Source organism: Muntiacus reevesi, chromosome 3, assembly GCF_963930625.1.
Source record: "Muntiacus reevesi chromosome 3, mMunRee1.1, whole genome shotgun sequence".
Taxonomy (NCBI): Eukaryota; Metazoa; Chordata; class Mammalia; order Artiodactyla; family Cervidae; genus Muntiacus; species Muntiacus reevesi.
This window is the reverse complement of record NC_089251.1, coordinates 146,795,385-147,083,742: the sequence shown is the minus strand read 5'-3', so window position 1 is coordinate 147,083,742 and position 288,358 is coordinate 146,795,385. Positions and strand designations below refer to the sequence as shown.

At 41.5% G+C, this 288,358-nt stretch overlaps 2 protein-coding genes and 1 long non-coding RNA gene across 10 annotated transcripts; 1 reads left to right on the top strand and 2 right to left on the bottom strand.

The window, feature by feature from the left end:
• Positions 1–69,276: 69,276 nt before the first annotated feature.
• On the bottom strand, positions 69,277–75,487 carry LOC136165020 (uncharacterized). Its single transcript, XR_010662440.1, has 3 exons — positions 74,672–75,487; positions 72,126–72,286; positions 69,277–69,449 (listed from the first exon to the last, which is right to left on the bottom strand). It is a non-coding gene; the product is annotated as an uncharacterized lncRNA (long non-coding RNA).
• Positions 73,397–258,027, top strand: SPATS2L (spermatogenesis associated serine rich 2 like). Of its 6 annotated transcripts, none has more exons than XM_065930871.1 (13): positions 73,397–73,493; positions 96,788–96,836; positions 161,327–161,387; positions 190,080–190,188; positions 194,899–194,948; positions 197,424–197,670; positions 218,145–218,351; positions 219,709–219,844; positions 241,231–241,289; positions 248,526–248,635; positions 251,897–251,999; positions 254,815–255,035; positions 257,129–258,027. In XM_065930871.1, the coding sequence occupies exons 3-13, from the start codon at positions 161,349–161,351 to the stop codon at positions 257,519–257,521; spliced, it is 1,674 nt and encodes a 557-aa protein (XP_065786943.1). In that variant the 5' UTR covers positions 73,397–73,493; positions 96,788–96,836; positions 161,327–161,348; the 3' UTR covers positions 257,522–258,027. The 6 variants fall into 6 exon arrangements, with proteins under 6 accessions (XP_065786943.1, XP_065786946.1, XP_065786947.1 ...); XM_065930874.1 differs by lacking the exon at positions 73,397–73,493 and adding an exon at positions 73,578–73,822; XM_065930875.1 differs by lacking the exons at positions 73,397–73,493; positions 96,788–96,836 and adding an exon at positions 73,629–73,822.
• Positions 258,028–267,361: 9,334 nt separating this feature from the next.
• KCTD18 (potassium channel tetramerization domain containing 18) lies at positions 267,362–287,802 on the bottom strand. 3 transcript variants are annotated; one of them, XM_065930868.1, is made up of 8 exons: positions 287,702–287,747; positions 285,659–285,772; positions 284,646–284,880; positions 282,568–282,779; positions 280,101–280,294; positions 278,915–279,009; positions 273,594–273,696; positions 267,362–269,011 (listed from the first exon to the last, which is right to left on the bottom strand). In XM_065930868.1, the coding sequence occupies exons 3-8, from the start codon at positions 284,803–284,805 to the stop codon at positions 268,504–268,506; spliced, it is 1,272 nt and encodes a 423-aa protein (XP_065786940.1). In that variant the 5' UTR covers positions 284,806–284,880; positions 285,659–285,772; positions 287,702–287,747; the 3' UTR covers positions 267,362–268,503. The 3 variants fall into 3 exon arrangements, with proteins under 3 accessions (XP_065786940.1, XP_065786939.1, XP_065786941.1); XM_065930867.1 differs by lacking the exon at positions 285,659–285,772 and having other exon boundaries at positions 287,702–287,802; XM_065930869.1 differs by lacking the exons at positions 280,101–280,294; positions 285,659–285,772 and having other exon boundaries at positions 282,590–282,779; positions 287,702–287,802.
• Positions 287,803–288,358: the final 556 nt, after the last annotated feature.

Sequence of the window (288,358 nt, the reverse complement as noted above, 5' to 3'; positions counted from 1 at the left end):
GATTTTTCTAACCCTCCAGTCATTAGATTCTCCTGCTCTTTAGATTCCTCTAGTACATTTAATTCCCGTCTGCACTGTCGTCTCTCACAGGGGTCACTCTAAACTAATCTTACCCCAGCATCTCTTCTTCTACGTGACACAGACTAGGTGTTTGTTGAGACACATTTTGGGTACCACTCCGGCTCACAGAGGCCCTCCCTTCTTTGAAGACTGCCGCAGACCCGTACCCACTTCCATCATGTCTTACTCCGTGACTGTCTATGGCTCTAGCTGATGGACACCTTTCTCGGAGCTGACCTAGTCAGTGTCTCTCTTCTGAAAAAAAGGAAGTAGAGTTCCAAGGCAGCAGGTAACCTTGAGAGCTGTGGGCAGCCATATTTTACCACAAGGCCTGGAGAAGTGGTAAACGTCAGTCTGCAGTCTAAGAAAAGATGGATGAGAGATGGAGGTTCTGATGACTTGGCAGTTTCTTGACCCAACTCTTCTAGAAGTTGGATACATCCCTGCATTTGGGTTCTATGAGACACCTTTGATTCTCATCGCATGTCCACTTCTAATTGAAGCTAATTCTAGCCAGCTTTTGTTCTTTAATAGAGAAAGGTCAATATATATCTGTGGAAGTTTATTTCACTGAGCTGATAGAAAATCACAGACTGTTTAGTGGTGAAGTGAGGGAACTTTTTAGCTGTATCAATTTGGTGGAACCACCACATGGGTTAAGAACTTCACACATTTCTTTTTCTTTCATCTTTGCACCAATTTGTGTCCTCTTTTGACTTTCTATGACATCTGCTATCTGTGGCACTCTTGTAACATTTATCACTTACTGCCATATTTGGTCAGTCTCCATGTATAAATCTAGTTCATAAACCACAGTGGGGTGTGGCTCCACCTCACTTATCCTCCTGCCTGAAAAGTTGAATGAATCCATTGGTACGTTAGGTTTTCTGTGTTTGCATTAGGAATACCCTGGACTACCACAGACCAGTTGTTGGTACCCTAATTAGGTTAATACCATGATTGGGTTTATTTGTAATTCAGTGTGGTAGAAAACTGAAGTCCACAGATGGCAAAAAAAGAGAGAATATGTTATATTTTCTTTACCATCTAAAATTCCTGATCTATGAGAGAAGGAAAAACCAGAAGTGAGAATGTTGAAGAAAAATAAGTTTCAAAAACTGAGTAACTTTAGACTTTAAAGTGAAATTCACTCTCAAGTGTGCTGTGCAAAGGAACACGTATTCTTCTGTTTTCTATGTTCAGCAGACAGCTGGAAACCCACACAGGATGCCAAAACTATGTGACCTACATTTGCAGCTAGACAGCATTTGCTAAAATGAAACCTAAGATTTAGAATCTTTTAAATTTCTTTGGAAGTATTACGTGTACTGGATAATGGGGTAACGGGTGCATTCCTTTTTTTTATTTCCAGGTATTTAAAACTATGTCAATCTTCTTCTCCCTTCTTCAAAAACAAAAATGAAAACAGAACAAAAAGCTCTCACAGTGTAAGATGTTAATCTATTAAAAATTTAACTAATAAATTTCTGCATCTTTGGAAACAAGGTAGAATCTGAAACAAACCAAACTTTTTGCATTCTGATTTACATTTGCTTCTTGTTGGTGAGGATGAAATAAAGCTAAATCATTAACATCACAGTCAGATTCATTTTCTCCTCATGCAAAAAGTCTTTGAGTACATTTTCAAAAATTAAAAGCAAATGTTTTAAGGGTTATACTATATTCCCATGGGGTTCCCTAAATGAGCCAACACAGACCTGACAACTAACTCCTTAAAGTGGGCATAGAGTTCATTTTGATAATTGTGGCAATGCTGAGGGTTGGCAGAAGGTCTTTTTCTCTGAGTCTTGGTCCTTGAGGGATTTCTCTTAAAAGTTAAGATTTGTTCTGAACCAAAGTGTTTACATCTTCAGACTCTCAATCTCCAAATTGAACAAATTTAGCCTAAACCTGAAGTGACCACATAACCTTGCAGCCTTTGGTATTCACTCACTGTAAAATTTTTATTTTCTCAAATTTTTAGGTGAAACTAACAAGCCATTTCCATGGCTGTTCCTTCTGTCTGGCTTGTTTTTCCCACTCTTTTTTCTTATTCTTTCCCTGTTCCTCCCTCATCCAACCAATCTGCTGAAATCTCTCGCAAAGGTCATTTCTTTGTGAAATCTTTACCAACCACCTGAATTAATCATGCTACCCTTGGTGACACCCACACTTCTGCTCTCATATCTGCAGCTCTTACAAGTAACTCACTAGCAAATAGTTCTGTTCCCTCTCCCAGGGGGTTGCCCCTCCCAGCCCCCTCTTCCAAAATATGAACTCCCTCTGGGAGGCGGCCCTATTTCACTCATCTTTGCATCCTTAGTACCCAGCCTAGTCTAACAAAGTTGCAGAATAAAAGTGAATTAGTTGCTTTGCTACATCAATCATGCACTCTCTCTCCTATATCTCCCCTGGCTCTTTTTCCTATGCCTGTAAACATGTTCAAGTGTCTTTATAAACAAACTGTAGTAAATGATTTTAACACTTGGAATGAATGAGAATCCATGAGTCCACAGTGACATGAATGATAAGTAATTTAATAAATGCAGGCGAAGGGAAAGTTCTTCCTTAGGCTATGAAGCCAGTTAATAAATGTAGAAGGAGTGATGAAAATAGAAAATTACCATCTTGCAACCAATATAACAATAATTGTACCAGGAAATCACCAACAAATGCTATAGCTGGGGTAAAATATTGAAGAGAAACCAGACATTTACATAGTCCCAAAATATCTCCCAGAAGACTATTATTTATTACTTGAAAAAATAGTAAGTTTACAGTAAAGAAATCTACCAGATACCACCACATTGACCAAATGATTGGATTGGCCAAATGACTGAAAAGAGCAAGGACCAGTCAATAACATGTGCCCCCAGATATCATGCACTGAGAAAGATACAACATCATCTCTACAGAATCCCTGCCAGAAATGTATTTATCAGACGATATTTAGGAGAAAACATAGACTAAACCAAATCAAGAGACATCCTATGAAATAACTGGCCTATTCTCTCCAAAAATGCAAGAGCTTCATGAAGTATGAAGGCCGATGAACTATCACAGATTAAAGGGGACTAAGAGACATGGCAACTAGATGCAACGTACGAGCTGCCATTTGTTTTGCATCATTCAATTAATAAATGCAATAATTGTTGAAATACTAAATAAGGTGGGTAGATTAGGCAATAGTACTGCATCTATATTAGTTTCCTATTTTGATCTCTGTGTTGTAGCTAGGTAAGAGAATATCTTTGATTTTTAGGAAGTACACTGAAAGATGAGATATAAAGCATCATATCTGTGGCAACACTCCCAAACAGTTCAAGGGAAAAAATATGAGAGGGAGGAAGAGAAAGAGAGAGCAAGAGGAAAAACAAATGTATAAAATGTCATAAAACATTAGCGTATAGGAAACAAGTAGGGAGTATACAGGTATTGCTAGTACTGTTGGAAGTTCTCAGAAATCTAAAATTCTGTTAAAATATAAAATTAAAAAAAAAATCAAACCAACAGCCACGACAAATCAATCAAACTTCATTTCATTTCTGGTCCTCCAATCAAGGTTCTAGAAGGAGGTGCTTGGCAGTCTCTGCTGTTTTCACTGACTTACTCATGGCAGTCCATTAACCTTATCCATTATCCAACTGAAATGACCTTGATTTTCTTCCAATGATCTCAGTGCCACCAAACCCAATAGCATTTTTGTCCTCTTCCACTTTTCTTCTCTGCAGTGTTTTATTCTCTATACTTTGTCTTTAGGAGTTCAACTCCTTAAGCCTAAACACGGCTTCTGATCTCTTCCTCACCTAACTGTGTAGCTTCCTTCTTAGCATTCCCCAAAAGGATCCTTCTTTATCATTATTTGAAGTGTAATATCATCTATGTGTGGTTCTTTTTGTGTATTCTATTTTCTCAGCTTATTCTCATCTTCAATTAGCAAAATTAAACTCATCCACCAATGTTGGCTCACATATCACCTCCTTTGAGAAGTCTTCTCTGAATGCCATGTTGAGTTTTGATAGTACTTATATCTTGTGATTCCTCTCCATAACACTTCTCACTATATAATATAGTTGTCAATTTACTTATCTTTTTCCTTACTGTAAAATCCTGAAGGACAGAGACTACAGCTTCTTCATCTTAATAATCTCAATACCTAGCACAGTTCTTGACACAAAGTAATCACTCAATATGCAGTGGATGAATAATTGATTGACAGAGTGACATGCTGAATCTGAAACAAAAATCTGGATTTTTATTCCTAGACCTCAAAGAACAAAACTCATTCTAAATTAGAATGTTGTAGCTAAAAGAAGACATTAGCTGTGTTTTTTTTTTTTAAAGTAGGCATATTTCATAGTTATGGCTATTTAGTACACTGGGAATATAATACCATTTGTGGAACTACTGTCTGGCTCCTATAATAACGGACCAAATTGAGAGAGTAAAAGCTTCCTAAGCAGACTTCGCTTGATTTGCAGGCTTTCTCAAGCTTGATGCCAGTTATATTTCTTTTTATACTCCAGTTTCCTAGAGTTTTCCATTTTGGAGAGAAAATGAAGTTTGGCAGAGGGCATAAAATTTGTTCATTAATCTTGTAGCAGTTTCAAAATGATCCTTCAATAATGGTTTATTCTTCTGATACAATATTTGGTTCAACTGTTGAAATAAATGAAATTCTGGAAGAGTTTCACAGAAGAAACTACTTAAATTTGTCCCCCATAAGAATCCATCCCAGAGACCAACATTCATAACGTCTTCTCCCAAACATAAAATTATTTTAAAAACCCTACAATATTGTTTACATCTAAAACCATAAGGATGAAATAAAGATGACACTTTCAGCCCTTCATGGAGTTTATACCAGGATATATGTTACAAAATAACAAATTTGATGTTGCCATTCTTTTTTTACTTTATTTTTAATTGAAGGATAATTGCTTTATAATCTTGTGTTGATTTCTGTCATACACCAACATGAATCAGCCATAACTGTACAAATATCCCCTCCCAATGGAACCTCCATCTCACCTCCCCCACCATCCCACCCCTCTAGGTTATTACAGAGCGCTGGATTTGAGCTCCCTTATCATGCAGCAGATTCCTACTTGCTGTCTAATTTTACACATGGTAATGTGCGTGTTTCAAGGCTACTCTCTCAGTTCGTCCTACCTCCTCCTTCCCCCGCTGTGTCCACAAGTCTGTTCTCCGTGTCTGTGTCTCTATTCCTGCCATTCTTTTTTAGCAGTAACAAAATCACTGCTTTTCTTTTTTGGATGGTTATGAGGAAAGGCACATTCGGAGTTGAGACTGGCCTGCAGCCTAGCTTCTCTGGGTTGGAGTTAGTATCCTTCTGAATTCTTACTTCCTCTGTTACCTTAAGGAAAACATGGCTTTGGCTCAGTGTGGTTTTGTGGGGTTTGGATTTGGATAGGGATTCTGGATGAACAATAACCTACAAAAGCACATAAAAATCTCAGCACCCTGGGAGGGAGAGGAATTGTTAAGAATTCAGAGGTTTTTCTCAAAGAAGAGAAAAAAATTAACCTCACACCAAAATTTTAAGTCAAATATCTCTTTTGTACAATACTCTGTACACAGAGATTCAATATTTAGTGATGGTGATGATTTAGAAACACAGATTCCAAGCTATAAAACTGGAAGTGTAACTGAGCCATCTTTATTATCCCACAAGAGAAAAGGAGAAAAGATGACAACAGGACCAGTATGGAAAATTAAGTACTTGAAAACTTTAAAGGAAAGTACAAGAAACACAGGAGAACACTTTGTGTCCTTGGAGAAGGCAAACTTTCTTAAACAGGAAACAAAAATTGTGCTGAGCATAAAAGAAAGATGGATAAATTAGACTATATCAAAATAGAGAAGTTTTGTTTATAAAGAGAAAGAGAATACACCCCCAAAGAGTGGGAGAAAGTGTTATTATCATAAAGAACTTGAATCTAGAACATTCTAAAAGGAAAAAAACCTCCTACAAATCAAGAATAAAGGAAACAGAAAACTCAGTATATACACTGGATATTGACTTCACAAACAAAAATATCCAAATGGTCAATAAACATATGATGTGGTATTCAACCTCACTAGTCCTCAGAAAATTAAAATAGTTCAAAGATAAGTGTTTCTGTGTTTGTTCACATGTATAACTAAGCCTCTGAAGATGTGGTTGTTGCTGTTTAGTCATTAAGTTGTGTATGACTCTTTGACCCCATGGACTGTACCTTGCCAGACTTCCCTGTCCTTCACTATATCCCAGAGTTTGTGCAAACTCATGTCCATTGAGTTGGTGATGCCCTCCAACCATCTCATCCTCTGTCACCAACTTCTCCTGCCCTCAACTTTTCCCAGTATCAGGGTCTTTGCCAATGAGTTGGCCCTTCACATCAGGTGCCAAAGTACTGGGGCTTCAGCTTCAGCCTTAGTTCTTCCAATGAATATTCAAGGTTGATTTCCTTTAGGATTGACTGGTTTGGTCTCCTTGCAGTCTAAGGGACTCTGAAGAGTCTTCTGCAACACCACAGTTCAAAAGAATCAATTCTTCAGTGCTCAGCTTTCTTTATGGTCCAACTCTTACATCCATACATGACTACTGGAAAAACTACAGCTTTGACTATATGGACTTTTGTCGGCAGTGATGTCTCTGTTTTTAAATACTCTGTCTAGGTTTGTCATAGATTTTCTTCCAAGGAGCAAGTGTCTTGCAATTTCATGGCTGCAGTCATCATCAACAGTGACTTTGGAGCCCAAGAAAATAAAATCTGTCACTGTTTCCATTTTCCCCCATCCATTTGCCATGAAGTGATGGGACCAGATACAATGATCTTGATCTTAGCTTTTTGAATGTTGAGTTTTAAGCCAGCTTTTTCATTCTTTCACTTTCATTAAGAGGTTCTTTAGTTCCTCTTCACTTTCTGTCATTAGAGTGGTATCATCTGCGTTGTTGAAATTTCTCCTGGCAAGCTTGATTCCAGCTTGTGATTCATCCAGCCTAGCATTTCGCATGATGTACTCTGCATATAAGTTAAATAAGCAGAGTGACAATAAACAGCTTTGATGTACTCCTTTCCCAATTTTGAATCATGGATCTTTCTTCCACGTTTGGTTCTTAACTGTTGCTTCTTGACCTCCATGCAAGTTTCTCAGGAGACAGTAAGGTGGTCTGGTATTCCCATCTCTAAGGAGATCCTTTTGATACTTCTATTTTACTTCATTCTGAATTTCATAGAGAAGAATAAAATGGATTCCATGAGGCTAAAGCTCTGTCCCAAGTAAAAACAAATGAGTCTTAAAAACAAATCTCAGGTGGTCATTGACAGGCTTGGCTTTCACTGAGGAAATAGATCTCCATATCCCTTCTGCATTCATTAGTTTCAAAATCACCATATCTCAGTTATGTCAAACATCTAGATTAAAATAGCTGTCTCAAACTATTCTCTTTTTAAAATGAAAAGCAAAAAATAAACAAATAAAAGCAAATCTTTAAAGTCTAAAAAGACAAATGATTTACCCAAATTCCAACAACAAATAAAAACCTTTAGATTTTAACTATTCAATTATTATTTGATCTTCCACTCAAAAAAAATAATATATACAGTCATTTCTTGAGCCTTTATTACTTACCAATGCCAGAGATAAGGGATATAAACTTGTATGCCAGGTATGATATTTTCAAGTAACTAACTTGGGTGAAAACAAATGTAATTTATTTTTTGCTAACTGGATTCAGCTTTTGTTTATCTGATGGCATATTTCTTAATTTAGTCATTTCCAAATAAAATCAGTTGTTTCAAGGTCTACTTCCAGATTTTCACTTTCCCTCTTTTCCTTCTCCAGATCATTGGGTTCTGAGTTCTCATGGAGCTAACATAGCTATTACAGTGGTAGGAGGACTTAAGATCAGATTGGCAGCAGCTCTCTGTGCTGTTTTCTGCCAAGGTGACTAATTAATTGCTTGGTTTCTCAGGCATGGCCACACCTCCATCTGCCATTAATAAGACAAGTCATGTCTTCAGTCCACACTGTCTTGGTCCTCCTCATCCAAGTGTTACAAGCCTGTCAATCACTTGCATGACCCTCTTGGAGCTGAAGAGCTCTCAGAAACTCTTAAGGCTTTCGAGGAGGCAGTCTCGAGCCTCTCAGTAAGCATATATTATGATGAGCATTTCTACTTTATTGGTACTACACTGCTGCAGATGAGATTTTTTTCCCCAACTGCTCTTTACCACCTCTTGGGTGTGATGGGCCCATGTTTGGTGAGTTGGCCAAAGGAACATCAGGGTTCAGAAGAAGAAGTCTGTGATGGGAGTGAAAGCACTTCTCTTAGTAAATCAAACAATATGCCAATGAAGGCTCTCAGAGAACTTACAGTCTCCTAGGGGAAGTAGATCTTTCACCAGTAAGGAAAACACTGTGAGATCTGTATTAGGTAGATATATATAAGGAATTCCCTGGAACTAAAAGAAGAATGGTAAATTCTGTTAGGAGAGAGGAGTAATTGGAAAGTTTCAAGGAGAATAAGATTCCAAAATAAAATTTAAAACGTGAGCATGAATCCCCTACTGATAAGTTTAGATAAAGCCATTCTGAACAGAAGAAGGAATATGAGCAAAATCTGAGGGCTTTGTCCTAGATACATCCAATTTTGAAAGAAATGTATTAAATATCATATTATAATTTTATTGTTTTCCTTGAATTCCCAATGGATTTTCCTTTATCTATTTATTTTCTAGGTTGTTTGGTACATATGAGTTTATAAGTAATTTAAAGTCTTTATAGATTGTGACTTTGATCATTGTACAATTTGCATCTTTGTCCTATTTACCACTTTTAACTCTAAATTCCAGCTTACCTGATATTAATTTTATCCTTCTGCTTTCTTGCTTTTCTTTTTATCTTTTCTGGGTTCTTTTTTTGTTTCCTTTAATTTTGCAACGCCTGGTATTTCTTCCCCCATTCCTTTATTTTTATCCTTCATTGGAAATGATTTTCTTGGAGTCAATACATCACTGAGTTTTGCTTTCGTCCTAATTTAATAGTCTCTGTCTTTTATGGGAGAAAGGGGAGAAAACCTCCTCTTTTATGGGAGAAAACCTATGTATTTTAGGTTTATTGCCCAAGTACTGTCATCACTGATGTAATATATTTTATTCCTTCTCTCATATTTATTTTATATTGTCATTTTTTCTTCATTCTCCTGTTTTTCTGATTTGATCAAACTGTTTTTCATTATATTTTTCCCAGCGAGTTTACAATATTTTTCTACTCCATTAAATTGCTACCTCTTTAATCTTTTTCCAATTACTCACCTAATCGTCTTTCTTATTTGAAAACAAAATACTCTATTCACCAACATGATACACTGATTCTCCCCTGATAAATTCTGTTTCCCTTCTGTTTTTCTCCTGCTTCAGTAGAATGTGACCTTTAGAATACTCTTATTTCCCTAATATGCCTCTTATTCCCAGGTCCTAGGTTTTTATCAGACAACTTAGTACTTTAAATTTTGGACTACTTTTGACTTTCACCTGAAATGTGTCACTGAAGAGTTTTAATCATAGGACTGAAATGGTCAAATTTGTATTTTTAAAAGAGCACTGTAACTTTACTGCAGAAGCTGTGATAGTAGACGATATTCTTTATAAGTCACATTTTCAGATCATCCATATGCAGATATGAACTCAATAATAATAAATGATATAACCATGAATGAGTTATGTGCAAAAATATGGATATTGTTTCCAATGACAGGCATGTTTTTATATTTGGTTCTTTACAAGTATTCTCTCATAAACTCCATAAAGAAATGGTAGGTAAGATAGAAGCAACTGGTAAAATTCAGATGATGATGGGATCATGAAGTGAGAAACGTAATTTTTCTGATCCTTATCTTTAACTCTAGAATGCTATCAGCTTAACTCTGGAGCAGAGAAATTAGAGTAGTGGGGGAGAGGGGAGTACTAGCCTAGAAGCCTAAGGATACTAAAGAGACTTAAAAGAAATGTCTGATTTTACTTCTATTTTCTGTGATTTTTGCTTTATTTTCACGGGATATATGCATATATGTCCTATGCTGTATTTAAGGGAACCATGAGATATATTTTCTTCATAAAAGACTCACAACATCTCAGGATAATTCTAATTATCTCTAAGGATAGTAATGATAGTATCCAGTGTGTATTGGGTGATTACCATATGCCCAACATTGTTCTAAGTGCTTTATATGGATGTAGTCAAATCACATAAGAATCCTCAAAACATGCATTTCAATTCAAGCTAATTAAAAAATACACTGTGCCTAATCTTCTTTTTTTGGATACTAGCCTAGTAAAATGATTCAGAATACAGAAAATACTATTTACATGATTATGACATGGCTCAGAATATGAAACAAAAGGGAAATAAGTAAAATATTGCCTATCTACTTGATAAAATACTAGTCATACATGTTAAATGATCATACATCTCACCATACTTCTTTTGTGATTATCTCTTTAATGCCCTTTTAGAATGCAACCAACCTATCATGTCTGTTTTCTTTCCTACTGTATTCTTGGTGGCTGCACAGTGTCTGTTCATAATTGGTGCTCAATTAAGAAGTCTCCCTTTTCACTTAAATAAGTTTGAAGTGAGGGCTGTCAGCAGAGAAGGCTACAGTAGAAGGAGTCCACGCTTCCAGAGTTCGTCAAGGCAAATATTCCTGGTGCCTCACAGGGAAAAGAGTGGCCATCACAACCAGTAGCCAAGTATGATCTGTCCTGGGATGACCTCATCCCAAACCTGTGAGCAGCGTGCTGCCAGAGGCGGGAACTATGAGTCACGGCACTGCACCCCTCCATGGGAAATGAAGTACTGCTGAAGAGCAAGCCCTGGGCAGCCAGGAAGTGTGGAGTGGAAGGGTCTGAGGGAGGAAGGCCACCAAGGAACCCCAGGGAAGTTCCCCGGGCACAAAGTGTCCCAGGAAGGAAAATCATCACTTAGACCTCTGCCACACAGAGTCAGACAAGGACCGAGACAAGAAAAGAGGACCCCGTGTCTTCTCCTCTGAAAGGATTCAAGCACAGGTGAGACTGTTGGCAGCAGAAACAAAGCTTTAGACTGCATGAAACCCGGCAGATTGTGACCTGGGTGAAGCTGAAATGGACATGAGTTTGAGCAAACTCCGGGAGATAGTGAAGGACAGGGAAGCCTGGCATGCCGCAGTCCGTGGGGTCGCAGAGCATCGGACACAACTTAATGTCTGAACATAGCACTGTTTATTATGTGAAAGTGATGGGAAAAAATGACAGGGTCTGCCTTAGCTATCTCTGAGTGATGGATAAAGGAGAACAAATAGAGCGGTTTGGGAATATTGTGGTTTGAGAAAATAAAGCTATTTTGCAAGACCATTCCACAGACCCTCTCACTTATTAAATTGGCTCTACTAAGCAAAAGAGAAAAATATACTTTACACCTTTTAATTGTGTGTGGGGGTGTGAATGTGTGTATGTGTACATATATACAATGTGAGTGGTTGTGTTTCTTACAGAAAAACACAAAAGTAAGTAATGGGTCTCTTGATTGTAAGGAAAAGAAGGAGGAAAGAGGCCTATGATAAATCATGGTATAAAAGTAAAGGGAATAAAGACAAATTCCAATCACCCAGTATTTATGTATCTTCCTGCGCTAGGACTCTCGGTTTGCTTCTCCAGATCTTCATTGCTTTTCCAGATCTGCTATCTACTATCTCTTCCCTGTTCTGAGTCCCAGGAGGCTGACTTCTTGGACAGCTTCACTCGGCCCCTGGCCTTGGTTAGCTCATCCAATTAGAGGCTGTAGTAGTAGATCAATGAACAGGAGAAGACAGATGCTAGAGTGTTTATTTCCTGCCCTATTCCCCAGGCCTGTCCCAGTGAAAGGGTTTAGGCAGTGGCTGAAGTCCCCTGGATTCCTCCAGGTTCTTTCCTTTATGTCCTTAACTTCTTTCAGATGGTTCCTTTTCCAGGATTCAGGGTGCACTGCGTTCCAGTAACAGCACTCCTCTTCCCTCCAGGCTTAGGGGTGGTGTGGATTTTTGCTAATTCTTGTGCATCTTCCCATCCCCTGTTTTTTGTTTTTTTTTTTTTTTAACCCTGCCCATATCTCTGTAAAGAGAATTTTTGTTAAACCCTATCCTTAAGCCTCTTGAGTGGACCTTCTTGTTCTTTCTGGGAATCGAAATAAAACAGTACCCACCCTCAAGATCTCCTACAGTTATTCAAGGGCAAGAGACAAGATATTCCCTTTAAAGAATTTACTTGCAATAAGTGAAGAACAAGCTTACTGATGTGCCTGATGTGATAATAGGTCCTGGGGTGGAAGCGGGGTGTGAGCAACAGAGGTCCCTGTTAGTATGATAGTGAGTTCACAGTCAGAAGACCTGCGTTTTGAGTCTCAGCTCCAACATTTGCTGACAAAATAATTAGCAAGGAAAAAGAATCCCTACCCTAAATGTTTCATAAGATTGCTAGAGGAAGGAATAAAAGAACATATCACACACAAGAGTTCTTTGCACATCAGGCGTTATCATCTTTTCAACGTTTTGCAAGGATATGGCCACAGTGCAATGGCTTCCATTGTTCCCTAGCAGGGAAGGAAGGTAACTCTTGGGGGATAGTACTCAAAATGTGGGTGAAATAGCGAGCACAGGAAAATGTTCCCATCATGAACTTCTGTCTAGGAAGGCTCAGAAAGGGATTAAAAAAAAAAAAAAAAAAAAGGGCAGGAGGAAGAAATGTGACCTGGATCTCCTGAAGCTCAAGTCTTTAAACAGACCCTTCTATGACCTCACCCTATAGAGACCACCACCCTTATTTCTAAAACCAATAGACTCACCAATAGTTCTGCCGCTACCATCTTTATTCCAGCATTTGAATGAGTTCTCACTTTTCCAGATTGCCCACCATTTCCAGGCCTCATAGAAACCACAAGATATAAAAGTATCTGATGTAGACACCATGCATTATAGGCATTTTGTGGACTGTAGGAAACCACTTAGGCAGATGATTCAGACAGAGAGAACTCCACAGGCACAGTGCTTGATGGGATTATGTTACTGCCATTCAAATGCTCTGGGCTCTTCTGAAGTTCAAAAGACTTCACTTACCTTCAACAATCAAAAATGGCAAAGTTCACGTGAGGGGATGGTTTCGGAATATATTTATTAATGAGAATTTTTAACCATGTACATAGTTTTAAACCACTCAGAAAATGTTAAATGCTTGTGCTCAAGAGGCTATTAATTTTCCATTGCAATAAACTCAATTGGTTCCGTTGCATGCCTCAATATTTAAGGATCTTGAGGATCAATACATGCCAGCAAGGAGTTGGCTAAATTTTAATTTGCCTTTTAATTTTTAATCCATGTGTTTCTTAAGAAAGAAGTTTGATACATTGATTTGAAATTCTGCTCAAAAATAAATTAGCTATCCCTAGGGTATAGCTTTAAATTAATCATTAGTAAATTTATTGAGTCACTGTGAGGGTCCAAAATTTCTGTTATATGGGTGGTGGCATGTCATTAAGAAGCCTTCTGTCAAGTGAGATGCTCTTGCAAAAGGGGATGGGCAAAATGCTTCAAAAATGGAATGGATTTTATTGAAGAGCTGTATTGAGCATGCATACTTAAAGAATGAGGAAAATAAATAATAAGACTATTTTGCAAAAGAAGAGTGACTCAAGATGACTGGTAAAATACCATCACTACCCTTTTCATTTGGGACTTCCTTCCCTTCTAAGGTTTAGGAGCTCCAATTTTTATGCCATAAGTCAAACCCAATTAAACTTTAGTCATTTAGATAACTTATCCATATTATATGCCATTTCTTTAAGAGAAATCCATTCATTTATTTAACAAACATGTATCCATCACCTTCGATATAGTATTCAATGAAGTAATACATACAAAACACACATAATAAGGTAATAGCTCCATAAATGCTAGTTGCAAGGTAAAGACAGTCATCATGATGATGAGACTTCCAGGCACTGTGCTATCTGCAAGACATAGATTTATGAACAAGAAAGATATGGTTCCTGCCCTTGAGTATCTTGCTCTCTGGTTGGGCAAGACAGAAAATACACAAAAATCAAGTGATATAGTAACAGTGGGATAAGTTCTATAAAGCAAACCAATTGAGTGTTTTGATGGAAAAACTAGGAGAGTAATATTCATAGGATTGTCTTATATGAAAGCTTGAATTGATGAGTCTGGGGTTGCTTCCTTTGTTAAAATTTGTTGTTCAGTCACTCAGTCATGTCCAACTGTTGGCAAGCCCGTGGACTGCAGCACACCAGGCTTCCCTGTCCTTCACTATCTCCTGGAGCTTGCTCAAACTCATGTACATTGAGTCAATGGTGCCATCCAACCTTTTCATCCTCTCTAGCCCCCTTCTCTGCCTGCCCTCAATCTTTCACAGCATCAGGGTCTTTTCCAATGAGTCAGTTCTTCACATCAGGTGGCCAAAGTATTGGAGCTTCAGTTTTAGCATCAGTCATTCCAAAGAATATTCAAGGTTGATTTCCTTTAGGATTGACTGTTAAAATATCCTGCCTTTAAAAAAAGTATCATTTGAAACTGAATCTTCCTAGACATTTATTTATACCTCTTAAGAATATCAGATAATTTGCCCCTCTCTTCCTTCACTTAGGCTGCTTATGGTTAGATATATGTTCACTATCTTTATTTATCAGGAACAGAATGTAATCTTTAGAATTATCTTCTGAGAGGGAAACACACGACAAGAATCACACTCCCCCAGCAAAGAACTGAGATATTAGAAATAACAAATACTGAATCAAATCTGTCATTCCAAATCCTTCCTAGAATTAGTCATTGGATTCATTTTTCCTTTTTTTTTTTCTTTTCCTGAGTGTAATCCAATTACTTAATGGTTTAGAAAAAAAAGTCCTAATGAAGTAAGAGGAAGTTAAAGGGGAAAGAAAATTAAACTCTGAAGTACAACCCCAAAGACTGATGTTATTTTTTCTGTTTCTTTGCAAGCATGATGTTTTCGCGTAATTTAATTGGCTCATTTCTCATTTTTTTGTCATCTCTTTCTTGTTTCCTAGCTGAGGGGCAGACCACTGTGCTTTATATCATTGTTTTACCCTCTATCAAAGGCCTTATTATGCAGACCCCATCATAAGTAATATCAAAATCCATAATCCTTACCTTCAACTGAGTTAAATATAATTGGACTTAAAACAACCAATTATGTCCTCAATTCAGCTGGTGCAGAATGCAATTTCCCTGGAGGCAGTAGCAACACCCTGACTCTATAAAGTACTTTTAAAGGAACTTTACAATTGTTCCTGTTTCCTGTCAGGCCTGTCTCCCATTGCACTTCCCAGGCACAGATTCCATTTGGTATTACCCACCAGATCAGGTCCCCACAACACCCCCCCTTCCCCACCTCCTCCTTCCCCACCTCCTCCTTCCCTATGTTGCTTTCATGTCTTTCCTCCTCTGCAGAGGGAATGCCTTTTTGCTCTCCCTGTAATTCCCCAGTTGAAATCCTACTTATCTTTCCAAGCACAGTTCAGTCAGTTTCCTCCATCTTAAAACCTCCCTCATCCCCAGAATCGTTTCTCCCTCCATTTTTTGCTCCTCTTACACCAAACATCTCTTCTCACCCTGGGTCTGATTTTAGAGATGTTTGTGGCCTCTTCTGTTTCATTTTCTAGATTGTGCTTTCTTGAAGGACAGGAATTTGGAAATGCAAGTTTATATCTCTTTAGTCCCTCACACGTTGCCTTTGGCCTTTGAGGTTTTCCATAATTGTTTTTAGTGAATGAATGATCAAAACCCTTCTACATTCATCATGGTTCTTTTAGGTTCAGAATCGTTGTGGAATAGAATACGGTTTTTCCTTCTCCCCTCAAAATTGCTAATAAGACTTTTTTTTTCCTGCTCACGTTTATAGGAAAATATAAAGGCCGGTACAGAGAAAGAAGCTAATGTTGGCTTGTTTTTGTTTTGTTTTCTTTTAGCAAATGCCTGTCTAGAAAAGCATTTTCCTCTAATCATTGCAATGAACATGTAATGTACTCTGGTAAACACTGCTGGCTGATGTGAGCCTTTCCCCATGCAGCCAGCTCTCTGCCGAGGTTTTCATTAAACATTGCACCATGCTGGGAGCTGTGTCTTGCATGTGCTATGACAAGGAGTCTGAATCTGTCATCGGCACATATAGAGTGGTTTCAGAGTGGTAGTATTTTCCACCTCTTTAATTATTGAATGTGAAGATAATTAACATATGTGTATTGGATTGGTAATTTCTTTTAATTAATTCCAGATTTAAGAAGAAGTCTCTTAGAGGATGCCCGGCCCATATGAACTCAGTCTCCAAAATGGAAACGTAGACATCAGGGCATTCAATCCTCTCCCTCCCTGATGTTTGAAAGAAAATACCAACTTGCAGAGCCACACACACGCACACACACACACACACATTCACACGTGTACACGTGCCTGCTCAGTCACTTCAGTTGTGTCCAGCTCTCTGCAACCCCATGGGCTATGGCCCGCCAGGCTCCTCTGTCCATGCAATTCTCCAGACAAGAATACTGGAGTGGGCTGCCGTGCCCTTCTCCATGGGATCTTCCCAACCCAGAGATTGAACCTGTGTCTCCTGTATTGCAGGCAGATACTTTACCCACTGAACTACCTGGCAAGCCTAAACACACACACACACACACACACACACACGCATATTTTTAGAATACTTGATCAGTTGCTCTAATCTGAAAACAGAGCAGAATATTTGGTTTTTACACATACTGGGCTTAACACCAAACTAGATTAGCTCTCCAGTGAAAGGTGTGTTTCCTTAAGAACCAATTCGAGGTATGTTCCAGTTATGAAAACATTTGCCATAAGCTCCGAACACCCAGTCACCCTTTTTCAGATCCCTCAGAAGGGATCGCAAAGAGTCAGACACAACTCAGCAGCAGCACACCCCCCTGTGGTGTGGACTAAGTTACCCCCAACTCTGGCTATTAAACTTTCAGACAAACTTCGGATCCTCCTTAGAAGGTGGCTCGGGATTGGGCTCCATCGCCCTGTGACACAGCAGAGAATGTGGCAGACGTTTTCCTGCGAGCTTGAGGCTCCACCGTGTCCAAAAATAACTAGACAGGCCAGGTTTGGATCTAGGAAACTTTTCAGCTCATAGACATATTTAATAATGGAAACACTGGTCTGAAATTTCCTACAGAGACCTCTGCTTTGGAAATGGTTTTATTTATACATAGCTACAAAAATACCGTTTCTGAAATAGTTATGTGGGGCCCAGTATTTAATCTTTTTGTGTGTGTGTGATTTCTGGAAAAGTTCTTTCAACTGGTAAAATCAAAAGCGCCTCTGTTTTTCCTCAACAGCCACCTCGGTCAATGTAAACAAGGCTATGAAAAGCCAGTGAGACAGAGCCTCTTTCCTCTGCTTACACTTTGGCGCTTCATTGATAAGAACTTTCCCCCCCAGAAAACCTGGGTGTCTTTTGTTCTATTTTACAAGTCCTATATTTAAACGTGCAAAAATAGTTGCGAATATTTCACTTAATACCTAACGATGCTGTGTATATTGTCATCATGCGGCTTAAAACAAATGTTATAATTCCAAAGGAGTTTTGAATTCCCTGGAAAACCGTATAAAAATGTTTAAATGTCATTAAATCCCCAAATTACTTTTTTTAATCAGCAGAATGTGCAGCACTCTACTTTTCACGTTCTAACATGACCTTAATTGACTCAGCTCTCAGGTCTGCTGTCAATGACCCCTTGTTGGACAAAATATAAAAAAAGAAAAAAGAAAAAGGACTTCTTCATACCACAAAAACAGGAGATGTATGAAACCAAACCAGAGGATGTAGTGTGAGATATTTACTATGTTCCAGGCTGGCACTGGAAACACAGCAGCAAATAAGACCTAGCCCTATATGACATCAGGGAAGAAAAAGGATTTGAACTTGAAAATTGTGCCATTGAGGTGCTGGCTTTGCTACTGTTAGTCCAAACTTTAAATCACTTAATTTCACTAAGTCTTTTATTTTCTCATCTGTAAAATGGGGCAACCCACCAGGATTGTTAGCAGAATCACGTGATGTATCTGACACAAAAGTGCTTTGCAGACTTATGAAGGATCAGAGAAACACAGATATTACTTTTTAAAAAAAGAAATGAAATGCTGTTTTCCACTAAACCTACTGATTTTCTTAAGATGATGGAATATGTAGTCTTTTATTTTCCTAATTATTTTTCTAATTGCTATTAAGAGGTTATCTCGGCAGAAGAAGGCTTTTTTGTCTATCCTCTAACTTTCTGATGGTTAGACACAGGAAACTAATCTGTATCCAAAAAGTTTTGTCAAACGGTTGTCAAAACACAGAAGGACAGAACGCATATTCTGTTAGGCTTTAGCCTGCAGGACAAGCACCCAGGAACTCGACAGTAATTCACGTACCTCCAGCTGCTGGATGTCTATGGACTAGTGAATGTAACACTCTCGTGACAAGCAGACCCTCAACATGTATAACAGCCCCCAAGTCAACAGAATTTTATTTCTTGTTCATGTGAAGACTAAAAAATAAGTGTCCCTGAAAGGCAAAGGGTATTCTCCAAGCAGTGTTGGAAGCACCAGGTTCCTTCCGTCCTCTGGCTCCACCGTCTTCATTCAACACAGCATTCCCAAGGTTGATATATTTGCACTGAGCTGAAGTAGAAAGGGAAAGAAGAGCTTGAGAAAACTCACTGGCTTTCCGCCTTCAACCTGGAAGTAATGTTTCACTCTGCTTACGCTTCACTGGCAAGAACGAGTCGTGTGGGCCACCTGGTTGGACAAAGAGTTAGGTGTTATAGTCCCTGGGTCCACAGCCAGGACGTGGTCGTAGGGATGGAGCATTCATTAGAGCTGACAATTTGCAGTCTCTGCTGCACTATCACGTACATAGCAAGCCTAAAGGATGTTGAGCGTCAGTCCAGTCCTGACTCTGGAAGCTATCTACCTTTAGCGTTACTCAAGCTTTTTTGACAGTGACATACAGAATAAAACAGATTTTACATCATAACCCAGGACACCACATGTGTATGTGTGTGTGCATCTGAAACCTAAGTTACATAAAATAATACTTTTTCCTCTTATGCATGATGCAGATATTTTCCACTCTATTTGATTCTGATTTGTTTTTTAATTCTAATTTTGATATGTAATTTGATTTCTCAGCCTAATAGTAAGTTGTGACTCATTAGATCTAGCTCATCTCTTTAGAAATGACACATATGAAGTTTTGAGGAGTTAAGAGATATAGCTGAGGTCACATGCAGTTGGCAGCCATTTTATACCCACACCTGTGAGCACTGACCATTAGCCCAGGGATTATATATTTTTTGAAACAATATGCATTTTCTGGTTAAATTTCAGATTCAAGTATCTTTGCTGGAAAATTTGGAATATATTTGAAGTAGGCAAGTAATTACCTGCAAATTATTATTGAATAGTATGTTATTCTCTAAATCTACATATTTTTAAAATTTGAAGGTGATCGCCTATAGATATATCAGCTATAGTTTATGAATATTTAGGTATTTTGAATCTTGAGTGAGTTGAAAAACAAGGACTCAATTTTGCTTTTTCTTTTATGCATCTGTCTTAATACTGAACTAAATTTTCTCTCAAAAGTTACCTAAATTCTAAAAACTTCTTGTCTCAGAAATTCTAAGCTTACTTTCAAATCTCCATTCTAAAAAAATAACCTTCTAGACACACAGGTATACAAAACTTTAAATGATATGTGTGCTTCTTTCTTTTCTCACAATGTTATTTTCAAATTACAGAGTCACTTGGAAAGTTGAACTAAAGAGTAACCTTCGGAGACAGAATAGGACTATCCTCATCAGAAACACAGCCTCTTAGTCTTAAAGGAAGAATGATCATTAAGAAGCAAAAACATCTCTGAAATGAACACACCCTCTTTAAATTCAGTGGTATTTTTATTTTTCTTACATCCTATTCAAGGCTTATGATGTTCTTATGATCTCTTGCCAACTCTTTTGATTAACAAGTTTGTGTGGGAGAAAAAAATGCTTTTTTGAGCACACATCATACATTTTCCTCAAAGAACTGTACTGCACAGGGTAATTAATGTTATAAATAGCGAGTGTTTATTTGTACAAGGAAGTAGCTAGGTGTGGGATCCAGCTGGCTAGGTGAGTGTTTACTCAACTGAGAAATTCACACTGTAGGCACAATAGCGTCCTTATGTTACATGGGTGGATGGGAGAGAGGCTGGGAGACCAAAACAACTCTAGGAGACGAGATTCCCATCATTTTCTCCAAGTTACCAGGAATTGGCTGATGATCCTGGAATTTGACTTCATCTTCTGGTAGCATCACTGTGGTATTAGGTGGACATGTTCCATGTCCTGACTCTTCTCCTTATTGTCTGGATGACTTTGGGAAATTTACCTAACCTCTCTGAATCCTCCCTTAATACTCTGAAACAGGAGTACCTACCTTATAGGGCTTTATGGGAATTCAATGACATAATGCAAGGAAAGTATTGGGTTGGCCAGAAAGTTTCTTTGGGTTTTTCTGTAACATCTTATGGAAAAACTCAAATGAACTTTTTGGCCAACCCAATACTTGGGGAAATGTCTGGTATATGGAAAATGTACAGTGAATGCTATTGTTCAAGTACATTTTTAGGACCTGAAAAGGAACATAGCAAGGATCTATGGGCTTCTTTTTTAAATCTCTCATAAGCAGATCACTTTAGGTTAGAAACGCATTATTCTTCTTACCTAACTCCGTATTTGTTTAGAAAGGCCTCTATATATAGAATTTGGCCCTCTCCAGAATTTAATGAAATGACCCTTTATTGGCATCGTGTGGCAAAATAATAAAGCAGATTAATATATATTTAGAGATGAAAAAGATGCATCATTGGAGTGATGTAGCAAACTATAGATCACATTCCAGAGTGTCATTCATTGAAAAGAGCTGGCCTGTTCCCTCTTGATCACTTGTCCACCCAGAATCCTTGACAGAAACTCTCTGGGGATTTTATAGATTTCAGTACCACACACTTCAACAGATTCACAGCCCCTGGCTTGGTGATTTAATGCAGTTAATGGCAAATCTCCTTACATTGTTAACAAATTCAGAGAACTAAGCAGCACTAAATAAGTTTTCACATGATCTAGCTTTTCAGGTTATCTTTAAAGGCACAGAATTAAGGCAAGTATCTAAATAATCCATAGGTCACATCAGTCTCAGGGAAGGAAATTAGGGCTTTTCTCAACATGATTTCCCTGTCCTCATCTGGCTGATGAAATCCAGGTTTTTTTTCTGACTCCAAAACTATTTAAATCTTAAAGACTTGGGAACTTCTGAACTTCAAAAATTATTTTCTATTTAAATGCATTACTTATTTTGAGAGAAGAGTTCATCTATTATAAATCTGTATTAAAATGTGATCTTTCCTGCCTTGGGGAGAGCATTGTTTTTCACTCTAGGGACAAAATAATAGCAATTCTGTATTTTTTGGTAACTTTCAATTTCTGCATCATATAACATTGGATTGCCCCCATGAAAATACTTTATTTCAAAGGCAATTTCACAGGAAATGCTAGCTTAACTCTTTGGCAATTACTCTACCACAGCTTTTAACGGTTTTGCTCACTGCTGCAACTCAGCACCTAGAACTGTGCCCAGTGCATACTCGGTACAAATAAATGTTAGCTGAATATGATAATAATTTATTAAACCAATCTTAGACATGTAATGATATCCTAAATCATAGTTTTAAAATAAAATTTTTAGAAGATCATATGGAATCAAAATAGAAATATTGATTGGTGTGGCATGTGTGTGCTGTTATGTCTAACTCTCTTTGATCCTCTGGACTGTGTCTGCCAGGCTCCTCCGTTCATGGGATTTTCCAGGCAAGAATACTGGAGTGGGTTGCCATTTCCTTCTCCAGGTGATCTACCCAACCCATGGATTGAACCAGCATCTCTTGTGTCTCCTGCACCGGCAGGTGGATTCTTTACCACTAGAAATATTGATTATTACTCATTAAAATGAGAACATTAGCATACCTGTATCAATTGTTATGCATTTTTCCAGAGTCAATAGTGTATAATTGAACTGAATAATCAGCCAAACTCCTTTACAAAAATAAATCTTCGATTCTTCAAGTTCAAAGTGAAAAGCATCAGGCAATATAAACTCTTTTGATCAACTGAAACTATTCCTCTGCTCCAGGAACTGCTCCAACGAACAGAATTTTCTTGTTTGCAATTTTCAGCTGGCAGATGAGAAACGCATGAAGCTTTATCCAAATGGAAAACTCAGCCATTCTTGGTAAAGTAGAAGGGAAAAAAAAAAACTTTCAGTTCTAAGAATTTGTCTCTGGGAAGAATATTAGGTGATGCAACTTATTTCTCCGAGCAGGAGCAGGCACAGATCAACTAACTCCTAATTTTCACATTTAACTGCACTCTGATCACAATTATCCTTCCTCACAGTTCTCCTGCAGCTCACAGCCACCTCCACACACACTCACATCTGGGGAGTTTCTAGGGATTTCATGGTGAGATTGAAGGATAGCAGGATTCTTCTCTCCCACGTAGGCTCTCTGCCAGTCCTGCTCAGCCTAGGATTGGGGGAGGAGAAGTAAGGCCAGCGTGACTCTGCTGACACTCCCGAGTCAGTTTCCCCTCACCCTCCTGCCTACTAGTTACATGGGAAAGTGCATACTGCTGATGACTGTAGCGGCCCTCCTGCAAAGAAAGGCAGTGTTTACACAATTATTGCTAAGCTGGGGTCCAAACTCTTTATTGTTTTAGCTGTCTGTTTTAAATCAGAGAGATGATTAGGAAGTACTTTGGAAACCAACTGAAAAAGAAGAGCGACGACTGAAAAAGAAGAGCGACGTGGACTACTGCAATGGTTCCCAGACTTTGCGGTTTCATGGACCGGTAATATGTCAAAAATAAGTTGGGAAACCGAGAGACCGTGGGCTGCTTTTATTGGCCAAGTAAGGCATTAGAACAACGATACTATGCCTTATTACCCACCATCACCAGGTTTTCCTAAAAGGAGCAACACTAGTAACAAAAAAGCAAGAAGAATGTACTCTTGGAATAAAAGACTATTCTTCCCAAGAAAGGATAGCCAGTAGCCTTAAACAAGAGTGAGAGCCAGAGAGAGAGAGAGAGAGGGAGGGGGAGAGAAGGCAGACACTGTCAGGGGCTTCTTAGGTCAGCCCAGGTCTCCTCAGACACTTCTTCTTGATTCTGTACCATCACCGCCCTGCCTGTGATTTGTTTCCAACCAATTCTACAAGCAGGCTTCTTCAGAGGACTGCCCTGGGAATTCCAGAGGTTTTTTTGGGTTCACGTACAGAAAACCAGAAGTCCATGGGTGTGCCCGACTCCTGTTGAGTGTGAAAGCCTAGACCCTTTCCTTAGAGGTGGGCCCTGATGATGGGGTGATTTCCCTATGATCAGGCTGATGCTGGGCTCACCCCTGCAGTCTTGGCGCTGCCTGGCTTCCCTCCCAACCCACTTTGCTTCCCCAGCTCCTTTCCTGCCTTCTCCTGGGAGCCATTCCTTAATAGTTCACTCGCACATAAACCCTCATTTTCGGGTAGCTTCCAAGGAACTTAATGCTTGGGTAAACATTTCTTCCCGGATCAGCCTCAGCATGGTCATTGAGGGACCCTTTGAGGGACCCTCCAGAGACTAGACTGGATGGGAGGGCCCATGTGCAAGTCCAAGTTTCACCACCAACCAGAAGTTTGCTCTTGGCCAAGTCTCCTAACCCTCAGCTTTTCCTGTTCCACTCATGCTACATGATGGTTGGAGGGAGGATACAGAGTGAGGGTGAAGTTGGGACCAATTCCACAAATGCAGGTAAGAAAAAAATAGCTTATATATCTCCCAGAGCTGATACAGTCTCTCATATAAGCCCCCGTTCCACTGTATAAAGAGGACAACCTGAAATTCCAGTCTCATCAACATTGTCTCATCCAATCATTTAAACAGACTTCAGATAAACCCATCTTTATTAGGCAGGTGCTGTTCTTTCAGATGTTCCGTTTCTGGTCCAGGAGAACAGGGGGAGGCTATGTTTCTTCCGAGTGGTAGAAGAAAGGGGAACTTCCAAGCTGAGCATCAAGGACTCAGACCTGTCAGCCTGCTGCCTGGCCTCTTAGCCCTCGTGCATGGCCTGCAGGGCGCCATTGAGTGCTAATCTAGGATGTAGGAATGGGTGGTAATCCTAGGATGTAGGATGTGGCTGCCTTGGCTCAATCAGGGCATAGCCCACCCCTCTGCTGTCTACACACCCCAAGTATCCCTCAGACGTTAGGACACCATGAAGTTCAGCTGTGCCTTCCATTGAATGGCCGCCCTGGATGGCGCTCTGGAAAGGTCACTGTGTCCCTGCCATTTAGTTTGTGCCTCTTCCCACCCCATGCCCGCCCCCGTGTCATAAGATGTGGGGGTGTCTCTGCAAACCTTGTGCGGCCCATGTTCATAGGATGGACATCTGAGCTGTTAAGGCCAGGTCTCTTCTTCTTTCTCACCTCAGATATATTCCTCGGGCGGTCAAGGGTCGTGCTTCCCTTACACACTTACTGCTGCCCAAAGGTAATTTGTGTCAATCAGAGCGATCAGTTCACCCAGAGGTGAGTTTGTAATCTGCATAATGGCCCTCCAAAATCTCACAGACCAAGGAAAGGTCAGGTCATGTATTTGAACAGGCTGCAAATTAAGGAGATTCACAGAAACTGATGAATGATTCGTTTCTTAGTGAACTAAGGTTCATATCAACTTTATGTCTATGAATAAATGTAGTATCTATAAATATTGAAAATTGTTTCTAACCAGGAGAGAGAGAGAAGAGAAATAAAGAATGTTTTGCTGTGTATGTGTTAGTCGTGTCCAACTCTTTGCGACCCCATGGACTATAGCCAGCCAGGATCCTCTGTCCATGGGGATTCTCCAGGCAAGAATACTGGAGTGGGTTGCCATTTCCTTCTCCAGGGGATCTTCCCGACCCAGGGATTGAACACAGGTCTCCTGCATTGCAGGCAGATGTTTTACCATCTGAGCTACTAGCGAAGCCCGATGATGATAAAAAGGTATATTTATGGCCCTTCTCAGAAGATGTTTTTGGGTACTTTTTTCTTGTATTTATCAGAATAGATGCACTATGAAAAAATAATGCTCTATGTAAATTCTCGTTATATTAGCATAAAAATGAAAAGTAATCACAGGAAATGATCACAGTATAAGTATGCTTATAAATTTAATATTTTTCTTTGTAAAAGATGCAGTGCATGATTTCTAGTGGAATAAAAGATGTATATTTCACATCTGAAAATGAACATTTTTTTTAGTATAAAAGTGGAAAAACTATCCAGGGTGCTTCACATGAGTTAATAAAATTACAATTAGTCTGAACAACTCTGCCTACTACTCTGAAGCACTCACCAAAAGTTAATAGAGATGCCGAGCCTGGTGGGCTATTAAATGAGAACAGTAATATTCAGACTTGCTCCTGCCCTTCCTGCAGGGTGGTTCTGGAAGAGAAATGAGGCAGGAGCAGATACAGCAGGGATCTAATCCTGCACCAACACAGAGGCTTTTCACATTCCATCGCAGTCTCCGGCTGTCAGTGCCTGACACCATCTGTACATAGGAGGAGGGGTCCAGGTGTCTTGGGTTATTGAAAAGGATGAGAAAACATACAAGAGAGTTTGGCTGGAGCTTAGCGAAGTCTCTGAGGTGTGGCAACATTCTTCAGATGGGCAATCCAGGGCCACTGTGCAGTCAACTGTGGATGAAAGAAACATACCTCACACTTCAACGTTGAGAGCAGTATTATTTATAATAACCAAGATATATAAGCAACCTAAGTGTCCATCAACAGAAAAATGGATTAAAAGAGTGTGGTATGTGTGTGGTACACAGAAACACACACACATACTCACACACATATTTACATACATGAGACTGTTACATATGTGTTCGCTTTGGCAGCACATGTACTAGAATTAGACTATTACATAGCCACAAAAAGGAATGCAATTCTGCCATTTGCAACAACATGTACCATGGAGGATTTCGTACTAAGTGAAATAAGTCAGACAGAGAAAGACAAATACTTTATGTTATCCCATGTGAAATCTGAAAAATAAAAGAAGTGAATGAATATAACAAAACAGAAACAGATTCACAAATATAGAGAACAAACCAGCGGTGAGAGTGAAGTGGGGATTAGCAGATACAAACTACTATGTATAAAATACATAAGCAACAAGGATGTGTTATATAACACAGGGACATATAGCCATTATTTTGTAATAACTTTAAATGGAGTATAATCTATCAAAATACTGAATCACTGTTGTACACATGAACTTAATATAATACTGTACATCAACTGTACTTGAATTAAAAAAGAAAAAAAGAAACATAGCCCCAGGACCCTGAAGCAACAGCTCACATGGCTCTTGTTGGCTGACAGGCAGTGCAACGTGTATGACAGTGGGCGAAAATAGAGATCAACATCTTAAGATTTCATCTTGAAAAAGACTTTCATTTTTGTCTTCTCAACTTCTTTCTCTCTACTACTTTACAAATAGCCTTCTTTCTTGGCCAGCCCAGGGTCCAGGTTCTGTGAGGCAGAATCAGGTAAATGAACAGGAGAAAAATAGGACCAGAAATGTAAGAGAAAATGGGGAGGAAACCAGGGCCGTGGGGGCTGCGCCTGAGAGAAGAGAGCTGGCGAAAAGGTGAGAAGCAAGAGTTAAGAGAGTGAGAAGCTCCTCATCTCTTGGTATTTGAGAAAACTGGAGCGAAAGAGGGACCCTCAGAAATGTTAAAAAAAAAAAAAACAATTGTGAACTTGATCATAAGGTAAAACCATCCAATAACCGGATAATAAAAGTTCTTTCAGAAACACAATGGTGTAGTGGCTCTTTGATTACCTTTGGATGCTAGGTTGCGGGTTTTCTTGGATGATACACAAAGTAGCATTGTGCCACTGGACGCTGTAGTTTTTATTCAGCCGCTCTAGCCATAGTATCTTTTGATAGCATATATATTGTCTTAATGATAGCATGTCACAACAAAACTCAAATGAGAAATATACTGAGATTTTAGTAATGAGACTTACCTCATGCACCTCAAACATTCTCGAAATGACAACTAGAAACTCTTTCAGATCCCCACAAAGATAGGGAAAGCAAAAGATTTTCTTTTACATGAAAGTGAGTGTTCTCAGGATCCAATACAGTCTAGTAGAAATTAATATGTGAGTCATGTGTCTTATTATCTATTTCCAGTTACAATCACAGATTTTTTTAAATTTTGCTTAGGCCAAGTCATCCTCTCTTACTCTTTAGAACTCTCCAAAGGATGTAGTAAGAGAATAAATCAGATTATCATTCGTGTCTGTACCATTTGTGTTATATTGAACATTTCAACAAAATGAGCAATATTATCACAAGGCTAGTCCATTAGTCAGGGTTCTGGGCACTCCATGGGCCAGACAAGATGACACATAAAATTTACCATCACAGCTGGATTTATAAAATTATAACTAAAACGGTATTTTTAATTCGATAGAATGTAGTATGAGATGTGTCCCTGCCTGTTGTCTGAGAACAGCCAGGAATTCATCTTTTGGGGGCAAGGGCATGCCCAATATTGAAGGAGTCCCCTCACAGGTGTTTTCCTACTTTCAGCATCTCTCCTGAAGGGGCAACCTTCCCGTGAGTTGAAGTGAATAGATTGCAAAGGCAGAATCAGCAGCAGAGTGGGCGGGGAGTCAGGTAAGAGCCTCTTGGGGGCTCAGTGGGAAGCCTAAAGAGGCTTCTACCTGATACCTCGCTAGACACGTCCAGAGAAACCACTTCTTCCCACATGAAATGCCCCAGACCTTACACCTCGCTACCACAGGTTCAGGAGCTCCCTTTGTTGAATGCACAGCTGAGGGAACGATGAGGTTGTTCAAAGAGAAAACAACAGGAGCTCATGGTTGATTGTTGGCTGGGCTCATGGGTCAGGCCTAGAGAGCTGATTTTTCTGCTTTGTTTTGTTTTTCACAGTTCATTTCATTTCATTTTGCAATCAGAAATACACTGCAGCTTCAAGCCACACCCTCCCTCTTATATTAGAGTGCACCAACTCTTCCCAAGGCTTATTCAGGCACTGGTGTGTCTTGCATCCAGATGAAGAATCCATGAATATCATTCTGGAGTAATAGCTTCTTTATAATAATGACTTACAAGTAACTCATTACCTTCTCACTAGCCAAAAATGTGCACATCTCTAGGGCATATCTACATGACAGTAAGTAAATGTGGAAGGAAAGAACTGACTGCTTTACAAGGAAATGTGCATTCATTTCTCTTCATGCAAACCAACTAGACAAACTGATAGTTCTGCCCTGATCCCTCAATAGGTAAGTTCTTAGTTGATTAATTCTCACAACAAACAAGACTCTGACATGCTAACTTGTTGCCCAGTCCTCCAGCTGGAATGAATTTCTTTTCTTTTTCCATAGCATTCATCTGCACATCTCTACTAGGTTATGGGTCTTGTGGGATAATTACTGAAGTACACAGCTACTCTTTCCTAAGGTAAACTCTTCAGTCTCATCTCATCTTTATGCCTTGCACAGCTCTCAGCATGGTACTTTGCTTCTGGTAAGTTCTTTATAAATATAAGCAATATAATGAGAACATGTATTTGCCATGCAAAAGCCAACGAACAAGTAACCAGCACTGTGTTATCCCTCTGAAAGCACAGGATCTCCAAAAAGGATGGATTTATTTAAACATTAGTGAAATAAGAGTTACTAATACCCAGGAAAACCAGATATTTTGCATAGAGGCCATTAATAATCTACTTTCAGCTTCAGCTAATATATGCTCCAGCTTAGGACTCCTGGCGTGCTGCCGTCCATGGGGTCGCAAAGAGTCAGACACGACTGAGCAACTGACTGAACTGAACTGAGTGCAAATACAAACACCAGAAACTGCTCAAAACAAAGGAGTCAATATTACGCAATACACAGTCTTTGTAACTATCACTGCAGTGTATTGAGAATACTGACTTATATACAGGCAAGTAAAATATTAAATATAACTTAACTAGCAAGATACTTCTGTTTTAGTGAAAATCATATCTATTAAGAATGAGGGCTTTAAGTTGATTTTAAAATTCAGTGGTAAGAAAAACAAGCAAGAATAGCAGGGGAAAATCTTTTTAAAAGGATCAATTGTAGGGGAACCATAGTTCAATCATTTGTTAAAATACATTATCAAGCCTCTGTAATTAAAATTGTGTGCCACTGCCACAAGAAGAGAGGGAAAAACCAAAGGAAAGGAACAGAAAATGCAGAAATAGACTCAATTGCATATGAGATTATAACGTATGATAAACTTGACATCTTAAATCGGTGAGGAGAAAATGTATGATTCAGTCAATGGTTAGGAATAATCAGAGAATTACAAGAAATAATGTAAAATTGGATCCATTCCTCACGCCAATAACAGGATAAAATCCAAATGGATCACCTGGCAGTCTAGTGATTAGAACTCGGAACTTTCACTGCATGGGCCCAAATTCAATCCCTGGTTGGGGAACCAAGATCCCAAAAGCTGTGCTGTGTGGCCAAAATAGATAAATAAAAATGGTAAAAAAAAAAATTGTTTTAAAGTAAAAAAGTAAAGCCATATAATAACTAGAAGAAAACAGCGTGACTGAATTTAAAATCTGGGAATGGGGAAAACTTTCTTGACCAGAATTCAAATATCCAAAGGCAGTAGGGGAAAGAGTGGTATATTTGGCAATGTATAATACAAATAACTTCTAAATGGCAAAAGTACACTATAAGCAAAATATGAAGACAAACAACAAAGTTGGAAAAATTTTGATATCAAAGGGGTTAATATCCTCACTATATTTGATAATATAAAGGAATTACTGTGAGATCTTTAGGTGTGATCCTGCTCCTGTGGTTGTATTTCTGAAAAAATAGTCTTTATTGTTTAGAGATATTTATTCAAACATTTATGGATAAAATTAAAGGTTTTTTTAAGGCAAACCATTCAATATCACGGTAATCCAAGTCTGTGCCCCGAACAGTAATGCTGAAGAAGTTGAAGTTAAACGGCTCTATAAAGACCTACCAGACCTTCTACAACTGACACCCAAAAAAGATGCCCTTTTTATTATAGGGGACTGGAATGCAAAAGTAGGAAGTCAAGAAACACCTGTAGTAACAGGCAAATTTGGCCTTGGAGTACAGAACGAAGCAAGGAAAAGGCTAATAGCGTTTTGCCAAGAGAATGCACTTGTCACAGCAAACACCCTCTTCCAACAACACAAGAGAAGACTCTACACATGGACATCACCAGATGGTCAATATCGAAATCAGATTGATTATATGATTTGCAGCCAAAAATAGAGAAGTTCTATACAGTCCGGGAGCTGACTGTGGCTCAGATCATGAACTCCTTATTGCCAAATTCAGACTTAAATTGAAGAAAGTAGGGAACACCACTAGACCATTCAGATATGACCTAAATCAGATCCCTTACGATTATACAGTGGAAGTGACAAATCAATTCAACGGATGTGATCTGATAAACAGACTGCCTGAAGAATTTTGGATGGAGGTTTGTGACATTGTACAGGAGGCAGTGATCAAGACCATCCCCAAGGAAAAGAAATGCAAAAGGCAAAATGGTTGTCTGAGGAGGCCTTACAAATAGCTGTGAATAGAAGAGAAGTGAAAGACAGACGAGAAAGGGAAAGATATACCCATCTAAATACAGAGTTCCAAAGAATAGCAAGGAGAGATAAGAAAGCCTTCCTCAGTGATCAGGGCAAAGAAATAGAGGAAAACAACAGAATGGAAAAGACTAGAGATCTCTTCAAGAAAATTAGAGATACCAAGGGAACATTCTTGCAAAGATGGGCTCAATAAAGGACAGAAATAGTATGGAACTAATAGAAGCAGAAGATATTAAGAAGAGGTGGCAAGAATACACAGAAGAACTATACAAAAAAGATCTTCATGACCCAGATAATCATGATGGTGTGATCACTCACCTAGAGCCAGACATCCTGGAATGCAAAGTCAAGTGGGCCTTAGGAAGCATCACTATGAACAAAGCTAGTGGAGGTGATGGAATTCCTGTTGAGCTATTTCAAATCCTACAAGATGATGCTGTGAAAGTGCTGCACTCAATATGTCAGCAAATTTGGAAAACTCAGCAGTGGCCACAGGACTGGAAAAGGTCAGTTTTCATTCCAATCCCAAAGAAAAGCAATGCCAAAGAATGCTCAAACTACCGCACAATTGCACTCATCTCACAGGCTAGTAAAGTAATGCTCAAAATTCTCCAAGCCAGGCTTCAACAGTATGTGAACTGTAAACTTCCAGATGTTCAAACTGGATTTAGAAAAGGCAGAGGAACCAAAGATCAAATTGCCAACATCCATTAGATTATCGAAAAAGCAAGAGAATTCCAGAAAAACATCTATTTCTGCTTTATTGACTATGCCAAAACCTTTGACTGTATAGATCACCACAAACTGAAAAATTCTGAAAGAGATGGGAATACCAGACCATCTGACCTGCCTCTTGAAAAATTTGTATTCAGGTCTGGAAGCAACAGTTAGAACTGGACATGGAACAACAGACTGGTTCCAAATAGGAAAAGGAGTACGTCAAGGTTCTATATTGTCACCCTGTTTATTTAACTTATATGCAGAGTACATCATGAGAAACGCTGGGTTGGAAGAAGCACAAGCTGGAATCAAGATTGTCGGGAGAAATATCAATAACCTCAGATATGCAGATGCCACCACTCTTAATGGCAGAAAGTGAAGAAGAACTAAAGAGCCTCTTGATGAAAGTGAAAGAGGAAAGTGAAAATTTTGGCTTAAAGCTCAACGTTCAGAAAACTAAGATCATAGCATCTGGTCCCACCATTTTGTGGCAAATAGATGGGGAAACAGTGGAAACAGTGACAGACTTTATTTTTGGGGCCTCAAAATCACTGTAGATAGTGACTGCAGCCATGAAATTAAAAGGCACTTATTCCTCGGAAGAAAATTTATGACCAACCTAGACAATATATTAAAAAGCAGAGACATTACTTTGCCAACAAAGTCAAGGCTATGGTTTTTCCAGTGGTCATGTATGGATGTGAGAGTTGGACTATAAAGAAAGCTGAGCGCCAAAGTAATGATGCTTTTGAACTGTGATGTTGGAGAAGACTTTTAAGAGTCCCTTGGACTGCAAAGAGGTCCAACCAGTCCATTCTAAAGGAAATCAGTCCTGAATACTCATTGGAAGGACTGATGCTGAAACTGAAACTCCAATACTTTGGCCACTTAATGCAAAGAACTGACTCACTGGAAAAGACCCTGATGCTGGGAAAGATTGAAGGTGGGAAGAGAAGGGGACGACAGAGGATGAGATGGTTGGATGGCATCACCGACTCAATGGACATGAATTTGAATAAACTCCTGGTGTTGGTGATGGACAGGGAGGCCTGACGTGCCACAGTCCATGGGATCTCAAAAAGTCGGACACGACTGAGCGTTTGAATTGAACTGAACTGGATTTGCTTTGAAATTATCAAGAGAAAGGAGGAAAGAACAGATGAAATTAGTGTGGCAGATGAAAATTGTTGCTGTTGGATGAAAGGTACATAAAGGCTCATTCTACTACACTCTCCTTTTGCAGAAACTTCAAGTTTTTCATACTTAAAAAACAATATTTTCCAAAAAATATCTAAAGCACACAGTTGCCTTCAAAAAGCTCTTATTAGAGCCATGCTCAATTCATGCATGTAAATATAAATAGAATAAGAACAAGTTCTCACACATTTGACTAAAAAATCCTTTTCTATTGTACTTTTAAAACAAAGGTCATCACTTCCATCAATATGGCTGACCAGATGCTCCAAGGGACTCTTGGCTGTAAAACAACTAAATTCTCTTGAAGGCACATTGAGACATGACTGGCTTCACAAGAGACAGGGGATGAGTTCAGAAATCTTTTCCCTAAAATCACCTGAGGTGAGAAATAGCAGGAACTGGGGCAGCTGGAAGGGACAGTATTGCCTGAGATTTGCTGGACAATGACATGGCCCACTGTGGCAACAGCAAAAGGAACCTCAGACCCCTTATGTGAGCCCAGACCTCCGAGGAGGCTGAAGCAGTGAACTGCATCTGGGGAAACATAGCCATGCCCATTTGTTTATTTTGTCTGTGGCTGCTTTTTGCTACAGGAGCACTTTTGAATAGTTAACAGAGACTGTTAAGCTCACAAAGCCTTAAATCTTTGTCATCAGGCTCTTTAAGAGAAAGTTTACCAAGTTGCTTTAGATCCTTAAAAGTGACACCAATCCCGACTATCCTTCCCAGAGGCGTTTCGGAGGCCTCCACTTTGCCTTCCTCTCAGGAAAAAAGATACAATATGGGAATCATTATAATTGCCATGCATAAGAATTCCAACTATACATTCCAAGACCAAAGAAGTGAAGTGAAGTGAAAGCCGCTCTGTCGTGTCTGACTCTTTGCAATCCCATGCGCTATACAGTCCATGGACTTCTCCAGGCCAGAATACTGGAGTGGGTTGCCTTTTCCTTCTCCAGGGGATCTTCCCACCCAGGGATCAAACCCAGGTCTCCCACATTGCAGGTGGATTCTTTACCAGCTGAGCCACAAGGGAAGACAAGACCAAAGAAATGACTATGGAACAGGTAAGCCCATGAACTCAGGGGACCCACTGTGAGTTGACATGGGCCAGGGCTTCACCCTACTGTGCTCCATGCTGATAGGCCATGATGACACCTCTGCAATAGTCTTGAGACTATCTGAGTGCTTCCCTTCCCCCAGTTACCAGAGTCAACGGCCTTGGACCGCTGTGGGAACGCTCCAGGGTGGTCATCCCCCTGTGTACTTGTCATGGTACACTTAGCTCTTCCTCTTGGGGACCTGGCCTTCCGCTTCTGAGTTTGACAAGGTCCAGACATTAAGCAAAGGATTATGACTTTTTATTGCTACTACCCTTAGTCTTTTGGTCATTTATCTTTGATTTTTTTTTCCTGACTATAAACTGAGTAGTACCCTTGTCAGCTGCCCATCTATTTTGCATCTAAGACTGCCATGTTCTGTTACACGTCTCTGTAAGTCTTTGTAGGATGGTCTCCCTCTGCTGTCCCTTCAACCTACCCAATCATTACAGAAATTGTGTCCAACTGGACTCTTTTATGACACTCCTTTGTAAGCTACCCGGGAAGTCTCCTGTCTTCATCTCTAGCTTTTTACATTTTACCTGTTTGTCTCTTAGAGCATTACATCATCCTTTTCCAGGGCATCAACACTGGGTAGCAATAGCCATCCAATCTCTTTGCCCTTAAGGTTACCATTTCCCCATATACTTCTCAACTGCCTGTTATGTCATACCAGCGAGTGAACTACACCCACTATCACATCATCCCCAGTTCACCTCTGATGAGAATGTTAACCATGGATTGTCACCTTGGGCCAGGGACTATACTTACTCGTCCCACCTCAGTGATGGGGACTTCATTGCCAATAAGTAGGTGCTTGATCTCGCTTTCGACTCTCATCACCCTTTCTCCAACCACTCCTGATGTCACAACTGTATTGATAGGGTTACCTCTGCAGGAGAAATGGAGGCTATACAGAAAAGGAGCAAATCAATGTAGAAAAATTATAGCTAATGCTCCTATTCTTGGGTGGGTGGCATATTCTCTATTGCTTATTTTATTATCTGGTAGTTAACATACATTTACTTATAATCTTTGGGTATATCTAACAGCAGTTTTTAATGATAAGAAGGCAAAAAATGAACCAATTATTGTTTACATTGCATAGCATCTTCTGCTACCATAATTTTTAAAATTATGAAAAAATATTACTGCATTTAATTTTTTTCTTTTAGTCTTCCAAATACTTTAAAACAGTATATGTGTTATTTCGTTGTTGTTCAGAGTATACATGGTCAGTGGTAATTAACCAAGCATAACGGTAGTTCATTATCTTTGTCACTTTTTAATGCAATCTTGATTAATTTTAAATAGAAAAATGACTCAACCTTTAGCAATATTGTCTGCTTAGCTTTTAACCAATTAATATTTTAAATCTGTTTTGAGGTACAAAACAGAAATTAATATGTCTGTATAAGAAGTCGTGATTTTAACAGGGTTTCGATGTAACTCTAAATGTAATAAAGGATAGTTTCCTAGGCTAAGTTCTAAGAAACTGTCTGTACTGACCTTGCTTCACTAAGTTTCACCTTTCCATAAACTTTGTTGCAATATTAATGTAATGATTCTCAATTCTTTGCATGATGCAGCCCTTAAATATTGATAAGATTTTTCATGGACCAAAGTTATCAACAAAAACCTTGGATGACTGTCTTTTGTTTTTTAGGCAAGGGAGTAGGTACTTGTGTCTATGCCTTTGTAAAAATATAAAGTTTGCTGTTCTATGGACAATAAATAGGAAAGAAGAATGCAGGGAAAGAAAGAGGGAAGCCGCAGAGGACACTTGACCAAAGTCAAAGCAAAAAGCAGTTAAGTGTCTGAATTCAGACAGCGGCAGTGACATGACAGGGATAATAAAAAGACTGAAACCAGGAAACCATTTGGACATATACTAGGGAAGCACATGTGATCGATCTGATACGGAGGTAAAGGCCAAGGACAAGTCAAAAGTGATCACAGCTTCTATTCAGGTGGACTGGCTGGAGATGGTGCCATCCACACACAGTAATCAATGAGGAATTGATAGGTTTGGCAAAGAAAAGACTGGCTCAAGTTTTAGCCATGTTGATTATGAGAAGTCTACCAGGCACAGAGGAAGAGCCAATAGGAATTATCAAGCAAGGACATTTGCCAAAGGAATACTTTGTTAAGATTGGTTAACTCTCTTAAAGGTTTTTCTCTGCCATTGCCTCAGTTATGCCTTTCTTATTTCCCTAGAGGAAACCAGACAGATCTCTTGGATATGTAGGAAGGGAGAAAAGATAGCTATTCAGATAGTCTGAGCTAGAAGCAGCACTAGGCCAATCCTAGTACCATGTAGAGGTCCATGGAAGTCTAATGTGGGCTGAATTTTTTCCATATTATTTTAAATTTTATTCTTTTTAAAATCATAGCACAAAATATTTTCAAAGTTATGAAAAGTACAAGTTTTCATGTTTGCATCATGCAGCTCATGCTAAAAAATGAATGATTGTGTACCAAAAACCACACAACCCATAATTTCCAGTTGAGCCAATACAATGAAGTAATCAATATATAACAGCAGGTGTACCAACTATCAATATATAGCATTACACCAACCAGTCCTTTTATAAATGGAATATGTAGAGCATTAGCAGCAGGCCAACTCGGGTCTTTTTTAAGTTGAGTTTAGCTTACCTTTAAATAGATTTGCATTGGGAGAAAGGTAAATGTTTCTCAAATATAACACTACTTAATTCAACACAAGCCATTAGGAGTGGGAGGTTTCTCTGTTACTTTATATTTCAGTAACACATTAAAAAATAAAGGTTTCACATTAAGCTATTTCTCTGAAATTTTCATAGTCTAGCGAAGTTTATAAATGTGTCTTTGTGTTTAATAAAAATGTCACTGAATGCTGTTGCCTCCTCAAAGCTGTTCTTACCTCTGGGATTAGTTTTCTTGGCATCTAGTTTCAGGTGATGCAGTCTCACTTTGATAGCTATCCCTGCAATTTTGTTATGGTGCCACAAGATGGCGATAAAAATATTGTGATCAAACTGTAGAGGCTGGGCCCCAAAGATGCAAGATGGGCGCAGGAAATTAATTAATGGGCATCCTCTCTGCCAATGATTTTAACTTTTATAGTCACAACAGTACAAATACATTGTTGTGGGCAAGTTGTAAGTGGATGAATTTTGTCTTCTGAACCTTCAACTTTCCCATCCAAACCCTTACCACCCTAGGTACTTCTTCCATCTCCTGGCCCATCTATCAGTACCTGTCTCTGTTCCTTCAACAGAAACAACAATAACTGTCTAGTTATTAGATATAAGACTTTTTTACTTAATCAAATATTATTTCTGCTTTCCTCATATCAGTCTGTAAGCTAGGTATTATTATTACCTTTTCACTGAAGATAACAATGAGAGAAAACTGAGGATCCATGAGATTAAATTACTTGCCCAAGATAGCCCAAAGCACTGCAAATTTTATTAAAATTGGAAATTTTTTTATTGAGGTATAATTGGCATATATTATTATATCAGTTTCAGGTATATGACATAATGACTTGATATTTGTATATACTGCAAAATGATCACAATAATAAACCTAATTAACATCCATCACCAAACATAGAAAAAATTTTTTCTTGTGATAAGAACTTTTAAGATCTACTCTCTTAGCAACTTTTAAATATGCAATACGGTATGATTAACTATAGTCATTATGCTATACACTATATTCCCAGGACCTATTTACTTTATAACTGGAAATGTGTACCTTTTGACCTCTTTTATCCATTTCACCACCGCCAACTCTCCATCTTTAAGAACCACCAAACTTTTCAAAATATATCTGTGAGATAGTATTTCTCCCTCTGTCTTATTTCACTTAGCATAATGCCCTTAAGCTCCATTCATGGTGTGACAAATGACAGGATTTCCATTCTTTGTATGGCTGAATCACATTCTATTGTGTATGCGCTGCTTTTTCTCATCCTTTCATTCATCTGTGGACATTTAGGCTGTGTCCATGTGCCGACTGTCAGAAGTGATGCTGCAATGAACATGGGGGTGCACATATCTTTTCATGCAAAATTTCAAATTTTCTTTTCTTCAAATAAATATCCAAAAGTGTTACGCTGGGTCATATGCTAGTTCTTTTTCTTAATGTTTTGAGAGACCTCCATGCTCCAAGACACTGGAAATTTTAAAGCCAGGTCTAATCCTCAAAATTCAGCTATCATAATATGTTGACCTCATATGTTACCTGCTTGGGTTCTCTCAAGGTCTTTAGTTAAAGGAATCCTTTTGAAAAAAAAAATCAGATTTTTGGTATGGAAGAGTTTGAGGGAACTAAGAGTTCTCAGAGGATGTAGATTCTCCTATTAAACAAACAGACAACATGTTTGCTTACATTATTCAGTTCAAAACAATGATCTGGGGATCCCATGGACTAGACACTGGGCTCCGTGTTATAGGTAAAACAGAGATAAGTAAAGTCAAGTTCGACTTCCCGAGAAGCTCAAGTGCTAAGTCGCTTCTGTCATGTCCAACTCTGTGTGATCCTCTGGACTGTAGCCTCAGGCTCCTCTGTCCATGAGATTCTCCAGGCAAGAACACTGGAGTGTGTCGCTGTGCCTTCCTCCAGGGGATCTTCCTGCCTCAAGGGACTGAACCCGTGTCTCTACCTGCATTGGCAGGGAGAGTGGCATTACCACTATTTCTCTCCATTTTGGTCTACCAAACATCACTGGATGGCATGTTATCCTAACAGAAGAATTGGGTTTAATGAAAGAAGCAACAACTTGAGTTTTATTAGTTGTAGAGTAATACATAGCACAGGACCTATTAGGACCTATTTCAAATCTATACATTTAACAAGGACTATACATCAAGGTCAGAGAAGGACATGGCAACCCACTCCAGTACTCTTGCCTAGAGAATCCCGTGGACAGAGGAGCCTGGTGGGCTGCTGTCCATGGGGTCGCACAGAGTCAGACACGACTGACGCAACTTAGCATGCATGCATGCATTGGAGACGGAAAGGGCAACCCACTCCAGTATTCTTGCCTGGGGAATCCCAGGGATGGAGGAGCCTGATGGGCTGCCATCTGTGGGGTCGCACAGAGTCAGAAACAACTGAAGCAACTTAGCAGCAGCAGCAACATACACTGAGGAATACCGTGAAGGGCAGAGGAAGAGCATGAGTGGAAAGGAGGAACAGTTGGTAATCTCCCATTTATTTTTAAGACCATTAGAGTTTTATGGATAACTAACATGTTATAGTGGATATTTTTTAAAAAATTATCTTCATCCCTTCCTTGAAGAATCTACCTTTCATACATGGTGAGACCCCAATGGAACTATTAATCACAACACAGCCCTGACCCTATTGGCCATAAGAATAGGCACATAACTCCTCAGTTCATCCAATCATGTTCTTCAAGGCGCTGTGATAGGTCCAGAGATGTGCCTGTGTTCCAACTAGAGTCAATCAGAATCCATTTAGGGCATTGGTACCCAGACAGAAGTAGAAACTATTTTGTTTACACTGTGATTTCTAACCACAGACTCAAACTGCCCACAATATGGAAAGAGTGTATAAGTGGAGTAAAGCCAGGCAGAGACAAACAGTGCCAAAACTTGGAGAGAGTAACAGGACCCTGATGACTTCATTTGAACTCTTGGATTTATTTCTTAAGCTTTCAATCGTATGAAACACACAGACACAAGCAAAGCATTTTGCATGCACTTGTTTTTTCAGGGTTTGTTTGTTTGATGTAGCTGCAAGTTTAAGAAGTAGCATGAGTAGTTAGGTTGCAAGTATAAGAAGTTAGATTGAGTGTTGCTTAGACCCAAGAGTCCTAACTTAAAAAGAAAATCTATACTATCCTTAAACCCTGCAGTTAGTGGAGCTGCAGCCTTTAATCTCTTGAGAGTCTCGTGGTGCAAAGTAGAGAGCCTGGGACAGCTGCTCTGCTCTTCATTTGTTGCTCCCAGAAGTACAGCTCTCTTGAACATCAGTTCACTGTGTTTCCAGGTCTCTTCCAAAAAGATCTGGTGCAATCCCTGCCAGTCTCCTTCAATATCAAGGATGTTACTGAAAGCAGCATCTTGAATCCTAAGCTACCAAGGCAGCCTTCGCCTCCCTATTAGCAATTTGAGCGGTTTGCCATTGGGTCTTGGAACTTGACCCTTTTTCTTTGCTCTGACTCCCTGCAGATGCTGAGCAATGAATTGAGATCACTGATCTAAGGTTTCTACCTCCACAAACAGAAATATTTTAGCTAATTCCTCTTTGTGATGAATAAATAGACTTCCCACTATGCACAATCTGAAAATAAGCATTTTATGGGCCCTCGCGGACCATTGTTAAATTGGTAAGTCATTAATCAATTTCAATTACCTGGCCGGATAGGAGGATGAGGTCTGGAAATCATCATCATGGCTGATAGGTGGTGTGTGGTACCCTGGTCTGGAATTCGGCTACTGAAAACACATGGAAAAAGTAGCTGAGGTTTCAGCCTCACAAGCTCTGATAATTTACCACTAAAAATAAACATGTGCTCAAGAGACAACTACTATGTAAATACTCCCAGAAAGATTTTTCAGCATCTGCATACAGGAGCTGCCATCCAATACACAGGGAAGCTGGGGGCACAGCACACAAAGAATGCTTTATCTTTGGTGGGGGAGTGGGGGGGAGCCAGCATCTGCTGAGTTTGAAGGAAAGGCAGGACAGAGTCGCTTCCCTTGTTCAGGCAGGGAAATGAAACGTGATTCATTGTTCTGTCTTAAGCAGTCGCATGTTTACTGTTCCACAACCGTGCTAAGTACTGGAGTTTGCTTTTCCGTGTTAGAAGCATGCTAGTCCCTAGTCTTGGTGTCAGGCTCCAAAATACTTCTTGGGAAGCTGAGACATCAACACACCTCCTTCCCACCAAGTATGCCATGGACAGCGTATTACCTGGCACTTAGTGGGTGCTGAGTAGCTTGTGTTTTCCCGTTAATAATGTCTAGTGCCTTCTCACGCTCAGTCGTGTCTAACTCTTTGCGACCCCGTGGACTGCAGACCATCATGCTTCTTTGTCCACTGAATTTTCCAGGCAAGGACACTGGGGTGGGTTACCATTCCCTTCTCCTCGGGATCTTGGATTTTCCTGGTGACTCAGAAGGTAGAGAATCTGCCTGCAATGCAGAAGACCTGGGTTTAATCCTTGGTTAGGAAGATCCCCTGGAGAAGGGAACTGCTACCCACTCCAGTATACTGGCCTGGAGAATTCCATGGACAGAGGAGCCTGGCAGGCTACAGTCCATGGACTCGCAAAGAGTCAGACACGACTGAGAGACTTTCTCTTTTTCTCCTTGGGATCTTACCAACCCAGGGACTCATCCTACATCTCTTGCATCTCCTGCATTGGCATGCAGATTATTTACCACTGTGCCATCTGGGAAGCCATTTTTCCATTAATAATGTCTACTTAAGGTAAATATGATTTGTGAAAATCAAAACATTTTAGGCTGCTAAATTAGAACACAAATGCAGTAAAAACAAAGGACTGTTTCCTTTACCACAGGATCATTTTAACTGAAAGTTCCCTCTCTTGGGGTGCATTTAAAATGCCCAATTTACCTCCAACTTTTCCCTGACACTTTTCAGGTAAGAAACAGGGCATATATTTGTGTGTACCATTCTGCCTCCATCCAGTTTTGTGAAGGAAGGGCTAGAGGAAGAAGTGGCTGAAAGAACACTGTCTTGTGAAACAGAAAGCTGAAAACTTAAAAAGTTTTTAACTTAAAATTAAGCTTGGGGATTATCTGAGGTCTTCAAATATTCATACAAATTGTATTCTTCATTATAACAGGTCATGGGAGAGACTGTGTGATGCTTAAGGATTTTACTGCACAGCGTTGTGACAGGAAAACCTCCAGAATCATCAATTCATGGATTTATGGGGTTTGAATATGAATTCTTGCCACAGATCACAGACTCATCATGATGGGGAGTTGCTTTGGCTGAGTTGTGCAAGACATGGAGACCCCTGCCAAGATAAGGAGGGCTGGGGGGCCATATGTGGAAGGGAAAGAACATGTGCTACTTGATATTCTGCCTTCTTGGTTTGTCTGGAAGTCTAGAAGCCTACACCTGCCCCCCAAAGTAGATCAGCCTTCCTAGCCTCCCAGTTGAGTCCAGTTCCTCACCAGCCCACCGCTGCCCGAGGCTGTGGTTATTCACATCTGTCCTAGAAGCTGCTATAATGAAATCCTTACTGAAGACGACAGAGACTTGTATTTCTATGGGCTTCTTTCTAAATTTAGCAGATGGTTTAATTTCTTTTCTCTTGTTTTGAGTTTGTTTATGATTCTGCATTACCATAACATTACTTAAGGAGGATTGAGGTTTTCCATGGATTCTGACTACCTGAAGTCTGATTCTTACTTTCAGACTTTACTGAGTATTATTTCTGAGTATTTCTAAGTATTATTTCTGAGCATTTCTAAGTATTATTATTACTAGCTACCTCCTTCCCATGCTTGCTCCCCACATCAGAATTTATGAGAAATCATCACCCAATTCTAATGTCCAGTAAGTCTATCATGAGAACTAAATGTCAAAAGCTCAGAATTTTACAAACAGACCTGTGACTAATTAACTCTATAGGCTTGAACAAGTCCTGGACTCCAGGATTCTTGTGATGGTTAATTTTATATATCAATTTGGCCAGGCCACAATGCCCAGGTATGTGGTCAAATGTTATTCTGGATGCTTCTGTGAAATATTTTTGCAGCAGTAGGCTTTGTATAAAACAAGTTGCCCTCTAAAGTGTAGGTGGGCCTCATCCAACCAGCTGAAGACCTGAATAGAGCAAAAAGCCTGATGACCCTGTATCAGGAAAGAATTCTGCAGCAGAGACAACCTTTAGACTTGAACTGCAGCAACAGCTCGTCTCTGGATCTTCAGCTGCTGGGACTTGCCAGCCTCTATAATCATGTGAACCAGCTTCTTAAAACTCTCTCTCTCTCTTTTTTTGTTTCTTTTTTTAATTTATCAGTTCTATTTCTCTGGAGAACACTGACTAATACAACCTTCTTTTTTTATGTTTTAAATCATGCAATAAATTGAATCCATTCTATAGATATCATGATGAGCTAAAGAAATGTGTGCAAAAGAAATATGAAATAAATAAAGCACTGAACAATACAGGATTTTAAAAAATTATACCTTTAATTCAAGAGTTTGCAATTAAAATTAGCAGTTTACTTAAAGATGAGCCCCAGAAATTTCTTCTTCTGCAAATAGCCCTTACATGAACTTCTAACCTTCAGTCAGGTCTCCACTATTGGGCTCAGACAAGTCTGACCCAAGTATGGCCCTAAAGGCCTCAGAAGAAGTGCTATTGTTTTAAGATGAATATCAAGGTTGTTATCAATATGTCATTTACTCAGTTATAGTTGGGGAGAGGGGTCCTAACTAGTCCCCACTCTCTTCACCAAGGCACACAGGGGTTTTCCAGGTGACCTCTGATCTCATGAGGTCTTTACTCACCAAGACCAGACTGATGACACAGTGACTTCTTTGTTCATTGATTAAAAAACACCCAAAAAACCCTATTCCTCCAACAAGGCTTTATAGAAAATCCATCATGTGCCACAAACAGGGTTTAAATATGATGAAGACATCATTCACATGAAGACACACTGTCCAAGGGAGATGATGTGAGACATTCTCAAGTTCCTAAAAGCAAGAATATGGAAGTGTCTTTATAGCTTCCCAGCTTTTCTCCTGAATCCTTTTTTGTTTTTTTTGCTCAGAGTCACATAGAATCTATGAATATGTTCCCATCACAAGTTAGCCACTTTTTCAACTTCACTAAAGATTAATATTAATATCTTTTATAAGGCAGTCACTTTTTTCCTTATAAATGGAAATAATTGCTATGTTTATTATGCTTGCTCCTTTAGCAGAGCAGAACCTTACATGGAACAATGGACTGGTTCAAAATTGGGAAAGGAGGACAGCAAGGCTGTATATTGCCACCTTGATTATTTAACACATGCAGAGTACATCATGCGAAATGTCAGGCTGGATGAATCATAAGCTGGAATCAAGATTGCCAGGAGAAAAATCAACAACCTCAGATACGCAAATGATACCACCCTAATGGCAAAAAGTGAATAAAGAGCCTCTTGATGAAGGTGAAAGAGGAGAGTAGAAAACCCGGCTTGAAACTCAACGTTCAAAAAACTAAGATCATTGCATCCAGTTCCAACACTTCATGACAAATAGAAGGGAAAAAAGTGGAAGTAGTGACAGATTTCATTTTCTTGGTTTCCAAAATCACTGTTGACGATGACTGCAGCCATGAAATTAAAAGATGCTTACTCCTTGGAAGAAAGAACCTCTGTGTGTGTGTGTGTGTGTGTGTGTGCGCGCGTGCATGCATGCTAAGTTGCTTTAATCGTGTCTGACTCTTTGCAGCCCCATGGACTGTAGCCCACCAGGCTCCTCTGTCCCTGGGATTCTCTAGGCAAAAATACTGGAGTGTGTTGCCATGCCCTCCTCCAGGGCATCTTCCTGACCCAGGGATTGAACCTGTGTCTCTTATGTCTCCTGCATTGGCAGGTGAGTTCTTTACCACTAGTGCCACCTGGGAAGCCCCCATGAGAAACCTAGACAGCATATTTAAAAGGAAAGACATCACTTTGCTGACAAAGGTCCATATGTATAGTCAAAGCTATGGTTTTTCCAGTAGTCATGTATGGATGTGAGAGCTGGACCATAAAGAAGGTTGAGTGCTGAAGAATTGATACTTTTGAATTGTGGTGCTGGAGAAGTCTCTTGAGAGTGACTTGGACAGCAAGGAGATCAATTCTAAAGGAAATCAATTCTGAATAGTCGTTGGAGGACTGATGATGAAGCTAAAGCTCCAATACTTTGGCCACCTGATGTGAAGAGCTGACTCACTGGAAAAGACCCTGATGCTGGGAAAGATTGAAGGCAGGAGGAGAATGGGGTGACAGAGGATGGGATGGTTGGATGGCATCATGTCCTCAGTGGACATGAATTTGAGCAAACTCTGGGGGGTAGTGAAGGACAGTGAAGCCTGGTGTGCTGCAGTCTGTGGGGTCACAAAGAGTTGGACATGACTTAGCCATTGAACATCAGAACAACATAACATAATGAGTGGTAAACAGAGGACTAGAGTAATTGATGGGTTAGTAGATTCGTAGTCTCTTTCTCATCTTTGTGATTGAATCTACTCTCCCAACTACCAGCCTCCTAGAAACTCAGTCAAATCTCACTGAAGGTTTAACACAGCCTGAAGTGCCTCTCTGATCAGAGCATATCCTAGAATCAGCTCATAGACTACTAAGGGCTCACTCATTTATATAACAAGTACACATGAATAGTATTAGTTGTTCAGTTGTATCTGACTCTTGACATACATTAATACCTACAGTGTGGTAGAAACCCAGGAGGGGCACCTGTTGGCAGTTCAAATAAATATCAAATTCAGTAGCCTGGCAGCTGTGTTCATCACTCAGTCATGTCCAACTCTTTGTAACCCCATGGACTTTATAACCCACAAGGTCTTCTCTGTCTATGGAATTCTCTAGGCAAAAATACTGGAGTGGATAGCCATTCTGTTCTCCTGAGGATCTTCCTGACCCAGGGATTGAACCCAAGTCTCCTGCATGCAGGCAGATTCCTTGCCATCTGAGCCATTGGGGAAGTTGAGGGCAGTTGAGGGCCCCACCTTATGGTTCCAGCCTCCTTTTGGGGTGTATCTTCACATACCACACACTCACCTTCCAACCACAATCCTTGGTTCCAAGGATTCCTTGTACCAGTCTCAACCTCCAGGCAGGTCTGGGCAGGACTGGAATCCCTCCCTGTCTGCAACACCAAAGGGAGAGCCAACCTTTGATCTCAGCCCTCGGGCAGCATTTGTGATGTTGACAATACTGGAGAAAGGCCTTGGGAAAGAATAGGGGAAGCTCTGGGCTGAGAACAGAGAGCTCAGAGTTCAAGACCCTATTCTTCCTCTTATTGCTTTTGTGATTTGAACTAGTCACTTAATCTTTCTGAGCCTCATTTGTATAATAAAGAGATCAAACTAGATTGATCTAAAATCCCTTATGGCCCTATTGAAGACTCCAACCTACATGATTAAAGAGAGAAGAGAGAGTACTGCTACGTTTGGCTGCATAATGAGCCACAGGGTGTTCTGAATGGTTCAGCTACTTTCATTTGTCATTTGCTTGGATATAATCTTCTGTGTTGCTTTGCCCCAAATACTGAGTAACCCTGATCTCCATCTGGTACCTATTCTGCGGGCATTTCAGGAACTTTCATTTCCTGTATTCAAGCCTGGAATCCTTGAGAGCCCTAATTTCCATTTGAAGGGAGACATTTCTGAACTTACAAAAGCTGAACATTCTATGATTCATGTCATAAACATATTCACACACAAACACTCATAAAATCCAACTTAATTAATATGTAACTGCTATTCTGCCTATTAATAACTGGGATTTTTAACTTATAGGTTTATACAAATGAATTTTTATATCATTTTGTATGAGTCTAAAATTTTCAACTGTAAGAAACAAATATTCATAATTCTAGGACTGCAGGATTAGTCATTTTAAAATTTTTTGGTTAGAATTTCTGCCAATGATCTAAAAATAGTTAAAGGAGTTCTTTTACTTTTATTTTAAATATGAATTCCTTTTTACTTAAATCATCTGTCATCTGAGGCTCAAAACTTCCCTCTGAACTGAATTCTGTGTATAAATTTATAATACCTGAAAATATTAGTTTAAAATGTAAACATCAACAACGTACCCACAATTATGCTCAAGTTAAAATTCTTACTATGAGTGCATGTGATTATGTAATATTTTAAACACTTAAGAGCACTAAAAAGATTTTGTCTTCATACAGCTCTAATTTTCCCTGGAGGTTTAATTCCATTTTCAAGCATATCTACTCGCTCTTTTAAAAATGGCTAGAGAAAGCCAAGATAAATATGTGACCAGAAATTTAATGTCTCTTTAAGTTTATTAAACAACAGGGAAAGAAAAGAAATGACCATTTATTATGTACATATGTGTTAACTCATATGCTAGGTACTTTCATATATTTTCTCTCATTTAATTATAGATAAAAAGCTTATAGAAAAACAAAGGAAAAGTAATGAGCTTTGAGGATGTAACAGAAGTCTGGTGATTCTACTGAATTTACAAAGATTTTTTAATGCCTTATTCATTTATTTATTTATAACTGAAGTATAACTGATATACAATATTATATTAGTTTCAGAGGTACAACATAGTGATTTGACACTTAAATACATTCCAAAGTGACCACCATAATCTACTGACTACCAGTCACCATACAAAGTTCTTACAATATTACCAACTGTATTCTTTATTCTCTTTGTTATTAATATATCCCTGTGGCTCATTTATTTTGTAACTGGAAATTGGCACCTCATCTATTTCTTCTCTCACCTTCTTTCTGGCAAATATCAGTTCGCTCTCCTATGAGCTTATTTCTGTTTTGTTTTGTTTGTTCATTTGTTCTGTGTTTCAGATCCCATGTATAAATGAAATCATATGGTATTTGTCTGTTTTGACTTGTTTCATTTAGCATAATACCCTCGAGATCCATCCACATTGTCACAAATGATAAGATTTCATTCCTTTTTATGACTGAGTAATACTCCAGTGTGTGTGAGTATGTGTGTGTGTGTGAGTGTGAGTGTGTGTGTGTGTGTGAGACTGTGTGTGACTGTGTGTGTGTGAGTGTGTGTGTGTACATGCCACATCTTTATCCATTCTTCTGTCAATAGCCACTTAGATTGCTTCCATATCTTGGCTGTGACAAATAATATTGCAGTGAATATGAGAATGCATAAGTCTTTTCAATCTAGTGTTTTTGTTTTCTTTGAGTAAATACGCAGAAGTAGAATGTATGGTAGTTCTATTTTTAATTATTTTAGGAACTTCCATAATATTTTCCATAGAGGCTGCACCAATTTACATTCCCACCAACAGTGCACAAAGGTTCCTTTTCTCCACATCCTCACCAACACTTGTTCTTTGTTGCTATTTTATGATGCAATTCTGACAGGTATAAGGTGATATCTCACCCTGGGTTTGATTTGCATTTCCTTGATGATTAGTGAAGTTGAGCATCTTTTCATCTGTCTGTTGGCTGTCTTTATGTTGTCTTTGGGAAAATGTCTATTCAGGTCCCCTACCCATTTTCTCAGAGTCCCTTGGACTGCAAGGAGATCCAACCAGTTCATCCTAAAGGAGATCAGTCTTGGGTGTTCATTGGAAGGACTGATGTTGAAGTTGGAACTCCAATACTTTGGCCACCTCATGCGAAGAGTTGACTCATTGGAAAAGACCTTGATGTTGGGAGGGATTGGGGGCAGGAGGAGAAGGGGACGACAGAAGATGAGATGGTTGGATGGCATCACCGACTCAATGGACATGAGTTTGAGTAAACTCTGGGAGTTAGTGATGGACAGGGAGGTCTGGCGTGCTGCGATTCATGGGGTCGCAAAGAATCGACTGAGCGACTGAACTGAACTGAACCCATTTTCTAATTGAATTATTTGGTTTTTTGATATTGAGTTGTATGAGTTCCTTATATATTAACCCCACATTGGATATCTAATTTGCAGATATCTACTCCCATTCAGTAGACTGCCTTTTCATTTTGTTGGATGGTTTCCTTCCCTTTGCAGAAGATTTTTAATGTCTACTTAAAGGTCAAGTTGAATAATGAGTATTTATTTGAACTCCCTAAAAATATCACCACTCGTGTATAATTAAAATGAAACCCCCTGGGCTCACCTTGATAACTGAAAATGTGTTCAGCATTTTGACTCTCTATTTCTCCTCTTCTGTCATGTTAATTCAATATTAAAATTGTATTTTACTTAGTCCTCCCTTTGTTCAGCTTATTTTCTAGGAAATCTGAGAACAGATTTGCATTAGGTGTGATATGTTCTTCTTCGAGTGTTGTAAAAATGGATTTCATTTGTATCTAATAGACTCCATTGACATAAAGTAAGACATTTTTAGGTTACTTCCAATTCAAATTTTGAATTGTTAATAAGTGTGTAGCAAAAATAGCAATTAAAAAGTAATAGCATTTATTAGTATCTTTAAAGTGTACTGAAATTGCCCAAGTATGTTATTGTAAAATAGAAATTATTAGTGGGGCAAGATCTTTTTGATCCTGATTGCCAGTTAATAGTTACCAAGACCTAAGACTTTAAAAAATTCCAATCTTCTAAGGAAAAAAAAATACAAAAATATCTGGCCCCTTCTACAAGCAATCTGTGGAAGGTAGAGTATAAGAAGGCATTCTTTAATTATCCATAGAGAGAAAAAATATGAATAAAAGATGAATAAATATTTTCAAATATTAAAACTTACAATAGCAATGTCAGTGGCATTTTTATTGATTGATTGAAAGTCGGCATTATGAGAAATTGATGCATACCATTGTAGTTTACTAAAGTGGAAATTTAATAAACGGGACTCAAGTGACTCAAAAGATTTATGTTATTAATAGCAGTTATTGACATTTGGGAGCAAATAACCATCACATTATTTTTTCATTTGATTTTCACAAGAACCAGTAAGTTCTCTATCATCATCACCATTTCCTTTTTACAGCAGATACTGAAATAGCAGAAGGCCAAGATAAGAATGGCTGGTAACTTATCTTAAACTCATTATTGGTCCCATTTTCCAAGAGGTTTAATTGAGAGCGTCAGATGGACACATTTATTTACCTTTGTTATGTCTCACCTATATTCAACTCCTGTTAGCTTAACCAAACTCAAGAAATTGTGTAGATTATAGCCCAGTGCTTTTCAAACATAAAAATCACCTAGAAAGCTTGTTAAAACACAGAGTTCCAAAGATTCTGATTTGGTAGGTCTAGGAGAGACCTGAGCACCTACATTTTATCAAGTTCTCGGGTGATGCTTTTGCTGCAAATGGCATTATTTCATTCTTTTTTTATGGCTGAATAGTATTCCATTGTATACATGTACCACACCTTCTTCATTCATCTATTGATGGACATTAGGTTATTTCCATGTCTTGGCTATTATAGATAATGCTGCTATGAATATTAGGGTGCACATATTTTTTTGAATTATAGTTTTCTCTGGATATATACCCAGAAATGGGACTGCTAGATCATATAGCAAATATTTTCTTAGTGTTTTTAAGGAAGCTGCACACTGTTTTTTCATAGTGGCTGTGCAAATTGATATTCCCACCAACAATGTAGAAGGGTTACCTTTTCCCATGGCCCACTCTTTGAGTTATATTTTATATTCTACTGGTTTTATTTAATGTAGGGGCTAATAAAGGAATAGATTCCTAGAACTGCAAGGAAATAGCCAATAGGTCAGCAATAATGGCTTTAGTGCTAACTGAGCCATGTGGTGTGAGTGTGAGCTGCACAACTCTAGAATGTGCTACTTAGCCTACAACCTACACAACTGTTAGTCTCATCCTTAGGTACTAAATGAGTGTGTTTTAGAAGACAGAGTGAAAATGGAAGAGGCGGTGGAATGAAAGAAACAGCATTATTTTAATCATTGGATTTGGGGGATCTCCCAGATCCAGGAATATTACCATAATCTGTCTAATCAGGCTGTTTTAGGGTCAGAAAGTTTATCTAAGGAGAAAGTCTTGGACCAGTTTTAGAAGCCAGGTACTAGAGATTAAATGTTTGTGTCCCACCACCCCCCAAAATTCAGATGTGGAAACCTAGTTCCCAATGTGATGGTATTAGGAGGTGGGGCTTTTGGAAGATGTTTAGGTCATGAGGGTGGAGCCTTCAGGAATGGGATCAGTGCCCTTCTAAGAAGTGACTTTGTAAGAGCTCCCTCACCCCTTCTGCTATGTGAAGATGTAGCAAAAAGACAGCCATCTACGAACCAGGAAGCAGACTCTTTATCAGACATCAAATCTTCTGGCACCTTGACCTTAGACTTCCAGCCTCCAGGACTATGAGAAACAAATTTCTGTTGTTTATAAGCCATTCAGCCTATGGTATTTTGTTTAGTTGTCCAAGAATCTGTGGAGTCTTGAAGTTCATGTAATACTATTTGGGGTCCAGAGGACAAAAGTCATCACAAAGTTGGGAAGAAAATCATTCAACCCATTTTTTTCCCAGAACACCTGTGGCTTTGGTGGCAGGAAGACCTTGAAAACATTAAGAGGCAATATTAAGGCACTATCAGTAAAGACACCAGCAGCAGAGGCCATGAAAACCTGCCTTCTCCAAGTGGCTGGCAGACAACTGCCTCCCACCCAAACCTCCCAGAGGCAGGGTCAAAAGAACTGAGCAATCCTGAAATACCAGCTCGGAACTCCCAGGAGGGAGCCAGGGGAGCTCACGGAGACTCCAGTGGAGGGTGGGGCTGAGATCTGAGAGCAGTGTGAGGGGGAATAAAGAGCTTGCCGAATATTATTAATAAATGCAACTTCTTTCATGTTCACAGGCTGGTGAATTCCAAGCACATTCAAAGAAAGAAATTTTTAAAACTTACAGCAATCCTAAGAATGCAGATTATAAGCATTCCCTTTTGTGATGGAAATAGCTTTATTATTTTGCTATTAGTCACATACTATGAGTAATTCACTTTTCTAATTGATATCGGCTGCTTGTAAACTGACAGTTCAACTAACACTTCAGTCTGCTACCAGCTTTTGACGCCTGAGACAAACCCACAGGGACTTCCCTAGTGGTTCAGTTGGTAAACAGTCTGCCTGCAATGCAGGTAACCAGGGTTCGATCCCTGGGCTGGGAAGATCCCCTGAAGAAGGAAATGGCAACCCACTACAGTATTCTTGCCTGGGAAATCCCATGAACAGAGAGGATCCTGGTGGGCTACCGTCCATGAAGTTGTAAGAGTTGAATGTGACTTAGTGACTAAACCTACCTCCCTACAAACCCACAGCACTGTGAGTGTGAAAGCATCGTATGTATAGATTTTACCGAGCTCACATACTGAACGGTAGAAAGCAGGTTCTCCTTCTCCTCCCAGTACTCCTTCTTTGGCCCATAAAGTCCACTTCTCTGAAAGTGATGGGCAGAGAGCATCTGTCCCCATTTCACTTCAAGAAAGGAGAAGTAATGTATCTAACTGATGGATATGGGAAAAGGAGCAGAACTGTTCCTAGCTTAGTTATTTCTGCTTTTGGTATGGTGAGTCCTCAGGAAAAAAATTATCCTCTTCTGCAAGAAAAGACTCACCCTCCATGGGGGAGAATCTTACACTTGTGTAGCGGATCTGAGCGGGTAGTCTAGTTCAAAACCGTTTAGCTGCTGTTTCAAACCGCATTCTCCCATCAGGGTCTCGAAACAAAAGAAGCAGATGGCACACTCAAATTGGAATAATTTGAGGAGGAAATATTTACAAAGGGACAATTTGCAAAGATGGGAGCAGAGTGTAAGAAACGTGCAAGGGACTGTGCTAGTGCAGAGCTCCCCAATGCGGTGGCCACCATCCAATCTGTTGAGGGCCCGAATGGAGCAATGGGACAGAAGAAGGCTGAATTCACTCTCAGCATGAGCTGAACGTCTTGGTGTTCTCTTGCCCTTGGTGTTTCTGGTTCTCGGGCCTTCAGACCCAGACTGGAATCTACACCATGGATTCTCCAGTTCTCAGGCGTTAAAACCCCACTGCCTTTCCTGGTTCTCCAGCTTACAGACAGCAGACTGAGGGATTTCTCAGCCTCCATAATCACAGGAGCCCATACTTTATAATCCCTCCTCCCCTGCCCCCACTTATTGGTTTTGTTTCTTGAGAGAATTCTGACATACAAATACACTACAGCGATCCCACTCACATTAACTTGCCATTTTGGCACCGCCCACTGCAAGGCATGCTACTCAATATCTTCTAACAGAAAGCACTGGCAACTCCTTGTCTGATGGATCTCTCAGACCAATAGAATATACTTGACCTGCATACTGAGCAGCCGAAAGTGCCAGACAGATAACAGGTTCCGAAAGCACCCCTCAATCAATGACTGATAGGAGTTGAAGGACAACTGTCTCAGGCTCTTGCTCCTCAGAAATAATTTCAAGGCACCTTCTGCAGTCTCCCAGAGTTCCCCGGTAGGATGGAGTCCTAAGTGTTCACGATGGCAATATGCTTGATCGTACACTCTCTATTAGGCTCCTTGTCTCATTTCCCCATTGTCCTACCTATACTTCTAAGGACTACCTCCCAAATAAACTATTTTCCTCAAGTCTTTCATTCAGGTCTCCTCTGGGTGCACCCAAATTACACCACTAGTATAAACAGGGTGGGGCTTCCCCAGTGGCTCAGCAGTTAAAAGAATTCACCTGCAAGGAAGGAAATGCAGGAGACGCAAGTTTGATCTCTGGGTCGGGGAGATCCCCTTGAGGAGGGAATGGCAACCCACTCCAGTGTTTTTGCCTAGAGAAGCCCATGGACAGAGGAGCCTGGCAGCTACAGTCCATAGGGTCTCACAGAGTCAGACAAGACAGAAGCAACTAAGCATGCACATATAGAGGGTAAAAGGATCAATAAATAACTGACTATGCAAGTTTAAGTATATTATTTAGAAACAGAGGATTGCACCAGAAGAAACACAGAAAACAATTGAAAGTGATTGCTCTGGGGAGGGGATTTGGGAAAAGCCTAGGAAACAGGTGGGCAAGAAACAGCTGGTGTTTGTTAAAACTTTGTAATATTATTTGACTATTTGATACATATACATGTATTTCTTTTATGAAAATAAAGATAATATTAGAACATGCCTTTGACTTACTTTCAGAACAGAGCAGCAAGGGAGTAAAAGAAAAATAAAGAAATATAGGCTGATTAAGCTGGAAGAAGAAAGAAATTTCCTTGGGAAAAATGGATCTTAGTAGTTAGGCTAAAAAGATATGAAGAGAAAAATAATATACTAAAGGCCAGACAATCTATGAAGTATGGAAAATCTAACTTGTTAGAAATATGGGAGTATAAAACAGGGTGATGTTTTGTCACCTTGTGGTTATCAAGAGGTCAATGGGGCCCAGAAGAAACGTGAAAGAGAAAGACTCACAATTTCAGGGAGCAAATCAGAAAGGCATTTCTTGAGAGAATTCAGATGCAAGAAGTACTGAAAGGCATTCCCTTAAAGCCATAAATAGGATGCCCACAGAATTGCAAACTGGAAAGTACCCTTTGGAGAATGAAATGGCTCTAATAAGTGGTAACAGAAAGCTTGGACAGCTTGTAGAGAAAATGAGTGAGAAAAATCCACATAGAACATGCTACCTACATTGTTAGGTGTAACAATCTGAAGGTTCAGTTCAGTTCAGTTCAGTCGCTCAGTCCACTCTTTGCGACCCCGTGAATCGCAGCATGCCAGGCCTCCCTGTCCATCACCAACTCCCAGAGTTTACTCAGACTCATGTCCATCGAGTCAGTGATGCCATCCAGCCATTTCATCCTCTGTCGTCCCCTTCTCCTCCTGCCCCCAATCCCTCCCAGCATCAGGGTCTTTTCCAATGAGTCAAATCTTCACATGAGGTGGCCAAAGTATTGGAGTTTCAGCTTCAGCATCAGCCCTTCCAATGAACACCCAGGACTGATCTCCTTTAGGATGGACTGGTTGGATCTCCTTGCAGTCCAAGGGACTCTCAAGGGTCTTCTCCAACACCACAGTTCAAAAGCATCAATTCTTCTGTGCTCTGCTTTCTTCACAGTCCAACTCTCACATCCATACATGACCACTGGGAAAACCATAGCCTCAGAGAGTAAATAAAAGAGGATGGATTTTGGAAAGGAGAAGACAGTTAGAAGGATAGAATGGCATAAGGGGAATTTCCCACTTTTATGGCTTTTAGCCCAGGGATGGGCTGCAGTTGGCCCCATGCAGAGCAGCTAGAACTCTGATAGAAAGCTCAGAACAACTCTGAACAACCAGAAGACAGAGTGCAAAGAAATACAGCTGCAAGAAACAAGAGAATCATCCCAGCAAGTATTTACATAGATGGAGTTAATACTCTGCACGCAGTTCTGCCAGACCCCTCAAGTCTAGCTAATGATAAAAGAACTGAACTGAGATTTGAACTGCCATCTAAGGAATACGAAGTTTGAAGTCTGAGTCGAGCCAAGTCAATTGCCTGATAAACCAAACCCAAGTGAGAAAGAACACAAAGTCAAGCTCTTCTGAAGAATTTAATACAATCCAGTCTCTACAACATAATTTTCACAATCTTTAGGATACAGCCACAAATACCCCCAACATATAAACACCAAGAAATTGCAATTCAGTCTCAAGAGAAACAACAATCAATACAGACCAAAACCAAAATGATTCAGAAATCAGAATTAGGAGACAAGAGTTTTAAAGCAGCTATTGAACTATTTACAGATGGAAGAAGCTCAGCAAAACTCAAGCAGTATAAATATAAGGAAAACTGTACCCAGCACATGAAAATCAAACTGCTTTAAAAAAAGAAAATAAAAGTCTTTGAATGTAGCTTGAGATAGAAATAAATACCACATTCTTCTAGGTTATTGTTAACATTGTATCTGAAACAATGGAGGACAGAATACAGTGCAGCGACATATTTAAGGTGCTGAAGAAAATTATATTCAGCAAAACTTTCCTTCAAGAATAAAAATGAAATGAAAACATTTCAGATTTAAGAAAAAGAAGCTAAGAGTATCCATCATCAGAAGTCCTGTACTAGAAGAAATACAAAAGACATTTTTCAGGCTGAGGGAAATAATATCAGATGGAAACTTGGATCCTCAGGAAGGAATAAAGAACATTGGGAATAGCAAAGATCTAGGTATTTAGAAAAACCTTTTTTTCTTCAACCTTTAAGGATTCATAGAGCAAAATTAACATTGTCTTTAAGGACTTACTCTATATGGAGATGCAATAAATAAGACCATTATAGCATAAATCCCATGGACAGAGGAACCTGGCAAATTACAGTCCATGGGGTTACAAGAGTCAGACACGACTTAGGAACTAAACCATAGCATAAAGCAAAAGGCTAGTAAATGCAATTTCTATGGTCACAAGGTTTCTACATTTCACATAAAATGATAAAGAATAACCTAAGAGGGCCTTAAAAAGTTAAGAATGGTGGTTTAATTCCTAGAGCAATTACTTAAAGCATTTAATGCAAAGAAGTATAGCTAGTAGATTAAAATGGGATTCTAAAATATATGCAATTGATCCGAAAGAAGACATAAAAGGAGAAACAGAGGGACAAATGAAAACAAGAACAAACATAAAATGAATATCAAAATGGTAGACATAAATCCAACCATGTCAATATAAGCAATTGGATGGTGAAGAGTCTTTTCAACAAGACACTAGAATAACAGGATTATACATATGAGGAAAAAATTGACCCTTAGCTCACATTGGACACAGTTATTAATTTTCAGTGGATCCAAGATTTAAATACATACGTGAAAACCATAATGCTTTAAAAAGAGAACCTAGGGAAAATGTTTCAAGATTTGGGGAGAGATAACATGTTCTTGGGATACAAAAGCAACCACTACTCTGGAAAAATGATAAATTAGGCTTCACCAAAACCAAGAACTTCCGCTCATCAAAAGACACTGTTAAGAAAAAGAATAGATAAGCCACAAATTAGAAAAACTGAGATTTATTTGGCAGAGGACTTTTTATAAAGGTGTAATCAGGATAGAGGGAAACCGAGAGAGAGAATTCCAGACCAGAGTTGGTAACAGCAGAGGGCAGGCAACAGTTGCCAGAAACCAGAGAAAGTGAATCATATAGAAAAGGTCACCTTGGGAGTAGCTGTGACCTTCAGAATGCAAAGCAGTGACCTCTGGTCAAGACAGCCAGACTGAGGCAATCCCATAGGAAGGAAGCAGGGGCATAAATAGCCCATATATCACTCTCCTCCATCTCTCCCATCTTTCACCATGGCTCCCTCTGGACTGAATTCCACTGAAAGCCAAAGGCAGGAAAGCTAGTTAATAGTCATAGGAGACACTGTCAGGGCCCCACCCACATCACCTGGGCATTTACATCCCAGTGTGGTTTTTGTCAATATCATATTTTAACATTTTTATTATATGATTACATAGGAACTGCCAACAAGACCATTCCAGAAGTTCCTCTAGACACATGGTCAATCCCTGCCAACTCTCAGCTCCCCATCTCCTGGGATCCGTCACCAGGGCAGGGATTCCAGAAAGCACACGGCCTGGCACAGCCCATTCATGGTGCCTAACAAGACTCCGTTCTGAGAAGGCTCAGAGAGACTTTCACAGTCGAAGAGCTTACGAAACAACTGAAGATTTCCTTACCCGCTCATCACCATTCACCATGCTTTTTAACACCCCATCTTATTATCTGCCAGGGTGGAGTGGACCAGGCAGATGTCTATGTTTGCAGGTGATGTTTGAGAGGGGTTCTGGAATTGTAACCAACTGACTGGACTAAAGGTTGAATGTGAAATAGAGTAGAAGATAATTGGGTAATTGGTAGCATTTGGGGCAGAAAACAGCTAAATCACCAACATAGCTGAGCACCAGAATAGGATTAGATACTAATTTCTGAAGAAGTTAAAAAATTAGATTCAAGCAAGTTCAACTGTTTCTTAAACCAATATTTACTTGTTCAGAAGACCTGCTGAGGCATTGTGTTTTATCCTAACACACCTGAGGAGACTTCAACAGATCTCAATTCTTTGCAGCCTTAAGATAACCCATTATATCTTTCAGTTAAGTAACAGGCATAGAAGAAAAAGGAGACATAGCGCCTTACACAACTCACAGTCCTGAAGTAGTCAAGTGAAATTTGATCTAGCAGTTCAATGACATCACCAAGAACTTTTCTTATTGACTATCCCTTCAGCCATCTACAGGGTTGGCTTGATTTTTAGGTTTCAAATGGAAGCTTTCCTCTTATGGTGGCAGTGATTTCAACCCTTACAATTTTACAATTCAGTGTTTGGAGGAATAGTGAAGAAACTTCTGGTAGTTTCCACACAAATCTTGGGATTTCCTCCCACTGAACCACCTCATGTAATATTCCCATCCATGAACCAAACTCAAGGGCCAGGAACATTGAAAGAGCTGATTTGTCAAAGTTCCACACCTGAAGTTACAGGTTCATGGAGGTTTGTGGCTTCCCAAAGACACTGGGGCCTATGAAGAATTGCATAGTGGAAAATGAATGCTTGGAATAACCCAATATCTGCCTATGTCCACTTCCTAGCCTAAATGGCTACCCAAGGATATACCACTTCTACTTGTTTATTGAGACCTAGCATTCCAAGCTGAGAAAGCCCTTTGGTTAAGCCTCGGTCCTCTACTAATGTGCAAATATCCCTTGTAGGATAATATATCCAGACATAATCATAAATCATGGGCAGATGTAGATTTCAGGAAGCAAGAAAGCACTCGAAAGCAAGAGAGCTTTGGATACCTAGAAAGGAGAAGAAACTACCAAAGGGGAAGTAGAGAAGAAGAGACAGGATGCTAATGACAAATTGTGTCTCATTTTAAACAGTGAATACTTTTTTAATGGTCAAAATTACTGCCCAGTACCCACAATAACATTCCTCTCAACTGCACAGAGCAGGCTGCAAGTGCCCATTTGTCATCTCAGGCCCAAGAATGGCTTTAGGACTTCACAGACCACTCCAGATATTTGAGTCATTTTTTATTAAGCTCTGGTGGGTCATTCCAAAGAGGGAAGATGGGTTTGTCCCAGGATTTTTCTTTTTACTAAACTGAAATAAACAAGATCCATAATCCCCCATTGTCTCTCTGCTTTCTAATAAAATACACAGACACACACATACTGTTAAAAGTATTCCATTCTTGCCTGAGTCAAAATCTGTACAAAAAAGATGCATCAGGCAATAATCCTAGAGTCTCCTCAATGTGCCAGCTCAGAATTATGAGCATTTTAATGAGGTGTCAATGAGGCACATTTATCCCTACTTCATACTAACCTGCTTCCCATTTTTTCTCTCCCACTCTGAAAGGCCTAAGAGCAATCTGGATAAAAACAAGCTTACAGAACTCAAACCTGATAAGCTGATAAGCCTATAGGACACAAGACATAAATGTCAATTTATTCCTTTATAATAAAATTTAAAAATTAGTCCTACTGTATAGCACAAGGAACTATATTCATGTCCTGTGATGTTATAATGGAAAAGAATACTAAAAAAAAAAAAAATACATGTGAAACTGATTCACTTTGCTGTACAGTAGAAATTAGCACAACATTGTAAGTCAGCTATACTCCAATAAAATTGTAAACAATTAAAAAGTCAATGAGTGAATCTGAAAATAGAATAAGTAAAAACTATGCTTATAAAAATTAGGCAGTTTGGGTGCTAGCACATTATCTTTGACTTAAAAATTTTTAAATAAGGACACATTTAAAATAAGGACAGACTCCCTCAAACTTTGTTTAAATGTATATGTGTTTCAACAAATTAAATATCCACTTTTGAAATAACAAACTTCAATTCATAGCTTCCATCACATATAAAAATTAACTCAAAATGGATCATATATTTAACTATAAAATGTAAAATAATAACATTTCTGGAAGAAAATATAAGATTTTTGTGTGTGTGTGACGATTAGTTAAGCAAAGCTTTTTTTGAGCATGATACCAAAAGCACAATTCATAAAAGAACAAAATGAACTTCACCAAAATTAAAATTTTCTACTCTTCAAAAGATATAGTTAAAGGAATAAACAAATAAGTCACAGACTGGAAGAAAATACTTGCAAATCATATATATGTATGAAGAACTTATATTCAGGATACATAAAGAACTCTCAAAATACTGTAACACATTTCTCAAATGGGTAAAAGAAATGAACACCTGACCAAAGAAGATATATGGATGGCAGATAAGCCATGAAAAGATACTCAACATCATTAGTCAATAGGAACAGGCAAATTAAGACCACAGTGATATACTACTTCACATCTATTAGAATGGCTAAAATTAAAACTACTTACCATACCAAATATTGTGAAGGATGTAGAGAAATTAGAACATCACAAACTACTAGTGGGAAGGTACAATAGTACAAAATTTGGGAGAAAGTTTGGAAACTTCTTATAAAGTCAAATATACACCTACCATATGTTATACTGGGCTTCCCTGGTGGCTGAGACAGTAAAGAATCTGCCTGCAATGCAGGAGACTCTGGTTTGATTCCTGGGTCTGGAAGATCCCCTGGGGAAGGGAATGGCAACCCACTCCAGTATTCTTGCCTGGAGAATTCCATGGACAGAGGAAGGTGGCAGCTACAGGCCATGGGGTTGCAAAGAGTCAGACATGAGCAATGAACACACATACATATATTATAATCATTTCATTCTTATTTATTTACCTAAGAGAAATAAAAGCATATGCCACACAAAGACTGTCCCACAAATGATTCAGAGCAGCTTTATCTATAATAACTAAAAATGGAAATGACACAAAGATCCATCAACAGATGATAAATAAATGGTGATATACCAATAGAAGAGAATGTTATTTGGCAATAAAAGGGGGTGAACTATTAAGACATGAGGCACAAGAACAATTAAAATAATTATGCTGAGTGAAGAAAGCCAGGCCAAAAACAAGAGTACATAATGTATGAGACCATTTACGTAAAATTATAGAAAGTGTAAATTAGTATAGTGACAGAAATTGGATCAGTGGTTGCCTAGCAGTGAGGGTAGGGTAAGGGAGGACAGAAGGAGGGGTCACAAGAGGCACAAAGAAGAAACTTTGGAGGTTATGACTTTATTCCCCATCTTGGTTGTGGTGAAAGGTATGGACATATTAAAACATCAAGCTATATACTTTAAATATGTGCAATTTATTGTATATCAATTGTATCTCAGTAAATATATTAAATAAGTAAATGAAATTTAAATGTTTGTTGAAAATATCCAGCCACATTGTCATTTGACAATAGTTGCTAAACCCTCTGTGCAGTGAAGCTATAACAATAGGCACGAGATGTACTGTCTATACTCCAAAGTCTTTCAAAGTTGATGGAGAGTTCTAATTTTGGACTTGGGGAGTGGAGTTGTTTGTGGGACATAATTACATAGATTTAGGATCAAGAAGTCTAGAGCCAAGGACAGAGTTGTGAGCTAAAGATAAAGATACTGGACTTACCATTTGTACAGAGCCAATGAAACAACTTACCTGGAGGAGGTAACCTAGAAATACAGATTGAGGAGTGAAATGACCAAGAAAGGACACTAGCAGTACCGAGATTTTCTTTAACTAATAAAAATAAATGAAAGGAAAAAAAAAGAGGCAGGAAGAGGAAGATGCCCCAGAGTGAGACTGAAGAGAGACCAACCCGGAGCTCGGATAAGAGCTCAGACAGTGCCGGGAAGCAGTGCTCAGCCATGTCTGACTCTGTGGCCCCACGAACCGTAGTCAGCCAGGCTTCTCTGTCTGTGGAATATTCCAGGCAAGAATACCGGAGTAGGTTGCCATTCCTTTTCCATGGAATCTTCTGGACCCAGGAATCGAACCTGTGTCTCCTTCATCTCCTGAATTGGCAGGCAGATTCTTCCTGTGTTCTCAAAAGGAGGACAGTCTCAGATCATTCAAGGAGGTTGGGGAAGACAAGGGGTGGATGCTGTCATCTGAATTGGGCAAATTGGAAGTCTCTGGTGACCTTGGTAGGGAGATACTTCGTGGGTCATCGCAGAGGTGAATGCTCTAGGACATCAATGCTCTAATAGTCTTGCCTTGTACTTTGGTTGTTATAAAGCAGGCAGAAAAGAAGCATGGGGCAGTCATATCATCCCTCCTTAGGACGTGACAGCACACCGGAGCACTGAAAGAAAGACATCTGTGTGTCTAGACTACTAGCTTTCACTTCTCTACTTTGTCTTTTCCCCAGATAAACATACTCATACACCTAATTTTGGTCAGAATTCACGGCCGTCATCACAATATTATTCTTTTTCTCCTTCACTCAAGGTCCTAGGTCCCTTATTTCTTTCTATCTCCATCTCTCTCCTTCAAGCTGTTAGAAAGAGTGGTCCATATCCATCATTTCCACTTCCTCAGACTCCTTCCATGACCTACCATCTTCAGACATCCAGAAATTTGGTCCTGATATCATGGGGAGCAGGAAAAGTGTTGTATTGTCAGACCAGGAGTAGCCTAGAGAGTTTAGTCACCAGGCTGTGAGATGCTAAACGTAATTTGATTTTCCACACTGAAAAACTTCACTGCAATGTCTGAATTCTTCACAACCAAAGCAGTTTACTCTTTAGTAGAATGACCTACCTGTTCCCTTGCACGGAGACAGGACACGTCTCTGCTCACAGCTGCAAGCACTTGACTGCTACGGGTAGGCCATCTGTTCTTCCGCTTGTGGCTTTTGGCAAAAAGGGACGTCTGGTGGAAACTTTTCAGATTTGGATTTAAGTAGCTCCCCAGTCGGAGAAGGCAATAGCAACCCACTCTAGTACTCTTGCCTGGAAAATCCCATGGACGGGGAAGCCTGGTAGGCTGCAGTCCACGGGGTCGCTAAGTAGGACACGACTGAGCGACTTCACTTTCACTTTTCATTTTCAGGCACTGGAGAAGGCAATGGCAACCCATTCCAGTGTTCTTGTCTGGAGAATCCCAGGGACGGCGGAGCCTGGTGGGCTGCCGTCTATGGGGTTGCGCAGAGTCGGACACGACTGAAGCGATTTAGCAGCAGCAGATCCCTAGGGGCTCAGACAGTAAAGAATCTGCCTGCAGTGGGGTTCGATTCCTGTGTCAGGAAGATCCCCTGGAGAAGGAAATGTCTACCCACTCCAGTATTCTTGCCTGGAGAAGAGCAGCCTGGTGGGTTACTGTCCATGGGGTCGCAAAGAGGTGCACACGGCTGAGCCATTAATACACACAGAGCTCTCTTTCAGAGAAGCAGACTTCGAGTAGGGTTGTTAGTTTGGCTTTTATCTTATGTCCTAGTCCTAGTAACTGTCTTTCCTCCTTCTTCCTCATCCCGTACTAGAATTCTTGGAATGAAATCCCCACTCTCTCCCTGTTCCTTAGTATCTAGTTTGCAAGTTGGCTATATCAGACAAGAACTTCGATTGGTGCAGAAATGCATCTGGTCTGGGGTGAGCAGATCCTAACCCTACTTGTCCTGCATCATCTTCCTCCCCTCTTGGCCTTGTCCAGTTAGTTATCACCTCTGTGATAAGCCCCTGGACCCAAATCTTTCATTCCCAGTTTGGCAACTAGATTGCTGCCTTCCAAAATTTCTCCTCTTTGTAGCTTCCTTGGTTCAGGGTCATTTCTGGCTCTAAGTCGTCAGTCATAGGCTTCATCTTAGAAACTCTGTTTTCTTGACTTTCTCCTTCACCTGCCCTGCCAGACGCTCGTTCTCATCAATAGCATCTCCAGGTTCTATCCTGAGACTACTGATAAACAAGTTTGTTTATTTCCAGGGATCTGATGGAAGAGGCTTATGCTGGCTTAATAGAGCCAACTGTTAAATACACAAATATATTAAAATAAATATAAATAAATAATGTTGTCAAACTGTTGGTAGTTTGAAATTGGCCATGGTAGGAGCATTTATAACATGGAAATTGGCAAGTGCTACCAACTGGGGCCGTTTTTTCCCCTTAGAGGTGGTATACTATCACACCATCGCTTGTTTCTCCCCCATAATTGCCCCCTGCATAGTCGCACATGTACACACACACACAGGCACCCACTCAGCGGACAGCTCTAATGCCAGATCCTCATCTCCTCAGGCTACCTTAGCCTCCAGCTGCAGAGAAACCTTCCACACTCACCTACAACCAGTGATTTGATTTTTCCCCCCTACTTTAAAACATTCACTTTCAACATTTAGTAATGGAATATACATATATATATATATTTAAAATACATTCTGGACCTTAACTAGACCTTTCCAAAACTACTGACCACACTATTTGAGAAATACTAATGTAGTTAAAGCTGAAGCTCCAATACTTTGGCCTCCTAATGGGGAGAGCCAACTCATTGGAAAAGACCCTGATTCTGGGAAAGATTGAAGGCAAAAGAAGAGGGCTGCAGAGGATGAGATGGTTAGATAGCATCACCGACTCAATGGACATGAATTTGAGCAAACCCCAGGAGATAGAGGAAGATAGGGAAGCCTGGCGTGCTGCAGTGACAGAACAACATCAACAGTGTAGTACATCTGTGTCTTCAGAGTGCATTTAATCAATGGAGGAATCGTTCGTGGGGGGAACCTACTTACTATGATGTCTCAGTAGAAGGAACTCATATATCAGTACCATAGATGATTCATCACAGGATATTAACTTCTGTGAACTTCAGAGTGGAAAGAAGACCAGCTAATTATTACAGGTATTTCAGAAACCTTGGTGCAAGCCATGCAGTGATAAAATTGCATGAGCCAACCAAAACATCAAGTTGTTTGCTTCTGACAAGATTTTTTATAAGATCATGCTGTTACTTCATATTGATCTGGAGCTCTGTCACATATTTCTTTGATTAACAGCAATGAAAAATAAACTATTATTTGTCACTGAAGTACTTTAGTAAATAAAACCATTCAAAACATGGAAGGTAAAAATAAAAAGGACATTGAATGGCTGGGGACCACTAGACTCAATTTTTAAAGAGCACACCACATTTTTATTTTAAAAAAATCTAATGTTTAGTTGCTAGAAACATGTAAAGGTTGCTAGTCAAGTGACTAGAAACACAGGCTCTGGAGACAGATGGGCTGGATTTACTCTGGAGCTTTGTTACTTGCTATCTCTATGATTTGGGGGCAAGTTACTTAATTTCTCTGTGCCTCATTTTTCTCACCTGTAAAATGGAAATAAAAGCACCTACTTCACATGATTATTGTGAAACCAAAATGAAATAGCACATGCAGTGTTTAGAATAATAAATCAGAATTTAAAATATTTGCTCTCAAGTTCATTAATAACACTATTTCTGCAGAACTTACAGTGTGCATGGAGCTTACTACACGCTTCATATTCAATCTCTTACTACTCTCTGAGGTAAAAATTAAGCACATTTTATAAGTAAGGAAACAGACTCTCAGTGAAAAGATGTAACTTTTCCACAGTCTTGTGGCTAGTAAGTGAAAGAGCTTGGCTTGCGATATTTTAGGAGTTTTCATTTAAGTGATAGAAAGATGCAAAACTGAAGCTTGTATTGGAATCCAAGCCACCCTGATATTTAGTATTCCATCAGGAAATGCTTCCTTCATAGTCAACCCAACCCTTGCTTGCTGCGGCATAAAGTATTCTTGTTCTGTCTTCAGCAGAGACAAAAAAACTCATGAACATCCCTGTGTTTCCACTTAAAGACTTACTAACTTACCCTATGACTTGTATTCTCTTGGTTTTAAAAACACACAACTCCCATAGGCCTTCCTCATGAACTCTATTTACTCACCTCTGAATAATTTCTACAGCAGCATTTCTGCTTTATCTAAATGTAATTTTTAAGTTAGACATTAAAGTTCATTATGAATGTAAGCTGGGCGCACTATCCTTTGGCTGAACTTGCTTTGCTTCTGAAGCAACTGCATGTAAGGATGCCTGTTTTGGATTTCCTTACTCCACCACCCCATCTAGAAGGTTCTGTCCACAATGTGCCACAATATACTTAGTAAGGATTTTTAAGTTTTTCAAGTTTTCATGTCACTTTGTTTCACAGGGCTGAGTCTGGAGGTACTTATATTTAGTTGTGCGACCAGGAAGACAAATGGCAGTGTGAACTGGCCCTCTTTACAAGACAGATGTTACCCTTCATTCAGTTACCTTGTCTGAGTCAGGCACTGTGCTAGACCCAGGAACAAAAGACACGGTCCCTCAGAGCCAGTGTTTATCTCTCACCAGGGAGATAAATGCCCAATTACCTAATTATTACATTATAGAAATGCCCTGGAATCAATAGGAACCCCCAGAAAGGGACAGGAAGACTGCTTGGAACACAGAGGTAGGGAGGTCTGATTTAAAAAAAAAAAAATCCTGGGTAACTAGTCAGAGAGCTGGGCTCTGACCCCACTTTTACTGTTAACTTCATTATGCCATCAGTTGTGGTTGAATTGTCCCTGCTGTCATGCCCTACAAAGATTTTAAAAAAGAGAGAAAGAAAAAAGGTATATTGGGGTCCTAACCCCCAGTACCTCAGAATGTCATCTCATTTGGAGGTGGGGTCTTTAATATGAAGTCATTGTGCATGCTAAGTCACTTCAGCTGTGCCCAACTCTTTGTGACCTCGTGGACTGTAGCCCACCAGGCTTCTCCGTCCATGGGATTCTCCCGGCAAGAATACTGGAGTGCGTTGCCAGGCCCTCCTCCAGGGGATCTTCCCGACCCAGGGACTGAACCCACATCCCTCATGTCTCCTGTGTTACAGGCAGATTCTTTACTGCTGAGCCACCGTGGAAGCCCACAAAGTCATCAGGGTGAGCCCTGGTGGCTCAGAGGTTAAAGCATCTGCCCGAAATGCAGGAGACCTGGGTTCGATCCCTGGGTCGGGAAGATCCCCTGGAGAAGGAACTGGCAACCCACTCCAGTATTCTTGCCTGGAGAATCCCATGGACGGAGAAGCCTGGTGGGCTACAGTCCACGGGGACGCAAAGAGTCAGACGCGACTGAGCGACTTCACTTTCAATCCAATATGGTTGGTGTCTTTATAAAAACAGGAAATTTGTCCATGAAGACCATTGCACATAGAGGGGACATGATGTGAAGAGACACAGGGAAAAGTCAGCCATCTATAAGCCAAGCAGAAAAGCCCGGAACAGATCCTTCCCTCACAGCCCTCAGAGAAATTAAGGCTGTTAACACCAGCCTTTCAGACTTTCATCCTCCAGAACTCCGAGACAATAAATTCCTGTTGTAAGCCGCCCACCCCATCTCCGGTGCTCTCTTATGGCAGTCCTAGCAAACTAAAACAGCATTTCCTATCACCAGACATGCAACATCTCAGGCTCCACACCAGGCAAGGCCAGTCCCACGTGTGGGAGGGGCAAAGGCACTCAGGGTAGAACCAACCAGAAAAATGCCCGAATCTGCCTTTGGTTCATTCCTATGGTGGGCTTTTGTTTATAAGGTAAAAAGTAATAGTCAATAATATGGGGACTTTTGGAATACAAGCTATACCCAAGAGATAAAACTTTCTGTTAAGTAACACACCAACATGGCTTTGCCTAAACAGTCAATAAACATACACGGCATTCCATCTCACTAGAATCAGACTTGTGACAAAACTACTCTTGGTCAACAGAAATTGCTAATACACATCAGAGAACGAATGAAAGTCATCCTGAAAGAGTGACAACCTATACATCTATAACACACACTGGGGCCATTTGTCTTCCTGTTGGCACAACTAAGGTTGAATGAACCTTGAATTGTCTTCCTAGAATACACAGTGACATGGAAACTTTAAAGCCAAATAAAAAATAAATAAGAAAACTTTCTATTAGGTATATATTCATTTCAGCTTCTGAGAAGGTTTTTAACCTAAACAAAATCTGGAGTAATGAAAAGATAACGTAATATGTAGCGCCTGTATAGACTAAGAAAGTTCAGCCAAGGGACATGGTTTTTGTGTTTCCAACATGTTTTGCCCTTAGGCCAGCAAGGTTATCCTTTCTCTTTTCACCCTAAGTGTTCCTCTTTCCTGGAAAATTTCCAAGCAGAACCCTGGTTCCAAGTCATAACGACTCGGTCTGCTGCCACTGGAACTCCAAGGGAGTGACTCATCCTGTGGATTTGCCTCAGCAAGTCTTCAGCAAGTCTTTGTTCTTATGCCCGTCCAGCCCTCAACCTCTCAGCGTTGGCCAGGACCCACAACGGGCTTCTTTTTCAGTCTCTCTGACTTCTGTCCTTTCACGTTTTAAAGACATTGTAATTATAAAAATGATATACAAAGGGAAAAAGAGAAGTGTACAAAGTTTAAAATGTTTTCATATAAGGGCTAGCAAAGTCAACAGGGTGCATATCCTTCAAGATAAGTAGACTTCCGCCCTCCTTCCCCCTTTTTTAGAGCACATATTGTACATACTGTTCTGACTCGCTCTTATCACTCAAAAAATATGTCATGAACACTATTCTGGGTCAACACATGCATAGCTCCCTGATTTTTAAACTGTTATTTATTATTCCACAGTGTATATACATTCAGTTTTTCTAACCATTCCTCTATTCATAAGTGTTGAAGTGCAGTCTGAATTTTTTCTCTTACAAATAACACTGTAACAGACATACATGTAAGTACACTCTTGCACACATAAGTATTTCTGTAAGATAGCTTACTTGCAGTGGAATTGCATGGTCTAAGTATATATGCATTTTTAACATTTACAGATACTGCAAACTGCTTTCCAGAAATGTTCATACTATATCATCAATTCATACTACAGTTGGTTGAATATGAAAGTTGTATTTTTAATGTGCACTCACAAACATCTTATATTAAAACTTTTCCTTGCCAGTGTAATAAGTAAAAAATGCTGTCTTGTTGTAATTTACACTCTGATCGTTGATGAGGCTGAATATGTTTCCATATGTTCATTAGCACATATTCCTCCTTCTGAAAAATTACTTCTTCACATCCTGTGTTTGTTTTTATTTTGCTGCTTCTCTTTTTTTATATTGATTTCTAGAAGCTATTTGGCATTTTGCATATTAATCTTTCCTACTGTGAATATATGTTGCATTTATTTTTTCCCCTTTAAGTAATATTGTTTATGGTACCTGTCACTGCATAAAAATGTTTGGGTTGTTTGTTCTGTAGTCAAATCTATTTAATCTTTTCTGTTATAGTTTCTGGGGTTTTATCATATTTCTAACTAGTTTTACAAAGATAACCAGTGTTGTTAAAGAATTTCCTACATTTTCTTTTAGTCTTCTATAGTTTATTAATCCATCCAGAATTTTTTCTGCAATCTGGGATAAAATAGCATATTAATTATGCTTAACTCATCAGAAGTTTGCTTTTTTTTAACTCAGATAACATTTCAATGTGTGTGTTCAGCAAGTAAATACCATAGAGGAACTCAGAGACTCAGGATCCCCCCATCCTGTGTTTCTACCCTCCACTAGGTAAGAAGTCAGCAAATAATCACCCTGAGGAAATGTGGACCCACTGCCTGCTTTTTTTAAATAAAGTTTTATTGGAACACAATGTCCATTTGTTTACATAGTGCTTATGACTATTTCCCTGTAAAACAGCAGATAGTTATGACAGAGCACTCATGACCCATGAAGCCTAAAATATTTACCATATGGCCCTTTATAGAAAAAGTTTGCTGACTCCCGCTCTAGAATCCTTAGTTTCCATGCAACAGATGGAGATGAGAGATCATGCAGGTTTTCCACAGTGGAGACTGGAGGTGGAGCACAAAACTTTCATCTACATTCCACTTGGCAGAATTCAGTCCTATGGCCGCACTTCACTACACAGGAGGCTGAAAAATGTGAATTAGTTGTGCACCTGGGAGGAAAGAGTTGTAGAATTATTAGCCATTCTCTGCTTTGATGTGCCCTGCAATTATTTATATCTTTTTTCCTCGCTACTTTTAATCAGAATGGGCTAGATTATACTGCAGAGACAAACAACCCCTAGATTTCAGTGACTTTATTTCTCACTCTTGCTCAGGTCCAGTAAGGGACGGTAGGCAGGTATGGCATTGCTCAAGGTCGTCATTCACTGCAGTCCAATAGAGTAGCCATCACAAGCACCTTGCGGGCTAGGTGCTACAGGGAAAAACAGAACAGGGTCATACCTGCACTAGGTCTTAACTTCTGCCCAGAATCGATACTCATCACTTCCATCTACTTTTCACTGGCTGAAGCAAGTCCCAGAGCTACTCTGTACATCAGCAGGCTTTTGTTATTGTTAAGTCGCTAAGCTGTGTCCAGCTCTTTGCAACCCCATGGAGCCGGGCCTCCCTGTCCTCCACTATTTCCCAGGGTTTGCTCAAATTCATGTCCATTGAGTCAGTGATGCTCTCTAACCATCTCATTATCTGCCGTCCCCTTTTCCCGTTGCCCTCCATCTTTCCCCGTATCAGGGTCTTTTCCAATGAGTCAGCTCTTGGCATCAGGTGGCTAAAGTATGGGAGCTTCAGCTTCAGCATCAGTCCTCCCAGTAAACTTTCAGGGCAGATTTTCTTTAGGATTGACTGGTTTGATCTCTTTGCAGTCCAAGGGACTCCAGTAGGCTGCAGACAGGTAATCCTCCCATATGTTTTGAAGGAGGTAGAGCTGGGATATTTGTAAACAGTTCTAATGAATACCACACTTACACACACAGAGCACATTTATCTCCTCCCCAGAGGAGATCTGCCAGATACCACCCAGTCCCTGCAGCTAGTCAAAGTCAAGGCTCTCTAGATAAAAGACCTTCCAGTAGGTCTGAATAGCACTCTGGAGCCCAGTGGTCTGGAGCCTGACAACTAAAGTCACTCTCTGTCCTCACACTCATTTGGATATCCAAATCCTAAAGACAGCTGACCATGCCCTGAAACAGGCTTCTGGGATCCGAGTGGTGTCCATGTCTGTATGGCCATGCCTAGAGAATCAGGACAATCTAGAAGCTGGAAAATAGAACTATGGTATTTTGCTGAAATCTTGCAAGGAAAAGGTCAGCCTCCTTGTAGGAAACGTATTGTTCCCCCATGTTTATAATTAAGCACGTCAGATAAAGGGGGTAAGTGACTATATGGAGGGAAGCAGTAGATACAGATGAAAAATACCTGTGTGAAAATAGTATACAAACTACTTTGTTCATCTTTCAGGAAATGTTTACTCTTATGATTCCATTTGTTTGCTTAAGGAAAGACTTTCACTTTTGTATTAGCTTAGAAAATAGTAAAATAAGATTCATGGATTATAATCACAGAATCATTTTGAACAAGTCATACTAGCTTTAAACATATTACCTTCTGATTAAACTTTCAAATAATGTAATTTTTCAAGTAAATTCTCAATATCTGGTGCCAATACCAATACATATCTTTTTCATATTCTACTTCTTTGAATGTTTCTACCTCCATGAAATTATAGGAATGTTATCTCATGTTTTAAAAATCATTTATGCTTAACTCATCAAAATACTGCTTTGTTAGTTATTTGATGTCCAAGAAATTTTTACATATTTTTCAATAATCAATTTGAATGCTTATTGAGTAAACCCTCCCTCTCAGAAACAGAAGTTTTCACTTTTCTTTCCCTAGAGTAAATTAATCTGAGTACCCAAAGGTTGAAGTTTTATTTGAAACTCACTGTGTGTAAACTTTTAAATATTTATTATTTATCTACTTTGGCTGTGTTGGTTCTTCATTGTGGCTTGCAGGATCACCGTTACAGCACGTGGACTTCTTAGTTACAGCATGCATGCAGGATCTAGTTCCCTGACCAGGGATCGAACCAGGGACCCCTGTACTGGGGGCGTGGAGTCTTACCACTGGACCACCAGGGAAGTCCTTGTATAAACTTTTAAAAGTCTTACTTCTTTTGCTAGGTCCCTTAAGTGACTAATGAAAGTTGTAATTATTTTCTTTTACTTTATAATTGTCTCTTGATGGACTAGGCCTCCATTCCCAGTAGAGAATTAGTTTTAGTCTAATTTGTGTTACAGTGGCTACTACTATACACCCATTCTCCATTTATTTAATTTTCATCAAATTCAATGCTTTAATATTTTCACTCTCCATACACATACCAGTTACCTACTTTGCCTGGAAAAAAATCCCATGGACAGAGAAGCCTGGTGGGCTATAGTCCATTGGGTCACAAAGAGTCAGACTCCAATGAGTGGCTAAGCAAGCGTGACTACCTACTTACTGAGAAATAGCCCTCAAAGGGAAAAGGCCACGTACAGGCCTCTGAAAACCCTTTCTTCTCTCTGGTCATATCCAGGTGGTGAAGGCTTTCTTCCTTCAGACTTTTAAACAAATTGGCTTTGGAGTCCCAGGAGGTAATGAAGTAGAAGAATGGAATGATAGGACTGAGCTCAATGTTAGCTCCAAAGCCCTTCCTAGGAAAACAATAACTTTTACTCATTTTGGAATTCTGAGGAGAAACTCCTCAAAACTTAAGTGAATTATTTTGCCAGAAGACCTTTTAAAAAATGCATCAAATTCCAAGTCAAACTGTTACAAGTTACCTTTCCATCGAAAGTCGATCAACAGTATGAAGTTTATCCTTTATCTTTGCATGTAATATGGCTTCTAGAAGCAAGTGTTCTTTTCAGTAGCATCGGTGGGGCCAGACTGTATAGGTTCAAATCCTCCCTCTACCATTTCTCCTCTTCTTGACTCACTTTATCTATTAAAAAAAAGTTCAAAAATACTACCTATCTGACTGGACTATTTAAAGGAGTAATTGAGTTAACACTTACAAAGCTTTTACAATTTTTTTTTTTAAATTATATGATCCCATACTCCCATCCAGGGTAACAAGAACCACCATAAGTTGCATGAGAATTTAAGTTTCTCCACTTTCGACTCCTTTATCCCTTATTAGAACAATGCTTTGTCGACATGAGCACACTACGGTAGCAGATTTGAGCTTTGCCAGAAAGGTGTTTCTATCTAATTTCAAATTACGAATTCCTGAACATCGGATGATATACCACGCTGCTGTACACTCAGGGGCCCCTTCGAGTGCAGGGCGTGAGTCAGAAGTAACTCTGGCAGTGTGTTTCTAAGGAGCTTTGACATCCAAGGAGCCGCTGAGAAAGTTATTGGTATTGAGAAAAAGGGAGGCTAAGTCACCCTGAAAATAAAGAAATAAATAAATAAACTGGAGAGCTGCGTGCATTTCACTCTGCTGCCTCTGGAAGAGGTGTGTTATCTAAAGTGCTTCCATCATGAATAATGATGGAGAAACTGCCTTTACTCGCCGACTACTGTTCTTTCAGGCAGAAATCCATGGGCTGGTGCCCACGGCGTGCATCTGGAACTTGGTTATCACACACGTTTAGAGCAACCAGTCCTCAGCGTGAGAGGCAGCGACAGGCAGGGGCCGGGACACTTCGGGGTGTCTGAGGTCAGACCCAACCCAACCCCCCTACTTTTTCCGCGGCTGGTTCTTCTGGTCATTTCGGAAATCGGCTACCTTTGTTTACATGTTGAGCCTGGCTCAGCACTAGAAAGCCTTAGCGCTTTCTAAAAAGAAGTCTCATGCGTTTATAGGCAGTGCTGGGGGAGCAAAGTTCTTTCTCCTGGGCAGGGGAGGGTGCCTCTCCGGCAGCACGTGCGGGTGGTGGCACCATCTCTGATCGCAGAGGCAGCTTAAGTGAGGCAGAGGTTCGGGGAAGGCGAGGAGGCTGGTGTGGGGCAAGCAAAGTGCGGAAGCCGTATGGGGATTCTTCTAGAAAGTGGGGTGGGAAAGGAGCTAGGGAGGGCGTGTGGAGGGAAGGGATCTGTGTCAGAACGTGCGTGTGAGCGGATACAAAACCCGAGAGAGGCGTGAGCAGCGCTGTGTGTGCGAGCCGGAGCGAGGGGCGCCGGCTCTGGGTGTGTGCGCCTGGGTGAGTGACACCGAGGGGCGGGCTGGCCGGCCGGCCGGCGGGCGGGGGCAGCCTGCGAGGGGCGGGAGTGTCCCTGCGTGGAGCGGGCCGACCCGGAGTTGTGTCAGTGAAGGAATCTAGCCCGCGGGCCGAGCCGGCTGCGCCCTCCGCCGCGAGCGCCGGCAGCGCGGGGCGAGCTCCGGACGGCGCGCGGCCCAGGCAGCGGCTCCTGCTCGGCCCGCCCTCCGCGCCGCAGGGGCCGCCACCGCCGCCGCGCCTCCCCCCCCGGCAACCGCGCCCCCGATCCCCGTCCCCGGTCCGGGACGGAGCGGCTGGCGCTCGGCACAGAGGTAAGCCCGGGATCTCCGGCCGCCGCCGCCTCCCGGGACCCAGTCCCCGCCCGCCCGCCGGGCTCGGGCCGGGACGCGGCCGGGCCTGCGCAGCCGGGACGGTGGCTGAGCCCGGGCCGCGCGATCCGCAGCCTGAGTCGCCCAGCCCCCGCCGCCTCCCGGGGCGCTGGGTGTGGCCCCCGCGCGGCGCCGACGCGGGCTGGCCGCGCGGACCGGACGCGGAGGTCGCCGTCCTGCCTTTCTCAGGCCGGCACTGGCGAGCGAGCTGGCGGGCGGGAGGAGGCGCCGGGTGCGGCGCACATTCGCGCGCCCAGGGCGAGCGTGTGGCGGCGGCGCTCCGACGTGGACCCGCCCGCCCCGGATCTGAATCGGCCGCGGTCCCTCGCCTGCCCTCCCCCACACGAGCGCCCCCTTCCACCCGCCGGGCGGACGGAGACCGATGCCCTCCCGCCGCCGCGCTCCTGCTTCGAGCCGCCTCTGCCGGCAGCATCCCGCCCTCGATCGCCGTCCGGCCCGGGGGCAGCCGGTCCAAGGAAACCCGCGCCCCTCGGTGCCCGGTGGGAGCCGGATGCGGCGGCTCCCGGAGCCGGCAGACTCGCCGTGGTGGTCCCAGGGGGGCGGGAGCCGATGCCTGGAGACTTGGCCGCGGGACTAAGCGTTCGCGTCGCCGCGACTGGGCGGGCGGACCCGGAGTCGGCCGAACCCGGAATCGGCCGACGGTGGCCAGAGCTCGAGACAGCTGTGGCTCCGGAGATGCGAGAGGGTCTTCCCGCTCTATGCCCACTCCCGACTTTTCCGTACCTCGGAAGATCGGCCCCGCTCGCTCGCACTCTGGTGATTAGTACTTACTGCAGACGTGGGAGATGAAGGGTTGAGAGTTTTACCTGGACAGGGATGAGACTGAAACCTCCTATCTTGTCAACTTGAGGTTTCCACCTCTTAGGGGGTTGGTGTGTGTGTGTTTGTGAACTTCCTGAGCTTTTGATTCCCAGTGGTCCGGGTTTTAGCAAATGCCAAGATTTTGGAGCCCTGACATTTTAAAGATTCTTTCTGTGCAGCATTTTCCTTTGAGTGAGCTACAAAATCTGTAGCTTGAGAACTAGGGAAAAACCTTGAACTTCAAACACAGCCTCTTTCATAAAATGTTATGTGCATTATTTTTCACTTATTTAATTTTTTAAAAAAAATGTTATATTAAAAACTTTTACCAATCCTCTCGCACATCAGAAAAAAAATGACTCAAATTTTAGAACCTATGCAGAGGAAGAGCTTTATGTCAGTATTTGAAAGAGTAAGGTCGTGTGACCTTTATGACTGGTTTAGTTTGTCCTAAAGGAACGATTCATTGCCATATCTGATTGATTTTATTTTCTAGAAATTAAGCAGATGTGTAATATGGCAGAGAAAAGAGACAGGAAGTCAGAATTGCTTCATTCTGAAAAAAGAAAAAATATCCAAGCAACAAATCCATTTACTTTGAAAGATACTCTGAAATGAAGTCCCTAGTCGCTTTTTGTATGAAGTATTTGATTGGCCTTTATAAAATTATATCAACTAAAGTACAGTGTGTTGTGTAGATGGGGCAGGTTTTTTATTAAGTAATTGTAGTATTAAAAAAAATACCTGTGTATGAAAATATTTGTTGGATCTCTAACTAGGGGAAAATCAACTTTGGGAATGATTTTCTATTTGGACAGGCAAATGCTGCTGCAGTCTCTAATTAGAGTTTTGGATTAAACTCAAGCTTTGTTAAAACCTATTTTATGGAGCAGCAGAACAAAAAATATGTCCAATTCTTTATCTTTGTGTGGCTTTAAACACATATGCACATACACACACGACTAGCTCCAAAGGATAATTTGCATAAAAATACAATCACTTGAATGCAGAGAATATCTAAGAGGATGGTTAGAAAAAAAAAACCAAAACTCAGCATCAGGGAAAGGAGTATATTAATTGGCAATTTTCTTTCTTTAATCCTTGCCTGTGAAAATATTAAATAATTTTCTAGGAATCAATTTAAAGTACTTACTAAGGCAAAATGATCAAGACTCCTTTTGTATTCATTTTGTTTTAGGGAGCCCCCTAATGAAAGTCTCCGATTGACTGTTGCTTTGCTTGCACTGATTTTTCAAGTGGCCTTTGTGGGGATAGATTTCTGTGGGCTTGTGAGGCTGCTCAGCCAATCTCTGTAACGATCAGGAAGAGAAAATGCTTAGGCCACACCATTGCAGTCTTTGATACTCTGCCAATAGGAAGCATCTCAAAGACCTACTTTGCCATGCAGATGGAAATACTTTCCATCAGAAGTCAAGCTTTAGAAATGTTTCGTTTTTGGTTCTAAGTTTTATCAGTTTCTCTGTCTCTGGTGATAGAATTGTGCTGTTATCAATTAATATTCATTTATGGCTTTTGTGTTGAGGGCACTTAGGTGATCTCCATCCTGTTACCTGTGTTACCTTTACACAGCTTTAATCAGCATCTTATGAGGCAGGACAAGGACTTTGGGTTGCTGTTTGATGGATAAGTGGGAGAAGTTGAGATTGCTCATGGTAAGATCTAAATGGCAACCATGTGTCTCCCCATGTGATTGTAGAGTGGAGTGGGTTTTGCGTGACATGGATACCGCCTGCTCACTGCTCCCTTGTGCTTCTTCACTAGTCATCTTCTGTAGACCCTTCACTGTTGTTTAACGGTGGTAATTGAATCAGATGGCTGTTAACAATTTTTGTACCCAGAACAGTTGCTTTCACAAGCATGACACAGGACGTGACGGCAGCTGCATAATATGGGCAGATTTAAGTGATGGAGTCTGTTTATTGATCTCTGAATGATTGTGCATAATTCAGCCAATCAATTCATTCCATCACCGTTCTGTCTGAGTGTGTAATCACACAATTCAAATGTGATTTTCATGATACAAACAGTTAAAAAACACCAGTACACATAATTATAGAACAAAAACAAACCTTTCTTTTTTTTTCTTCCATTTTTTTTTGAAGTAGTCTGCTGTGAAGGTGTTATTTCCTTGACACATCAAAATGGCTAATTTGGAGTTGTGACGCTTGTTATGTAAATAGGCCATATGTTGAATTTCTACAGAAGTTTATTCATTCAATGTTGTGATAATGGATAGGATCCCCTAAGTACCATAGCTAAGAAAAAATAGCCTGTGAAGATGCATTTCTACTGTGTATATCATTCCCATTATTTTTGTTTAACAGCTAGTGTTTTCATTTTCTAATAAAAATGTTCTTAAATGTGATGTTGTCATCTATCCTTATATGTACCAATCACTGTAGTCCTAACTCAAACTCTGTTCTCATTTATGCACTTGTTTAATAGTTTTCATGATTGATGTCCTGTAGTTAGGGCAGAAGCTACATGCCTGATTGACTTTTTATATTTTTCTGCTAAACCTCCTCCTTTCACGATGAAAAGACTTTCCTTTTCTTTTCTACTGTTAGCGTTCACTTCATCACTCAGACTGAGACCTAGGAACCATTCCTGACTTCTCTCTCATTCATTCCATTAGTAAAGAGAAAGTGAAAGTCGCTCAGTGTTGTCCGATTGTTTTTGACTCCATGGACTATAGTCCATGGGGTTCTCCAGGCCAGAATACTGGATTGGGTAGCCGTTCATTTCTCCAGAGGATCTTCCCAACCCAGGGATCCAACCCAGGTCTCCCACATTGTGGGTGGATTCTTTACCAGCTGAGCCACAAGGGAAGCCCAAGTGGACACCAAATCTTGTCAACTCTTCCTTTGTAAGAGTTTCTCTGAGCCAGCCCCGACATTTCCTCACTATCTCCCCCAATAGCTGAGACCCTCGGCCATCACTATTCTAGGAGGATTATATCCTGTATCTCTGTAATTGAGTTCTCCCAGTGCTTCGTATTTCACCTTATCAATGTTCCTAAAACTCTGCTCTTTAGAATTCTTATCCAAGGATTGTCTCACAAGAAGACTGAATTGAACCTAGGTTTGTCTGATTCCAAAGTTGGTACTCTTCACTAGTTCAAATACTTATTATGCCCCCTACCCACCACATTTGGCCCAACCTCTCAACCTGGTTTTAATGTACCTGACTCTTGCTCAAATTTTACTTACCAACTTTATTTCCTACTTTTCTAACATGAAGCTTCTGTTCCTACTAACTGAATCTCACTGCCCTTCTCATTTGTTCATGCTGTCTGTTTTAGAATGCCTTTTCCATTTTCCTCTGACCTAAGCACAATCTCCAGGTTAAGTCCACTTGCCCTAATCATGTTACTCTCTTTGGATTCTTCTTCTGCCCTTTTGCCTGCATCATTCTTTAGGGCACTCTTATATACTCTCTCTTATACCCCCTTATACCATTGTGTTCTTAATTCTTGCTTTCCCAACTAGACTGCAGGTCCTCAGAGGGCACTCATGGACCTTGTGTGCTGTCTTTGAACCGTCTACAAGCCTTGGGTGTAGCACACCCTTGATAAGTAGACCTGTAGAATCAATAAACTAGAAAGGTGATTTTTTTTTGTTTTTTTAAAAGATGGGCTTTGATATTGCCTGTGTACTCCTCATCATTGTGTCTTCAGAGCCTAACTTGCAGCTTGACACCTAGTCATGACCTCAATAAATATTTGTTAATGTAGAAATTAATGTTGACATTGTATGAAGGGGACCAGCATTTGAAGAAGAGTCAGTCAAGGAGTTCTTTCCCGGTTTTTTTTTTCAGTGGTTCTAATCAGCCTCTTCATTCATCAGCTGTGAGGATTCTGAGACCTCGGCATTTTCCAGAGTTGAGATAATGATGGAGGCTGGCAGTTGTGAGTTAGAATTAAGGAGCCTGTCGTTATTTTAAGGTGGAGTGATGGGTCCCATTAGCGAGCACAAATGGAAGCACTGAGGCCTTATGCCAGTATTTTATACGCAGAGTTATCATTTCTATAAATGGGCTTCCCAGGTGGCACTAGTGGTACAGAACCTGCCAAAAGAGGTCAGAAAGATCCTCTGGAGGTGGGCATGGCAGCCCACTCCAGTATTCTTGCCTGGAGAATCCCATGAACAGAGGAGCCTGCTGGGCTACAGTCCATAGGGTTACAAAGAATTGGACACAACTGAAGCAACTTAACATGCATGCATGTGTTTCTATAAATATTCAAGCTAATCAGCTCTAAGGGCTTCCTGGGTGGCTCAGTGGTAAAGAATCTGCCTGTGAAGTAGGAGAAGTGGATTTGATCCCTGGGTCAGGGAGATTCCCTGGAGAAGAAAATGGCAACCCACTCCAGTATTCTTGCCTGGGAAATCCCATGGAGAGAGGAGCCTGGTGGGCTATGGTCCATGGGGTCACAAAGAGTCGGACACGACTTAGTGACTAAGCAACAGCAACAACAGTTTCAGAGCTATCCAACCATTTCATTTGAAAGCTTCTTGAACATTAAAAAAAAAAAAAAAACTGGGAATCCATCTAGGGATGAAAAGTGAGATAGGGAAAAATTGCCATACCCAGTCTATTGTATCAGGACAAAATTCAGTTCTTTCAACTTTTAATAAGACTCACGTTGTACAAGGTCCTGTTTCTGCCAGGAAGGAGTTCATAGTTCAGCAGGAAAAAGAACATGCATCCCAGAAACAAAGGTCTAAAAGAGCTCAGAAGGGAAAATTTCCTTCTGCTTGGGGAGTGGTGAGGGCCTTCCAAGAGTGACGGTTGTTTGAGCTGATTATTGAAAGGCTTTGGGTGAGATTTCAGTAACTATATTGGGAATATAGACGTGGGGAAAGGGCCACAGCGTCTGGAGGGGCACAGGGCAGGCTCCCAGGGTTTTTTGACTCTAACATCAGGCCTCTAATATATTTTACTACTACTGCACCAAAGCTGAAATGCTACTAGGACCCTCCTGGGTAGTAGTAGTGAAACGTAAAGAATATACGAATATCTGCAGTTGTTACTTTTGGTGCCAAGTGCTGAACTGACCATGACATAAAATGCAAAATAAATCTTGTAAGGAGTATAAGTGGTGTGTTTCTGGGTAGCATCCAACTTGCCTAGAATTCCTGAAAAGGATTCTTGCAAATGTGGAAACACCACTGAAGGCTGAAACTTTCTTAGTCGTGTAAACAGGTCAGCCCTGATCGTGGTCCCAAGTAACCAGCCATCTGTGGGACACCGTGATCCTAGCAGAGCTTAGTACATGAGTAAACATGCTGTCATGTCATTCCCAGGTTCTGATTCTGACCCCATGGATTATAAAACTAGGACAGATGGGTATGAGTTTCAGGGAGACAGATTTGGAGTCAGTATAAGGAAGGTGGTCCTGTAATGGATCGAGCTATTTCACGTGGTGATAAGACTCTGTGCCTAAATGTATTCAGGCATGGGCTATACCAGGCAATGTTTACATACATGCATTATCTCCATCTTTCCTCAAATCAGTGCTATTGCTACCTCCCACCTCATTTTACCGATGGGCCATCCTGGAGCCTAGAAAGGCTGAGTGGTAAGTACATTACAGGGCAGGTGTCAAGCCTGGCAGTTTGAAAGCAGAGACTGAATATGTACTGGATGAGGAAAGGGTGCAAACCTCAGGTGGCCACTAGGATTTTTAAGGACGCTTCCTCATGCTTGGATCAAGTCTTATGCTTCCTCAGGCTAGGATTGCGTCTTAATTCTCCTTGGGGGATCAAGATGCTAATTGTTGCCAAGCGCTAATTCATTAACAGCAGCACCCAGTTCCTAGAAATTCAAAACAAAGAGAATGCAACCATCACCATCATGATGGCTACCACTCACTAATTATCTCATTTAAACCTGACAGCAATCTTGCAAGGTAGGGATTATGTATCCTTTTAAGGAAGGGGCGCCGTAGCTCTGCCAAGCTACATAGCTTGATCAAATCTACATAGTCGATGAGTGGCTTTTTTCTCGTATTACCCTTTAAGGTAATGCGTGGTGATGATGTCAGACATATTTACCTATCAGTTCAGCACAGACACCAACCATTCAGAGAGGCCACCAGCTATACACGATGCTGTGATTCTTCTCAGAGATGGGAGCCCCTTGAGGTCCTGTTGAGGCAAGGTCTGAAGGGATGTGAAAGCTTGATAGTTCACCAAGATGACACATCTGGAGTTCCAGAAAACTGTAGTGCCTTCTTTTTATGTTCAGCATTTATCTGATTTTACACATTCTACGTAGTAAGGCTTCCCAGGTCGCACTAGTGGTAAAGAACCTGCCTGCCAATACGGGAGACATAAGGGATGCAAGTTTGATCCCTGGGTCGGGAAGATCCCCTGAAGAAGGGAATCGAAACCCACTCCAGTATTCTTGCCTGGAGAATCCCATGGACGGAGTAACTTGGCGATCTATAGTCCATGGGGTCGCAAAGAGTCAGATACAACTGAGCAACTAACACACACTGTAATTGTCTTTCACACGGATTTCTAAATAAAGACAAGCAGTTTCATAAAGGGCTGTTGTGTCTTCCTTGTAAACGTGTCTTCTTCCTCACTCCTTTTCTTCCTTTCACTTTCCTGTGCTCTGAGGCCCATCTGTCTGGACACCATCCCCTCTTGCTTCCTCAAGTGTCTTTCCATCATCTCTCTTTCCCTCAGGGTCTCAACCAGCCTTCATTTTTGTCTCATAAGCATTCATAAATCTTTCTCACTCTTTAATAACAAGAGAAGTCCAACAACATCCTTGTGGTCCCTTCCCTGTCGGTCTGGTCACGTTCCATCTCCCTTCCTGGTCTGAGAACAGGTCCTCACCCATCACCTACCCTGCCCCAGCTCCCCTTTCTTCTCCACCCTCTACAGCCCTGTCCTCTTGTAACGGCTGCCTCTGTGCTTCAAACCGCCAGACCCGTGGTCTAGGATTTGTTATGATTCTTGACCTGTGCACTGCCTCTGGCGTTACTGAGCTCTCTACCTTGAAACCTTGCCCACCTGTTTTCTGAGTCATTCCTCTCCTGATTTCTTTCCTGTTGCCCAACTGCTCTGCATTGGAGTTCTCTGCAGGCTCCTCTCCTCCTCCCAGACCTCAGCACCCTTGAAGGTTCATCCTTTGACCCTCTCCACTCACCTCTTCATTTCTTCTGTTACCACCTGTAGCCGTCGATTCCTTGGTCTGCAGCTCCGACCATGAACTCTCCTGATATCTGTGCCAGGCATCTTAAACTCAGTGAGTTCAAAACCCTACTTCTACAGCCAGCCTACTCCTTCCATGTTCTCTACGTCAATTAATGAAGCCATTTGATCAATTTTAAAATCTGGGAGTTGTTCTAGGATCCTCTCTCTTACTCAACCCCTATTCTTCATTGATGGCTTAGCCTTGTAAAAACTATCTTCTCAAACCCTTAACTCTGCTCTCACCTCTCCAGGCCGTTACCTCCACAACTGCCTTGGTTCAGGCCCTCATCACTCTCTCGAGGGTTACTGCAGTAGCCTTGTAACTGGTCTCACTGCCTTCTGTCTGGCCTGCTTCCAATCCCTTCCCCACACTGCCGCCTTTCTAAAAGGCAAATTTGATCACGGACTCTCTGCTGCTTAAAATCCTTCTGCAGAGTCACTGCTCCTCCAGGATAAAAACCTAAGCTCCCTAGCCTGGCACAAAAGCTCCTTTGTGATCTGGCTCTCCCTTTGGGTGTGTATCAAAGTCTTCTCTAATGATCCTGGTCCCCACTGACTACCCTTGCCCACAACATCCCTCCTAAAGGAAACGAGTTGTTACAGGAGAGAAATGAGAGGAGGCATGGGAACAGAGAAGAGATTACAGGGCTCTGGTGTCCTGTACCATGACCATAGCTGCCTGTGGCTGCCGAGCACTTGAAACACACCTGGTCCAAACAGAGGAGTGTGAAATACATAGGGATTCAAACTCAGCATGCAAAACAGAGCATAAAATAGCTCATTAACAAACTTTAATATTGATCCCATGTTAAAACAGTGACATTTCGAATATAGTAGATTGAATAAAACATTATTAAAGTTAATTTCACATTTCTTTTTATTTTCTTTCTTAACAAGGCTACTAGGAAGTTGTAAACTACCTGTGTTTGGGCTTCCCTGGTGGCTCAGATGGTAAAGAGTCTGCCTGCAATGCAGGCATCCCTGGGTCAGGAAGTTCCATCCCTGAGTCAGGAAGATGCCCTGGAGAAGGAAATGCCAACCCACTCCAGCATTCTTACCTGGAGAAGCCCGTGGACAGAGGAGCCTGGCAGGCTACAGTCCATGGGGTTGCAAAGAGTCGGACACTGCTGAGCAACTGACACTTTAACACTTTCCTGTGTGGCTCGCGTAGTGGTGCTATTGGACAGCATCGACAGAGGACATCTCCTTGCTCCCTGAGATGCATCTTGTTTGAACCACTCCCAAAAGCTTTCTGAATGATTAAGTCAGCCCTACAGGTGTAGAGACGCAGCAGTTGCTCCATTTCATAAATCCAGAGATGTTTAGTTGGTGATGGACAGGGAAGCCTGGTGTGCTGCAGTCCACGCGGTCGCAAAGAGTCGGACACAACTGAGCGACTGAACTGAACCAAACTGAGATATTAAGTGCTTTAGACAAGATTCAGTTTCACAGAGAGAGATTGTGAAAACTGCAGCAGGGAGCCCTTCGTACCATGTATTCAGAGCTGAAATCCCAAGTCAGGCACATCTGTCTCCCCGACACACCCAGTCACCCTCGGGAGAGGGGAGCAGGGAGACTGTGTGTTGGAGGGAGGCTTTGAGGTAGACAGGAGCAGCAAGGGCAGACCAAGAGGAGCCCCGTTCCCAGGAAGCCTCCTGCTTGTGAGGTGCAGACAGAACACCCAGAGCTGCGATCTCTGAGATCCCCCATCCTGCCACGGATCCTTCCCCAGGGGGAGAAGTCCCAGCTCCCCCACTGTCTTGAGTCTCAATAATACGTCCATGGTGAAGCACTGTGCATCAAGCAAAATGACCTGCCTCACAGCTGGTAAATTCTCCTCAGTCGTGCCTCAGGATACCGGGAACAGCGGTCTGTGGATCATTTGGCCCAAAAGCCTTGGGGTAAGGTATAGAGCTGTCACAAGGACCCGGAAGATAACATGTCCTGAGAGATTCGCAGAGCTTTCTGTTTTCAAGTGGAAAAGTCAACCAGTGATAGGAAAGCAGAACTCATCACGTTGGAGCCAGAAGGAGAAACCTGAAGGTAAAGGGAAGACGCCCTGACTCTCAAGTCCCATGGACTGCATGCCGGCGAGGCCGATAGGCAGTGGGCCTCGGTGCTGTGTTCTATTGAACCCCTCGGTTCTAATGAGAATGCCCTAGGCAGTAGTTCTGACTTGCTTTTACATGTCAGGCACTCGTGTAAGATTCCGGTAGGGGGAGAGGTCGTTGTGCTAAAAGTCTGAAAGTCCCGCTGTACAGAGACCGGCCTGAGAAGCGGTGACCACCCAGGTATTGTGACTGCTCTCCCACCTGCAACATCTGGGGCCGGCCCTTGGCAGGGGCTCCAGCTCCTTTCCCTCTGAAGCTGAGTGGCTCTCCGCTGGCCTGACCGTGCAGTCCGCCTCCCCTTCCCCGGGAAGCCAGAACCGTCTCCGTCTCGGGTACCAGATTTCCACTTGGCACCCCAGGCTCTCTCTCACATCCCCAGGTCCCCACTTTGAGTTCTTGTGTCGGAATCCCAAATTACCTTTGATAAGGGTCCCATCACTTACCTCCAAGCTTTCTTAAGCCGATAGTCTTGCCCCTGAGCGACAAGCCCTATCCTAAGTGCCTGCTGCTCCATTTCAAGCTTCTTCAAAACCGACTCCTGCCAGCAAAGGGCCGGGAACTCAGTTTGGCTGCCCCACTGGTCTCTGGGGTCCCATTTGTACCATGGATGCAATTTGGGAAGAGAAGGGGAAGGCAAGTGTAGGCTGATTTTCCTAAATTATGGTATATCTGCTTCTTTGTTCCCTGTGGGAAAGTTGGTCTTACATGTAGACTAGAAAGGTAGCTGCTGCCTTTATGGTGTGATTTCAGAATTCAAACTACTTAAAAGAGCTTTTCAAATATCAATACTTACTCTTTCTTGCTCTCTAATATGCAAAAGCCTACATTATAAAAACTCTATTTTCTTTCCCAAGACCAGTATGGTTTGGAAGAAAAGAGGGCAAATTTGATGCTTGGAAAGCCCGGTTTTGACTCACATAATTGACTAGCTGTAATGAACTTGAGCCAATTACTTAATCTTCCTAAGATTAATCTTCCTGAACCTCAGTTTTCTCATTTATGAAGTGAAATTAATAATACCTACTTGCTTTGTTACGACTTTTTTATGACTAAATAAAACAAGGTATACAGTGCCCAGCAACAGGACCTAAAATGCAATGCTAAGGAAGTGGTAACTTACCAGATTTTACAGATCCTTTCCTGAGACTGATAAGGAAGAAGATATGAAATCTGGGTCTGGAGACCCAGAATTCAGCCATCCCTGGATGAAAAAGGATCAGAAGGAAGTTGCCTTCACATTTTTGCTTAAGGCCAGTCCTGCCTAATGGTTTGCATTGTGAAAATATTCATCTGGGATTATGAATGCAGCATGAAGCCATGGGGAAAAGAAAAAAAAAAAGACATGTTTACATCCTCTGCCAGGATAATATAAGAATAAGCAAAGCAAGTTTTTGAATCTCTGAATAGTCAGGTGCACTGCCATCAAAATAAACTTTGATTTCTATTCTTTGCTGATAAATTATAGATAAAGGAAGCCATTAAAAGAACCCAGAAAAGGAAGCTTCATACACAAATTAGATATGGGGACAGGCTTCACACTTACTTTGTTGGGGCCGTTCTTTCCTTAACTGTGGGTGTTTGGGAAGTTCTTTATTGTCGCCTTTGTTGCTGACAAAAAGAGAGAAAAAGCTTTAGCACACTCAGGAGAGAATGGATTTGATTGGAGGCGTGTTGCTCTCAGTGTGGGCTAACTTTTGTGTATTGTAGTGATTGCTAATACATAACTGAGGAAACCCGTAAACATAGCTGGATCTGACATACTGCCACTTCTAATTGACCTGTGTCTTTTATAGGAATGGGGGCAGTCCTATAATTTTTAAAGGGGGATGTGGAAGATGTTATGCTGGCTACTGTGATGGCTAGTGTCCTCATCTAGAAGGCCTTTGTCCTTTTTCCTGTATTTATCCTGCGAAGTCTAAATGATGGACTGGATTCAGTGCATGCAGGGGCTGTCAATGGCTTCCTGGGCCCTTGATGCAATTGATCGCCTCATGGTGATACTATAGCCTCAGTGGAGTGTCATATTCAACCCGTGAACACTCACGAAGAGAGTATAAATCTGCTACCTTTAATGCTGTTAAAAATAATAGCACTAAAAATATTATTTAGTGCTGGTTTGTGGCATTAACATATAAACTCATTTATTGTTCCACTAGTCTCGGAATAAGAACTGTTGCAGTTGCAGTGGGTGGTCATGACAAAATTAGTTTATCATTTCCAAACCTTGGTAGGATTTCACCTTCTGAATCTTCTGGATATTCTGTAGTTATTTCTCATCTGTTAAGGCGAGGCATATTTAGTTGTTGCGTATGGAAATGCACTAGAAATACCTTCATGAAGGTTGATGAAAATTGTTCCTTTTTTTGCAAATCATTTTTCCTCTCTATCAAGACATTTTTGGATTCTAACTTCTAAAACTTTAATCTCTCAGTGCTACATCTTTCACTTGTTTGTCAATTATACTTTTGAGAAAGGTGTTTTCTCTGCCATTGATAAAATGTGGACCAAGACAGTCTAAAGACAAGAGTTCTGTGACTTTCTCCAAGAGACTTCTTGACATCCATACTTGAATTGTTAGCTGTGTTTTGTTTGTTTCTTTGTTTGAAAGAGTTTGATCATCTTGCACCCGAGTTTACTTTCTTGCCCCCAAGCTCTCTCTAAGAGGATACAGCCAGGAAAGACTTAATCAGATGCCTTAGTGATGCCATCATTATTGATCCACTTACTGCCAATCATAGAACCTGCATTATGAAATGTAATGAGATTAATTTGGAGTAACTTGTAGATCGCATACATTTTTTTTTTTAAAAGCTTACTCAAGGGCATATGTAAATGACCCTATTTTTTATTTATTTTTAGAAAATAATTTTGTAAAGTAAACTCATACTTCACCTCTAATTTCAACTCATATGAGCTCGTTTGGTTCGAAGGAATTCCCTTCTTGTGTATCACTCAGTTCTGTTTATGGAGTCATTGCTTTGAAAACCACCTGGTGGTGGGATGGGCAATCAGACCTTGGGTGTCACTCCAGCACATCATGATGCTCACTCCTCCTGGGACAGGCGAGAATCACACCGAGGCATGTCCACACAGCATGCTGGCACCCATGTAAATGGCTCCACGACAGTCTCACTAACTGTGACCATGACCGAGACTGCACTGGTGGCATCATGTCGCCAATGGATGTGTTTCTCTAAGTGGAAAATTCTGTATTATTTGAAAAAGTTCCCCAACCCCCTCCACCTACCACACAAACTCTTTGACTTTTACATTAATATCAAATGTCAATTATACAAACAATATTTGGGTACTGTATTTTGTTTTCTTTGTGTACAATATAGTCTTCTACATGCTTTTTACCTTGGGCTCAATGGAAAGAAAAAAAATAATGTGAAAGAACAGTAGCACTGAGGAATTCAAACCTGCAATAAAAAGGAATAAACTCTTGCTTCCTAGAAATACTGCTCTTTGGTAGTGCTTTATATTTTACAAAATACTTTCAACAAGTTTTTTTGTTTCTTTGCAAAAAACTTTTTTCTGACTATAAAAATAATTGCATATTCATTGAATTTGGAAAAAATACTGAAGTGGGTAAAAGAATTAAAAGTCAGCTAAAATTTCACCACCCAGAGATCATCTTTGTTAGCACGAGTTGTATTTTTCTTTCAGATATGCGTTCATGTGTGGTTGTGAGTATGTGCATACATTGTGTGTGTGTGTATGTGTTTAAACTAGCTTCATGATGGACCTGAGAAGTTTGTACTGAACAGTCAGTATGACTTAAAACTGTCTTGGAATCAGACAGTTTGAAATTTTAGACCTGGCTATACTACTTATGTAGTGACTGTAAATTGCTTAAACTATCAAAACTTCCATTTTTACTTCTATAAAATGGGGATAATGATAGTATGCATCTACTAGGTTTATTGTATAAGAATTAATAAAATAGTACATATGAAATACTTAGCATGGTACGTGCCTTGTAGTAAATGCTAAGTAAGTGTGAGCTATTGTTATTATACAGGTTTTCTTGTCTCTTGTCCTCACTTTATTTTCTAGAGTAGCAATTTCTCTTGTCAAAAAACATTACTTGAGAAATATTCGGAATGACTGCATATATTTCAATACATGAATATACCTTAATGTAATCATTTCTCTATGCTTAGACCATTTCCAGTTCTTTGCTGTCACGAAGAGCACCACAGTTAATATCCTTTACATTCATTTCTGTGCATAGACAACAAAATGAATTACTAATGGCATTTTACAGAGAAGCAGAAAAAATGAACAATTCTTTAGTATCTGCTAATGTGCCAGGTGATATGCTAGGGATTTTTTTATCTCAAAATTCTCATTTAGCTCTTCCATAACCCCGTTGAGGTACATCTGTTACCCCAGTTTTTAGGTGAAAAACCTCTGATGGGAGACTAGCAGCTTGCCCAAGGTCACAGAGACAGTGGTGGGAGAGATGGTGTTTGAAGCCAGCTGTCTGATTTCAAAGCTTAATCCTTTCCATTCTGGCAGGCAGCTCGTGCCTATCTTTTCAAGGCTAGCGGGATGAATAGTTACCATTGTGTTTTTCACGAAATGTCACTTGGTGCCACATAAAAGATAGGACACTTGACTGGAACTCTGAGCTTGCTCAATATAGCACCTCCCATGTGCGTATGTTTTTGTATGTTTTGGAATCAAGCCTCATTAAAATAAAGTGTCAACTAAAGGAAATAAAACACTGGTATGATTATTTGATGAAAGCAAACCTTGAGGAAGAAAACATTTATTTAGTCAAAAAATACAGAAATCGTCTTTGTTTTAGTTGGATGGGCTAGGCCAGAATTGCTTATCTCCCTAGCATTCTGAGTATTTCACACACATCAGTATAGGAATTAACAATAACAGCTAAAGTAAATGGATGCTGTCAAAAGGGATTATAAGTTTCATTACTTGTATATTAAGGGTTGAAAGGAAAAATCTTTGCCTTAATTGTAAGATGATATATCAGGAAAGAGCCATAACAATTGCTATAGGTGTAAGTATAGGTATAAGGGAGACATAAAAATGCTGGGACAAACCTCCAAAGAATTATTTGGTGAACTGACAGGTTGTCTTTAAAAAGTCAGCCATTTGGAACATTTATCTTGGCAGCTCTCAAATCTGACTTACAATGTGTAGTGTGGCAGTCAATTTTTGTAGGAAAAATGCATAATTAATACGAAGATCAAGGTAGAAAGTATTGCCAGTCAGTACCTAACACACAGTTTCTTAGAACAAAGGAGCAATTGAAGTTGTCTTCTAATAGGGTAATCCTGGCTTGTCATTTTGTAGGTTTCAGTTCTTAGTGAAAAATGAAAGAGAAAAAAATGCCCTAGTAGTAATATTTCATATCTAACAGGTACTTTGTTGCCGAGTTTATAACCAACTCTTGTCTAGTCAAGAAAGCTACCTTTGGTTTCTGAGTTCTTGAAATTTCATAGTCCTTGAGCTTACACAATTCTTGCCTTATAATTGCCTCAGTTTCCCTTCAGCTCATTTTAGTTCCTGCAGGGGAGAAATAGTGTTCCTCCTAGCCTAAGAACTAAGAAGGTTTTGCATCTTGACACAGCATAACCACCAACTCAGCCTGTGGAGAGTATGTTGCCCGTGGTTGTGTAGCAGGTGGGAAGGGCCTGCGCGTTGAGTGTGGGCTGTCTGCATAACTAGTGGGCAGTTACAACTGTGGACAGAGGCTGGACTCTGGATCTGCGGGTTGGATCTGAGATGTGGCCTCATCCAGCCCTCGGCAGCTGCGTAATGCTGGGCTGAGTGCTTTACTGCCTCTGAGCCTTGGCTCCCTCTGCTCTTGCCCGGAGATAATGACTCCTGCACAGTCAAAGGTCATAGGGAGGATTAAATGCATTGAGCCAACCAATGAGTTAACTCAAAAGTGCTCTGATGGTTAGCTCCCAAGTTACAAATTAATAGGGACAGGTCGTGCCTCCCAAGGAGAAGGCAATTTACCATTTTAAATATTTTCAAATGAATAATGGGAATATTTGTAAAAATGCACCATTCCTGGTGCTAACCTCACTTGACCCGCCTAACTCTTCACTTATACATTTTGCAATAATAAAGGGATAGGCTCCATGACTGCCCAGGAAGCCCCTGTCACCCAATGAGTGTGGCATCTCTCAGAGCTTGAATGCTCAATCCCATGGCACATCCCTCTGATGAAGGAAGGAGGCCCTTGGCATCAGCAGGTGGTTCCTTTGAACACAATATAGACCTTTATAAAAACAGGCATTTAGGTCTGCTGTGTTGTTTCAAGATAGAAGCAAAACTTGTATGTTCGATGCATTATTTTAGCTTTCAATAAAAAAGTTTTATAAAAAAGATATCAGATAGGAAAACATTCCAACAGGGTTGCATTATAAACAATTATAAGCAGCTCTTTGATTATTAAAGCAATCATTTTGCCACAGGGGAGAAGGAAGGAGAAGAAGTTAGGAACTTTGACACTGGACATCACACACACTTTTCTGAAGTCTCCTGCAGTTCCCTTGAGCCCTGATAATGTTGTCAAGGGCTCAGAAACTGCTGCTGTGTCTGGCTGCCAGAGAGTCCATCTCACCCGTGGGGCTGCACTTACTCCCTTTCCCTGGGATGTTTCGGACCAACCTCCCTGCCCGTTCTTGCCTCCCGGCTGGTCATGGTGACCCTCTCTCTCAGTCCTTAGAAGGACAGCATTGATCCATTGGCCACCAGTTTGAGCTCACGTCTTATGAGTGTGTTTCAGGTCCATAATGATGGAAGTGTCTCTGTGGCATTCCTCAGGGATGGGGGGCAGGGGAGTGGTGTGAGCCAAGTGCTAGATGTTCTATACAAACCCCCATGAAGGACCTGCTACCTGGGAATGGCTAACCCTGCTTGCTGTACTCATCTTGAATTGGTTTGGAAATTTTGTTTCTCCTTCTATGCGTGTGCCTGCTAAGTTGCTTCAGTCATGTCTGACTCTGCAAACCCATGGACTGTAGCCCACCAGGCTCCTCTGTCCATGGGATTCTCCAGGCAAGAGTACTGGAGTGGATTGCCATGCCCTCCTCCAGGGGATCTTCCCTACCCAGGGATCGAACCTGCATCTCTTCTGTCTCCTGCATTGGCAGGCGGGTTCTTTGCCACTAGTGCCCCCTGGGAAGCCCTTTCTCCTTCTATACAGGGAACTACTCTGAATTTCCCTTATTTGCCTTGCTGCTACATTTCATTCATCTCATTTCTTCATCAGCTATTTCTTGAGTGTCTGCTCTGTACTGGGCACTCTCAGAGGAACAGAAAGGAATCAAACACTGAAAAGGAGAGAACAGTTCACACCTCAGGTAGAAAACAAAATATGTCTCCAGGGTTGAGAGAAAGGGAGAGGTTAAGTACGTAATGAATTTTTTTTTTGAGCTGTATTTTTTATAATAAATTGTGCTACATAAAAATCTATACCAATATTTCATTTATGTAACAAATCCCATTATAATGAAAATTCCTGTTATCTGTGACTGAAGCAAACATTATTAGAACACAATTTCAATGCAAAAGAAGACTTTGGACAGTCCCTTGGAGTGAGTTGGAATGGGACTTGACCTCTGTATCAAGCTTTTCCTCTATATTGTTCATTTCACGTGTCAACAAATACTTGATTTGATAGTAAAGCCAGTTAAATCAATATTTCTTGCTGTAGTGAAGGTGCAGCAACATATATCCAAGGGCAGCATATCCCTACCAGCCTTATTTTGTTCAGTTTAGTTCGGTCTCTCAGTCGTGTCCAACTCTTTGTGACCCCATGAACTGCAGCATGCCAGACTTCCCTGTCCATCACCACCCACCAGAACTTGCTCAAACTCGTGTCCTTTGAGTCACTGATGCCATACAACCATCTCATCCTCTGTCATCCTCTTCTCCTCCTGCCTTCAATCTTTCCCAGCATCAGGATCTTTTCCAGTGGGTCAGTTCTTCACATCAGGTGGCCAAAGTATTGGATTTCAGCTTCAGCATCAGTCCTTCCAATGAATATTCAGGACTGATTTCCTTTAGGATTGACTGATTTGATCTCCTTGCAGTCTAAGGGACTCTCAAGAGTCTTCTCCAACACCACAGTTCAAAAGCATTAATTCTTTGTCGTTCAGCTTTCTTTATAGTCCAACTTTTACATCCATACATGACTACTAGAAAAACAATAGCTTTGAATAGACGGAATTTGTCAGCAAGGAAATGTCTGCTTTTTAATATGCTGTCTAAGTTGGTCATAGCTTTTCTTCCAAGGAGCAAGCGTCTTTTAATTTCAGGGCTTCAGTCACCATCTGCAGTGATTTTGGAGCCCAAGAAAATAAAGCCTGTCACTGTTTCCATTGTTTCCCCATCTATTTGCCATGAAGTGATGGGATCAGATGCCATGATCTTAGTTTTTTGAATGTTGAGCTTTAAGCCAACTTTTTCACTCTCCTCTTTCACTTTCATCAAGAGGCTCTTTAGTTCTTTGCTTTCTGCTGTAAGGGTGGTGTCATTTGCATATCTAAGGTTATTGATATTTCTCCCAGCAATCTTGATTCCAGTTTGTGCTTCCTCCAGCCCAGCGTTTCTCATGATGTACTCTGCATATAAGTTAAATAAGTAGGGTGATAATACACAGCCTTGACGTACTCCTTTTCCTATTTCGAACCAGTCTGTTGTTCCATGTCTGGTTCTAACTGTTGCTTCTTGGCCTGCATACAGATTTCTCAGGAGGCAGGTAAGGTGGTCTGGAATTCCCATCTCTTGAAGAATTTTCCACAGTTTGTTGTGACCCACACAGTCAAATGCTTTGGTGTAGTCAGTAAAGCAGAAATAGATGTTTTTCTGGAACTCTCTTGCTTTTTTGATGATCCAACAGATGTTGGCAATTTGGTGTCTGGTTCCTCTGCCTTTTTAAAATCCAGCTTGAACATATGGAAGTTCATGGTTCATGTATTGTTGAAGCCTGGCTTGGAGAATTTTGAGCATGACTTTGTTAGCGTGTGAGATGAGTGCAATTGCATGGTAGTTTGTGCATTCTTTGGCATTGCCTTTCTTTGGGATTGGAATGAAAACTGACCATTTCCAGTCCCGTGGTCACTGCTGAGTTTTCCAAATTTGCTGGCATATTGAATGCAGCACTGTAGCAGCAGCATCTTTTGGGGTCTGAAATAGGTCACCCGGAATTCTGTCACCTCCACTAGCTTTGTTCATAGTGGTGCTTCCTAAGGCCCATTTGACTTCTTTTGTTAGGTACATATAGTTTATCATAAACCTACTTGATTGAACTACTTTCACGTGAATAGGTTGAAAATAATCCACAAATCTACCGTTAAAAAAAAAACAACACAGAAAATCTCTGATCTTGTCCCTCATCCTTCATTTAAGCAATCCCAAATTTATTTAGCTCAATTTCCTCATAAGGAATGACAATATGGATAAGATCTTGATTGTGATAGCTATGATTTCTTTCTCTTTGCTCTTAAGTGTTCACCTTAACACACTGTCCCATCTTCTGTCCCAGTCAGAGGATTTCTGAACATACCCACAAAGTGGCAAATACTAGTGAACCCAAGAGTCTCAGATTGTAGGAATCTAGTCATCGTGATGGAAGGGAGAGTAAGGTGAAAGCCTCTTACTTACTCTTTCTTGGAACTTTTAATTGTTAGAAGCTTTCTGAAAATTACCTATTAAAAGTTCAGTGTTTCTGTAAACAAATGGCCTGAAGCATCAATATAAACATCATCAAATGTATTCACTGTTTTCAGAAAATTGAACTTCTCTTGCCTGTACTGTGAATAGAAGAGTGATTGTCATTTCTTGGACTCCTACCCTGTGCTAAGCACTTACAGTATCTCATCTCCCGTAGTTAAAATGATGCTTTAATGCATGTATTATTATTTCCATTTCATGTTCAATTGTGACTGCTGAATAACTTATCTGAGGGCACCAAGCTAGAAAGGGTATAAGCAGGGATTTGAACCCAAGTTAGTCTGATTCCAAAGCCTTTTCACTTTTTTCACCAGTCTTGAGAATGAAAAAAGGTTTTTGGTTTTTTTTTAAATTGTTAAAATTACACATGCTCATTATAGGAAGCTTGGAAAGCAGACAAAATGATAAGAAAAAAATCACACATAATTCTTCACCCCAAGGATAATCAGTACTAAATTTTATTTTATTTTTCTTTCTAAGCTAAAGAAAGCTATAATTTATATATCTTAGAGAGTATTGTTCTTCAGAGTTGTCATCCTTGAAGTGTATTCATGTTCTCTAACAACGCTGCCATTGCTTGAAGCATTTTTAGAACCTTTTTCAGAGCCAATTTAGGTACTAAATTCTCTGTAGATTCCCATGCACTGGGTACTTGGTAGAGACATAGCAAAGATAGTGTATCCATTCCCTAAATACTTGTCAGAATAATACATTTTATGTTCTACCTTTCTGTGCCTTCTAGAATTATATGCTGCAAATATTTGACCATCCTGTAAAGAATACCATCATTACCCTCTCTAAGAACCATAAACATCTTCTGCCACTTCTGTTGTGGTAGGAGATGGAGTTTACCAAAATGCTACTTCCTCCCATGTCAAAGATTGATGGACATTTTGGGTTATATTTAAAAGTCTTTATTAAAAATTAAATCTATAAATGTTTACTATCTCATTTGACAACTCATGTTATTTATTACAGAGTCCACACAACAATCTCTGCCTTTTGTGGTACATAAAGAAAATCAAAGAATTGTTTTTGTCAAAAGTTTGAAAAAGCACATTTTAAAATCAGTTTCTTTTTAATGGAAGTGTTATACTCACTGAATGATTTCCCTCCAAGGAGCTTCTGTAAAAGCAAATATATCTTAAGTGTGATGAACTGATCTTTAAATAAAGTCAGTAGCATCTTGTGTCAAAGTAAATGTTTCTCAAAGAAGCAGGCACGCATGCGCACAGACACACACATACGTAAAAGAAAAGATTGCTATCGAAATGGCCGTTGGTGTACTTTATTAAAGTGAAGAAAATCAAGTAGTTGAAGAAGAAAGTCAAGTGCCAGCTCAGTTCTCATCTCTTTGGTTTATGGTACACAACACTGTTGCTTCAGAAAACAAACCTAACCCTCAACTCAAGCATCTCCCTTCTTGTCTGGTTTCTGCCTTATTTTTCACATTCTTGGCTACCCCATCGGCTTAGCACAGCACCCTCTTCCCAGATTGCTGGGCGCCTGGGACACCAGAACCCTGGGTGCTAAGACTGGCTCAGAGGTCTTCGGGGCCCCGCCCCACGTGGGGGGCCCCACCCCAAGTCAGGGGGCCCAGCGGGCATGCGCAGTTGTCCTCAGGGCTGCGCTCGGCCCTGCTTTTCCGATTGCCAGGACTTCCAGTGATGAGACTTCATCAAGCTCTCAGAGCTCATCACAAAGTGTAGGCTTTGTCTTGTGTTGATACCCCGGGCACATTCACAGCGTCTGGCATTGTGTTCACTCAGCCTGTTAGCAAAATGAAGGGTTACAGTATATTCTCTCAGAAATGGACTGTTGGAAGGAAAAGTTAGTCCGATTGAAAGAGAGTCAGAATAGAATTGTGGATTAAAATCTCAGCGCTTAAAAGAGCCTCTCGGTCAGTGCTCTCACTTAAAGATGAAACCTGGAGCAGTCAGCTGACTTGGAGAAGGTCACCCAGAGAGTTGGCGCCAAGCCAGGCCCAGCATCCTGCGTCCTGAGGTCTTGCCCCGTCCTTCCCGGCCCTCGCTCCTGTCCTCTTTCCCTGGGTGTTTCAGGGAGGTTGAGCTGACTTTGCAGGATCAGTGACCAGAGCTTTTGAAGCCCTACGTGGAGCTTAAGAGAGGAGCGGATGCAGAGGGATTCTCAGGGAAGGCTTGAAGAGATTGTGGACTTACTGTTTGCCTGGTTGGCTAACCAGCCCAGCTGCTGTCTCTAATGCCTAAGTGATTACTAGCTGGGCTTGTATGGATATTACAGGCTATCTTTTGGAAAGGAGACTGTCATAGAAACAATAATAGCTAACATCTATTTGTGATAAATTAGGCAGGATATCCCTCTGATTTAAAGTCCAGGCCCTGTGGTCAGGTGGTCACAGAATCCCAGCTCCATCACTTGCCCTGTATATTTTTATGAGACAGCTGCTTTCAACTTTCAGTGCCTCATTTTCTTTATCTGCACAATGCCAGCGGCAAAAGTGATTATCTCAGAGTATTGTGTTCCCTGGCGGCTCAGAAGGTAAAGAGCTGCCTGCAGTGCAGGAGACCCAGGTTTGATCCCTGGGCTGGGAAGATCTCCTGGAGAAGCGCATGGCAATCTACTCCAGTATTCTTGCCTGGAGAATCCCACGGACAGAGGGCCCGGGCAGGCTACAGTGCATAGGGTGGCAAAGAGTCAGACACCAATGAGCGACCGACACTTTCTTTCAGAGTATTGTAGACTTAACTCATGGAAGCTCTGGAACAATACCAAGCAATATAAATGTTAGCTATTGTTATTATTAAAATATCACTGCTGTGAGTAGTAAATTCATTGCACAAATTATATACTGTCCAGTCTTCCCAGCATCTCTGTGAGGAAGCTGCTTTTATTGTCCTCCATGTTACAGTTGAGTAGACTGAGGCACAGAGAGAGAGGTACCCCGCCCGCAGTTTTAAGTCACGGGTCAGACAGCCTGAACTTGGGTTTGAGTGTGTGGCTTTGAAACGTGAGATCTGATTCCCCAAATTTCTTTTCTCCCGCAGAGCACTCCAGACCCCAGCCACTTCCAGGACCGTCTCCGTGGATCCCCAGGTGAGCAGAGAGGGCCCCTCCCTTCTGACCCGCTCCTGCCCATGTGGCTGGCTGCCTCTGCACCTGTCGCTGATTCCCAGGGGTTTTGTCATAGCCTGTCCATCTTCCAGGGTTTTAGCACCAGAGTGCTTACGTGCAGGTTCGCAAACTCAAGGGCCAAGTTGCTGGTGCTGGGGTGGGAAGTGGGGTGTGGGGGAGAGCAGCAGAGCACCGGAAGCAGTCCTACCCCACCCACGTGCACTTTCTCCACCTACCTCAACGTTCTGTGCTGTAGTTTCATGCATGTAAAAGTTCCAGGGGGAGAAGTCTTTTATAGAGACCCTTGTGTTGTAGAAAGGATTACGGTTAAGAGTGGCAGGCTCTGGAGCCACACTGCGTGGTTTTCCCTCCTTGCACTGATAGCCGTGTTTGGTGCGGTTGAAAGCTTGGTTCCGTGAATCCGGAAGTCTGGTTTGCAGCCTTCAGTGCTGACTCAGTGCTGACTTGGAGTGGAAGGACACAGCCTTTTGAGCCAGACAACCTGGCTTTGCATCCTGTTTCTGCTGCCTAGTAACTGTAGGGTCTCTGCATGTCCCCAGCCTCTCTGAGCCTCAGTTTCTTCCTCTCTAACATGGAGCTAATTATACCCATCTCTGCAAGAGTTGTTGGTATTTTTCTAGCTCATGTGTATAAAGTGGACTGCATAAGATTGACATTCAATTCAGTGGCAATTATTATTATTAGTTATTGATATTTGAATGGACTCATCACAAGTATTTTCTGGAGGGGAAAGCATGTTTTTTTATTCCTCATACTTTCCCTGAAATATTTTCATTTTCTCCACCAGCAGTCTTGCTTGTTTAAAGTAATTTGCTTAGCAAACCATACATTCATTGTGAAAAGATCATCTCTGATAGAACCTGTCAAATGATTATAAATTCCAAATTGAAGTAGTCCAAAATAAAGAGGACTTATTGCACCTGAATGTTTCCCTGAATGTTTAAGCTTGATTCTTTTTCTAAAACCCTGAAACTTCAGGAGTAAGATGACTGTAACTTTTTGGGAAAGAGTCATTAACATTGGTGGGAGTTGGTTGTTTTCCATTAATGGAATAGAATATTTTACTTCCTTATATCTGAAATCTGAATCACCATAAAAACATTTTCTTTATTGTTGTTCAAAGGGAATTATTATGGAAACTACTGACTGGTTTTTCTCTGTCTCCCTCTCTCTCTGTGTCATACACACACACACACACACAAACACACACACTTTAGTTTTTCTTTCCCTTAGGCAACTGAAGAGTTACTATGTAAATTCTGGCAGCCTTCTCCCCATCAGACAAGCAAGGGCACAATCAATTCCTGTTTTCTTGGAACGTACCAAATAATCAGAAACTGATTATTCTGCTTGAAGGCAACAAGCAGCTTGATGGAAAGATGTACCAATTGAAAACAATTCTGATCATATTTTTGTCGGGAGAATGAGATGCCTCCAGCTGTCTGTCACTAATTATATTAGAGGTAAAAAGCAGGAATGTTTTGGCCTGCAAAAGATCACTCTAGTCTCATGTTGGAACACTAGTTTTACTGGCTGCTTACCCCAGAACAGTGACATTGGGCGTCCATTCTGTAATGCATCTTGCCAATTGGTCACAGTCTGAAACATGTCACTTGAGCACTCTTAAGGAATTTTCTAATTATAGTTCAAAGGCTTTACTTTTATCTTTTTATGTTCATTCTGCAGACATCACTGATGGAAATGATTTCTCCCTCAGCCTAATCCTATTGCCGGCAGTTACAAAAGAACAGAGAGATGGCAAATGAAACCCACAGTAACTGAAGAGGTGTCCGAATTCAATTAGGAAGCGACCTCTCCCATGTGGATGCATAAGCCATATAAATCCATTTTAATTGTGATCTGTGGTACTTATCTGGTCATGTTTATTTTGGATGCAAGTGCCAAAGCTGGATTTAGACCAGAACTCCAGATCTTCAAGCTCTAATGACTAATTTGGGTATCCATTGAATCCCTTAATTCATTTCTTAATTAGTTCTCCCAGAATTAGAGTTGCTTGGTTATAATCATTTTCACAAAATTTTCCAATAAAAACCAGCATACATAGATTTTTTTTCCCCATATGGTTCACACATTTGCTATGGTCTTAAAGAATTGTTCTTGTTATCAAAATTATAACAATGACAATAACAAAACTAACATGTTGCCAGGCAATAGAATATGAACTGAGGCACCAGGAACTGGTTTTGATTCCCAACTCAACTATTTATAGCCATGGGATCTGGGCCAAGTTACTTTCCCTGTATTTTAATTTCCTTTTGTAAATGGGAGGAATAATAGTACCTACCTCATAGGGTTGTTTTAAGGATTGAAAAGGCACTGCATGTATGAACTAACATGCAGATAGTCCCTGGCACTATGATAGATGCTACTTATTATGTTTATTGTCGATGAGACAGTAGGAGACTGATGAGCAGATTTGCTGGTGCCACAATATTGTCATCCGAGTTTGTCCCATTTATGTCACCCATTTGGGGATCACTCATGATGGTAATGATACACTGGGGACTCTGAGGTTGGAATTAATCTCTGTTGTTTGTATTTGCACACCTCAGTTTAGCTTAGGATTAACATTTTTGGCTTTCCCTGCTTAATCAATATGAAACCTTTTGGTGTAAAATTGCTTTAAAATTTGAATGAACATTTTGTTCTCTCAGCAGGGACAACACTGGTCCTCATTAAAATGAAAAATGCAATTACAATATGTAAAAAATATATATGGTGGGGAGAGGAGGCTTGGGGGAATTGACTTCAGTAAATTCATTGGAAACTTTCAAACTAGTTTTTAACAGAGTTAGATGCATTTAATGTCTTGGTTCAAATTTAATCAGTGTGCAGGAGTAAAAGTCTAGGGAAAGATAAATCTAGTAATTTAATGAGCTTTCCTCATGGCTACATAAGAGTTTATTTTAAAATTGATTGCCAAGTGATTCACTAGAATTACCTTTCTTAAGTTTTTTCTTTTTCCCAGAAACTCAAGTTGGTCCAGCAGTTCCACTGTCATGCATGCGCAGGTGTGCACTTGTGTGTATATGCTAGAGAAATGTGCGCTCACGTATATCTAGAGATGTGTAAGTTGTTCTTAGCAGCATCACTTACATTCATCTCAACTTAGAAACATAGAATAGCCATCAGCTGTAGAACAGATGAAAAAACTGTGCTGTAATAATAAGTTATGATTTCTGTAACTATAGGGTGGAATATTATACAGCAATGAAAAAGAAAACTTGGCGTTATGCACAATAACAGGGATACATCCTAAGACATAGTGTTGAAAGAAAGAAGAGACAGAAGGATCCATAGCAATCGTATTTCATTTATGCAAAGTGTGAAAACAGACAAAAACTGCACTCTGTTGCTAAGGGGTACAGACAAAAGTGACCGGGAATTTACTGCTGAACAAATCCCTTCTAAAGGAGGGTGTGCTGGGGAAGGCAGAAGAGCTGTGGGACTGCTGTGAGTCCTGGCAGTGTTCTGGTTTGTGACTGGAGCTTGTAGGTGCATGGGCTTCCCAAGTGGCTCAGTAGTAAAGAATTTCCTGATGGTGTGGGAGAGGCCGGAGACACGGGCTCAATCCCTGGATCAGAAAGATCCCTTGGAGGAGGAAATGGCAACCCACTCCAGTATCCTCACCTGGAGAAGTCCATGGACGGAGGAACCTGGCAGGCTACAGTCCATAGGGTCACAAAGAGTCAGACACATCTGAGTGGCTGAGCATACACACATAGTCGCATGGGTAAAACAATGTATTTTATATATATATATATATTAATTATATATTATATATATATATATTTATATTAATGTTTTATCTGCTTTTCTGGTTGTAGATTAGAGTTCATAATTTTAAAAGTTTTTTTAAAAGACAGAATAAACTCTCTCCAACCTAGGTTGGTTTATCCTTGTCCTGCATAGTTTTAGGCCAAGAGATTCCTGTGGTTATAAGTGGCTCTAGAAGTAAACTACTGCCTCCCTGCCTGGCAAAGTGGCCTCTAAAGTAGAATATGCACCCCAGGGAGCTCTTGAGAAGATCCATTTGGTTGAGAAGGAAATTGATTAGAACTTGCGTTTACTTTCATCTTATTATCATGAAGCATCATGATAACAGGTAACTGTACTGACCCCAGCATCCTCGCTGAGTCCACATGTCAGATGCTTGAGTGTCACCTGGAGGGAGGGAGGTAAGAGGCTTCCCCTCTGGCTTCTCTGCCTTGGTTATTTTATGGGATATATCATGCCTGGTCACCTGGATTTACAGATTCAATATTTCACTTTTAACAAACCCACACAAACTGTCTTAAGTAGAGTCTGCAAAGAATTCCCATAAATTGAAGATAATTTTAATGTTGCAAGCAAGCAAATGGCAAAGTTTAACATGAACTTTGTTGGCCCTGGTATGAGGTAATGACCGTGATCAGTCAAATCGGATCTGGCAAGAAGCTGACCACCAAAATTCTAAATTATCTGAAAGATGTACGGATTTACATCCACTGTGGTTAGTTAATCATGAACCTTGTCCTGAACATGTTGTTTTGAGACATCATGGTTAGCAAAATAGTACGTTAATTCTGTCATTCTTTTCTATTTTAATCATGTTTTATAAGATAGATACCATGTTAGTACAATAACATATATATATGAGTTGTAAACAAACAAGGAAATTTTTTTGTTCCAACATCTAGGATGAAAATACCCTGGACTTCACTGCCATGCAGTTCAAAGCCTACTCCTTGTCAGATGTGTAGAACAGAGTGTGTAGAACAGAGTAAAGTTGCTATCCATATCAAAAAGATGCACTTCTTAGCCTTAATTTTTTTTATTGGTAAATATCAACACTAAGGCAAGGGTTTATATATTTTACTTTATTAAGACTTTTCCCAAGCCCTTGGCTTGCAGTTGGGTAGGAGAAAATGAAAAGAGGTATATACTCAGAATGGCTCTGTTTTTCAGTTTTGTTTGTATTCCCTGTAAGATTCCTTTATGATTGCATCTGTGCACACCCACCAAGGCACAGTGGACAGGATGCTTGACCAGCAGTCAGGAGACTTGATTCTGAGCCTGATTCTGCCAGTAGCCAGCAGCCGGGCCACAGCACGGAGGCAGGACCCTCCCTGAGCTGTCTTTGCCTTTTCTCTATCATGAGGGTTGTGATAGCAACCCTTCCCTGACCTTGCACAGGGATCACATATGAGAGCCTGTTTAAAATGGAGCTTCCTTCAAACAGAAAGAATCATGGTCCTGTCCCTTCTATTTTGGGCTTTCCAGGTGGTGCTAGTGGTAAAGAACCTGCCTGCCAATGCAGGAGATGCAGGAGACACGGGTTCGATCCCTGGGTAGGGACGATCCCCTGGAGGAGGACATGGCAACCCACTCCAGTATTCTTGCCTGGAGAATCCTGTGGACAGAGGAGCTTGGCGGGCTACAGTCCAGGGGTTCACAAAGAGTCCGACACGACTAAAGCAACTTAGCGCGTATACACACAAACCACTATTTCAACTTTAACAAAACATAACTTCTTACTAATGGAGAAGGAAATGGCAACCCACTCCAGTGTTCTTGCCTACGAAACCCCATGGACAGAAGAGTCTGGCAGGCTGCAGTCCATGAGGTCACAAAAGAGTCGGACATGACTTAGCAACATTTACAACTTCGTATTAAAGTGCTGACATCCTTAACTTACAGAGCTCTTTTTATTGGAAGCTACAGAAACTGACTGGCTAGCTTAAACCAAAACATATTTATTTTTGAATTGTGTTATTGGGGGTACCTATAGGACTGAAGGGACTTCCTAGGTGGTGCAGTGAAAAAGAATCTGTCTGCCAGGGCAGGAGACACAGGAGGTGCAGGTTCCATCTCTGGGTCGGGAAAATCCCCTGGAGGAGGAAATGACAACCCACTCCACTATTCTTGCCTGAAAAATCCCATGGACAAAGGCACCTGGTGGGCTACCGTCCAAAGGGTCACAAAGAGTCAGACGCGGAGCATGCACATGCACTCACAGAGTTGAAGGGATGGTGGAATCTTCAAACTGCACCGAGGGCCACCACCAGGGAAAGCCTTGCAGCTTTAGCATAGGACTTTGTGGCCTCTTCTCTAGGGCATCGCTGTCAGTGTGATGGATCGCTGATGACTTCTGCCCTCTGGGGTTCATGGTTCCAAGTCTGAGGCTCCATGAAGGGGAAATCTAATTTATCCAACTTGGGTTGATGAATCACTTTTTGACCAGTCAGCCTCAGGTGAGGAGACGAGGTCACAGAGGATGGACAAGATTCCTGGGATCTCTGGCTCTGCATGTCTGGGCCCTCTCAGAAAATAAGGCATCCCCGTGAGCTTCTGCCTACCATTGGTATTAATGTTTCCATAGTTGCTAATGATTCAACTCTCTTTAAGGGAATTGAATAAAAGGAATCAAAGAAATATTAATACAAGTATGGAAGTATATACAAGTGTTTTTTTCAATAAATGTCAATGCACCTAATTGAGCCTGGGCTTCTCATATATTTCTTGAGGTGAACACTGGACTTGAAATCACTTTCATTAGATGCTGCAAGTTCTCTGAAGGTCCCAAGGGGTCCTCTTGCCCAGGCCACTGCTCTAAGGTTTGACTCCACTTCTGCCTTTAGCTACTGCTTTACCTCTTGTTAGAGAGAAGGCATTAAATCAATTTTAGCATTCCTAATGCTGATGCTTTTCTCACTGACAGCTTGACTTGCCCTAAAATTTTATGGAATGTGGAAAGAAGGTAAGAGAGGTGCAGAGTCTGTGTACCACAAGCAAATGATCATACCAATCTTGTGAGCCTATCAAAGCACATTTGAACATATCACAGCCATTCCTAGACAGACATAAATAGCTGTCTCACACCCTCACACCAAAAGGGTATTCAGTGCTTACCATTTGTTCTATCAGGGCTCAAGCAGATACGTGCAATATTCTGATAATGGAAAAGATGAAAATGTTTATATCCCTGAGAAATCAATGTATATCTTCCAAAGCAAGTTAACTATTGCCATCAAATATTGCCCTGGCAAGTCCTAAATGAATATTGTCCCCTCAGGAACATTCACTATATGGCTATAAAGAGAGCTGAAATTCTTTGTTTTTTAAGCATATAGACTTAATATAATGACCAAATTTTAGGTTGTTAACACTCAGTTAAATTTCTTTAAATCAAAAGACAAGTTCCTTCTTAGAGAAAGAGTACCATTTAAGAAAGAGATGCAGTAAAAACAATCATTATTTTACCTGGTATCCATTTTCCCAAGTTGCTATGTTATAACATAGTCTATGGTTATACTTTTTAAACCAACTCTAAATAGATTACCAACCCAGTGCCTCACACTGGTTAGCTTATAGGGATGATTTATTATTTGTCAGATTTTAAATGCTGACCCATGAAATGCTAAACTTGTATTGGTAGCTGTTGTTCAAAGGTTTGCAGGTGTCCTGACTAATGCTTGAAAGTTCAGCATTAGCAATAAATCACAGCATACATAATTTTTCAGTAAAGTAATGGAAAGGATTTTGCATCCTAGGTCCTCTAAGCTTTGGTATTTGGAAGTTACTTATATGGGAAATTAAAAGGGTAAAATGTTCTCGGGCTTTAACTCTTGAGTTTGGGGCCAGCAGAGTCAATAGCTAAAGCATCTTGATAGCTTTATTCTCCTAACCCTGAGATCTCTTGGCTCTGAGAACTGACAAAGTTGCCAAGTATAGGCCTAATTGCATTCCTAGCTACTGAGAAAAAAAATTCAAAAGAATTTTTCTTTTCTTTCAAGGAAATACCTTGAGCATTAACATTTTCTGGAATAGCAGAATTGTTTATAAGACTTTTGCAGAGGTTTCTGAAAAGAGAGCTTGAAGAGGGCTCTGGCAGCCAATTAAGAAGCATGCACTGCTTACCTAGAGTAACAGAGTTAGGGAGAGGAAACCAACAAGTGAAAAGAGATGTGGCTTTGTCTTCTCAGCTTGCTCTCTGATTAATGAGCTGATGTTCTCTTTTCTTCTTCCCTCTCTATGTTCTACTCAAAGATGTAGCAAAATACTGCATGATATATTCAGCCAGCCCCATGATAGACCACCGGCTGAGTGCAAGTTCTGTTCACCAGTATTGCCAGTGCTGTGACAACTACTTGATACATAAGAAATGTTCAATTAGTATTTGTTGAATGAAAGAATGTATTCAGGCAGGTCTCTCTATGATCTATGAATTGGTGATTTGTATCTTGGGTCAGACATCCTGGAATGTGAAGTCAAGTGGGCCTTAGGAAGTATCACTACAAACAAAGTGAGTGGAGGTGATGGAATTCCAGTTGAGCTATTTCAAATCCTAAAAGATGATGCTGTGAAAGTGCTGTACTCAACATGCCAGCAAATTTGGAAAACTCAGCAGTGGCCACAGGACTGGAAAAGGTCAGTTTTCATTCCAATCCTAAAGAAAGGCAATGCCAAAGAATGTTTAACCTACCACATAATTGCACTCATCTCACACGCTAGTAAAGTAATGCTCAAAATTCTCCAAGCCAGGCTTCAGCAATACATGAATTGTGAACTTCCAGATGTTCAATGGGTTTAGAAAAGGCAGAGAAACCAGAGATCAAATTGCCAACATCTGTTGGATCATCGAAAAAGCAAGAGAGTTCCAGAAAAACATCTATTTCTGCGTTATTGACAATGCCAAAGCCTTTGACTGTGTGGATCACAACAAACTGTGGAAAATTCTGAAAGAGATGGGCATACCAGACCACCTGACCTGCCTCTTGAGAAACCTGTATGCAGGTCAGGAAGCAACAGTTAGAACTGGACATGGAACAACAGACTGGTTCCAACTAGGAAAAGGAGTATATCAAGGCTGTATATTGTCACCCTGCTTATTTAACTTATATGTAGAGTACATCATGAGAAATGCTGGGCTGGAGGAAGCATAAACTGGAATCAAGATTGTCGGGAGAAATATCAATAACCTCAGATATGCGGATGACACCACCCTTAATGGCAGAAAGTGAAGAAGAACTAAAGAGCCTCTTGATGAAAGTGAAAGAGGAGCGTGAAAAAGTTGGTTTAAAGCTCAACATTCAGAAAACTAAGATCATGGCATCCGGTCCATCACTTCATGGCAAATAGATGGGGAAACAGTGGAAACAGTGGCTGACTTTTTTTTGGGGGAGGTGCAAAATCACTGCAGGTGGTGATTGCAACCATGAAATTAAAAGACAGTTACTCCTTGGAAGGAAAGTTATGACCAACCTAGACAGCATATTAAAAAGCAGAGACATTACTTTGTCAACAAAGGTCTGTCTAGTCAAGGCTATGGTTTTTCCAGTGGTCATGTATGGATGTGAAAGTTGGACTATCAAGAAAGCTGAGTGCCAAAGAATCGATGCTTTTGAACTATGGTGTTGAAGAAGACTCTTGAGAGTCCCTTGGACTGCAAGGAGATCCAACCAGTCCATCCTAAAGGAAACTAGACCTGGGTGTTCATTGGAAGGACTGATGTTGAAGCTGAAGCTCCAATATTTTGGCCACCTGATGCGAAGAGCTGACTCATTTGAAAAGACCCTGATGTTGGGAAGGATTGAAGGCAGGAGGAGAAGGGGACAACAGAGGATGAGATGGTTAGATGGCATCACTGACTCAATGGACATGAGTTTGGGTAAACTCCGGGAGTTGGTTATGGACAGGGAGGCCTGGCGAGCTGCGGTTCATGGGGTTGCAAAGAGTCGGACATGACTGAGCGACTAGCTGATACTGAACTGATACTGATATTGGGCCAGGTATACTCAGAGTTTCCCAGGTGGCACTAGCGGCAAAGAGCCCGCCTGCCAATGCAGGAGACATAAGAGATGCAGGTTTGATCCTTGGGTTTCTAAGATCCCCTGGAGAAGGGCATGGAAACCCACTCCAGTATTCTTGCCTAGAGAATCCTATGGACGGAGGAGGCTAGTGGGCTGCAATCCATAGGATCGCACAAAGCCAGACACAGCTGAAGCAAGCGGCTTAGCATGCACATACTCTAGGCCAGATTAATTCTGATCAAGGACTCAATATCTAAATTTAGTAGAGTGTGATTTTCCAGTATGATGGTGAATTAAGGGCTTGAAGAAACCAATGCTTGGAACAGCACGAATACTCAGGAACATAGAAAGGACACATACAGCCTCCCAGGAGGCTTCAGTGACTCTAGAAGTTAGCATATCCAGTGAAAAGATTCAGCTATTGCAGCTTTTCTGAATGTAAATACATTTGCAGGGTTCTTACCATACTGACGATATCAGTTTCAACTGGATAGAATCTTGCTTTTAACACATCAGTTGGCAAGCACCCAGTGCCAAGACCAAGGGTTAGCCCTCTGCTTCACTTCCCTTCTCCAAGCTGCAGCTTCTCTTGCAGAGCCAGGCAGCTGTCTCCCAAATGTACGCTGACTGTATGCTGTCAGTAACATAGGAAACCAGATGACCAAAAGAGGGTAAATCAGCACAAAGTTATTGTCAGAGCTGAGAGAAAGAACCTCAGAGTGAATGCTCTGCTCACTGTGGGTCAGAAGTGTTATCTTTGTGTTTCAAGGACAGAACGTTTAATAAAGATTGGGTACAAAATACACAACACCCTCCGGGCATGCTCAACTGTGTCAACCGGAAAACCGTTCCTCGAGATTTACAATTTCCTCTTTTTCCTAAATTAAAAAATGCTAATGTGAACTCTTGACTCTCAACAACACATGTTATTATTGTATATAGGGCAAAGAGTAAATAAGACACTTGCCTAATGACATAACAGTTCATTTTAACTCGGCAAGCTGGAAGTAATTTTAGCTTGTTTTCTTTTTTTCCATGCTTCTTTATGGAAATAGGCCACAATCATTTTTATTCCACCATTCTTCATTACCTTATGGCATGCTTCCTGTTTATGCTATTAAGAGCTGTTTTTAAAGACCCTTGAGGGATATCCTTTAGCACATTCTTTTTAAAAATAATTATTCATCTGTAGTACTGCTTTAGGATGTCTGAGGGTTTGGAAATATAGAAACTTCTTAATGAGATATGCTTAATGGTCTGTGCAGAGTATTGCAATATTTACACCTAGTTCAGTTAACGTAAATTATATTTAATTAGTCATTCTGGGAAAGTAGCAGGTATTTTAGGATAGGTTCAGTACCTAAAACTCACCATTTGCTTTTTATGTATAGTGTGTGTGTGCATGCTCAGTCATGTCCAACTCTTTGCAACTCCATGGATTGTAGCCTGCCAGGCTCCTCTGTCCATGAAATATTCCAGGCAAGAGTACTGGAGTGGGTTGCCATTTCCTTCTCCAGGCATTATGTATAGTACGTTAGATAAAATTCTATGTGTAGTATTTATAGATTTTAAAAAAAGGTATTTGCAGTGGTATAAAGCAACGCTTAGGGACTCAATAATATGAAGAACATGTCTTGTTAGGGTATGAAAAACATCCATGTGGGATAGACTTCTATAAAAAATTCTTTGTAAACTTTAAAGTGCGATACGAATGTTACCGTTATTTTTATACTTGTGACATGCAGGACTTCTGAGCTGAATGGCAGTCCATAACTTGTGTTTTAATGCTGAATATGTTCCTGTTTCAAGTGAAATTTCCTTTTTCACATATAACTCTTGTGTCAGAGACTCCCTGAGTTCCTTAATTGGGTTCCTTCACACAGCTCTTGACTTTTGAACACTCCAGACTACACTTGTGCCGGGAGGAGCAGGTTTCACATGATGGTTTAGAAGGCAGTGTGATTTCTAGGAACAAACCTCGACCTGCATCACAGCTGCACTCTCCAGATGATGGCTAAGAGCCCCACCACGGCCGCCTCCCAGTCCCACTCAAAGTCTACCTGAAGAGGACTGAGAAGTCACTCATTCGTGGCCTTATATGACCCACCGTAGGGTCCTCTGACTCTACTTTTCCAGCCCTTCTCTTCCAGGATGCTCTCTGCTGCTTCGGCATCTTCAGCAGGCTACTCTAGCCATATGTTGTTTTTTCCCCGTGTCTTGGATGTCTTGGTCACTCTGTCCTCCCAGCACCACCTCTGTGCGCTGCAGCCTCCTTTGGGGTCTTCAGAGCTGCAGAAACTGGAAGCAAGAAAGCATGTGCTGGTGCTCTTCCTCCGCCCTCTTGCTCGGTGAAATCGCTCTTTTCCGTAGCACCCCAGCGTTGCCAGCTGCATCTTTGCCCTCCGCTCCAGTGGAGTGGGTGCAGGGGAGTACTGGGGGTGAGGGGTGCCCGCCCAGAGAAGTGCTCCATTGTCCAAACCCGGGGCCAGGCCATGGGAAACAGACTCCCGGACAGTCGCCATGGGCTACACAAATGTTACTTCCATTTAACTTGACCTTTCATTGTGCTCTGAAATGGCTGAAAATACTTAAATGGCATACAGTAATTTTCTGGAAACAAAAATAAATGGGGTTCTTTTAAGAAGCCACACTTGAACTTTTGCCCTTTTCCTTCCTTTTCGAGTCATATCCAGTTCAAGGTTGCCTTAATTTAGCATGTCTTTTCCTTTGGTGAGAAATTGCTAATTTCTCTACTGATAAAATGATGAATCATAGAAGCAGTGTAATTGCTAAAGATAAGGATACCTCATTTGGCCTTAAAACCCTTAGCTCTGGGAATTGAGTCTTGTGAACAATTCTTGAGTGCTAACTGTGTTCCAGGCACCTGCAGACTCTCTGACTAATTCTGTAACCTCTTTAACGTACTAATTCGACTATTCCTCACAATGTCCCTGTGAGGTGGGTAGTGTCGTTATTTGTCTGTGTTCTAGGGTGTAGACATTGAAGCATAGTGAGAGTAAGTTAGGTGACCAAGCTCACGTAGTTAACAGTGATCAGGACCTGGAATTGAACCTGGGGAGTCTGCCTCAGTGCCCATATTCTAGCTGCCACAAGTACATCATGTAACCCCTGGAAGCCTGGTTCCTCATCTCTGAAGTGGGACTCGTGACATCTACCTTACTAAATTGTGGGGAGGATCAAATGAAATAATCATTTGAAAGGGCCCAGTGGATTGTGAAACACTGAAGCCTCTGGGTTAAGTTTGGGCTAACTGTCGATATGATATTTTGCAATAGGTGGATTTTAGTGTTTGAATCTGGTCCCTGCGCCCTGGATGTCCTATTAAAATGCTGAGTGTTTGTCTTGAGGTTTTTCTTTTTTTGGAAACTTCAGAAAACCTCAGATCTCACAATGAAAATGATCCTTGTATTCCTAAACGGTGGCATTTGGGAGTGTTTGGAGCAGGGGTCCCCAGCCTCTAGGATCTAATGCCTGATGATCTGAGGTGGAGCTGATGCAATAATAATAGAAGTAAAGTTCACAATAAATGTAATGTGTTTGAATCATCCCCAAACCACCCCACCACCCCTCCACCCCCACTTCCCACCAATCTGTGGAAAAGTTGTCTTCCATGAAATTGATCACTGGCGCCAGAAAAGAGTGATGGCCACTGATTTAGAGCACAGGCAAAACTCAGCGTTACGCTTTTAATTTGCCAAGTACATTCAGTAATATTTGTTCCCTTTAACCCCTTCAACATTAATGTAGCACTTAACACCCCTCCCTCCTTTCCTAAAGCATGCAAAATTAATTTTTTTCCCAGTCTTCTGTTTACCTCGTACCAAGTACTTGTCATAAAGGGTGCTTCCATGTATAATGTGGGGTCTAGGACCTTGTCTTTTCAGCATGCGGCCCTGGCCCAGGAGATAACCAGACAAGGTTTAGGCTGATGGAAGAAGACAGATGGAAATCAAGTCTCAAGAGGAGGATTTAGAAAGACCATGTGCTAAAAACCCCTTGTTTCAAAGCACAGGACAGGAGACCACAGCCAGACCCCCGAGAGGTCTGACCGGTGGTGCTGGAAGAGTGGGGGCCCGGGAGGAAACAGAAAGAGCAGACTCAGAACAGCAACCTGGGCAGGGGTGGAGGTTTCCTGCAGCTGCTCTGGGGGAGGGGGAGGCTCTCCCCTGCCCCGTGATGCCCAGCTGGCTTTCCCTGCCCTCAGGCCCCCTGTGCGTTTTTGTTTTCGGGTCTCACAATGTTCTCACAAGTCAGTGTCGGAGACCTGCGTTCTTACAGTCTCTTGGGAGAAGTGAATACCCAAAGGCCTGACTTCCTGTGATGTGTTGCATTTTTCATGGGGAGAAGGCAATGGCACCCCACTCCAGTACTCTTGCCTGGAAAATCCCATGGACAGAGGAGCCTGGTAGGCTTCAGTCCATGGGGTCGCGAAGAGTCAGACACGACTGAGAGACTCCACTTTCACTTTTCACTTTCTTGCATTGAAGAAGGAAATGGCATGGAGAATCCAGTGTTCTTGCCTGGAGAATCCCAGGGATGGGGGAACCTGGTGGGCTGCCGTCTGTGGGGTCACACAGAGTCAGACACGACTGAAGCGACTTAGCAGCAGCAGCAGGACCTTTCATGCATCCTAGAAATGGAGTTCTTCCTGGTTTTTTATGAGACTGGCATTTTATACCTAGGGCATGCTGTTTGGAGAGGCTTCCAGGCAGGAGTCATGATCATAATGAGTTATTTTTTCCTCTTTTCTGGATAAGAACAATATCCTTGCCATTCAGTTTTCAAATATAGCATGTAGTCATGATAGAAGAATATCCTTATGTTAAGAAAGGAGTTGGCAGCCTCGTGATGTGAAATGTCCAATTTAGAAGACACATTTCAAAAGAAAAGCTGCCTTAAGTCCTTTTTTGAAATCAGGTGGACTAAAAATGAGTAAATAAAAAAGTTAAAGTACAACACATGGTCTGACAACACATTCTACTTCCTCTCTTTAGTCTTGCAGATACTTGTTGATTTTACCTGAACTTCAGGTGTCATTTTTATCATTTCATTAAACTGTCTGACTGCACACTGGTTCTGGCATCTAACTGGGAGCATAACTAGATTTTCTAGCTGATGCATGCAATCGGCGCTCTACAAGAAGGTTGTCAGAGACTAAATATCTAGAATCTCTTTAAGAATATTGGTGTGTAAAAAGAGTATTTAACATGGGAGGGAGAAAAAGCATCACATTCCAAAGAAAAAGTCGAAATGGAACGTATAAGTCAGGTGTATAAATAGAGAGCTTCTAGTGAAAAGCTTATCTAATTGATTAAGGTGTTTGCATTAACGAAAATTAGAATTATAGATAAAAATTAGAATTATAGATAAAAACACATCTATAACACTTGACCAGCCCCACACCTATAAGATTTCTCTTCATGGAGTGCTGAACAGATCAGAACACTAGATATGCATGTAACTCAAGTAAATTAAACTGTTGACTCAATTTGTAGAGGCAATTTTGTTGTTGTTAAGTTGCTAAGTCATGTCTGACCCTTTGCAACCCCATGGACTGCAGCACGCCAGGCTCCCCTGTCCTTCATTTCTCCCAGGGTTAGCTCAAATTCATGTCCATTGAGTTGGTGATGTTATCTAACCATCTCATCCTCTGCCACCGCCTTCTCCTTTTGCCTTCAATCTTTCCCAGCATCAGGGTCTTTTTCAGAGAGTCAGCTCTTCGCATCAGGTGGCCAGAGTGTTGGAGCTTCAGCTTTAGCATCAGTCCTTCCAATGAATATTCACGGTTGATTTCCTTTAGGATTGACTGGTTTGATCTCTTTGCTGTCCAAGGGACTCTGAAGAGTTTTCTCCAACATCACAGTTTGAAAGCATCAATTCTTCGGCACTCAGCCTTCTTTATGGTCCAACTCTCATATCCATACATGACTACTGGAAAAACCATAGCTTTGACTATATGGACCTTTGTAGAGGCAATATGTATATTTAAAAGATCTTTTAAAATGTGTTCACTGTTTTGTAACAGAAATTTTATTTCTAGAAATGTATGCTAAGGAAATAATTAAAGATATGTGCAACTGTTTTGGCCACAAAGGTGTTAGTCACATCATTGCTTATAATAGGGTAAATAGGAAATTGCTTACATGTACCACAATAACAGATTAGTTGTATATATTAGTTGTATAGATTAGTTGTATATATTAATATGTATATATATCATGGAATAGTGAACTACTGTTCAGCTACTCTAATGATAATAGATAAATATTGATAGTGAAAAGATGTTCATCATACATTGTTAATGAAATCTTATTATTTAAAAAAAGCCATTCCCTTCTCCAGGGGATCTTCCTGACCCAGGGATCGAACCCTGGTCTCCTGCATTACAGGCAGATTCTTTACCATCTGAGCTACCAGGGAAGCCCCCATTAAAAAAGCGAAAATTCTTTAAAAAATCCCTCCAAGTATGCACAGAACGATCACATTTTTGCTAATATATGGATATATTCTTAGAAAATGATCTGGAAATATAGTTGAGGGTTTTAAAAGTGATTCTTTGGGTAGTAAGATCCATGAGCATTTCAAATATTCTTCTGTTTTTTTCCGTGTCTTTAATTTCCTGCTCTAAACATATATTGCTTTTCTAATAAGAAAGAACCAACAAAGTTTATTTTTAATTGAAAAAAAGAAAATATATGAGTCAAACCACATGATCCAGATGGATCTGAGAGACCCCGTGATACTTTTCAGTGGAATATATTTGTAAACATTCTTCAGCTGAAAATGCCATGATTTGAGACCAGTAACTGCTCTCTCCTACACTTGATTTAGCAGAGCTTATTAGTTTTCTTCTTAATCTCTCCAAAACGAAGGAACTCAACTTATTAGATCATCTCTGGAGTTTCTTCCTACTCCCAAATGCTAGGTCTATCCCTTATTCAGAGAATCTGCTGAGCTAATTACAAGCTGCCATATGATGAAGGTATATGAATAAGTATTCTTATTATTATTCGTAGTACATTCAAACCATCCCACTCTGAACGACTGTCCTTGAATCTGTCCTCTGATACTTTGGAGGGAGAGACCTTCAAATGATCTAGTTTTTCCGTCACATGTTGATGACCCTCGTTTTGAGTGTTTGGGGAGAACGTATGTATGATGAGGGTCACACAGCAGAGCACATAACGAGACTGGGTTTCAGCAGTAGGTGGGAAGCAGTTGAAGGAGACAGTGGCAGAGAATTCACTGCCACTAGAAAAGAAAAGCCCGGCCAGCTGTTAACCCTGACAGCCTCCTCCTTTGGTATCAAGGAGCGCTCTGTCTGTCCTCGGCCAGGTTTAGCTCAGTCAGGCGCGATGTTGTGCATTTTTTCTCATTAATCGCTCAGGGTAGATGTCACAGTGTTACAGTCAGTTCCTCCTGCCTGTAAACATACAATTTCAGAATGCGTTCACAGTCAACATAGAGGTAAATTACAGCACACATCTGGCAGGCTGACTTCCTAATTCTGTGACTTCTGAATGGAAGTTGGAAAGAATATTGTGCCACGAGTTAGGAAAGAAACCTGACTCGGCCATGAACTTGTAGAACCTTAGAGATTTCTTGTTTTTTTTTTTTTTTTTAGGTCCAAGTTTTTCTCCTCTGTAAAGTGAGAGGGTTGAATTCAGTGGTTTTCAAGCTTCCTTCCAGCTCTGAAATTATGTGAAAATGATCTGCAAAGGCCGTTTATTATTGCCTGCAGGACTCTAGGCCGAAGGCAGGGTGTCTGTTAACAATCTGGCTCTTATCTCTCTTGGTGCAACAAACCCTGTTTTCTTGTTTATGTTCCTTTTCTTGTGCCACACTAAATAATTTCCATCTCATTTTGGCATGCTCTATATCTAATATATGATGTGTCTTTGTGACTAGTGAAAAAAAATTCTTAATAGCAGCTGCTTCTCTAGTTTTTAAAGCTATGCCCTGAGAACTAAATGAGAGCTAAATGTCAATTCAAAGATTCCTATATTTGTTATCATTTCTAACCTAACCTGTAGAAGTCTAAGGCATTATCTGAAACAGAAAAATTCCTGCCTTGAGACAGTGAACTCATAAATATGTAGTATGATTTGTCCCTATAATTTAGAAGAAATTAGGATATTTAACATTTTTAGCAACATTTTTTTCACTATCTACACCAAATATGCAAAATTGGGCTGCTGCTCATGCTTGCTGATCCTGCATTTTTAATTGTAGATACCATATTTTAAAATTGAGTAACTATTTCAAATGAATCTACTGTAAAAGAAGAATCATGTTACCCTAATGAAAGATTTTGTGCATCAAACACTTGGGTGTTTTTACTTGATCCCTCATTTGTAGACTCCTGGTAGCTCAGATGGTAAAGAATTTCTCTGCAGTGCAGGAGACCTGGGTTCGATCCCTGGGTTGGAAAGATCCCCTGGAGAAGGAAATGGCTACCCACTCCAATATTCTTGCCTGGAGAGTTCCATGGACAGAGGAATATGGACCCTACAATCCATAGGGTTGCAAAGAGTCAGACATGATTGAGCAACTAACACTTTTACATATATAGGATATCTGTTTTCTGTAGTAAGCACAGAAAAACCAATCAAAACAGGCCACAGTGGGGACTACTAATTGCCCACTCAATGCCCATTCTTTCTTCCTTAGTAGCCCCCTCTGGTTTTATTCAAGGGGAAAGACTACATTTCCCAGCCTCCCTTGCAGTTGGGGGTCGCCAGTGGGGACATTGTTGGGACTTTCGGGAAACCTCTTTGGCTGGAGTTGACTGGGATGTGCGTTTCTCGACCCTGCTTGCTCTGTTTTTCTGTGGACGCTCCTTTCCGAGCTCCACGTGTGCACAGCGGGGCTGAGGACTCTTTGTTGTTGCTGCTGTGCCCAGTCGTATCTGACTCTTTGTGACCCAGTGGACTGTGGCTCCTCTGTCCATGGGCTTCTCCAGGCAAGAATGCTGGAGTGGGTTGCCATTTCTTCGTCCAGGGGATCTTCCCTACCCAGGGATCGAACCCGTGTCTCCTTCATCTCCTACATTGGCAGGTGGTTAATGCTTTTACCGCTGCACAGTGTGAGTCCCATCACTTTCTTCTACTAAAGCCTGGCAGGAAGAAAGTCCAGTTCCCCAGTAGCTCAAGCAAAACCCTGAATTGGCTTCTCCTTGAATTGATTCCCCAGCTGGAGTTGTGTTGAACCCATAATGGAGACATACAGAATGACGTGCTGATGGATTCATCGGAGCTCCCAGGAGAAGTGGGAAGGAGTAGATACTGGATGATGACCAAACCACAAGTATCTCCCCCACCAAATTTTCCAGTTTCTTCTCTGAGTTATAGTCTCTAGTATTGAGTAGATGATCATTTGGTTTGCAAGGTTACACTCAATAATTATTTGGTCTTTGGATTCATTTTGTTAAAGAAATTGAAGTGTGAAGGCCATACAATAAACCCAGATTAAATTTCAAAATATATATCTTTAAGTTTTCCAGATCAACATCTTGCAATAAGCCATATAACTTCCCTTTTTCATCACCACCCTATTTCAGTTCAGTTCAGTCATGCAGTCGTGTCCGACTCTTTGCAAACCCATGAACTGCAGTAGGCCAGGCCTCCCTGTCCATCACCAACTCCCGGAGTCTACCCAAACCCATATCCATTGAGTCAGTGATGCCATCCAACCATCTCATCCTCTGTCGTCCCCTTCTCCTCCTGCCCTTAATCTTTCCCAGCATCAGGGTCTTTTCAAATGACTTAGCTCTTCGCATCAGGTGGCTTAGGTATTGGAGTTTCAGCTTCAACATCAGTCCTTCCAATGAACACCCAGGATGCCTTCTAAAAGGACAGAAATAAAAGTTAGCAAAAAAAAAAAAAATTTTTTTTTAGACCCCAAATAACTATGTTTCCAACGTAGCTTGTTGATGCAGCCGAGGACATTGTCTCCAAACATGAAGTTATATAACAAGTTACAGCTAAATCAAATTTAAAATGACTTGTGATAAACCCTGAAAAAGTGGTACTTTAAAATAGTAATGTCAGCAAGCTGCCTATTATGTCACCATAATTCCAGTGCTCTGAGTTTAGGTGGAGGAGTCCCTGGGCAGTGACAGAAAACACCGTGGGCTGCTGTTTTGCAGGGGTGACCATGTAGATGTGATCTGGAAGTGGTTTTGCTGCAGTCACATGATGAAACACAGCACACCGCAAGACGGATGACTGTGGCCACGGTTCTGAAATGTTCGGATGGCTTTCAATTAGCTTTGGGCAAGGCTGCTTCTTGCAGAAGCCGGTATTGATTTTTCAGAATGCCCCCATTCTGAAGGAGAAGGAAGGCCTGATCATGTCCATCCTTTGAAGCTAGAGGAAAGCATCAGTGGAGTGTGGGCTGTAGAAAGCTTTCTTGCAGTCACCGGGGGGACTGGCTATCTGGGCTGAAGATAGTAGGAACGAGACCGTCGCCCCTGTGGTTTAGAGACTCAGGTTCGACGCTGGCTCCCCCACATGTACTGAAGCTCTTGGAGCCTCGATTTCATCATTTGGAAGATGAGGGTATTTGAGAATCTAGTGAGAAAAGGCATTTACATGCTTCTAACCCAGTGCCTCAGACCTATTCTACTTGCTCAGTAAACATTAACTACTTTTCTGTTTTCAGAGTTGTCCCTTGTAAAGAGGGAAGAGTGCTGAATTTTTCCCTCTTTTCCTTTCTTCTGAGTTTCATTAAGAAAAAAAAAGAAAGTGTGACTGTAAAGCAGTTGAGTTTGGGTCTGCTCCACCTGACGATGCTTTTACTTTGTTATATGGGAAAAATAGAGAGTGGATACGGGCGTATTGTAGGTGTCTTAGAGTCCTGTCCTGTCCTTCTGATGCAAGTTGGTTGCAAATAGCCTTTTTGGAAGGAGTGTGTCGTTGGATCACATCCAGGAATGACAACCACCTGCTGTGTGAGCTGCAAGGACCTGAGAAGTCAGTGAAGCCTCTGGCTGCGTGGTGTCTTATCAGGGACCCCTGAGACTCCATCTGTCCGTCATTTTGCATCTGCTGGGGAGAGTGAGCATCTCAGGGTAACAGGACCCTAGGAGTGTAACCCTTCATTGTACAATGAGGGAACTGCAGCCTGGAAAGAGAAAGTAACTCAAAGGCCACACACAGAGTCAGTGACACAGGCAGGACCTTAAACCTGAGGCTCCTGATGCTCAGGTCGAGGGTGATAGTGGTCCCTAGACTCCTGGGTATCCTCAAAACCACCCCTTTTTTTTTTTTTTTTTCTAATTGCTGATCTCATCCAACAACTGAAGGACAGGAACTCATTCCTTTCAGCAAGTTCAGTTTGTTAGAAGCCACCTTACTCCCTCCCAGAATGTCAACATCTGCAGGACTTCCTACTGTGGCCACGTCATCTCCCACAAACGGAACCTACAGCTCCTTCCTAGGGGGTCTAAGAGTAGCCCCCATGCTCCCTGTTGAATGGAAGGCCTCACAGTTACCGACCAGACAGCCCCTTATTTTCAGCATGGTGCCTCACACTGTCTTCTCCTAACGTCTGAACTCCAGCTCCTTGGGATCAGTTTCTCTAGAGAATAAACCTCCGTGTCCCACAGGGCTGGGGAGGGATGGTTGCTGGGCTGCCCTGAGTGGTGTGGATCTGTCCACATCCTGAGCCTTCTGGGGCTCTTTGGGGGCCTAACGAGCTGGCTTCTCATTTGTATTCTCCTCACTGGCCTCTGCTGAGTCAGCTACGCTCCTCTGACAGCTCTCTGCCTTTTACAATCGTCATGTCCCATCTCAGCCGTTTTTGTCTCCTCTACCGTCTGTGGTCCTTTGGGGTTTATACCTTGTTTATTTCTGTCTCTCTTAATACAAGGTTCTAAGGTGGATCTGAAGCCCAGTGGGTAGTAACTGACCAGGACTGAATGCAGTTTTAAAAAAAATGTTTTTTTTTGGTTTTTTTTTTGAGTGTTAAGGCCCTTGGCCTTCAGCAGTACAGAGAATGCGTTAAGGAAATCTCAGTTCTTGGGTGTGAGGAGTTGCGCTCAGCAAAGAATACATCATACCTTCCTTCACTGCCGAGAACCTTCTGAAACACAAAGCTTATCAGGTTTTGCATTATCACCAAAAATTAACCTCCCAGCGTGTTCACTATCACGTTTATGGAAGTGTTTTGAAAATGAAATGTGCCACTATGAAATCAATGGCTGGGAATCAATGAGAACCACTGAGGGAGAGGCGTGTTTGTATATTTCTTCTGTAGCTGAACACTTGCTGGAAAGAAGCACTGAACATCTCTCAGTGTCTTTGTTTTTAGAGGCACCAGCCAGCAAGAAGCTTTCCTCCGCCTGTGTACTTAGCAGGGCTGCAGAGGAAGAAGTGTTTGTTAAGTGAATAAATTTAATGTATGGTGAACATTTTTGTGACTCCTGCAATGTGTTTACAATAAAAACAAGGCAAGATGCTTTTCAAACTCCTGAGAAAATAAAATTAAATAAATGGCACATATTTTATTTTGCCAAGAACTAAAATTTTCCATTAAAAAAATAAATAGATTAGCCTGTCAGTAACTTTTACCCAACTCCTGATGTATTTTAGTTAGAACCCCATTATTCCCAGTGTTCTGACACACATTATTGTTACCAAAGGGGTTCACTAACGTTGTATTCAGAATTGATGATTGATTTACATAGCCTTAAACTGAAGGAGAAGGCTGAGAAGTTTTGTGTTCACTCCTCCCCCCACCATCCCCAAGGGGAGGGGTCACAAATTGAGTTTTATTTTGATACAACTACAGTTCAGCCTTGTGAAACCACGTGCTCTGTCACTGGTTCATGTCCAGCTCTTTGCGACCCCATGGACTGTAGCCCGCCAGGCTCCTCTGTCCATGGGATTCTCCAGGCAAGATACTAGAGTGGGTTGCCATGCCCACCTCCAGGGGCTCTTCCCAACCCAGGGATCAAACTCAGGTCTCCCACACTGCAGGAGGATTCTTTCCTGTCTGAGGCACCCGGGAAGCCCTTGGCTAACAAAAATGTAGAACTTGGTGGTCCTGTGGACTTCCTTCAGGAAGTACTGGATTCTAGAATTATCTGAGGAGTTTGATTATAAATCCCTGCCCCCTGACATAGCTCTTTAAGAGAGGGGGTCTAGTTAGGTATTGTTTAATTAGTGGCTGCTTTCTGCTGTCTTCTGGTCCATTCTAAGAATGTCCTTCGTATCTCTTCTCCAGTATGCTTGGTCGCCTTTCTGGTTTGGGTCAATGCCTGTTTCAGCGCGTATCTCAGCTTATGTGCTGGAAGGAAGAACCAGAGGTGAATGCACTCCGGCATGTCCCCACCTCTTGCCTTGATGACATGGCCGCACCTCATGGTTTACAACCCAGAGAAGTATGCTTGCCTTCTGATTTTTGTTTTCTCATGTGAGCAAAACCGACAGTATAAAGATGATGGAAAAGGGCATACACTTAAAAACACAAAATGAGTTTTGCAAGCTCTATGTGTAATACAGAACATTTTGGTTTTGATGCCACCGTATAACCAGCAGAAGGTTAAAAGCAATAAAGACAAACAAACAGTGTTTCCCTCTGTCTCTCTGAAACATCATCCAGACAACTGGTTTAGCCAGTTTTTTCCCCACTGTATTGATCAGTTGCTCTGGCCTCGTGCAAACACATTACAAAAATGCTTTTGTGAACCTGCTGCCATTTTTACCCCCTTAAACCTTTAGCTTTAGAATAGCTGGATTTAATGGCAGGGGGCCTCAGCCTACGTTCCTGAAGGCTCTTTTCCTCCCACTCCCTTGGAGAAGGATGCATGATTAATTTCTCCCCTTCTCTTTTGATTATAGGAAAAATTGGATGCGTGGTAACTCGGTGCCAGCACACCTGAATTCAGGGGGCAGCTCCCAAGATAATTACCCTCTTGTTCCCAAGTCTCACGGGCCTGGGGAGCACTGAGGGCAAGAGGGTAATGAATTCATCTAGGTGGTGATAAGAGCTACATTCCAAGAGGATTAAGAGCACAAAACCCCCTATTCTAGGAGGGGGAAAAAAAAAAACCACGGAAAAAGCAGGGGGAGAGGGAACACCCACGTCGACACACAAACGTGGCCGCACGGGGAGCCTTGTAGTGAGTGCTCGAAGCCACACTCCAGTTGTAACTGTCAGAAAACCGAGCCACACTGACAAGGGCATCTACATATTGTGCATGACAGAGACAGTCGTTAAAAGGCTGGGACCACTCTTGTTTATAGAGGAAGGGGTCTGGTCATAGTCTTCACTTTGCCCTGACAATTATATCTGGCCCCCATCAACTGCCTTCTTGACAAAGACGCAGAAACAATTCCCAATTACCTTGATTTCAGACTTTCCAACCTAGGGGAGTGAACAGAGGGGGAGAAAAAGTCCATGTTATTCGCTAACGACATCTGAGGATGGTTCTGCTAATGGAACTTTGGTCCCATGTAAACTTTCCTAAAACAGCACCATCACTGCATTGAAATTTAGGATCTTGATTGTGCAACTAAAGTGGAGGTCCCTCGTATGTGTTTGGATGGATATATTTGGTGAAACGTAAAGGCAGCATCATTTCTGTCTGCTAATCAAGGGCCAGAACCAGCCCACACACATCTGTCTAGCTATTCCTCACTGCCTGTTAGGAAAATAAACCTCTCAGTTTTCAAAAGAGGTCACTGCCCCTAAAGAGGAAAACCAGAGCACATGACTGGTCCTTGGATCTTCTCACCCTCTTCCAAAAAGCCTTCACCATCCCCCACCCTCAATAGCTACCAGACCCCAAATTTTCAGACTTTAAATCTCAACACCATTTGTCTTGCCACATCCCTTCTTTCACAGAGAAATTTGACTTAGTTTAGCTTATCCCTTAAAAAAAACATTTCTGAAGGTGTTTGCCACTCAGGCACTTTATTCTTGAGAAGTAAACACGTAATCAGCACTTTTGGAAGCAGTGACTTTTCCAAGTACTGGACTGAAGACTAAAACAGAAATATACCACGCTATTGTAGGAAATGACAGCGTTTCCATTTTCTTGGCCACACTCTGGTCTTATCTTCATTTGAGAACTTTCCACAAATATCAACATGGCCTTCTGTAAAGATGCCTGATCCACATTTTGCATGTCCGAATCTATTGGAAATGTACCCTGTTGATGTCATTCAGCCTTAATGAAGTTAAACATTTGCCAAGAGAGTTTGTTTTTGAGAGGGGTTTCTTCAGGAAGGCATGTTGGAGCAGACTTAAGCTTAGCTAACCGTGAATAAGTGTTTTCCTATGTCTATAATTTTAACACTGTAAATGATTACCTCGGACCCCATCTTTTATCCCAAAGAGGAAAAAATGTATTGGTCAGACCATACAACTTAGTGAAGGCTCTTTGTTCTTGGTAGAAACAGATACTGAGGCTTCTTACCTTCCTGCAATGAGATGACTTCAGCTTTACCTGGAGACCCTGGTCACGGCGCCCCAGGGCTGATGCAGTGAACCAGCCCCGGTACAGTCGTGTGCCCCCATCTCCCTTTGCTTACCTGCTTCAGCCTCTGAGGTCCTCACTGGTGCGGGAGGCTACGTATGGCCAAGGATTCTTGTTAATGTCTTTTCTTCTCACCTTAGGAGGTAGTTTGTAGAAAATGCATGTACCTTTTAACTGTCAGCAGATATATTTTAAAGTACTTTCTGGGATCTTTGAGAAGATGCTTTTCCATTTAAGAGAAAATAGCCATGAGTTTGGGCTTCCCAGGTGGAGCTAGTGGTAAAGAGTCTGCCTGCCAATGCAGGAGATATGCAAGAGACTTGAGTTCAATCTCTGGGTCGAAAAAGTTCTTTGGAGGGGGAAATGGCAACCCACTCCAGTATTCTTGCCTGGAAAATTTCATGGACAAACAAACCTAGCGGGCCACAGTCCATGGGGGTCGCAAAGAGTCAGACACGACTGAGCGTGCGGGTGCACGCACACACGCACACACAGCCATAAATTTGGTAGTTATTTGCTGTGACTGAACAGACCAGATTTTAGCAACAAAGGCAGTACCTTTGACGCCTTGCCAGGGTTGTGTTTCGTAGCTAAACATGACATTTAGGAAATGTCAACCGTGAATGACTTTTTTAAAAACTGTAGTTAAGTGTGGTTGGATATACGTACAATTGCTGACTTACAAGAACTTGACAAACAAGTTTCCAGGAGACAGAAAAGCCTGCCCTCCCTCCACCCTCCCCGCTCTCAGGGCCTCTTCATTTCTCCTCTGCCAGTCCACCCCCCCTCCTGTCCTCTCAATGCCAGGCCGTTTCGGCACTGCCATGGAAACTGCCATGGAAGAACTTGGCTCTTCTGGAAAAACTGTGGTTTCTAAAGTGGGAGAAGACGCTGAACGCAGTGGGCCCAATGGGGCCCGACCCCAGAGGCAGCTCCTGGTCAGGGCCAGGTGGATGCCTGCATTATTTTCCCTAATGTGTTAGGAGTGTTTAAGCTCCATTTACTTTTATTCATTGGGACTTTTTTTTTTTTTTAAGATATGGGATGTCTGTGAGAGAAACGAAGGAAGCAGCCTTCTTTCGTTTGTGTGTTTGTGTGAACTGGGTCAAGCTCTGATGACCACACATATCAACACAGCCCTGGAGTGTTGCTTAGTGTTTTATATCTCACTGTTGGTAAAGGTTTCCCCATAGGCATCTGTTCTTCACAGCTGCTTTGCAAATGGTGAGACTGGTAACTCAGTTTGCAATGTTTGAGATGCTGCAGGCAGGACTTTAGAAACTGCAAATTCAAATTTGGAATCCAGTTCTTGGTTTCCATATCCCATTGTGTGTGTATTTTTATACATGTCTGGGTTTTTGTATATACGCATGATCACAGCTCTGCCTTTTTAAATAGTGAAGCAAATATGTTTGCATTTGATCAGCAAACAATTCAGAGACTCTCAAACCATGTCTGACCTCGATATTCTGCTATTTTTTAAGATCCTTATACCTGGAAGGTGAGAATTAGATGAGGGGGTCTTATTTCATAAGCATTAGAGATTGAGAGTACTGTGTGTGCCTACAAAACACACTTAGAAGCCATGTTAAGATTTTGCAACTTGACTGAGAAATACTTACGTAGTGGTTGGTTAAATAATAAAATCCATGAGTTATATTTCTGTTTGCAGACCTAATTCCAACACTGATAGTATGTTTACATCTGTGGTTTTGAATTACTTATAGTAAGTCAGTCCACTCTTAGTAAATGAGTATTATTTTTAGCTACAAAGTGTATTTGGATTTCATACCTGAGAGCCAGGTTCATTAAATATTCTCATGTGATAGCATTCCTGATCAGGGCCTAAATAACATTTCTGAAACTGAAAATGATAGGAATGCATAAAAGTACACTATACATGTCGATTTATAGTAATAATAATGGTGGGTCTAAACTGATTATCTCACCAGAAGTGAACATACAATGGGAGCGTTGTAAGAGATGAATTAGTGCCACTTTCTGAGATAGAGAATTTTCACATTTTACATAAAGCCAGAAGTAAAAATGGTTCCAAGAGAAAACATGTGTTAAGGATTATAACTGTTTTAACTTAGAAGGAAGGAAAAAATTGGTTTATCACAAACATTGCTATTTTTTCTCCCAAAGTATAGAAACAGTTTCCATTCTCTGACTCCATGATGTCATGCTCTGAATATGAAATTGTGAAGGAGATGGAATGATACAAATGAATGCTAAACTTATAAATTTGATTTAATAGGAAATGAAAATCTGAAAACTTGATAAATATCTAATAATACCTCAAGGATCATGGGATTATTATTTGCTAAAATCTTGTTCCCGCTTAGAATTGTATAAAGTTCTACCTGAATATTTTCTTGAAAACTGTAATATGTCATCCTCCAACATTTTTTAGAAATGTTGAAAGCTGTTCCATTCACTTTTATTGTATGGCCAGGTGTTGTTTTCTTTTGTTTTAACATAGGTTGATCCTTCTGATCTGCTTCACTGGGGTAGGTTACTACTTTTCACGAGTATGATTTCGTTGTCAGTATCTGTAGATTTATGCTTTGGGCTCTGCTGCAGTCTTTAGCACTGCTACTTAAGTGAGACCACTGAAAAATTAAGCCAAACCTAGAGTGTGTTGAAAAGATTTCCCCTATCTAAATGTCGCAGGAGTTTGCAGGCTCTGACTCGCTCACCCTCTTGCTTTCTTTGGAGACAGGTAGGCAGTTACAGAGACCAACAATTTCTGCCTTTTGATAAACCTGGAAAGAGGAAAAAGTATCTATGTAACTGATGTGATTTTTGTTGTTGTTGTTGTTAAATGCCTCTTTTCTTAGTTTAAACAGGATTTGAAAAGCCAACTCAGACCAAATTACTTTTCCCTTACTTTAATATACCCTGGATAAATTTTAAAACACAGGTTGTATTTTATATAATAAGAATAGGGAAACTTTATTCCTATTTTGTATGAAATGACAAGTATGGTAACTTGGTTTAAATCAATTTGCATTCAAGTAGACCATCATCATGTTCACTGTGAACTGGCCCTGGGTTTTAAAATCTTAGTAATTTTAAAGTGTCAGTGTATGTACAGGAGCAGTACCTAGCTCAGAGTGCACTGCAGACATCATCTTTGAGAAATGACAAGGATAATCGGTTTGCTTCATAGCTGAAGGCACCCAAGCGCACAGAGCCTGGGAGAGACCTGCTTGACCACTGAGACGAGGAAACTGCCCTCATGTCAAGCAGCTAATGTTCTGTCACTTGCCAAACATTCCTGCTACAGATTCATGGTTTGAAATTTTCATGAACCAACTAGACACACAAACTGTGTGGTCTGGATTAAATAATATCTGCCTAAAAGGAAAGAAGTGAAGTTAGCCAGAAGGCCAGATGGCAGCTGTATTTTCTGCAGAACTCTATTTGGAAAGTGAGCTTTATGTAATTTTTGGTCATTTCTTACCATCTTAGGAGACCACTTTCAGAATGAGTCATTGAGGGATAAAGCACACAGATTTCAAAAAACTTGAACTACACAAATGTAGACTCGTTGTTTAACCTGTCCACAGAATTATTATTGCTATTTGATGAAAATGCTTGGATTTCTTTCTCTTCCAGCATTGTTGTAACCTACTCCTCTATCCTATCCTTTTTTTTTTTTTTTTTCAATTCAGCAGGCTGAATTACTCCAGAGTTAAACTCTGTTGCTTACAATACCGTGGAGTTCACATAAAGGAAAAATGTGGCTGAAAAGGTCATGGATTTATTACTAATCTTGTCTTTCACTAGATTATTCACTTGAGTGTAGAAAACCAACAGTTGTCAACTGCATATACACATACATGATGTTTCCGTTCTTTTTAAGGCAGAGTGCCATTTCTAAATTGCATCTTCCAGAAAACTTGGTACCTTGAACTCATAAAGATTTTAGTTCATGTTCTGTGTTTAAGGATTTTACTTTGAGGTTGTAGGGTGAGCCCCAAGCTTTTAAATAGGAGCAAAGAAATATCAACCTACATGAAGGTTACTTATCATAGCAATTCAAGATAAAGGAAAGCATCAAGAAATCAATTAATGTTGTTCATTTTCCAAATGGTGTCATTACCTCTAGGATTATTTGGTTTCTTCTCTTTCTTCCTTCATATCTCGTTGGTTACAACACTTGATCCTGTTCCCTCTAATGGACTTTTAGTTTCATACTTTTTCTATTATTTCCTGCATTCCCCTTGACAGACTCTCACGGTTCCTCATTCTAGACTCAGAGCTGATCAAACCAAATCCAAATTTTGTTCTACCCAATATGCATCCTAATTCCAGTGTATCTTCAGAAAACATTGATATCATGATGATGCTCAAAATCATTCCGTGTTTTCCTGTTTTGTCCTACAGCACATGAGATGTAGATTGTCTCTGCCTAGATTTCATGGTTCAGGGTAACCTGCTACCTTCTCTCTCCTCTCTCTCATTCAATAACTGACTTTATTTCCTGCTACTTAACAGTGTGTTAATGCTCAAGGCTCTCTTGCATTTCTGTGATGTCTGGACTTGGAATAGTCTCACTTGGGATACCCTTCCCTTTCTCCTTCTGTTAATAGCTTGATAAACACCCACTCACCATTTCCTTTCAGTTCAATTTATTTAACACATACCGACTGAGCTATATATATGTTCGGTTCAGTTCAGTTCAGTTCAGTCGCTCAGTCATGTCCGACTCTTTGTGACCCCATGAATTGCAGCACGCCAGGCCTCCCTGTCCATCACCAACTCCGGGAGCTTACTCAAACTCAAGTCCATCGAGTCGGTGATGCCATCCAGCCATCTCATCCTCTGTCGTCCCCTTCTCCTCCTGCCCTCAATCCTTCCCAGCATCAGGGTCTTTTCAAATGAGTCAACTCTTCGCGTGAGGTGGCCCAAGTATTGGAGCTTCAGCTTCAGCATATGTTATTCGCTGCTATATGTTAGCTGCTCAGTCATGTCCAACTCTTTGTGACCCCATGGACTGTAGCCCACCAGGCTCCTCTGTCCATGGAATTCTCCAGGCAAGAATATTGGAGTGGGTTGCCATTTCCTTCTCCAGGGCATCTTCCCAACCCAGGGATTGAACCTGGGTCTCCTGCTTTGCAGGCAGATTCTTTACATCTGAGCCACCGGGTACATCCTGGCAAACACCTGCCGACTGAGCCCATGCCATGTCACCTTACACAGGGCATCGTGGGGAGTATAAGGCTGTGTGAGATGGAGTCATTCTGTACTGCTTAAGTCTGTCTGCACCACACCAGACCTCCACATCCTTTCTTCTGAACTTCTAAGTAGAGTCTAGACCAGAAGACTATGGAGTGGAGTGCTCAGGATAACCCCCGGATTCAGGAGGAATCTCTTGGAACTTCTATTTACATTCTTTCATATCTCTAAATATTTGTATTTTGGAGTATTTTATAAAGTATATTTACTACAGAGATACATGTGTAACATTTACAAATAAATAATATACATATATTGGGGAGTCCATTTTAATAATAGTGAGTGATCAAAAAAATACATAAAGTCTCAAATTCAGGACAAATTTCATTGCGGTTTTAGAAGATCAACAGACTGGCCCATCCAGACCCATTCATTCTCTCATTCAAAACTTGTTTATTCATTCCCTGCAGTGTGCTGGGCAGCTTAAGAGAGAAATTGGGAGAGATCAAAATTTTAGTTTTATTTCTGATAAAAAGCTCCCTGGAAAATGTGACTTTAGATCCAGACCAGGATGGTTTGCTAATATTTCTCCCCCGGAGTTAGCAGACAAGTCACAGGCAAAGTAGATAGACAGATGCAGCGCCTTTTCTACCTCCCTCCTTCCCACCCAGGGCTGCACATAAAGCTTCCTGTGTGACCAACAGCCAAGGCTGGTGGCTCCTGACAGAGGAGGTGGAATGGGGCTGTTTGCTTTATTCTTTTTTTTTTTTTTTCATTTATTCCTACTAGTTGGAGGCTAATTACTTTACAATACTGTGGTGGTTTTTGTCATACATTGACATGAATCAACCATGGATTTACATGTGTTCCCCATCCCGATCCCCCCTCCCACCTCCCTCCCCACCCGATCCCTCTGGGTCTTCCCAGTGCACCAGCTCCGAGCACTTGTCTCATGCATCCAGCCTGGGCTGGTGATCTGCCTCACCCTAGATAATATACATGTTTCGATGCCGTTCTCTCAAAACATCCCACCCTCGCCTTCTCCTACAGAGTCCAAAACTCTGTTCTGTACATCTGTGTCTCTTTTTCTGTTTTGCACATAGGGTCATCGTTACCATCTTTCTAAATTCCATATATATGTGTTAGTATACTGTATTGGTCTTTATCTTTCTGGCTTACTTCACTCTGTATAATGGGCTCCAGTTTCATCCACCTCATTAGAACTGATTCAAATGAATTCTTTTTAACGGCTGAGTAATATTCCATGGTGTATATGTACCACAGCTTCCTTATCCATTCGTCTGCTGATGGACACCTAGGTTGCTTCCATGCCCTGGCTATTATAAACAGTGCTGCGATGAACATTGGGGTGCACGTGTCTCTTTCAGATCTGGTTTCCTCGGTGTGTATGCCCAGGAGTGGGATTGCTGGGTCATATGGCAGTCTTTATTCTTTCAAATGCACCTCTGAGATAGGCCACTCCTTCTTGGGGGAAGGAAAGGAGGAGCCGGTAGAGAGAGGTGGGCAGTTGTTACTGTGGGGTTGGGGGGTGGTCCTTGCTCATAAGTATGCCACTGTTGCTTCAGCTTTTGAGTGAGTGAGTGAAAGTCGCTCAGTCGTGTCTGACTCTTTGTGACCCCATGGACTATACAGTCCACGGAGTTCTCCAGGCCATAATACTGCAGTGGATAGCCTTTTCCTTCTCCAGGGGATCTTCCCAACTCAGGTATCGAACCCAGGTCTCCCACATTGCAGGTGAACCACAAGGGACACCTCCTAATAAGTAAGATTTTCTGTTGTGACCAATCTATCTCCCTATAAAGAAGCACTCCTCTCTTTTACCACAAGAAAAAGTAAAACACATAAATCCTGTTGATTCGATTTTGCATTGTGTGCTTGAAGGTCTAAGATACGCCTTATGTGACCCTGCTGCAGAGTTGATTACACAGAAAAGGGCCCTGTGTGCCTGTGTATGTGTTTCTTTGGAAAGAACAGTGTGGCTGTCCATCTCATCTAAATACATCGTACACCACCTTTCTCAGCTGCACCAGCCCATTCCCCACTGTGCACACTCCCCTCCGACACCCACCCCCCACCAGCTGTTGCTACTATTAAATTTTGTAGTCTCTGGCACTTTGTGGAAGGGAAGACATAGGTCAAAGCATGTGGTCATGAGAAATAAAGCAAAGAGAAACCAAAGCTTGTTGCTTCTCATTGCTCATAATCAGAAAACAATTTCACGTCATGAGGGAGAGATGCATGCAAAGCACCTCTGGTCCCCAGGCGAGGGACCTTGTTAAGGTCATCGAGTCCATCGGCACTCCTTCCTGACTCACAGGGCAGAACTATCACCATGATACCCTAGAAGGTTAAAATCTGCCCCGCTAAAATCTGTAGACGTCTACAGAGAAAGATGTCACAACTACCCTCGATAAAATTAGGATGATTAAGAGTGGATATATGTATAACTGATTCACTTTGCTATACACCTGAAACCAATGCCATATTGTAAATCAAGTATACTCCAATAAATTTTTTAAAGAATAAGAAATCAATTAAATGTAGTTTATACATTAAAAGCAAAGATGATTAACCTGGGTCTCAGAGACCACCATTCTTGAAACTTTCAAGGCTTTCCTGCTTCAGTTTTAAATGGTTTTCTTTCCATAGTGGACAGGACAGTTTATCACCATCCTTTGTCTGATTCAGTGATATTCAGTTGACCACTAGATTTATGATTGAATAAACCAGTCCATTCATACATCTGCTTTTGGTTACCTTTGTTCATCTCTGTGGTACCTGTCTATATCCTCTCCAGTTTGGCTCCCACTTTAGTTGTAGAAACTAAATATAAAGATGATGGGATGGTTTCCATGCGCTTCCATGTGATTCTCCCGTGTACTCAGCTTTAAAAACACAATGCTCACTCAGAACCAGCTCTTTACGTGTCCATTCAGGTTTCTTTGGGGTATTAGGATCTTCATACCTAAGTCTGTAAGAGAGAGCAATCTTTTTAATCCAGAAATATGAATGGTGAAGATTTCAGGAAGACCAGTTCAAAAAATGTTTTGACTAAAATATTAGTTAGGGTTCTGACTTGGCTGCTGTGATTAACACCAGACTACAGCGACTTAAAAACTTGCAAGCTGATCTCCGCCTTATGAAGTCTAAGCGTACAGACTGATGTGGAGGCCCCACAGTGATGGGGCCAGTCTTATTATATCATAGCACTGCGGTCCTCTCTTCATGGCTTCTGTTTCAAGATTTTATACACCAGCCAGCAAGAAGGGCGCAAGGGGAAGTGGAGAGCACCAGTCTTTCTTTTTCAGAGTTAACAGCCAAGAAGATGTGCTTGGGTATCCCTTCTTTTCACATCCGGTGGGCCAGAATGTAGCTACATGAACCCACTGAACTGCAAGGGAGGCCGGAAAGTCTGTCCATGAACTGGAGGGTCATGTTCCCAAGTAAGACTGCAAAGTTCTATTACTGAAGGAAGAAAGAAAGGCTTTGGGAGACAACAGTTAGCTCTGCCCCTGGCTTGGTAGGGCTAGCCTAGAGAATCATGTTTCAGATTGAGAACCATAACTTTTCTAGAGAACTCGTAAGCCGCAGAGACCTAAGGATGTGAAGAAGGAGAGTCTTGCTGGATGTAGAAGCTGAGACTCCTGGATAAGCTTGGTGTTGTTGCAACCTTGTGGGTTTCAGGCCTGGAGTTCAACAATAAGGCATACCTCTCCTGCCACTGGGAGAGAAATTGAAGCTTAATTCCGGAAATGTCTTTTACTACTGTACGACTGAATTAAAATAGATTTTCTGGGAGAAGTTTCCAGGGTAAATAGGTTCAATACAAAGCCAAGATCCCACATGGTTCCATTACAGTGCTTTCAGGCTACAAAAACCATGCTGCCCTCTTGCCCCTGAGTCCAGATCATTCTCTGAAAGGGGCAGTAACATGTATTTGAGCCCTGTCATGATAAAAATAAAACTTTTAAAATGCTAGTAAGTGAAAAATTTTGAGTTTAACAATTGTAGTACTGCTACCACCCCATTGTGAGGTCTGAATTCTTTAAGAATGTTCTAGGAAAATAATGTTGAAAAGAACACTTTGATGATTTCAGTGCTATACGTACTCCATCTGGGACTTGCATGTCATATTTGTTTACTTGATTAGCCATGCGCTTTTTCCTGTTAGTGTCCACATTCATCTTTTCCAAATATAACCCTGGTTTTCATCTCATCCTGACAAGACCAACCTGGATTTTGACAGTCACACTGATTTTTATCTATTTAAACTGCTAGAAGCCAAATCTGATTTTGTCCCTGGCTTTTGTTATTGAGAAAAGTAATAAAAAACCGAGGCAGAATTAGATCAGGAGCATCCATTATTTTAACCAGGAACAAAAAAAGACATAATGCTCTGCCTAAGTATTGGATTCATTTGAGTATATAGGGGATGTTAAGAATTCCATTTAAGTGTGTTTTTCAACTGATCTTGTATTTGGTATACAAAATCAACATTCTCATTGCCTATTGTAGAAATAATAATAAGGTAATAATAAAAACTCCATTGTGACCGCATGGACTGCAGCCCACCAGGCCCCACTGTCCGTGAGATTTTCCAGGCAAGGATACTGGAGTGGGTTGCCATTTCTTTCTCCAGGGGATCTTCCCAACCCAGGGGTGGAACCCGGGTCTCCTGCACTGCAGGACTGAGCTACAAGGGAAGCCCAATAAAAACTCATTTGTTGAGTGTTTGTTATATCTTCTCAGCACTAGTTTCTGTGGTCAAAGTTGAAGCCTTGAATTGGTGGCATCCAAACGGCATGACTGCTACACAGCAGAGGGAAGGAGACTTGGGCGCTTTGGAAGAAAGAAAAGCAATCGGTTTCTGCCTCAGTGCCGTTATTCCTGTCTGTGTAGACTGCATTCTCAACAGGGGCTGCACTTCCCTCATGGGGGTGAAAACTGGTGCCTTGAGGGTGTAAGTGGTGGAGTGAGAGAGCTGTGATACGGGGTAGCCAGAGAGATGCTACCGTGCCAGCCTTGAAGGTGGGGGGAGGAGACACGAGCTATGGAGTGTGCAGAGACTCCAGAATCTGGAAAGGCAAGGGGACAGATCCTCCTCTGCAGCTCCAGAACTGAAAGATAATAAACGTGTGCTGTTTGAAGCCACTTAGTTCGTGCTCCTTTGTTCCAGCCGCAGTAGAAAATGAATACACTCAGATTTCTCTCCTGTTCACTGAGAAGTATAGAATGATGCATGTCACAGGTTTGTTGTAAGCATGAAATAAAATAATCTGTGAGCGGTACTCAGCATGAGGAACATAGTGAGACCCTCAAGCCTTGACGGCGCAAACACGGGCAGCGTGTGTGCCCTCAGCGGACATTCCCATGTCGAGGGTGCTGGGAGGTGTCTTTCTCTGATTATTTCTGATTATTGATTCTGATTATTTCTCTGATTATTTTGACAACAGTCAAACCTTCAACTGACTCTGTCACTTTAAAGGGACTTTGTCGATATCTCCTCAGATCTGTCATGTATTGATTTTTTATTTTTAAAAATTTAATTCAAGTAAAGTTGATTCATGTTGTTAATTTCTGCTTGTACAGCAAAATGACTCAGTTATGCATATGTACATTCTTTTTCATATTTCTTTTCATTTTGGTTTATCACAGGACATGGAATATAGTTCCCTGAGCTATATAGCAGGGCCTTGTTGGTTATCCATTCTGTATACACTTTTAGTTTGCATCTGCTAACCCCAAACTTCCAGTTCACCCCTCACCCTCACCCCGTCCTCCCCTCACCCCACCTCCCCACCACAACCCACAAGTCTGCTTGCTGAGTCAGTTTCCGTCTCACAGATATGTTCAGTTGTGTCATAGTTTAGATGCCATGTATGTGTCGTATCAGATGGTATTTGTCTTTCTCTTTCTGACTTACCTCACTTAGTATGGTCATCTCTAGTTGCACCCATGTTACTGTAAATGGCACTGTCTTCTTTTTAATGGCTTAGTAGTATTCCATTTTATATAGGTACCACATCTTCTTTATCCACTGATCTGCTGATGGACATTTAGATCGTTCCCATGTCTTGGCTCTTGTAAATAGTGCTGTTGTGAACACGGGGAAGGGGTGCATGTATCTTTTCGAATTACAGTTTTGTCTGGGAATATGCCAAAAAGTGAGATTGCTGGATCGTATGGCAACTCTATTTTTAGTTTTTTGCGGAACCTCCATACTGTTTTCCATAATGGCTGCATCAATTTACATTCTCACCAACAGAGTAAAAGAGTTCCCTTTTCTCCACACTCTCTCCAAATTTTATCATTTGTAGACTTTTTAATGGTGGCCATTCTGACTGATGTGAAATAGTAGCTCGTAATTTTGATCTGCATTTCTCTAATAATTAGCAATAATGAGCAGCTTTTCATGTGCCTGTCGGCCATCTGCATGTCTTCTTTGAAGAAGTGTCTGTTGAAGTCTTCTGCCCATTTTTTGATCAGGTTGTTTCTTCATTGCTGAGTTTATATGAGCTGTTTGTATATTTTGAAAATTAAGCCCTTGCCAGTTGCATAATTTGCAACTATTTTCTACCAGTTTATAGATTGTTTTTTTGCTTTGTTTATGACTTCCTTTGCTGTACAGAAGCTTGTAAGTTTGATTAGGTCCCATTTATTTAAATTTGCTTTTGTTGCATTGCCTTGGGAGACTGACCTAAGATAACCGTCATGTGTTGATGTTATTTCAACTGGGGGAGTGTTCTTTTCAGATTCTTTTGAGTATCACTAACTCTTAGGTCCTTCCTTCAAGTAGTGCTACCCCCATTCTTTTCCCCTCTTCTGATCTGTCTGAAGCCTTGGTGGGGTGGTAGAGAAAGAAACTCCCAGCTGTGGCAATGAGGAGAAAAGGGCCAGCTGCCCAGCACCCTGGAGAGGGAGGGGAGTCTCAAGTGGACTGCCATTCCAGAGAGGCACTCCAACTTAGAGCCTGGCTGTGCTGAGAAGAATGAACTTGGACTGTTTTCTTTTTTTAACTTAAGGACTCTGTGTGTGTGTGTGTGTGTGTGTGTGTTCATTCTTGTTTTGCTTTTTTTTTTTTTTAAAACGACTGAAATACTGATGAAAGAAATCAAAGAGGACACAAACAGTTGGAGAAACATACCGTGTTCATGGATTGGAAGAATCAATATTGTCAAAATGGCTATTCTACCCAAAGCAATCTATAGATTCAATGCAATCCCTATCAAGCTACCAACGGTATTTTTCACAGAACTAGAACAAATAATTTCACAATTTGTATGGAAATACAAAAAACCTCGAATAGCCAAAGTAATCTTGAGAAAGAAGAATGGAACTGGAGGAATCAACCTGCCTGACTTCAGACTCTACTACAAAGCCACAGTCATCAAGACAGTATGGTACTGGCACAAAGACAGAAATATAGATCAATGGAACAGAATAGAAAGCCCAGAGATAAATCCACGAACCTATGGACAGCTTATCTTTGACAAAGGAGGCAAGGATATACAATGGAAAAAAGACAATCTCTTTAACAAGTGGTGCTGGGAAAACTGGTTAACCACTTGTAAAAGAATGAAACTAGAACACTTCCTAACACCATACACAAAAATAAACTCAAAATGGATTAAAGATCTAAATGTAAGACCAGAAACTATAAAACTCCTAGAGGAGAACATAGGCAAAACACTCTCCGACATAAATCACAGCAAGATCTTCTATGACCCACCTCCCAGAATATTGGAAATAAAAGCAAAAATAAACAAATGGGACCTAATGAAAATTAAAAGCTTTTGCACAACAAAGGAAACTATAAGTAAGGTGAAAAGACAGCCCTCAGATTGGGAGAAAATAATAACAAATGAGGAAACAGACAAAGGATTAATCTCAAAAATATACAAGCAACTCCTGAAGCTCAATTCCAGAAAAATAAACGACCCAATCAAAAAATGGGCCAAAGAACTAAACAGACATTTCTCCAAAGAAGACATACAGATGGCTAACAAACACATGAAAAGATGCTCAACATCACTCATCATCAGAGAAATGCAAATCAAAACCACAATGAGGTACCATTACACGCCAGTCAGGATGGCTGCTATCCAAAAGTCTACAAGCAATAAATGCTGGAGAGGGTGTGGAGAAAAGGGAACCCTCTTACACTGTTGGTGGGAATGCAAACTAGTACAGCCACTATGGAAAACAGTGTGGAGATTTCTTAAAAAACTGGAAATAGAACTGCCATATGACCCAGCAATACCACTTCTGGGCATACACACTGAGGAATCCAGATCTGAAAGAGACACGTGCACCCCAATGTTCATCGCAGCACTGTTTATAATAGCCAGGACATGGAAGCAACCTAGATGCCCATCAGCAGATGAATGGATAAGGAAGCTGTGGTACATATACACCATGGAATATTACTCAGCCGTTAAAAAGAATTCATTTGAATCAGTTCTAATGAGATGGATGAAACTGGAGCCCATTATACAGAGTGAAGTAAGTCAGAAAGATAAAGAACATTACAGTATACTAACACATATATACGGAATTTAGATAGATGGTGGCGATAACCCTATATGCAAAACAGAAAAAGAGACACAGAAATACAGAACAGACTTTTGAACTCTGGGGGAGAACGTGAGGGTGGGATGTTTTGAAAGAACAGCATGTATATTATCTATGGTGAAACGGACCACCAGCCCAGGTGGGATACATGAGTCAGGTGCTCGGGCCTGGTGCACTGGGAGGACCCTGAGGAGTTGGGTGGGGAGGGAGGTGGGAGGGGGGATCGGGATGGGGAATACATGTAACTATATGGCTGATTCATGTCAATGTATGACAAAACCCACTGAAATGTTGTGAAGTGATTGGCCTCCAACTAATAAAATAATATTAAAAGAAAGTGAAAAAAAAAAAAAAAAAAATAAAACGACTGAGAAAATCCCACTGAAATGAGACTCCTCACAATGTAACATTCACTGACTTGCTTCATTAAGTCAGCTGGGTTGAGCCTAGTGAGAATGAAGTGAAGGCCACAGGTTTTTCTCTCTCTGTTGAGTCAGTTGTTTTCACAGAGAACAGCTTTTGCATTATCACAGGAAAAGAGACCAGTGGAACTGTATCCCTACTACTTAAGTGCTAAAACTATGCATGTTTACATATGGTTATCTTTGAGTCTTCACAGCATCATTGTAAAATAGATATTACTACTGTCACTTCCTGCTGAAGAAGGGGCTGTATCTTCACAAGTTCACTATGAAATAAATAAATAGATATCATGACCCCATTTCCAGCTGAGGCCCCAGGGCTCTGGAGAACGGCAACGGTACTGGCTTGATTGGGACAGCGATGTGACCCGCAGCTGCTAGCTGGCTGCCTCGGCAGGCCCTTCCCATTGAGGCCTTGTTTCAAAACCTAATTTTTAGTCTTGGTGGTCCAAACACTGGACTTTTTCTGTGAGCTCAGAGATGCTCAGACTGTCTAGTGATATTCTTGGCCTGACATAGTTTTTCTATGGATGATGGATCAGCCAGAAAGCTTATGTCTTTATTAATATGGCATTTCTTCTTTCTAAGGACCAGGAAGGACATCCTCTTTCCAAAATCAAGGTCTCACAGGCTTCTCTTGTCCTTCATTCCCATCTGATCCCCTCAGTGCCCCTGAGTTCTTCCTGAAAGAAAGTTCTTCATCCGGCCATTTCACTCCCTTGAAGGACCACTCAGGGCCACCTTGCTTCCCTCAGGTTAAAGCTGAAGCTCCATTACTTAAGTCACAAACCTTTCTCTCCTTGGAGTCGTCTCTCCTGTCTTCACTCAGTTTAAGGGATGTGGAACACCCCCGTCAGCCCTGAATCCTCCTTGCATCTGTGCTTTGGTTTATTCTGGCCCCTTTACTAAGATCCTAGTTTTCCCAGTTTTTCCTCTTCACTGTATCCCGTTTATCTGGCTATTTCAGGGCACAGCTTCGACCGAGCATCCATCTGAAGCTTCCCCGATCCTCCTCATCTCAGTTATCTGCTCCCACCCTCAAGTCAAAGTCATCTGATAAAACTTGTGCTTCCTCTATAATAGCTTGTGTTCAATTGTGTCCTGTTTATCTATCGGGTAACCCTCACCAGAATCAAAGTTCTCTGAGGCCAGAGTCCACCTTTCACTCACTATTACTTTTCTACCTAGTACTTGTCACAGCCTGCATATTCAGAAAGTGCTTAATAAAGTTTTCTTGAATGAATAGAGAATGAAAGACCTCTGTTGAAGCCTTTGCCTTGCCACTTTCTAGTGTGTGACTTTTGTTTTATATGTAGGAAACTGTAGGCCCTCAGTTTCCTCATTTATGAAAAGAGAAATTTCATTGAGATGATATGAAATTCTTTCCAATCACGAACATGTTGGGATTCTAATGCAACTCGTTAGCCATCCAGAAGCTGTAAATCAGTAGTCAGCACATCTTGCAAATGATAAGTTGGGAGCATTGCCACAGAATTCATTTCTTAAACATGGATTGATTATTTCACTTCATCCACTTATATGTGTATTAATGGTCAGTAGATTCATACCTGTTCTTGTGTTGATTTTTCTGTCCTTAACTCAAGGGTTTATTTTCTGCCGGAATACTCTCTGCATCTATACTGATAGAAACATCTGAAAGGAGCCTTTTAAGCCTGAGAAAGTGATAAGTTCTGTTTATGTCCACTGTTTTGTTCTTATGTCCACTAATTTTTTACCTAGAAGGACTTAATGAAATCTTTTGCTGTACTAATGATTTCAAGTGAAGGTAATTAAATAAGCATTATATGAGAATAGCACTATCAAATAACAAAAAGATCTGCAAGTTTTGCTGATCTTTTTTTGTGAACTTGAGTTGGTAATGGACATAATACCATATATTAACAATGTGGAATATTTGATATGAAAATGAAAGGGAAAAAGAGAACTGCCACCATGCCAGCTACAAGAATATGAATATGAAATGTTAATCATTGCAGTGACTCATACATGATGTCTGCTAGGTTATCCCTGATGAGAGAATCCATGTCAAACTACAAGACTGCATCTGAGCTTAAAGATTTTGGAGGCTGCTTCCATGTACATTCTTAGCACTTATTATCATAGGAATCAGAATCTTACCATGTCTCAAGTACTTCTTGCTACTAAATTAAACATGTTTAGGTATTTCATTAATATTTATGTATAGCAATCTGAAGTAGTAATTTACTAAGAGTTTCTATAGGTGCAATTAATTTTTCCTAAAATTTGCTCTCTGTTTCCTGGTAATTATGACTAATTCAAGACTTTAAAATAGGCTGAATTTCCAAATTACTTCTTAACCTTACTACGAAGACTTGCTCAATTCAATGTTATTAAAATGATATACCTGATGGGTTAAAACAGCAGTAACATAAGTATTCTAGGTAAACTCACTACAAACACATTTTATTTTCTGTTTTTAACTGAAAGTTATCTTGCCCAATACAGAATTTCATCTTTGGACAAAACTGTATATGGCTAGTTTATAGGCTAATTACCATTAGGGTTCTTTTCCTCTCTCTCCATTACTTTTATCTATTGTTGCTAATGTAGCAATCCATGATGATCTCTGACCTTGTGGCTCAGCAAAGCCTGCTTCCAGGTCAGCTGGCCATGACTTTGTTTGGATAGAGCACATCAGGAAAACACCAAAGACAAGTGCATTTGTTGTTTCTCTACTTACAAGTTACTCTCAGTCACAACCAGTGAAAATGATTCAGTGACTCAAATACTTGGTACAGAAACCTTGATGAAAATCTATATTTTTTGAGAAAGTAAGAGTGTATCCTTATTTCATGTGGAAAATTGTGATGGTTTATTTGAAACAGCTTTTGCATTTTATTATAGATTACTTAAATTACTTTTCCAAAAGTAGGCCAGAAAAATTAACAAAGTAGTGCTCATATTTACATGTCCTACTGTTGAAAGTGAATTCCAATTTTTATGCTAAACGTAGGGTATATGGATAAATAAAGTATAGTTCAAATCTTGAAAGTTACTCATCATTTTGATGATCAACTGAATATTCGAAATTTGGCCATATTCTTTTAAAATGTTAATTATTTCCGTCACTAATGTCAGTGATTCTTAATGGTGGGTAGTAAGGGTCTATTTTGGTTTATTATTATTATTTTTAATGAGTGATACGGGTTTTTAAATTTTAATTAATTTATTTATTTGTTTCATTATTGGCTGCACTGGGTCTTCTTTGCTGCCGGTGGGCTTTGTCTAGTTCTGGCAAGAGGGGGCTACTCTCTGGTTGCGATGCACAGGCTTCTTATTGCAGTGACTTCTCTTGGTGCAGAGCACAGGCTTTAGAGCATGCAGGCCTCAGTAGTTCAAGCGCCTGGGCTCAGTAACTGAGGCTCGCAGGTGTAGCTGCCCCACAGCATGTGAAGTCTTCCCAGACCAGGGATCGAACCTGTGTCCCCTGCACTGGCAGGTGGATCCTTTACCGCTGGACCACCAGGGACGCTCGGGACTGTTTTATAAACAGTGTAGTGTACTGTCTTGTAGCTCGGGTTTTTTTAGATTACTTAATTTGAAATTTCAAATAGCATTATAGGAAAATAAGAAAGGTTTTCCTTATCAGAAGATTGAGAACCCTGTTTTAACTAATCTGCAGTTAAGAAAAAGTTGGTCCATGGCAGTATTTTTGATGGAGAATAAACAGAAGGAAATGAGTTCTTCCCACAGAGCAGGAATCCAGACATTCTACGAGAGTCAGAGTGTGAATAGCCAAAAATGCAGGGAAGGACGTGTTTGGCGAAGTTAAAAGGAAGAAGGAAAGAATACAGTGCCCAGAACAGTTCTTTGCACATAGCAAGCACTCAACAAATAGTTTTGCACAAATAAATGAACTTAGACTACCCAACCATATGAAGCAGTGGTCTAATTTACTTCTGATATAGAGTACAGAAGTGACGCAAAGGTAGTTAGTAGGGGTGTGGAGAGACGTAAGCTCTTTGGGCATCACTAGAAGTCTTATTCATGTTTAAATGAAGACAAATCTTAGATACCAGTTTACCTAACTGACATTTTCATCTTTAGAAAGGTGAAGAAGCGCTTCCCTGGTGGCTCAGTGGTAAAGAGTCTGCCTGCCAGTGCAGGAGATCTGGGTTCAATCCCTGATCCAGGAAGATCCCACATGCCACAGAGCAACTAAGCTGAGGCACCTCTGTTGAGCCTGTGCTTGGGCCCGAGAGCCGCGACTACTGACGTCTGCTCAGCCTAGAGCCCGTGCTCCGCAACAGGAGAAGGCATCGCAACGAGGAGCCCCTGCGCCACAACTAGAGAGGGGCCCCCACTCCCTGCAGCTAGAGAAAAGCCTGTGTGGCGATGGAGACCCCGCACAGTCAAAAATAAATAAAAATTTAAAAAAGAAAAGAAAGGTAAAGAAGATGAAGGACATATCTATTTGGGGATCACATTTTAACCAAGAAGAGATTGCTTGGTGAAACAGAAGTGGAAAGAATGTATGGCCATGTATTCAACAGATATTCAGTGGGCATCTGCTGTGTTCAGGCACCCAGAAGACAGTGGCCGTGATGTCATCTTAGCTTTTGTGATAACCAGGGAGCAGGCGACATACATGCTGTGGACTTTAGGAGGGAAATTTCAAACAGTCAAAAAAGTAGATGTGATGCTATAGTCTGAGACTCTGAGAGAGAAGATGACAAAGCACATGAGAAGCACAACCCTTAAATTCAGACTAGGGCCCTTTCTCTGTGCTCACGAAGCTCCTCAAAGCCCCCTGACAAGACCAGTGTCAGGCTCAATCATAATTCCTCTGCACTCATCTCTACTTGAAGCTTTACGCTTTAATAACTTCCCTGGTGGCTCAGCTGGTAAAGAATCTGCCTGCAATGCGGGAGACCTGGGTTCGGTCCCTAGGTTGGGAAGGTCCCCTGGAGAAGGGGAAGGCTATCCACTCCAGTACTCTTGCCTGCAGAATTCCATGGACAGAGGAGCCTGGTGGGCTACAGTCCACGGGGTTGCAAAGAGCTGGACGCGGCTGAGCAGCTAACACTTTCACTTTAAGCTTTAAGACAGGGTGGCATCTAACACAGTCTTTGTATCCTAGCAAATAGGACAGTACCTGGCACAAAGCTTGCACTCACACACACCCACATATACTCACACCCACAATTCATTATATATGTAATGAATTAAGCAGTAAACAATAACGAAATTCTGATAATATAATCCCGAATATTTTTCCAGATTATCAAAGATAATGTACACCCTCACACACACATTCCAAGTCTAACAATTCAGTTTTTTGAATGATTATAATTAAAGGTTTAAAAGTTCTAACTAATGAAGAAAAGAAATGTCTATGGCTAAAAAGGGCATGCTCAAAGTAACTCACAATATAAAAGACCATTTCAAGAAGAATGCAGGGAGAGGCAAATAACACAGAACAAATACCAAAGAGAGAGATAATCCCATTAGAATAGTGTCAGGAAGCCTAAAGTCCAGAGTGAGCTGAAGTATGTAAAAAATTCTAAAAACAACAAAAGATACTTAAAAAGCTGGCAAGGAACAATGCTACAGAAAAATGACGGTGACAAAATAAGCCAAACATAGAAAACTGGAATGCTTGTGATGTTCAGTACTATGCCCATTTTTGCTAATGACATAGTTATAATTTCTGTCAGGACTAGGATACTGTTTTTATTGGGTTGTTTTTTTTTGTTTGTTTTGTTTTGGTAGACTTTTGTTTTACTTTTGTAGAAAAAAAGAACAAGAAATGGATAGGACCTCTGATGAGAAAAACAAAAGGCTATTCATCTCTTCCTATTTTTGCCTTTTAATCAAGGATCATAATTTCTCACCTGGTAGGACAGAACAAAATGTGAACAAGAGGGAGTTGAGGCCTGTAGCTGTGAAACACTAGATCCTTAGCTGTTTGGTGTGGCTCGGGGTCTCCTGGTCCAGGCTGTGGCCTGAGAACACGCACGCCTGTAACTGTCCCACTCCAGCCAGCCATCTTGGAGGCATTTGTGAATGGAAAACTTCCCAAGTGCCTGGTGATTGACAAAAAATAGAAAATATGAAATCCCAGGAAAATTCAAAAATTTATTCTGGAACTTTCGAGAACACTCAGAAAAGAGATAACCATTAGGCACCAAGAAGAAGTCAAGCAGGACTGAATGATTTGCCTGTTCAGTAGAGTAGCTAGAATGCAAGATGAAGAATATGCGGTAGATAATGGTGTATATGGATTTCATCAAGGCACTTTTCACATCTCAAGATCCTATTATGAATTTAATGAGAACTATGAACTGAATAAGAGAATAGTCAAGTGGATTCACAGCTAGGTTTGCGTAACGAAGCCCAAGGAGTACTAAAGAATGGGTCCGTGTGATCACAGGGTGATCTATAGACATCCACTTGTGTTATTCTCTAGATCCTTTATCAATGACTTAAATGATGATTACTCTGATAAAAATAATAGAAATAAGAAACATCTGTTGATGTTCCCTCATCTAGAAGATGGCAACAATAACGCCTATCTTGCAGGAACATTCTGAGGACTCGGGAAGTAGACATAAAGAGATAAAATTATACAGCATGGTGCCTGAGGGGATTTCGTTTTCTTCACTATTGTAGCCCCAACAAGTAGGCTGGTGCCTGACACAGAGAAGGTGCTCAGAAGTGTTTTCTAAGTGAATACCTATTGAATGAATATGTTCAGTAAAGGGTGAAAGGGAAAGGCATTAAGTCGTGTTTGACTCTTTGCGACCCCATGGACCATACAGTCCATGGAATTCTCCAGGTCAGAATACTGGAGTGGGTAGCCTGTCCCTTCTCCAGGGGATCTTCCCAACCCAGGGATCAAACCCAGGTCTCCCGCATTGCAGGCAGATTCTTTACCAGCTGAGCCATAAAGGAAGCCTAAGAATACTGGGGTGGGTAGCCTATCCCTTCTCCAGGGGATCTTCCTGACCCAGGAATTGAACTGGGGTCTTCTGCATTGCAGGTGGATTCTTTACCAACTGAGCTATCAGGGAATAGCAGTGTTATCATGAGAAGTCTTTGTAAAGCAACAGACTGATTATTCACAGGTTTGAAGAAGGGGAATGCTCTGTCATAGCTAAATTTATTTTTTCCCATTATACAGCATAGCTTCAGGATTTTTTAAAATCGAAAGTAAAACTATGACATTTAGGTCATGTTTGTAGTGTTTCCTCAGTTCTTACCCCATTTCTTCCCTGGGAAGAATGGGGTAAGGGCTTCCAGTCTTCTTATTTTGTCTAGTCAGATATTATTTGAAAGCTTGAAATGAAAAATGAAACCAAGTTAAGTCTGGCTGATAGCCATTCAGAAATAGATTTTTTTCTCTAAGTAGATTAATTTTCAAAGACTTTTTCCTCTTTGACTTCCTTATTTTTAAAAGAAGCATTTAGTAAAACAACAGGAATGTTTCCAGTATCTAATTATCTCTTTTTCAAGACTGAATTTGGTAAATTACATAGTATCAGCCGTTGGTCATCTCCCAGGTAAAAAATAAAACCAAGTGAAATCTTTAATATAATTTATGACTTTCTTTCCTAGAGCTAAGTGAAACTCGGCTTCATAGCTTTTGTTTGTTTGCAGGCCTTTCATGTTAGTCAGATTAAAACTAATGTTTTTACAAAACTGTAAGGACAAAGAATCAAGTTGAACTGGTTTTTAAAAAAACACTCCAGTGTTTGATTCAGCATTTCAAGAATAGCAGAGAAAATAGAGTCTGGTTTCTGACAGTGGGGTGGGATGCGGAGTTGGGGTGGGGAGGGAATGAGAAGGAACTCTCCCATTTGCTAAAAGGAAGAGGAAACAAGGATGTTATCCCTTCACTGTTAGGAACAGGACAAGCGTATAATTGAAACCAAAGCACATAACACCTTTTCACATACTGCCTTCTGATGTCATCTAATTACTTACTGCCTGCTAATCTTATCTCCTTCAGGAGCCTATCTTAAAATTATGCTGCGTTACCATTAGCTAAACACATCTCATCTAGCCAAGACACATAGTGGACTCCCAGTAAATATTTGTGGAGTTCTGTGGACTACGCAGCTGGGTTTTCTTTCTGGCCTCATGCATGGCTGACTTGTTTATGCCAGAGAGGTTTTGGTTTTGCTCTTTCTCTTACCTGAAATGCTATTCCCATCATCAGCAGTACTGCCTCAAAGCAGTGCAGAAAAGCGCATCCTCTCAGAAGCCCTCCCTGAATAACCCACCTAAACTGAAGCCGTCTCACCCATCGAGAAGCCTGTCGTATAAACAAGGCTTGTAGCCATTTCAGAACAATTTAAGATTCTAATTTCTCTTGGCTCTGGCATCAGCCATACCCCTACAATATACACACCTCAAGAATGGCATTGAGTCTTATTTCCCCCAATGACACACACAGGCACACCCCTGCACATGCAGTGTCCACCCATGGGAAGCACACGCAAAGGACTTGTTCTACAGCTGGGTAATGGAATTTTTTCACATTAGTGAAAAAATCCAGGCAGCCCTGATTGTTTGTCTCTATCAGTCTGCCAAGAATGGGTATAAATGGGATCAAGGCTGTGAAAGTTGGATTTTTTTCATCAGACAAATGATCAAAACCTAATATATTTACACCTCAAAATTGCTTTAAAGTAGATTGGATGACTAACAGAAAGCCTTCCAAAGGGAAGTAATATATGGTATTATATTTATTTGAGAGACCTGTACAATATTTGAACTACTGTACAAAACCAGTTTTGATTCATTCAGTCTTTAGAAAAATGATTTGGAAGAGATTAAACTATATATCGCTGTGGCTTATGGACAGTCATGAGCATTTGGTGCCTTCTAAACTTCACCCAATGTGAGCTGAGTCATAGGCAGGCTGGGACCAGAGCAAGGTGTATGCTTTCAGGCCTCTGATTGTTGTATCTAAAGGAAGCTTTACAAAGAACCCATAGTGTGCACAAGGGTGTCAACAGCAACAAAAATCCATGTCTGTAGGTGGAGTTAGAGAGTGTTTCATGGTGAGGTTAGTGGTTAAATGTGTTTAGCATTGGGCTGGAAAGTACTCTTTTTTCCTTATATTCCACAGAAAAGATACATTTTCCAAACAGAGCATAGGCTTTGATGGAGGCGAACTGGAGGGCTAGTCTAGCTACCTGATTATCCTGCATACAATTCTCTGAGTTAAGAAAATAAGTAGGAGATGTTGGGGAAGTTACCTGACTAAGGACATGGGATACATGGGGTCCAATATGGGAAGATACAGAGGGCTTCAGTGTTCATGACTGGAACCCTGCTGGGCTGGAGATAAGCGGGGAGAAGGAGGAGTGGATTGGAGGGTGTGTAAGTGAGGTGGCTAGAGTGGCATTTGACACCGCTTGTTTTAATGGTGACAATGCTTGTTTTAAGTGATTCCCCAATACTTGATGTTGAAACCCGGGGAATAAATTATCAAAGACTCATTGCAACCAAGAAAGGAAAACTAAAAGTGAGAGGACATTTATTCCTCTTTTTCCACGTGTCTTTATTGAACATTTCAAAGGTCAAGGACACTCTCCTAAGTACTTTAGAAAAGAGAAAGAAGAACTTGAATTGATCAGAGACAAGCTTTTTAAAAGGAAGGGATTCTTTCTGTAATTCATTTCTAAAGTACTTATTAATTTTCCCAAAACAGCATATATTTCAGGTGGCAAATTTTTATTTTTTATTATAGCTAGAAATTGAAATAAAATTCACTAAGGCAGTGAATATGACGTCTAGAATTTTGAACCTATCGGTCAAAATGAGTTTTATAATCTGTGATTGCATTAGAATACACTCAAGGACTTAAAATCATGTTAATTCTGTCTTTTATGCATCTTGATACAATTCCCTAAAATCAGCACGTATGAGAGGAGATTGATCATTTTCGGGCTGCTCTGTTATCAGCTCTAAGACTTTATCTGAACTTTGTCCTTTCCGCGTTATAGCTGCTCATTGCCCTCTGAAGACAAGTACCTTGGAGATGAACTTGGTCACTAGAGCACTGACCACACCTCCTAGCCCCAAGGCAGGAAGCTGTGATCTGGCAAGGGCTTCTGAGTCATTCTACAAAGAAGAGGTATTACAGTCTTGGATTTACTTTGGCTTGTGCTGCAGTTTTAAGAACATGATAAACAAATGCCTCTGTGGACCCCGAGCCCTGGGAGTCTCTGTCTGTCTCAGGAGGCTGCAGTCAGGCCTCAGCCTCCTGCTGCCACCCACAGCTACCTGGAATTGCCCTTCGCCTCCTTTTAAAAGTGGCAGCGTCCATGCGAGGGAGGGGTGTATGTACGTGAGGGCAACTTGTGGTCAGAAGATTGTGTTTCAAGGACCAGCTCCATCACTGGCCAGATGCATGGTCATAGCCTTTTGTGGCCTAGTGTGTCACCTGCAAAGTGAAGATGGAGGAAAGCAACCACAAATGCTATGGAGGAATTGATGAGATTATATATCTATTTAGATTTATTTCATAGCATGTAATATGCCCCAAGCACCATTTTAATCACTTGAAAAATATGAACTCATTTCACCTTCATTACTACACTCTGAAGTAGTTACTATTAACATCCTCAGTTTACCGATGAGGAAACGAAGGTGTCGAGAGTTTAAGTAACTTACCTAGGTCCCCAAATCAGTCAGAGGCAGGGTTGAGTTTGAAACTTGGTAAATTGCAGTTACTTATTTTCTATCATAAGAAGATAAGGAAGAATCTGAATAGCAGAAAATGGGCGGTGTTTCCTCTTTGTGATCATTTAGGGGACCCCAATTCTGTGGCAAATAGATGAGGGAAAATGGAAACAGTGACAGACTGATTGTATTTTGTTGGGCTCCAAAATCACTGTGGATGGTGACTGCAGCCATGACATTAAAAGATGCTTGCTCCTAGGAGGAAAAGCTATGACAAACCTAGACAGCATATTAAAAAGCAGAGACTTCACTTTGCCAATAAAGGTCTGTATAATCAAAGCTATGGTTTTTCCAGTAGTCATTAAATAAGGCTGAGCGCCAAAGAATTGATGCTTTCAAACTGTGGTGCTGAAGAAGACTCTTGGGAATCCCTTGGACAGCAAGGGGAGATCAAACCAGTCAATCCTAAAGGAAATCAACCCTGAGTATTCATTAGAAGAACTGATGCTGAAGTTGAAGCTCCAATGCTTTGACCACCTGATTCGAAGAGCTGACTCACTGGAAAAGGCCCTGATGCTGGGAAAGATTGAAGGCAGGAGGAGAAGGGGCCGACAGAGGATGAGATGGTTGGATGGCATCATTGACTCAATGGACATGGGTTTGAGCAAATTCCTGGGAATGGTGAAGGACAGGGAAGCGTGTTGTGCTACACCTCATGGGGTCGTGACGAGTTGGACATGACTGAGCGACTGAACACCACCACCAAAGATATTGTGTGGCTGGTGACTATGGCACCATAATTAACACAGACACCCCTGCCACACGGCTGCCTATGGGGCTCTCTGGCTGACTGCCCGGAGTGGTTAGCGAGACGATAGGGTCCAGGAGAGGCCTGAACCTAAAGAGAAAGAGTGCCTTTCTCAGAATGTGTTGAATTTACGAGTGATTTTTCTTTCTTTCTTTCTTTCTTTTTTTAAATATCAAACCAGCAAACAAACATATATAAGACTAAGGTGCTTGTAGGTGGCTCAGGCCTGACAGGCGGGAATGCCTTCTCTCTTCTGAGTTCCGATGGTTATCCCTGCCCCCAGGCTCCTCACACAGGCTTTTCATTGGTAAAATCCACTTTGAAAACTTCATTCCTCTGGGTGAAAGCATCACCCAAAATACATTGTATACACCCCTGGACATAGTAGCACCTTATTCAGTGGGTGTACATTTAGCTGGCAGTTGCCTCCAGTCAGGTCTGGAGCCAGGAACAGGTTTTAGAACAGGGAGGAGGTGCAGGGCGAGGAATGTTTGCTGATTGATTGACCTGCTGTCCTGGTGTCGCAGGAAGATTAGAAGCCCTTAACTGACTCACAGTCTCAGAAACTGACCTTTGAAAGGATGACTGCGGTCTCAGCCCACACTGTGTCTGAGTCTCTGGGGCAGTCGGTGTAAAAGTTGCAAGTTCAATCTTACAGCTCCGCCTTCCCCTAGTGGAGAAGAACGAAAAGCTGAGCATTCGCTAACAGAGGCCTGAAAGCCAGAGCACGGGGCAGTTTTACATAAAGGAAACAAGCATTTTCGCAGAAGGTGAGTCCCTCCAAGCCTCAGGTGTCCTCAGCCACCGTCCCACCCCCGGTTACCCAGCCAGCACACTCAGGATCCTGCTACCTACCCCAGCCTCCGACTCCACCTGAGTCACACTGTTAAGATGACTGGACGCAGGAAAAGCAAGTTGATAAAGGTGGTCAGTTCAGGGGAAAGGCTTATCTGTCTGTTGAGAAAGGCAGCCAAGCCGTGCGCAGGAAGCCCTGACTTGGACACCTTACCGAGTGAGTCGAGGCGGATTTTGTGAGAGAGGCTGAGGAGCGATGGTACTGGGTTGGGGAGGAGGCGTGAGAGGGTCCGGCTGCCTCCAGTTCTCTTCTGCCTCAGCTCCCAAGCATTTCTCTCCCAGCAGACGCCATCATAGCCTGTTGTGATTCAGTCAGTGCCAGGGGCAAACGTTCCAAGGAAGTAGGAGGGACCTGACTTTCTCTGCTACTTTGAGAAAACCATTCAGCGTTTACTAGGAAGGGTGCTGGCTGAATGAAGCAGGAATATTGTGCGTTCCTTAGAAGAAAGGAACCAGAATACGCTCTTGAGAGATGGTGGCTTTCTTTACCAGATGTTTATTCCGAGACACATGAGACAACTTCCCTGAACTGGTGGTGAAGGTAGAGCTTTGTTTGCTGGCTTTTGTTAGGACTTTTCTTTGCCAGGCCAGAGCTCTAGTGCAGAACCACAGCGTGTGTTTTCTTTGGAGATGGGTATCAGTGTTTTCCTTCAAGATTTGCTGTAAAAACAAGCCGACTTCCAGACTACCCCCTCTAACTGCAAGTACGCCCCTAACCCTCTGATGAGACTGGCCAGCTGGGTTGGTCATAACCCCTGTGGTGCTTAAGGACCACTTAAGCACCAAAACCTTAAGCCAGGTCAATTTCAGGTCTAATTTCCCGAGTCCACATGCTGCTTTCCTTCACCACCTCCTCCTTTCTGTATTTTCGCTTGTTTATCTATCTCTGTCACATGGTTTAAGCTCCTTTGGGGGCAGGTATTTTTTTGGACTCCAGAATCACTGCAGATGGTGATTGCAGCCATGAAGTTAAAAGATGCTTACTCCTTGGAAGGAAAGTTATGACCAACCTAGACACCATATTAAAAAGCAGAGACATTACTTTCTCCACAGTGGTCCGTCTAGTCAAGGCTATGGTTTTTCCAGTGGTCATGTGTGGATGTGAGAGTTGGACTGTGAAGAAAGCTGAGCGCCGAAGAATTGATGCTTTTGAACTGTGGTGTTGGAGAAGACTCTTGAGAGTCCCTTGGACTGCAAGGAGATCCAACCAGTCCATCCTAAAGGAGATCAGTCCTGGGTGTTCATTGGAAGGACTGATGCTGAAGCTGAAACTCCAGTACTTTGACCACCTGATGAGAAGAACTGACTCATTTGAAAAGACCCTGATGCTGGGAGGGCTTGGGGGCAGGAGGAGAAGGGGACGACAGAGGATGAGATGGTTGGATGGCATCACTGACTCACTGGACATGGGTTTGGGTGGACTCCGGCAGTTGGCGATGGACAGGGAGGCCTGGCGTGCTGCGATTCAAGGGGTCACAAGGAGGCGGACACGACTGAGTGACTGAGCTGAGCTGAACTGAACTCCTGGAGTCAGGAGGTCTGAGTTCAGCTCTCGGCTCAGGTGCTGGCCTGCAGCGTGACTTAAGGAACTCACCATCGTGTGCTCACATTTCTTTCTCTATAAAATGAAGGTGAACCTCGTCCACAGGGTCTTTCTGAGAATTAAGTGAGTTCATACTTGGGTACACAGTGAAGTGTGTGTGTGTTAGTCACTACGTCGTGTCCAGCTCTGTAGCCCACCAGGCTCCTCTGTCCAGGCAAGAATGCTGGAGTGGGTAGCCATTCCCTTCTCCAGGGAATCTTTCCGACCCCGGGATCAAACCTGGATTGTTCAGTCTGAGCCACCTGGGGTATCCAGGAAGAGTTCCATAAGTGTTATTTTGTGACCATTGCCAGCATTCTCCGTAGAGCCCAGCATGTTGTAGGTGTTTAGTAAATGTTTGTCAGATATTAAGAAAAAATTCTGTGTAGGAATTGCCATAGCTGGGTAAAGAGCTGGGGGAAAGGGAAGAAAAGAAAGAGAAGGCATGTTATTTCCTTTTCAACATTTGGGGAGTCGGTATGAGGTGCTTTGGTGCTCTGGGATGTGAGGAGAACTGTGCTTGATCTTTTGTCTGAATGCTTCTGGGGTTTGGGATTTGTTCCATGGCCAGTAGAGGGGTGGTGGGCAAGGCGGTGTGATCTGTGGGCAGACAGCTTATTATAGCATGCTTGGAGAGAATGGATTTATTCTTCCGAACCTCAAAACGCCGGCCACTTCACCTTTCCCAAGGCATCTCTGAGGATGTGCCTGTTGTAAAGACTTGAGCTGACATCATTGCATCCTGAAAGAACCGAGCATAATTGAATTGCTGATACAAGTGGGTACTTGCACTGGGCCCCGCTCACCCACATCTCTATGGAAACACATGTTTGCTTGAAAGCCCAGCAATCAGAAGCAGACTCTTCCAGGAGCCAGCATTGGGTCACTTTTAGAAAAAGGCATTTATTTATATTCTCGAGCTGTCAGAGACCTATGCAATGAAATAATTTCAAATTAAATAGAAAAATCAGGCCACAGATGAATGCTAATAGAGCCCGCCGTGCACCCTCCCCCTGTGCTCTCAGGGGCCTGAGATCCACGCGTTTATTTTAGCTGTCCTTTGCTCTTTTGCTCCTATTTGCATTCTGCTGCAGTGAGTGAGGAGGTGGTTTGGCACTTTATGCAAAAATGGTTAATCTTCATTCATACGCGTTTGCCGGTACTAAAATGGAAAATGCAAGGCTGGGCTCGCCATCAAGCCGGCTTTGTGCTCTCCCAGACCACTCTGTGTGTGTGCAGCGTGTGCAAGGGCTTGCAATCCAGATGACTCTGCCTCCTCTACAAGCACCCGGGGCTGTTGAGTCAAGACGTTCTCTCAGAAAGGTCTGAAACTTGCATCAGCCCATCTTGCCCTGGATGAGCTCAAGTGATATCCTAAGTGATTGGAAGCTTTTATCTGCCTCTGGAAGCAGGATTTTTCAAATAAGTATTGACTGTTAATGACCTGTTTAAAGAAAACATTCAATTTTCTTTCTTCCCCCTACAAAGAACTTGGTAAGCAGTGACATTTCTAAACCAAAGGCTAACCCTGCTTTTCAAAAGAGGCAAAGACAGGGCTTTTAAATGTGAATTTTTTTCCCTGACATTTGCCCTTAAAGTGCTTTTCCGTGAAGCTGTTCTAAGAGTGGGTTTAGTCCAGTGAAGTGTCTGAATAAAAATGCAACCTTGAGATCTTTTCTCCCCCTTTCAAATTAAGCAAAAAAAGTCTAGGTTAGGAGTCTTCATATGAAAGTCATATTTCAGTCACCATTCCCTGTTTCATTGTTTATGTGTCCTCATTCCTAATAATTAAAGCAACTTTCCTCCAAGGAGCAAGGCACTGCACAAGAACCTTTATTAAACTGTGGGAATTAAACCACAGAAGAAAGAGCTGAAGTACTTGGAATATGAGAGACCTCAGTAATTACAAGACCAGATAAGAAACGGCAAAGGTGGGCGTGAAAGGAAAGAGCACAAAACGGAAGAGAGATTAAGCAATGGAAAAGTTGAGCAATGGAAAACCTCTATGTTGTTACATTTAGACAAGGTCCCGGTTTTATAGCGGGAGCACTGTTTCCCTCTTGAGCTAGCATGTCAGCCCCCTTGACTGTGCTTAAGGGGCCGGACAATTAGTCCTTGGCCAGCTTAAAGGTGATCTTTACAGAGAAATAGCCAAATATATGGGAGACAGCCCCATGTCTTTTTTTTGTTAAGGTAAATTTTCAGCTTTCAGCTGCTCCGGCTGCTCACGGCTCCCATCACCCCGAGGGCCCGTACAGACTTGAGTACCTGTGAGCTAAATGGGGCCACAGAGGCCCCGAGCTCTGAAGGCTGGAGAAGATGCCATCCCAAAACATGGCTGGGAGTTCAGAGCACGGTACTCCCAAATATACAGCTTTGGTGTATTTGGTGAGCTATGGGCACTGAAAAACAGCAAATACAGGGAGAGGCTTTCTTTGAATTCTGCTTTTCTGCTTAAAGACAGAGCGTCCAAAGAACTCTGTTGCCATAAATTCCCTCCCTGGTTGGTGAAACTCCCAGGGAGGGTGTTGAGTCACAGAAGAGGAGACTAGAATTGACACCACACTCAGCAGACTTTGTCACAAGCTATCATAGCTCCCGTCTGCTCTTTTAAGGACCTGTTTGTCTTTCCTAAAAATCATTTACTTTCCCCTCAGAGGCTTATACCCCCTCGGCTTTCCCTGTTAAGATGGTATTTATCATGCATTCTAGGCTACCTTGGGGAGAATTCTTCACTTTTTCCTGACTATCTCCCATGTGTCCATGAGATATGAGGTTTCCCTTGTGGCTCAGACGGTAAAGAGTCTGCCTGCAATGAAAGAGATGTGGGTTTGGTCCCTGGGTAGGGGAGATCTCTGGGGAAGGGAATGGCTACCCACTCCATTATTCCTGCCTGGAAAACCCCGCGGACAGAGGAACCTGGCCGGCTACAGTCATGGGGTTGCAAAGAGTCAAATACAACTGAGCGATGCCATGAGATAAACATGTTAATAAGCATGTGTTTGTTTTTCTCGTATTAATCTGTCTTTTATTACAGGGGTCCCAACTAAGAACTCAAAGGGTAAGAGGGAAATTACTTTTCCTCCCTTAGAACTCCATCCTCTTTCTCCGCAGCCGGAGACCTGAGGCCCTCATGCTATACTCTGAGAACCTAGAACCTCTGCTCAAATGTTCCACCAGGACGAATGCTGGCCCCATAGATAAATTTGCAGCCTCTTCCTAGATCTCTATCAAAACTCACCTGTCCTGTCTCCCATTCTCTCGGAGCACCCTCTCTGTGAAGGGCCAAATGATGGCAGTAGAGAATGAAATAAATTAACATATGAAGTCACCGTTTCTTCAGAAGATGATAGCATGCCATAACCTAAGTAAGAATGTAGACATCTCTTAAGAGGTTTTTCCATCTTAGGCATCGGCACTCTGGGAGATCATGGGGCGCTCTGTTTTGGGAGAGAGATTTTCTGCTACTTTTCCGGTCATGTCACATTATTGATTTCCTCCCCACAAGATTGGGGCTTCCCAGGTGGCACTGGTGATGAAGGAACCCACCTGCTAATGCTGGAGACACGAGAGACCCCTGTTCAATCCCTGGGTGGGAAAGATCCCCTGGAGGAGGGCATAGCAACCCACTGCAGTATTCTGGCCTGGAGAATCCCATGGACAGAGGGGCCTGGTGGGCTACAGTCCACAGGGTCACACAGAGTCAGACACGACTGAAATGACCTAGCACTTGGCAGCACCAGATCAGTCCCGATCCTTCCTCTCCGAGGCAGCCACGAGACGCCGTCTCAGGATCTATGTGATCACACTGTCAAGGCTGTACAAAAATTGGCTACAGAGACACTTTAATTACTTTAATTTAGAAAGATGCAGTAGTTAAACATTAGGCCCTGGAATGTCGTGGCGCCTCTGGGCAGCATCATAGAACCGGGGAAGCAGCTTGTTGGCCAAGGGCCCACTAAATGCAGCTTCTGACACTCTCATCAGGGGCAGAAGCCACAGGAAAACAGCCATCTCTTTATAATAGGTACATCCCCGCCCATTCCCGTGCGAGTTTAGTGGTTCGCTCTGCAGTCTGTGTGCCCTGTGAATGTATAATACAAGGCATCCATCACGTCCCTGCCTGACTGGAGAAGGCAGTGACTGGGACTGGTTTTATTCTCCTTGCAGAATTCTTTCTGCAGTTCATAGGTAATGCGCTCCCTGCCGTGTTTGTGATGGTTTTGGAGTGTCTTCAGCACAGTGGCTCTGGGCTCCAGAGTCACAGTGCCGGTGCCTGAGTCACTGATCATGGACCCTGGGTCAGTCACTGAACCTCTGTTGCCTCAGCATTCACGTGTATGAAATGGGGATAGTCAGTTTCTACTTTATCGGGGTATGAGGGTTAAATGGATAAACTTACGTCAAGCACTAAGGAGAGTGCCTGGCACAATGTTAGTGCTCCATATTTATTGCTATAATTACAATTAGTATGTTGGTGAAAAGACCATTCCCTAACAAGGTAGTTGGTAGGAAACCACCCCCTAAGCCTCCGCACCCTGCTTATCTGTCCAGGCTCCTGGAGAGTCCGTTTCTTGTGTGTAGTGACTGGGATCAAGGAAGAGGCTCATTCTTAATATTCCCAGGCGGTGGATCTCACAATTTAGTCTCCGTGGGTCTGAATATGCCCTGGAGGGCTGGTTGGAGCTCTGACCGCTGCACCCCCTCCCAGAGCTTCTGATCCAGTCCTTCTGGAAGCTGAGAATTTCCTTTTCTAACAAGTTCTCAGATGCTGCTGCTGCTCCTCTGGGAAGCCCACTTGAAGAGCCACTGCTCCAGGACAGCAGCTTCTAGCAGATGTAAGCCACACAGGCCGTGTAAATTTTCCTAGGAGTCACAGTAAAAAAGTGAAAAGAAATGGGTGAAGTTAAATTTTAATAATGTTTTATTTAACTCAACACATCCAATATTATCATTTCAACACACCATTGACATAAATTAGTGTTGAGACAGCTTACATTCCTTTTCTGTAGCATGCCTTTGAAATCCAGGAAGTATTTTACAGGACATTCCAGTTCAGACCAGCCCACAGTCAAATCTGGCTTTGCAAGTAAATGACATGAGGAAGTTTCTTTTTTTGACCTCCACCTTCCCATACCAACTGACGGTCTCTATTAGGTTTTTATAAATCATTGGAGGACTTTGCACAAATGACCTTGAAAAAATTGTTTCAATGATTATTTAAATTTTTTTTCTTATGTATTTCCTCTGCCTCTAAATTCCATTCCAGAAAAGTAATAGGACACCCGAGAACAGGAAAGTCAGCCTAAGAGTAGTAATAGGTTTCAGAGAAACAAAAGTGAAACTTTTATTACTGCCCACACAGTGAAACAGAATCGAAAACAGAGATTGGGCTTCCCTGGTGGCTCAGATGGTAAAGAATCCACCTACAATGCAGAAGACCCTGGTTTGATCCCAGAGTCAGGAGATTCCCTGGAGAGGAGAATTGGCTAGCCACTCCAGTATTCTTGTCTGGAGAATTCCATGGACAGAGGAGCCTGGTGGGCTATAGTCCGTGCAGTCACAAAGAGTAAGACATGCCTGAGCAGCTAACACCTTCTTTTACACTGTTAACTTTTTACAATTTATATGATTGCATAAGATACATTAAAATATATGTAATATCTTTTTCAGTTGTTCAGGTTGTTGTATATATTAACCTTCTCTGAATTGTATTAATTAGAAATGCTGAAACAAACATATGTTCCAGAATTTATACTCTTCGGGTTTATTTTCCTAAGGAATATTTCTCTTTTTTACAAACTAATAGATTTTCTGTCTAGCATTAATGCATATTAAGTAAGATCTTTGCATAAGTAAGTTCAGTTTGATATAACTTTGCACTGAAGTGATTGGTGGTAACTATAGTTGTGCATTATTAATTTTACACTGGAGAAGTGTATAGATGATATATTGGTGATAAATAGTGAAATTCTTCCCTTTGGGACTGATATCTTTCCTAATAAGTTTTTGACTATGAAACATGCATCTAGACTGAGGTAAGAGATCAATCTGAGATTTCATAAATAAAATTTCAGTCAACAATTTCCTTGATCTTTATTTTTCTCTGGACTATATGTAAAATTGAAAGCCAAAGTATAAAATTACAGGAAAAAATTTTCAAACATTCCTAAGCTGTTGAAATATTGTGCCAGGATCAGGACTTGTGTTTCTGGTTATCTTCATTTTCTATTGATTATTTACATACATGGGACATGTATGTGTGGATTTGAATAGTTAGGCCTCAGTCATTGGTCTGTTCTAAGAGCAACTGTAAGTGATAACAGGATTAGAAACCAGGTTCTTTCCTAAGAAGTCAGAGTGTGGGATCATTGTACCTTTCTTTTGGATTCAAAACTGAGATCAAGCTATGTTACTGATAGACCATCAAGGGTGGTGACCAGGTGTGGTGAGAGGGGAGAAAATAGGTCTGTGGGCCCCAAACTTCTTTCTCTCACTCACAGCTTCCAAGGCTTCTCAGGTTAACCCAGAGGATCTGCAACTTTGAGGGATGGAGTTTCAAGTTGCTGAACTCTGGACCTGTCATTTAGGAGGAAGTGCCAATATATTGTTTCTTAGAGGAAAAGTCCCTTAACTATACAAATTAAACAAGTCATATTCAGGGGATCTGACTGTCCAGATACAGTTCATAACAGAGAACAGAATCCCAGAAAACAGGAGCATAGCATAAAAGCTTTCATAAAAGCGAGGGGGTCAGAGGAAAGGCAATGAACACTGATGCTGTGCCAGGGTGAGGCGTGCTTCGGAGTATTCTGGGCGGGCTATTGCCAAGCCCAGGTGTGGACACTCAGCAAGGACCTTAGACAATGAAGATCAGCCTTGTCCTCGTTGTTTGTCTTTATTAATGAAACCCAATTTAACAATCTAAACTCTTAATTCTAACCACTTAAACTCTTAATTCTTTAAGGCAAACCAGATTTACTTTCTGTTTATATTGAAATCTTTCCTCTAGTTTCCATAACTGGAGCTGTGGCTGATTTTTCAGTCTCTCTGTTATACACCAACCAGTGGAGAACCTTGGCATGCAGAGGCCATTAGAGTCCAGCTGGAAGGGATCGCCTGTAGAGGCAGCCCTTCACGCAGAGGGAGAAAGAAAAAAAGAGCATAAAATAGACAAATAACAGCTCCCTACAAATTATTTTTATCTTATCTTCCCATCTCAGGAACCTGTAATAGCCCCATTCTACCCTCACAGCCAGCCTTTTCCTCCCCCCACCAAAATAATATTGTAATTAATCTTACCGGCATCACAACCAAAGAATAGTCTTCCTTGACTTAGACACCGAGGCCAATGAGAAAGAGAATTGCCAAGGAAATTTGTGTATTTCTTTGAATCTAGCTCACCATTCCATACTGCCAGTTACTCAGATCTCAGAAATTTTCTGTGCTCCGTGGAATTCCTCCCTGATTCTTCTGTAGATTATAACACTCCAGCTTTAGAAAATGCTGCACACTCAAATCTTAGACATCAAAGTAAAACAAAAACAAAACCCTTTTTCTATCAGATTTCACACCTTTATAATGGCAGGAGCGGATGTGTCTGGAAGACTTAGATAATCTAGTCTGATGAGAGGAATTGTGGCTCAGATTCATCCTGACACACAGCCCCAAGTCCCCCTGTATCCTTCGAGCCTTCCTTACTCCACTAACGCAGCCTGGGTCTCTTTCACTACCTCCCCCATCCTCATTCTCTCTCACACATACATACACTATCACATGTAGAAAAATCCATGCATACGCCGTGTATGTATCCATAATGCCAGAACCTCCATTTGAATAGGAAAATCAACCGTTCAAATGTCTTCAGATATCATGCTTATCGACCATCTTGCAGGCACTGTGATAACTGGCCAAAGGTTTCACATCTATGGCTTATTAAAAAAAACAAAAAACACCTGATATTTTTCCTTATACTTCACATACTCTCTCTATTCACTGTTATGGATAATCAGAAGATAATCCTATTGTCTTTTACTAGTAACTCTCAGGGGCAAAAATATATGAGAATGAATTCCAGACATTATTGCCAGCTAGCATTATTTACTTTCTCCCTTATGCCAAGACAGAGGATACAGGATTTACCATTTGGAAGAGCTGGTGAAATGGGAGGTATATCCAGTGCGATGGGCCCTCTTTGCAGAGTATATGGAAAGGAGCTGTCTCTCTGGGGATTGAGTATGCAGGGTCTCCCCCACCACAGCGCCCAAATTCATGTGTCAGTGGCAGTATCATTTGGAAGCTGTAAATAAAATTTTACTGTTTCTAACGTTAATATTTCAGTTCAGTCGCTCAGTCGTGTCCGACTCTTTGCAACCCCATGAACTGCAGCACGCCAGGCCTCCCTGTCCATCACCAACTCCCGGAATTTACTCAAACTCATGTCCGTTGAGTCAGTGATGCCATCCAGCCATCTCATCCTCTGTCGTCCCCTTCTCCTCCTGCCCCCAATCCCTCCCAGCATCAGGGTCTTTTCAAATAAGTCAGTTCGTCGCATCAGGTGGCCAAAGTATGAGAGTTTCAGCTTCATCATCAGTTCTTTCAATGAATATTCAGGTCTGATCTCCTTTAGGATGGACTGGTTGGATCTCCTTTCAGTCCAAGGGGCTCTCAAGAGTCTTCTCCAACACCACAGTTCAAAAGCATCAATTTTTCGGTGCTCAGCTTTATAGTCCAACTCTCACATCCATACATGACCACTGGAAAAACCATAGCCTTGACTAGACGGACCATTGTGGGCAAAGTGATGTCTCTACTTTTTAATATGCTGTCTAGGTTGGTCGTAACTTTCCTTCCAAGGAGTAAGCGTCTTTTAATTTCATGGCTGCAATCACCATCTGCAGTGATTTAGAAAAATAAAGTCAGCCACTGTTTCCACTGTTTCCCCATCTATTTGCCATGAAGTAATGGGACCAGATGCCATGATCTTATTTTTCTGAATGTTGAATTTTAAGCCAACTTTTTCACTCTCCTCTTTCACTTTCATCAAGAGGCTCTTTAGTTCTTCTTCACTTTCTGCCATAAGGGTGGTGTCATCTGCATATCTGAGGTTACTGATATTTCTCCCGGTAATCTTGATTCCAGCTTGTGCTTCCTCCAGCCCAGCATTTCTCATGATGTACTCTGCATAGAAGTTAAATAAGCAGGGTGACAATATACAGCCTTGACGTACTCCTTTTCCTAGTTGGAATCAGTCTGTTGTTCCATGTCCAGTTCTAACTGTTGATTCCTGACCTGTATACAGGTTCCTCAAGAGGCAGGTCAGGTGGTTTGGTATTCCTATCTCTTTCAGAATTTTTCACAGTTTATTGTGATCCACACAGTTAAAGGCTTTGGCATAGTCAATAAAGCAGAAATAGATGTTTTTCTGGAACTCTCTTGCTTTTTTGATGATCCAGGGGATGTTGGCAATTTGATCTCTGGTTCCTCTGCCTTTTCTAAATCCAGCTTGAACATCTGGAAGTTCACGGTTCACATATTGCTGAAGCCCGGCTTGGAGAATTTTGAGCGTTACTTTACTAGCATGTGAGATGAGTGCAATTGTGCAGTAGTTTGAGCATTGTTTGGCATTACCTTTCTTTGGGATTGGAATGAAAACTGACCTTATCTTTAATAACAGATAATAGTATATGGATTCTTATTTGAGTGGTGATAGAGTTAAGGTTACATATTACCAAGCTCAACAGAAGGTAATGGATCTGAATTTATGCTTTATTTAAGACCTAAGCCTAAAAGAAAATGGTGGGGAGAAATAAGAATTTTTGCAAGTTAACCTTGAATGTTTCAAATCTAGATACACTCTTGGTTTTTCTAGCTTTGAGGTAAGCTATTTTGTTTCACTTATTTATTTATTTTGGTGTGATCTTAGTTCCCCAACCAAGAATTGAACCTATGGCCTCTACATTGGAAGCATGGAGTCTTAACCACTAGATCATTAGGGAAGTCCCCTAGATACTTTCTTTGTAGCGAAAGTCAGAGAACATAAGAAAGAGCTTCAGTGGTTCTTAATTGACAAAAAGCACATAGAAAGTAAATCTTGATTGACAAAACATGCAAGTTGACAGTATATTGATATCTTGGCCTGTCTAGCTGCTAATTTCTGCACCAATCTGTCCACTGTAAGTCATTTGTGCTCAATTTCAGAAAGAGATTGAAACTATAAAAGACTTATGGTCTATCTTCTTTAATAATGGCAAAAGATTTAGACCAGATGAGAAGGTAATGCCACAGCTAGATATTAAGAATAAAGATCTTCTCATAGTGGCCACTTCTCAAAGAAGACTGAACAACAAAGGCTTAAAACCTAAAGAACTTTAGGAAACAATGATAATGGGCAGTTTTAAAAGTGCCTCTGAGACTAGAGATCATGAATTTATAGTCATTAAAAATATGATAAAGGTATATATGTGTAGATCCAGAAGGATATTTCTATACTGATAAGTGAAAATGCAAGTTTTAAAACTGTTATGTGTTTCTTACGTTTTAATCTGGAACCATTTCTCCTGTTTCTTCCTAGAGTGTTTTGGTGTAGTTACATACATGCAGGAAAGACTCAATCAGTGTTTGCTATATTGAGATTAAAAAACACTGAAGCAGGAGAGATGATGACAGTGCTCAGTTAAAATAGGTACACTTTTCCTCCTCTCACTGTTTTTTGTACCTCATTCTTTTACATAGTAAGGAACACAGATTAGGTGCATACCCGTCTGATTTTGTCATTTTCTGCATCAGTACAGTATGAATTAAAGATTTTATGTTGTCATCTGAAGTTACAGTAACATGCTTTTAGATCGTATCTAAGACAAGTGCTTAGCTTGAAAGTACTTTTATATTCTAAATAGGTATTTATGATTATGGCGAAATGAAATTGTTTACTATATTGGAAGAGAGCATAAAAACAACACATTGAGAAATCAATTTTGAAAGTTAATCTTTTTTTTTTCCTTCTTGGTAGGGCTTACTCCACTAGAAGCAAGATGGCCGAACTCAATACTCATGTGAATGTCAAGGAAAAGGTAAGATATAATTATATATTGGTTTGCAGAAACTCCAAACTGGATAATGTAGTCTCTAGCTAGTAAAAACTCAATTATAATGGAACAAGAGGAAAATGGCTTGGGGGCTGGGGGGGGAGAGCGTTGGTGAGGGATACATAATAAGTTTGACACAGGAGAAAACCATTCCACACAATCATAACTAGCATTTACTGAATGTGTGTTATGCCTATTGCATTCATTTCCTCATTTAGTCTTGACTATAACCCCATGTAGTTATTTTCATTTTTACAGAGGAGGGAATTGAGAAGGTAAGTGCTTTGCCTGAGTTCACATAGCTAGTAAGCAACAGAACTGGGATTTGAAGCCAGAAGTGCCATTCTACAATTGATACTCTTACCCACCATGCTGGGTTCCATCTAAAAGCAAGAGTGTTATGTTACATCTCCAAAAACAGCCTCACAGACTTATCCAAAGCCTTACCTAGTGGTCATGCTGGGTGGCCTTTACAGTTTCTTTCAACACAGAGTTCAAGAGTCTGAAAATCCCCCCTCCTCATTATTTGTTGGAGGCTGATGATATCTCAGAGTCCTTCCAAATCTTGTCCTCCTCTGTGACTTTCCTCCACTTCGGGTCACAACCCCTCACCTGCCATATGTACTGCCTTGCACTGTTAGCTCTTAAAAGATCATCAACTGTGGATCATCGGAAATTATGGAGACCAGTTTGTCCAAACCACTCATCCGCACTAGGGGAAATGAGGCCCTCCCGGAGGTTTGTCCATGGTTGCCCGGCAAAGTGAAGGAGCCTCCTCCAGAACTCCCTCCAGCTTTCTACATGGCCGGCTGCCTCCCAGCTAGGCTGTGAACTGCTTGAGGGCAGGAGTTTGTCTTTCATCTCTTTGTATCCTTCTAGTACCTCGACTACTGAATGAACAATGAGAGAAGTGGCATTGCTGGAATCCTTAGTAAGTTTGCCCCCATTTAGCTGAGAAGCATCAGACGCCTACTTTGTCCTCTACACTGTCCTAGATGCCTCAGTGTGGCACTGAGCATGTAGATGAGGCTCCTGCTCCCAGGGAGCTTGCTTTTTAGGGCAGGGAAACAGAGAGTAAACACAGGGACAAGTAAATGAATGCGCTCGTTTCAGATAATGATGTTACGATGAGAAAAACACAGCAGGGTGGCGCAGGTAGGTGGATACTTAGGTGGGCTTGGTCAGGGCAGCCCTCTCAGAGCAGCGGATGCAAGCTGAGATCGAGAAAACAGGAGAGGAACACCGTGCAATGACCCAAGGGCAGAGTGTTCCAGGGAGAAAGGCGAAAGCAGCTGCCTGAGGAGGATGAAAGTTCATCATGTTCAAAGAGCAAGTGGGCAAGTGGCCGGTTAGCCACAGTGCGGTGGGCAGAGGAATGGTGATGGGAGGCGAGCTCAGAGAGCAGAGCACGAACCGGCACTGGTAGAATTCTGGCTCTTCACCTGTGTGTCCCTCAAGCCCCACGGCATCCGTGAGTGGAAGCCAGGGGTCCACGGAGCTGGACGGGGAAAGACGAATTTTCATCTTTACTCACATCTGGATGAAGTTTAGCATTTCCTTCGATCATGAATGTAGGCAAGGGAGAAAAACAACCCATAGGAGTAGCTGGAGTACCTGTGACTTTCACAACTAAAAATCGCACATATCTTCATATCAAATTGCATTTGTTACGGATATCCTAAAATGCTGTTTGTTCATCTCTGTTGCAAAATTGGAGCTTCCCCAGTGGCCCGGCAGTAAAGAACCTGCCTGAGACAAGGGTTCCATCCTCGGGTCAGGAAGATCCCCTGGGGAAGGGCATGGCAGCCCACTCCAGGAATACCTGCCTGGAGAATCCCATGGACAGAGGAGCCTCGTGGGCTACAGTCTGTAGGGTTGCAAAGAGTCGGCCATGACCGAAGCGACTTAGCACGCACTGTAGAATTACTGAAGCTACAGAACTGCCACCCTATTGTGTTATTTGATGTTGACAGATAAGCACATATATATTACTGTAGCATAAATTTTTTATTAATGTCAGCGTTATTTCAATATGAGTGATTTACTCTGTAATCCTATGAACTTTAGTTAAATATTATTCTGAGAAGGACCCCCAAGTCTTTACCAGACTGTCCTAGGAGTTCTGTGCCCCCCAAAATTTAGAACCTGACATAGAAACATGTAGGGTTTTATTCAAAGGGCCAAAGTAGCCACTGAACGGAATTCAGCAGGAACATGAGCTGACACGGTGTGTTTCTAAAAGCTCCCCGGCTTTGTCGGCTGTGCTTAGCTGTTCAGTCCCTCAGTCGTATCCGACTCTGTGACCCCACAGACTGCAGCACCAGGCTTCCCTGTCCTTCACCATCCCCCAGAGCTTGCGCAAACTCATGTCCATCGAGTCGGTGATGCCATCCAACCGTCTCATCCTCTGTCGTCCCCTTCTCCTCCTGCATTCAATCTTTCCCAGCACCAGGAAAAGTTATTTAACATGAAGATCTATAAACAAGTACTACTTGTTTGATGAAGATACAAAGGCTTGAGACAAAGTGATTTGGTCAAAGTCAGACTTTCAGGGAATGTGAACGAGCAAGGATTTAAACTCAGCTCTGTCTGGTTCTGGTTCTTCCTCATGCTCTTTCCTCTATATTACCGCTTTCCTGAGTTTTCCACCAAAATAACCCCAGAGCACAGAAGAACAAACCGCCTACTTGGGGACATGCTCAAAACCAACTTCCACAGAGAATTTCCTTGGGGTCTTCTGTGTTATCTTAAAAGTGGGTGCACATTTTTTATCTATTGTATTCCATAATATATTCCTTATATTTTATTAATACAGAACTGTGTTCACTTATTGACCACTGAGTGAATAGTGGCAGAAGTCTGTGCCCTTTTAAATTGTGGCTTCATATTCTCCGTGACTCACAGTCTTACCCTCGGGCAAGAGTGTGTTCCCAGTTGGAGAAGCTTGAGTTTGGCACCACAGTGCTGACCAAATATTGGCTCCTTTTCAAATGTCTGTTGATGGATGGGCTGAACAGCTCTTAAAGTTGGGTTATGAGAAGGAAAAGCACTTTAAAGAATCAGTCATAATAATTGATTCCCTACAAAACATGGCCAGTGGACAGACCAATATGGTAGGCTCAGCAGATAGAGTGTCTTATTCAAAATAGAGGTAGTGGAGAGCCAAAATGTGGACGGAGGCTGATCCGTCATCTCACAGACCATAGAGGTTCAGTGTGAATGCTCCATGCACTGGCTTAGGCGCCCATTCATATGCTTGTCCCGCCCAGTGTCACATGTGTGTGTGAAGATTAACAGTAGATGGTGTTTTTGCTGTTGCATTTCAGTAACTTATCAAAGTGTTGGCATTATTTTGAAAGAGGGTGATGTTTAAGTTGTAAATATTATCCATCTGCATGACAGTGAAAGTAGAGCTCCTCGAACTCAGTAAACTCCATCTTCCCATATCAAAAGGTTAATAGATTTCTTAGCTCAATAAAGTAAATCATAATAAACAACTGAAAATTCTGATCATTTGTAATTTCACATTGATTTATTTTTGCACTTTTATTTCCTTTAGTTATTAGCTTTTATGGCCTTTTTATGATTAGTTTGTTTCCCAATCTGTCACACAGCAGTGACATTTCAGTTCTGAAGATTAAGAATAATAACAACTGTTATGTCTTACATTATAAATTATAAGCTCTTAGGAGATGTGAGAACAAATCTGTGTGGTGTGTTTATACACTAGTCAAGCACTGTGGGAAGTTAAATACTTAGTTAAAGTCTTGCAGTGAGATGAGTTCCTCACTTATCTCTGGTGGGTCCACTCTTGGATGAATTGGAAAGGAAGAGGTGAGAGCATCATTTCCGTCCTCATGCAGCTTTTAATCCAAAGACATAACTTCAGGTCTCATATCCAAGACAACTGACATTTGCAATTGACAATCTTTGTGACTCTTTTAAAGTATTTTTACATTATTGGATTATGACTGAAAGGATTTGAATTGGAAGTATTCTTTTTAAAAAACTATTTCTTTATTCATTCTATTCTGGGCTGTGTTGGGTCTTAGGTGTGCCCGCGGGCTCTGTAGCTGTGGAGCTTAACCCCTTGACATGTGGGATCTTAGTCCTGTGGGATCATGTCCTCTACAATGGAAGGTGGATTCTTAACTGCTGGACCACCAGGGAAGTTCCGGAAGTGTTCTTGAAGTCAGAGTTTAATCTCCTTAGTGTGACATGCACGGCCGTGTGAGCTGACCCTGTCTGCTTTGCCACCTGTGTCTGTAGCCACTGCTCCACTCCCACCTCAGTGCAGCTATCCTGACCATGAATGTTTCTGCCTCCAGGCCTTTGCAGAGATAGTTTCCTCTCTCTGGGATGTCCTCCCCAGGGACCCTCACTCACTACCCTTTAGGAGTCCCTTCAGGTGCCTCCTTTCTCTGCCCTCATGCGCCTCCGGAATTATTGGCCCTTCTACTGCTCCCCTCTGTGCCTCAGTGGGTTCTCTGCCTTCCGCCCCTGTCCTGTGATGGCTAGTGGTCTGTCTTCCCAAGTGAGACTGTGTGCTGCTTGGGGGCAGGCACGGGGCCTTTCTTGTCTTCATATTCTTGGTTGTGGCACATAGCTGACCCCAGCGTGCGTTAAATAAATGAATGGATGACAATTGAATGAACCTGCCTGCTTGAATTGTTAGCGTTCTTTATAGACAAATTTCCCATTCACAATATTTTGCAAAACCTCAAGCGTTCTTGAAAATTGAAATGTAGGTTAATGGAAGTGTCATCTCATTTTAGTACTCTCTTTTTTATTAAATAAAGCAAGTTTTAAATCACTTCTAAAAACAAGCTTAGGTTACTTAGGTTGACTCCCTGTGCTTCTGTAGAAAAACAGCATCTTTATGAGACAGTTATCAAATACAGGTGGTCTCAGGTAGGTTTCAGTGATAACAAATGAGGTCCTTTGGTGAGTAACCAGTCTTATCTCACTGTACCCTCTCCAGAAAATAGGAAGAATATCTCACTTTGTTAAAGAAAGATATCAGAACAAAATCTTCAGGCAAATCAGGGATCTTATATGCATGCACAGTTGCATCCAAATCATTGTAACCCCATGGACTGTAGCCCACCAGGTTCCTTTGTCCATGGGATTCTCCAGGCGAGAATACTGGAGTGGATTGCCATTTCCTACTCCAGGAGATCTTCCTGACCCAGGGATCGAACCTGTGTTGCCTGGATTCTTTACCCCTGTGCCACCTGGGGAACCCAATCGGGGATCTTATATTTAGGGCCAATTCACTTTTTACAGCTCTATACTAAGTAATGCCTTTAAAAAAAAGAAGAAGAAGAAGAAAAAGAAATTTAACACTAGAAACTCATAGATGAGTTAAAGATAGGACTCAGTGGTGACTATTACATTATTTCTCATGTGAAGCACTAGGGTACCAAACTAAATTGATTTATAAAGTTTTAGATGTAATTCTCATCTGAATAAGGAAAGATTATTGCAACTGACATCCACAAAATAACATTTTTAGCCAGATATTTTCATGCATTGTTATAAATCAGTTTAAATAGAATACAATTCAGCACTACAATTTGGTGATGGAAAGCCAAGAAGTTCCTTGTTTGTAAAATGGGATTACAGACGGAGTTACAAAATAATATTTGCTGAATGTACAATTTTCATCTGATAACAAATCCCAACCAAAAGTGACCCTTAAGCCATAGAGTATGCTCGGGAAGTGATCTCCAGCCAGGTAAAGTCATGGAAGGAGAGTGGAGATTGGAAACAGAAGCAGAGATTATTAGCTCTCCCCAGTTACTAGTTGAGCAGTCTGGAGCGAGTTCACTTGACTTTTCTGGGCCTCAGTTTCCTGATCTGTAGGTTGGACATGAAACTAAAACCTACCTGACAAAGTCATCAAATACGATATAAATGTACAGCAGCTTTACAAACTCTTAATCCTGTGAACTACAGAGCCCAAGGGGGAGCTCATCTGTGTATTTTATTATTTTAAAAAAAAGGAAAAAGAGCTTATTAAAAAGGAGTTCATGTTTTTGTTTGGAACTCAAAGTATAATTCACACAGAAACAAGATCAGAAAGAAAACATAATAAAAATCCCAAATGAGAAAAAGAACATAAAACTGGACTTGACTTTTTCAAACTTTTATAGCTGTTGCTGAGCCTCACAGAAAATAAGTGAGGCTAGAAAATATGATGATATGGAAATGGGGAATTGCTTAGTCTACAATATCCTTGCTGCAATGTGTCACTTATTGTGAATAGCTTTTTGAGCTGTTAAAGTTATAGAGGTAAATTGGGTTGTAAACAATAATCATACAGACTCATTAAAATGGAGGAGGAGGACTAGATAAGAGGAGAGGAGCCTTGGTCCACAGTGGGAACAGGGAGGGGTCATCTCAACCTTTGTGCTGGTGCCTCACGTAAACTTTGTGTCTTGGAGTCTGTCCTCAATAGGTGGGCAGATGTTCCATTTCATTTTATTTTTTCCTGTAACTGTCTTGATCCATGTTTTACAAAGTACTGAAATATGGTTCAAGTCTTTACATGGAGGAGTGGAAGTATGAAAATGAAATCGCCCAGTTGTGTACGACTCTTTGTGACCCCATGGATTGTATCCCACCAGGTTCCTCTGTCCATGGGATTCTCCAGGCAAGAATACTGGAGTAGGTTGCCATTCCCTTCTCCAGAGAATCTTCCCTACCCAGGGATCGAAGCCGGGTCTCCTGCATTACAGGCAGATTCTTTACTGTGGAGGAGTATTGTCAGAAAAACCCAAGTTTGATTAAAGAGATTTTAGCAGGATCAGAGAAAGTACAGAAGAGACCCATCATCATGCATCTTTAAAATATTAACTCCATTTAATAGAGAACTCATTTCATGGGATGTGGACAAGTTTTAATGATATGCAGTTGTTTTTAAAGACCAAACAATGCAAGCATTGGAGCAAATTTTTATTTCATCCTTTTATAATAGTGTTTAGGTCAGTTTAGCTCAGTCCTTGGATTCAGGCAGCAAAAACACAAACCACACACACAGCTTTTAGATTTCACCAGGCATAGGTTCTGTCATCATTTTCTCATAGGAAAGGGTCATTAAATTTCCCTTTCAAAGAAAGGAGAAACATTGACAGTGGTTATTGCCTAATGCTTATGTACAGAACTGCTGTTATTGTTGCTTGGCAACTAGAAGAGATTTGACAAGGAGTCTAAAGGAACTGAATGAATAAATGGAAATGTCAGCATCAGTTTCTGGGGATAAGAAGAAATTTACTATTGTAGGATTAGCATCACATTGCTTTTTTCCAAGTTACACAATCGGAATTCACAGTGTTTCTGTTCTGTTTCTCCTGCCCCTCACCTCCTTCCAGCCTTTCATCATAGCCCCTTTTGCTCTGTGGCTGAGAGGTAGATACAAGATAGATGGTTAATGCTAAGTGATACAAGAGCATGTAAAAATTAAAACCTTTGGTGACAGGAATAAAAGTTACCTCTGTTGGCAATCCCTTGGAATTTATGGGTACTTTACCAATATTCTGGTTATTTTTCACACACACACAAAATGATAAAGTTGCAATGGTTTCTTCTCTTCTGACCTTGAGCATTAAAAGTCTGTCCAGACAGATTAAATAGGTAGGTAGCTAGATTGACTGAGTCAGCACTTAACAGCGCACTGCTTGTATTATTGTTAAAACCACTTTTTCTCTGAGATTTATCCACAACTTGATTACAAGCCCCTTATAAGTGCAAATGGACTTTTAACTTATTTGTGTACTCAGTAGCTTCTATAGTAGTAATATCACAGAATTTATGCCCCCCAAATATTTGTTAATCACTGTTTAGTTAAATAACTGAGCCAAGATTCTGTAACAGGGATTCTCAGACAGCAGGAAGAAAGAAAAAGCAAGTGGGGTGTGCCTCCCTGTGTTGGGGCAAGCCTTAGATGTCAGTAAGAAAAAGATGGGAAAAGGCATATTAGAAGAGGCGTATTTGTGTTCATTTGAGTCCTCCAGAAGCCGAAGCCAAGGTGGGATTACGTGAGTAAGAGATTTCTTGGGGTGGGAAGCAGGGTAGGTGCTTGTAAAAGAGCATTAGGGGCAGGCAGGGAGAGTTTATAGGCTGCCAGGCATGCCGTCCGCCATTGTTGAAAGAAGGAGAAGACAAGAAAGCAGGGTCGGAAGAGTCTCTCTGGGCAGTGAGCGCAGTTCTAAGAAGCTTGTGCAGGTGGATGAGGCATCCTCAGACCCCGGCTGGGGGACCCTCATCCTGTGATGAACTTCCGCCAGCACCCTCCCACCTACCTGAGGCATCCATGGTGCATCCAGGGGGAGTGTGACTTGCGTGCCTGGGTGGGGGAGTGTAGCTTGGGTGGGCCCAGAGGGATGGTAGCTGGGCTGCCGGTCACCTCTGTTTCCCGCAGAGGGAGATTTTTGAGAGGATAACCCAATTTTAGGTTTACAAAGGAAACTGAAATACCTACTTTGGAATTGAATCATGTAAAAGCATGAGATTTATATGCTTATTGAAAAGGATCCATAAAATGTTTGAGAGCCACTGTTAATTAGTAAATTAAAATACAGTTACTAGAATTTCCCTTCCTTTATTTAGCAGATGAGCCATACTGCGACTAACATAGGGAGTCTTCATGACTTCTAGGGAAGGGATGATTTAGGAGTCTCATTTTCTATTCAAGTATACTCTAACCACATTTAAGGAAACAAAGAATGCATTAATTTTACTGAAAAATTGTGTGTCCTTTGGTACATTGGGCTTTAGTACCCTTATCTACCAAATGAGGACTCTCCTTCATGTGGAGGAGCTCCAAAATCCTTTCCAGCTCTAATAGTGGATGAATCCATGGACTTTCCCACTTCAGAAGCACCATAAAAAGACAAAAAAGGGGATCATACCATGGATCAAAGAAGCTGATGGCAGCCTTGGTCCTGATATAAATCAGCGGCGTCCATTGGAGGCCTCTCTGGGCTTCCTGGGTAGCTCAGCTGATAAAACAATCTGCCTGCAATGCGGGAGACCCTGGTTGGATTCCTGGGTTGGGAAGTTTCCCTGGAGAGGGGGTAGGCTACCCACTCCAGTATTCTTGGGCTTCCCTTGTGGCTCAGCTGGTAAAGATATCTGCCTGAAGTGCAGGAGACCTGGGTTTGATCCCTGGGTTGAGAAAATCCCATGGAGGAGGGCATGTCAGCCCATTCTGTATTCTTGCCTGGAGAATCCCCAGGGACAGAGGAGCCTGGCGGGCTGCAGACTGTGGGATGGTAAAGAGTCGGACTTGACTCAGCGACTTAAGCGCAGCACCGCACACAACCTCTCTATACTCAGTTTCTTGTTTAAATAAAAATGTGGCTAAACTGTTTATAAGCCACATCTATGGTTCACTTGTGTGGCATGTCTGATGACTGTCTACAGATCCTTCAAAACTCTGCTGCTCATTTTTTCTTTTTTCCCTAATTGGAGCATAGTTGCTTCACAGCGTTGTATTAATTTCCACTGCACAGCAAAACTGATCAGCTTCATGTACACATATATCCCCTCTTTCTGGGGTTTCTTTCACATTTAGGTCATCACAGAGCTTGGAATAGAGCTCCCTGTGATATGCAGTTGACGCTCGTTAATTATCTATTTTATACATAGTAGTGAATATGTCTGATGCTCAGTTCCTGAAGATAATTATCCATAAAAATGTACTGAAATGATGATTGAAGAACCATGATACTTAAACGTTTTTCTTTCTTTTATTGTAGTGAGAGCATTTAACAGGAGATTACTCTTTAAAGCATTCACTACGATGTTGCTAATCTAGCACAGTGTTGCCCGCAGATCTCTGGAACTTAATCAGCTCGAGAAACTGAAATTTTCTACCCACTGAACAGCCGCTCCCCATTTTCTTTTCTCCATTCCCTAGAAACCACTGTTCCTCCTCTCTGCTTTTATGAGTTTGACTGTATTAACACGATACCTCATATAAGTGGAATCATGCAGTATTTGTCCTGTTTCTGACTTATTTCATTTAACATAATGTCCTCAAGGTTTATCCACACTGTTACATATAACAGGATTTCCTTCTTTTTAAAGGCTGAATAATATTCCTCTGTATGTATATATCATATTTTCTTAACCTACTCATCCATCAGTGGATGTTTGTTTGTTGGTTTTTTCCTAGTTTTTCCAATCTATTTTTAAATTTAATTTTACTTCGGAGTATAGTCACTTTACAATATTGTGTTAGTTTCATAAGCAAAGTGATTCACTTATATGTATACATATAACCATTTTTTTCCAGATTCTTTTCCCATTTGGTTTTTATTGACTCAGACTGTAATTGTAGCTATTTGACTAAGGCTGAATCCACAAACTAGTTTTAACTCTTTTTATCACTTTTAGAGAAAAAGCAAACAAAATCATAAAATCATTGGGAAAACAACATCTGGCCAGACAAATTATAATTTTTACTGATGTTTAAATCAGCATACCTTCTTAAAATTGGTCAATCTGTTAAAGTTTAAAAAAAAAGTATGTGGGTGAACAAATACACTTCCCCTAAAGACAGGGCATGTTCCTGGTTCCCATGGTGGAGAGATGGTCTCCATCCTTCATGCCACAATGAAGAAATACCCAAGATTAACATAATCTAGAGATTAACTTAACTCCTTTGTTCTGGTGTTGACTAAGGGGGTGACTAGGGCTAGTGGTAAGCTAGTGGTAAAGAATTCGCTAGTGGTAAGCTAGTGGGAGCTAGTGGTAAAGATTCCGCCTGCAATGCAGGAGGTGTGGTTTCAATCCCTGGATCAGGAAGATCCCCTGAGAGGAAATGGCTGTCCACTTCAGTATTCCTGCCTGAAAAATCCATGGGCAGAGGAGCCTGGCAGGCTGCAGTTACGGGGTTGCCAAGAACTGAACACGCCTGAGTGACTGAGCACGCAGGCACAAGGGATACCTAACGTCTTGATTTGGTGTTGATTAAAGTGCAATAGTGACTAGTACCTTCATGGTACTCTTTATCTGAAGAGCTTTGTGAATGAGCAGAGGGAAATACCCACAGGGAGAGTAGATGTCAATAATTAGCTTCCTCCCTCAAGTGGAGACATTAAGTTCCAAAGGAAGTGAGGAAATATTTTTTACTGACTATTCTAAGTTACAAGCAAAAGATAAGTTTAAAATATCTCACTTTTCTATTTTGATTAAAATACCAAAATCAAACTTCCCTGGTGGTCCAATGGTTAAAACTCTGCATTTCCAATGCACAGGGTACAGGTTCAATCCCTGGCCAGGGAACTAGATCCCATATGCTGCACTGTGTGGCCAAAAAAAGGGAGTTGAATCAATTAAAACTTAAAAAAAATACAAAAACCAAAATGCCTGTAAAAATAAAATTCCCATTTTCTTTTTGTCTTCACTAATAAATCCAAGTATAGATTTCATCAGAGAAAGTTGCTCAAGCTCAACAGAAATATTTTCCTAAATCCTAACAATGTGTGGATATAAAAGGCTGGCTGAAAAAACGACTTCACTCTATCCTAAATTACCAGACCACCTGACCTGCCTCCCGAGAAATCTGTATGCAGGTCAAGAAACAAGAGTTAGAACTGGACATGGAACAACAGACTGGTTCCAAATCAGGAAAAGAGTACATCAAGGCTGTATATTGTCACCCTGCTTATTTAACTTATATGCAGAGTACATCATGAGAAACACTGGGCTGGGTGAAGCACAAGGTGGAATCAAGTTTGCTGGGAGAAATATCAATAACCTCAGATATGCAGATGACAATACCCTTATGGCAGAAAGTGAAGAACTAAAGAGCCTCTTAACGAAAGTGAAAGAGGAGAGTGAAAAAGTTGGCTTAAAATTCAACATTCAGAAAACTAAGATCTTGGCATCCGGTCCCATCACTTCATGGCAAATAGATGGGGAAACAATGGAAACAATGAGAGGCTTTATTTTGGGAGGCTCCAAAATCACTGCAGATGGTGACTACAACCATGAAATTAAAAGATGCTTACTCCTTGGAAGAAAAGCTATAACCAACCTAGACAGCATATTAAAAAGCAGAGACATTACTTTGCCAACAAAGGTCCATCTAGTCAAAGCTATGGTTTTTCCAGTCGTCATGTATGAATGTAAGAGTTGGACCATAAAGAAAGCTAAGTGCCGAAGAATTGATGCTTTTGAACTGTGGTGTTGGAGAAGACTCTTGAGAGTCCCTTGGACTGCAGAAAGATCCAACCAGTCCATCCTAAAGAAAATCAGTCTTGAATATTCATTGAACGGACTGATGCTGAAACTGAAACTCCCATACTTTGGCCACCTGATTCAAAGAACTGACTCATTTGAAAAGACCCTGATGCTAGGAAAGATTGAAGGCAAGAGAAGAGGATGACAGAGGATGAGATGGTTGGATGGCATCACCAACTTTATGGATGAGTTTGAGTAAGCTCCAGGAGTAGGTGATGAACAGGGAAGCCTGGCATGCTGCAGTCCATGGAGTTGCAAAGAGTCAGACACAACTGAGCGACTGAACTGAACTGAACTGATCCTAAATTATGTGCAGGTCTGGTGTTTCTGGGAAAATACGAGGAAGAATAAAGTGCACTTATGGGGAACATGTGGGTATACACTGAATACATGCTAGCAGCTAAGTAGGTGAAATGAAATATGTGTTAGGTCCATTGCTAGTCTCAATATAAATTAGTAGGGTAGCTGCTACCAATAGCAGCTATTTCAGATATACATCAAACCTATATGTGGTAGATGAAAGGTGAAACTTCTGATATGAAAAATGTGTCATGGACTAAATTAAACATAGACAGCATATTAAAAAGCAGAGACATTACTTTGCCAACAAACTCCATCTAGTCAAAGCTATGGTTTTTTCAGTAGTCATGTATGGTTGTAAGAGTTGAACCATAAAGAAAGCTGAGCACCAAAGAATTGATGCTTTTGAACTGTGGTGTTGGAGAAGACTCTTGAGAGTCCCTTTGACTGCAAGGAGATTCAACCAGTCAATCCTAAAGAAAATCAGTCCTGAATATTCATTGGAAAGACTGATGCTGAAGCTGAAACTCCAATACTTTGGCCACCTGATTCGAAAAACTGACTCATTGGAAAAGACCCTGATGCTGGGAAAGATTGAGGGCAGGAGGAGAAGGGAATGACAGAGGATGGGATGGTTGGATGGCGTCACTGACTTGATGGACATGAGTTTGAGCAAGCTCCAGGAGTAGGTGATGGACAGGGAAGCCTGGTGTGCTATGGTCCATGGGATCACAAACAGTCAGACACAACTGAGTTGAACTGAACTGAAGATACTTCATCTGAAAAGTGTCGTTTAAGTATCAGATACTCAAAAACAAGTCAACTTATCAGTCTTATTTCTAGGAATCAGAAAAGTTTTGTAACTTCTTTCAGCAATCAATTTTCATTTAGTATTGTAACTATTGCATTAATTTGCTTTTTTGCCCCTAAGTGCTCAATGACTTGAGAAACTATAGATCCTGAGTTGATGGAAAGAAGCCTGGGTTGTTGTGGCCTTAACCCTTTGAGCCAGATGGTATTTTCTAGTAACTCTAACAGGATCTCTCCCGTTAAGAGGTGGGGTCTGTGCCCCCTCCCCTTAAAACTGGGTAGGCTTTGATTGACTCTGTGTAGCTTTCATAGTGGGTGATTGAGCTTCTTGCTCACTAGTTGGGACCCTTGTTTTGAAACTCTGGGCAGCCATGTCAACAGTCTAACTATTCTCAGGCCTCCATGCTGTGAGGAAGCCCAGATGAACCCAGAAGGACCACATGGAGAATGCCTGAGCATAATACATGGAGAGAGAGAGATGGCCAGCCAGACCCAGGCTGCACCAGTGGCCCCCTCCCCTGCTGCCCCGGCTCCTCTCTCTGTCTGCCTGAAAGACCCCAAGGTAGACCTTCTCAGCCGAAATCCTCTTCAACTCCTGACCCACAGAAACATTGAAATATCATAACTGATTTTTTGTTTGTAGCCACGAAGTTTTGAGGTGACTTGTTATGCAGCAGTAAATAACTGAAATACCTTCTCAGAAAGTAAAACTGTTCTAAACTAGAACTGATGTTTTAAAAATGACAATGTTGCATAAACTATGCAGAAGTGTGGATGAGTAGATAGTAGGCACGGGTAAATTAGTTGATAGGGTAAGCAGTTATACCTAAAAAGAGGTTTGTCCTAGCCACCTTCTTTTCTCTTGTTTCCATAGTCTTCCTTAGCTGTTCATGCCTTCCCTTCTATTTCTCACTCATGCTTTTCAGTTCTGGGTGGACATCAGAGCCGCTTCAGTTCCATTCAGCTTCTCAGTCGCGTCCGACTCTTTGTGACCCCATTGGCTGCAGCACGCCAGGCTTCCTGTCCACCACCAACTTCCAGATCCACTAGGAAAACTTAAAAAAAATGGTAAACATCCAGGCCCATATTTAATTGCTTGAGGTGGGGCCCGAATGTAGGTACATTTTAAAACTCACCAGGTGGTTCCAGTTTGCAGCCAGGGCTGAGAACCACTGTTGGATGCTGCTAAGCTGCTGCTAAGTCTTGTCAATCATGTCCAACCCTGTGCGACCCCATAGACAGCAGCCCACCAGGCTCCGCCATCCCTGGGATTCTCCAGGCAAGAACACTGGAGTGGGTTGCCATTTCCTTCTCCAGCGCGTGAAAGTGAAGTCACTCAGATGTGTCCGACTCTTAGCGACCTCATGGACTGCAGCCTACCAGGCTCCTCTGTCCATGGGATTTTCCAGGCAAGAGTACTGGAGTGGGGTGCCATTTCCTTCTCCGCTGTTGGATGCTAACAGCACCCAAATCTGTATCCCTGGCTCAGTTCTTCCCTGGAGCTACAGGTTCATAAAGTCAGCTGCTTTCTAAACATCTGGAAGTGGAGGTCTCCCAGCCCCCTCAGAATGCAACATTTTTACCACTACTCCTTTTCTCAGGAAATGACACCACCGTCCATAAAAATGCTCAAGCCAGACACCCGGAGCCATCCAGATTCCTTCATCTTCCGTCTTCCTCATCCCCTGTGTCTATGTGTGTGTGTGCCCCGTCACTCAGTCATGTCTGACTCTTAACCCCCCGAGCTATAGCCCACCAGGCTCCTCTGTCCATGGAATTCTCCAGACAAGAATTCTGGGCTGGGTTGCCATTCCCTTCTCCAGGGGATCTTCCCGACCCAGGGATCGAACCCAGGTCTCCTGTAGCTCCTGCATTGGCAAATTCTTTACCACTGAATCACCCGGGGGCTTCCCTGCGTCTAGTTAAATACACGGCAGTTACTTCCACCCAAATTAGTTATGAATCATTGTCTCTACTGCTCCATCTTGGTCTACATTCTCTCCCTGCATTAGAATCCTGCCAGGCATCTGTCTGCTCTCTTCCAGCTCATCCACATAGAGACCACAGTGACTTTCTTAAACATACAAATAATATCACTCTTCTGAGTAAATCCCTTGAATGGCTACCTTTAGAATAAGATTCAGAATCATAAGATGGCTTGTGATGCCTGGCCTCATGATGCTTTGCCTCATGCGTTTTGGATAAAGCTTCATCTGAAATCCCATTCCTTCATTTAATGCTCCAGTGATCCTGTGCCTTCATTCCCTTTGAACATGTTCCCAGATAGTCCTATCTGTGAGGAGATGCTGTAAACTCTTCCTGGAATGTTCCATCTCCTCTTCCCTTCCCCTCTCCTGGCTAGGTCTTAATTGCCCTTTATCCTGAGTTTAAACAAACTCCAGAGCCTCAGATGGGGTTTCTCTGAGTCTCTGGTTTAGGTAGATTCCCTTGTTACAATTGCCCAAAGCATCTTTACTTACCCTTCTGGAAGGCTCATCAAACATCTGCCTTCCTAGACTATAAGCTCCCAGGCGGGTCATGGAACGTATATGTCACTGCATATACTCCTCTGTTCATTGGTGACTGAATGAATGAATAAATAAACAAGTGAATGTGGATTAAGAGAGTCGTATCAGCTCTGAGGGAAGTTCTTGCAGTGATACACTGATCTCTGTGCTTGGCTATGGCCCATTTAAAACTCAGATCAACAATTTGAATAAGTTGTAGAAGGTGGCAACTTGTTTTAAATGATATGAAATTGAAAGGATTGGCTAATGTATTCCCTGTGTATGATGGCAGAAAGCAAGGTTCTAAAACCTAACAGCTAACTGGAGTGATGGGTCAGAACTTAAAGACTGTAATTTATTTATTTATTTTTTCCAATTATTTGTATTAGTTGGAGGCTAATTACTTTACAATATTGTAGTGGTTTTTGCCATACATTGACATGAATCAGCCATGGATTGACATGTGTTCCCCATCCTTATCCCCCCTCCCACCTCCCTCCCCGTCCCATCCCTCTGGGTCTTCCCAGTGCACCAGCCCCGAGCACTTGTCTCATACAGACTGTAATTTAATAAAGGTAAATGCAGTATCCTGTCCTTGCATTCTAGTCACTATACAAGTATCCGACAGGGTACACTTGTCACAGAAACAGTCCAGGGTGTGTTAGTGACATAGTAAGTTCTGTTTGAGCCAGTAGAGTAAGTCCCCTACATATGAGAGCACGTTCATTAAGTCCAATTTGTTTATAAGTTCAACAAAATTAGCCTAGGTACCCAACTAATACAATTGGCTATATAGTACTGTACTGTAATAGGTTTATACTACTTTTCACACAAATAATATGTACATAAAAAGCAAACACAGAAAATAAAACGTTTTTTATCTTTCAGTACGATACCTTAAATAGTACTAGCTACATCACTGCTGCTTTTCCACTTGCTTCCAGACATCCTGGTCTTGAAATAAAGATACTGTGCTACTGAACGACATTCAGTACTGTACAGTAAGATACACAAAAGCACAACCGCTAGTAGAGGATGCATGCATTTTGCGCCAGACACGGGAACTTATTTATGTGACGGGACATGCGAACGTAGGTTCGCATCTGTGAAAGTCTTCAACTGAAAGTTCACATGTAGGGGACTTACTGTAATTGATGAATCTCCTGGAACTGCTCATGCCATCTTAGATCCCTTTCATGGAAAAGTAGAGCCGCACCAAGACAGGTGCAGTTCCCACAGTCCCTGGCCTTGATCCAACTGTCTGGAGCAATGTACTTCATTTATGGAGCCACATTCCATCAGCATACACTGGAAGGAGTTTGACCAGGATGGTGAGAGCTAACCTGTCATCTGCTCATCCTCTTGAGCATCTGCTCTGCGTTCTCAACAGGATGTCTCATCCCTTAGTCTGTCCCTAGTCTCCGGGTTCATCATCCCCCTTCATAGACCACAGATGCCTTGATTAGGTACCTTACGATTCTCGGCCCCCGTATCCCTGAGACCTAGGATCTACCACCATGTTTTTTAGAGTTCATAACTTTGGGTGACTCCTTTTCTTTGCTCCTCCATCTGGCATGTTGAGAATTGCTTGGAGATAGCCAGACCAACTGGCTCCATGACATACCATACCATCCAGCATTAGTGGCCCCTCAGTCTGGCTCAGCGCTTTCGTTCATCTAGGCCATATTCTATCACATTCCCATAAGGAAATTCTAAACCTTTCCCACTTAAAGAAAAAAATGTATTTATTTGACTGTGACCGGTGTTAGTTGTGGCAGGTGGGATCTAGTTCCCTGACCAGGGACTGCTTTCATTGAGAGCACAGAGTCAGCCTCTGCACCACCAGGGAAGTCCCGCTTTTCCCACTTTTTAATCCTAAAGCAAACTCTAAAATTCTCACTCAGAAGAAGTAGTTTCCTTAAACTTTTGCTTCACAATCTCAGATTTCTTCTCCTTCTTCACTCTTCCTTCCTCTCCTTCCTTCCTTCCTCAGAATTCTGAGAAAAAGAAAGAATCTGTCTTTCCTTCCAGAGCTTTTATTTCCACATGGATGTTGATGCCATTTTCTTCCATTTCCTCTGGGAATTTGTTTCATAATTTATCTTCTGTATTTCCTCTCTTCAGATTCTTTCTCAGTGCCAGCTCTCTTACCTCCTCGGTGAACACACTCAAGTGCTTTGTGGAGATTAATTGTGTGGTGATTGTTTTAAGATGGATTGGAGAGAGGAGAAACCAAGCCAGAGAGTTCCATTAGAAGGCTTTTTCTAGAGTCCAGGTGAAAGGCAGAGGGAAGCTGTCCAGGGTAGTAAAAGAAGAAATATAGAACAGGTGAGATTCTGAGAGGATTTTGTTGTCAGAATGACCTTGAGTTAGTTGCTATTTATGACTTTGTCTTTTTTTCCTGTGGTTTTGTCAGCTCCTTCAGGGCAAATACCGTGTCAGATTCATCTCGCAGTTTCATCTCACTTTCCTTCACGAAATAGAGCTTTGAGCGAATGCTTGGAATTTCCTTAAAACATGGGGTGGGGGTAGGGACAGAGGGAGAACTGCCCCCCGGAAGGTTTATTTTTTTTTAAAGAGGTTCATTGTTGAGAATGGGAAAGGGAGCTCCATATTAGGAAGAAGAGAAGAGTAGATCTTTGTTCCTCAAAACATGACCCATTGTAGTATTTTCCCATTGCTGTAACAGATGGGATTTGCTGTAAGAAATGGCCACAGCATAGTGACTTAAAACACCACAAATTTACTATCTTACAATTCCGGAGAACAGAAGTCTGAAATGGATCTCGTTGGGCCAAAATCAAGGAGTCAGCAAGGCTGCATTGCTTTCTGGAAGCTCTGGGGAAAATTCGTCTTCTTGCCTTTTGCAGCTTCTAGAAGCTGTCTGCATTCCTTGGCTCATGGCCCCCTTTCGTCTTCAAACCCAGTCATGGCTGGTAGGTCTTTCTCACAGTGAGTCAGTCTTACACTCTCTTTATCCTCCTTCTACTTATAAGGACCCTTGTGATTATTTGGGGTTCACTGAGATAATCTAGATAATCTTCCCCTTCTCCAGGTCATCTGATTAATAGCCTTAATTCTATCTGCAGCCTTGGTTTGCCAGTAACCTCACATATTCACTGGTTCTGGGGAATCAGGTGGGGTAGATGGCTTTGGGGCTAGTATTCTGCTGCCACATCCTCAGACAGGCAGCATCTCCACCACCTGGGAGCTTCTTAGAAACACAGAATGGGGCTCCACCCCAAGTCGTGGAATCAGAATCTGCATTCTCATTGGATCCCCAGGTGATTTGAATGTACTTTAACATTTGAGAAGTCACTAGTAAGCTCCCTGTAAGCTTCCCTCTACTTTAAACTTGCCACAGTTCTATGAAAACTGCATTTTTCCCCCCACTTTCAAATCTTCATTATTGCTTCTAATCCTGGTTTTCTGCCAAAAAAAAAGTTAATTTTGATTTATACCCCTGGTGTTAATTCCCCAAAAGCCAGCCATGTAGAAGATGACAACACTTCATGCATATTTTTTACTGGCAGAAAGTAGATGTTAGAAAAGGCAATTAAATTATAAAGTTATCCATGATGCAAAGGTACTGGCCTGCAAAGAATATTTTCTTCCTCAAGAAAATTCATAGGAGAACAGCCTCCATTAGTGTGTAGATAATATTAGTGGCCCAGCAAGTGAAGCAAAACGGTACACAGATGAGCTGTTTTTAAGGCATCTCTGAAAGGCTCAGCATTTGAGAAATGTGACCAAAGCTGATTATAAAATTCCTTTCAGAATTGCAGGAATGGCAACCCATAAATAACTGGTTCTCACTGGTGCAAACACAAAGTTGTAGGCGGTTTCTCCTTTTGTAGGTGAAAAGATTAAGCTCACCTCTAAGATGACAGGTCCACAAGCTAAGGACCAGCAATGCCTGAGACCTAGGAGGCACTTCATATGTTTGGGGGCTTGAATTCTTTTCACTACCATACAATATGTTATGTTGAATTACAGAGACGCAGTGAAGAAAAAAATTAGATAAATAGAAGTGGAATATTTCAATGACCATCTTACTGGACTCCCTGCTTCCTTTTGTTCATTCATCTATTTGAACATTTATGAATCATCTACTGAATGGCACCCATTGTTCTAGGCCCTGTGGATATACAGCTGTGATCCCTGTCATTTATGAGCTCACATTCCAGTGGGACAAACAGCCACATAAGTAAATAATTAGGGTGACGTGAGTGCTAAACAAGGTCTGTGAGCAAGGCTCGTGGGCTTCTCTGCTCTGATCTGTCATGCCCATTCTAGCAGGATTTATCTTTAAAATTGCCCACCTCTCCCCTTTGCCAATTGGATTAGTTATCTGGCTTTATTACTTTTATTTCCAGTCCTAGTTACTAATGCTGTCTCTAGGCACTCTTTACTTGTTCTAGAAAATGAAAACTCTCCAACTAGTGCAAGTAAAAAGGAGGTTACTCTAAAGATGGAGTAGGGACTCATGGGACTTCAGAACAAGTTAAAGAAGCAGAAAAGGCAGGAAGTGAGGCAGCTCCCAATCAACCCTTCTTCAACTCCACTCTGGCTTCTCTCCCTTTGTGTGGAATAGTCCAGACTCCGAGGCAGAGAGCCTGGTGGGCCCACTTTGTCTTTTCAGACAGGCCCCTTCCTGACTGCTGCAATCATTGTCACTATATTCTGCTTCCTTCATGTCACTCACTCAGCATAAGTTGTAATTACTTTTTTTTTTTCAGTTTGTATGTTTCACATCTGTTTTCCTCTCTAGGGTTGGTAGCGACTTTATCTGTTTTATTACTGCTGTATCCAGCCGTAGTGCAGTGTGCTATATGCTCACAGTGTATTGATTGCTGCATCCTGACCACAGCAGGCGTTTAGTAAATAAATACATGAAAGAATGAGACCAAGGTAGCGGGTGGGGTGGGCCGGGGGGAGGCCAGGAGCGCATATTGTTAGCTACCCTAGCTATGGGCTTCCTTGTGATACCACTCAACTTGCAGGGGAGGAAAAGATTGAAGACAGCTTTGGGTCCACTGCTCAGCAAGGCTGAGGAGGAAGGTTCTTAAGAAGGGTTGTATATAGGACGATCTCCCCCAGATAAGTCCTGGTCACCAGCGTAGACATACATTCTTTCTATTTCAAAGGCATACCAACCTTTACACCTAGAGACACCCTTCTCCTTCATGGCCCAATGTAAATGCTTCCACACTTTCCTTTTAAAAATTTATTGAGCAGCTAATATATGCCAAATTCTATATCAGACACTTTACATGCATCATCTCTTTTCATCTTTACTGAGACTCTAGCAGGTAATATCCTCATTTTACAGTGACAGAGCTAAGTTTCAACCATTTCAACCATTCATCCAAGGTCATAGAGCTCACAGGTAGCAGAGCCAAGGTTAGAGAACAGGTCTGTTTAATTCCAGAGCTGCTTGCGTGATCTGTGGCTGTTTCCTCTGTGTCCTCCCCTCCCTGACTGCTCTCTTCTCTGTGGCACTCCAGCCTTGCTCCTACAAGCAGCTCAGTGTTTTCATGCTCTCAGGCACAGATGTTCTGGCCGCCCTCCAGTGCTGTCTGTCTCAGGGCAGTTGTGTCCTCAGGGTCTGCTATCTAGTGGAGGCCCAACCAATACCTGTCTGCTGGGCTGAGCTTCGGAAGGATAGGCGATTACTGTGCTGTTTTTAAAACTCCACAAAGTACCATGAGTATCTTACTATATAGAAATGTCATAAATATTCTTCCCATCTCTGTTACTGAAATTTAAGGAGCATGTGTCTATTCTCTGTAGCTATATAATGCTTAGGTCACATAACAGTCAGCGGAGACTCCCCCGCCCATTGTTGTGGATGGTAAATGCACAGTGATGGGATGACCCAACACTGGCAGAATATTCCTTTGACTCAGAAGTGTAGCCTGAATAAGGACCGACTACAGAGCCCGGGGAACTGTACTCAGTACTCTGTAATGGCCTGTATGGGGAAAGAATCTTACAAAGAATAGGTGTGTGTGTATGTGCAGCTGATTCACTTTACTGTACGCCTGAAACTAACACAACATTCTAAATCAACTATACGCCAGTTTTAAAAATTGATTTTAGAGAGTAGAGAATGAAGGAGAGCTTTTTAGCATATTTATTTACAATTAGCAAAACCCCCCTGTAGCACAATAACACATATGAACTAATGGAAAAGTAATAAAAATATTAGCATAACATGTCATAAAAAGAACAGCCTGGTATAGCTACAAATTGACATTCTCTCATTCAACAGATTGCTATTAAATACCTACTCTGTGCACATCTGGGCTTCCCTGATAGCTCAGCTGATAAAGAATCCGCCTGCAATGTAGGAGACCTGGATTTGATCCCTGGGTTGGGAAGATCCCCTGGAGAAGGAAACGGCTACCCACTCCAGTATTCTGGCCTGGAGAATTCCGTGGTCTGTATAGTCCATGGGGTCGCAAAGAATCAGACACAACTGAGCAACTTTCTCTTTCATATCCGTCTATCTGTGCACATTATCAATCACTCAGGTGAGCATGGTGAGGATGCAGAAATGACTGGGAGGAGAATTCTGCCCGCATGTGCCTTATCATTTAGAATATGCACCTTACACAGACCCTTAGCCTATGATGTAGAAGGCGCTGGGGTTAGGAGACATCCACTGATAAGGCCTGCGGGAATTGAAAGGAGACAGAGATGACTTATGTTAGGGATGATGGAGACAGAGGACTTCACAGGATACATGGCATTTCAGCTGGAGTATAAGATTTGGGCAAGTGGACACATCTTTTGTTGTTCACTCTCTAAGTCGTGTCTGACTCTTTGTGACCCCATGGACTGCAGCACGCTAGGCTTCCCTATCCATCACCAGCTCCCAGAGCTTGCTCAAACTCATGTCTGTCGAATCGGTGATGCCATCCAACTATCTCATCTTCTGTTGTCCCCTTCTCCCGCCTTCAATATTTCCCAGCATCAGGGTCCTTTCCAATGAGTCAATTCTTCACATCAGGTGGCCAAAGTATTGTATCTTCAGCTTCAGCATCAGTCCTTCCAATGAATATTCAGGACTGATTTCTTTAGGATTGACTGGTGTGATTTCCTTGCCGTCTAGGGGTCTCAAGAGTCTTCCTTCTCTAGCACCATAGTTTAAAAGCATCAGTTCATAGGCACTCAACCTGCTTTGTGGGCCAATACTCACATCCATAAAATGACTACTGGAAAAGCCATACCTTTGACTATACACACCTTTGTCAACAAAGTGACGTCTCTACTCTTTTTATTATTATTATTTTTTTTGTCTCTGCTTTTTATCAGGGGCAAAACTCACATGGAGGTAGGGGTAGGTGGCCAACACTGGGCTTGTGCTCATCTGAAAGGGCAGAGCAAGAAGGGCATTTGGAAAAGCAGATGAGTGCCCAGTTGTCGATGGCCTTGGGTGCCAGGTTGTAGACACTGAATTTTACTCTTAAGGAAGATGGGGAAGTAGTCCTGATTATACTTGAAGAAGAGCAGTGAGTCAACAGGCTCAGGATGAATTTGCAGGTGGGAGACCAGAAGCAAAGGAAGCTGTTATTTTCTGTTTATTTGATAATGCTGGGTCTTTACTGATCACACAGCTGTGTAGGTGGATTGAAAACTTCCGTTAGAACCATTTTTCGAAACTCAGACAGAGTCTTAAGTGACTCATCTGTAAGCCAAGGAGAATTTCTAAGGAGTCATCACAGATAGGCTCAAAAAATGCACAGTGTGAATGAAGAAAGCTGCTAATAGCTCATAAGTCAGGCAAGTCAGGTCCAGGAGAGGTGAGTTAATGTGGGAAGCTGAAGTAAACCACGTCTGTGAAAGTCACACTGCCTTGCTGCCTAGTACCGGCAAAATGCCAGACAGAGAACAGACCCATGGACACGGGGAGAGGGTGAGCTGTGTGGAGAGAGTAACAAGGACTCTTACAATACCATGTGCAAAACAGATAGCCAGTGGGACTTTAGTGTGTGAAGCAGGGACATGGGCCCTGTGACAATCTAGAGGGATGCGAAGGGGAGAGAGATGGGAGGGAGGTCCAAGAGGAGGGGACATGGGTGTACCTAAAGCTGATCCTTGTTGATGTATGACAGAAAACCACAAAATTCTGTAAAGCAATTATCCTTCAATTAAAAAATAAATAAATTTAAAAATAAATAAACAAGAAGAAAATGCCAGCAGGACAGGCCTGAGGCAGAATGGGTCAAAACCTGCCACCTTAGATAGAAAACCCCGGGGAGAGGAGAGAAAGGGGGATTAGAATGCTTACGTTAAATCAAAACACTTCTTTAAATGTTTATTTTTTATTGAGATGCAGGTGATGTACAATGTTATATGTTACAGGTATAAAATACAGTGATTCACAATTTTTGAAAGTTATATAACCTTCAAATTCCATCTAGAATTCCATCTAGATGGAATTTCCTTTCCCAGATGGAATTAATTCTAATTCCATCTAGAATTATTATAAATATTTGCTATATTCCCCGCATTGTACAACGTTGTACAGTTGTGCAGTATATCCTTGTAGCTTATTTTATATGTAATAGTTTGTACCTCTTAATCCCCTCCTCTTATTTTGCCCCTGCCCTCTTTACTCTTCCCACTGGTAACCACTCATTGGTTCTCTATATTTGTGTCTGCTTCCTTTTTGTTATAGTCACTTATTTGTTGTATTTCTCAGATTCCATTTATAGTGATATCATACAGTGTTTGTCTTTCTGTGGCTGACTTACTTCACTTGTCATTGCACCCTCCAAATCCATGCTTATTGCTACAAATGGCAGAAATCTCATTCTTTTTTATGGCTGAGTAGTATTCTGTTATACATATATACATCACATCTTCTTAATCCCTTCATCTGTTGATAAACACTTACATTGTGTCCATATCTTGGCAGTTGTAAAGAATGCTGTTATGAACACTAGGGATGCATGTATCTTTTCAAATTACTGTTGTTGTTTTTTTTCAGATTCCACCGATGAGTGGAATTGCTGGGTCATATATGATAGATCTATTTTCGGTTGTTTGAGAAACCTCCATACTGTTTTCCACAGTGATTGCACCAATTTACTTTCCCACCAACAGTGTACCAGGGTTCCTTTTTTCCCATATCTTCGCCAACATTTGTTGTTTGTATTCTTTTTGATGATTATCATTCTGATAGGTGTGAGGTAATAGCTCATGGTGGTTTTGACTTGTATTTCCCTGGTGATTAGCGATGTTAAACATCTTTTCATTTACCTGTTAGCCATCTACATTTCCTGTTTGGAAAATGTCTGTTCAACTCTTCTACCTATTTTTTAATCAGTTTTTGTCTTTTATGTGGAGTTGTATAAGCTGTTTCTATATGATGAATATTAGCCCCTTATTGGTCATACCATTTGCCAATATTTTCTCCCATTCATTAGGTTGTCTTTTCGTTTTATCAATGGTTTCCTTTGCTGTGCAAAAATGTTTAAAATCAGAACAACTATTGAGGTGCAAAAGGCAGATTTGTCAATAGCAAATTGAATTCGCCATTTAAATTAGTAAGAGCAAAACAGGGGAACAGCGATTAGGGAAAGGTAAAGCAGTTGCTAAATGAACCGCTAACTCACGATCCAGACTGTCCCCCAGCATCCCGTGCTGCCGCCTGGTCACCCCCCCAGGAGACTCTTTTATGGTGTGAGAACCCTTGAGGGATGCAGTCGCGTGCAGATGCAAACAGTGGGTTTCAGTGTGAAGCTGCAGCAGCGGCTTCATCAGCTTAGGCTGTGGCAGCGACGTAAAGCCTGTGTGTGTGAAGCGGTGCCAGAAACAGCCTTTGCAAAACAGCCACTGCAGGCGAGAATTTTATGAGCTCCCCGTATGCAAACTACCATTAGTCACGCATTGATTGATCCATTGCTCCAGGAGCTTCCAAACGCAAAGGCAGCTTTTCAGCACAACCTCCCTGTAACGCTGCCTTTGTCATCTGCACCTTATGTTTTAAAGCTCCTTCATAAGAAGACCTTTTTTAGATTTAAATGCTTAGGCCCCTTATGACTGCTGCATCTTGAATAGTGACACTGTGAGGTTTCTGTATGTTTATGCATGCATATGAGTATCTGGATTCAAGACATTTTCATAGCAAAACAAATGTAGTGAATTTATAAATAAGAAGGTGGAAAAACAATGCTATTCTCTTCACATTAGCCACATACTGTGATTAAAGAAGAAACTTGGCCGAGAAATTCAATAGAATTCAACATTACTATGGAATATATAAGAATAGATTTTTTTCCTTTCTTTACAACTTGACATTCTTGTTTTAATTAAGTCTTCCTCTGGGAATTATTTGCAATTTTCATAGTTATATGTGATATCAGAACTCAGTTATTGACAATTTTCTGAGGATATGTTCAGAGGTAGAATATATAAAGTGACAAGGATAGATGTTTTCTATATTCTACCATGTTGGATTTTTTTTCTTCTTTCAAAGAGGAACAGGCAAGAGCTGTGTACCTGTCTAAAGAGGAAGTATCTCTATAAGCTATGGTTTATATCATGTTTTGCCTTAACATAATAAAATAATGTTTTGCAGAGGAGAGTCTAGAAGCAGGGCGAACAACTACTTTATGTTTATTCCAGACTTCTTGGTCTTTACTGATCACACAACTGTGGAGGTAGATTGAAAATTTTGTGTTTTTTTTAATTGAAGTATAGTTGATTTACAATATTATATTAGTTTTCAGGTATATAGCACAGTCATTAAGCATTTTTGTAAAGCTTATCCTCCATTAAAAATTACTATAAGATAATGGCTATAATCCCCTGTGCTGTACAATACATCTTTGTGGCTTATGTATTTTATACATTGTAGTTTCTATTTCTTAATTTTATGCCCTAATCTTGCCCCTCCCTGCTTCCTGTCTCTATCAGTAACCAGTGTTTTGTTTCCTCTGAGTCTGTTTCTGCTTTGTTATATGCGTTCATTTTATTTTTTAGATTGTACATATAAGTGATAATGTATGGCATGAAAGTCCATGTCTTTCTCTGTCCGATTTACTTCACTCAGCATGATATTCTCTGGGTCCATCCATGTTGCTGAAAATGGCAGAATTTCATTCTTTCTTATGGCTAAGTAATATTCCATTGTGTGTGTGTATGTATGTGTGTGTGTATACACAACAATAGCAACCAATGTTGCTATGGAAGCAACATAAGTGTTGGATATAGAAGGTAATACCATACATACAGAGAGAGAGGGAAGAGGGAAAGAGCCATCTTTCTTTTTTTGTAATGTTTTTGTTTTGTTTTGTTTTTGGCCCCACTGTGAAGCTTGTAGGGTCTTATTTCCCTGACCAGGGATGGAACTCTTGCCCTTGGCAGTGAAACTGCAGAGTCTTAACCACTAGACTGCTGGGGAGTTCCCAAGAGATATCTTTCTAACATGATGAATGAATCAGAAAGGACAACATAAAAGGGTGGTTGAGGGATGCTCGCAAGACCAAAATCTTTTACATGACCTTGTGGGCTACATGATCTGGTCCCTGCCTGCCTCTGGCCTCATGTACTTTTGGAAGCCTCAGCCTCTGTCCTGCTCCGTACTGCCTCCTCATCTGTGCCTGGCTCCTCATTCATGCTGTCCCCTCTAAGATGCCCTCCCCCTTAACCTCCTAGCCATCTCTTTTCTTTTGTCCTTCAGATTTCAGCATACCTATATACACTCAAGTCTCCCTGTCATGATTTATAGCATTTATTGCAACATATACATAGATATTTATTTGTGTGGTCATTTGATCTATATGTGCATACTGATAAGTCCCCTCTGGTCAGTAAATTGCAAGAGGTTTGGTGCCTTGTCACACAATAGGCATTCAAAAAATATTCACTGAAAACAATTAAGGATTGTGCAGTGCTTTTGTGATCATTAATGTGGATGCCACTCACCTTGGCACCATATAGCTTTCTCGTGTTTGTTGGTAGTGGCTGCAATAATCCCCTTGATAGAAAGCATAGAGAGCCAGGTTTTGCTAAAGTGGATAAAGTATCCTGTAGTAATTGCAAGTTCTGTGAGCTAAAGGTCGATGAATTCTATTAGGAAAGAAGAAAATGTGCAAAATTTGACTAAGAAATATCTATAGGTCATTAAAAATTGGATATTAGCTTAACCTGTTGAAATCCTTAGCTCTCATGTATGTATTTACACTGGTTTAAATGTTTGATTTTCAGAAGTGTGTTGGGGAACCTTTTCTGTATTGTGGCTAAGATTGCCATTTCAAAAACACAATGCCCCACATTTTCATATCTCTATAAACATTAATGGAGTTTCACAACATACTTTTGTGAACCACAGTGTGACTGTCTCCACTGTGGAGATAAGAGAAGCTGAGGCATGAAGCTATTTCTGTAAGCTTTCCAAAGATAGGCCCTGAGCTCATGGAGAAGAGAGCGAGAGACAGAGAACTATCTGTGCGCTCTCTGAAAACACATGCTGTATGCATCTGGAGTCCTGGGGATGGGTTGGGGGCAGGGGGGTAGATTGCAAAACCAGAGTTGGCTCTGCATGCTTGCTACTCCAGTCCTAACAGGGAAATCTTTGTAGAAATGTGTATTCAAATAAAGAGGGTATCAAGGTGATTACCAGGATTAACTTTTATGGGTCCAAAATGCCTTGAGTATGCTTGATGGCAAGAAGATAGATTAGTCAGCTTTTCAAGGCCTTTCGAACAGTTTTTTTTTTTTTTCTATCCAGTGAGAGATTCATGGATGAAAAACATTCACAATGTTTGCCTTTCTCTTTTCCTCTCCTTTCCAGATCTATGCAGTTCGATCAGTGGTTCCCAACAAAAGCAATAATGAAATAGTCCTGGTGCTACAGCAGTTTGATTTTAATGTAGATAAAGCGGTGCAGGCCTTTGTGGATGGTGAGTATACATGTCCTGTGAACCTGTAGATGTGAGAACTAAATATTCCATATATTCTGTGTTTTCTTCTTTGAATGCATTGAATACCAATTATTTACTAATACTTTATTTTTCATGAAAACATGCTAGGCTTTAAAAACACATCTACATACCTTGGTGCTTGCCAGGGTCCTGGAGGTGGTGGGGGGTGGGGACTTAGGTTTAATGGGGACAGAGTTTCGGTTTAGGAAAGGAAAACCTCAGGAGATGGATGGTGGTGAGAGTTGCCCAACAGTGTGAACGTACTGAGTGCCCCTGACCTGCAGTTAAATATGGTTAAGATAGTGTGTTTCAGGGGCTCCCCGGGCAGCTCAGCTGGTAAAGAATCCGCCTGCAGTACAGGAGACCCCAGTTCCATTCCTGGGTTGGGGTGATCCCCTGGAGAAGGGATAGGCTCCCCACTCCAGTATTCTTGGGCTTCGCTAGTGGCTCAGCTGGTCAAGAATCCACCTGCAATGTGGGAGACCCGGGTTCGATCTCTGGATTGGAAAGATCCCCTGGAGGAGGGCATGGCAACCCACTCCAGTACTCTTGCCTGGAGAATCCCATGAACAGGGGTGCCTGGTGGGCTAGAAACCACAGGGTCGCAAAGAGTTGGACATGACTGAGCGAATAAGCTCACAGTATGTTTTATATTATATGAATTTTACCACGATAAACAGCATTTAAAAAAACACATCTGTGTATTAAGAGCAGAATTTAGAAGTTCTATTTTCCTCATTGGGAAAAACAGAAGACAGACTGTAGATGGTTTGCAAAGGATACCTGTTCTAATGCTACTAATTCCACTGTCAACCAGTCTGTCCAATCCGCTATTAAACAATGTCCTTTATTTGATGATGTCCTTGTTAATGGAGGAGAGTGAACTTCACTCCTGATCTGAAAAGCCTTCTCAACTCTTCAACCAGTATAGTTCTACTTGGCCTTAGGATTGGAATCCTTGAACTTGATGCGTAGTCTGAGAGGACTGATTTGGTCTTTAATATCCTTAGTTTATCATTTTGAGATTCCCTAATTAATCAGAATATTAGTTCATCTTATCCACCTCTAGAACATTTTTTGCTGTCTAAAAAAATTTTGATTTTTTGGACAGCCCATTTCCAGTGATGTTATAGAATCTAAATTCTCAGGAATGTAGTTATTTGATAAATGTATAATCTACTGTTTTACATTTCCTATAAATTATGGGAAATTCTTCTCTCCTAGACAAATTAAACAAATTTCATTTATGAACAAATATCTTATACCTGTTGCTTGATATCATATATCTTCTGTCCTAACATTAGTTTCTGTTTTGTTAATAAGGACTAACTAAACATAATCTGACCGAAACTTCAGGGAATACCTTTCAGCATATTCCTCCATTTTATACTAGTTTTACTTTCTGTAAAACTTACTTAATTTCCTGGAAATAGAATAATCTTCCTAAGTTTCTACATATATTATAATTGCATTTCAGGCAAGGTCTTGGAACCAGATAGCACACTCACATTCTGATATCTGCAGTCAGAGTTTAGAGTGCTAATTGAATTAAAAATGATTATCATTCAAAATTGGAGAAGGAAATGGCAACCCACTCCAATACTCTTGCCTGGAAAATCCTGTGGACGGAGGAGCCTGGTAGGCTACAGTCCATGGGGTCGCAAAGAGTCGGACACGACTGAGCGACTAACTCACACACACATCATTCAAAAATGAGACTTCCCAGGTGGCGCTAGTGGTAAAGAACCTGCCTGCCAAGGCAGGAGATGCAAGAGACCTGGGTTTGATCCCTGGTTCAGGAAGATCCCCTGGAAGAGGGCATGGCAACTCACTCCAGTGTTCTTGCTTGGAGAATCCCACAGACGTGGGAGCCTGGTGGGCTACAGTCCACGGGGTTGCAAAGAGTCAGACACGACTAAAGTGACTTAGCACACATGGTTCATAATAGACCTGCAAGCAGACTCACAGTGAGTAACTTTTCTATTTTTCCTGCTTCATGTATGAACATATATGGAATCTTTATTCGTAAGAAATACAGAGAATGGGATGCTAATCCAGCTTTGCAACATTTGGTACAGTTTGTCTCACACGAAAAATTGAGAGGTGCACAGCCTGGCTCAGATAAACTGTCTTTTCAGTTTCATTTGCCAGCATCACTCACGTGGAAAAAAGTTCTAGGAAAGGAAACAGGTTACTATCCCCATGCCTCCCCACCCTCAGTTGGAGTGAGGCCCCCACATTCTCCATCCTGAAGGTTTTTATTACAAAGTGACCCTGATTAGATGCACAGATGCTCAGTAACTGATGAACTGTCATCAAATCCGATTGTATTTAAATAGAGCACCATGCTTGTTCTTCTTGAAATTTTCACCTTGTCAGGATTAAGGTCTCATTTTAAAAAACTCACCAATTGCTGAGATATCATTTTGGATGGGGGTCAATAGGAAAACTTGTTTAAAGACTACTGAAAATCAAAAATAGTCATTAGGAATCACTTCTGAGGCACATTAAAACACACGTTCTGAGTGGCTTAAAAAGCTCCCAACAGGACTTCCCCGGTGCCTCACTGGTCAGGAATCCTCCTGCCAATGCAGGAGACACGAATTCGATCCCTGATCCAGGAAGATCCCATGTGCCCTGGAGCAGCTCCGCCCCTGGGCCACCACTGTTGAGCCTGCACCCCAGAGCCGGGGAATGGGCGCTACGGAGCCCGAGCCCGCGAGCTGCAGCTACTGAAGTCCCCGAGCCCTGGAGCCACCACATTGAGGAGCCTGCACACCGCAGCTGGGGAGGAGCCCCCACTGGCTGCAACTGGAGAAAAGTCCCTGAGGCAACAAAGACCAGGGCAGCCAAAAATAAATAGATAAATTAAATTATGTATATTAAAAAAAAACTACAAGCAGTTTTGGTATAATTAAAGTTTAATAATAATAGTTTCAAAATTGTCTGTAAACACAGGTTCTTCAGAATTACCCTCTAAAAGCTCATGGTCCAAATTGCAAATAGAATTTATGTCCAAATATAAAAATTAGAGGAATAATTGAATATTACAGTTGAAAGTGGTAAACAACTCACCTCCTTTCTCTGATTTAAAAGAACAGTCTTTAACGTTTTTTAATTTTATTTTATTTGGAATATTGAAGTTGAGCTATAAGTAAGAACTACCTTAATAATTCTTAGCCACAGGTGTGACTTAGGAAGTAACCTAGTGAAAGTGACTTCCTAAAGTTCTTTGAAAGGAAAATACTGGGAAACATTCATTCTCTGGGCAAATTAGAAAAAGATCAGCCTAGTTAATAAAAAGTCTGAATTATAGCTTACTTTTACATGCAGTCTTACTATTTCAAGTACATGTAATGCAAAAAGCCTTCGAGGGGCATTGAATTGGAAACTCTGAATGGATAGGAATAATTAGTCTTTTTAAACATTAGTCAAAGCAATATGGCCTTCTGCTTATCTAACAGTGACAGTAGACTCAATAATTGGGGCCCTACTAATTTGAAATTTGTTATAAAGACTAGCCTGAAGTTTATCTTTGTTTAGCCAACACACTCATTGTGGAGAACTATTAGTATAATGAAATTGTATGAGAATGCTTAAAATCGTTGAAAGAATACATTTAAGTGCTACTCTTTAGAAATACCTACTTAAATAAGAACAACCGGTCTACTCATTACCAATAACTTGTTGAAATTACCCCCAGCAGTTTGGAGTGAGTGAGCGAGTGAGTGCACGCTAAGTCGCTTCAGTCGTGTCTGACTCTCTGTGACGCTATAAACTGTAGCCCACCAGGCTCCTCTGTCCGGGGAATTCTCCAGGCAAGAATATTGGAGTGGGTTGCCATGCCCTCCTCCAGGAGATCTCCCTGACCCAGGGATTGAACCCAAGTCTCTAACGTCTCCTGCATTGGCAGGTGGGTTCTTTACCACTAGCACCTTGGAGTGAGTGAAGAAACTTAGACTATACGAAGATACTTATTGTAGCTGACCGCTGGTTAAGCATTTCTTTTAAAATATTTTCTAATTTAGTCAAGTTAGACTTTTCCTCTGCATCTGCCCGATGCCCCATATGCACGTGAAGAGAATTGCAGAACCTGGGACTCAACTTGTTATTTAATGAGCTTCTTTTGTTTCAAAGTGGAACCTTGCAAAGACTGCATCCTGTCCTTATCCACAGTGACATGAGCAAAACTCACATCAGATCATCTGTCCTTCTTGTTACCCTGCAGGTTGTGAACATAATGAGTGGAGGCAGAAAATGAGCAGAAATAGCCAAACAAAAAGTTAGGATGCACATGGTTAATAATATTCAAAATCCCATGTTTGGCCAGAAGATTATAGGTATTTTGATTCATATATAAAACAGAACAATTTTAATTCTACCTATGGCAATGAAGCTATCAGAAAATTCTCAAGATATATTTCATTTTCTCTAAGACAACATAATGATAAAACAAAGTAAGCTTCATGTAGTGGGGCTTAATATTTCGATAAAACCAAGATCATGCAGTGAATTAAATGAAAATCTGGAAATAAAAAATGAAACTGGCATTTTTATTAAGGTAGGATGTATCAAAACAAATGAAAAAGCCAGAAAAAAAAATCGCTACCAGGATGGAAAGACAGAGATGAATTTTGTGTGGTGTTTTATTATGTGAATACATGTTGAAGATTCTTTGTCTTTGTCTAGGCAGTGCAATTCAAGTTCTAAAAGAATGGAATATGACAGGAAAAAAGAAGGTAAGATTGATATGGGTTGTAAATTAGTAACATCTTCCATCAGAACCTTCATGGTTGTTATCATTTTAACAAGGGTGCCAATTTTGTGCTTCTTTCAAATATGTTAATATGTACACCCAGGAAGCTTCCAGATTCATGACTCTCTTAAATTACAAGCTGCCCTCCCTCCTAATGCCCTTGTTTTCTGTTCAAGTGTTTTTAACCACCAGGTGTGCTTTAGAAGTCCCAGAGTTTTTCTTTTAAAGTATTAAGGCAAGCCCAACCAGAGAATTCAAAGGATTCTAGATGTTAACTTGCCTGAACATATCCCACAGCACAAAGGAAAACATTAAGGAGCTTTTTAAAGATACTTGAAAAGCTCTAAATATATTTTCACATGTTTTTCCAGCCGAGAGAATCAGTCCAGGGCTGCCCCGAGAAACATTCTTCCTGAGTTCTAATAAGCTAGATTTTTAATAAAGGAAGAGAAAAAGGCTGTACCTTAAAGCCATAGTAAGTAAGGGGCCTGTTTTCCTTTCTTTCGAACCCTGGCAGACTGACTGCTCCTTGTGAGCAGAGGGGAGATTTTCAGCTGCCGCATTCAAGTCACTCTGCTTTCTTGTGTAGTCGCAGCGTCCCGACCTCTGGGCACACGTGCTATGCACATGCTGGCCTTCCTGGTCTTGTGAGCGTTGATGGGTGCTCACTGGCCCCTCTGAGCTGCAGCATCTTGCTCTAGGCCTGTCATCGGTTTCCTGACTTTGACAAAAAGCCTACTCCTCTTTCCAAAGTAACTTCCCCAAGGGGATCCCAGTGTATACTCGTCCCCCTGAGGGAAGATCACTGGCCCGAGGACTAGGTTTTGACAAACAAACGCATGAAAACAGTATTGCTTCCATAAATTCCCAAGATTACTGAAATTACTGGAACGATCCTTTCTTCCTTCTTCTCCCCCTAGCTTCATGGAGAATAGGGAGAATTACGAGGTCTTTTGTTCAACCTTTGTATGCCACCATCTTTGACAATGCTTATCTTTAATCATAGCTTCCCAGACTTCTGTGTGAAATGAAGACGATTTGCAAGTGATTGAAAGGCAGTATTTATACTTACGTGGAGAAATTTAGATGTGTGGCTTGGGTTTTAAATTTCTCTGATGTGGAAAAACAGAGCAGATGGCAGCTGCAGGCCCAACTCATTACCAAGCCTTCTTCTTAGAGGTTCAGTGGGAAGATGGTCTCCCCAGCCTAGGAGACTCAGGGCTCCTGCGGGAATAGGTGCCCCTGGGCCTTCCCTTCACCCAGTCATTGCACTTCTCTCCCCTGGAGGAGCTCTTATGCAGAGACATGCTTGTGGTTTCAAAGGAAAAGAAAGGGAATGGGGAGGCGAATCAAGAGAAAATTGTTTCTTATTTCTTTTCCAAACATGTTGCAGAACAAAGCCGGACTGACGCTTAGCTGGTGGGATACTGATGCCGCAGGCAGGCCAGGGTCTGTCCTGACAGGTCCCTTGTCTGTTCTCATTGGCTAAGGCCTTTACCAAGGTCTAAAGAATTTCAATTATCTAAAATTCGGGGTAGGGACGTTCCTGGTGGTTCAGTGGTGAAAACTCCACACTTCCACTGCAAGGGGCATAGGTTCGATCCTTCTTCAGGGAACTAAGATCCTACATACTGCAAGATGTGGCCAATAAATAAATTAATTAAATTACTAAAAGATATAAATAAAAAATGAAATAAAATGCATGGCTGTGTTATTCTGAGCTATATGTAAGAAAAGTCTTATAGTTCTGTTGAGCTCGCAGCCAAGTATTCCAGGGGCACAGAATTCAGGTGGACCCACATTGGTTTGAAAATGCTTGATTCTGGGACTTCCTGGACAGGGTGGCTGCAGTCCAGGGGTGGCCCGGTTGGAGGGTGCCTTTTCAAAGACCCAGCCTGGACTTTGGGGATTTGACTCCACCCCCTCATTTTGCAAGGAGATGCCGGCCTCTCTGTTCCCACCCTCCCTCTCAAGTCTCCCTCCTCCCCAGAGGAGCAGAACCTCAGAGTCCTCCCTGCCCTCCCCCCCACCAAGGTCTCTGTAAGGAATGAGAGCTCTCCTCCAAGAGCACAGTAGCTGAATTCAAGTTCCTCCAGGGTAGTAACGATGAGACTTTTTACTCTGTGACCATTCAGATACATAGGCCCTCAATTTGCTCAAATGATATGTCAGCTATTCTAAGCCATTTCCTGCTGGTTTTTGCTTGTAAAGGAAACTTTTTGTTTTCTATGTTTATGAGGTAAAAGTTTACACAACTCATTGTGGGGAAGAAGATATTTATAGTAACTTGGGTGGTTAATAAAGGCGTCGGTGTTTTCACCCATTTTATTTGAAGAGTCAGAAAACAAAAAAAACCCAAAAGGATAGCGTATCTTATTTTGCTTTCTCGGGTTCACATTCTATTTCAAGGTGCTTGTGAGCTGCATAATATTCATTTCTCATTTGTTTCTCATTCTAGAACAATAAGAGAAAACGAAGCAAGTCCAAGCAGCATCAAGGCAACAAAGATGCTAAAGACAAGGCCGAGAGGCCGGAGGCAGGGCCCATGCCGCCACCACCGCCCCAGATACAAAATGGCCACATCAACGGCTGCGAGAAGGACAGCTCATCCACTGATTCTGCCAGTGAAAAACCAGCCCTCCCCCCTCGTGAGAAAAAGATCTCAATACTCGAGGAACCTTCAAAGGCACTCCGTGGGGTCACAGGTCAGTTATTCTTAAGTAAAGTTGCTTAGGAAGACATAGAAGAAAAGGGTGGCAGGGGACCCACTGGGACAGTCACTGAGACTGTTGTTGTTGTTGAAACGAAAAGATTGTCCTGCAACATTATCCATAGATTCAAATCGTCTTCAGGCAGGATGGTAGGGGCTGGGAGGAAAGTAACAGGACCAGAGAAGACATGTCCAATCCAGCCCCGCAAAAGTCAGAGGACTTTTTTAATCTAAAAAATATAGTTCTAGTCTCTATTGGAATCATCAGGAAAACAGAAATTCCAGCTTAAAGAAATTTTCTTTCTAAAGACACTTTGGCTGGGATAAGGGAGGGATAATTGGTGACCAAAGGAAATGTTATTAAAGGGTAGACCAAATTATTTTATCTCCTGGTATTTTATATCGTGCGATAGAATATAATCTTCCAGGGTGTTAGAATCTGCAATATTCTTTATTTGTGCTACAGCTATATATTCATTACTCAACAAAAGGCTGCTTCTTAATCAACCGTATGACCTTAAGGGCATCATTTCATCTCTAGTGTCCCATTTCCTTTCTGTAAAATATGGCAACTGTACAGGGTTCCACTAGACCTGTGATCTTTAATACTATTTGGCCCAAAGCTCCATTTTTATGTCAAATCCTAAAATAAAATTCATAGATAATATAAATCTACCTAGAAACAGAACATCAATAATATAAAAATATAAGAAGTTCAGAATAGCTAAAATAGAAGGCTTAATAAAATGGTCAGATGTTCATACCCACTTATCATGAATCGCTTTACACTTATACGAAGGGAGACAGTAGTCAACTGGATAACATGAATACTGCTTCTTTATATTCGACATGTGAAGTAAAAACTAAATAAGTATATTTTAATGTAGACGTGGGGTCACTGGGAAAGCAGCTGCTACAAATGCAGACTGACAGTTGCTGATTATCCTTTCAAATACTGTGACTGCCCTTGTGGTTGGCCATGGAATTTTCCAAATGGTGAAAAACTCTTGGTAAAGTTATAAACACCAGAGAGTGCAGTTTTCTCTTAATGTATACAGTAGTTGAACCCTGGAAGTCCAAGTAAATCTTGGATATCCATAGGAAAACTGTACAAAAAATACTTTGAGTTTATATCTCACGTGTCTGGGAAGATATGAGAAAGTTCAGTTCACTGGGCAGTTCTTCATTGTGTGGGATTCCTGTGACTGTGGGTCATCTAACATCCTGCCCCCAACACCCACCCATACAAAATTATTTAGATAAATTTTTAAAGTTTTTCAAAACACCTCCTAGAATAAACCAAAGATGAATAAGACAGGGGCTTAAAAGGCAGAGACATCATTTTTCAGACAAAGATTCGTATAGTCAAAGCTCTGGTTTTTCCAGTAGTCATGTATGGATGGGACAGTTGGACCATAAAGAAGGCTGAGTACCGAAGAACTGATGCTTTCGAACTATAGTGTTGGAGAAGACTTTAAGAGTCCCTTGGATTGTAGGCAGATCAAATCAGCCGATCCTAAGGGAAATTAATCCTGAATATTTATTGGAAGGACTGACACTGAAGCTGAAGCTTCAGTACTTTGGCCACCTGATGTGAAGAGCTGACTAAAATTGGAAAAACCCTGATGCTGGGAAAGATTGAGGGCGGGAGGAGAAGGGGGCACAGAGGATGAGATGGTTGGATGGCATCACTGACTCAATGGACGTGAGTTTGAGCAAACTCTGGGAGATAGTGAAGGACAAGGAAGCCTGGCATGCTGCAGTCCTTGGGTCACAAAGAGTCGGACATGACTTAGCAACTGAACAACAACCTACAGGGAGAGTTTAGTCGAGCAGAAGAGACAGGTGCAAACAGAAAATCACATGATAACCTGTTCTGAATTAGGGATTACCATGAGGAAGCATGAAGTAACTGACACTGTGTGACACATTAAGAAGTTTTCTAATTGCTCACAAAGCTCTAATTTTCTTCCATAAACATTACCTAACAGCACTATTAATAGTGCTGTAATTCAGAAAACCCTTACTACACAATGATATCTTACAACAAACAACAAAAATAACCTATTTCTCTTTAGAATCTGGATGTTCCAGTAATCTTTTAATTCAGCTTTTCCTCTGCCTACAATTTTGAGAATGTTTTGATTTATGGTCAGGGCAAGAGAAAGAAATTAAATAATCGAATGGCACATTCCCAACTTTGCCTGTGATTGCTTTCACACGAATTACTTTCAAAATCTAATTACTCAGGTTGCTGTTGTGATATCAATCATACATTAAAAGCCCAGCACATATATTTGTTCATTTACTTATAATTTATACCTGCTTCCTAAAACAATTTCAGTAACTCTATCAAGTATATGACATTAGAGCAAATGCAATATTGAAGCGCTTCACTTCACAGTGAAGAGCTGCCTTGAAAGTTAAACATCCAGCAGACGAGTTCTCTGTACAAGGGGGCTTTTGTGAACTCTGTGATGAAACTTTTGGCAAAGAATACTTTATTGCACAAAGAACCATCCCAAGATCCCTTCAGTTTTGTAAGTTTAGCACGAAATCTTTAAGGTATGTCGGTATTATTTGTTAATAATTAATAAAACAAAACTATTACTCATGTAAATCTTTCTGTTAAAGAATAAATGATGACAGTGGAAAGTTATCAGAAATTTTTGCAAAAAGAAGAGAATTCTCCTGGCTGACCATTAACTTCGCCAGGAGCTTGTTGTGATCATAAATTTTAAAGTGAGTTTATAGCTAGCTAAGATTCTTCCCAAAGATAATGAAGATTCATCAGGAGGTTGATGCCAAAACTATCAAATGACTTCTGAAATGCTTTGTTCAATTTTTCAAAAATCCTGAGGTCTCTGCTAAATGTTTTACAGATGAGTGTCGGGTCTTGTGTATTACTGCGCCCCATTTTGAGTAGACCTTTGAAACTGGGACGGATGGGAAAGATCCCTTAATCCCCTCACTGTATAGCTGAGTAAACCAAGGCCACTGGGGTCAAGAAGCTGAGAAGATCAATGCCCCAGGGGTAACTCTGGTTAGCAAAAGCCTGACTCAAATCCATGCAATTTTATGCATGCATTAGAGAGTTATTACTAAAACCACAGGCTCCATAACTCCTGAAAGATGTATAATTGAAAAATTAGGGGAAAGTAATCATAACAAAACCAGATAATGATATTCTGTACTTGAGTGAGTTCAAAGTATGAGCCGTAAAGAAATCTCCAGTCTGCTGGTGGTGGAGCGTTTATCAAGCTTTCCAGTGATGAAACTGGCTCAGGGAAACTTGCCCTCGTTGCCCAGCTGGGCAGCAGGCTGTGAACATGTGGAAAGCGTTTTTTATCTTTTATAACACCTTGACATTCAAGATCTCTCCTTCTAAAGGTTTTAAAAAGGATCATTTGCTGGTAGGGGAAAAGTTAGTTTTAAGATATGTGCAGGTGGTTCCGGGGTGTTAGTGTGACTTCCCACATGAAAAATAACCACCAAAAGCCTCATCGTTTCAGGCTGTAAATATAGTACTGTCGAGTGGGACAATGCTGCATGTCAGCGTATAGCTCTGAAGTTGGGGAGTTTGATTTAAACTTAGTACAAAATTACTTTTTTAAGCCTTGGAGTAGTTTTTTCTGTATTTCAGAATTTTTAATAACCACTCAAATTAGATCTTTTACATAACCCAATCAAGATTATCTGCATCTAAGTACAAAGTCAGACAAGGAGTAGATCAAGATTTATTTTCACAGAAGTAATGCCAAGGGGTCACTTTTATTTCTAAGGCTCTTATCTGAATGGTTCAAGTGCATTATGACCTTAGGTTTCATTTTTCCCAAATGTGGCTCCTGCTCTATTTTCCTTAAGGGTCAGAATGCTGAAATGTCTATATGCTTATCACTGCATGGGCTAGAATAGGAACTCAGATTCCTCTGCGGTCCTTTCCCCACTGGACACAATTCCATCCAATAGGAAAGGAGCGGGATTGTGGGCCACCAACCGGCTCCATGGAGATAAGCTTAGGGGCAGGGTTTTCCTTGTCTTCAGCCCCTCTTCCGAGCAGGCTTCCTTTCTAGCCTCTCATCTTGTAAAGCATCTGGGAAGCCAGCTCTTCTGTTGCCCGTTACTTGCTTCTAACAGAAGGCCCCATGCTGTGTTCACTGACCTCCGCCATCCGGGCGTCTGCCCCGTGTGGGAGATCAGGGGCAGCCGCATGGTTTTACCTTCGCCATGCAGATTCTGCGGGCGGCGTGCCTCTGGGACAGAACCGCTTTCTTATTCTCTAGGTGAACTGAACCAACTGTGAGGAAAAGGGTCCTGTTATTTTAGAATGTTGGCTGCCTGTCCCTCACTTGTGCTTCGTATAAAAAAGAAGAAAACAACAGCAGACTATTTTACAGTATTTTTGTGGTGTGGGGTTCCCTATAAGATTTCCAAGCAGACTTTTTAATGCTGTTGTTGGCCCTAGCTCCAAGATTATCTCCTCTGCTTTTCTAAACCCTATATTGGACCAGAGGATTAGAAAAGATCAACAAGAAGAAAGCAGCTTGCCGAGAACTTTAATAGAAAAGCCAAATGTGTATATTCCAAGATTTCAGCCATTCCAGCTCTCAGATGGAAGCAACATAATATCATTGCTAAGAACCAGGGCTTTAGCATTAAACATGTTTGGATTCAAATCTTGGCCTCGTCATTTACTAGGTGTGTGACCCTAGACAAGCTAACCCTTCTGTGTCTCACCTGCAAAATATTCTGCAATTGTGATGAGGAGTAAATGAGATAAATAAAGTGATTAGCACAGTATTTGGCACAGAGTAAACCCTGAAGTCATTTATTTATCTATCTAGGAAGCATCTAACATGTGCCAGAAATTTTTCTAGAGGAAGTAAACAAAATAAAAAAGTTTTTGCCCTCCTGGAGTTTATGTTCTTTGGTGGGGAGTGGGGAGCAGAGATGCACACTAAACCAGAATGCCCCAAAATGTTTATGTGAAAGTGTTAGTCGCTCAGTGGTGTCCAACTCTTTGTGACCCTATGGACTGCAGCCTGCCAGGCTCCTCTGTCCTGGAATTCTCCAGGCAAGAATGCTGGAGTGGGTTGCCATTTCCTTCTCCAGAGGGTCTTCTGACCCAGGGATTGTGCTCGGGTATCCTGCACTGCTGGCTGATTCTTTACCCTCTGAGCCACCAGGGAAGTTTAAATGCTTATGGGTGATAGTAAATGTTGTGAGGGCAGCAGGTGGGAGAGAGACTGGGGCAGGAAGAAGGGTGTGGGTAGCAGCTTCAGACAAGGCCCTCTGTGAGTGGGTGAAGAGGAGGTGTGGATGCTGAGGGTGCCCCTGTTCACGTTCTCTGACATCAGCCTATCCTGGTCTAAACAGCCACTGTTTTATTTAAACCTTAATTAAGGATTATTTTAGCTCAAGCCCTTGTAGCGTTGTAACCACTGGTTTTTAATTAGAGATATAGCACTTGGCTAGTGTATGTAGCTGACATTAAGTACTGCCGTGTGAACGGGCATTTTGAAGCGTATAGTGTAAGGCACATTTATCATTATTCTCACTCTGTATTTTGGCATCTGATGCCTTAGTGTGGACTCCTGTCTGTTGCTGAGTGTTGTTCAGTCACTCAGCGTCCAGCGGCATGGTGTCTGAACCATTCAGGTAACATTAGAGGCCACCTTCCAGCGTGTCCTCAGTGTCTTAGACCCCTGCTTCCTTCTCTGAGTGTCATAAAGCAGGAGACGGAGACAGGCGTAGGACGTAGGGACACAAGGACACGGGATGTATCAAACCCCTCGGGTATTTTTCTGTCACCCGGGTAGAGTGAACTCCAGAGCCCTGTCCCTTCCCTTTCTCATTTGAAAACTACTTTTGCTGCATCCCTACAGCAAAAATTCAAGCCATCTCATCTCTGAATAGTTGATACCTTCCCAACTTCCCACTCAAACCTTGTTAGTTACAAGGTTTCAGTTACAAACAGACTTAATTAAATGGAATGCACTCCTTGCAAAGAATAAAATGCCTTCCATTAATTTCTTGGACTGCAAGGAGATCCAACCAGACCATCCTAAAGGAAATCAGTCCTGAGTATTCATTGGAAGGACTGATGCTGAAGCTGAAACTCCAAAACTTTGGCCACCTGATGAGAAGAGCTGACTCATTTGAAAAGACCCTGTTGCTGGGAAAGATTGAAAGTGGGAGGAGAAGGGGACGACAGAGGATAAGATGGTTGGATGGCATCACCGACTCAGTCGACATGAGTTTGGGTGGACTCCGGGAGTTGGTGATGGACAGGGAAGCCTGGCATGCTGCAGTCCATGGGGTATGAGCGACTGAATTGAACTGAACTGAAACCTTTAAAGGTATTAATGACGTTTAAGACTTTGTGAAGACAATATAAACTAAAAGACTGGTTTCCAGTCAGAAAGTTCCCAGCTTGATCTGAGCTGATCCAGTTTTACAGAATAGAATACACCTATCTGTTTAAGTCTTTGTTCCAAAGTTATTGCCTCCTCTGATTTTCTGTTAATTACCCTGTCATGTAGTGATAGAAGAATGAAGGTATACAATAATTGTAATGTGAAAAGGGTTTTCTTGGGGTTTCATCACTATAATATCTTAAGAAAATTATCTTTACTCACTGTCTCCATGTCTTCACCTCTCTCTCACTTATCAATTTATTAAGGTCCCATCACTCCAAAGAAATTGCCCCCACTGAGTTTACCATTGGCCTCCACATATTGAATCTAGCAGATGTTTTTCCAATCCTTATGTTACCTTTTCCTTGCAGGACTATTGACCACTCTATCCTTAACCATCATATCTTTTCCCTTTGGTGTATATGACCTGACACTTTTCCTGATTTCTCCCCTCCATCTTCATTGCTTCTGTGTTTCCTTTGAGGGTTCTTCTCCCCTAACTGGCTGTTAATTGTTGAGGCTCATCACGGCCGTGTTAGTCCCAAGTCCTTTCTCACATAAAGCTCTCTCTTCTTAGATCATCTCAGTCATGCTGTAGCTTTGATTGTGTATGCTGGCTCACATACTCCTCATCCCAGTTGAGGCTACTCTCTGAACTTAGACTCCTACTTGATATTTTCACTTTGATATTTCAAAGCACTCTAACATCATGCTCAAAACAAACTCCTGATCTCCCTTCCCAGTCTTAGCTTTCTGATCTTAGTGTACCATCCATCCATCCTGAAGCAAGTCAGAAATCTAGGCATCAGTCAAGACATCTTCCTCTCCCGTGATATCCAATTGATCACCAAGTCCTATTGATTTTCTTTTTCAAATATTCCTGGCATCCATCCATTTCTCACTGTCTTGATCTCTACATTCCCATCTAAACCATCTTCTCTTGTCTCTGCTACTATAGTAATCCACTCCTTAATCACCTGGCATTCATTCTGTTCCCCTCTAAATCATTGTCTAGCCTGTAATCTCTTCAGATAACACATATTTGGACTCTTAAAGATAAAGACCAAAAGTCTTACTCTGGCCCGTAGACCCAGCATATTCTGGCCCCTGTGTCCCATTCCAGCCTCATGATCTGGTGTGTTGATTCTTGCTCCTTGCTTCAGCCATACTGGGCTCCTCTTAGTCCCACACAGGGGCTGTGACATCAGTCAGGTTTAAGTCAGGAGACAGAGGCCACACTGGTTATTCAAATGGGTGGAATGTAATAGCAAGAACTGATAACTAAAACAGCCGGAGGTGGCTAACTACTAGATGGGTAAGTGAGGACTCGCAGGGGCCTAGGCTTGTCAAGAGAACAGTTACTCTTTCCAAGAAGGCTGGACAATAAGGGAAGTAGGACTGGGAGATTCCCCTAGTCTGAAACTAGATTCTGTCCTCATCAAATAAGGTGTGTGGCTACCAGCTGTTCACTCTTGTTCGGTCCTCAGTCATGTCTGACTCTTTGCAACCCCATGGACTGCAACACAGCAGGCTTCCCTGTCCTGCACTGTCTCCCGGAGTTTGCTCAAACTCGTGTCCATTGAATCAGTGATGCCACCCAACCATCTCCTCCTCTGTCGTCCCCTTCTCCTCCTGCCCTCCATCTTTCCTAGCATCAGGGTCTCTTCTAACAAGTTGGCTCTTTGCATCCGGTGGCCAGAGTTTTGGAGCCCCAGCTTCAGCATCAGTCCTTCTGGTAAATAGTCAATGACTACCAGAGGAACATGCTCACAGCCTCATGGTGACAAAAGATCTTGGCATAGGGCCTGGGCCGAGCTGTTCTATAGACGAAACCCACCACTGCCGGAGAGTGGAGATGGACTGGAACTGCTCAAAGCCATCGCCACTGAGAGGGAGTCAGGGAACATGGCATGAGCGTGCATCTGAAACTCCTCTGCGTGGCTGCTGGCTCCTGTAGGGGATAATAATAATGGTGAAGGACCAAAAAGAAAAGTGTATTTCTGCCCTCATCACCTTGCACGGGACCCTTTGTTGCCCTCTCCTAACAAAGCTAGCAATCTACCAACTGGCAAAAGAAAATTGTTTACAGGGTCCACCGCTAGTTATCACAAAGTAGGGCAAACAAGGGTAGATTTAGAATCGAGAGGCAACAATTTAACTGCCTCAGACGCTCTCTGCCTGGAATGCAGTTTCCTTCCCTCTTCATCTGATTCGTGTTTTATGTGATTTCAGGTGAGCTTAGTTCTTTCTTCTGTGGAGAATTCATTCCTCATATCCCTAAGTCAAATACATGCCAGTTGTAGATTTCAGGACTGTGAGCTTTTTTTTTTTTCATAAAGCTTATCACAGTTGTAATTCTACATTTGTTTATGTGGTGGTGTGGTTTATGTGTCTTCCTTTGAGGCTGCAAGTTCTATGAGATGGAAACCACAGATGTCTTTTACCACTGTTGTGTTTTTGGTGTCTAGAACAATAACTGGACATAATAAGCACTCAAGCCTTTTTCATGATTTGTATTGAGTTATTAATAATAAATAAATGGATATGTACAGGTTAATTTGGGGCTTCCCTGGTGGCTCAGATGGTAAAGACTCTGTCTGCAATGCGGGAGACTTGGGTTCAATCCCTGGGTCGAAAAGATCTCATGGAGGAGGGCATGGCAACCCACTCCAGTATTCTTGCCTGAATTTAAAATGTTTAAGTTGATATGCTGCTTTTTAAAGATAATTGTGGATTTTGTATTTCTAATTTTAAAAGGCACTAATATTAATTGAAGAGATGTGAAAAATACAGTAAGGTTTAGGGGGGAAAATCCTACCTCCTAGAAATAACCACTGTTAAATTTCATTTCAGAATGTTTTAGATTTATAGATATATAGGGTTCATTTTTACAAACGTTGAGTAGTGTGTGAACTTTTGTATCTTGCTTTTTACTTAACATCACATTATAAACATTACCTCATATCATTTTGTTCTTTGAAAACATGACCTTAATAGCTGCACTGTGTTTTTATGAATTTGCCATTTATTTTAATTATTTCCAAACTGTTGTCCATGTGCATTGTTTCCACTTGCTATTATAAACAATGCTGTAATGAACAATTTTTGTATATAAATCTTTATGAACAATCATTTTCTTGACATACTTTCTTAGAAGTGGGACTATTGGGATCAAAGGGTATGAATATTTTTTAAATTCTTAATATATTGCTGTCCAAAAAGATTGCACTCATCTCATTGTTTTATTTGTAAAACTGATTAGTAAAACTGATTAGGAGGAAAATGGAGCATTTTGCAATGTTTAATTCCCATCTGCATTTCTTCTTTGTGAATATTTAAGAACACTAAGATCAGTGGTCAAAAAACTACCGATTACTTTATTATTGGTTATCAGAAAATACTATTGTATTTACATAAGTACTTTTAAGAGAATGGCAATGCCTTAAGTAACAGACATTAGCAATTTTAGGCATTATTTTATAATAGCAAAATTATTTTTTATCGAAGTTTTTTTCTCAATAGAACCACTTACAATACTAAGTTAATCAATATGAGATGATGTGATTTAGTGAAATTACATTTGTATAGGAGACTATGAAGTCATCTCAATTCAGTGAGTTAAAATAATTATTTTAGAACTACTCTATAATAAATATATCCTTTAATATTTATTTTTATTTTTTACTTTTTTAACTGTGCCGGGCCTTAGTTGCAGCATGTTGGATCTAGTTTCCCCGCTAGGGACTGAACCCGTGTCGCCTGCAGTGGAAGCAAGGCGTCTTAGTCACCGAACCATCAGGGAAACCCCTTAATACATCTTGTAAATGTAGACCTGAATTCTGCGTATACTTCCTTCAGTCTGCCTTTAAGTACAAAAGGCTTTCCCTAAAAAGCTAAAGAGACAAGGGAGTTTTCACAGACTTTCAACTCTGAACACACATAGTTGTACATATATTATGAAAATCTTTGGATCTAAGTTTATATATTTCTCCCCAAAGGAAGATTTGTTTTCTTTGATGCTGTTAATAGAAAACAACCACCACTGTTCATGTTTCACTCTGTAAAATAAATCAAGGACAAGTCAAATATGTAAGTAGATACTAAGATTTAGCAACTGGAAAATGGATAGTTCTCAGTATTGACGAGAGTTAAGTGTAAGTACAATTACATGCACCACAGCTGAGTGTCAGTGGATCCAAGTGACTAGAAAATAACTTGGCAAAGCATGTCAATAATTTTTTAAGAAAAGTAAAGGCAAGAATTTATGTCTTCTTCATCACAAACCCTACTAAATTATAGTAAAGGAATTTTTAAATATAGAAATCCACAATGATGAAGAAAAGGGAAAAGACAGCCTCAGTTTCTAGAGGAAGAAAAGCATATGGAAGAGGATTGACTGATGAAGCAGAGTATGGGAAGTTGAAGCATAGACTTCAGAGGGAGGGAGCTTTGGCAAGAGGGATGCTGACTGCCTGGCAGAAAATGGGGAAACTCTAGACCTAGAGTCAGCCTTTAGGATGGGGGACAAGCTTAGAAAGAGAGGTACAAAACAGGGTAATTAAATAAAGGTATTTTAAGGAACAGTCCACTATCCCTTTACCTATTTGCATTCCAGCTTGTTTTATAAGATGTCTAACGTTTGCCTTCAAGGTAGAAAGGGAGGATGGGAGTAGGGAGAGCAGAAAGTGATTGCTAGTATTTTAATGACCATTAGAATAAAATAGAAAATTCTTCACAGGAAAATAACAAAACCCAGTGTTTCTCAAAGTGTCATCCACCATATTCAGTGTCCAATTTAAAATATTACTAGATATTGCAAGAAGAAAATGTGACCTTTAGTGAAGAGAAAGATTAGTCATTAGAAGCTGACCCATAGACAACCCAGATGTTGGAATCAGCAGACAAGGATTATCAATATGTTTTAAAATTTTGTCCAAAAAAGTGGATATAATAGGTGAAGGGAGGAGAATTTCAGGAGAAATGGAAAGAATGAAATGACAACCCTGGAACTAATAAGTACTGTATCTGAAGTTTTTTGCAAGTCATCAGATGCCTTTGGCAGCAATTTGGACAATAAAGACTGAAGGATCAGTGAACTTGAAGACGGGTCAAAAGAAATTATCCAAACTGAAGAAAAGAGATAACAAAATGATAACAAAAGAAGCAGAGCCTCAGTGACTCAAGGGACACTATCGAACAGTCTCATAGATATGTAATTGGGATCTCAGAAGAAAAAAGGGGAGAATGGAGAAACAGGGGGACATATGAAGAAACAATGCCCACAGTTTTTCCAAATTTAACATAAAACAACAACCCACATATCCTAAAAGCTCAGCAAAATCCAAACAGAATAAATGATAGAAAATCACACCAAAGCGTGTCACAGCCAAACTGCTGAAAGTCAGAAATGAAGATAACATTTTAAAAGCAGTCAAAGAAAAAAAAAATCAGTCAAAGGATAAAAGACATATCACAAACAGGGGACAACAAGAAGAGTAAAGGTTGACTTCTCATCAGAAATGATATGGGCCACGAAACTCCAGAATGAAATCTATAATGTAATAGGAATAACTGCCAATGTGGAATTATATTTATATCTAGAGAAAATATCCTTCAAAAAGGAAGATAAAGTCAAGATATTTTAAGATAAAAATGGAAAGAATTTTTCACCAGCAGACTTCCACTACAAAACAAGCTAAAGAATATTATTTAGGTTGAAAGTTAATGATACTAGATTGAGATTTGAATCTGCTGGAAGAAATGAAAAACACTGAAAATGGTAAATATATGGATAGAAAGAAAAAAGTTTTTTTTTCCTCTTTGTTTTTTTTGAAAATCAATTGACTGCTTAAAGCAAAAATAATAACAATGTACTGTGAGGTTTACAGCAAACACAGAGGTAAAATATATGCCTATAAGTATACAGTTGATAGAAGTGAGTACGTGTAATTATTTATTTATTATTGTATGATAGTTACATTATACATGAGGCAGTATAATATTGATTCAAAGGACACTATGATCAATTAATGACACATACTATAATCTTGGAACAACTTTTAAAAGCAAAGAATGAAGAGTTATCACAAAAAAGATAAGGCTAACAATTTCTTGAAAACCATTTCACCTAAAGGAAGCAAGGAAAAAATCAAAGAAATAAAGAAAAAACACAACTCAAAATGGTAAACATAACCCAGTAATACCAATAATTATATTAAGTAAAGATGGACAAAAGACTCTAATTAAACAGCAGAGATTGACAGACTGGATAGCAAGACCAATAGCAAGACCCAAGAAGAGGTGGCAAGAAAACACAGAAGAACTGTACAAAAAAGATCTTCACAACCCAGATAATCACGATGGTGTGATCACTCACCTAGAGCCAGACATCCTGGAGTGCAAAGTCAAGTGGGCCTTAGGAAGCATCACTAAGAACAAAGCTGGTGGAGGTGACGGAATTCCAGTTGAGCTATTTCAAATCCTCAAAGATGATGCTGTGAAAGTGCTGCACTCAATATGCCAGCAAATTTAGAAAACTTGGCAGTGGCCACAGGACTGGAAAAGGTCAGTTTTCATTCCAATCCTAAAGAAAGGCAATGCCAAAGAATGCTCAAATTACCGCACAATTGCACTCATCTCACACGCTAGTAAAGTAATGCTCAAAATTCTTCAAGGCAGGCTTCAGCAATATGTGAACCGTGAACTTCCAGATGTTCAGGCTGGTTTTAGAAAAGGCAGAAGAACCAGAGATCAAATTACCAACATCCACTGGATCATGGAAAAAGCAAGAGAGTTCCAGAAAAACATCTATTTCTGCTTTATTGACTATGCCAAAGCCTTTGATCACAATAAACTGTGGAAAATTCTTAAAGAGATGGGAATACCAAACCACCTGACCTGCCTCTTGAGAAACCTGTATGCAGGTCAGGAAGCAACAGTCAGAACTGGACATGGAACAACAGACTGGTTCCAAATAGGAAAAGGAGTACGTCAAGGCTGTATACTGTCACCCTGCTTATTTAACTTATATGCAGAATACATCATGAGAAATGCTGGGCTGGAAGAAGCATAAGCTGAAATCAAGATTGCTGGGAGAAATATCAATAACCTCAGATATGCAGATGACACCACCCTTATGGCAGAAAGTGAAGAAGAACTAAAGAGCCTCTTGATGAAAGTGAAAGAGGATAGTGAAAAAGCTGGCTTTTTAAAGCTCAACATTCAGAAAACTAAGATCATGGCTTCCGGTCCCATCACTTCATGGTCAATAGATGGGGAAACAGTGGAAACAGTGGCTGACTTTATTTTTTTGGGCTCCAAAATCACTGCCGATGGTGATTGCAGCCATGAAATTAAAAGACGCTTACTCCTTGGAAGGAAAATTATGACCAACCTAGACGGCATATTAAAAAGCAGAGACATTACTTTCTCCACAATGGTCTGTCTAGTCAAGGCTATGGTTTTTCCAGTGGTCATGTATGGATGTGAGAGTTGGACTATAAAGAAAGCTGAGTGCTGAAGAATTGATGCTTTTGAACTGTGGTGTTGGAGAAGACTCTTGAGAGTCCCTTGGACTGCAAGGAGATCCAACCAGTTCATCCTAAAGGAGATCAGTCCTGGGTGTTTATTGGAAGGACTGATGTTGAAGCTGAAACTCCAGTACTTTGGCCACCTCATGCGAAGAGCTGACTCATTGGAAAAGACCCTGATGTTGGGAAAGATTGAGGGCAGGAGAAGAAGGGGACGACAGAGGATGAGATGGCTGGATGGCAGCACCGACTCAATGGACATGAGTTTGAGTGGACTCCAGGAGTTGGTGATGGACAGGGAGGCCTGGCGTGCTGCAGTTCACAGGGTCGCAAAGATTCGGACATGACTGAGCGACTGAACTGAACTGACTGAAAGAAATGCACTTTACACATGAAGACAGAGAAACACCAAATTCACAATAGTTATGGGTTTTATCACCATTTTATTAGTAACTGATAGAGCAAGTATATTAAAAATCTTTTAAGAATGTGGAATATTTGAACAGTATTGTTAACCAACCTGACCTAATTGACATTTGTAGAGCTCTACACCTAACAAATTGAAGGGCATATGGCATTTTTCCAAAATAGACTAATTGCTAGACCATAAAATTAGTTTCAAAAAAATTTAAGTATTAAAATCTTTAGATTATGTTTTTGACCAAAAATAGAATTAAAATAACATTTAATAGCACTGAGATATCTAGAAAATTTCCAAAAATTTAGAAATTAATCAACCTTCTAAATGATTCATTGATGGGATATTTCCTGGCAGTCCAGTGGTTAGCACTCTGTGCTTTCACTGCGGAGAACCTGGGTTCAGTCCCTGATTAGGGAACCTAGATCCCACAAGCCATGCAGCACAACCAAAATAAATAAATAAAAATAAATACTCTATTGATCAAAGAAAAAAATTCCCAACAGATACTAGAAAATAATTTGAACTGTACCATAATGAAAACACAGTAACCCAGTTACCAGTATCAGTAATGAAATCGATCCTGACCCCTCATTTATTTAAAGACTAGCAACAGGCTATTATAAAATAATTTTATGCCAAAAGGGAAGTGAACAAATTTCTTTAAAAATATGAATCACTAAAATGTCCATGAGAAGAAATGGAAAATAGGAATAGCTCTAAATTCATCAAAGCAATTGGTAATTAAAATTCCAGGCTGAGGTGGCTTCACCAGTGAACTCTTAATTTAAGAAAAAATAATAGCAGTCTTAAACAAATCTTTATTTCCTGAAATATTTTAGAAATAGAAGGAAGTCAGCACTTTTCAACTCATTTAATGAGGCCAGCATAGCCTTATCAAAACCCAACAAAAATTATTACAGGAAAAATCTCAGAACCACATTGCTCATAAATAAAAGAGCAAAATCCTCAACAAAATATTAGCAAACCAAAGTAAGGGCAATATATTAAAAAATTAATACACTATAACCAAAGTAGTTTTTTCCAGGAATGCAGTATTGGTTTAACATTTAAAAAGCAACCAATGTAATTTTACTGTATTAACAAAATCAAAGAAAATAACAGCATGATCATCTTAAATCACTTGATGAAATAAAAACTCCCAGTATATAAGAAAACTTACTGATAAACATATGAAAATTATACTGTATAGCTACTATAATACTTGATAACAAAATATTGAATGTAGTTTTCCTAAGATAAAGAACAATGTAAGAGTGATTGTTCTATATTGTCCTAGAATTCCTAGCCAGTCTAATAAGGCAAGGAAAGATTGGAAAGAAAGTAATTACACTTCATTTATAGATATCATTATTTCCTGTATAGAAAATTACAAGAAAGCTACAAAACAAAAAACTAATAAAGAAATTAGCAAGGTGTTTTAGGTACAAATTCAATATCTAGTAATTTGTATTTCTGTATTCTAGCAACCAGCAATTGGGAAATGAAATTTTTAAAAATTGCTATGTATACAATGACATTTTGCATGTCATCTAAAATTTTTGTTCGGTCACCAAGTCATGAATGACTCTTTTCCGCCCCATGGACTGCAGCATTTCAGGCTTCACCATGCTGTCCTTCATCATCTCCCAGAGTTTGCCCAAGTTCATGTTCATTGAGTTGGTGATGTCATCCAACCATCTCATCCTCTGTCTCCCTCTTCTTCTTCTGCCTTCTCTCTTTTCCAGCAACAGGGTCTTTTCCAGTGAGTCGGCAGTTCGCATCAGGTGGACAAAGTATTGGCGCTTCACCTTCAGCATCAGTCGTTGCAAAGAGTATTCAGGGTTGTTGACGTAGGAATAAAAACTAAAGATGCACAAGACACTGAAAACCATAAAAGGATGCAACAGATAAAACAAAACCTAAAGAAATGGGGACATATGTAATGTCCAATACTCAAAAGATGCAGTGTCATTAAGATACCAGTTATCTCCAAATTGATTTATACACTGAATGCAAAGGCAGTTAACATCCCATCAGATTTTTTTTTTAAGAAATATACAAGTTCACTGTTAAATTTATATTGAAATGCAAAGGACCTAAGATCTTAAAGCAATCTTGGAAAAGAAGAGTAAAATTGAAGGACATTCATTATTTAGTGTTAAGACTCGTTATATAGTAATTAGTAAATGAGATAGTGCGGTACCAGGGTGAGGAGAAACAATTAGATCTGTGGAACAGAATAGAGTTCAGCAATAGAACACACAGGTACAGTCAACAAATTTTCAGCTGAGGTGCCAAGATAGTTTAGTGGAGAAATGTCAACTCAGATTTATCATGCTGGAGTCTTTATATTCTTTTTTCACATTTTATGTACTAGTTGTTAAGGGCAGAAAGACTGTGTCCCATTTAACTCCTGCAAATTAGCCAGGGCAAGCATATGGTGGTCATTCTATACAGGCCTGTTGAGTTAAATTGAATCAGAAATCAGATCCATACTCACAAAGCTATATAACATCTATGTTGGGATTTGATAAGTAATTTTAATAAGAGGAAGGCTGGGATAATAGATTCAAAAACACATAAGCTTCTAGGAGCAATGTTTTAGACACATGGAGAAGGATTAAATTCAAATATAATTTTTATTGAAATCTGGGCAGATTGGGTGTTTCCAAAGATAACTTTTCTTTCCAAGAAGTAGCTACTTTGGTTCAAGTATTTGATGAATATTGGATAAAGATATAGCCAGAGACTCATATCAAACTAGGCTCCCTATAATTGGAAAGGCCCCAGGCATGCAAAGTACCAAAGTAACACTGATTCATTCATTCACCCATCCATTCAGTATTCATCATGTACGCACAAAGCACCAAGCATGTAATGATGAACAAGACATACATCACTGTCTCCACTTTTCTCATGTAGAAACTGAAGAGGATATTTTAAGGCTTCACTAAAATCGATACTCTTAGTCTAGAATATAAATTTGTAATGACTATAGTTTGTAGGCCAACAGATCTCATGCTTCTTTTAGTTTGTATTAGAGCTCTTCAATAGAAAAATAGTATGAGCTGTATATGTAATTTTGAATTGTCTAGTAGACACATTTAAAAAATAAAAATAAACAGGTGGATTAAATTGAGTAATATATTCTAACAATAAAATGCATTATATTGACAATCACATTGACATGTGATCAATATTTTTTATTGATCAAAGGAATATTTTTAATTCTTTTTTTTTGTAGTAAGTCTTCACATTTCAGTGTGTGATTTACACTTAGAGCCAACTCGATTCAGACAAGCCATTATTTCTTGTGTTCAATAGCCTCATGTGGCCAGTGGCTACCTTATTGGAGAGTGATATGATTCAATTCCAAGTCAGCTATAGTCTATTGAAGATTACAAGTGGAGGGATTTCCGTGGTGGGCCTGTGGTTCAGAATCTGCCTTGCACTGCAGGGAACACAGGTTCGATCTCTGGTCGGGGAATTAAGATCCCGCATGCCATGGGGCAGGTGAGCCCTTGTACCACAACTACAAAGCCCTTGTTCCACAACTAAGTTTCAGTGCAGCCAAAAGTAAATAAATAGAATTTTCTAATTAAAATAATAAAGTTTACAAGTAGATTTCAGAAAGGTGAAAAACTGATGGTATTTCTAGCTCATAATGTTAGAGGAAAATCACTGTATCCAGGAAAGGACTCTTTATTCTATTGCTAGAAATATCAGTACCTGGGGCCAGAATAAACTAATTCTGTTATAGTCAATAGTTCTCTAACCCTCCACCAATTCACCAGTTTTCATCTGAAAGAATCCTAGAGTTTTACTATATTTGGAGACAAATTGTACCACCAGTGTGCAAATATACCCAAGTAGTCTTTGAGAACTCATATCTTTCCAGCATTCAATGACCCCACCATCGAGACAGCTTTCAGGTCCTAAAAAAAAATATTACTAAAATTTCTCAATAAACATTTGTTGGATGAATGATGAAATGAACCAGTAGCCCTCGTATCAGTTCTCTGATACACAAAATATATTCAGCTCTAGGTTAATAATCCCAAACTCATTTGCATGCTGGTCTTCCATTTAAAATGCTTTCACATTCAATAGAATAATTTCTTTCTTCTGTTCTAAGGTCATTATTTCCACTAGGCTATAATGGAAATCCCCTTATTTTCAAGAATAACAGTAATTTACTACACAATGTGCAATGAACTGTATTTTAGTCTTAATTTATTGAATTTCATCAAACCTGAATCTCAAATGTAATTTAGAGAGAGTTGGAACCAGCCTATACTTACTCACTTCTAACAAAACATTTATACAGTCATCAAAAAATTAGTTTCTCATCTTTCACAGTAGAGTTTCTCCTGGTGAGGGTACTACCCAGGTACCATCCAACTCCACCCCAACAGAAACACCTGGAAGCTGAATCCTAGATCCGCTTCTGAATCGAAATTTCTGCAGGTGGTGTCAGGGAATTTGCATTTGCAATAAGTACTAGGGGGAAAGTCGTATGCACTAAGTTTGACAACCACTGCCCCTGCAGTGAAGTTCCAAACTTTAGTATAACTAAAGATAAAATTGTATACTATCATTTAGATCTGTTTTATTACTGGAGGAAATTATGCTTTCAGTACTTATTTACTTTGTTCACCACCTGGGCTGAACATTCCACAGTGTGCTGTAATTTCCCTTTAAGTAAATTTTAAGAGGCACCCAATATTCAGCCCATAAAACATAGGCTGTGCCTTTTTGATATATAGGTAATAAATGATGGATTCAACTAACATCAGATTTACCCATCATAAGTGGGCAAATGTCTAAACCCAAACTGACTAGGACCAAATTCTATTCTTTCCTACTTTCCAAGTGTATTCTCTGTAATGCTTGTGACAGTGTCAGGAAAGGTATTCTTTGCTTCTTAATTTTTTTTCCTATGAAATAATTTTGAGTACTTTAATTCAGTTACAATTCTACAGATAGCTATTGAGCTAGACATAAGTACTGGAGCTTCAAAAACGAATCAGATTTTGCATCTGCCTTTAAGGGCATCTTAGCCTCTGCAGGGGAAGACCAAACATGAAAACCTTGTGTTGAATTTAACACACCAGGTTTCAACAAGGCACCAGGAAGTAGAGAGAGGTGAGGCAGAGGCCAGGCTTCATAGCGATGATGTTGTACTCAGTTCGGGCATGAGCCATAGTTGGCCAGAGAAATGGACTCATCCATACAGGGTAATCCATCAGGAAAGTCACAAGTGCCAAACCTACACCCTTTCCATTACGCCCAACTCTCTTCAAGAACCTGACCTGCAAAAGCAGGCTGGCTTCCCTTTTCCTCATACCCAGAGCTCTCTCTGGTTGTAAGATGCTAAGTGTGATACATTTCCTTTTCAGGCCGCTAAGGTGCCATTTAATCCACTCCAGCAATAACTAAATAGGAACCCACCTTTAAAAGATGCCGAAAGCAACGTGCTGCTAATTTATTGCCACATCTGTTAAAGCTCCAGAGGGAATCTGACTCTCTAGATTTTAAATATAGTTAAGTTATTGTGATGATGTTTCCTGATTTAATCCTTCCATAAATTAGATGAAATGATCATAGAACCTGTTGTCACTTCATTCTTGCCCTATCTCCTCTTTTGCCTTCATTAATTCCGAATAAAATACCACAAGACATTGATGTAGCACTTAGAGATGGGAGGGCTATGTTTCTATAGCCTCAATTTGAAATCATACTTAAAGACATCTAAGCCTGTACTGAATAGTGGGGGAACTGTTCATGTCATATACGCTCCTAAGGACCTTTCTGGGTAGTTACGGGTGAGGAAACTAAGACTCAGAGATAAGTGGCTTGCCTGGGGTCACTCTGTAAGTAGTCAAAACACCCACTCAAGGTCTTCTGACTCCAAGTACAAGGCTCTTTCTAGTATATCCTTTCATCTTCTGGGGAGTCTATTGAAACAGTTTCTTAACTGTTTGCAGTGAAAGGAACTATTGCCAACATGTTAACAAAACCCAAAATTGTGGCATCTCCATCACCTGATCATCAGTGTTTTTAGTTTATCACTTCACAGTCATTATTTGGTGTTTTCTTACAGAAGGCAACAGACCACTGCAACAGAAAGTGTCCTTAGATGGGAACCCCAAACCTATACATGGAACACCAGAGAGGTCAGAGGGCCTCCAGTGGTCAGCTGAGCAGCCTTGTAACCCAAGCAAGCCTAAGACAAAAACATCTCCTGTTAAGTCCAATGCCCCTGCAGCTCATCTTGAAATAAAGCCAGATGAGTTGGCAAAGAAAAGAGGTAAAGTGATTTCTTTTGCACAAATGATTCAACATATTTTGCACACACAGAGAAGTACCCGAATGACAGAACTCTCCAAAAGATGCCGCTTAGTGACAAGAGTTAGGCATGAAATTACATTTCTTTCTGTGACCACATAGATTGAGAACCAGATATGATTCCTCCATTGTTAATCAAAGGTCTTGAATGTTTAAGTGGAATTATATCCCCTTTCTCTGCCTCTCTGTGGCCATTCTTCTCTTTCTAGGCATGGGTAAATTTGCACCTCAAACACTTGGTACCCTAACATCCTATAAAGCAAACGTTAATGCAGGCGCCTCTTTAGCCGTGTAAATGCTGAATGTTTCCCTGATATACAAGATCTGAATATGCATTGACTGAAGATGAGTTTAGAGGCCAACCATGTCTTCTGATATGATGTTCCTCTTGTAAATTCAGTTCTATGTTAGAACTTTCAGACAAAAGACTCTGAAAGAGGGTTTTATATCGGACACACTGTATTTTGATTACTTTTTGAACTTTGATATATTGATACTTTATGCATAACTAGTATTAAACATGAAAGGGGCTAAATCACTTCCTTTCTGATTATCAGAGGATTTAAATAATACTCTCATTCAGGCCTCAGTTGTATCTGATTTCCTTGGCTTGGGTTTGATTATACCTTTTCACCTTTCTTGAGAGAGATTTCTTTTTTCTAAGAAACCATGCTCTTGTTGGATAAGTACCATTTGCCTATTTGCTCTGCACTATCTGTAAACCCTGGTGACAGTTTCAGGAAATCAGGCAAGATTGGCACCCACAGAGCTGCTTTAAGCACTGCTGCTATAATTACAGGCCTGGCTCAGGGTGGATGGGGCCAGAGCCAGTGTCCTGGCACGGATGCGCTGTCCTCTCTCTGGCGCATTGGTACCTCTCCCAACCTCCATGTCATTTTCCTCTTCCAAAAACCCTGCTGGCTTTAAACCACACAAAGTGGCGTTTATAGAGAGAGCCAGCAGCACAAATGGTCTTTAGACGTATCAGATTCTAAGAAACCCCAGTTTGTAATAGAACATAATGCTCAGAGCCTCTTTCCAAAGGGTAAAGGAGACACATGTGCCCAAAATGGCCCAGCCAGAGAACCCACTGGTGAGATCACAGCTTCTCAGGGACCACACAAACCACCCACTCTGGATTTTAAAAATTGGCATTATAAACATCCTCTTAATGGAACTTTTTTTTTTCATTGAAAAACAAAAGACGATCTCTTTTTATTGGAAGGGGATATAGTTGCCTTTGTAGTTGTTGTTTAGCTCAGAAATAAAAAAAAATAAAGTGTTCACTTTAACATATTCTTTCTTGACATTAATTTCAGGCCCAAATATTGAGAAATCAGTGAAGGATTTGCAACGCTGTACTGTGTCTCTAACTAGATATCGTGTCATGATCAAGGAAGAAGTAGATAGTTCCGTGAAGAAGATCAAAGCTGCCTTTGCTGAATTACACAACTGGTGAGTAATTTCACTTAGAAACTATCAATTTATGGCACTTGAGCTGTTCCTATAGGAAAAGCATCAGATGGAAAATGTTGTTTATTTAATACATAAACATCACAGAACAACACTTCAGTGAGTTTTCTTAGACCCTGCTGACAGATGCATATCTTGGGAATAGAAAACAAGAGAAAATTTGGAATAAAGAGAAACCTGATAGACATTATTTGCTGGAGTTTGAAGTTGGGCCAAAAGTATATGAATGATGTAGAACACAACCTCAGTAAAGGACTAAACTTCAAAAACAATATTTTTGACAAATCTTTGGAATGTTAACATCATGAATGCTTACTCAGAAAGAATATTTTCCAGCCTGATATCATCATAAAATAAGAAAAGCTCTCTTAACAAAATTCAGAAATATCTTATGTAAACTTAATGGTAGACCCCCATTCTTGGTATCTTGAAGACTGGAAGTAAGAAATGGTATGCCAGTGTGGTTTTGGTCCTGCCCTGCCCTGCTCTGTAGTGGATTTTGATGGAAGACATTTCTTTCAGGCTTATACTTTTGCTCATGTCCACAGTCAGAGTGAAATATCTGTTAGTAAGAAAGATTAAGTTAATATCAGTAGAAAAATGTTCTCAGCGTATCCATCAGGACACTTTCAGTTTCAAGTGACAGAACCTCAAATCACAGTAGTTAAGGAGGAAAGAGGATTTATTACTGATGTACATGAAAATCCCAGGAAATTCCTTTAGGCAAATTTGGTTCTAAGCCCAGTATGTTAGCAGGATTCGGATTCCCCTCTCTCTCTCTCTGCCTCCTTTCCTTGCACAATGTCCCCCAGTCTCCTGGTTCTGCTTATTCTTGACTTCGCTCTCAGGTACAGTGTCTCCATGTGGCAGCAAAGATGACATGCCGGCAGCTCCAAGCTTACATAACCTTAAGCCCCGTGATCTGAGAGAGGACTTCATTTCCAGTAGTTCTGACAAAAAAGTCCAAAAGAGCTAATTCCCATTAGCTGGGTTGGGTCATATATCTGTCCATAAACCAGCCCCTGTGGCTCCAGGGACAGTCTTCCCACTAGCCAGGCCAGAGTCATGTGCCTACCCAGGGAGTTAGCGATGAGACATTGGCAGGGTGGGGAGGAACCCCACCTGAGCTCCATGAACTGAGAGGTAAAGAACCCTGGATCCCTGGAGAAAAATCGTGGTGTTAAAGAGGAAAATTAGGACAGAAAACACATGTCCACAATGCCCAGGCTCACATAGCATGTTCCCTATATTGGCCTCTCATGATTCCAGAATTTGTTCACACTTTCTGCATATTCTTCCCATTCTAAGTCCTTTCTTTGACACTGATGGGCTTTTTTGCTGACTGTAGCATGGTGTAAAACTAAGGATTATGTCAAACAGTAACCTAATGTAGAAGTCTCAAACTTTAAATCATCTGCTACTTAGAATGTGAGATTCCAGGGGTGCATAAGTCATCAGGGACTTGAAAACAAACCATCTCTTTCAGTTATTCAGTGAGGAATCATTTACCCTCCACCCAGTAGAACACTTCTCTGTTTGATCAGATTATAACCTCACTAATTGTTGAAAGCAAACTCCAAGAATATGTTTGAAAGTACTTGGAGAAGGTAAAGATGCTATACAAATAAAAAGTGCTATTATTACTATTATTGATTTTTAAATTTTATAGTCACACGACTTTTCCAATTTATCCTTCAGTTCAGTCGCTCAGTCGTGTCCAGCTCTTTGCGACCCCATGAACCGCAGCACGCCAGGCCTCCCTGTCCATCACCAACTCCCGGAATCCACCCAAACCCATGTCCATTGAGTCGGTGATGCCATCCAACCATCTCATCCTCTGTCGTCCCCTTCTCTTCCTTAATTTATCCTTAAGTTACCCTAATATGTAAAAGCATGCTCAGGGGCTTCCTTGGTGTTCCAGCGGTTAAGAATCCATCTGCCAGTACAGGGGACATGGGTTCGTTCCCTGGTCCCGGAAGATCCCACGTGCCGCAGTTACTGAGCCCAAGCACTTTAGAGCCCCTATTCTGCACCAGGAGGAGCCACCGCAATGAGAAGCCTGCACACCACACCTGGAGAGGAGCCCCCGCTGGCTGCAGCTAGAGAAAGCCCATGTGCAGCAGCAAAGACCCAGCACGGCCAAAAATAAATAAATAAAAGAACACGCACCATCCAGACCTGTTCTCTGGAGCCAGAGTCAGCACACATCACCTGTAAAGTGCCGGCAGGTTAAAAACCTTACACTTTACAGGCTGGAAGGTCTGTGTGCTCCTACCCAGGTCTGCTGCTGGGGCGTGGAGGCAGCCGGAGAGCCTGCAGAGGCAGGGGCCAAATCTGGCTCAGGGGGGTCGTGGTTTGCCAGCCTCTGTCTGGAGCCTCTGTCTGGAAGCCGCTCACAGAAGACTGCTCTGTCTTCTCCGTTGGTGTGGCATCTTAGAATACAGTCTTCCTCTGAGGCCCATGAGTGACACCTTCCATCTGAGTGACTCACATGCTAATCGACAGAGTGTAGCAATGACCTCAAATTACCTCTCTCCTCCAGCTGCTCTGAGTCCTTTTATTTTTTATTTTATTTCCTTAGTAAAATGAACATCTCATGGCTCATGAGACATCTTGAGATTTATAACAGATTCTTTGAGTGCTTTAGTCTTCAAGAGCGGGAAGCGTGGGGTCAGGAAAGTCAGCACCCAGGGAAGATGCCTATCTTTGCTTGTAATTCACATCGTGTTTTATACTGATGGGAAGGATGGCTTCTGAATGAGCTCTGCCAAAGCAATACGGCTGTTTAAAAGTCACCTCCTTGACAGAAGGACGTTCTCCCTCCAAACTGAACGAGAGAACATTTAGATCAACCACTTTCTGAATGGTATTTCTGCAAAAGGAGAAAGCACCACCGCTTGTTTTCTGACCTAACCCTTCAGCAAAACAACTCCCAAACACTTACACAAATGTTAACTTGAACATAAAACTAAAGTATTTTTTATCAACCACAAACATGCATTTATGCCAAAGGGGAAAACTTTGCCTCTATTCAAAATAAGTATGCTGCCCAGGCAACAGGGCGATGTGCTTGAATTAAGCCTCTCATTTTCTGAGGAGCAAAGGATGGATCTTAAGGATTGTGGTGCTCTTGAAAAAATAGTGGGTCACGAAATAGAAGAAGGCAGCTTAAAAGCTTAAAAAATGAAGCTTTCCTAGTGGTGCTGAAATCACGAACTCTAGGCACTAGAGAGAATTTTGAATGCAGCCCTGTTCGTTTAGTACAGTGGAAACCTCAGGGTTGTATCATGGAGTGTGTCCAGGTTTGGAGGCTGTGGCGTCCTCTGGAGATTTCCAGGAGTGCCGGTTCTGAGGCAGATGTTGACTCATGTGATGCACAAGCCTCAGGGGTGTGGTGTGCATCCCTCTGCCGCTTTTCCTTCCCTGCCTCGGGCCACCCTATTCTCTCACCTAAGCGCTCAATAGGCACTGTGTGTACTTCAGAAATAGACAGTCAGTTAAAAAAAAAAACAACAACAACACCCTTCATATTCACTTTGCTACCAAAACACCAGCTTCAGGAGGAGAATCCCGAGTAACTAAATTCCCTCCCCACCCCACCCCACCCCGCCGGCTGCAAGCTGGAATGCACCGGGATGGATTGTGTGAAGTTGGGAGAAAGCCGTGGTTTGCACATGCTCAGTACTCAGCGAGGAATGTCTGAGCGAAATGAAGGAAATGCCTGTCCTTCCCAATCTGGCTGTGAAGAACGTTCTGCTCAATATGTTACCGAGGAAAGCCACTACGAGGCTAACTTATAATATCAGAGTTGGCGCTTAACCAGGACACAGTTACACAGGGCTAAATGATCGTTACATGGCTCCTTCTCATTTTTCCAGAAAGAAGTAGGGATTTAAGAGGGGAAACAAAGATGACACAATACCCTCTCAATATGTCTTCGGAGAAAATAAATTTTGCAACATGAGCGTCTGTGTGAAAAGTCACATCAGGAACTAACATGAAGCAGCTGGTTTCTTTCCTATATGATTGGCCCCCTACCACAACTGGAAAATATTCATCCTTCCGAATCATAGCTGCCAGGTTTAATTGCTTTGTGTGCAGACTAGTCTAGCTTCTCACAAATCTGTGTGTGCATGGCCAAGTTGATGTTGACGGCTTTAAATGAGCAATAAAACATTAAACTCAAAAAACATTGAGGAAGGAGAGTAATACTTGATAGTTTTGCCATATGCTGGGGAAGAAAGTTTTCCAAAATAGAGCTGTAAAAAATTGTTAGGTGCCATTGTCAGTTTAACATCTAATTAAAAGCATTCCTAAAGAAAACAGAAGGCCGTAAGGAGCCAAAGGGTTAGGGTATGTGCTGGGTGACCGGTTGCAGAGGATGGGGCTGGAGGGGATAATATGTTTAGGCTGCCTTGCTTTCAAAAAGGAAAGGGAAATCAAAGCATGCCTCCTGTATAAAGTGGCCAGACATGTTCCTAGACTTGTGTTTGTTTTCTCTTGAAACAGTGCCAGGAAATTGGAAGTAGGTCAGAAGTTTCCCAGCTCCCCCGACCATAAGCACCCCCCCTCCTTCCCTTTCTCTTTCGGCTTCCCCTCAACTCCCTCCCTGCAAGGGCAGGTGAGCCTCCTACTGCTCGCTACAGGCTGGGGGCTCCTCTCGCCACCCCAGTCACTACACCATGCCTGCATGTTCAGTCATTCCGTCGTGAACGACTCTGTGTGACCCCACTGTGTGACACCCCCCCCCCCCAGACTGTAGCCAACCAGGCTCCTCTGTCCATGGAATTTTGCTGAAGCAGGTTGCCATTTCCTCCTCCAGATCATCTTCCCAACCCAGGGACTGAACCTGCATCTCCTGGGTCCCCTGCATTGGCAGGAGAGCCGCCCGGGAAGCCGCTGCTACACCGTAGGACCTTGTACTGGGCTCTCTGTCTCCTTTTTCTTTTCTTCCTTTTAGTGACTGAAACTCATTTTGTGTCACTGGTAATCTCATCATTTTGATGACCATGTGGCCCCCCCTGCCCCCGCCAGAGTGACAGATTTGCATGTTAACCAGCTAACAGAGTCTGTTAAAGCTCTCCTCCAGCCAAAAGAACGACTCTAGACGTGAGAATTGCCGGCTAAAGAGAAAGCCACTTCGAGATAAGTATATCTGGTGCATCTCTCAAATCCCCCTCTGAAGGAGGGGTCTTTATCTGCTGCTAAAGCCCTGTGGGTCGCCAAGCAGAACCACACACAGACCATCAGGGTGGTCAGCAGGGTGGCCCATGCACAGACCAGATATCACTGCTGTGACATTTTAAATGTTGTGTCTTTTTCTGGGATATGAACTCGAGAAGGCCTCCTGAAGAAGAAATTGTCAGTGGGGCTGTTGCATTTCAGAGCAAGCCAGGCTGCAGTCTGTCCCATATTCCCACTTTGCTGCTTCTCTGGTGCCCAAATAACATCAAATTCTTAGAGCAGGCAGCCTTGGAACTACTTCAGCTTGAGTCCAAATGAGACCATTTGTCTTCACTTTTGCAGATTTATCACATAACAGGATTCTTCCTCTTTGGTTGTTTCCTCCCCTCCCCCTGCTCCAACTCCCCGAACTTTTAGCTGCCTTTTCTAATATCCAGCTCTCCATGCAGTGCTAAAAGCCGAGTTTTTCTGTGCCCTTTGGGTTTTTTTATTTGTTCTCTTTGTGAATAACTTAGCATTGACTGAAAGATGATGCCTGAGAATTAATATTTACTTCTCTCAGTACCAAAGTATATGTGTATGCACTATAATTACCAATTCTAGAGCTCTGTGGTCATCCCTTGCTTTGGTACCAGCCCCAGAGATGCTGATTTCACTGGGCATAAGTGAACCCAGAAATAGGGTTTTATTTTTAAAGATCCCCTGGTGATTCTCTCGTGCATCTGTGGTTGAAAACCACGGACTCAGAGTCCCGCAAAGGAGGGTGATATGTCTGGGGCCAGAGTAGTGTTCCCAACCAGATGAGTTTGCCTTCCCCCAGGGAGACAGTTGGCATGTCTGGAAATATCTCAAGTTGTCACAGCTGCAGAGAGGTGGTATTACTGGCATCTAGTAGGCAGACACCAGGATGCCACTGTTAATACTTATCCTAGAATGCACGGGACAGCCTCCCCCACCCCACCGCCCGCCACCCACCCCCACCAAAGAGCGATCTAGTCCAAGACATCAATAAGGCTGAGAAAGCCTGAGTGAGAGGACAGGGAGACGAAGGTTGCACCAGCCCTTCTGCATGGTCTGCTGCAGCTCCTTGAGTGAAGGGTGGAGATGCCTCCCTTTGCAACCGCCCCCCCAGTAGCTCTCTGCCCCTCCTCAGCAGCCCTCCTGACCCACCACTGCAGACAGGAGAAGGGAGATTTCCTTTCCATGCCCAAATCACGCACACACCCCCCAATGCAGCCGTAGTATCTTCTCTTTTCACAGCAGTGCAGGAGGAAGGCATTTCTCCCATGCTTCCTGAAACATAAACCTTGCTACACATTTTAAAGGTCAAATTACATTTTTGTTTCCTTAAGAGCAGCAGAAACAATTACACTGAAGTGTAGAAAAGTGAGGGCTTTGCTTCTTTGTCTATTTTTCATTATAGAATTCAAGTCAGTCCTTAGGAGAAAATGGAAAAATTAAGAACTGAAAGTTGTAGCTGGTGATAGACCGTCACTTTCATTCACCATGCTGTCTCTGCTGAGTCTTTTTTTTTTTCTTCTTCTCATTTTGCAATAAAACCAAATAACGTGGTGGGGACCCGGATTCAGATGAAGATCTGAGGCATGTAGAGATATATACAGTAGGGAATTGTTCCATTAAGTGTCTGTCTGGGGAAGTATTATTTTCATCTGGCTTTAGTCAAGCCACAATATTGCTTGGTGTTTCTGGCCACACATGGTATGTATCCAACTACTCTGGTGCCAGTGACATCCCCAGGTGGGCCTGCCCTGTGCTAATCAAGCTGAATGACAACAGAAGGTCTTTTTACAGTCTTACTGTGCTCTGGTGGTTGGGCAAGTATTTGTTGACCCTCTCTTAATTATAAGAGAATTACCCTCTTTTAATTAGGAGATATTGAAATTAAGGCACTCTGTCTACTTTGATAGGTAAGTACAGGGGAAATACATATTAGGTGAAACAGGTCCTAGAATCAGATCTGTGCCTCAGAATAGATGCTATGACAACAAGCAAATCTGGCTTTTGAGTTCGGTCACGTGGAGGATGGGGATGTCAGTGTGGGTAATGAGTTGAGACTCCACTATAAAACCGTGTGACTGAAATAGGAAGCATTCTGAGTGCATCGAGAGTGTCTGGGGCAGTGTGTTGGTCAGTAATAAAGTGATGCTTTTCTCTGTGCCCTTCAACAAAGGGTGTTTATCGCAGGATTACCAGTAGGAGAGAGAGCTGACGTTAGGAACCTTTGTAGTCACTTAGTATCGTCACGTGGGGACTTCACCGGGCCTTTGGTTTCCTGTCAAAATATCAACAACGTGTTAAATGATTGCTAGATTTTGCCAACTCCTTAGCCTACATACATGATACAGATAAAACCAAGAGTGTACTTATTTTATGTTTTTTCCAAGAAGTTTAATACAAAGTCTCTATATACTTCTGCCCTGCAAGAGAATACAGTCTTTTCATTGATCAAAGCCTATCCAAACAAGACTTTCTGATTGATCTCTTTTCTTCTCATCAGATGTTTTATCAAAGTGCCTACCTGCTAGTGACTTGTGTTATCCTGTGGAAATCAGACAAATCCATTCCTTCTCCCCACACTCAGTATTGGAGATTAGGCCAGTATATTAAAGGAACGTACATTATGGAGATGAGCATACACCTGCAAAGGATGTCAAGACAGTCGTAGAAGAAGCTAATAAATATATTTATGTCTCAGGAGAGCCGAATGTATGCTTTTCTGTCACTGGCCTAGCTGACAAACTGCCCAAAATGACTCCTTTTCCTTACTCGGCACCAATCCAATGAACAGAAACCAGTTCCAGGATCCATTTCTGAAATTGTGAAAAGGGTAAATACCTTATACCGTGGAGGAACTCAAGGTTCCTGTGACTTTGCGTCTGCGGCAAGTCCCCGTGGCACAACGCATTTCAAATCTTGCCTTGTTCGTGAATATGTGTCATTCTAAGTAGGGGTAGCTCACTCTGGGGAAGTGAAAGCGTCTCTTTTCCTCTTTTCTTTCCTCCCCAAGGTTTTTCTCCGCATTAGATGTTTCCCCAGGGCCACTGCAAGGACCGAGTGAATCAGTCGACATGAAGGAAGAGCAGGCTGATAAATACAGAAAGTACAGAACTGGCCTTTTCAGTTTGGATATGGTCCCCGGGAAACCAGCATAAATAGCACCTTGTATTAATAGCCTTTGTGAGCTCCACGTGTGATTACCTCCATACGTCTTGTCAGCGGCACACTTAGCGTTGGAAGTCAGCTTTCTTTCACTGCAGCCTTCTTGCAGAATAATAAAACCAGAAGAAGAGCTAGAGGATAAGAAGTTGGTTCTGATTTCAGCTTGAAATCTGAAAAGATTTCTGAATCTTTTCAGCAAATGAAGGCTACCCATCAAATCAGCTTCAGAACATGCCCCCGAATAGGAATCATTAAGTTTTCATCATAGAACAGAAATATAAAAAGGAATTAAGCAAAGTGTTCTAACTATACAATCCCAAGAGAGTGTGTATCATTTGTATGTGTGTGTGTTTTTTAATTTAAAATATAATCCATTTTCGCTGAGAAAATAAGACAAATTTGTTCCTATATATTAGGATAAATATAAAATACATTATTGTTTGAAAAGTGGAATATCCTAGATCACAATTTCAGAGTACATTTTGGCGCTTATTTGTATTTATTAGACCAGTAGAGTGAGAGTGTAGAGTCGAATGAGACCGAGGAGTAATTTGGGACAACTTATCATTAGCACAGCAACAAATCATATAAAAGCTGTACCTGAAGCTAATACAGAAGATTTCCTTACATGTACGTTACATTATTGCTCCAGTGACTGCTACCTTTGGTACTTAGTAGGCCATGTTGGAACAAAGGTGACATCTTCCTGGGTGTATTAACAACTTAATTAGGAGGCCTGAGGTGTGGATTTAGACAGGATAGGATTTATATCTCCTCTCCACATATTCTAGTACCGAATATGGTTGAGTTTCGTAACTTCTACTCAGATGCAAAACAGGGCTACTGTCACTTTCTGCAGATTATTCTAGAAAATTTCTTGCCTGGTCCATGATAGAAGTTCAGTCTAGACCGGTTCTCTTCTCTTTCAGGTAAGCATTTAGTAAATGTCTTTTCCTCTCTACCAAGACACTGGGAGGAACTGAATCCATTCCACCTTTCTGTTTACTGAGCACACACTGGATTGTGGCTATAAGATATGGATATTTCATCACAGCTTTTTACTGTCTACCCCCTGGTGAAGAGAGGTGTAAGGCAAAGGAAGCCCTGATTCGGAATGGCCACAGCTGTCACCGCATCAGGAATCCGTTCCCTTTCCTGTCTCACCATGCCTTCTCTCTACCTTCCCTTCCCTTCTCTTCGTTCATCCACCCAATACAGCTGACCCCGGGCTAGCGGGTGAAACAGGAACGGGGCAGGAAGGCAGATCCTGCAGTGGGGCTGGGCCTGGGGCGGAGAAAGCAATACCGCCGGGTTAGGGAAGGGTCGACCCCAGAGGTGACGTTTGAGCTGGTCTTTGAAGGCAGACTAGGAGTTTGTCATCCTGGGAGGGAAAAAGGATTCCATGCAGAAGAAAGAACACAAGGAACCAGAAATAAGAGAGACCACAACATGATTTGAGAGGCGTGTGTGCCCTGGGTCTCACTCCATGGAAGTGAATTTTGAGCACATCCCTCTCAAACCAAAAATTTATTGATAAGTAATTTGTGTGTGCTATGGTTAATCTGTATACTGAAGATTGGGAAAGTCTACTTTTTGGAATGAAAAGTAGACACATGGGACTTCCCTGGTGGTCTAGTGGTTAGGACTCTGCACTCCCAATGCAGGGGGCACAGGTTGGATCTCTGGTTGGGGAATTAAGATCCTGCATGCCACACAGCTCAGCTTTAAAAAAAAAAAAAGTATGTACATGCAGTTTACTATTTTCTGTATGCCCCTATTTGGGAAGCCATTGGCTGGGGCAGGTCCTGAAGATGAGGGGCAACAGGTGAGCCTGGAGATGCTGGCTGGTGAGAGCCTTTTGGCCCAAACCAAGAAGTACACATTCTCTCCTCTTCACACAAGAGTCAAAAGATGCAGGAGCCCTCAGGAGGCCAGAGCAGTGGAGGCTAGGCCTGACTGCCTTGGGTCGGAAGTGGGCCAGCATTTCTGTGACTTTTCCTGGCCCTATCAGTCTCTTCTAGTTGCTCTTCCTGAGTTTGTGTTAACTGTGATTCATCACCATGGTGGCTTCTGCCTAGATGCCCTCTTCCCCCAAAATTGGAGGGAAATGCAACAGTGTTCAGAGTGGTTGGCTGTATTTTGGGTATGAGACAGAGATTTTACCTCATTTTATTTTGAAATTTATCTTCCTTTCTACATTTCCCAGTTTTTTGTTTTTGTTTTTTTAATGAGCATGTAAAATGAAGTAGCTTCCCCAGTGGCTCAGAGGTTAAAGCGTCTGCCTCCAATGTGGGAGACCCAGGTTCGATCCCTGGGTTGGGAAGATCCCCTGGAGAAGGAAATGGTAACCCACTCCAGTATTCTTGCCTGGAGAATCTCATGGACGGAGGAGCCTGGTAGGCTACAGTCCACGGGGTCTCAGAGAGTCGGACACAACTGAGCGACTTCACTTTTCTAAAATGAAGTAGAGCTGTAGGTGGCGCTAGTGGTAAAGAACCTGCCTATCAGTGCAGGAGACACGGGAGATACAGGTTTGATCCCTGGGTTGGGAAGATTCCCCTGGAGGAGGAAATGGCAACCCACTCCAATATTCTTGCCTGGAGAATCCTGTGCACACAGGAACCTGGTGGGCTATAGTCCATGGAGTCACAAAGAGTCAGACATGATTGAAGTGACTTAGCACAAAATGAAGTAAATGAAGAACGTTACATCCTTAAACGGTACCCTTGTACTGTAAGACAATCAACACCACAGATAGAAGTTTGCTTTCTTTCCCATAGATGTATTTTTTTTAAAAAGGAGATGGTAGTAAGTCATATCATTTTTATACCTATAGAAGCTGAAATACAGATAAGTTTCTTTCCCTGAATGCTGATCTCCATGGAAAGAAACAAAACTAAGAAGTAGTCAGCAAAGATAAGAAATTATATTCTTAAGCCAAATCAGATGTAAAATTCTAAATAGAGGTATGTAAGGAATATAGATACTTTTTAATTGAACATGTGATGATGTGGGATTTGTAGAATTTGCAGGATATTGCAACTCTGATGTCATTTCTTAAATTCCAAGAAGAAAAAGGAATCCCTGTCCATATTTGTTTGTTTGTTTTTAATAAATTTATTTATTTTAATTGAAGGCTAATTACAATATTGTAGTGGTTTTGCCATACATTGACATAAATGCACCACGGGTGTACATGTGGTTTTCAATTAATTATTGTGTGTAAGAAACTCCAGGATTTTGTGTTGAGAGTTAGTCTTTATGCTTCATCTGCACATGCCTATGCACCTCAGATGGTGTGGTGAAATATTCACCAACTGTAATTTAAATCGTTATCTAATTCCAATGTAAAATATGCAGACTAAGAGGTATTAACATTAACGGGTTATGTTACCTCTGATTTTAAAAAAAAGGAAGAAAAAAAACGGCCTCAAGCTGATTGGCAAATGGAGCCCAGCTGCCATGTTCACTGGCGGCCAGAGCGGTGTAGCTCCGCCGTACCTGTTAACTCCGATTCGTGCTCAGAGACATTCTGCTTTATTTCCCTGAGACTCACGATTTCTAGGCAGCTCTTCAAAGAGTTGCATCCCAACCCCAGCTGACAGGCTGTAGACATGCATGTTGGGTTTTGTATGTTTGTTGCACAACACGTTGGAATTCAAGAAATCTTTAGATCAGTTGTCAAATCACTGCTGCATTCAGAAAAAAAAATCCAATTATAAGAAGAACATGGGCTGTTGTGAAACTGAGATGCAAACGTGGACAGAGTGGAAGGTAAAAGACTCAGGAATCCCAGCAGAAAGCTGAATAAATGAGCATAGCCGGCTCCTTGATCATGAGCTGTAGTGTGTGCTGGCAAGTGGGGCTGGTTAGGAGAGCCCCGTCTGGGATCACTCGGGAGGACCTGATCACGTGGGCAGTGAACGAAGGGGTGTCGTGGAGACTGCTGAGTGGTGAGAACAGTGACCAGCAGTCAGGGCAAGGAAGGCGGCCAGGATGGACATGCAGGGGAGGAAGAATATTCACCCTCTACCCTTCTGGGTTCTTGACTGAGACCCTGTTATAAAAGACAGATTAACAAGAGAAAAACAAACAGACCTGTGGAGACACTCAGGGAAAAGTGAAGTGCCCACGGTGGCCTGGAATTCAGGATTAAATACCATCGTAATAGGGAAAGAGGAGAGGCATGTAGACCTCTGAGGGAGAGGACATGACTTTTAGGAAAGATGAACTGGTCCTTAGAAGAGCAAACGGAAGGGATGCTGCTGCTGCTGCTGCGTCTCAGCCACTTCAGTCGTGTCTGACTCCTTGTGACCCTGTGGACTGTAGCCCGCCAGGCTGCTCTGTCCATGGGATTCTCCAGGCAAGTGTACTGGAGTGGGTTGTCAGGCCCTCCTCCAGGGGATCTTCTCGACCCAGGGATCAAACCTTTGTCTCTTCTATCTCTTGTATTGGCAGGCAGGTTCTTTACCACTAGCGCCACCTGGGAAGCCCGGGAGGCATGAGAGCTTGTAACAAAGTCTGACCATGGTGCCAATTCTAGTCTCTCCTGTGGCGAGTCAGCATCCTCCTTGTTTGATGAAAACTCCTGGGAAAGGAGATGGGTATATGACACCTGAGCTCCTTTTGGACAATCTGTCTTGAAGCAGATCGGAGAAAGTGTCTCCCTGCATTTGCTGTTTTTCACTGCCCATAGTGTTCACAGTAATCAGTATACCAAAGTGCCATATTTGGGGGTGGCATATTCTGCTAGTCTTCAGGGAGCAGAAAGGGGAAATGGGGAACTGGCAGCTATGCAAGAGCCTGGGCGCTGTTTGTAGCCGCCTGTTCTCCTGACCCCAGGAATAGAGAACCACGTGTAGTCTTGCTGTGTGCATGCCTGTCAGGCCAGGAGCACCTTTATTGGCAACAGCAATAGTTGAGAAATGGGTGAACTGAAACCCCTGACTAGTTTTGCCCTGGGCCCAAGAATTCTTGGCAAGATGTGGGGGAGTGGACTAGAAATGGTTCCCGTGGTAACAGTATATAGTACACCCTAAGTGGATAAAGGGAGGTTTTCTGCCCTCCACCTGGTGGACACAAACCTTTCTTCCAGGGCAGGGGATGTAGATGCCTAAACTCCTGAGCAGTACAGGCGGTCTCTTCCACCAGCACCTGCACTCAGCTAGCATTCCTCCCACGGTCACAGTTCTTACTTCTGATGCCTCAGTAAGGAGCAGAGCCCAAGGTGAGGGGAAGTATTTGTACTTCACCCTTTCTCTTTAGTGAAAGAAGTGGAAATTGTTTATACAGGAAGTCTGGCTTAGAGGCTTCTCATTGACATGCTTTAAGCTATTTGATACAGGCCAGGAAAGGACATGACTGAGTGACTGAGCAACAAGGAGAGGTGAAACATCCCCTTTTGTTGTTGTTGTTACAAGTTTAGTTGCTGAGTTGTGTCTCTTTGTGACCCCATGGACTGCAGCACACCAGGCTTCCCTATCCTTCACTATCTCCCAGAATTCGCCGAAACTCATGTCCATTGAGTCTGTGATGCCATCCAACCATCTCATCCTCTGTCGCCATGTTCTCCTCCTGCCCTCGATCTTTCCCAGCATCAGTCTTTTCCAATGAGTTGGCTCTTCACATCAGGTGGCCAAAGTATTAGAGCTTCAGCATCAGTCCTTCCAATGAATATTCAGGGTTGATATCCTTTAGGATAGACTGGTTTGATCTCCTTGCAGTCCAAGGGATTCTCAAGAGTCTTCTCCAACACCTCAGTTCAAAAGCATCAATTCTTCAGCACACAGCCTTCTTTATGGTTCAACTCTCACATCCATACATGACTACTGGAAAAGCCATAACTTTGACTATACCAACTTTTGTTGGCAAAGTGATGTCTCTGCTTCTTAATATGCTGTCTAGGTTTGTCAACAGCTATCCCCTTAGCATTCAGTAGAATCCTTCCTCCCTAGCCATCTCCACATTCCTGGTTAAAGATCATTGATTTATTTTTGGCTGCACTGGGTCTTGGTTGCCACGTGGGCTTTTCTCCAGTTTCAGTGAGCAGAGGCTGCTGTCCAGCTGTGGTGTGTGGGCTTCTCAAGGTGGAGGCTCCTCTCATAGCAGAGCTCAAGCCCTAGCAGTGCAGGCTTCCATAGTTGTGGCGTGAGGGCTCGATTGCCCCGCAGCAGGTGGAATTTTCCTAGACCAGGGATCAAAGTGTGTACCCTGCCTTGGCAGGTGGAGTCCTCACCACCGGGTCATCAGGAAGTCCAGTCTCCACAATGTTTTTCTCTCTTAAGGGACCGGCGGTCCGGAGGCTCTGCCTCGTGCTCATCCTCCCGCGAGCACGGGCTGGGTCTGCTTCCTGAAGCTCTACTCTGCTTGGTTCTGCTTGGCAGCCCAGGAGTTAAAGCTCTACATGGAAGCACTCCATCCACCAGAAGGTTGTGAAGCAGAATCATCCGGGATCAGATGCTCACAAGCAGTTTCTCTCACCACGGCCTCCCTGAGGCCAGTACAGGAAGATGAAGTGTGGCCCAGTTTTAACTCTTTAACATCTGACTCCGGCTGCTCTTGGAGGTTGAGCTTGTTCAGCTCCCTTTGAAATCCTACCTTCCCTTCCTCAGCATCTGCTGGTGGCTTCTGCTCTCCAGCTTCTCACCCACTGACAGTCCAGTGGCTGCTCCCCACCAGGGCATCTTTATTCATCAAACACACCCGACTCTACATGGCTCCTCCGAGCTCTCAAAAGAAGCCGTTTTGTCTCCCTGTGTCTTCGCCTCCACATTTAAAGAAATCTTTCACAGAGAAGAACATGATAAATCTCTTCCTGCGGAAGTGCCTTTCTGATTCTTTTTATTATTGTTATGATTAGTCCTCTATAGAAAGAAATCAAGACGGTGGAAACATTTTTATAAAATGACACTTTATCTCTGTGATTAACTATATAATAAACCCTAAAGCCTCGGCCATGGTAATCTTCCTCTCCTTACACCTTATTGCTTTAATAATAAAAGCTTTTTTATGGCAACAGGATAAAAATTTTACTATCTAGGCAGTTTAGATAAAATGAGAAGATGTGTTTTTGGAAGGATAAAGGGCACGTCTGAAACATGTGAGGTCAGCATGGGTTTTTTGTGAGCTCAGTTTATGTAGAACATGTTTGATAGTGTCTGTCTTCAATCTGGTGCCCTCCTGAGGACTTTATCCAGCCATTTAGAAAACTTTCAGTGGTCAGAAAGCTGATTAAAGACTTCCGTGTTTCTTCCAAGTATCACCTTTGAAAAGCAAATATACCCCGTATCTAGAATAGCAGATGATTAGTGTGGGGAAAGTACAAATTTCAATAATTTATTACCCTCCCAATTTGCAAACAGAATCATTCTCTACCTGTTTTGATTCTGAGCCAAACCCTATGAGGTTTTGTGAATATCATTGTACTTTTATTCATAAGCTTGTGTCTCAAATGATTAGATTCCATCAGTGACAAAAGTTATATAAATTTTTGCATAAACATGATTTGTATGCAAGTACTACAATATACCAATTAAAGAGTTTCATTACTGTTATGCTGTAGAAAAATGAATATGCTGTCTTCCATTCCATTCATCACTATTAAGCCGTTTTTGTTGAGCAGCCCACAATAGTCTAAGATCATAAAGTCTAAGAACGGAAGTTTTTTAAAACTCCGTCAGAGTTTCTCTGGAAAAGGAATGAGTAAGCAGAGACCTAAAGAAAGTCGCCAAGTGAAGGAGGTGAAGAAAGGCAGGGTTGGGGAGGAAAGGTCTTCCAGCAACAGGAAGGGCATGTGCCAGAGCCCTGTGGTGAGGGGAGAGAGGAGCTCCTACCTCCCAGGGTGTCTGTTAGGATGCTTGAATGAACTCACTGCTGTGACGCACGGGTGCTGTCCCTAATGGGTGGGGCGCAGGGCACGCTCTCGGGGTGTAAGTCACAGACAGCTCTCATCTGGAGGCTGCTGTCCGTCTGCACACAGTGGCACCTTGAAAGCCCACATGAGACCTTCTGCTTCTGCAGCAGGGATGGGACAGTGACACTGATTTTTCTGTGGCTTGTCAACTGTCCAGTGCCACCCCTCTCCCTCCCCTGCCTGTCTCCTAGCTCCCTCCTGGGTTTTGCCCAGCGCCCTCCGCCCCTGCCAGGCCCACAGGGCTGTTTCCCATCAGTGTGTGCCTCTGTCCTCGTGTCTCTAAGAAATTGCCGTGGGACTCGTGAATGGCACTGATGAATTTGCTCAGAAAGTTGGACGTGACACCAGGCACTGGGGGCATTTAGAAGGTGTTGGGTGCGGGGAGTTCCCTGGTGGTCCAGTGGTTAGGACTCAACGATCTTGCTGCTGAGGGCACGGGTTCAATCCTTGCTCAGGGACCTAAGATCCTGCAAGTCTCAGGGAGCAGCCATAAAGGTCTTAGACACGGCCTTTCTGCTCGGACCTTCCTTTGAACTGGCTCTCAGCGTGCTATGATGCTGTCTCCTTGCTGTCTGGCAGCCTGCCAGAGGACTGGCCAGCCTCCACCATCCCATCCTCCTCTTCAACTTCCACATCCTCTTCCCGAGGTCTTCCCTTCCAGAAACCTGCTGCCTTGAAAGGACAGAAGAATACAGCAGAATTCTCAGGTGCACCTTACTGATTCTCACAGGAGAGGTCCTGGGGCGCTGCCTGGAGCCAGCACCTTAATCCTGATTTGCATCCAGCTCATATATTCTGCACAGGGTCCTGACGCAGCAGAGATCCCTTGGCTCGCCTTTATGCATGAGTTTTGAAAGCAATCATACATAGCGGTGCTTGAATTACTAAGATGCTTGAGGACAGTCTTTTTGTTGAAATACCCAGAGGAGTGGAGGCATAGTTTGATGCCAACTTCACAGGCTTTTCGCATCCTCCAGTGGGCATTAAACAGATTAACAATTTATTGTGTGTAGTCTTCATCCCTCCTGTTGCTAGCCCAGGAGGCCTGAACTAACCGTGGTGTGAATGTCCAGCTTTGTTTAGTCCATGTTAGACCTAGGGATACAGATTATACCCCAAATATCCATCTTGTAAACTCTCTGAGCCCATAATTATGTTAACAAGTTTAATCAACAAAAATGAGCTGTACTTTTATAGCTGACAAAGAAATTACCAAAGGCCCCTTCCTACACCATCTTCCTCACCCAGTGCATGGACACACCACAGGGTCCGTGGTCCTGTTTGGGGACTGAGGCCATGGGGATTGTGGAGGCCGTCGTGGCATTCTGACTGCAGTCTGGCCCGTCCCGTCCCTTGAAATCTAAAGACACCTCATCTGGTATCACGTGCTCCTTGCACGATCTCAGAACCGGGAGACTCTAATCATAGCCGTCTGGTTGATGGAGGGTGGCGAATCCTAAGCTCCTCTTCCCACCATTGTCATTTTCTTCTCTTTCCTTCTGTGTCTCGCTGTTTCCCCCGTAAGCTCAACAGGTCCTCTCACCTTCTTCCTCTCAGCTCCCCCAAAAGAACGTAGGCTCCACAAGGCTGGCAGGAATCTGTTATGTTTTAATCCATAGCTGTATCCCCAGCCCCACCCTCAGCTCATATTTGTCCAGTGGCTGAGTGGTGTGTCAGTCTCTCCAGAGACTAGAGTTTCCTCGTGCTCTTTGTGGCATATCCCGTGTAGTCACCCCAAGTGGGCAGCCTGGCTTCACTGTGTGATGGAGAGAATAGAGCATCTCACGTGACCTGCAGCCCGGAAGTCAGCAGGGTCCCAGCCCCCTGGACCAGTTCCCTGTCTGCGGAAAGGCGAAAGCCCTGAGACTTGTGTTGGTCCAGGGATGAGGGCCAGACCCCCGCCTTCTCACCGGCACTCTGCCTTCAGGCTGTGACCCCTTCCCACCTCCTCAGCCCTGCACTGATGCGGACTTGAAACTCTGCCGCTTCTTCAGTCTGTGTGTGTGTGAGGGTCTGTGGGGTGTGTGTGTGCCCACACACACGCAGACCATTCACACCAAGTGTGAAGGTCTGGATGCCCCGAGCGAGGCGACCTCACACGCCTCACGGTAGCACCCGTGGTCCTCCTGCTTCTGGAAGCTCCTTTGCATTCCTCACTACCAGTGATTTCTCCCAGCCTCTTCACCCTTACACAGCGCCCGCCGTCCTGGCTGGCTCTCTCTCTTTTCATCCCCCTTTAAGTTGTATCCGACTCTGCGACCCCGTGGACTGCAGCACTCCAGGCTTCCCTGTCCTTCACTGTCTCCCAGAGTTTACTCAAACTCATGGTCGTGGAGTCAGTGATGCCATCCAACCATCTCATCCTCTGTCGTCCCCTTCTCCTCCTGCCCTCAGTCTTTCCCAGCATCAGGGTCTTTTCCAATGAGCTGGCTCTTCACGTCAGGTGGCCAAAGTATTGGAGCTTCAGCTTCAGCATCAGTCCTTCCAATGAATATTCAGGGTTGATTTCCTTCAGGATTGACTATAAAAATTCAAACCATTTTCTCAAGCAGAATAGCTTAGCATGTTGTCGTCATTTGGGCTCCAGACTCCAGATCTCTAGGTTCTCACCTAAACTCCCTACCAGCTTATCCATTACCCTTGTTTTCCTAAACATTAGCATAGAATTGCCCACTCCATTCACTTGGCCTCTATGTAGCTGCATTTGTGAACTTTAGAGGAAAGCTAAATATACCTGATAATTGCAGGAGTACAAGCCTATTGACTTAACCCAGCATTTCATACAATTCATGAACTTATGCTGGTGTATGACCTCCAGAAAGAAACGCAAGAAACTGGTAGCAAATAGATACTTGCAGGCACAGGGACTGAGTAAACTGGGACAGAGATGGGATAAAGACTTTCTTCTCGCTGTCCGTCTTTCTGCATCATGTATTTCCTATATTTAGAACACATTGAAATCACATGTACTTAATGTCAATAAACTAGGCACAGTCCTCCTAACATGCTAATTATACCAAAATGGTCATAGCCAGTGACCTTAAGCCACGTGTCTGCGCTTGATGGTTTAGGCTTCAAGCCCAGTTCTAGAGAATTTGCCACTCCTTGTTCATGTCAGCTCTTTCCATTAGGATTTCCTGGTTGGAAAGAGCCAAGCTCTTCAGCAAACAGTCCTTATTCTCCAAGTGCTTAGGCTATATCATTGGTTGAGGAGCCCTAAACTCTTAGACATAGATACATCCCAGGAACCACTTCCTACCTTGACAAATACTACACAATATTTTCTCTTAGGGGGAATTAGACTTTCAGCACACTTTAAATTTTAAAAGTACATCTGATGGAGAACAAAAAGTATATCTGTTGGAACAATCTGAGTATAATAAAGTAATAAGGATAATAACTGAAGTGTATTGAAGCACATTAAATATGAGTTCATAATTAAACTATACAAACCAGCAAAAAAAAAATCATCTCATTGATTACTTTTGCGTAATCAATGAACTTTTGCAGGAACCAACTCTTGTTTTGAAAACTGATAAATAAAAGGAGAGAACCGAGCATTTATTCTGACTCATCCATGCAAACTGTACTTCATGATAACCGAATAGTTGGTAAAGGAAGGTTTCTCTTTAGGGAAGTTTTCAATAAATAAATGAAAGATTGAGAGAATTCAAATATTCTCATTTTTCAAATCCTGTTGATCTAGGCAATGACCACCAATAGCTACTAATATAATAATCATTAGAGATGTTCATTGTATTTCCTTTACATTTATTTTGAAATGTAGAAATCTGAGCACATTCAGGTTTTATTTCTTTTTCAAGAGGAATATTTATAAGTGTATCCTGTTATGTGTCTGCTGATAGAAGTATATAACATAAAGTAATTTCTCCTGAAATAAGAAACAAATCTGAATTTAGTCAAATTTCTATATCATAGCAAATTTATAGAAAATAGAAAAGACTGGGTTACGTAATACCATGGACTTGCAGTCTGCAAAATTAAGACCTTGAATAACTCTATAGGACACATAGCTTGGTTTTTTTTAACAAATGAATTTCAAAGGAAAAAAATTAAAGCGAGAAATAGGAGGAAATGTATAGATTAAAATGGATATAGGAGACAGTCAACCAGTTGTCATGAACAGGCCTCATTTAGATCCTGGTTCAAATAGTTTTAAAAAAAAATGTATGGGGCAATTAGGAAATTTTGAATAGTGAGTATATATCTGATAACATTAAATTATTGTTAATGTTTTTAGATATTGTAATACTGTGGTTACATTCCCCCAAAGTTTTTATCTTTGAGCTATCTATATTGAAATATTTATGGTTGAGATGAAAACTTAAAAAATCTGGCATCTCTGCTTATATACACATAAAAATCTGTGAGAAGATATATAAGTGATTTGTGATGTGTTGATTCTGGAAGGGGACCAAGGAGTTAGGATGAGAGAGGAACTTTTGGACAGATAATTATTACTTTTCCAGATCATACTTTTTCAAAGGACTAACCAATAAATAAATATAATGGAAAAGGTTAATTTGACCTTGAAATGCTTATTTGGGCAAACAAGAAAGCATGGACTCAATACAGAACATGTGGATGGATTGACCCAGACCCGTGTTTCCTGGGACCCTCTGCATCAGAACTGGGCCCCCTCTCTGCCTCCCAGACCAATTCTGGGAGAGCGAACCATGGAAACATTTGAGAATTACAGGCCTTGATAACCTGAGTGCCAGCTTTTCAGATACTTATTATATTGTTTTGGAACTTTGAAAATGCATAGGGCAAAAATACTCCCAAATTGAAATTCAAAGCAGTGCAATTCTGAAAGTCTGACAAGGCTTGTGTTTTTAGATTTGCTGACAATGATTTAATCAGCAGATGTCACTGTGTAACTCTGGGGGCATCCCTTCCATGTTGTCTCATTTTTGGAAAGGCAGAGCCTGCTGCTGGCATTGTAACTTAGAAATATTTATAGTAATCTTGTATTTTGTTTAATGAAAACAATTTTTCTTTTATTTCCTGTGCCTATTAGAAGTTTATCTTTGATTAAGCATTCTTTGCTTTTGTTTTTTTTTCCCCCCAGCATCATTGACAAAGAAGTTTCATTAATGGCTGAAATGGATAAAGTTAAAGAAGAAGCCAGTAAGTAGACACATGGTTGTTCGATTAGGAGCTTCCCAATCAGAAGTAATCAATAGGTCAGATGACAGTGATACAGATTCTGAATAAAAGTGAAAGTATTCGTCACTCAGTTGTGTCTGACTCTTTGAGACCCCATGGACTGCAGCCTACCAGGCTCCTCTGTCCATGGAATTCTCCAGGCAAGAATATTGGAGTGGGTAGCCATTCCCATCTCGAGGGGATCTTCCTGGCCCAGGGATTGAACCCAGGACTCCTGCATTGCAGGCAGATTCTTTACCATCTAAGTCAGATTCTGAGTGGGGGCCAAAAGGATGAAACAGAAGCACCCACTGAGCAGAAGGCAGAATATACATGCAGCAAAAAATAGGTGTCACTTGGGTTTATTTAAAGTTCAGGAGACTTTTGTGTCTAAATAGGACTACTTATAATTAACTGGGTTTAAAATGATATTGAATTTAGTATTAAATTTTTAAAATATAAGTTTTTAAGCTTTATAGTTTACAAATATTGCTATTTTACTTATACAATCCTTTTCACTTGTTCTTTCAACTCACTCAAGTTTACCAAATTAGGTTCCCTTAAAAATTTTGTTCTATTTGAAAGTTACTTCAATTCCCCTTAATATTTTTAATTACAATTGTAAATTTAATATAGCTTATTTTTTCAAGCACTTCAGAAACCTGAGAAGGCAAACTCACAAATGTAACCAGCAAAGTATTCCAAGCTCTTAAGCAACACTTATAAGATTAATAATTCCCTGGTGACTCAAATGGTAAAGAATCTGCCTGCAGTGCAGAAGACCTGGGTTCAGTTCCTGGGTTGAGAAGGTCCCCTGGAGAAGGGAATGGCAACCCACTCCAGTACTCTTGCCTGGAGAATTTCACAGACAGAGGAGCCTGGTGGGCTGCAGACCATGGGGTTGCAAAGAGTGAGACATCGCTGAGCAGCTAACACTTTCCCTTTCAGAGATGTACTAAATGAAATTCTCTTAAAACACTCCAATTCTGTGTACAAACTCAGTCAAATTCACTGGCACCTGCCAACTTAACACCCCAAAAGAAATATTTTAAACTGAAATCACAAGTGAGATTGCTTAAGATACAGAATATTCTATATATAAAATAATAAACACACATAGACAGTCTTGATCATTACAAAACTTTTTCTAAATTTAACACAAAATATTAGTACTCTGGGTTTGATTTATTTTACTATTTTTACACCTATTTCTAAACCTTTCCACTGTTGTAAAGTTACTCAATAGCCAGTAGGGTGGATTTGCCATCTCAGATAGGCTGAGATTCATGAGTTGGAAATTTCAACTGAGACAAGACTGTTCAGTCAAATTCAACACAAGTGGACATGCTGATCCTTCTTTTATTTTTAAATTCATCTGCTTTATTAATGGGAAACCTAAGACTGTATTTTTCAGCTGGAATTTAGTTTTACAATTTTTATCTCCTAGGCATTTTAAATTCTTCATCCTTACCCAAGTCTTATCTCATAAATTGGATGAATGGCAGTCTGCATCCCCAAACCAGCTTTCAGATAAATTCCTGTACTTTTGACTCCAGTGCTTTTTTTTTTTATCAGTGGAGGATCAGACCAAATTCTTCATTCTTTTAATATTTTTCTTGCCTGGCCCTTGGCCATAATTCAGTAGCCATTTTATGAAAAAATAGCTATCATTATTTTTGTTAGATGACTTTTCTAAATAATTTTAAACAACATTTTAGAATCTAAAATACAGCAGGTTTTATCAAATAAAACTAAATATGATCCAGGGTTAAGCTGTGGAATATTTAGATATTTTCACAATCCCTTTGTTTGTGAAAATATTTTCTTTTTATGGAATTTGTTGATTTCTTCAGTAGCAGTAGATTACCCCATGACGGGATTTTCCCTGTTTCTTGGGTACAGCTTATTTTCAGTTCCATTTCCTAATGACAAAAATGCTAACTTCCAAAGCAAACACAAATATTTCTCTAGCACCAAGATAGAAAGTTACTAGCCCATCACATTCTCAGACGTTAACAGAAGGCCTCAGATTTCAAGTGTTCATTCTTCCTCCTTGGGACAATGATATTCGGTGGGGCATCTCTGGAGAGCATCCCTATTTTTAAAGCTGATTCAGTCAGTGAATATTTACTGTGTGCTCTGTATGTGCTAAGCACTGGTGGGGAGTGGGACAGACCGCAGCCAGATACGTCTGGAACTGCAGACTCAGAACTTTCAGGCTAGCTGAACCAGCAAGATGGGTTCACAGGATACCCCTAATTTCAGGAATCTGTCCTGGTGTCGATCTGCCCAGTGCCCTGGGGAAGCCAGTTCACTTACCTTGGGGGCAAACAGAACTGAAGTCACACCCAAGTTCCACCCATTTACTGGCTGTGTGACCTTAACTATTCTGTGATGTCCTCCAAGCCAGGTCCCTTATCAGAAAAGGGGACATAACACACGCAGCTACCAGGCACTGAAAATGTGGCTAGGCTAAATTGAAATGTGCTATGAGTGTAAAATGCACGCTAGCTTTCAAAGACTGAATATCTTAAAAAAAAAAAAAAAAAAAAGTAAATATCACATTCATAATTTCTGTATGGCTGACCTGGTGAAAGAATGATATATTGTGATATACTGGGTTAAATAGAAAGTTATTAAAATTAAAAATGAAAGGAAAGGGGGGCATAACAATTGTGTCTATCTCAAATAGTTACTGTAAAGATAGAAGGAGAAGACACATGTCGGACACTTGGCACAGCGCCTGACGCAGTGTGTCCAAGAGGGAAGGCTCATCTTAGTAAAGAAGTTAGTTCAACCGCCTGAGAAAACAGCGGTCAGAGGGTAAGTTAGGCGGCCTCTCTCAGGTGACCCACACGTGTGTTAACCGTGAGTCTTCTTTACCGAGAGAAGACTTACCTTTAAATCTCTCTATAAAGTACTGAACTGTCTTTGTGCGTAATAAGTCACTTCAGTCGTGTCCAACTCTTTGCCACCCTGTCGACCATAGCCCACCAGGCTACTCTGTCAATGAGATTCTCCAGGCAAGAATTCTGGAGCGGGTGGTCACCCCCTCTTTCCAGAGGATCTTCCTGATCTGGGGATCGAACCCGCATCTCCTGCATCTCCTGCCTTGACAGGCAGGTTCTTTACCACTGCGCCACCTGGGAAACCCCAAATTGTTCTTACAACCACCATTTGAGTCTCCTTATCTATGGTCTCAAGAGTATTTTTTACAGTCTCCATTTCCTGCACATGATATAAGCCACATTTCCCTAATTATAACGTAAGCTTCTCTATTCCTCATGACACCTAACACAAAGCTGAGAAGACTGTGAGTACTTCATCGTGTTAAGTGAATCATTATAGTTAATTCAGTATCCATGGGCTGTAGGATCCAGTGTTAGTGAGCATAAATGCAACTGCAACAAGAGAGTAGATAAATATATCTCACTTTATTAATAGTATTTTTAGTTAGGATTTTTTAGTACACTAGTCAAAACAGTTCACATAGGCTATTTCATTTAGTTCCATAATAATCCTGTGAGGGGTATACAGTTATTACATATTACAGAGGAAGAAACTGAAGATGCTATAGTAGTATGATCACAAACTTTGGCTGCCCAGGGAATTGGAGGCCTTAGACAAGCATGTTCCCAGAGTGTCGAATTTACTAGAAATGGGAAGAAAACATTATATTAATGGAACACAGATTCATCATTAAGCAAAATGCAAAATGCAAAATTCACCAGGATTTTTAAGGAATCAAAAGGATTTCAAAGACAACTTTGTATTTAAACAGCTACTTCTGCCCCAGCTCCTGGTTCCCTACCTCCCCCACCTCGACCCCAGGATTTCAAGTACACCCTCTGCTAAGAAGTATTATTCGAGAAGACCTGAAATTTTCTATGGTTCAAGTAATATGAACAAGCTTCCAGTGTATTCTAGACACTTGAAGGAAAGTATAAATCCTATTGAGGGAATGGATTTCAGCATACCAGATGACTGTTTATAAAACTACATAAATAATATTAATCGAGTCTTGAATGCAGTGAACATCTAAAGCCATATGGAACTATCTCCTTCTACACATTTCTGAAAGGATGGTACTTTCAGAGCATACTTATTCTATTTTAAATTATAGGATCAATGAATTTTAGGAACTGATTTGTTTTGGTTTTGCTTTCTGTTTCTGTCATTGATGTTTCTGAGGTGAAAATGTTGACTTCCCCCTCAGAGAATATTAGCTTTCGATCTCAAGTCTTAGGGCTTTTTCATAATGGAAATCTTTGAAATGTTAATGAGACTATATGTAAAACTCATCCCAACACTTGCTGATGCAAAGTATTCATTCCCATGCACATTTGCATGAGTATAAACTCAGAATTTATTGGTGATCTTGCACCTGCATTCCTATTTTAGGGCCCATTTATATCTATTTCTACCAAATCTTTTGTTTGGTATGAATGCCCAAATTCTAAATAATCAAAAAGAACAATCACCCCTAATTGTCACCAGTCCCACAAATGATCCATTAAGAAAAGTCAGATCTGTTTAACCGTGTAGTCACTCGGGGTCTACTGACCCCTTACTAGCTGCTCATCAAATCTGGACCTTCAGAATTTCTCATTTGCCAGAGGAAAGTACCTCATTTCATCTTCCTACTCAAGAATCATTTTCTCATTCTCTAGGCTTTAGTCCCACCCATATGTTGAATTATAATGGGAAATAATTGATTAATCAAAGGTATGCGTGAGAGCATGCTAAACCACTTCAGCTGTGTCCGACTCTTTGTGACCCATGGACTGTAGCCAGGCTCCTTTGTCCACGGGATTCTCCAGGCAGGAATACTGGAGTGGGTTGCCATTACCCCCTGCAGGGAATTTACCCACCCAGGGGTTGAACCCACATCTCTTATGTCTCCTGCATTGGACATCTTTACCACTAGGACTACCTGGGAAGCCCAATCAAAGGTATGGGTCCTAGATATTCTTAAGTGGCCCTGTAGTAAAGAAACTTCTGCCTTTCTTTGCATATTCCTATTAAGTAATGCACTGATCCATTCATTGGAATCTTTCATTCAGCAAACATATTGGGCACCCACTGTGTAATAGGTCCTAGTTATCATAAATACAAAGAACTAAATGTGCAGTTTCTGCCAGAATTGGAAATGCCCACAGGGGCCAGGCAGGTCACATTAGTGAGTCAAACAAGGTGAGTGGGGACAGAGGAGCAGTGGACTAGAGCACACTGGATGTCGTGCTCCACGTAAAAATGGCAGTGACTCCTCAGCTCTAGCCAGTGGTTTTGATATGGGAATGCTTGGCCAACTATGGCCAGAAATAATAGCCAGAAATCCAGCTTTTGAATGGAATACCTTACTTTTCAAATACGGGCAATTTATTTCTAAAAGTAATGTGTGGACCAGATGCAAAGAACCAACTCATTGGAAAATACCCTGAGGCTGGGAAGGACTGAGGACAGGAGAAGGGGATAATAAGGGATGAGATGGCTGGATGGTATCACAGATTCAATGGACGTGAATTTGAGCAAACTCTGGGAGATAGTGAAGGACAGGAAAGCCTGGCGTGCTGCAGTTCATGGGGGGTCTCAAAGAATCGGATACAACTGAGCAACTAAACAACAACAATGTGTGGACCAAACAAAACATGTGTACCCTGTCACCAAAAGTGATGGTGGGCTAACCTTTTTGTGACTTCCAGTGTGACTGGGTAACCTGGGACATCATTCAGTAATATGATGAAAATTCCTTTGCATCCCATCATCAGGACAAGCTTTCTCCAGCTCCTCTATATCCCGAAATGCTACCAGGCCGAGCTCAGCCTCTGCTCGGCTACATGGTATTGTAAATGGGAGGCAGGGGGCATCCCAGTAAATGATCAAAGCATCGTTAAAGTAGTCTGGCAGATGATTAGGCTTTATGAGTTACAAATCAGTTATTTCACTGACATCTTGACATTGGTATCAGCATAAAAAAGATGTTTCTCAACCTGTCTGAAGAATGGTTTATGGTTTGCAGGAAATATTAACTCTCAATTGATTCTAAACATATTTGGGGGGTTTTGAAGTGACTATTTTGGACATTTATAAATTAAGGACTCTTACAATGGGAAATCACAATGTTTGCTGGGCATGTGCTCTGTGAATCTGGTCTAATAAAGCATTTGACCTTTGTTCAGCTGAGACGGGAATGTGAATTCCGTGTGCATATCATATTAGTTAGATGGACTTTTCTTTTGTTGTAACTCAAAATCTTTGTCCAAAAGAAGTGAAGGCAATTCGCATGTGACTGGAATGAGAGAACTGCAAGTCTATGTATTATAAAATCAAACTTCTTATTTAAACCTCACCCAATGTATTTGTATTCATTGCTTTGATTGCTTTGAGCTCCATGATCTTTTGGGGAACATACACACACACACGAATTAACCTGTGGGCTCATACATCTAGTTGAACCTTTAGTTCATCTGGCAAGTGTGTGAAGTGTGATGCTGAAAACGCCTTTGTGTCTTCTCTGTATGTGCAGATGCCACAGACTGCAGATGAATTCAGTTCAAGCAGGCTTTGACTCACTCTGGGAATTTTTCCATTGTGGACACGTAACAAAAACAAGACGCTCTGGTCTGCAACTTCTCTTTGGTTGCAAAATGGAAACAAATCTGCAAAGCAGCGAAAGCAGAGGCATTTTCTAGCTCACAGAAAGCTAATAAAGGAAAACTTTTATGTCATATTTCAATAACACAGCTAGTTGCCCTACATGAATATATGTTAAGTTCAGAGAGTCCAGTGTTCAAATTTAATAGTACAGCACACACAGAAGAACGGCTTTTGCTTAGTGGACTCCTGTCTTTGCAGTATCATTCAGGTAGGATTTGTACGCTTCTTTTCTTGGAGATTGTTGTTCTGAGTAATGCACAAATCTGAAAGTCCAAATTAAGTAAGTGAGATCACATGCCAGTGGGGAAAATGAAGAAGACTGTGGGTGTACAGAGAATCAGAAAGGACCATGTTTGGTTTGACGCTTGGTGGATAAAGACATATGTAAATGAGTGGTTGGTGCTGAACACCCAGGGACAGCCCACCTCAGTGACCAATTCAGAAAACAGTCATGGCGCAACCAAGTGATCAGTCTGCAGACGGAAAACTGATCCAAGAAATTAGGTCATTTAACATGTCTAAATCCTTGGCGTTAACGTATTATTCCTTCTTATTTGGCAGTGGAAATCTTGACTGCTCGTCAAAAGAAAGCAGAAGAACTAAAAAGACTTACCGATCTAGCCAGTCAGATGGCAGAGATGCAGCTGGCCGAACTCAGGGCAGAAATTAAGGTCAGTTCTAAAATATCACAGCCTGAACCCTGAGCCAGAGTTCTGATCCCTATTATGTTTGTTCCGCATCCACAGAGCGCTGCTCTCTGAGGATCTAAATCAGACACCCCGCTCTCTTTCACAGGGTTGAAATTGAGAATACAGAAGGGTAAAGAACCACCTAATCACTGTATTTAAATATACTATGGGTTGAAGGGATATAGCATTACAGAGAGGTACAGGCTATTGAAAGTGACCCAAATAAAATGTATTCAACCATAAATTATATCTGGGAAGGGGGATATTATTTTCACCATATGTAATTTATGCATATAAACCACACACATGTGAACACACACTAAGTATGAACCTAGTATAACAGTGAGGATTCTAAAGAATGCACAATATGTGGCAACTTCTTCCCTGTATCCTTTTCTAGCTTACTTGCCCTTTTATTAAGAATACCACCCACAGATATGTATTTATTGGATTTCTTCAAGAGGCTGACTCTGCTAACCTCCAGAACAAGTAGAATTGGAAAAAATATGAAGGTAGCCCCCCAAAGCAAAGTGTGCTCCGAAGACTCCAGGCTACACCTGGGCAGGAATGTAGGCAACAGTAATTACCAGACACTCTTCCAGGCACCATCCGAGGGAGTGACCTCCAGATGTCATCACCCCCTGAGCCATCCCCTCTTGATTCAAATCCCAAAGAGAGAGATTCTGAACCGCCGCCATCTGGGTCACATCCGCCATTTGGCCAAGAGAGATCTTGATTGACAGATCCACCAACGCTGTGAATCTTCAAAACTTTGTTGGGGTACAGTTACCAGAAGGAGAAGTTGTCACCACAAAGGCAGAGAAGGTATCTACAACAAGATAGGAAGTTACAGTTAATAAATTTTCTGTACCCTCTTTTTCTCTAGTATACTAAACATATGCACATACACATACAACCCTGCTTCTGATCAACTTCCAGGGAGCTGGGGTGCTCTGAAGTCACATTTGTGTGTGTTAGTCACTCACTTGTGTCCAACTCTTTGTGACCCCATGGACTGTAGCCCACCAGGCTCCTCCGTCCATGGAATTCTCCATGCAAGAATACTCCAGGCAAGGAGTGGGTTACCATTTCCTTCTCCAGGGGATCTTCCCAACCCAGAGATTGAACCCAGGTCTCCTGCATTGAAGGCAGACACATTTGCTGCTAGCTTTTTAAGTAGGGTTGTCTGCCCATCCCAGCATAAAAGTGGCTGGGAATAGTAGAAAGTTGCAAGTGACTCTTTGGTCCCCTCTGTCCTGGTTAGACATGAAGGGGAGCCCTGTGGAGATGAGGACTTCCCCTGAAGCTTCTGAGAAGTTCTAGAGGTCTTTCCCTTCTCACCTGCCCTCACGGTCTTTGTTGCCTCCCACCAGTCGATTGTAGTGGCCTCCCCGACCAGCCTTTCTGCCTCCACTGTCTTCCTCCAGCTCAGTCATTCAGCCTAAGACTGGAGTTGTTAGAGCAAATCTGGTCTCCCCCATTGAGGTCTACTCTTCTGTTCAGAACAAAATCCACCACCAGACTCCATATACATGATGTGTGCATGTGCGCTAAGTCACGTCAGTCGTGTCCAACTCTTTGTGACCCCACGGACTGTAGCCCGCCAGGCTCCTCTATCCACAGGGATTCTCCAGGCAAGAATACTGGAGTGGGTTGCCATGCCGTCCTCCAGGGGATCTTCCTGACCCAGGGATCGAACCCACGTCTCCTGCATTGGCAGGCAGGTTCTTTAGCACTAGTGCCACCTAGGAAGCCCCAGTATGTTATGACCATTGCTAATTCGTTTCAGTAGAAGAAACCCTTCATCTTGGGGACACAGATGCATTTCTAACGTCACAGATGTTCTCTGGTCCCAAAGGAGATTAGAATAGAGAGTGGGGCTGGTTGGTGAGACCTGTCCTGATACCCAGAAGGACATCCTGGAAGGCAAAACAAATAACAAACACTTATTTTGATGAATATGAAATTGCCAGCTTCCTGGTCTATTGAAATCCACTCATGTTCCAAGTTTCATTTCTACCTATCAAAACCCTACTCATCGTAAAATGGTTGATAGCATAGGCTTTGGAATGCAATATTCCAGCTCTTGCAAACTTGGATAAATTACATATTCTCTTAGATTCTTAGAACCTCATTTCCCCCTCTGTAAATTAGAGTTAATAACAGTACTGACTTCATAATAATGTGATCAGATAAAAATGAGATTATCTGTTAAGAATTTGGCCCATGTCTGGTAAGTGTTCAATATTTTTTTAATGTTCCAGCTCAAATGCCTCCTCTTACATAACTCTTTCCCTATTCCCCTCAGCAGGAAATAATTTCTTTCCCTTTCATATTCCTAAAGCACCTACTACATTCTGCCTTATATTTTATTTTATGGTAGCTGTCTCTCTTGCCACGTGGTGAACTCCCTGGTAAACTCACAGAGGGACTGAGTCATAGTTATTTCTGTATTTCTCCCTCTGTCATCTGCACATAGATCTTAATTTCAAATGAACTGAAAAGTAATCTCTTTCCCACTTCCCTTAACAGCACTTGAAATTCTACCATTCAAGATAATGGTTTCTAGTTACTAAAGGCTTTTGGACTTAAGTGGGCTGTTTTTTCAGTCGTGTCTGACTCTTTGCGACCCTGTGGACTATAGCCCACCAGGTTCCTCCATCTGTGGGATTCTCTAGGCAAGAACACTGGAGTGGATTGCCACGCCCTCCTCCAGGGGATCTTCCCAACACAGGGGTCGAAGCCATGTCTTTACGTCTCCTGCATTGGCAGGCAGGTTCTTTACCACTTCCTGGTCCCCTATTAAAAATGGAGACGGATGTCTAGGAAGGTTGACACACTTTCTCATGAGGAATGATAGCTGAGCAGGCCGTTGGGCAGATTAGTAAGGCGGCCAGAAGGCAACCCCATAACTTACAACAGGACAGAAAGTGCAAGAAAGAGGGCTTAGGATGCTGAAAGGTTAAGTAGGTGAGTCCAGACACTCATCTTGCCTGAACCACAGTTTTGTCTAAGCCCAGGTAAGGTAAAGACAGGACCTGCACGAGCTCCCAAGAACAAGAAGGTGCTCGTGCTCCAGGACAAAGCCAAGCCCGCTTGAAAGGCGCCTCCCAGCACAGAGTTGTTGCCCCACTCCCCTCCCGGCGATGCTCTCACACCGACAGGGGGGCGGGAGAGCAGAGAGAAGGGATCAGCGTGTCTCAGTCATTTCTGTCATCATGGGGTTCTGTCTCTTCCCCGCAGCACTTTGTCAGCGAGCGCAAATATGATGAAGAGCTCGGGAAAGCTGCCCGGTTCTCCTGTGACATTGAACAGCTCAAGGCCCAAATCATGCTCTGCGGAGAAAGTGAGTTCTGCATACTTGCTAAATAATTCTGTGTGAGTAAGCCTGGCACTATTGGAGTCAATATGGGAAATGTCAGGTGTGTGGTCCCCCAGGGGGCTAAAGTAAGGTCTAAAGAGATTTAATGATCTAAGGTCATGACACGAGTCACTAAAAATGTCAAGATCTGAACTTGGAGTCTTCAAATGCCACTGCCCGTCAGTAAATCCCCAGGATTTATTAAGCAGAACAGAACAGGTCAACTAGTTTATACCTTTTGCAAACTTTTCTTAAGCATTGCCAGATCAAGTGTCTCTGTGATTTCTAAAGTCTGGTTCTGCACAGACCTGTTATGGGAAGAGCAAGTCTCCCTAATAAGTCTGGGAACAATGGGTTATTGTCGTGAAAGGCCCAGCTGTGTGTGTGTGTGTGTGTGTGTGTGAGACACACGCACTGCTCAGCAGTTCCCGAGCCTCTCCCTTAATTAGAGCAGTTAACGTGCAACAAAATTGGCTGATTCTTTCCCCCTGCTCCAGCCCACCCACTGAGGGAGGTGGAAACCTGCATTAAAGTGGCTCCAAGGACAGCCACAAGGAGCTCGGAAGGACAGATGAAGGACATGGAATATCCACAGCCTCATAGTGAGCTAAGAAATGGAAATCTGACTGCACTTCTTTTTTTAAAAGCGGAAATTGCATTTTTTCTCTGAGTATAAAAAATACAATCTTGATCTAAAAATTACACAGCTGTATTAAATACAACATGACATTACTTTTGAGGCTCATTCACACTTTTATGCACATATAATCTATTGTGTAAATTATGCAGTGTATTTAATTATACTGCCTCTTATTTACTATACTACATGACATACACATATAGTAAGAGAATTTGCTCTTATCATTTCACAATATATGGTTGACATTTTTCCTTGTCAATATACTTTAACCCATAATTTACCTAAATATAACTGACATAAGCAGTCCCTGGATTGTGGCCATTTCGGTTGCTTCCATCTTCTCACCATTAAAATAACATTGCTGTGAGCATCTTGTTCACCTATCTTTGACAAATATCTGAATTTCTGACTTTCTTTTAAATTATTTTTTTTCTATGTACTTCCTCTCTTATGAAAGAATCTACCCCATTTGCCATTCTCCATCCCCAGATTTTGTAAGAAAGCCAGACTATCTGATTCATAGTTGGAAATTTAACTACGCATCGTAGTTTCCACTTCAGCTTGATAATGGGCGAGCCCCTGATGCCAAGTGACCCCACCGTCTGAGGAGGGGAGGGCAGTGCAGCATTCTCCTCCAGAGCACACCATTGCCGCCGAGGGGGAGGAACCACCCCTCACCAAGCCCCAAGTGTCCACATGGAACCCAGCCTCGCGTGTTGGTAGACAGCAGTCCTCAAAAGGCCCTCTACTTCTGGGCTTTGTTGAAAGCACATGGAAGCCGACAGCTACTGAACCCTAGAAAATGACCCTAATAATGACCCCTAGAAAACTGAATATCGTTAGCAAAGAGCCACTAAAATCCCCTGGTCCTGTTTAGACAACCCCCAACATGCCATCACATCTGACCTGTCAGATGAAGGGCCTGGAGATGCATCCGTGTCCTTTCCATTTCTAATGTGCTGTGATCCCTATCCATGCTCCGGATCCTCAGGAAGAATGCTGGGATTAAGTCTAAGCCAACACAAGTAGCAGAGAAAATTGCTTTTCAAAACTGGTGACCATTTTTTAAGATCCAAAGGTCTTGCTGTCCAGACTGGCAGTCAAATTCTGGTGAACTATGACAGGAAGGTCATGAATATATCCCTGAGTTGATTCCCTCCAGCCCCAATTCAGCATAATCACATAGAAACCATCCCATCAAAACCACCCCTTTCAATAATCAGTGGGAGGGGTGACAGTAAACATTGAACAGACCTGCCTGATCCCTGCTGGGAATCTGTCTGATGAGCCTGGGTTGACATTAGCATTGGAATTGTTGCAGATTTGCAGTGGGGTTCTAGAGTTGATAAAAAATGATAATTTAGCTCTAATGGAATACAGAAGATGCATCTTTTGGGCTGGCAGGCCTGGCCTTAAAGTTGGAGTGATAAACCCAGGGTGACAAAATCCCTGACACCCGGCATCACTCCATCCCCCTGTTCTCAGAACACTGTGGCTTTGACCGGCCAAGTGTGGATGTACCCCTAGGTTGTTCTTCATCTCTGCAGCACCCGCTGGTCTAGGGATCTGACAAGAACAGCAAGAATGGGTTTGGTAATGGGGAACCCAAGGGGCAGAGTACATTTGTGGACAGGGCTGAGAGGGTACTTTGGGGTTTCATTATCCCTCTTCCCCAGGTGGTTCTCAACCTAAGGAATAATATTCAAGTTGCTCAGATTTGTCTTTTTTCCTACAAATATCTCCCAGCTTCAATGATTATGGTATTCACTGATTCCCACAGAAAACATTCTGCGGTTCCAAGAACCTAAGTGCTTTTTCAAAGACATCTTTTTAAAAAAGGTCTTCCCTTAAGGTTTTTGGGAAGCTCCTGCCAACTTTTCATCTCCTAACAGGTTACTGAATAAGTGAGTGAGAGTGTTAGTTGCTCAGTCGTGTCCTACTCTTTGTGACCCCACAAACTGTAGCCCGCCAGGCTCCTCTGTCCATGGGATTTTCCAGGCAAGAATACTGGAGTGGGTTGCCATTTCCTTCTCCAGGGGATCTTCCCAACCCAGGGGTCGAACCTGGGTCTCCTGCATTACAGGCAGATTCTTTGCCATCTGAACCACCAGGGGAACCCACGGAGACACAGCCCCTAACACCAAGCACTTCTTGTTGCAGTTACACATCCAAAGAACAACTACTCCTCAAGAACTCCCTGCAGCTCCCTCCTGCCGCTGCTCAGCGCTCACGCAGCCACCTCTGGGAAACAGAGTAACTTTACCCGAAAGTCATCGAGTCACAACAAGCCCCCCGAGGGTAAAGCGGCAAACCCCAAAATGGCGAGCAACCTTCCCAGCACCGCCGACAGCTCTCACCAGTCCGTGCCGGCTAATAAGCAGGTAAACTGCCCCAAGGAGGCCACCCTGCCCTGCCTCCCGGGGTCCCGCAGACCCTGGTGCCTTGCCTGGGCAAGAAACCACCCATTTGCAGAGGAAGAAAATAGCCACTGCTAGTCACCCCTAGGCTCCATCTGCCCTCCTCTGCAGCCTGACCTGTAGAGCCTCCATGTGCCTGGCCAGCCTCCCTGAGCTCCCCGAGTCCACCTGGTCCCCATCACAGGCACTCTCCCCTGTGGAGGAAGGGGTCTTCACACACTTGACAGCATTAGCAAAGAGTCCTTCTACATGAGATGGCGCTTCTCATGACTTGAGTGCCACCCAGGTACTGGTAACTGGCCCACACATGGAAGGGACTCACAGACACGGGAACAAGATTGAGAACCTGGTTACTGACACCATTAGTGAGAAGAAATCTGGCATGTTCTTTAAGACCCTTTAATTCCCATTTATCTTTAATTTATCCATAAGAGGCCAAAGTTAGTTCAAACTGCTCTTTCTTCTCTTGGGCTTTCAGCATGCATTTCAAAATGACATTATTAATTCTCATTACAATGACCCTTAAAAACAGAAATATCCAAAGGACAGTCTTCTCTCCTTCTGCTTCTCCATTATATTCTTGAGACATGATCCCTGCTTATTAAAGAATGACCACAAAATGGGATTTGATGATTCAGAAGTTGGGCATGCTATAAAGACATTTTTCATCATCTTTCAGAAAGACAGCTTGAATAAAGAGACTTTTTTTTTAAGCATTCCAAAATGCTGGTTTTCTAACAGATGCCCTGTTGGCTTTTGTGGTCTTGGTCTGTTAGAATTCTCATTAGTAACTCTGACAGGCATTTCTTTAGCCCCACATGTCTTCATGAACTTTAAAATCGCACTTTGACAAGAAGTGTTTCATACAGTCCTTGATTCAAGATCATAATCAAATCTGTTTCACTGTCGTTGAAATACACCTTCACAGATTTCATTCCTTGCTCATTATTAAACCCCGTGCTAAAATTAAGTCCAAAATTTAGTTTGAATTTCTCTGTCACAATTTGTTTAAAAACAAAGGAGGCCAGGTTAAATGTTAACCACATAGATACCTTTTCAGCTCACTTTTATCATATTCAGCAAAGCATTGCAGGTGATGGCATGTTTAAATTTGAAAATATATCTAAGTCCAAGCAAGGCCCTTGTGCTGGGCCCCATGCTTTAGAGTAAACCCTCATGGCCCTCCCCAGCCATGGCCCACGGCCCTCCCTTCGGAGAGAAACTAAGAGGTGACTACCCAGAATCTACGTTCTCCCTTCTGGAAAGTTCTCCAAATACCCGAGATCCTGGAATTCTGTTCCCAGATGTCCCAAGCCTATTCTCAGGGCCTGTCTGGACTACTTCCCTGGATGTATCATATTATAAGTTACAGATATATAAAGTTCTTAGTTTGTGCACTGTGATAGGATGGTATCGGTTTAGGGCAGACCCAGCCCTAGTAACTCGAGCCCCAGGTCAGGAGTACAAAAGCAGAGGCCCGTGTCCCCTGTGTCTGCAGACTGTCTCTTCCCAGCTCTGGCTTCATCCCACACTGTGAGGGAGCTGTGCATGTAGACAGGAAGGTGGACACGCCTGCCTGCACACCTAAGCTTTGTCCCGACCTCCACAGATAACCACCCTTTAGACCTAGGGGTGTGTAAACTGGTAATGTGATCATGAGAATGCATATATATAGTCTATACAAGATGTCCCAGAAATATGTATAGTAGAGAACCATCATTCCCCTGCCTCTGTGTTGCATTTCTTTCTGATTTATTTCAGGTTTATACTTGGGTTTTATTTGGCCTGGTTCTGGAATTGTCTGTCTTACACTTCTGTAACCTCTCTTTCAACATCAGCAATTTTCTTGAACTTCCATTTACAAGACAGTCCACCATTCTTTTAAGCTTGAGGGTTTTATCAGCTTGACCTCATTTGCTTGTTGTCACATTCTTCTGGGGTGTAAAAAAAAGAAAGGTGACCTGTGACTTAGAGGTTTGGTTTCCCTGGTTTCATGTCACCTGGGGTGGGTTGGCATCTAATATCGACCTCCTTTCTTTCTTTCTTTCTTTTTGTAGAATGGGTCTTCTAGCCAAAGACGAAGATTTAATCCGCAGTATCACAACAGGCTAAATGGGTCTGCCAAGCCCCAGGGCGGTGGTAATGAAGCCGACCCGATGGCGAAGAGCAACAACCGCCACGAACACAGAAGACAGCCACACAACGGCTTCCGTCCCAAAAACAAAGGCGGCGCCAAAAACCAAGAGGCCTCCTTGGGGCCGAAGACCCCCGAGGCCCCTGCCCACCCGGAAAAGCCCCGGCGGAGGCAGCACGCCGCGGACAACGCGGAGGCCAGGCCTTTCCGGGGCAACGTGGCCAGGGTCTCCCAGTGCAACCTCTGCCCCACCAGAATAGAAGTTTCCACAGAGGCCGCGGTTCTCTCCGTCCCGGCTGTGACGTTGGTGGCCTGAGCGTGGAGAGAGGGGGAAAAAGCCGTTTTCACTCAGTTTCGGTTCCCTGCCGGAGGTGCTGACCCAATTCGCTGCCAAAAGAGAGTCAATCTGAATACACAAATCCTGTACGGCTGTCTCATCCTCTCCTAATCATTTTTACTAATTCTAATAATCAGCTCTAGCTTGCTTCATAACTTTCATGGCTTTGCTTGATCTGTTGGCGCTTTTTCTCATCAACACATTGCAGCATTTTAGCCAGGCAGTATTTACTCATTTGTTAGGAAAATCAAGATGTGGCTAAAGATCAGAGGCTCAGTAGCAACCTATGTTGTAGCAGTGATGTCAGTTCATTGATCGTCTTTAGAGAGTTAATGTTGGAAGCAAAATTCTTATTGATCAGACAAACATGATCTGCTGAAGACACATGCGCTTTTGTAGAGTTTAACATCTGGTGTTTTTCTGAAAAATATATATATATACATATATTGCTTTATTTGAAACAAATTAAAATATGCTGCATTTGACACCTGCCTTGTTTTTTTTTTTAATTGAAGCCCACTTTATCATAAAATGTACCATGAAGTACTTTCAAGAAAACTTAAGCAGTTGTGGCACAGAGCTTTGAACAATGCTCTTTTCTCTTGGAACGAGGGTCCTTTTGGAAGAAAGAATTCCTTACTATAGCCTTGCCAGTACCTTACACATATATAGATGCACGTGTACCCCAGTCATCTTGGACATGACATGGCAGTTTGGAAACCTTGGTTGCAAGTAATATAAACCTCAACTCAGCCTACTTTAAACAGTAAAGAAAATGATTAATTAGTTCAGTGGCTGAAAAACCCAGCATAAAATTATGCCTTGGGTCCAACTGAATCAGCATTCTAGCTCCTTTCTTCTGATTATCTTAGCCCTCCCTTCCTCCTTAGGCTGACCTTGTGTTCAGAATGGGGTAAAATACCTGCCTTGATCCTAAGATTCAGATTCATGTTCATCCCCCACTTGGTCTAGAAGAAAAGAGAAGCTCTCCAGGTAGCATCCACAAGGAGCAAGTGTCTTTATCAGAAGTCCCAGGGAGGGTCTTGCATATCATTGCCCCAGACTGCGGGTAGGCTTGTCCCTCAACCAATCAGCAAATGAGATGTGCTAATGGGCACAGACTAATCAGAGCCCACCCCCAAGTTGGGTTGTTGCAGGCTCCCCAGAAGCACAGGGCTACCTGGAGCACGGCTTCTGTTCCTGAGGAATGCAGAATGGATACCAGGGGCCCACACCCCAAGTAGCCCAAGTACCCCAGTCTTTGAGTGCAAGGTGACTTGGTTTGGCCACCGCTTCCATCGAACTTCCATGTATCCTGCAGATTTGTTGGCCTCTTTCAAGTGCAAATGCTTGTTTTCAGCTCAATGTTAACATTTTTTCTGGCAGCCCAGGTTCAGTGGGCTTCTCTTCCAAAGAGCAGCCCTGAGCAGCTGAGTCTGCACACCACACAAACATCCGTTTCTTCTTTGGCCAAATACAAAGAGAATGTTTGCTCTGTCTGGAGAGAACTTTCTGAGGTCTCTGGGTGTATCCAGAGATTTAATAGGAATTTTAAATGTTGTCACATTCCGGGAAGGAAGGAAGGGTTGTTCGTTCAAATAAGAAAGATAAATGTTCAGGCCTGCAATCTCCATTTAGTCCATCTGAGACCCTGGATTTATATTTTACAAGACAGAAGGACTTTGTACAAATTTTGTGTACCAAGATTTGGCTCACCACAGAAAATGTCAGTTTAAATAAATGTGACAGCTTTAAAGAGGAGTCAAGTGATTCGTGCAACAGGAAAATAATGGATTTGCCAGGTCAGGAGCACACCTGTCTTTGTCAGGGGTGGACCCCCCACTCTCAACCTTGACACACCCATCATGTTGTTCTCAGGGTTAAGAAAGTGCAGTCACGTTCCTAAGCACATAACAAACGCTCTAAGTTACTGAAAAGAAACAAGAAAGCATGCTAAGAAACATTCATACCTGTTTATGTTTTTTCCTAGATTTTGCCTTTCTTGTAGACCCGGGTATATAAACATTTACCAATGTGCATTTTTTGAAATGGTAATTTCAATATTTTAGTGCCAGTGAGAGGCCACTGAAATACTGTATATATATCTTCATCTATTCTGATGGAATCATTGGTGTGATTCTAGAAATCTGGGTTAAATTCTGAGATTCTTTTAAACTGTGTCAAACTTAAAAAAAAAAAAAATTACATGGGCTATGAGCACTCTAATCTCTCTACTTAATACATACTAGCCAGAAGAATAGATTCTTTTTTCTTAAACATTTCTCTAGTAGAGGTTAAACCTTTCTAATACCCATGAAGATTGAATAACTTCAAAACTCACCTACATTGTATCGCCAAGACTCCCATCTGTTAAAGACAAACCTCTCAGTTGGGTTACCAATTACATTCCAATTTTACATTTCATTTGAGAATTTCTCCATACTCCAGCTCAGTCATCCAGCCTATTCTAGGGGCTGAGCAAGGTTCAGAGGGTTAAACACAAGTTTGTATAAAATTCATCCTTAATAAAGGCTGTACTTACAAGAGCTGGGGAGCGGGGAGAGTGGGTAGGGAAAAAATAACACTCTATATCCAATGTAAAGCTCAGTTCACTAGCAGTTCAATTCTGCTGGCATCAGAAAAAAAGATTCCATTTTAACATTCTTAGTGAAGCAATATCCAATGTGGCCAATGGGGAAAGTTAGCAGAGCAAAGGCAACATGCAGATTTTTGCCAAAGGAAGAGATTTGGGAATTCTGACTCTGAAAGCCTTAAACTCGATTTAACCATGTGAAGAGGTAATCTAGGACCTCAACAGCTCTTTTCCTAGAGCAAAGTGGAGGCAGGGTTGTGGCGGGTTGGGTGGTTTAGAGGGAAGAAGGGGGAACAATAGAGATAGAGGGATGCCTGAATTCAGCACTACCTTTGACTAAGCTTCCTCCTTCCCTCCAGCCCTCACTTTCAATACTGTATCCTACATGGCCTGTTTAGAGTGCCCTCTTGTGTTTGGATATGGTAACATTTTCATTTCTCAGCAGACACTCTAGCGACAGCATCCATAAAACATATAATGGCACTTTTTTTTTAAAATATATCCACACTAGATTCAGAGCCTAGACCTCAAATTCAGGCACAGGTAGGCTAGGATTGCAGACTGCCCTCAGGTGCCAAAAAATAAAGGAGAACGAAACAGTCACTTGCTCCCAAATTTCCTAAACAAACTATAAAATAGCAAGTGTGTTAGTCACTCAGTTGTGTCTGACTCTTTGCAATCCTACAGATTGTAGCCCGTCAGGCTTCTCTGTCCATGGAGTTTTCTGGGCAAGAATACTGGAGTGGGTAGCTATTCACTCCTCCAGGGGATCTTCCTGACCCAGGGATCGAATGCAGGTCCCTGTCCCACATTGCAGGCAGATTCTTTACCACCTGAGCCACTGGGGAGCCCATATCATAGAGGAAGATAATAATAATAAAAAATAAAAATCACTCAATGACTTAATACTTTGCTCTAGCATTTTCCAGAAAGTACTGAGCCATCTTAACTGATCTAATTTGGTGAGAAAAAAATAGAAAGAGTTGCTAGTCAGGGTTTCATTTGAGGCACAATTTTAATACTATTCATTGCAAACTATTCAAAGAAATTTTTGTTTTTCATACTTTTGCTTTTCCCAGCAAAGCTTTATAAATCCTAAAGAAGTTTTCTGTCCATTCCTAGTCTCCAAGAACCAGGTCCCTGATCCTTGGAGGCAGATTAGCCCAAACCAGAGTTTAATTTCATTATAGCAGCCCCTCAGGCAAGGCACTCCAGCATGGACTAAGTCAAGCTGTCAGAGAAACACACAAGGTTCTCACTAATTCTTTCTGGTGACTGATTCTCAGAAGTCCCCTTATTTGTGAACTCTGCTTCTTCCTACAGCTCAGAAGCATTTTCAGTGTTACTATTAAGTTCAAGTTACAGAGCAGAAATAACCAAACACAGTTTTTACAGAATACATAAATTTAATGGCAAATTTGTCTACTGTATTTGCCTGAGAGAGTGCATAGATTTCTGGCAAAAAAAAAAAAAATGCATTTTAGAACCATGATTGCAACCGTGACCAAAGACACTTCTACAGAAAATAAGTTTAAAAAAGACTTCCTGTCAAAGACAGAAAACTACTCTATTTTTAACTTGTTTGAGTTAGATTTACCTATTCCTAGTCTTTTGGGAGAACATGTACTTTTCATAAGCTACCATTAAGCTGGCCAATAACACCATCACTCCTCTGCTAGTGCCGGCACATAGTGGCGGTTTAGTCACTTAGTTGTGTCCAACTCTTGCGACCCCATGGACTGTTGACCACCAGGCTCCTCTGTCCATGGGATTCTCCAGACAAGAATACTGGAGTGGGTTGCCATTTCCTCCTCCAGCGGATCTTCTCAACCCAAGAATCAAACCCGATCTCCTCCATCTGCAGGCAGATTCTTTACAATCTGAGCTACAAGGGAAGACCTGGCACATAGTAGGTACTCAATAAATACAAGGAAGAGAGAGCAACTATGAAAGAATGACCAACTCTAATGCGCTAGAGAATTCTGGAATGTAAATGACTTGTGCAAAATAATCCAGTCTCTCAATTCTGGAGAAGATGGGAAGAGAGCAGCAGCTGAAGTCCCAGCCCTGGGGCCAGGCTATCTGGATTCATATCTGGGTCCCACCACCTCCTGGCTGTGTCAATGTGGACACATTTCTCCACAGGTAAATGGGACTAATAACCATACCTACCTTGAAGGGTTGCTACTCGGATTGAATAAGTTAATATTTGCAAAGTACTTGGAATAATGCCTGGCACTTTGTACAGAGACAGTAACCACAGAGTGATCTGAATGGAGACGCTTTATAAATTTATATGGGGAAGCTTTATAGAGAGAAAAATGTATGTATATATGAAGTCATAAATAGTAATGGGCGTAGCTACTAAAGAAAACAGGAATAGCAGACACTGGGATGGTTATTTACTGTTAGAGCTTGAGGCAGATGAAAGGATCAAGGTGGTGAGTGCTTGCTCACCACCACCACCCACCAGCCCTGCTCCCAAGGCTGAGATTCTGACCTTGTTGGGGAGGGTACGATTGTGGCTCCAGTAGAGGTCAAGAAGCTCCCTGAGATCCTAACAAGAGAGAAGCTCCCCACAGGGCACTGGAGAACCAGAAACTTCCCCCCGACAGGCTGGTCAACCCACCAGGGGTCCAAGCCCAGGGATGCTGCCGAATTCACTGGGAATCCTGCTGAGCACCAGCCAGGAAGCTTCGTGAAGGAAGTATTGTTGAATTAACTGTGGAGCCAGCAAGGAGACCCGTGGGACTGGAAGCTGCTGTTGCTGAAACGTGGGCCCGTGGGTTTCCCACACCCCAGCTGAGCACTCGTTGCAGGAACAAGAACACAGGGACACTCACGGAACAAAGCCTCCTCTTCCTTCAGGGTCCCTCCAGTGGCAAAGTCAGCTGGCTAAAGGGAAGTGCTTATGGGGCCCAGCTCTAGGATCACAAACAGGACAAGGAAGAGTAGATTTGAAATCAAGAGGCAAAGAGTTGATACCTGGTATACCCTTAAAAGGGCTTACCAGCTCAGCTGGTAAAGAATCCACCTGCAATGCAGGTGACCCCAGTTTGACTCCTGGGTCAAGAAGATCCACTGAAGGGACAGGCTACCCACTCCAGTATTCTTGCCTGGAGAATTCCATGGACAGAGGAGCCTGGCGGGCTACAGTCCACGGGCTCACAGTCGGACACGACTGAGTGACTAGGCACAGCACATGCATCCCTTTAGAAGGCACTGCAGGAGCGCCTGATACGTGTCTCATAGCTTCGGGACACGCAGGTGCTCTAAGTCATCTAGCTCATCTCTGGAGGCAATGTCAAGCTCCTATAAGAAGAGGCCTAGAATAGAGCTGAAAGGCCTGCATGTGACATGCATGTGAATCCTGTTAGATGCAACGCAGTTTACCAAACCCTTCTGTGCTTCAGTTTCCCCATCTGAAAAATGGAGATAATAAGAAGACACCTACATCATAGGGTTGGTGTATTCAATTAAGTTAACATATAAAGGGCTTAGGAGGATACATCTTAGTTTTTATTAGATATTAATAGTTGCTTGGTTATAACAGCAAACAAAAATGTCTCTAATATTATACTAAAGCCAGAAATGTGAGAACAAACAGGTTCGAATTTTTTAATTGGCAGGCCTGGGACAGCCTTCCTTTATTATTCTCCCCGTCAATTCCCATGGCTCCATTCCTGCCAGTGTTTGACAGCTCTAAAGTTCCCTTACTCATCCACACCTCCCAATTAGGAGAGGCAGCTACCAGTATTTTGCTCAGGTTAAGTTATTCACCTATTGGAATGGTTCTCAACTTGGGGTAATCGGTTTTGCGTCCACCCTCCAAGCCCAGGAGACATCTGGCAAATTCTGAGAACATTTTGATCGTCACAACTGGGGCAGGGTGCTGCTCAACACCCCAATGCACAGTACAGTCGTCCTCAATAAAGAATTATCCAGTTCAAAAATGGCAACAGTGTCACAGCTGAAAACCCCAATCTGGAGGTTCCAAGGGCTCTGGAGAAAGAGAACAGAAACGGCAGGTGAGCAAGGACATCCTGCTGCGCTGGGTTCCCACTTGGTTCAGCCCATGTTACCAAATCCAGACCGTCTGGCCCACAGCTGGAATCTCAACGTACACACTCTGATGTCTTTGGGCTATTCATGGCATCTACATAGAAGCTGGATTCCCACATCTTCCAAACCCAGAAATTAGGGCATATGTTCTTGAAAGAAGTGCTACTGAAGCAGAATGTCCAAATTTTTAAGAAATCTTGGCAGAAAGAAGCAATGTTCGTCTTCTTCCAACTTTAGCAAATACATGACCTTTTTCTTCCCATAAAGTGCTCTCTGTTTAAAATGTTTTGCTTCTAGGTTTCAGGCCTTCAAATTTATTCCTGTAGCTGAACAAAATTTTACTAAGGTAATGAAAGTTCTAGGGTAAAAGAAGGGAAAGTATGAGAAGCAACATTATAAAATGAAAAGCTGTTAAATAAACAAGTAGGACAGGATACTGGCTGACAGTTACTGTAAAATTCTGTTTGTCTTAGCCACAGCTTGCATCAGGAAGTGTCTAGCCAGCAAATCTAAAATGCGTATTGGCTGTCTGAGGCAACACATGTGAACAAAGAAAAATTAGCTTTTCTGTAACAATGTAAACCATGTGTAGCTCATGAGGCTGACAGAACTATAAGTGAAAACGGTCCCTTTGAGGCTTCACCACCAACCAAATTCTGTGCATATAAAATTCTGAAAACAGCTGGAAACCAATCTTTTTTGTTTCTGTGAGTTATTCATGATGTTTCCTTTCCTGACTGTACTACAGGCTTGGAATCCTGCATTTGATTTCATCTGATTGAAAACTGCAGCCCTCAACAAAGAATCACTCATCCACTCTTCACTGGCTGAGGAATTCAGCGACTTGTTGACAGTTTTTGAGAGAGAGTTTCAGCATATGGAAGAATGACAGTATTTTCCATAATTAAAAAGTTCCTGGCTAACTTAGGAATACACATATGTAAATCATTTAAAAATATTTTTCACTTGCTATAGCAGAAGCTCTTTCCCTTCATTTTATTAAGTTCATACTTTCTACTTAGCTTCTAACCAACATCCTACCAAATGTCGATTAAAGCTATTCAAAGGGACTGAAAGTATAAACAGGGCAACCCTTTACAAGGCACCTCATATTCACAGAAAGGTTCGCATTTTTCCCTTTACAGCACAATTTACTACCACAAGTCTATGTGCACATTTGAAATGTTATTTAAATAAAAATTCCTGTATGAACGATTTATCAGAGAAGGCCAAATATGCTTGCATATCAATTCCTTCTTTAGAAATCAAGGTATGGTTGATAATAATTATACTGTATTTAACCATAGACTTCGAAGTGAATCAGCAATTTTTCCAATGTTAGTACCTGCTAAGGAAGCAACAGGATTCAGGCTGTGAATGAAAATTGCATCAGCAATTCTAGTAGGGGCAGGAAGGCAGGAGGGGAGGGGCCAGGCTGCTTTTTTCCTTTCTCAGAAGTCTGGCAGCATCTGTCTGACCTCTCCCGGGTCTCATGAGCCACATCTCTAAATTACTTTAAACAACTTGACAAGCTATGGAACTGTAATGATCATTACTAAAGGTAACTGTGGTCATTAACAACAATCATCAAATTAAGGGACTTTCACAAGCATCTCCTTTGTTCGACAAGATAAATTTTGCAAGATCAGAAATCAGTGTCTGCACCCCAGGAAGACTGCCACCAAATATATTTTATAAAATAATTGGGGTAGAAGAGGGGGTGGGGAGGGGTGTCAGCAACATACTAGAGGCCTACTGTGTACCAGGCATTCCAAGTGCAGAGGTGGCAGAGTCCCCTAGGCGAACACAGACATGAGAAGTTAGTTACATCTAGCTTTTCCTTTGGTCAGGGATGCTGTGTCAGTCTGTGAAAATCAGATTATGAAGCTAAAATGTGTGTTGGGCATAGCACAACACAGTCTTAACTTTGTTAACTTCATCTTCCTGATCTTTAAAGGACTAGGAAAGACTAACCTTCATTATGTTGTTTTGAAACTAAAAAGCAAAATAAACACAATGAAATAAAATATACGAAAATATAAACTATAACATAAGGCAATATTGAAACAAAAACTTGGTATTTAAAAATACAAATGAAACAACTGTTCCAGTAGATGCCTACTGTCAGCCTCAGGCTATCCACTGCATAACTAACCAGTTTTAATCAGGGCAAACCAGTTTTCAACACAGATTACCTAGAAGGGCATAGTTAATTACCTTTTTTATAAAAAAAAGATAATGAACAATACTTAAATACCCTACTCACCATTCAGAATTTCTATTGTGTCCTTTGACCCAACAATTGCACAAAACTACTTTTCCAAAGTAATGACACTGAATTACTATTTTATAAAGCATTCTTTCATTTAAAAAATTTTCATTTTCCAGGAAGGGCCATGGGTTATGATGAGCTGCCAACTCGTATGTTTGCAGAGTCTGGTATTAGGAAAAATGTTTCTTCATGCAAAATGAACACACCACCACCCCCAAATCACACCAAAATAAAGTAATTTTCAAGTTCCAGGAGCTTTTTGATTCCTGATATTTATAAGGGAAAGCTTGTACCTTTCCACTTTAGCTGTGCCGTGGCCCAGTAGTTATCAAAAACTCTCCTCTTATAAAGGCCAAATGTGCTCAATAGATGTCCCTTAAACTACTTGATGCAAAGAAAGACAGGCTGTCAACTGAATCAACCATGATTAACTTTCAACATGTTTCCTTTCCAGATAAATGTTTACTATGTATAAAATACACATCTATTACTATAAAATCTTTTTATATGAATCAGCAATTCAAAATGTCATCAATCAAGCAATACCAATAATATCCTAAACAAAAATACTTAAAACTCACTATGGCCTTTAATTTTCAGAAGACCTGGATTATAAGTGATAGTATTTTTCAAGGTGACTGTATATTTTATATATTCCCCAGGGGACTATCATTCATGAATCTTTAAATATTCACTTTTTCTACCCAAATAAACCACTTATTTTAAAAAGCTGATAGTACTCAGATAGCTATCCAAGTTGGTTTAACTATTTCATACATTAACTATACAAGAAAGCAGTTTTGTGAGCAGAAACAGACATAAATGAACAAACTTTCAAACTACTAAAGGGATCCAGGACTTAAAAATAAGTACAGTTACAGAAAAATATAACTTTTTATGGAAAGGTTTTGCTTTATTTAATAGAAAGCAATGTTTTGAGTATATTTACTTTAGTCTTTTAAACCAATGCAAGTACAATGATAAGCACTGAGTAAAAAGTACCCTGCTTTATGAACTTATTTTTAACACACTGAAGACATACTGCTCACTCAAGATAGAAATCTGTGATCCAATTACAAAACATAGCATGTATGTGCAAACACATACAACTGAACTGTGAAAAAATAGAAGATTAATCAAAATACTGTTTCAAAATATTAAATTCAAATTATGTGGAAATTTTATGCATAAAAACCATATTGTATAATCAGAGTAACTCTTTAACAGTCATTTCTGGAAAAAAAATACTAACTTTAGTTTAAAAGTTCAGTTTTTTTTCTTTTTCAAAGTACTTTCAAAACTTCACGATCCAAATGAAAATAAAATACTTGTAACAATTCAGTCCAAAAACATGTTATATAATTCTAAACCCAAGAAATCTTCTTGTGATGTATAAAATAAATCTGCTAAGGGAAAAGAGTAAGGAAAGCCAATCCAGGAAAGAAAACTGTTCCATTAAGTGAGAGTCAAAGTGTGATCTCAAATTACTTTTTTTTCCCCTCCCCATCATTTCTTTCCATGTTACCTCTTGAGTCTGAGAGTCATCTACAGGGAGTTCACCTTGATCTACATTTTCTCTCAAGTCTTCCCCATCTGGGAGGTAGCACAGGGAAGCACTAAATCACACTCTCTATTTCACAGGCAGGAAGAGCAGAGCTCAAATTTCACTTTTACCTCTCTGCCGCAATGAGTAACATCAAATAAGTGCCTAAAATCTATAATTATTTCAGCAACAAAGTAGACGTCCTAGGTTTGACTTTGCCCAGCTGTTTTGTTGCCTTAATGCCAATTAAACATAAAAAAAAAAAAAAACACTACACATTAAAAAACCTGAAATTAAAACTGTCCCTCGACAAATAATTTAAACGTTGGGAAAATGAGAAGTAAACACAGGCCCAACCACTTACAGTCTCCCTCCTCCATTCCTACTTCACACTGATCATCCTGGACAGTATGGGGCAAGAGAGCTGCTTATTTGTGTTAACGGGCTGGAAGCTTGGAGAGGCAAACGGGACATCCCGAGTCCCGTTTCCATCACTCGGTCTGGTCCTGCCCGTTCCCGGTCCACGCGCCCCGCGGGCTGAGGGCGTCAGGGGGCGGATCCGGGGGACCCGCCGGCCTGGGTGTGGTGCAGGCAGGCAGCGGAGACCCGGCGGCGCACAGCGGAGTCCGTTTCAGCTTGATCACTCGGTGCGGGGTGGCCGTCTTGTCCGAGAGCAGAACCTTGGCCGGAGGCAGGTGCGCGGCCCCGTTCTCAGCAGCCCCAGGCCCCTGTGCAGCCGGGGCATGCCCGGGCAGCCCGGTCCCCACCGGCGCGGGCGCTTTCGACTGCGCAGAGCGCCGAGCCGCCCTTCCTCCTGCAGCCGGGGTCGCCGTTGCCCGGGGCCAGGGTTGGGGAGCACTGGCCGGAGACACCCTGACGGAAGCAGAGTTCTTGACCTTAATTTGGGTGCTGGTGGAAGGACCCAAAAATCGCACTGGCTTAGGTCCGGTCTTAGAGTTCGCGCCTTCTTCTTCCTCGTCATTGACTGCTGTTAGTCGCCTGTAAATACAGAAGTGGGTCCTTGTCAGCATTTACAGGTTTAATAGCTAATGAAAACGTCTCCAAAGTTTACCTTCAAGGTGAACAAAAAGGTTTTTGTCAAGAATTTGAGTCAAGAGGTTTAGCGGCATCAACCTACCTACCTCATCTCTCACTGCCCACCAAGGTCAATAAATAAATTAGCAAGGTTGCAGAAGATTGTTTCAATTTAAATACACTCTTTTAAACTCGTGCATAATGTTAATACCAACGATAAGTTAAAATCTGAAGTGTTACACTAGAATTATACAACACGTCACTCGTTCTCACAAAGCCTGATGCAATCCAGAGGATAACCAGGAGTGTCCCAAGTTGTTTTTCCCAGAAAAGCAGCTGCAAGAGATTTACTAAGGAAAAAAGGGGTTTCACAAATAAACTTGAGAAATGCTAAGTGCATATTTTATTCTATTGAAGTTTTAAACTGTATGTTAACAAAGATTCTATAGTAAAGACACCTGTTCAGCTTTGTTGACTCCGTTTACCAAGCATTCTGTAATGTAACCTTTGGCACCCAATAAAATTAGCTGCTACTGAACACATTCTGGGAACTGCTAGACTAGTAAAACCCACGGTACAGTTAGATGCTTTTCGAATTCGAGAAGTATTGGACAAACTTTCAGAGATTCCTGAACGGAGTTACCATTCACTGTAAAAAGCCTTAAGTGGGAACATCAGTGGACAGGTGATTGTTTCATCTACTGTACAGAAATCAACACAGAGAATCAACAAAAATGAAAAAACTGAGGAAAATGTTTCAAATGAGAGAACAAGATAAAACCTCACCAAAAGACATCAGAGAAACATAAAGTAATTTGGCTGATAAGGAGTTCAATAATGGTCATAAAAATGGTCACCAAACTGGGAGAAGAATGAATGAACACAGTGAAAAACTTCAACAAAGATGAAAAATATAAGGAAATCACAGAGCTGAAGAATACTATAATTGAACTGTAGAATATATTACAGGGGTTCAACAGCAGGCCAGATGAAGCAGAAGAAAGAATCACTCAAATCAAAGGGCAGGGCAGTGGAATTCACCCAATCAGATCAGCAGAAAGAAAAAGAATGAAAAAATTGAAGATTGCTGAAGGGACTTATGGGACAACATCAAATTAACATCAACATTACAGGGCTCCCAGAAGAAGAGAGAAAGAAGAAATCTTGTTTGAATAAATAATAGCTGAAAATTACATAGCTGAAGAAGGAAAGAGACATCCAGATCCAGGAAGCCCAGAGAATTCTAAATAAGGTAAAGTCAAAGAGACCTACACTAAAACACATTATAATTAAATGTTGAAAGTTAAAGGAGAAAATCTTAAAGTAGCAAGAGAAAAATAACTTGTTATATACAAAGGAACCCCCATAAGATTATCAAGAGATATTTTTCAACAGAAACTTTGCAAGCCAGAAGGGAGCGGCATGACATAGTCACAGTGGTAAAAGAAAGAAAAATCCAACCAAGAATACTCTACCCAGTAAAGTTACTATTCAGAATTGAAGGAGAAATAGTTTTCCAAACAAGCAAAAGCTAAAGGAGTTCATCACCACTAAACCAGCCTCTTGAGAAATCTGTATGCAGATCAGGAAGCAACAGTTAGAACTGGACATAGAACAACAGACTGGTTCCAAATTGGGAAAGGAGTACGTCAAGGCTGTATATTGTCACCCTGCTTATTTAACTTACATGCAGAGTACATCATGAGAAATGCTGGGCTGGAGGAAGCACAGGCTGGAATCAAGATTGTCGGGAGAAATATCAATAACCTCAGATATGCAGATGACACCACCCTTAAGGCAGAAAGTGAAGAGGAACTAAAGAGGCTCGTGATGAAAGTGAAAGAGGAGAGTGAAAAAGTTGGCTTAAATCTCAACATTCAGAAAACTAAGATCATGGCATCCGGTCCCATCACTCGATGGCAAATAGATGGGGAAACAGTGGACATAGTGGCTGATTTTCTTTTTTGGGCTCCAAAATCACTGCAGATGGTGACTGCAGCCATGAAATTAAAAGACGCTTACTCCTTGGAAGAAAAGTTATGACCAACCTAGACACCATATTAAAAAGCAGAGACATTACTTTGCCAACAAAGGTCCGTCTAGTCAAGGCTATGGTTTTTCCAATAGTCTTGTATGGATGTGAGAGTTGGACTATGAAGAAAGCTGAGCACCAAAGAATTGATGCTTTTGAACTGTGGTGTTGGAGAAGACTCTTGAGAGTCCCTTGGACTGCAAGGAGATCCAACCAGTCCATCCTAAAGGAGATCAGTCCTGGGTGTTCACTGGAAGGACTGATGCTGAAGCTGAAACTCCAATACTTTGGCCACCTGATGTGAAGAGCTGACTCATTGGAAAAGACTCTGATGCTGGGAGGGGTTGGGGGCAGGAGAATGAGGATGAGATGGCTGGATGGCATCACTGACTCGATGGACATGAGTTTGAGTAAACTCCCGGAGTTGGTGATGGACAAGGAGGCCTGGCGTGCTGCGGTCCATTGGGTCGCAAAGAGTTGGACACAACTGAGCGACTGAACTGAACTGAACTGAAACCAGCCTTACATGAAATGTTAAAGGGACTTCTTTAAGCTTAAAAGAAAGGGCACTAATTGGTAACAAGAACACATATGAAAGAATAAATCTTACTGGGAAGGTAAATATGTAGTAAAGGTAGTATATTAATCACTTAAAGCTGATATAAAGGTTAAAAGTCAAAAGTAATAAAAATAACTATGATTAAAATAATCAGTTAAGGAACAGTATAAAAATATGACATCAAAAACATAAAACATGGCATGGGATAGTATAAATATTGAGATTTATGGTTTGATAACTTTCTTTAGTGGTACGATTTAAGTTATCAAACCATAAAGGAGGAGAGCAAGATAAGAAAGGAACAGAGAGCAACTACAAAAACAGCCAGAAAACAATTAACAAAATGGAAATAAGTAAATGTGTGCTCAGTCTGACTGAGTTATGTTCTGACTCTTTGCGACCCCATGGACTGTAGCCTGCCAGGCTCCTCTGTCCATGGAATTTTCCAGGCAAGAATACTGGAGCAGGTTGCCATTTCCTACTTCAGGGGAATTAAGTACATAAATACCTATCAATAATTACTTTAAGTGAAAACAAAGTGCATTCCCCAATCAAAAGACATAGGGTGGCTGAAGAGATCACACAATAGGACCCATCTATATGCTGCGCACAAAGTATTCACTCTAGATATAAGGACACACGCAGACTAAAGTGAAGGGGTGGGAAGAGATATTCCACAAAAACCAGAAGAAAACAAAAGAGAGCTACAGTAGCGATCCTTAACATCAGATTCTTAGAAATGGAATCATAATAGCCTACTGATATGAAAACTGTGAATATATTTGACCTTTAAACTCCACTGAACATAACTGAAATTTTGCAGGTGAAAAATAGTTCTTTGGGATCTCACAAGTGCTGCTAAGTCATCATTATCACTATCTTGACCATGAATCAAAAATAATGCTTAATAAAATCCCAGAGGAAAGACAACTAACACAGAGGAGAACTTCCATAAAACCCTTTCTGCTTGCTTTGTATTTTGTTTACACCTTCCACTGAACTCCAGTCCAGTCTTTCTCCACCTTAGCACTATTGCCACTGGGGGTTCAATAATCCTTTGATGCAAGGGGCTGCCCTCTGCCTTCTAGGAAGCAACCCTCTAAAATGCCAGCAGCCTCCCCGAGCCTACAGTGTCTCCAAACATTGCCAAATATATCCCCTGCATAACGAAACTGTCTCTGGTTGAGAACCACTGCTCTAGACCCAAATGATACTGCTCGCTGTAAGTGCAAATGGCAAAAGAAATAATGATAATAAAATGAGAGCCCTTAATAAAAAAGATCTGTTTTAATGATATATGATTAATACTAAAAACTAAGTAAAAGTCTCTGCACGTCTGTGAAAGATTCAGAGAGTAAAAGAAAGCAGTCTGAAATTTCATAGGAGCACCGAAACAAAGTCTAAAATAGCTGATCAAGAAATTAGAACATCTGAAAGGCACAAATAATACCCAGACAATGAAAATGAAATAATTTTAAATGTATGTAAAGCACAGTTAAGATGTGCAGTGAATTTAATGCTGATTATTTCATAGAATATAAGAAAATCTACTAAATAAAAATGCTATTAATATATGTGGTTACAGAAAAGAATTCAGAGTAAATCACAGGAAGTTTCAAATATTAAGTCTAATACATTTTTTAACTATTGCCAACAAAGCCTGAGATTTCACTTTAGTGGGGAAAAATACCACTGTGTCCAATAGTATTTTTAAAATCAGACTCTCCCCCAAATAATAGTAATAAACCATATAACTCAGTTTCAAAGAATTACTTCTACTTTTAAATAGTTCTGGTAACTTTGCATTTATCAAGATTTATATTTTGATAGTAAGTCAGAATATTTATCAGGGTGATTAGTAAGCTCAGTGAGGTTAAGAGCCATTATTTATTCCCCCAATAAAGGCAGTAAAAATAAAGGTGATAGATTAAACCAACCAACAGAGAATAAATAACCTCTTTCGAATTGGAGCCATGTGACTCAGGCTTCCAAGTAAAGGGCGCTCTTCCAGAGTCCAGCATTCTATCAGCTCGTGAGGCACCCGCCAGTAGCTAACACCTGCAAGATAAAAGACAGTTTAGAGAACCACTGTCCACTGCCAAAGATTCAGCAACATTGTTTTGTATCAAACTGGCCAGGAAAACCTTAAAGTCCATGCCTCCTGTTTAACAAAGGAGAGTACACACAGGAAAAGCTCCCATGAAGAGCCAGGGCAGCAGGGACACGGCTCCTGACCTGGGTCTACGAAGAGCTGGCTACCAGCCCAGCTCTGCCACTGACAGTCAGCAGGTCACTGCATACACCTGGGCAACTGACTGTGTGCTGGTTGAGGCCGCAGGCTCTGGGGCCAAGACCGCCTGGGTCTGGATCCCATTTCTATCATTCGCTAATCCTAACACCTCGAGAAAGTTAACAACTTTTCTGTGCCTAAATTTCCTCATCTGTGAAACGATGATGAGAATTCAAACCTTGCTGTGCTGATTAAATGAGAAAATAAAAGCAAAGTGCCTAGAACGAGGCCTGGCACAGACTTAGCACTCAAGAGATGTTCGGTACCTTTATTGTAAGTCACCGTGTTGGTAGTAACGTGGAAAGATTGGACAGTGGGGGTTCTAACACTTGCCCTCTCTGCCTCACTAGGTTGCTGTGATCATCAATTCAGATAAATTTTGTGAACCACTCTATAAAAGGCAACCACTATATGAACAGGAGGTGTCAGTCCTTCACAGGCACATGTTCAAACAAGAATAATCTGAGGGGCTTCCCTGGTGGTCTAGTGGTTAAGAATACACCAGCCAGTGCGGGAAACACAGGTTCAACCCCTGGTCTGGGAGGCTCCCACATGCCAGGGAGCAACTCAGCCTGTGATCCTCAACTACTAAGCCAGCACCCTAGAGTCCTCACGCCACAACTACTAAAGCCCACGTGCCTGGAGGCTGCGCTCCGCAGCAAGGGAGGACCCACAATGAGAAGCCTGCTCGCCGCAACTAGAGAGAGCCCACACGCGGCGATGAACAGAACACAGCCAAGATTAAATAAACAGATCTTTTTAAAAAAAGAAAACAGAATAACCTGAGTTAATACGGTAAGCCAAGATTCCAGTCAAATTCACTCAATTTTTAAATCTGCTGTTTCTTTTTAAAATGTATTTTATTGACGTATACTTGATTTATAATGTTGTGTTAATTTCTGCTGCACAACAGTGATTCAGTTATACATATATGTGTATCTATTCTTTTTCATATTCTTTTCCATGATGCTTATCACAGGATACAGAACAATAGGACCTTGTTGCTTATCTATTCTATAGGTAATGGTTTGTTTGATACGTTTCTGATTGAAAGCTGAAAATATATTCTTATGAAACTTAAAAACATTATCTAAGTGAAAGAAGCCAGACACAAAAGGTCATATATTGTAGGATTCCATTTATGTAAAAATCCAGAATATGCAAATCCATTGAGACAGAAAACAGACTGGTGGTTGCCAGGGGCTGAGGGGAGAGGGGAATGTAGAGTAACTGCTTAATGGATACTGGGTTTCCTTTTAGGGTGAAGGAAATGTTTTGGAATAAACAGAGGTGCTGGTTACACACACTGTTAGCGTAGCAAATGTCACTGAAATGCGTGCTTTAATTCTTATGTGAATTTCACATAAGAATACATATTTCAACATATATGTTATGTGAATTTCACCTCAATTTAAAAAAAAAGAACCATAAAAATTATACATAGACACATTAGAAAAAGTTTAAAGAATGATGCTGAATAAAAATTGCTTAGCATTAAAAGCAAAAGTAATCTTTAAATCCCAAGAAAGAATTTGGCGTTTTCTTTTTAATCATTAAAGGTCCAGTAATAACAACCAACTTAGCAAGGTGAGTCCATAAATTATTATATATATAATAGACGTGTCCGATACTCAAAGTCTGTGGACCTCATTTTAAGACGACAACTTTCTAGAACTGCTTGATCATACTCCCAAGCCTACTTAAACACCACAAAAACATCCCTAAATCTCAACCAGTAATTTTTCATCTCTAAGTCAGGTTTATTGAAATGTAATTTACATAAAATAAAATTTACCCTTTTTAAGTCCTCTGAGTTTTGACAAGCGTGTACAGTCATGTAACAACGGCCACAGTCAAAATATACCACATTTCTACCACCCTCAAAAGTTCCCTTGTGCCCTTCTACACAACGCCCTGCCCTCCATTCCTTGGTCTTGCCCTCTCCAGAGGGTCACATAAACGGAATCATACACTATGTTTGTGGCCTTTTGTGTCCGGCTTCTTTAGCGTGATGCTTTGAAGATTCATCTATGCTGATATATGTATCAATGGTCATTTCTTTTTATTTCTGAGTAGAACTCCATTATATGGATATACAGCAAACTGTTTTTAAAACTTATTTTTTCCTATAGAATTCATGCTCATTGTATAAAACTTGGAAAATACAGAAAAGTATATATAAAAAATAAAAATCACTTCTAATTAAGGGATTAGGAGTTATGGCTCATGACATTTTGATGTATCTCATTCGAGTCTTTTTTCTATTCATATGATATGCACATAATTGAAAACACATTATATTTAATTTTGTTTCCTACTTTTGACAATTTCTTAATCCTAGGCACTCATCAATGTAAAAAGTTATTCAAAGTAATTCTAATAGCTATATACCATCTATATCCTGTGGATGTGCCAATATATGTATTTAGCCCTGTATTATAGACATTTATATTGTTTTTACTTTTTCCCTATTGTGAGTAATGCCTAGTTGAACATCTCTGTTCATAAGCCTTTTTCTGCATTTGATTGTGTCTGTAAGGTAGATTTCAGGAAGTAGAATTACTGAGTCAAAAGATATGAACAATATCGATGCTATTGACATGTACTGATAAGTTATTTCCAAAAAAGTAATATTAATTTTACTCCTGCCAAGAATGCGTGAGATCTTTATTAATCTGGTACATAAAAATAGTTCTCATTTAATGCAAATTTCATTAACAATGAGTTTGAACCTCTGCCACATTTGTTTCCTTTTCTGGGAATTTTATGGTCATGAATCTTATACCTTTATTTATAATAGGGTTGAACTGATTTTCTAGTCAATTTAAATAAACTCTCTATTTATTGTAAGGATAATCTTTGCTTAATGTAACACTTTTATCCAAGTTTTTTTTTGCAAATTTTTTAATTAGTTTTAAAATTTTATTTATAATGTTTTATGCTTTAAAGTTAACACATTAAATATTGTATAAGCAAATTTATCTTTGTCTTTATGTTTCATTTTAAGCTTATAATTTCTTTGCCAATTAAGAATAAAGTTATTTGCTTATATCTTATTAGTTTTTAAAACGTTTCATTTTTCATTCATAAATTTTCCTGGTAGTATTTTGATAAATGCTGTGAGGTTAAAGTTATGTTCTTCTCAAACAACCTATCCTTTTTTTATTGGTATTTAAGGCTTTCTTAGGGGTTCCCTGGTGACTCAGACAGTAAAGAATCAGCCTGCAATGCAGGAGACCCGGGTTCGATTTCTAGGTCAGGAAGATCCCCTGAAGAAGGGCATGGCAGTCCACTCCAGTGTTCTTGCCTGGAGAGTCCCATGGACAGAGGAGCCTGGCGGGCTACAGTCCATGGGGTCGCAAAGAGTCGGACACGACTGAGCAGCTAACACTTCCACACTTTTTTCACGTTCATCTTCTTTCATCTTTCTTCTTTCTCTCACTTCTGTTTCCTGTATTATGGCTTTCCACAGGCCTTCCAGAACTTTTGTAAGATAACAGTAATACTTTATAACATGCTTTCTGAAAAGTTAAAGTCCGTCACACACACACACTTTGTGAGAGTCGGAGATCAGCTCTCGGAGTCAGTGGAGAAGGAGTCCAGCCAGGCCCTCCCGAAGCTGCCTGGGCGCCCGCCAGTCCAGGGCACAGAAGACTGAGAACGCCAGGGGGCTGCTCCTCAACTTAAGCCCAAGTGTCTCAAGTCAATTAGGTCTCACGTAATAAGCTCAGACGGAGAAGGCAACGGCACCCCACTCCAGTACTCTCGCCTGGAAAATCCCATGGACAGAGGAGCCTGGTAGGCTGCAGTCCACGGGGTCGCTAAGAGTCGGACACGACTGAGCGACTTCACTTTCACTTTTCACTTTCATGCATTGGAGAAGGAAATGGCAACCCACTCCAGTGCTCTTGCCTGGAGAATCCCAGGGATGGAGGAGCCTGGTGGGCTGCCGTCTATGGGGTCGCACAGAGTCAGACACGACTGAAGCGACTTAGCAGCAGCAGCAGCAGCAGCAATAAGCTCAGAGAGAATAGCACTTTGCTCATTACACTTCATCCTATCTGTTTGAGGCGCATGATATGAAAAGAAAAAGGAGGAAAAGTGGGGGTGGGAGGAGGAACTGAGAAAAAAAGATTTGGACCAGCATCCTGCCTGGAGAGGAACAGTTGATGAAGTTTTAAAAAGACTCTTCCATTCTCTATTCAATCTTATGTGGCTTGCAATGTCATCTCTACCAGCTTTTAAGATCATTTCAGGACTAATATGTGTCTTATTTATCTTTGGATAATTTTAGGACTTATTATAGTACTTGTACCTAACAGACATCAATACGTGTTAAGTAAGAAAAAAATACTTAAGCATAGAACAGGTAACTCTCTGCCATCTTTAACAAGTGGCATGCCTCTCTGAGACTCCTCTTCCTCATCAATAAAGGGTAAATAGCACATAGTTTTAGGACTAACAGACACTAAGTGTAAACTATGTATCACACTGCATATCAAGTAGCAGTATTATTATCAACTCACATTAGCAGCTTGGTAAAAATGGTCAAATTTCAAAATGTGCATTTAAAGAATATTTTATTTTCTAAGGATTCTTTAGTTATCTTCCTAGCATTATTTTCATTTTCTCTCTCTCTCCCTCTCCTTTTGATTATAAATTTTATGCTTAACGCAGATGTATACTTCCTAGGACAATGCGTGGTACCCAAAAGGTGCTACAGGAACTCTTTCTAAATTGAATTAAATAAGTATAACTAACAAAAGTGTATTTTAGGCTACTGAACTATAAATTATTAATAATATCCAGCAATGCATGAGTTTTAAAAATTTTTAAGTAAACGGCCTCAATATTACTATAAGGTGACAAATACCTGGACCCACACCAAAAATTATTCTCTAAAAAAGCAATTTAGCATGTGACCTTGCTTTGTCTTATTAAGGAAAAGTCTACCTTCTGCCTTGAAATAGAAAAATTGTACTGTACCTTTTCCTTCCCAGGCGTCAAAGGCATCCATCATTTTCTTCAATTCTGCTACTGAATAATAGCTCCAAATGTACTGAACATTATTTCCCGCCTCCCTAGAAATATTACAAAAGGTAATGAAAATATACTACCTAAGTATGAATGTATGTATATGTATACAGCAAATAAGATACTTAATAAGCGCTTGCTAATTAAGGAAAAAAAATATGTCAGTACTGAGAAGTTCTTCTGTGATCCTTAAGCATATATATATGACATGCTATATTATTATAATATACTAAATTTACATACAAATCTACATTTTATCTCTTTTTACTGTGGCAAAGTCTTTGTTAACTCCACAATATAAACTGTGTAGACAAACTAATAAGTCTTTAAAATAAGTTTTCTAAAAAATCACCTAACTCCAGCAAAGTAGAAAAGGTTCAACTTTGACTAAAACTTCTCTAACACTATGCCATGTACTTATCTACAACATCTCTGTCTGTAAAGAATTCAGAAAATGATGATATATTAATTGTCTAAAAAGAAAGCTCATGTGATCATGCATTAGTCACTAATATGTGACCCAATCCAATCTCCCAGAAAATTAAAAAAAAAAACATTGCTAGGTGAATTGACCAGTATAAATAAGATTACAAGGAAAATATTAACAGAATAACCCTTAAGAATTTAACATGCTCAAGGTATAGCATTTTCAAGTTGGGACGGGACTGGAGGAAAAGCCTTTCAGTTCAGTTCAGTGGCTCAGTCCTGTCCGACTTGGTATTTCTTAAACCAGGACACCAAGACGCAGGCCAGTCCTGGGTCACTCGGCGGGCCTGCTGACTTCTAGGTCAGGCTTCTGCTTGTGGATTGTAGTCTAGGGGAGACACCCAGGCATGTGGCTTTTCTCTTCTTTCTTTTCTCTCTGTATAAGGCCTTCCAGGGGATTCTGAAGATCACTATTCCCAGCTGAGAACCTCTGTAAGACCAGGTGGATGGCCTATTGTTTCTACAGGTAACAAATGGTCTGAATTGCAATCTCTTCATGAAGCAGGCTTATCTCAACAGCTATGAGACTCACTCTGTCTTTTGAGAAGCATTGATGGTCTTTCCTAGTCAACCACATATTAAATTCAATAACACCTCTTAGAAGAGACCAAGATTTTATTTTGTTCCTTTACATATTTAAATATGGACATACCTTTTAAAAATGCTTTTACTGTGAATTCTTCCTCCCAGCTGTTTATCAATAGCATCTGTTCCATCAGTTTTTGTGGAATATACACCAATAATTCTACTCTCACAGCTTGCACCAGATGTGTTAAGATAGTGGAGAACCCAAACTGTTGGTTTATTGCATACTAAACCATACGAATCACAGAAGTCTGTTAAAGCCTGAAGCAAAAAATGTATATATATATAAAGTTTGAATTTAACTCTGGAGCAAAGTAAAAATGAATTTGTTCTATTGCTTTCTTGTAAAGCTATAATTTCAATTGGCTGTGAGGGAAATAAAAAGACTAAACATATAATCTACTTTTTATGCCTTTAAAAACCAAGCCATTTGTTGAATTTGGGGCATTTCACTATCCCAAAATCCAACACCTTTTCATCTAGAGAATCCTTTGCCACTAGGAAATCATGCCTCATTTCCTCCTCCTCTAGCCTCACTACCAACATCATTTTAAAATCTTCATATGATCACTAGAAGTTGGAATTCTTTCTTTCCCCCCAAATTTTCCATTTGACTCAATTTTCCTTTTACCTTCTATTCACTAACCCAATGGGAGACGCTTATTCTGAACTCAAAATCCAAGCAAGGATGAACCAGATTAACTTGTTCTTTCACACTGAAGGATATGAATATATGAAACTAAATGCCTGTGGTCTGAACTCATTTGGCATTTATCCACCTATTCATCCAGTCACTTGAATACTCAGTGATGCGTGAATACCATGTGTGTGAGGTCCTGGAGACAGGGTCCCAGCCCTCCTCAATTCATAGCTGATGCAGAAGAGACAGTAAATAAGTCATCAGCACACAGTGTAATAAGTGCTACCAGGTAAGCCCACGGGGTGCTGAGGGGCACAGAGCAAGAGGACTTCCCCGGTGGGGTGGCTCGGGCCTTCCCCAGGAGAAATGGCGTTACTGCTGTGAACAGTGATGTTTTGTTGGTTCTGTATCCCAAGTGCCTAGAAAAGGGTCTGACACAAAGGAGATGCTTACTATTTACTGACTCAGAGAAGGAAAAGAGGACCCTACCGTGTGTTGCATTTAATATTGCCATCTAACTCCTGAATTGGCTTTTATCTTCACTTGCACATCAGTGAAAATCATCAACTACATTATAAACTGTTCAAGGGCAAAAACTGCACGTCCCACACAGTCCTCAGAACAGTGTCTCATGTGAAATAAATGAGTTGGCTGGCAGAATGAACGTATGCATGCTCTGTCCTTTGTGCATACAAACCAGGAATGAAGACTATAAAGGTGAATGTTAATCCACCCCAACTAACCCCAGTTAGGATTTTTTTTAGCCCAACTCTGCAGATTCGACAAACAGTACCAAGAGACTGTTTAACAACTCAATTTATAAATAACTCCAGTAGCAGAATCTATACAACCATGCAAATTTCCGAAGGGGATCTGGAACCAAATCAACATTCTCTTCATGCTGCATTCCTAGTAACTATACCATCAACTTGCTCTCCTAAACACTGACGTCTATGTCAAAAGAATTCAGACCAATTCAGACCAGTTTTCACTATGCACAATTATTTAGGAAAAATATTTTTCTTAAATGCCCCAAAGTGCTAATTAACAGCAAATATGATACTTATTAATGAGAAAAAAGCAGACGAAGCTGTTCAAGTCATGTAAACACCTTTAAAATGTGATTTAAAATAGAAGCAGCTTAAAAAAAAAAAGATTTACTGATCTCAAGGTGAACTAATCAAACATATTTCAACTTAATAATCAACTGCTACACTCATTCAATCAGGTGAAAGATTTTATACAATCTTTTATTTATCATCACCATCCTTTTAAAATTATGCTTCCCTGGTTGCTCAGATGGTAAAGAATCTGCCTGCAATGCTGGAGACATGAGCTCAATCCCGGGGTCAGGAAGATCCCCTGGAGGAGGAAATGGCAATCCACTCCAGGATTCTTGCCTGGAGAATTCTATGGACAGAGGAGCTTGGTGGGCCACAGTCCATGAGGTCACAAAGTTGGACACGACTAAGCAACTAACACATTTATCCTTTTAAAATATCATTTTGGGAAAGAAATTATTACCACTATATTTTTACATACTACAGTGCTGCTCTTAATTTAAGGAGAACTTCAAGAGTAGAAGAGTTCTATATTTAAAAATAAAAAGCCATCAAAAAGTGGTAAATTTTCAATAAGGAATAAAAACTCCATAAACCTTTGAGTGGCTCTGTAATATACTTTCCTAGAATAGAATTTTGGCCTTAAAAAATGAATACTGGTAATTAAGAAATACAACTTCAAAAACAGGAAGATGTAAAACTGTCTCATTTTGGTTTATGTTACAACACAGGCTATGCAAAATAACATACACTGCTTTGTGAATAATAAATGCATAATAAATGAATACTACATATTCACATATGTGTTTTAAAGCTTAAGAAAATGCCAAGACCTTTTTAAGTTCTATATTTGACCTTAAAGAATATGTCTCCATTTCATTGGCCAAGTGGTCAGACAGGCTGTATGGATAAGGGATGCCAAAGTAATCAGCTTCTTCCTGCAGAGCAACCCGGGTTTGCTCCTCTGTGGGAATGTGAACTTCTCCATGAAGATAATCCAAAAGGTATTTAAATAGATGTCCATCACGGTCAATAACACAAGCTCCTAGAAAACATTCAGTTCAAAAATTATTGCATAGATACAAATAACCATGATAAAGTTTCAACATGTCAAACTAAAAATAGACTGAAGACCCCTACAAGTAGAAATGTTTCTTTCTCATAAGGAAGTTAATATCTTATGTTCAAGTAGATTTAGTCAAATTTGGGGATTCTCTGTATTTGCACCTACTATATAGGAAAATGTATTCTGAGCTCCATCAGGAATTTTGGGTACAATGACCACATTTCCACTGCTGGCCACTGCAAAGACCGTGGAAGCCTCAGACTGCTGGTAGAATTCTAAGTTTACCCCTAACCTCAGCCCAGCTGGGCCAGGAGAGGCATATGGAGTTCTTCCCTAACGAGGGTATGTGAGTGCTCGTTACTATGTCTGGCGTTTGTATGTCAGTGATCATACAAATCAACTTATAGTGTCACTGACATATAAGCCCATGGTTCCAAGACTTGGACACATCATGTGTTTGGACTTACTAGGCTTGTCCTTTTGTACTAAACTTTAAAAGAGAAATGCTATGTGGGTACTACTTTATGAAAAAGGGTTTTTCTTAGACAATTCAGCAGAATTTTTTAAAAAACACTTCTGTATGGACAGAGGAGCCTGGCAGGCTACAGTCCATGAGGTCATAGTCAGACACGACGTAGTGACTAAAGCACCACCATGAGGTCATTCAATAATTCCTTTTCTCCCTTGATTAGTTGAGAATAAAAGGATTAAGGAGGTATAAACTTTGGGGCAGAGGAAACAACTCACTTCCTGCTGACCACCTTTTCACCACAGCCTTTCTGTCCAGATGGACATCAAGTCTTGGGCAGCCACACAGCAGTGAGTTTTCCATTCTTTCAACTGCCATTCATCTGGCAAAGCAAGCTCTCAAGACCCAGGGTTACTAACAGCCCTTCAGGCTCAGAACTCCTCAAACTAACAGAAGCAAGGGTAGGTGCTCTGAGCCCCAGAACTCCTAAGATATACAAAAAGCCCTACTTGCATTGCTGAAGTTTTTTTACAACCGGCAGTAGGTTCAGTGAACCCCAAACACCTGAAGCATGGAGCAGCACTAGGACCCTAACCCTTGCATTTTACAGTTTCTTCTGAAACACCAGTTTTCAGTCCCCTCCCACGCGTGACTGACAGTATCACTGCACTGATGTTTTCCATGGCATGCATGTCAGCCCACACAAGCCTCTGCAGCTGGACTAGGAGTGAATTTAACACTAATTCTGCACTGACAATGCCTGCCCTCAGCTCTGAAGGCAGCTGCTTCCTCCAAAAATCACAATTTTTAACCTGAAGAGCATATACAGAAGCTGATATATTTAATCAAGCTCAATACAAAGACCCACTGAGTTGCATGAATGTAACTCCTTCCAAATATAAGTAACCCCCCAAACCAGGTCCATCGTTGGACTATATACAGGCTTCCCTGGTAGCTCAGACATTAAAGAATCTGCCTGCAACGCGGGAGACCCAGAGTTCAATCCCTGGATTGGGAAGATCCCCTGAAGAGAGGAATGGATACCCACTCCAATATTCTTGCCTGGGAAATCTCATGGACAGAGGAGCCTGGCGGGCTACAGTCCATGGGGCTGCAAAGAGTTGGATAGTTTCACTTTTTGACCTTTATATACATTCACTTTTTTGTCAACTTTTAGCAACAGCATCACAGATTCTAGAAACTGGTATTTAATTTCTCCAGGTACTTAATGAAACTCCATACAGTCCTAATGATCTTAGTAATCAGCATACTGAGCTAATACATCCTGTTGTATTTAGAAAAATTAAAGGGAATTTAAACTAGACTCCTGTTTTAATGAATATTCATGATCATGTTTATAGACTTGAGGCATTTACCTGATTCATCTGTTTTTAAAGGGAAGCGACCACTGAACATGGATGCCAGCATTGAATCCTTAAAGCGGCACAAGGATTCTCGCCTGGCTGTGTAAATGCAGCCACCCACGTTAAGTCGGAGAATATTTAACACTTCTTCTTCTGCCTTGTGACCTTCCATCGCTCTCTTCAACACCCAAAGTTCTGCCTTGAAATACTTTCAGAGACTGCAAAACAATGTGGTCTCGGTCCCCCTCTGTAAAAACAAAGGACAATCACCATTGACATTTCCAATAATACATGAAATAGATTAAAAAGTGTACAGTCAAATGTGATTTTAAACAATTTCCTCAGCACAGGCAATACTGAATTGAAGGATTTTATATAACAGAAAAGAAGTCTCAGATATTCTGAGAAGCTGGAAAACTCTGTCCCGAAGTATGTAAATGATAATAAACTATTATAACCAAATCGAGGTGTTGAAATGAGCGCTTAAAGAATTAAATGAGATAACTAATGCATTGTCAGTTACATTTAGAGCATAGGTGAGGTGTGCTTACGACCTCCAGTATTCACACATCTTTGCAAACTATAGTAAGTCTTAGGGAGCAATGTAGACTTGCAGAGATTATGAGCATGTAGCATGGAATCGGGCTACTAGACGCTGCTACTTATTAGCCTGGGACCTTAGGCAAACTTAATCCTCCTTTGCCTGTTTCCCCATGTCTAAATTGGAGGTAAGGATGACGCCTCCCTTAAAGGACTATCAGAGGAATGACTGACAGAAAATTTAAAAAGTATGTAGAACAGTCTCTGGCTCCGTGTAAGTACTCAATAAATGATAAATAGCATCTATAATGATATAAAAATTTACCAGAAGGTATATACTGAAAGATGTTATATTGGCTCCAGAGAGCAGACATTACTAACGATGGTAATGATAATTCTTAAATTAGGCAAATATAATTAGTCAACTAAGGTTAGAATTCCATGTATACCAAAAGACAAACTGGTCTAGAGGAACAAAATGATACCTGTAAATTATCTGGCTTCTTCCCTCCAAAATAGCTGAAGCTTTGGGGACATTTTATAGATTTTATTTCCTAATCCATTTTGGAGATTGGTGAACCAAGGTGACTGCAGTGTTTCTATGGAACCGAAAACAATACCATGATGAAAAAGGCACTCCCAATGTATCTGGACCTTCCATAGCAAGAGTAAAATGACTGCCAAGAGACTCAACTACATCCATGGCGTCCATGGCCATTCACTTATGCCATCAACTATGATCTTTTCGTAGATGCTCCAATTTAGTCAACTTCCAATGAAATAAGAGAAGGAGACCATTAGACTCTGAGGAATACCATCTGTGTGAAACATAGTCAGTAGACAGAAGCTATTATGGGCCAACTCCAGCCTTCAAAATCCATTTACCAATGTGACTTCCTACACTGCCTGTAAGTCCAAGCAGCAGCCCAGCAACAAACCATGTGAAAGAACTTCTGAGGCCTGGGGTGGAACTGGTTCACGCTGTCCCTGTTATCAGCTCCCTGGAATCCTATCTATTCTTCAAAGCTGCAGGCAAACCTCACTGGTTCCAGGAACTTCCCAAGCAAAGTTAGAATCTTTGTTCTCCAGACATACTCTGTACCCCTCTCCACGTATTATTCCACTGGACTAATCTCTGGTTTGGGGGACTATAAATTGCATCACCTCTGCTGCTATTCTTCGTTGCTAAGCTGTGTCCCACTCTGAGACCTCGCTGACTACAGGCAGCATGCCAGGTTTCCCTGTCTTTCACTAATTCCCGGAGTTTGCTCAAGCTCATGTCCGTGGAGTCGGTGATGCCATCCAACCCTTAGCATCACCCTTAACAATTTCCATTTCCTGAGTGCTATGTGCCAGCCACTGCAGGAGTCCCTGGACCGCTGTTACCTAATTCACAGAAAAGGCCTACTGGGTAGGCGTTCCTGTCCCCACTGACAGGTTAGGACACTGCTGCTGCTGCTGGTGCTGCGAAGCCGCTTCAGTCGTGTCCGACTCTGTGCGACCCCATGGACTGCAGCCCACCAGGCTCCCCCGTCCCTGGGATTCCCCAGGCAAGAACACTGGAGTGGGTTGCCATTTCTTTCTGCAATGCATGAAAGTGAAAAGTGAAAGTGAAGTCGCTCAGTCGTGTCTGACTCTCCACAACCCCATGGACTGCAGCCCACCAGGCTCCTCCATCCAGGGGAGTTTCCAGGCAAGGGTACTGGAGTGGGGTGCCATTGCCTTCTCCAGGTGAGGTCACTGGAGAAAGATGTAAGAATGTGTGCAGGGTCTACACTGGAAATGTGTGCCCTGCTGTAAGTGGTGAAGTCAGCCCCAGTCCAGGACAGCTGGACCAACTCCAAGTTCTTCCAGCCGCATGCCACACAGCCTCCTTCAGCACTCTCACTGAGGTTCCTGACCCGGGCCCGTCACTCACTAAACATCTGTCCATCTGAAGACTCCTGCTGATGGCAATGGTAACAAAGCAGCACCCTGGGCGCAAGGATTCAAGAGAGCCCCTAAGACGGAGGACTATCACCACTTCAAGGCCAGTCATAGGGCCCCATCCTCAAATGCACCCACTTGGACTCCCTGTTGGGGCGGAGGGAGTCGGAAGCGCCCAGTCCTCTAAGAAAGCATTCCCAGAGTGCAGTCCTGTGACCACTGCATCAAAACCATCAGGGACGCTTGCTGAAAATGCAGATTCCCCGACCACGATAGAGGCTCCGGTTCAGAACGTCGGAGGTGGGGTCAGGAGTCCGCCAGAGGACCCTACTTTGAGAAACGGTGCTCAAGGGCCTCGAGCTCCTCCCAGGACGCTGGACGAGAGGGGAGGGGCTAGGACACCACCAAGCCCCGCCGGGGTCTGCCCGCACTCCGGGGATCCCGAACTGGCCGGAAGCCGAGTCTGCAGCCCGGGGCGCCCGTGCTATCAGCGCGACCCGGGCCCTTCACCAGGGCGCCGCGCCGCCTCCCGGGCCTGCGGCCCACCCGGCGCCCCGCTCCTGCCGATGGGCGAGGCAGGGTAGGCGGCATCCCCGACTGACCTGCGGCCCGCCTGGCCGTGGGCGCCACCGCCGCCGGACGCCGCCCGGCCCGACGCGGAAGTGAGCGCCTCCTCTGCTGCTCGGCAACTCCTGTAGCTGCGCGGGCCCAGCGGCGCCCCCGTGCGTCCCGGCAGAGCCTGGGAAAGGAGGCCCCGCCCGGACACGCTCGGACACGCCCCCCCGCGCCCCGCCCCTCAGCCGCCGCAGAGGAGGCTGCGGAGGGGAGGGTGGGAGGTCACCCTGTCTCCCGGTCCTGCTGGGAAAAGAAAGGTCACAGGAGGGAGACGCCGGCTGTATCCCCGAGGACCGATCTTGACCATTCAGGGGCTCCTTTTACACTTGAAGAAAGCAAAGCCGAAATTGCAGTCGTCCAGGGTCAAGTGGGCCCTGGAAAGCATCACTATGAACAAAGCTAGTGAAGGTGATGGAATTCCAGTTGAGCTATTTCAAATCCTCAAAGATGACGCTGTGAAAGTGCTGCACTCAATATGCCAGCAAATTTGGAAAACTCAGCAGTGGCCACAGGACTGGAAAAGGTCAGTTTTCATTCCAATCCCAAAGAAAGGCAATGCCAAAGAATGATCAAACTACTGCACAATTGCACTCATCTCACACTCTAGTAAAGTAAAGCTCAAAATTCTCCAAGCCAGGCTTCAG

What these genes read in the sequence shown, in the direction of transcription:
- SPATS2L (XM_065930871.1), top strand. Translation starts at nt 161,349, where the DNA reads ATGGCCGAACTCAATACTCATGTGAATGTCAAGGAAAAG. An exon ending in ATGTGAATGTCAAGGAAAAG is followed by an intron (nt 161,388 to 190,079) that starts GTAAGATATAAT and finishes TCTCCTTTCCAG; the next exon opens with ATCTATGCAGTTCGATCAGT. An exon ending in GGTGCAGGCCTTTGTGGATG is followed by an intron (nt 190,189 to 194,898) that starts GTGAGTATACAT and finishes GTCTTTGTCTAG; the next exon opens with GCAGTGCAATTCAAGTTCTA.
- KCTD18 (XM_065930867.1), bottom strand. Translation starts at nt 284,805, where the DNA reads ATGGAAGGTCACAAGGCAGAAGAAGAAGTGTTAAATATTCTCCGACTT. An exon ending in TTTAAAAACAGATGAATCAG is followed by an intron (nt 282,780 to 284,645) that starts GTAAATGCCTCA and finishes AATGTTTTCTAG; the next exon opens with GAGCTTGTGTTATTGACCGT. An exon ending in TGACGCCTGGGAAGGAAAAG is followed by an intron (nt 273,697 to 278,914) that starts GTACAGTACAAT and finishes TTTATCTTGCAG; the next exon opens with GTGTTAGCTACTGGCGGGTG.